We start from the raw sequence: 257,551 nt of genomic DNA on the forward strand, positions 1-257,551 counted from the left end.
TCGGTGGGTACTATGCCAATTCCCTACAAAATAGGGGGCAGGACAGCAGAGTTTGGGCAGGCTTGGCGCGAGCTCTCCAGCGATGCGTGGGTTCTGCAGACAGTGGGCCTCATCACGACTTCGGGGGTAACCCTTAAATCCGGCGGTAGCGCTTACCGCCGGATTTAAGGGTCTGCCGAATCAGGGCTTCGGCGGATTTCGCCCAAGCTCTGAGCTGGGGGGAAATCTGCCGAAAATTCGCGCTATTACCGCCGGCGGGCAATCCACCGGCGGTATTAGCGCAAAGATTCCCCATTGAGCCCAATGGGGAATGGGGCATTCCCGAATGGGCTCAGTGGGGAATGGGGACTTACATTACCGCCGAACTCGTGATCCGGCGCTATTAGCGCCGGGGAGTTCGGCGGTAGGGCTAATACCGCCCGCGCTAATAGCGTTACCGTTACCGCCCAAGTCGTGATGAGGCCCAATATCTGGCATGCATCTAGAGTTCATAGGTACTCCCATCCAAGCGCGTACCCCTGTTCCGATGTTCAAATCTCAGAGCGAAAAGGCGCAGCTCTTCAGCGAGCTACAGATCCTAGCCGCCAAAGGGTCAATAGAAAGAGAGCTACTGTAGGATACAGGCTTTATCAGCAACATGTTCCTGGTGCGCAGGGGAGAGAAAGTGAGGCCCGTAATAAATTTGAGGAGCCTGAACGAATGGGTAGTTTACAGGCATTTCAAGATGGAGGGTATCCATCTTCTTCGAGATCTTCTCAGGACAGGGGATTGGCTAGTCCGCCTGGATCTCAAGGATGCCTACCTCACAGTTCCGATAGCAGCTCAGTATCGGAGATATCTGCGTTTCCTGTGGGGCGCCGAGGTGTGGAGGTTCACTTGCCTGCCCTTCGGTCTGGTCTCCGCTCCGTGGGCCTTCACCAAGCTCATGCGCCCAGTAGCAGCAGCTATCCACGAGCGAGGGATAAGGATTATCGTTTACCTAGACGATATATTGATTCTAGGTCAGAGCGCAGCACAACTGCGGGTCCAAGCAGAATGGGTATCCACGCTAGTGACATCTCTCGGTTTCATCATCAATTCCGAGAAGTCAGATCTTCACCCCGCGCAGAGGATAGAGTTCTTAGGATTTGTGATAGATATCAAGAAGGCAGTCCTAGAATTACCAGCTCACAAAGTGCGAGCGATTCGGAAGGAGCTCAGAGGGGTTATAGCGAGGAAAGTTATTTCGCTTCGCAATCTAGCCCGTATAGTGGGTCTACTTGCAGCTTCCATTCAGGCAATCTTTCCGGGCCCTTTGCACTACAGGGCCCTTCAGCGGTTAAAGATCAAACACCCCTGGGAAGGGCTGAATTACCACCAGCTAGTTTCGCTAGATCAGGAAGCCATGACAGAGCTACAGTGGTGGTTACAGAATATGGAAGCCTGGAACGGCAGGCTGGGGGGCACGCTGCGGAAGTCTCCAAACAGGAGGAAAATGGTCCCAAGAAGAGCTCAAGCTCCACATAAGCTGCCTAGAGTTGTTAGCGGGTTCTTTTGCAGTGAAAGCATTTACCAAGGACCGAGTGAACTGCTGTGTCCTTCTCAAGATGGACAATATTTCGGCAGTCTGTTATATAAACAAGTTAGGGGGAACATCTTCCAGAATGTTAGCAGAGTTAGCAAAGGATTTCTGGCATCATTGCCTGCGCCAGCACATATCAGTATCAGCAGCATACTTACCAGGCGCTCAGAACGAGATAGCAGACTGGAATTCTCGATATCTGGTAGACTCCAGCGATTGGAGACTACTCCCTTCCATTTTCAACAAGCTCCAGCATCTATGGGGCCCATTAAACCTGGACCTGTTTGCCTCCAGGCTCATCGCACAGTTGCCCAAGTTTTACAGCTGGAGGATAGACCCGGAAGCAGCGGGCACAGACGCCTTTCTACAGAAGTGGACGGAAGGAGTGCTATACGCCTTCCCTCCATTTATCATGTTGACGCGAGTGTTAGCACAGACGAGGAGAGACCGAGCAGAGCTGGTTCTCGTAGTCCCATTGTGGAAGTCCCAACCGTGGTTTCCAGTCGTGATGGAACTTTCTACGGATTTCCCGAGAGTGATTCCCCACGAAGCGGATCTCCTGCTGAGCCCAGTCGGGCACGCTCACCCGCTCATAGCAGAGGGTACACCAACCTTGGTAGCGTACAGGGATTCGGGCGACGTTGGGAGTTGCCAGGCATTTCGCAGCTCGCTGTGGACTGTATTAGAAGTTCATGGGCGCCTTCCACCATTAGGAGCTACGGTTTCGCTTGGGATCGATGGCCGTCGTACTGCACAACCGTCGGTGTGGATCCTGTTTCAGCCCCTCTAGTTCACATGTTGAACTTTCTAGCACTAAGATTTAGCGAAGGCTGCGCTTACAGAACTTTAGGAGTTTACAGATCAGCCATATCGGCAGGTCATGACAAGGTAGAGGGGCACCCGATAGGGGAGCACCCAGCAGTGATTAGACTTTTGAAAGGAGTGAAGCTAAAGAAACCACCGGAACCTAAATACTCTGTTCTATGGGACATACGCTCAGTGTTTCAGTTGTTCGTGTCCTGGCCAGTTAATAAAGACCTTTCTCGCTCTCAACTGTCAGGGAAGCTAGCCATGCTCCTATGTCTCATAGAATGTAGACGGGTATCGGATGTGAAGGCATTAGAAATAGACAGAAAAATATTCTACCCAGATGGCGTGGCCTTCTCCATAGCGAATAGAACGAAGTCGGACTCTGCAGTTATTTCATATCCCTATTTCCCAGATAATGCTAAGCTTTGCGTAGCACAGTGCATCAAGGACTATGAAGCAGCTACAGCAGCGTTGAGGCCCAGAGGTGTGACGCAGTTGCTCATTGCACATAGGAAGCCCTTTCACGCAGTAGCGACAGCCACCATAGCGAGATGGGTTAGAGAAGTGATGCAGTGGGCAGGAATAGACTTGTCACGGTTTGGGGCGCACTCCGCGAGAGGCGCAATGGCATCCAGCGCGTTTGCATCAGGAGTATCCTTGCAAGACATTATGAAGTCAGCTGATTGGTCTAATGAACGTACCTTTAAGACTTTCTATTTTAATCCTGTCTCACAGATTACTAATAGAGTTATTAATGACTTTGAACAAGCATAATGCTCGCCACTGTCTTGTCATAGAATGAAGATTGTCCAGGCTTAACAGCTCAGGCAGTCTTGATTCTATTAAAGACAAGGAGGCGAGCATTATATCCCACCCTCGTGGGTCATGACAAAGCATGAACTGTACTGTTGTATTATGTTGAGCAAAGACCCACCCTTACGTTCTCGTCTTCCATTAATTGCAGGGGAAGACCAGAAGCAGACATGAATAAGTCTTCAGTGTTCCCGCATTTTGGAGTTCTTGGGGGAAAGTTCTACTGCGACAGCTTACGCCAAAGTTCGGCGGGAGGAAGGACTGCATTCCCATGGTTGTTAGTTATGTTGACTGAGGAGTTTCAGTTAAGAACATTGGTCGCTAGCCAGAGAAAGAGGATTGGAGAGCAGTAGGAGCCCTTCTTATGGACAGGAGTGAGCCCTCATTGGGCAAAGGGATTGGTGCAGGACTACAGAGGCACAGAGGATTGTGGACATTAGTAGTTCAGAACGATTTGATATCATTTTTTATCCTATTTTTTTAAAACTATGTTAGCCCTATGTTTACAGAAGCTTTCAGTGCATGGAAGCATAAAACAGTGTTACCAAGTTTTAAAAAAAAACAAAAAAAAAGTGTTTTGTTGAATTGCTGTGGGAGCAGTAATTAAAGAAGTTAAAGCATAATGAATAATGCTCGCCTCCTTGTCTTTAATAGAATCAAGACTGCCTGAGCTGTTAAGTCTGGCAATCTTCATTGTATGTATTGTCTTAGTAAGTGTTTAAAGTCAAATGTTGGCTATGGCACGATAAATAAAATTCTTTATTTTTTTAAAGCAGCTGGATTAAGATACCATTAAAGGATGTTGTTCTGAGAACTGGCTCTGGTCCTTAGTTCATCTACTCGACCCCAATAACATGTATCTCACCCCATTGTGAGGTAAAAAGCCCAAAAAGTAAAATAAAAGAATGGTTTGCTTTAAATTAAATGGGCAATAGAAAATACCATGCCAGAGTCAGGAAACATAACCAGGACGGCTTTAGCAATGTAGCCCAGTGTATTCAGATGACAACTCTTATCATGTTTGTTTTAACCAGGATGTCCAGTAAAAAAGTGCCATGCCAGAGGCCTAAAGCATAACCAGATTGGCTGCATCAATGCAATCTTGTAGTCAGATAACACTTATCGTGTTTGCATGAGAAGTGTTGTTACGTTGCTATAATGGTCTCGGGAGTGGGCCTCTGATTCTTCTCCAAATCAAAGGCTTGCTCACTGTGCTGGTGAGCGGGCCTCTGCTCCGATTAATCCCCTAATTAAAGGCCCCGTTCTGATTTGGGAGCACCCCTGCAAATCCCAAATCAGAGACTCGCTCATAGTTCTGCTTAGCAGACCACTGTTTTGGGTGCCCGGGGGAAGGAGTGCATTTTTCACCCAATCATACACATTCACTCCGGCACCGATAGACATATTAACAGCATTCATAATTCTTTTGCGCACACACCCATGGAATACACTCTCTCATTCACATGTGCACCCACAGACAATACAATCTTTCATTCACGAGCATGCCCAAACATACACTTATTATTACACACACACACGCACAAAAAAAACATTGTTTTCTTTATCTGCAGTCCTGGACGAGAATTTGCTCTGCCACCTTCAGGAGGATTAGATCCTGCGATGGCTCTCTGCAACATGACCAGGAAGTGCATGCTGGTTCCTGCACGCAAGAGCCGGCGCAACCTCCGGCAGCTCTGGATGCGGAGGGAGGCACAGGAGCACCCCATATGTACATTCCAAGCTGCAGTACCCCAGTCTGCATCCCCAATGGGCCATGCAAGGCTGGGGAAGCAAAACTCCCCTGGCCTTGCATGGTCCCATTGGGCATGCCCATGGGGTATGAACTGTCAAAGGGAAACTTAGTTTCCCTTTGACATTTCAAGCCACCCCAGGAGCTCTCCCTCAGCTGCCCTTTGTGTTAACACTAGGCTGGCTTCAGAGTATTTGCTATTTACTGAAATAAATATATATTTTCAATAAATAGCAAATTACTCGCCATGAAAGCCAAGGACAATGCAAATTGTCCTGGCTTTCATAAAATCTTCTCGACTATGCAAGGGAACGAGGAGATTTTGGGAGCCCTGACAAGGTCATCCCATAGGCAAACCAATTCATTTTCCCAAGATAATTCTGGGAGGAAAGCTGTTCACATCCATAAGAACATGTGTTCAATTTGCCACATACAGGTTAAAAACACAGGAGGCCAGCACACACCCCTGCTTTAATACTCTGGTAGTATGGAGCTGCTCTGAATAATGACGATCATTACAGTCTTACACTGAGTAAGGCATTTGTGTGTCATAATATAAAATAAGCCCAGGAATACCCCATTCATCTAAACTGAACCAGAGCCAATTTTTCAAAGGCTGCTAAGTATATGAAAAATGTCACATAGATACGCATATTTTTTCCTACACGTGGACAGATGTTTGGTCGAATTCAAAATAAAACCATTTAAAGTGGCACCCACACACTTCCTAAAAAACGGTTGAAGATGGGATGATATGTTCTTCTGTTCACCCCAAATAAGTAACTCTTTTAGCAACAATGATGTGCAGATGTTGCCTGTCACATCAACAAGTGTTATATATGTATAAATGATTGTATCAACTCTGGTTCCTCTTTAGTCTTGGTTATTAGTTGGTGCTGAAAGCACTGCCTATAGGCCGAAACTATTGGCATGGGAAGTGGAGATAAGAGAGGGGTGGCAGGAGGACACAGCATGTGGGTGTTAGGTTATTTATCCACACTGACCATCACTGGCCATGCTAGCCCCTATAGAAAGATGATAAATTCCCAATTAGGGAACTCCCGTCCCCTGCACACTATCAAAGGCTTGGCTAGCCAAACATTTCAGGTCATAATTAAAAACACTGTGAAGAAGTTCTTTTGAAGATAATTTGTATAACTCTCATTTAGAGAAAAGCAAATAATAGTAGGAACAGATATGTAATTTTAAACACAACATTTTTAATTTGTACAATTGGGGTAGTTTGCCCAACGCGTTTCGAGAGGTGCTCTCTTCTTCAGGGGCCAATTGAGTTTCAGACTTTTCAATCTAATTAAAGAAACACAGTAATCAATTTCAAAGATTTACAATTTCAGTATTCATCAATAGCTTAATATGAGGCACATTGTATAAATCCCCATTTGTTTTTCTTTCATTAGAGCAATAGAAAACATTTGGAGGAAGAAAGTGTTTTCATTATTGTAGGAGTCATCCTAATGTCACAGTCTATTAATTGGTAATCGGTCCACTGAACCTAATTAAGTCTAAAGCAGATCAAACATATACACAATAAAAATGTTTTTGTCAACACTCTAATTTGATTGAGGAAAGAGGAACATGTCATTCTTACTCCATGGTTATTCAGGGCTTTCGTTTGATAAAAGGTAGTCTATGTATCCATGCAAGGTAGGATCTACACAGGAAGGTTAAGAAAATTAGATCCAGGGATGCTAAGTTTTATAGAGTCAAATACTTAAGTAATTATGAGGAACAACATACCAGCACAAAGGTCCGGCTGCTGTTAGAAAACAGACTGTCTGAAAAACGGTGGAAAATGGGTCGTTGCTTCATCCAAGTTGGTTGCTGTCAGGGATGTGGAATAATCAATTCGCTGTTAAGTGGTCTTTTTCTAAGTCTAGGGACAAGAAAAAGGGAATAGGTTTACAACAAATGCTGCTTAAAAAGCTAGAGGGGTGGCAGCTAGTATTCAGCATTACTGGGTATTCCAGATGGGTAAGGATGAACTGTCTAGTATTAGCCAACTTACTTATTCAGGAAGGAGCGTTTCTGCACGTCCCCAGCTCCCAGTGGAATGGTGGTTATGTTTGTGGGATTGCCTTTTTAGAGGCGTTTTCGCCACGTTGCGGATCAGAAGTGACGTCATTACGTTGCGGACTGGAAGTGACATCATTTCCAGAAATAATCAAATAAAAGTGTTGTCATTCTTGAAGAATTTATTATCTTTGAGACGGTGGGCATTCTCTAGTTTGAGATGGTCATAAAAAAATGGACATTGGTCCGAGTTGTAAAATGGAGGTGACGTCATCGCGTAATAACGCAAATGACGTCACGTTGGTGAGTGACATTTTCATACACATACAAAGTATGCAGGAAGTGTAATAAACTTAGCTTTGCAAAAAAAGAAAATGTATAAAGGATGTCACAAGTGACTCTAAGAATAGGAACGTAATCATGTCATATCTATCTGTCTGTTAAAGGAATGAGTAGTCACGTTAGAGGATAGTTTGTGAAGCCAAATCCCATAGATTAAGGGAAGGCCAGACACTAAATTCTACTGGCGCTCCTGTCAATAGTGTAGGGAATGACATTATAGAAAATACATTTTGGAAAAAGTTTTGCTTCATTGTCTACACCATCTGAAGGGATTGATGGCCCAAGTCTTATGAAGGCGGCTTAGTAGATTACCAATGTAATCAAGCAAACAACACAGATCTGTCTCATTGAGTGCACAATCTATCGCAGTATGAGCAGTATTTTAGATAGGATAATGGAACTGGAAAATACTTCAATATACAGAAATTTTTATCAACATATATCAATATATTATACTGGTTCGATGATGGTCCTATTTTATCATATCGGTCTCCTAAAAGGAGTTCACAATCTTTTCTGGAGATGTAATATAACAGTTGAGATGTGTTGAGGTGAGCAAATTCAGAGGAACGGTCCCAGGTAGCAGTCTTCATTCAGACCATATGGTGTTAGTGCGTCAAGTCTGTGTATCCAGTAAAGTTCTCTCTGGGCCAATCTTTTGGTTAAGTCCCCTCCCCTTGGCAGGGGGGGGGGATCAGTTCCAGGATTACCCATCTAAGTTGGGTAATGTTGTGTCCATTGCTTTGAAGTGTCTAAAAGACTGGGGATTTGAGATTGCACGTTACAATGTTGGACTTGTGTTCTGTGCAGCGCTCTTTGGCTTTACGGATGGTTTTTTCTACGTAGTATTTGCCGTATGGGCATCTTAGTGCATATACGACGTTCTTGCTGTCACATGTCAAATCCTTTAATGGAATCTTCTTGCCACTGTTAGGATGGTGGATGTGGTCTCCTTTGATTATGTTGGCACAGTGTTGGCAACTTAGACACGGGTGTGTACCATGGTTCTGTTTCTTCAATGCTGATTGATTGGATTTTTTTTGCTTTTTCTGCTCTTATTAGAGTGTCCTTAAAATTCCTGCCCGTCTTATATGCAAGCATTAGAGTTCCCGGGAATAGTTTGTGTAAGTTGGGATCAGATTTTGTTAAGTCCCAATTTTTGTTGATGATTAGATACGATAACTTTGGCTTGAAAATTTTAAAGTGTGAATCAATCTTGTGGTTTCCTTTTTTGGCTGTACTTCCAACTGTTTAGTGCGGGTGTAAAGGTCTGTGTGTTTGATGGCGTTGTCCAAAGTTTCTTCAGGGAAGCTTTTTTTCTTGAATCTTAGTTTCATATTGTCGTATTCATCCAGTAGTCTTGTTGTATCAGAGGTAATTCTTTTAAGACGTAACATTTGACTGAATGGTAGGTTCTCCTTAAGATGAGCAGGGTGAAAACTTCCGAAGTGCAGTGTACTGTTAGTGTTGGTTGGTTTTCTGTAGATGCTGGTCACAAGATCAGACCCGATTTTGTTATTTTTATTTTTTTGATATTCACATCCAAAAAATGAATATATGGTTGACCAAACTCCAAAGTGAAAGTTATTTTTTCATGGCAGCCATTAAGATATTGAATGAATTGTTGTAATTATGGTACCACGCCAGATTCCAAAGACGTCATCAATGAATCTTTTCCAAAGAACGATTTTGTTTTTCCAGGGGTCCTGATTGAGTACAAATATCTGTTCAAAATGGAACATGAAGATGTTAGGGTATGATGGTACTACTGCTGATCCCATTGATGTACCCAAAATCTGTAGATAGTACTTTCCTTAAAATCTGAAGTAGTTATTGTAGAGAATTAGATTAATGAGCTCTATGGCAAAGATTTTTTGGATGAGGTTTTTCTCTATGTTGTAGGAGAAACCATTCAAGTGTTTCAAGCCCTTGATTGTGGGGAATCGATGTGTAAAGGCTATTTACATTGAGTGTAAATAGAATGATGTTGGTATCCACAATGTGTGTTTCTTGAATTTCTTCTAGCTGTCTCAAGAAATGGGCTGTGTCTTTGAGATAGGTGGAGGTTTGTTGTACTAGAGGTTGTAAAGCACGATCCAGATAGATGGCCAAAGGGTGAAAGATGCTTTCTGTTCCTGAAACAATTGGTCTGAATGGGGGATTCATACTGTTTATGTATTTTGCGAAGTGAGTAAAAAGCCAGAGTAACCGGCCATTTTTTTAATCAAGAAGTCACTGGTGTTTTCAGTAATCCATTCCATACTTTCTGCTTTTTCCACAACCTCTTTGATTGTTTTCTGTATTGAGGCAATCTAGTCCGAGTCCAATATGAGGTAAGTACTTTGGTCATTTGGCAGGCTGTGGCATCCCTTGTTGTAGAATTCAGTATCCAGAAGGACAAGGGCTCCCCCCTGATCGGCAGGTTTAAGTGTGATGGAGGAGTCATCGGCTAGTTCTTTGATTAACTTCAATTGGTGTTTTCTAATGTTGGTTTTGTCAGAGTTGGTATATTTAAGGCGCCTTAAATCCTTGGTAGTCTTTAATTTGAATAAGTTAATAACGGGATGATTGACCTGTGGTTGAAAAGTACTCTTAGTTTTCAAATCCAGATATTTACATTTTTTGCGTTTTTCCACTGCTTCAGGAAGCACGTCGAAGATCTTCCATGCCATTTTACGTATTAGTTTAAACAGATTAACTTCTTCAAAATTGGTGGTGGTGTTGGTTGGTATGAACGATAGACCTAAGTTGAGGGTATCAATTTGTGATTTCGTCAGCTGTTTGGATGAAGTATTCATGATAATAGATTCTGTTATTTGTGTTTCTGGTGTGGCTTTCTTTTTCCCTCTTTGGGCTTTCCTCCTCCTAAAAATAAAAGGGACTTCCGTTGAACTAGTTGGTGCTGTGCTCGGGATGTTTATTTCTTCATGATTATTGTCCGGTTGTGTATTTGGAGTACTGTGTAGTATTTGAAGAGCCTGTAAGGGGATCTCGTTCTCACCACTAGTTACGTCACTGCTATCACTATTGTTGGTAGGTCTTGGTGGTCTGGGGGGGTCTGGTTGGTGCAGATCTTGAGTTATTGTAGAAATCTTGTCATGTGTAGACTATGTCACGTGTAAGTCTAAGATATCGTGCCTGAATTTCCTAATTTTGCGCTGCTCAATGTCCTTTCTTGTTAGTGTCTTCAAGGATAGTTTTTATGTCATCTGCCGATTTGAGCTTAGAGAGTTGTTGTGTTAGGTCATCAATTTCTTGATTAATGGAAGATAATGATTTTGCCAATTCCTCTATCGTCAATAAAATGAGGTCAAGGGAACACTTATTTAGCTATAGCCAGATCCAGCCACTACCTTCCTCTCCCCGCCCAAAACAAATCCATCACGGATCTCTTTGAGCTAACTCTATCATGCAGTAACATCTAACTCTATTCTGTGATGGGACTGCTACTATTATTTCAAAGCAGTCGTATGAGAGTTAAAAGTTTAAATACACTATTAGTGTATTAACCAAGTTTAACTTAAGCCACTTGAGTAATAAGCAGTATGTGTCTCTACACATCTGAAGAATTGTTAAAAACAAGCATTGGCAAACCGAACAGTTTTGACTTGTGTATAGGTATTTGCCAGGCACTGCTTTCATATGCACAGGTACTCGCAGCATTTTCCAGCTATTGTCGTCTTATGGCCAGTTAGTACTGCTATGACAGTGCCTGTCAAATGCCTACACAAAAAACAAAACTGTTGGCTTTGCCAATGCTTGTTCATAAATGGGACTAATATAGGATTTAGTCCACGTGGCTGCCAGACTAATATATATATATACACACACACACACACACACACACACACCCCCCCCCCGTCTGTGCCCTACTTCTTCCTCGTCCTCTGCAGCCTGGAAGGGCAGGAGCCCTTCCATACCCACTGCTGCCTGCTTCTGGAGAAGCCTGTCACCTAACTTCGCCACGCAGCTAGAAGCATCATATTCCAAGAAGCGCTAACATTCGCTCTACTCCCAGCTGATCCTCTCCTGATCTCCGCGTTCCGACATGTGCAGCGCTCCTAAGATGGCCGTCGCCTGCCTTTGTTTATTGGTTGCCAAGCAACAACCATACTGCGAGTAGCGCAACCCCACTGGCCGCAGCACGCCATTTGTCTGAGCCGGCACCTCCCACAGAAGGCTCTCTACATAAGGCTGAAGCCTGTCATGGCCAAACGGAAGGTTAAGCAAAATCCACAGCCCGTTGAACCCGCCAAACTAACTAAAAAATATTGCCTGTAAGTTTCCTCATTACCATAGATTGAACACCATATCCATTGCCATTACGATCAGCAATCTACGCCATAGCCTTGGACGCCTATCCCAGCACTCCGCAGTCCTTCGTGTTGTAGCCTAGTCGTGGTAATCGAATAACACTCTGCCTGCAACAATGGACATTGACATACATGACCCATTCTGGCCCACTCATACTTAGCATTACTTATATCCATCGTGTGCTCGGCACATCAGTCTATGCCAACTCGCATGCCAAGCTCTTATATAACTACTGTTAGGCATTACACTGCATGATTGTACAAATCACATACCACCTCATTTGCCCGTAACTACAGTAGAGCTCTGGAACTTTGTTAGCTTAAATGACTCCCAGATCCCTGCATTAACTTAACCTCGCCTGCACTAGGTGCCCTGTACTTTGTTTAATTGCATTGTGTCCCAGCCTTTGCTAGACTATTGAAACCAGTGCACGCATTGTGCCAACGTCGTCTCTATGCAGGCCCTGCACTTGGTTTAATTGCATTCTGTCCCAGCCTTTGCTAGAGTATTGAAACCAGTGCCCGCACTGTGCACCTGTATTGCGTGCCCGTATTATGCCACCTGTGCCCAGACGCTAGTCTACTACGTAGCACTGTGTCCCAGCCTCTGCTAAGTCTACTGCAAAAAGCTCCCGCATTGTGCTAATTTCACCCTTGCTGTGTGCCTGTATTTTGCCACTTGCACCTACCACCATGCTAGCCCACTATCATTGTGTCTCAGCCCTTGCTTTTTCAACGGACAATAGCCAAGCTTAACTGTCATAAGTCCTACTACTCAAGCCCAAGTAGTTACCTCAATCACAGTACTGAGACCCCCTAGTAAGTCCCTTTCACTAAAAGCCTTCCCTTACCTTTGAGCCTAGCATCAACTCCAAGGTGGCTAGTCATGCGTATGCTACTCACCATCATAGCTTACATCCAAATTTGCCTCACGAGTATGTACCTGTCCACTCCAGTCATAACGAAAACCTCCTACTCACTGACACCTACTATGGACCTTATCTCCACACCAAGTGTCCGGATATATATGTCACTTAGCAGATCTTATACCACCTATTGTCTTCCTTCCACCAGGTCAACAATCTGCACCCATAGCCACACCTCTGGGTCTACATAAATCAGCTCACACACCCCCACCTGGAATCCCTGAGTCACGCTCACAAGCAACCTCCCGAATTCCTGCCAAATGCACCACCACCGATAGACAAGTCTTCACACACTACTTCTACACCTAGGCACAAACAAGCCCTCCTAACACCCAACACTACCCGTCCGTGCCCAACAGGAAATCTTCGACTAGGCTCCACACTGCACACCTCTTTTATCATCAAACGTACCTCCAACACAAGTTATCCCTCAAAGAAGTCAGCATTCAATGGCCGCCTGCATCCCAAATACGTATTGGACAACACCCTCTCTAAGAACAAATGCACTTTAATCAATGCCATATCTCTACCAGCCCATGTGCATAGACATCACCGGCTATATAACCTCACAAGACCTCGATTTTGTAGCAATCACAGAGACCTGTCTCCATGCTGCATCAGGTCCATTACTCTTCCTTGCCATCCCTGACAAATATTCCATCATCCGCCATGACAGACTCTAATCTAACCAAATGTGGAGGCATCACCTTCATCTACAAAACATCACTAGGCTTAAGGGCCATTGCTAACCATACCATGCCCTCTGCAGACCTAATATCCATCAAGCTTCCAACATCACCATCCCGCACGATCACCATCCATCTTATCTATAGACCCACGGGGCCTACCTCTACTTTCGAAGACGATATCTCCTTACTCCTTTCGACCAACATCAAGACAAAAATACATGTTATCCTTAACGGTGATCTCAACCTAGGCTTCCAAGACCCTAGAGATTCAAAGGCCTGTTCACTAGCTAATATAATCACAGAATTAGGCTTCCTACCCTGCATAATTGTACCAACTCACAACAAAAGCAGAACCATAAATTGGTTAGCTGATCTCAATTACGATATAAACATTGTGTCCAACACACCATGCGCATGGTCAGATCACCACATGATCTCCTTCACCATTAAAGGAAGATAAATCAGCCCAACCTAAAGAACTTTGCCCCACCTATGAGCACCAGAAACAAATGCAACATCACAGTACAGAATCTACTGCCCTTACTTCAGCCAATCATCAACTCCCCAACAGCAATCACGGATCCCTCAACCTTAGTTGACCTTTATAATCGTACTTTACTCAACGCCATTAATACTATAGCACCAATAAAACAACGCAAATCCAAACCTCACGCACACATGAATTCATGTTACACCCCGCACCTTAGAGCCCTACGAAAACTCAAAAGATACGCTGAAGCCTTGTGGAAAAGTCTCCCTTCTACAGCCAACAAGGACAACTTCCTACTAGCAGCCGCCAACTATAAAGAAGTCATTGTCCAAGCCACAAAAGATAATTACAAGGACCGCATCTATAAAGCCAAATCCAGTACTAGGGAACTCTTCAATATTCTCAAAGAACTTGAATCTCCATCCCCACCACCAGATACCTGCACCATAGATATCACTTGGTGCCCTAATATCCAAAAAGCATTACAAGACAAAATCTCAATTCTTCAAGACAAAATAAGAGTCCAAAAAACTACATATCACTAATGCAACCCCGTCACCAGCTCTCACTACACCTGACCGGAACAACCACAACCAATTCAATTTCACCCCACTTTCTGTCAAAGATGTAGAGAACATCATCATGAAGCTAAAACCTAAGAGCCAGGAAGATATCTGCTCTGCTCCTATTATTAAAGAGGCAGTGAAGGAACTTGCCCCTTTCATCACATCCCTCATTACTGACTCATTCAAATCCAGCATCGTACCAAACAACCTAAAAGATGCCTGGGTACTCCCATTACTAAAAAGGCCAACTCTAGATCCTAACAATCCGTCCAATTATAGACCATCACAACTGTACCCTTTCTGCTGAAGATATTAGATCGAGCAGCATATTTGCAGATTCAACAACACCTAGAATCTAACGAAATACTTGGCCTCCGACAATAAGGGCTCAGACCCAGACAAAGGACTGAAACAGCCCTGATTGACCTTAAGACCCAAATTCAAACCCTAAAGGACAAAGGCATATTGGCCATTCTCCTCCTACTAGATCTGTCGGCAGCGTTTGACTTGGTAAATCATAAAATCCTCTGCAACCACTTAATATCTGCTGTGCAATTCTCTGACAAAGCCAATGTGTCGATCCATTCATTCTTAAACAGATCTATGAGGGTCTTTGCACCTTCAACCTCTGCTAAACCAACTCCTGTCACATGCAGAGTCCCCCAAAGATCCTGTGTGTCCCCAACACTTTACAATGTGTTCACAAAGCCCCTGTTCGATGACCTTGACTATTTGGGTGTCACATATACCAATTATGCTGATGACACCCAAATACTCATCCCCATCACAGGAGACTATAGCAAAACACTTAAAGACATCTACCTCATTATTCAAGCCTGGATGGCCAAGCATGGACTCTGTCTTAACGACAACAAGACAGAGCTGCTCCTACTAGGCTCCACAGCAAGCCTTAACCAACTAGATGAGCAATTCACCTAATTTAACACTGATGGGAACACAATCAAAATCTCAAAGGATGTAAAAACCTTGGGCATTTACATAGACTCTGCTCTCTCTAACCAGACAAACCAACACAATTGCCTCCTCATCGGCCTACACTTGCAAACTAATTACTACATGTAGACCTTTCATCACAACGGCAAATAGCATCACAATAGCCAGAGCTCTAATCATGTCAAAACTAGACTGTGAACCACCCAACAGAACCTAAAGAAAATGCTAGTCACACAAAACAACAGAACCTAAAGAAAATGCTAGTCACACAAAACAACAGAACCTAAAGAAAATGCTAGTCACACAAAACAATGCCATTAGATCAGCAATGTACATACCCAGGTACAATATGAAATGGCTATCCATCAAACAAAGAATAGCACTAAAAGCCTTGTCACTGACACATAAGTGCCTCGCCAATCTTGCACCTAAATATCTATCCAACAGTATCTCACGTAACATACCAGCCCGACTCGCCATAACTGCTCAGACTCACTGCCTCAAAATACTGAGGTTCAATCTACAAAGAGCAGGAGGAATTAAGCTTCCCAGTCTTAGCTGCCAAAAGCTGGAACGTTCTCCCCATTTCACTAAGATCTGAACCCTCCTACCACCTGTTCCGAAGAAATGCAAAACTATGGCTACAGGATCAAGACAATAGCACCCCATGACTCTGCCTTTGAACTATTCTACATGGGCACTGTAACTATTGTATTCACGGTTCTGTATATAATCTTCTATTATGTATTTTTTTGTAAATATGCAAACACATTGTATGCAACCTTACTGTCTGTATGTACATTTTGTAAAAAGTATCATAAATGTATGTAATGTTGTAACTTGTAAAATAAGCTCCCAGATGCCCCAGGGCTTGGTGCACTCTACAAATAAATAAACGAAACTAAACGATACAATATATGTAGCAATACTTTTGAATACAAGTAAAACAGAACTCTACCATACCCTGCCACAACACAGGCATAACTGCATATTAATAAGAGGAGAAAACTATTGGCTATACCAATTACATACGTTATACATTTGTGTGGATCATGCTTATTTTTTTTCTAAATGTTCCTAAACATGGGTCCAAAAACAAAAAGAAATGCACATGATACTAACTAAAGTAGTGCTAACAGGAAAACAAGAGCTGGAAGATCACAAATCTGGAAATCAAATAAATGCTAGTGACCACCCACTGCAATATGGTAAATGTTAAGGAATCTATACAAGGTGTGCAAATAGTTAGCTGTTGGGGCAGGGTAATTGCAAATATATATAGCTTGGGGTGGGGGTCCAATTCTTTAGAAAATGTCTTGAAATGCCTTGCCGATCCAGTCAATCAGATACAAAGAATGCCTATTAAAAACAATGTTTCTAGGAGGATGAGGAAACTAAACATTGCACAGGCCTCAACTAGCCACCATATGCATAGCCATTGCCACACTCGCCCACTGCAGACTTGCATCTTGGCCCCTCTAACGAGGTGCATCCACACTTCTCTGAAGTGTCATCCAGGTCCCAGTCCTGAAATACAACATTCACATCTGTCTTCAAATAACCATTCTGATCCCCCTGAAAAATCCTAACCAGCGCCCTATGCAAAGCTGCTCCTAAACAACTGTCCAAAGCCCCATCCAGCAGCATCTACAAAGAGACACATATAGACCCCTCAGCACAGCATTAGTCCATAGATGTGTTTGCCCCGTGCTATCCGTATCTTTCTATGAATCCACATCCACAAACACATCTACAAATCACCAGCAAAACATTCTATACAAAATGTATGTCACACCCTTCTACCAAAAAAGCCCCCAGCATACCGCCTCAAGCACAATACAACAAACATGCATCCAGAACCCCAGAAATCCCCACGCAGACCACTCATTCAACAATGGCACATCCAGAGCCCCACTCTATGGCAACATTCAGAGCCCCTCTGCAAAGCCCCATCCAAAACACCTGTCGAGTTCCAATCCTGCCTCTTATGCAACCCACCTTATAAAACCAGGGATAATAATTTACATTTGCAATCCACTAGTCAGGCATAGAAAGTCACTTGCCCCCTCAATTCTCCACATGTACACAACACACCAATTGTTACGTGCTATGTGTCAATTACCACTCCCCAATGGCTAGTGATGAGTGCAAATTTTGAGGCCTGCAAAACGCCTCTGAAAAAATACAATTCTGGTGTCATCTACAAATGTTCCGCCCAGAGCACCTTCACAAATGTCCATTTTTAGTGGCCTCTTTACAAAGCTCAATCCAAAACACCTGATACTGTCCAATCCTGATGCCCTTTCTATGAAGTATCATGCAAACCTCATCCGGCACAGACCAATCCTGCCCTCATGCTACAGAGCCCCATCCAGAAGCACTCTTGCATTGTCCAATCCTGATGCCCTTACTACCAAGTACCTGTAACTTAACTTCTCTGACAAGGTCCAATCCGGGTGGCCTCCAAGCAAAGCATCATCCAAAATAATTGGCACCATCCAATTCTGGCCCCTCCACAATGTATGTTCCATAATATCTCAAATAAGGTCTCATCTGGACTCCTACCTGTTCAAAGCCCTATGCAGCTTCCCCTCCAAAAATCCACAGTGTGCCCTCTATGTACTGCCACCATCTAAAACCACGCCAAAAAGCCACATGTGCGTTTGTTAAAAGGGATCCAGATTCCTCTTCTGCAAGGACCACCCATCCCACCTCTATAAATACCAGTAGCCTGCATCTTAACAAAGAAAAACAAAGATGTTCCCAGTCTCACTGCGCCAAGAAATTATAATTGTTTGTGCAAAGAGAAGCCTTTATTGTTTGTGCGAAGAGAAGCCTGACACATGTTTCAAGCTGTGTACAGCTTTTCATCAGAGGCTTAGGTTGCAATGGTAACACAAGTAGACTGAAACAAACGGTCATTGAGCTTTCCGCAACTGCGAGGCATTTTGAGAACTGTATCTGGCATTGTCCTACTCTAAATGTGGAGTTCTTATTGCTGCAACCTAAGCCTCTGATGAAAAGCTGTGAACATCTTTGTTTTTCTTCAACTATTCCTGTGGATGTGTATTGGCAGTACACCCACACCGCCCAGATACCCGCAGCCTTGATGTTTATTTTCTTAATCACTGTATAAGCGCTGTGGACTCGTGACTTTTTCTGCCATAACTTTGTTCTTGCATCTTAACAAAGCCTTACAAAGACACTCCATGTTCACAGTTCCAACCACAAACGTCTTCATGGCCTAATTGAGACCGCTCCACAAAGGACCCAATGCAAAAATGTAATCTTGCTTATGGGCAAATCCCCACTCTTCATAAGACTACAGGAAATAAACTCTCAAATATCAAAATACCCCATGCACAGGACACTCCTCCCCAAATCGCACACACAGAACATCAAATTCCAGATCGCCAAATCCGCTTCTCAGCAAAGCACAAATGAGCACATCTGCACAGGCTGAATCAGTCCCTCTCCCCTTTCTGCTGCACATGACAAAATGCCAGATATCTCCCACTGACAGGACAATCCCCCACATTCTCTGAACTGTACAAATCCTCAAATCTTCCCCCCTCCAATGGACAAACCTGTCCACCACCACTCCCTCACCCACCTCTGGTGCACATGGCAAGTTACCAAATAACTGCACTGCATAGGACAAATCACCACAAAATCAAAGTAGTCTGAGCATCTGCAAAGAACAACCACCACAACCTGCCCCCTTACACAGGAACAATTACTGCTCCCCCTTCTACTGCACATCCAAATCCCCAAATAATCCCCCACACTCTCTGCATAGGATAAATCTCCAAATCTGCCTGCTGCAAATGATAACCCTCCCACGTATGGCAAGTGCCCAAATACCACATCTACACAGAACAAATTGCTCTTCAACACAAGACCACAACTATTCAGCCCAAGTGCATATGACCACTAATCTCAAACACGCCCCTCTGCAAAGAACAACTGCATGAACCCACCCATCTGCACAGGACAAACCCCTTCGGCTGCACCTGACAGCTTCCCAAATCCCCCCTCTGTGCAGGACAACAACCTCCACACAGACCCCAACTCTTTGCACAGAACCAATCCACAAATCTGCCCCGCTGCAAAGGTGAAATCTCCCCCATCTGATGTACGACAAATGCCCAAATACCCGCTCTGCACATGACCACTAGTCCAACACAAACCCATAACTATTCTGCCCTTCTGCACAAGACCACAATTCCCAAATCCGTCCCTTTGCACAGAACAACTGCCCAAATAACCCTTCTGTGCAAGCAAACTCTGCCCTGGGGACTCAAAAGGTTGAGAGGTATGAAATGTGCCCCTCTGCAAAGGACAGATCTCCCCTCTCTTGCACATGACAAATGGCCAAATCTGCCCCTCTGTACAGAACAAATGTGCAGAGTCCCTCCCCCACACTCTCTGCATTGGACAAATCCCCAAATCTGCCCCTCTGCAAAGGGCAAATCCCCACCCACTATATCTTGTGACAAGAGACCAATACACACACACACACACACACACACAACACCATTGAGCTGACCAGGCTTCAACACCCACTGAGATTTTGGGCTATATTGACTCGACCTGGCTGACCTATACAGCCAGGCCGGACAGACAGGACGAATATGTTAAACGGTGCCTGGCCTTTGCTGTTAAAAAAAGGCCCTGCAATTACTAACTGTTGTATCTAATGTAATGTGTTCTGTTTATTGTAGTGGGTGCCCTGCCTGCGTGAGCGTGAAGGAGAATGTGTGTGAGATTCGATGGTTGGGAGTTGGTGGACAGAGAAGGGCGGATGAGCGGAGAACAGCAGTGCAGGGCGCCGGGTCGTAATTATATAAAAATAAACTTGGAATCTGTTCATACCTTCATTCTCTTGATTGAATACTTCATTTTGGCAACGAGGGTCGACCCGGCGTCGCATGAGCCCTCGAGGGAGGAGAGAGCAGCTGCTCCGAGCGAACACTTTATGTTTGCTTGTGCTGTTTCAGTGAGGCGATCCAGGAGGCTACGTGATCAGAAGGTGTCACTCCTCTGATTTTTGGATGTTTTATAGAGGCTGATTTTCATAAGCGAACTGTTCATGCGCGCAAGCGCGTAGAGGCCAATTTGTCTCAAGTGCAGAGTAAAGGACCTTGCTGAATGTCACACGCTCACGTGACACGGATCCTTTATATCAGAAGCAGGCTTCATCCTTGTCTCAGTAAATAAAAAAATGTTTTTGGGGAATTAATTTCCAACCAGCGGGATAATTACGAGACTATCTGTTATTTGGAGCAAAGGATACATTTGACTCTTATAAAGTCTATAGGGATATAGTCTCAAGAAAGCTTTGACTATTAATTTGGAAGGAAATAAAAGTGTTCAGCAAGGTGCAAAGTAAGAGTATTCAGCAAAGTGCAAAGCTGACCATGCAAGGAATTAGTATTCAACCGCCCGCGAGCTTCCTCCCAACGCCTGGGCAACCTGCGGTGGTTTGGTCTGAATGGAAAGAGTTTTGGTTAAACTACATTCAGAATGTGGAGCAAGAAGAACTTACTTCTGTTACTGCTCCATGCCTTAGGTTTGGGGGGTCAAAGGAAATATAGAGAGCTTCCGGATTTTTCAGGTGATGAGGCTGGTGATGGTGATGAGCATGATAAAGCCCTCAGACAACTAGATAAGTACTATGCCCCAGAGACTAACGTGACTATAAATAGGTATAATTTCTACACAAGAGTCCAGAAGGAACAAGAAAATATAGAAGAGTACGTTTCGGCCCTGAGATTACTGGCTCGCACATGTCACTTCGGGAATGGGATCACCCTTGATGAACTAATTAGAGATCAGATTATAATTCATTCTAAGGGCAGTCTGATTCAGGATAAGTTATGGATGGTAGGGAACCCATCTTTACCAGAGACTATTGCCATCGCGAAAAGAATAGAACACAGTCAATTGTGTTCTAAGGAGATGAAGAGCAAAAATCAAGAAGCTGCCCAAAGCATGTTACAGACCAGTGGCAAAGGTACACAAGAAGTGGAAGAACAAGGTCTTGTTAATGCTTTACGCACCAAGGATCAAGTTGATTTTTCCACAAACAAAGGCAAAAGACCAAAAGGATTGGACACTAAAGGAAGTTTTCCTAAAGGAAAGTATTGGACGAAACCTGATCCCATTATGCTTACTCCAGAAACTGTCCTGCGGTTGGGCAGAAATGTGGAAATTGCGGAGTGAAAGGACATTTTGCTGTTACTTGTAGACGAAAAAAAAGAGTTTCAGCAATACAAGATGAGGAAGAAGAATCCGACGAAGAGTGAGTGTTCATGATTCATGAACCGCCAGGAGGAGAGTTTAAATGTCCAAGTTGTGAAGTCATATTGGACAATTGGAAGTTGAGAGTAAAGGTTGATAGCTGTTCTCCATGGACTATCATTACGAGGAAGACGTGGCAGAAACTGGTTGCAGATGGCCTCAGATGCAAATTGAAAGCATCAGACATAAGGAACCCAGGTGGATTCGAAGGGTCGAAGATTCAGATTGTGGGATGGTTTTCAAGTATCATTCAATTCAAGGGCAGACGTGCGCAGGTGAAGGTTTATGTGGCTGAAAAAGATGTAAACATAATAGGCTGGAGAGATCAAGCAGGTTTGAGAATAAGGTTGGATCCGTGTGAAGAACAAATTCTGATTGTGAACAGTGGCAAAGAGCGAAATAAGAGAGAAGTGAATTCTGGTAATGAACTACAAGCAAGTTTGGGTTTGTTGAAAGATTTTGCTCATAGAATACGATTCAAACGAGGAGCATTGCCGGTGGCACACACAAAAGCCAGACCAATTCCATTTGCCATTGTCGATAAGGTTGAACAAGAATTGAGAAGGTTGGAATCAGAAGGATAATTGAAAATATTGAATCAGCACAGTGGGCGAGTCCCATTGTTGTGTCCATAAAGAAGAATGTAAAGCCAAGGATTTGCGTGGATTTGAGAGATGTGAACAAAAACATCATAACAGATATATTTCCCCTGCCAATAATATCGGAAATGTTAAACCGCATTGGGGACGCAGATTAATTTCCCACGTTGGACCTATCAAGTGCATACCACCAAATATCGCTCACAGAGGACTGCAGAGACATCACAGCGTTTATCATACCATATGGTTTATACAGATACAAGCGGATGCCATTTGGATTAGCGTCTGCAGCAGCGGTGTTTCAAAGAGTTATGACGCATGTTCTGAAGGGTTTAAGTGGAACTCTAGTATACCAAGACGACATTATTGTATTTGGTAAAGGTTCTCAAGAACATGACAAAAGGTTGAATGAGGTGTTGGCAAGATTGGAGGCTGTTGGATTGAAAATTGAACAAAGTAAATGCAAGTTCGGGGTGAAAGAGGTTGAATATTTGGGTCACAAAGTGAATGCAAAGGATTACAAACCTAAATTAGAGGCCATGAAAGCGATTAGAGATTCGCCTAATCCCACAAATAAGGATGAGCTCAGATCATTTCTTGGTTTGTGTGAATATTATAATAGATTTGTAAAAAAAATTTGCCAGTGTAACTGAACCGTTAAAGAAATTAATGAGAAAGGATGCAAAGTATGAATGGAGTAATGAATGTAATGAAGCTACTGAATGTATAAAGAGTGAGATCTGTAATGCCGTACAATTAGGAGGGTTTGTATTTGGAAGAGTAACCAGAGTCACAGTGGATGCCAGTGGGAGTGGTTTAGGAGCTGTGTTATCCCAGATTACTGATGATGGTCATGAAAAAATTATTAATCATGCTTCCAGGGCAATCTCTGATACTGAGAGTAGGTATTCAGTTATTGAAAAAGAGCTATTGGCTTGTGTTTGGGCAGTTAACTACTTTAGAAAGTACCTTTGGGGAAGCAAATTTATAATACAAACGGATCACAAACCTTTGCTTGAAGTGCTCACTGTTCGTGGAATGTGTAGAGCTTCTCCCAGGTTGGCTAGATTGAGCCTCAAATTGCAAGATTATCACTTTATAGTGAAGTATGTCCCGGGGAAGAGTAACGTAATTGCTGATTATCTGTCCAGGTTACCTTTAGTAAATAGTAACACTAGCATTGAAGATGGTGAAGTTGTGGCAACCGTTATTGAAGTGACATCTAGAGAAACATGGTTGGATGATCTTGGTAGGGATGTGATTTTACAAAAGGTAATGAAGTATAAAATGAGTCAGGTTGGCCTGAAAAGAGATTAGTTTGTGATGTGTGCGTCAGGTTTTCGGAAGTAAGAGATGAACTTTCCGTTGAGGATGATTTTCTAGTGAGGTGGGATAAATTGATTCCTCCACAGGTGTTGTGTAAGGAACTAATTGAAAAGGCTCACCATGGACATCCAGGTATCACTGGAACGAAAAACAATGTGAGGACTAAGTATTGGTGGCCTGGTATAGGTTTCATGATTGAAAGGTTTGTCAGAGATTGTTGGCTGTGCCAAAATAGTGATAAAAGTTACAAAAGTGTTAAGTCTGATCCTATCAACATGTCTAAAGGGGAGGCACCATCAGATAAGGTAGGCATTGACATTATAGGACCTTATGGTAACTTGATGCATGGAAAGAGATTTATGTTAGTGTTGGTTGATTATTACTCAGGTTGGTTGGAGGTCAAGTCTGTTAGTAAAATTGACTCTAATGAGGTAATACAATTTTTGATGCAAATTTTCAGAAGGGAGGGTTTTCCCAAGGTGGACATTAGTGACAATGGAGTACAGTTCAAAAGCAGGGAGGTTAGAGAGTTTGCTAGATGCTCAGGGATTGATTGGAGATTTTCAGCACTTTATCACCCACAGACTAATAGTTTAGTGGAGAGGTGTAACAGGGTTGTTGTGGAGACTGTGGAACTAGCGTTGAGGAACAATATGCCTTTTGATGAAGCTCTTTAGGAGAAATTATGGAGTGTGAGAATGTCTGTCAAGAGAGACACGGGAGTCTCGCCATTCGCAAATGATGAGAGGCAGAGTACCTAACACATTGCTAAATCCTGGGTGGGTAAATTACAGGAAGAGAGAAGAGTGTGATGACAAAAAGGTGCGTTTTGAACAAAGTAGGTTAAGAATCTCACCTGGTGATTTTGTGAGAATTAAACTAGGATGCAATGTGAGAAAAGGCGAGTCCAAATACAGCAGTCCTTTCAAAGTTGTAGAGGTGTTCAAAAGAGCTATTAAAGTTTGTGGTGGTTCAGTTTGGAACTTAGATAGGGTCAGTAAGTGGCTGTGGAAGGGTGAAGATGGCATGGGAAGACGAATACAGAATAGATATAACTGAAAGGCTGTCAAGTTGTTTGGAGATGATATCTGTTCAAGGGATGGTGATATGAGTGGGGAACATAGAAATTATTTGAGAGAATTAAATGTACATCGAGAGAACAATTTTGATGTTGTTGATAGTGATAGGATTGTTCGTAGTTCAAGAGCTAGAAAGCTATCTATTTGGTCAAGAGACTACATCATGGACAATTAAGGATAATCAGCTACCTATTTGGTCCAAAGTCTGCATCATAGACAACAATAACAAGACTATAATTTTGATCTAAAGACTGTCATGACAAGCTAGAATGGGAATGTACTTTGCTCTTCTAAGTTGTTTTAGAGCCATGTATATGCATTCTAGACATTCTCCTGTTTTGTTCCTTTGGTTTATTTTGTTTTACTACATTTACTTTATTACTGTTTATTGTTCAAAAGGGGGGTGATGTTGTATCTAATGTTCTGTTTATTGTAGTGGGTGCCCTGCCTGCGTGAGCGTGAAGGAGAATGTTTGTGTTGGAAGCGTGTGTGAGATTCGATGGTTGGGAGTTGGTGGACAGAGAAGGGCGGATGAGCGGAGAGCAGCAGTGCAGGGCGCCGGGTCGTAATTATATATAAATATATGAATATGACTCACAATTACTTGAAGGAGATCTGACATTGGATGAGATTAAGAAGGCGATTCACAAATTAAATGTTGGAAAGTCACCTGGGCCAGACGGCTTTCCGGTAGAATTCTACAAGATATTACCGGATTCGGCCCTGAATTTACTTAGGGATATGTTTGTGTCCTCTTTGGCTAATGGCCTACTACCGACTTCGACTAGACATACTATGATTTCTGTCTTTCCAAAGAAAGGAAAGGATGAGACGCTTCCTGGGAGTTATCGACCGATTAGTCTCATTAACACGGACAACAAAATTTTGGCTAAGAACTTGCCCGTTAGATTGGAGGATCTTTTACCGAAATAGATTAATGAAAATCAGTCGGGTTTTATAAAAGGGAGAAAAACTTCCAGTAACATCAGGCGTTTATTCCATACAATTAATAAGGCGGCGGATGAGTCAGATGATGCGGCCGTTTTTTCATTAGATGCGGAGAAGGCTTTTGATAGAGTGGAATGGGATTTCTTGTTTTTAGTCCTCGAGAAATTGGGATTTGGAGTGAATTTTAGATCGTGGATTAAGCTCTTATATCCGGAACCGACAGCAGATGTTAACACCAATGGGATTCGCTCAGTCCCTTTCAGACTGGAAAGGGGGACGAGACAGGGATGCCCCCTTTCTCCTTTGTTGTTTGTTCTGGCGATTGAGCCATTGGCGGCTATTATTAGAAATTAACTGGATATATATGGTGTTTCGTGTTGGGGTTTACAACAGAAAGTATGGTTGTTTGCAGATGACATACTTTTGGTTTTGAGAGACTTGCATCTATCTTTACCAACATTGATGGATGTCATAACTTCATTCCAGTCGATTTCTGGTTATAGAATAAATTGGAGCAAATCAGAGGTGTTGCCGCTGGTCCCTGGGTGTAGCAAAAAGTATGTCACTGATCTGGGTTTTCGTTGGTGTCCGGAAAAGTTGTTGTATTTAGGGATCTGGATTACTCCTAAAATCTGTGACCTAGTACGAGTGAACATGAATGTGATTACGATGACTTTCAAAAATGATTTAGAACGTTGGAGTTTACTGACTCTTTCACTTTGGGGGAAGGTTGACGCTTTAAAGATGGTGTCCGCCCCTAAAATCAACTATGTCTTGGGTATGATCCCACTGATTATTGAGGCTTCTCATTGGAAAGAATTGGACAGGCTTATACAGGGATTTTTGTGGAACAGGAAACCGCCAAGATTGTGTTTGTGGAAGCTACAGTTGCCATTGGAGAAAGGCGGGTTAGGAGTGCCAAACTTCAGGGCCTATCATCTAGCCTTTACTTGTGCTTTCATGGTTGATTTCATGGAGATAAATCCTAGTGTGTGGGCAGCAGCCGAGGCGAGTGCTAATGGTCCTTTGTCACCCTGGGCATTGTTAACCACAGCATCGAAAGGTGTGAAAGATGTATTGACTACATCATTGAGAAATTCCTGGAAGAATCTAAATGTCTTGTTGGGTGTGAATGCATGTAGAGATCCGAATGCGTCACTATGGATGAATCCCTCTATCAAACTGTATGACAAAACTTTATTCTGGCCTGAATGGTTTTTGGGTGGTGTTAGTTGGGTTGGTGACCTCTTCATTGAGGGTGAATGGAAAAGCGCTAGAGATGTACAAAGAGAATTTCGCATCGAGGGTTTCAGACTATAGGAAATTGAAGTTGGCTGTGGGTGTGATTAATTTTCAAAATAGTCTGAATCTGGAATTTCTTACAAGGAAATCTTTGATGAATGAGGACGGACTAGCGAGTAGGGTGTATAGGCAGATTCTACTTGAATATAAAGGCAATGATTCGCTAAGAATTGAATGGGGTTGGAGAATTGGTGTGGACATTGCTGTGGAAAGTTGGACAAAGATGTGCGAGAATGTCAAACTGTGTTCCTTGGGTTTGACTGAACGGACAAGACAAATTAAGATCCTGAATAGGGTCTATTGGACCCCGGAAAAATTATGGAGGAGAGGTTTAAAGGATGGTCCGGAATGTTGGGCATGTGTTCAGGATAATGGTACGATGGAACATATGCTCTGGGATTGTGTGAAGGTTCGTGGGTTTTGGAGTGATGTCCGTGAAATTTGTGTAGAAATCCTGGAAGTGACCATTGATTTTAATTTCGAGACGTTAATTCTGGGGAATGACTCAGTGCCAAAAAAAATGGTTATTTAGAGGGGCTGCAGTGGGTAAGAAAATTATCCTTAGGAATTGGAAATCAGTTGCTACATTAGAAAAAGAAATGTGGCTAAGTGAAATGCGAATTTGGCAGCTATGGAGGAACATTTATATAGGAGACAAGGCAAAAATGGTTTGTTTGCAAAGATATGGGGGAGATTTTTGGAACTGTATTGAATTAGATTTTGTAGGCAATGAGATGTGAACTGCGGGTTAGGGTGGGTTTTGTTTCTATAGATACTATTGTTTTTGATGTTTCTGTGAATTTGTATATAATTTTGTAAATGTTATTGCTTTTTAAAATTGATGTCTTCTTTCTCTACATTGAAAATAAAGTTACAAAAAAAACAAAAACAAAAAAAAATTAACAAAAATAAAATACAAAAAAATAAAGAAAGTGATACATTCGAAGATGTTACTGATCCCATGAAATTCAGTGGGTGCGGAACCATTGCAACTCAGTCACCCATAACGCAGCCAATGAGCACAAACATTGGAATTAAAGCAGGGATTCACTACGAGATACAAAATGGTATCATGGGGGGGATATTAGGAGGGTCATCCGATTTACGATGGCTGTCACTTCTGACATTTCATGGGGTTTGTTGTGATGAATCGGATCTTAACTCTGTATTAGCTAAGCTTTTCACTTAATATGGAGAGAGGTGTGTGCGAACTGGAATAAAACCATTATGGATAGAAAATAAAAAAATAAAAAATAAAAAAAATGATATATAAATAAACTTGGAATCTGTTCATACCTTCAATCTCTTGAATGAATACTTCACTAACGTAATGCATTTCACGGTAAGCACCTGCATTCATTTTTAGGACAATTGAAATCGTAATGTGGATGCCAGGGGAGTGACTGGCAGGGTACAGAGGGGACAGGAGACTGAATACCTGAAGTGCAAGCTCATGATTCTATTGTGGGACAGTTTTTTGGTTATATGTGATTTTAGCGAAGTAAAATTCAGAGTGGTAAGTTTTACTGAGGTAAAAAATACCGAAAAAATATATTTTCCTTCCCTTTTAACCCCATCCCCACCCATTTTAACTCCTTACCCCAATATATATATATATATATATATATATATATATATATATATATATATATATATATATATATATATATATATATATTAAAATGTTCAGTTTTTTTACTTCAGTAAAACTTAACACTCTGAATTTCTTTCAGTAACATGACTGTATTCCAGTTTTCTTTTTGCCAGAGTGGGCTGGTTACATGTGTTCCTGTATAGTTTTAACCAATAGTACTAAGCAAATATGCTTTCAAATGCACCAAACAGTCTGGTCTGAAAAAAAACAAATTGCAATTTGCGAGTGTGGGCCACTTTGTCATTGGTGCCCAGGCCAATTGTATCTCCCAGTCCGACCCTGGAGACCACTCATTCTCACAGCAGTCCTTAAGTGGGTGCCTTCGGACTTAAAGGAGAGTTAACTGCTTGTAACATTGACACTGCACTAGAATAGTCTCATTGTAATGCGTAAACAAGTTAGGTGCCCCACATACAGAGCCGGCCTTAGGGGGGGGCCAGCCGGGCGACCGCCCGGGGTGCCACGCCCCCCAGGGTGCCTTTTGCCCCTGCCACGCCAGCTCGGAGGAGTCTTTAAAGGGCTCGCCCGAGCTGGTGTTGTGGGAGAAGGCGCAGCAGGTGGCATTTTACCGTAAATTGTGCCCGCGGCAGGGGAGTGCATTTAAATGCGCCCCTCTGCCGCGGGCACTTTTCACAAGAAAAGGCACCAGTAGCCCCACACCACGCCAGCTCCGGGGAGTCTTTCAAGGGCTCCCCGGAGCTGGCATGGTGGCAGAAGGCGTGGCAGGCACCTCATTGCCATTGAATGAACCCGCGGCGTCGGGCTCATTCAATGGCAATGGGGTGCTAACGCGCCCTATTTAACCTCCTCGCCAAAGCAAAGAGGTTAAAAAAAAAAGTGGCCCCTCCTGGCCCCGCCCCCTGTTAACCAGGGGGCGCTGTGGGCGAGGGGGGGCGCCAGTTCGCCCAGGGCGCTGCTGCCCTTAAGGCCAGCCCTGCCCACATAAATAAACTCGGTCCCCCCCACCATCTCTGAAGTTAGCACCTCTCCCAACATTTGAAAGGTTAACATGCCAGCCCCTCACCGAAATGTAGGTTTCTTTGCACCACACACTCACACACACTTTTCTATACTGACTCCAGCATGTCATTCGTTTCCACATACCACAAGTCCCAAATCCGCTGCTTCTGAACTTGACAACGGCTGTCCTTTGGAATAGCACAAACTTCACTGCCCCCATATCTGCTGTACAGATGACCCCCCCCCCATACCGCTAATTCGCCTAGGAATTTAGTTCGCAGGCAGCAACTGCCCGAGTCGTCACCGCCGTTATCCGATGTCATTCTCAATCTCAAAAGAATGCCGTAGTCGTCCATTTTAAGGCACGAAGTTGCTCACTGCCCTGCCTTGCCGCTCTTGAATGATCACGTGGTGCTGTGGAGCGTATGGCCACGCGTGGGTTTAGGATTTACATGGTTTGCGCGCAACGTCACGGTGGCTGTCACGTGATGATCATGATGATGCGGAGGACACGTTGCTCAGGTCCGTTTCTCAGATAGGAACTAGAGACTGTCAGAAATGGCTGGTTCAGGGATGTGTCTATGCGATCTCATCAGGTGAGTGAATTACAGTAAATGGCACGTTTTTGAAACATGTTTTCAATTGAGATAGAAATGTGGAGGATTGCAGTTTCTTTTGACTGGTTGGCACTTTAGTTTTGGTAGAAAGTAGGAACTCTATACAAAGCATCGAAATTATTTTTAGCTGGTTGGCATTTCCATTCTAGTGATCCCAGTGTGTGTGGTGAGGTGAATGAGTTACAGTGCAGTGGCAAGGCTTGCAGAGATCTCAAGTTGCTGGTGGCTATCCGAGGGAAGTCCAGTCCTGTTTTTGCTTGGAATTCTGGGGCTTAAAGTTCTCCTATTTTGCAAATGGGAAAGAAAAAATGCAAGTTCTAGAATGCACAGGGGAAAAAACAAGATTGCATAGCCTTCTCACTCATGGTCACTGGACACGTAAGTGTTCTGGGCTTTCTTTACTCACAGTATCATCTTTCCATGCAGCCATTAATGAATGGGAGGTATAGGGCATTACCTCCACATCCTTCCTTCTCGTCCCAGTAACCCTTTATTTGTTTTTTCTTGGAGGTATACCTCCCACTTACACATTATCTAGTAGTTAAAAATGTCATGTCCTCCGGCTAGGAATTGACTTTTGGATGCAGGGCACTGGAGAGCTCTTTTGCGGGCCCCCTGGACATCTCCGGCAGGCGGTGGATTTGTTCCAGGAAGGGCATGTTCCTGGACTCCCTGTGGAGTATGGAATCCAGTTGAGGGATGGCCACTTGGCCCATTAAGTCCCTCTAGGTCCTCTTGCAGAGTGACGGGAACCGACCGAGGGCACGGGCAGGGAGAGCCTCTGGTCATCTGGCCGGGGGCTGACAAGTAAGTGGCTCAGGTGCGGGGGCTCCTCGATGTGGGTCTCTTCCCAGGCTACGGGGGGTGGTGACTGGTTACCAGGGTGTCATGCCTGCCCCCCACACACCCTGGTGGTATTTATGTGTGCACTTATAAAGCCTTGGGGCATCTAGGCCCTGGTTACAGAGAGTGCATGGTGCAGTACATAAAGTGCGAGAGTAATCATGTGATTATGTTCTAGAAGTAGGTGGTATAGGCCTTACCTCATGTTACGGGGCTACATCAGGCATGCAAACAGTGTAAGAGACAAAGGTGGTTGTTAGGGTCTGGTTGTCGTGGTTGGCCAGGCCAGGGAGCACTGTATGGTCGGCATGGCCATGGCTCCCTGCACGCATGGCTGCGCTGGAGACCAGGCTTGGTTCTCTGCTGTGCTCTGTTTGCGCTGAATTTGAGGGACGCTGCCCGGTTGTTGTGGTTACCGGTTGCTGCCTCCTCTGCAGTCCGCTATGTTGAAGTTGTTTCTGCTACCTCTTTCTTCCTGTTGCTGTTATATGAAACCATGAGGGGAAAAAGCTTGTGGAACATGCTGGGTCCTCTTCCAGTGAGGGCAGAAGGACTAGAAGGAAAAAAGGGAACTTTTCCTTCTACCTTAAAGGGCCTCATGAAACAGCCCATGAAATTTAAAGGTGCAATGAAGTGCTTCATTCAGTAGTAGTTTTTCGTCCGAGTCGGTTCCCTTTTCCTCCTCTTCAATGGTCTTGATCGCAGATGCAGAGAGGAAGTACTTGGGTAGAGAGGAAGTGGTGTCTGTGTTTTCCTATATTTTGACTAGCATGGGGATTCTGTGCCCGTGACCAAGCGGGGTCGACTGACCCTAAAATCAGAAAATGGGCACATACTCTTCGGATGCACACACGCGGAACGCCGCCATCCTGAAAAAAAAACAACCCATGAAAGATTAAGATATGTAACAGGTTAAACAACCAGTAAAATATAAAAAAGAAACACACAAAACATGCACTACTAAGTTCCTGAAAAAACATTGGGGATTCAAGTCAACCCAGACATAGCAGGAATGAAAATAGAAATCTGATGAAACATGAATAACTAATGAGCAGAAAGACAAGCAGCGAAGCTAACATTGCATGATTATCAAGATAAACCTATACAACAATCTGAATAGATGGCATGTAGTGGAGTAATTGAAGTCCTAAACTCTGAAAAACCTCATTCAAACCAAACCGTAATGATGGAGCAACTCACCAGAGGTTAACTATATATTGTTAGAACGCCAGACAAATTGCGAATTATTTTATGGATCTCCTGTTACTCTGAGGAAACAGTAAGAATTATTATGACAATAGGGAGAACTATGACACTGTTTTTGAAGAAACAATACAACACTATGCATGATTACTATTTGTTTGTGGGAAAACTGCAAAGATGTACTTACTGCACAAGATTTGTAATTAATCTGTTATCTGTGTGGAATTCACTGTTCCCTGAGAATGTCCAGGTACAGGAGAAACATATGCATGTGTCTCCAACTGGAGAATGTTGGCCCTTCTTGTAACACACGATATACCAAAGCAACTTTGGAAATAAACCAATAATGAACGAAGTCTAATGGTTGAATTTCTTTATAGAAATGGAGCAAAGGCGCAGAACTTTCACCTACCGACACCCAGACTATGCTACTTTATGAATTGACTGACTAGTGAATATCAGTCCTGGTTGGGAATCTGCAGCCAAGCCATGTCAATCACTAATTTAAGAAAGACAACACACGAGGTGGGTGCACTGCACTACACACTATTCACTCTCTCATTACTTGATACTTTTCAAATGGGACTTCCTCCTATCTCGGACATATCATCAAGGAAAGGATCCAGAGCTGCACACATACCTAGTGCACACATGCACTATTTACTATTTACCATTTCCACTTACCTGGACTCCAGTCTCCGGGCAGGTTCACCCTACAGCACGTGGATACCATACCAATGGTGAAAGGCGTTCTACAAATGCCCATTTATATAACATAACACGTAACCAGTGCTCCAGATATGATTTTGGGGTGGGAGTGTTTTACTCCCTATTTTTAAACTTTGAGAGTAAATGTGATTTCAAGGGAGTAAAAAGGAGTTGTCTCCTTCACAAGAGAGTAAAACGTATTTGACTTTCAGCCGATGCATGCAAAAAGCTAATACTGTATGGAAGTCATTGCCATGCAGCAGCGGTGCAACATTACCATGCAGCAGCGGTGCACATCATGACGGAAAAGCAGGTTTCTGTCACAATTTAACAGATCAAGCACAGTGTTCAGGAGAACAAACACACACTCACCATTGGAATAGAAGAGCACTTACACTGAGTTTCTCTTGGACACAAAGATTAGGTATAACGGCAGCATTAGCAGTTTAATGCTTCACTCACACAGAACGGATCACTTGACTAGGAGCCGTTCAGGCTTCAATTACACAAACAGAAACGATGAATCAGGGCAACATCAGTGCTAGCTAAAGCAAGGGTAGAAGATACCCACACAGAGAACAGATAAGGAATGTGTCTCCACAGTAGACACTTCACATATAACAGTTGCAACACTGGGGTGGAGTGTGCTCTCCTGAAGCATAATATAGAAAAGGTATGCCATCTGCCTCAGTACATCATGCTCTTCTCATTTGGAATAGGAACGTTGTGGGCCTAACAGTTCAAGATTGCCTTAGATAAGTCATTGGTCACAGTAGTAGAAGTTCCACTCGCATAGAGAAGGGACTGCTTGGGATGGAGCTTTGCAAGTGCACTCGCACTGAAAAGGTAAATGAAGTCCCTCAGAAATGCAAGCTACACTCTCCCAGAACTGGAACAGAATAGGCCTCAACAGTCCAAATTCCAATCACAAAGAAGCTGCACAGCAGGGGACTCTGTACTCCACGCTCCCCTCACATGAAATAGGAATGGCAAAACTGCAGGTGGGGGCACCGACCAGATTTTTGTACAATTGCCACTGGTGGTAATCCCGCCAAAGTCCTCATGGAGTCCTACGGACTCAAAGTGGATGAGCGCCACCCAGCCACCGTTTGTAAACCCCATGGGACCAAGTGGCAGTAATGGTAAGCAAGTTTGGTGGTAATTTGGTGGATTTACTGCTGACAGACCACCAAAGTCGTAATGAGGCTGTATATCTAGGAATCCTGCATGATTTAAACACTGTTTAAATAGAGAATACATTAAATTGCAAGAGTAAAAATAATTTAGGTCAGCAACAGTGTAAAGTATGGGACATTTCTTTATTTTTATTAAGTTTTTTTTTTTTTATGACGCGCTTAATACCCAAGTCCGGTTTCTAAGCGCAGATCTGGGTTTCGCAACCTCTGTTGCTCTGCGTGATATTGCTTCCAAGACCAGCACGTTGCCCCTGTGCTATTACTAATACCAGAACATTACTAAACTTGAACATGAATATGATACAAAAGCAGTTGTGTAGCAAAGGCGTCTGGCTTCAAAAAAGTTATTACATTTGTGAGAGACCTTCTCCCACACATGAATGTGTATGAACACACCAATAGTTCCATTTTGATGATAAATACACAATGCAAGAACTCCGAAAAATACTTTATGCAGTGCAAGCATGCATTCAATGAAAGAGCATCATTTGTTTGTTAAAAGGATAGTTCCCAATTGTAATTAAGTTTTCCATCTTATTACAGCTGTGATCCTAAAATGCTAGGAAAATAAATACGCATGAGCATTTACACACACAGAAGTTAAACAGAAAATAAAACATACCTCATCTCACTGTGTGCTGTTTCTGTCAGAAGCTCCTTCATGGCCTGAAATTTCCTTCATGCAGATAAGAATCAAAAGATGTGCTCTGGTTTTGTCCAGTTACTTGCCGTTTGCACTGAACTCTGTTCTCACCTAGTGCGCAAAAGGTACGCACTGAAAGATTAAAACATTTTGTAATTGCAAAATTTTAATGCATAAAAAGGCCTAGTACGATGCTTATCTGGAGATCTGTATTTAGCCATGCCACTCTTTCTGCCAAACCTATGTCCTTTTGACGGCACAGGTGTCTTCATCCCGCTACTATTGACAGTGGTGGTGGTGGTGTGGGCCATGAGGCAAACTCTGTCCTCCAGATGGTCCATTCGGGGTGCACAGTTTTTTCTCTGGGCTAACATGGCTGAGACTGTGCTGGGACGTTTAAGTAGACATCTGCTGGATGCAGCCGAGTGTGCACCTGATTTGGCAAATGGTTTACGGGGAACTGCCATGACGATGGGGACTGGTGTTTGTTGTCTCTGCGCCTCCTTCATATTTGGGGCTGAAAGATTTAGGGATACCTTAGAAGACAGAGTACTCTAGGTTTTTGGTGCAGATAAACGGGCAGATAGACTGATGTGATTCTTCCTTGTCCACATCTAAGATGTCCTCCAGTTCCAGACCCCAGCATTCCTTCTCGGGGAACAGATTCAGGTCCTTCCTATGGTTGCAACTGCGCTGATCCTGTCAGAGTGCCACAAAGCCTCCTAGACACTCACAGATGTCCTGTCTTGGCAGGCCAAGGAGTGGTAGACTCTAGCACTTCTTTCCATATGGGACAAGTGGTCATCGGATGCCTGCTTTTCTATAGACTAACCAGATGTGGTATCGAAACGCCCCTCCTATGCAGTCTGGCCATGATCATGTCTTGTATTCAATAAAATGTGGTGAACTGGTGGACTATGGGAAATGCCTTTGAGGCATTGCAGGTTGAGTGTGAGATCAAGAGGGTGCCTCGGATTCAACAAGGTCACCGGTTTACTCCCAGGTGTTTCTGTTCTGGTCCCCAAACCCTCCGGAAAATACAAACTGCTCCTGGATTTCGAAACCCTGAACAAATGTGTGGAAGTGGAGCGTTTAAAGATGGAAATCCTTTAGAAGAAACTCCCTCTCATTCGGGTAGGAAATTGGTTGGTGTTTCGGGATGCCCATTACCTTGTGGCCATGCACCCCTCTCAGTGGTAATGTCTCTGAATTGCTGTGGGGGATGGTTGTTTTCAATTCTTGGTTCTCCTTTTGGGTTGAAGGCGGCTCCAGTGGTGTTTACAAGGACAGTGGCTCACCTTCATTTGCAGGGCATCCATATCTTTCCTTGCCTCATCGATTAGCACTTCATGGTGGATCTCAGGGGAGGGTTCAGAACCATTGTCTTCTGATTTGTCTGGCTCGGCTTTACTATTGGGGGTTCCTGGTAACTCTGCAATAATCCCAGTTGTCTCCTTCTCACGCCCCATCTTCGTGGGGGCCATTTCTGTACTGCACAGAGGAAGGTCTTACCTCGAGAGGGAGTGCTGTGTCTCAAAATGTCTTGCCCATTTTTCTCAGGAATCGGGGGGGTCTCTGCAAGACAATTGCTAGTGATTGGGGGCCACATGGCCTCTGGAGGTTCCTGGGCTCGTCTCCACTGGAGACCCACAGTCTCACATCTCCTTACTTACTGGATCCCAGCCTCGCCTACAAGGCCTGGACCTTGTGACCCTGGACATTTGACAGGATCTGGAGTGGTGGTTTCTACGAGAATCTCAGAAGCGGTATTGGGGTTAGAATACCGCATGCAGACCATCCTTGTTACAGAAGCCAACTGTCTCGGGTGAGGGTGTCCACTCTGGGGTCAGTGACTGTACAGGGCACATGGTTTCTGGAGGTTCCTTCTCAGTTTCTCATGAGTGGAAGGAACTTTCTACCATTTACAATGTTCTTGTTCGATCACACACAAGCCTGGCTGTCTTGTCAGGATGGATATACCACTGCTTTGGCTTTTGTGTACCTTCAGGGGGTTGGCTGTCAATGTCCTTGAGTGCCTTCACTGGGAATATTTGGGCCGGGGCAGAGGATAGTCTGATCTTTCTGGAAGCAGTCCATGTGATGCGAGTCAATTTTGAGGTGGATCACCTGTTTAAGCTGTGGTTCTACCCGCCAGGACTTTTTCGGATATCTATCACTGACTTGGGTTGCCAATGATTCTCTTTGCCTTCCCTTCTTCAGCAAAGGTGCAGAAAGTTTGCTTCAGGTTCTGGGCTGTGGGTATCTGGGGGGTAGATGCCCTGAATCTGGGATGACCCAGAGTCTACTGTAGGCCTTCCGTCTGAGTCCCCTCTTCCCCTGAATGGTGCAGAGTTTCGGGATGAGCGGGCGACTGTCCTCTTGGGGATCCCTGTTTGTCCATTGGGGTGCTGCTTTCCTTCTCTTCTGGGTCTTTGGTGTAATGGAACATTCAGGATTCCTAGGTGGCACTGCACTCTGTTAGCAGGTCATGGGTTTGGGACCCAATATGTACAATGTCCATTTTGTATGTTGAAAGATCGACAGAGCACGTTTTTTCTGCTTAGGTTGCGGACGCTATACTCCATGCGAGGCACCCATTCACCTTGAAGACCTATGAGTGGCACTGTGAGTGTTTCGTACGTGTTGTAGGTGATTGGCTACGTTACCTCTTTGTGGTCTCCCTTCTAGGTTCCTGGAGGGATCTGAAAAGGGGCTGGCAGTGTTCTCTCAGAGCTCCTAGTGGGCGGCCTTTGAGGCTCTTAAAGGGAACTTGCAGGGCGATATGGATGGGGAATCTCTGGTGGGGGGATTCCTTTAAGGTCAATACCTCTTGCTTCCTCTCGCCCCTGCTCCTGTATGAGCCTTCCTTTTGGGATATATCTTTGGTGTTGGATTCTATAGGGTCCTCCCTTTGAGCCTCTTGAGGGAATTGGCTTCAATCAGTTTGCGCTCAAGACAGCATTCTTGATTGCTGTTACCTCAGCCCGTAGGTTGTGTTGGATAGGATGTGGCTTTGTATCGTCCTCCCTTTCTGCAAGTACTCCCAGTGGCAGTTGTTTTATGTTGTAACCCTAATTTCTTCCAAAGGTTTTGTCTATAGTCTCCTAGGGCACATCCCGGAGCGCGTTTTAGGTCTTCGTACTTGGGGAATGGTGGCCGCCTGACAGACATTTAGGGGATTTCTCGGCGGGAGATAGGCAGGGCAGCTACTTGGGCTGATCAGATCACATTTATTGGGCGTTGTGGACTTACCGAGGATAACCCAAGGGATGGGTCCTTTGGGTTTGGTATGCTGTTGATTGACATGGGTTGATAGGCTTTATGGGGAAATAAGTTGGTTTTGGGATGCAGTGACCGTGTGGTCTGAGTGTGCCTCATTGGGACCTCTCCCCATTACTTTGCTTTGGTACACCTCAAGTAAGTACTGGGATGAGGAAGAGGGATGTGGAGGTAATGCCTCGATTACGTACCGTAACCTTTGTTACTTCTAGTACTAATCGTCCTTGTCGCAGTACTGACAACCCTCCTCTCTCTCTCCCTGGGCTGGGAAGGTCCCATGCTCCGGCTTGGGAAATTAGTAACTACTGGATTATGGGAAATTAGTAACTACTGGATTATGGGTAAGTGGGAGGTATTCTACTGCCAAGGAAAAACAATAAAGGTTTCCTTTAGTGAGTAGGACTGGGAGTAATGAAGATTACCGGTAAGTAATCCGGGAATTCGTGAGTAGACCCAAAGGTGTCTTCAGCCAGAAGGTTGTGCGAATTACGTCCTGTTTCTTTTTTTTGTTTTTTTTATGGGTCAATTGTGTTCTTCCAATGTGCAGAAGAAAAAGCAGGGACCGAGACCTAACCAGCAATCTTCATGGGTTTCTATGCTCCACTCCGATAATCCCACTACAGTCTAGATTGGGTGCAGCTAGTCAGTTCGTGACGTGGAGGAGTGCAGAGCACTCACATTTTCCGTGGCCTGCGTGAAAAGGCCACCAGGTCCTGTTTTCCCCTTTGGATACTGAGACTTTTAAATGTAGGAAAACTCAAATTCCCACAATTCTGAGTAACAAGTGGACTGGGTGGCCGACGAGTAATCTGAGAGCTCTGAGGGTGTAAAGTTTGTCACTGAATTGACATGCGCAAGGGCACCCATACTAGCCCAGCAAGGTCTTGGAGAGATTCCCCTTAACCTTTTTTGAAAATGCTGGGTTGAAATCTGCATTTTGCAGCACAAATGTTAAACATTAACAATATAGCGTTTACTCTGTTCTGCAGGCCATTACGTAAAATACTCCAATAGCTACTCCCCAATAGTACAAAGGAGCATTTTGCAAAACGTGTTGATTGTTGGCTGTCCCCAAAGAAAGCATTGACCCACTTTCAAGCAAGTTCTGTCCAAATTTGATTATGGGGTCTGACTCCTCTTTCCTGTGATTTGTATCAACAAGGTAAATCGGGCTGGTCTGAAGGCATACCAGCATTGCCTCTGTTAAACACATTTTCGTATTGCTAGTACCCAACGAAACCGCAAGTCCTGCCACGATATATTCATGCACTACCCACCTTTCATGTTGCAGTGCACAAATGACCTGCTGCGACATGTCTCACCATGTGCAGGTGCTCCCCTCTCACCCCCACACTCCCTATTCAAAATTATTTCACGCTCAGTGCCCACAAACTGCGCCTTTTCCACAGACACAACAACATAAGTACACACACGAAAACAATATAACAAATGTAAACAAGTTTTTCTTGTCGGTGAGCCTAACCACTAAGAATATTTAATTATTTCCCTCTGATATTGGGATACTTGAGATTTCCTTAAACTGCCCAGTACATCTTATGTTCAAGGCTTGGACACCACTCAAAACAGCCTTTGTGATAGACCCATCTGCTTGTATTCATTGTTGGACAAATGTATGCACCATATAAACAACATCAAACTATCGGCTGTAACACTTTAAGGAGAGCTTAGAATTTTACAAAGGAAGTGCTACTCCTATGTTATTTTTAATGTCTGCTGCCAGGAGACAAACTTGGTGGTGGGGGGAGGGTGGGGGTAAATAACGTGTCAAACGGTGGCTGAGGGTTTACCTTTTATAGTCTGTGTGGACAGGGCAAGCTTACTTGTACTGTCCCTTTTCTCAAAAAGGAATGTTTGGGGGAGAGAGTGGCAAATTAGCCGTGAATAATGCAATTTAAAGCACTTTGGGCCAATGTGATTCCCCCAAATAAGGTAGAAAATGCTATTCGGCAGCATAGTTGTGATGTGGTGCATGGTTGGCTTTGCCAATTGGCTAGTTTGTTATGCATATTCATCTAGACTGTACCATTTATCCCATGTAAGACTGTTTGTGTGCTACATTTGGCGTTTCTTTGAAGTGTAAGATAGGAGGACCTGGGCAACAGTTTAGAAACTGCTCCATGATTTTGTGCCTTGGCATAGTGTCACCTGAGGCATCATCATTTAGCCTAACCTCCTAATGTGGCATCATAAGGCAGAAAAGCTGTAGAAAGAATGTTTTGCATAGATATAACATAGATGCGACCAACTATGATGTTTCCAAAGTGAAAAAGGTTGTCTCCGTTTATTGGGTGGACTGTTGGGCAAGGCTTGATAACAATAACCGCCTCCAAAATCATCCCACCTCTTATAATAACAGCACAGCTTGACAACTCCAACACCAAAATGATACGGGTTATGGAAATAGATACTTTTTCTCTAAACAACATTTCCCTGTAAAGCACACAAATCCACCGCAGATGGGGCAACGCGACTCTCCAGACAGCACTCCTGACGGACACCACAGACAACCACATAATTTAAATTGGCAACCTGGAGCACACATTAATTAAAATACTCCAGAAATCTCGCACTATCTAAAACCAACACAGGACAGAGAGCCCTATCTTTTCAGATTTGCACAAATCAACATTGCAAAAAGCACTCTGGAGCACTGACTGGTGTTACATATCTCCCTGTCGGATCAAATGATATATGGGTGTCAGGAAGGGCCAGTGCTACAACTACACAGTTCTTGTAGACAACCTTGGTGGCCACTAACAGAGACGCACAAGGAGACACTATTTTGTCCCGAAAATGATTTTAATCTGCCGCATTGTAAGAGTCTTTAATTCGAATAGTGTCAACTTGCTCACTTCTAAGGACAGCAATGTTTGCAGTTTAAATCAGTGAGATTACATTGTTTGGCTAGGATCACACACTTTGGTTAAGTAGTGAAGCCAGGATTTCAACCCATCTTGCAATTTAGGCAATTGACCCTATGCTTTTCAGCTGTACTTTGTTTTGTACAAATAGTTAAATTGCAATAATACAGACTTCTGTTCACTTGCAAAATACACAAATTGCATAGCAAAGCAACCGAATAATATTCAAATCTTTATAGAAACATCTTCAGGCAAAATAATATAATTCTGTTTTACTGAATGGAAAAAATAGAAGTCACAGAATTCACGCATGAAAATCTCATATTTACACTACTATATTTTAGCACTTTAAGGCACGCACTAAAATAATGTGTGTTGCAAACTTCCAACTTGATGTCTGATTTTAACTTGACTATGCACTTTGAAGCATTTTAAGTTGGTAGACTTTAGGGATATAAATGTTTTGAAGCTGGCTTCAGTTGGAAATGCCCCACCACAGTGCCAATTGCCTTGCATTCACGCATAAGAAAGGCGCTGCTAATAATTGTTTGCAGTAGCAATTACGAGGAGGACAAGACGCTGGTTATCATTTGCATTTTGTCCTGCTCATGACCGCTCAGAAGGTGAGCAGGCCCCTTTTCCGCAACAGCCCACAGTTTGATAGAAAGGGGGGTAAATGCAGCCATTCATTAAACTGGTGCCCATCAGCTGCGTATTTCTGCAAACATAGACAAGTGTGGAAATGTTGGCACTGTGGATGGCAGCGGGATGTGCCGCCGGGATACGTCGATCTGCCTCAAGGCCCTCCTGATCAGGCAGCAGCTGGGGAAAACATCCCGGACTGCTCCAAAACTTCTGTATTGAGGAGCAAGGAGCCCTCTTCCCCTGCGGTCGGTTCGTTATGGAGTAGACTGTTACTGCTATATTAACCCCCACATGGGTGGGCATACCTGTCAAAGGATTGGAAGATGTTTAGAAATGTGGTGTTCTGTTAGGTGAGGATTGGAGCTTGAGCTTACATGTGTAGCATTGGGGAGAATTCTCATTTCTGTGCTAATTTGTTGGAATTTAGGACTTTTTAATTTTAACCCTGGAGTGAGTGAGACTTTTTTCTCACTCTCTCTCATGTGTTTTGACCTGATTTGAATGATGTTTCCTCTGTTTTTGGAGTCTGACAAACTCCATAGACATCTACGTTTTGTATGGTGACTCGCAGCACCTTCAGTGCAGTGTCACAGAGAAATCCTTTTAGATTTCTCATAAGGTTTAAATACCTTTTCTTGTGTGAACTACTGTACCCAAAAATAGTAAAGTGAAATTGACTTTACTTACATTTTTGCCTTCGTATGTCCAGCACACCCCATTTTATGTGGAGTGCTGGGGGGGGGGGGTTACCTAGTAGCATCCTACAGTCTCATGTAACATTTTGTATGTTACCCTCACTACTTAAAATGGCTGGTGGCAGTGGTTTAATTTTCCTACTTGTGCTTTTCTACCGCAGTCTGAATCCCCAGCTGCACTATGGGACCCATGGGTGACCATTTTGTCAAAATGGCCCCGGTCTTCTTTTTTTGCCATTTTCTGTTTGTGAGGTCTTTCTTGGGTTTTACCCTGTGCGTTGAGCCAGGTTTGAGCCCTTTGTTTGTTTTGCCCTTGTCTGGCTTCAGCCCTGCAGCCTGCCTCTGGCTCCAGTGTGTCTGGAGAGGCAAGGCAAGATGTGAGGGAGGTTCCCGAAACTCTGCTGTCCTTTGTCTATAGGAATGCCTGAATGCAACCAGTCCTAATTGGCTACCCTGCTGTGTGATTGATAGCTTAGGCTGTGCATGAATGGGAGAAACCTGCTTAAAAGGTGAGGGTTTTGGGACTGGAGGCAGTCGACCACTGGGAGAAACACACGACGAAGAAACCGTGAACAAAAGTTGCTGCATCCTCCGCTGGTCCTTTGAATTGCCTGGTGAAGCCCTGCTGCTGTGCTGAAACTCCTTTTTCAATTTGACAGAGAAGCTCCAGAAGGGACTACTTTTTCCCTTGGATTAGTGGGACCAACTCACCCCGAGACGAGCTCCACTGGACCATCTTCCCCGACTGGCTGTACTTCTTTGCTGCTGCAGGAACTGAGTGCCAGGGGTTGAGAAATCTGTAGTTGAGTGCAACGTCTGAAATCCAGGCTAGAAGCTCCAGGAGTCTCATAAGGACCCTCCAGAAGCAGGACGACCAGAGCTCAAGTCCCTTCACCAGAGTGTAGGACCCAAGGAGTGAAGGAAGCCCAAACCGGTATCCGAGATCTGCGACGGTGCTGTTTATCAAGCGCTGAAACCGCAAAATGCTGCCGAACCGAAATGAGCCTGTAGCTGCCGACAACCTCCAAACTGCCGCCGGAGGAGCCCTCCAGACGTCCTCCCTCTTGTCCCCACGACTGAGGCTCAGGAACTCAGGGTCTGCATTGCTTCTACAGAACAGAATCCAGCTGGACCACTCTTCTTCAAACCAGAGGTACTGTTTCGACTTGGGGCATTTACCTCTGTGTCTTTGAGCTGTGCTTTTCTTAATTGAGACTTGCAGTGGCTTATCCATAGAGTTGATTCCAACTCTGCTTTTCAAAGGCTTAACAGCTTGAGACTCAACACGTGATTTTTCTACAAACTATCTTACTTTGTGCAAGACTTCTAAGAAGTGCCTCAGCTCCATTAGACTGTGCTCCAATTGACTTTGGCTGCCCTGGCTTCCTGTAAGCTCTTCTAGCCCATTGACTTTGATATTGTTTGACCCTGATGGGTGGTAACTTGTTTTAGACTGTTATTGCTGGGAAAGGCTTGTCTAGATTTCATTGGATGTTTTAGTTGTCCTCACATATACTGAGAACCTGTTTAATCTCTTTCCTTTCTGCAACCTCAGAATCTGCAAAGTATAACCAGTGATACATAAATACCATTACTGTCCTTGTGAATGAAGTCACCTCAGGGTGTAGGAAGTGTGTAAGAAGCATACCCAAAGAGTATCCGCTGACTTGTTTGATTCTGAAAAGTATTTTAAAGTATATTTACAGTGTTACATATTTTGCCCTTTTTAAAGAACGCTTATTTAAAAATTGGTAATAAATAAATAACTATTTATAACTGAGAGGGGAGTGGCTAACTGGCCATGTAGCAAGACGTGCCTGATGAGAGCTGCTCCGGAGATCCGACATTGATCCGAAATTGCACATGCTGGAAATGGTCATCCTACTACAATAATGGAAACACGGGCGTGTGAATAGATGCCCTGCCACTACTGAAAATATTGAGCAGATTGTGTGAGCAGCAACAGTGAAACTGACATTGGAACGTTCGGCGGCCCTGATACAAAGTATCTAAAATGGCGGACAACAATGGGCGAGCGGCCGCAAATGCAGGATCAGATGAATGAACTGAAGTGCGGCGTGTATAAGAATACACTGTTGCCTGGAGTTCAATTGGACCCCTGCCGATGGAACGGGGAGCGGCGACTTGGTACGAGGTCGCGCTGCCGTGAGGAGACCGAAAGTGCGTGTGAGCCCAGGCTGTGGTCGCTTTGGCCGTATGCGGAGAAGTTGGGGGCCGGTGATTGGAGCCTGCGTACCCCCCCCCCCCAACAGCGTGGGATATCGTGTGAGCGGCTCCCTGCAGCCCGCGAGTGCTGACGAATTGCATAGGCGGGTGCCGCGTAATAAGAGCGGAGGTGCGGCTGAGAGCTCGGGCAAGCGGACAGCTGCCGAGTGTTAGCGACAGGAGCGGAGGTCCCGTGTGTGTGTGTGTGTGTGTGTGTGTCAGGCGCTTAATAAAGTGTATGAGGACACCCGTGTGTGCGGGACTATGGTGCCAGGACTCGCTGAGTCCATTGAGTCTCTGGGCACCGGTACACGTATAATGAGGGAGCTGCGCGGCTCCTTGGAGGACATTTCCTTTGACTCTGCTGTGCGGCGGATTAAGGGAGGGGCTACCATCATCGTCTTGAGACGAAGTGCCACCATTACACAGTGAAAGCACCCGCGCCCGTGAGAGAAAGGAACAGGGGCTTGCTGCCTTTAATAATAAGCAATACTTGGACTGAATGGAAAGTGGGACCGGCGTTGCTTGCATGACTGTTCTCCCTCACGACAGGCAAGCTGGAAGCGAGACACCTGGAACGAGGCATTGCTGACAAACAAAGGGGATTTATCCTTGGCATTGACACAGGGGGGACCTGGAGCCTGGGGTCGGATATTAACTGTAGCAGCCACTGGACATGTGAGGTGCCCAGTGGAGCGCCTGATATAGGTGGATCGCGCCACTGTGCTCGCTGGATGAAAGTGCGGGAGGCAGAGGAAGAGGGGAGGCCTTCCTGCACCATCTGGGGCACGACTGCGTGGCTGCCGCGCCACACGAGCTCCGAGGCGCCGGGGGGAGGCAGATAGCCTGCAAAACACAAGGGCTGCGCTTCAAGAGCAGATGCTGGAAAGCGCAAAGTGCGGAATTGCGCTGTGTGGCAGATGAGGCAACTGATACGTGGGAGGACATAACCCACTCGAGCGCATTGCTCAGTGCGCAGGAATCCATGCGGGCACCCTGGAACAATAACCAGAACCAGTAGTAACCTGCAGACAACACGGTGAAATAGAGCAACAGAATTGCTGTGCCACGGACGGAGCATTGTGGGACACTTGACCTGGATCACAAGATGACAGGGAGAGTGATCAAAGGCAAGAGCAAGCAACCCACGATGGAGGCGTTTGCCAAGACACTACAGTCTCCAGCTGCGCTGGCGGGTGCAAGTGGGTCCACGGGAAACTCCCCTGGGACTGAAAACCACCAGATATTGGCAGCCATAACGGAACTAAAGGATTCCTGGGGGGTAGTAATGGCGGACTTAAGGACCTCCTTAGAGGCTAAGATCGACGCAGTGGGGATAGATGTCAACTTGCTGCGACAAGATGTCAGGGCGCTGGCAGATAGAACAAGCCCCATGGAAAGTGCGGTCAAAACTAACATGACCACCAGCACTGATAATGCAAAGGAAGTCCACATACTAAAGCAGAAAGTGGCTAACTTGGAGAACCGTGCGGAGGAGGCGGAAGGGAGAGCGAGAAGGAATAATATTTGAGTGGTTGGTCTGCCGGAAGGAGAAGGCCAGGATCCTACAGACTGTGAAGAATATGATCCTGTAGGAAATAGGAGCTGCGAAACTCTCACAAGGATTCACAGTGGAGCGTGCACATAGAGCCCTCACGAGGAAACCAAAGCCCGGAGCCCCTCCCTGCGCAATAATTGCCAAGATTTTGAATTATAAAGATCGTGAGAAGGTTTTGGAGTATTTCAGGAAAGGGGGGACGATAGATAGAGCCTCAGCTGCCATCACAGCTTATCCTGATTATACAATGCTGGTCCAGAGGCAGAGGTATAGCTATGTAGCGGTGAAGAGACGGCTGCGTACGGCTGGCATCAAATATATGCTTCTGTACCGTGCAAGATTGAAAGTGTTACACAAGAGTCGAATAATGTTCTTTGATACCCCAGAGGAGGCTGCTGCATGGCTGGACCTACAGGGCTGCTCGGAACAGGATGCTGCACGGGCCCAAGGAGAATAAGATTAGTGACTAAGACAATTCATGCATACTGGTATATCACACTGTGAGGTATCCCAGTAGAGACTCGATAGAAACATTAAAAGATGAGTAGGGATGGGAGGTGCGGAAGGTAAGTTAGGATATCCTTGATTTTACTGAGGTGCATTGGACTGGAATATAGAGCTTTGATTATACAAGTAAATTGGATACTAGCATGTGGTTGAATTGTGGCAAATAGGAGCAGCAGAACACAGGCACCTTACCCCCCAAGTAGTAGTAGAAGTAGCAGGATAGCCATTAGGGCTACCTCACCCTGCTGAGCTTCGAGTACAGGCTATTGCCAGAAAGGGCTAGATGCGGGGGTGCCTTAGATCCAGGGATGGAGCTGGGCAACTGCTGAGGCTGAAGTTGGGGAAGGGAAGGGTAGCGAGACGGGGGGGTGTTTGGGGTGTTTGTAGTTAAGGGTAGTTTGAACTGGGGAACGAGCCTATATAGACAGAAACGGGAAGGGGAACTGGACTGCACCGATGGGGGGGGAGGGGAACGGGGACTCTAACAAGCCATGGGGGACCTTAAAATAATTACATGGAATGTCAGAGGCCTCAATAGTTATCTAAAGAGAAACAAGGTTATTTTGTACCTGCGCAGACAAAAGATAGATATTGCACTGCTGCAGGAGACTCACCTGACACGGGAAAAGCTGGGAACGGTTGTGAAAAAATGGAAAGGTGTTGTGGCGGCCTCGACATATTCTGCCTATGCTAGAGGAGTGCTCATCTGGGTGGCGCCGCATGTCCCATTTCATTTGTTGCAGGAAACTGCGGAAGCAGATGGGAGGATGGTCATATTGAGGGGATTGGTGGAGAATAGGGAGATGAGCATTGTGAATACATACGCCCCAACCAGAATACGGCACCATATTTCAGAACCCTGAGTACTAATCTTAGCATGTGTATGGGGAATGCGGTAATCTGGGGTGGGGATTTTAACAGTGTACTAAACCCTAGGGTGGATAGATCGGATCGGAAGATTGATAGACCCGCCCCAGCGGCTAAAGCGTTGCCCCCCCGAGAGCAACGATTCCAACATGGCTTCTCCGGGCAGAGGTGCTTAAAGATCCCCATTTTAGGGAAGACATAAGAGAGATTATAAACTACTTTGAGGTGAATAAGGGTAGCGTGGACTCGGCGAGCACGCTATGGGAAGCTTTCAAGGTGGTGATGCGGGGCGTAGCCATAGCAAAATCTAAAGGCCTGCAAGGCGGGATCCTGGCCGATCTACATGAAACAGAAAGGGAATTGGAAAAGGCGATGAGGGGGAGAGATGACACTGAAAGAGACATGGAGCTGATACTTAAACTGCAGCACACATGTGCGGAGCAATGGCACAGACTGTGTAACCTTAACTATAAAAATATATAGAGAGACAGCATGCGGGAGGAGATAAAACAGGAAGGCTTTTGGCATGGTTATACAAGAGCGAGATCCCCAGACCCACCATTAGGACAATAACGAGAGAAGATGGCAGTATAGCTGACACCCAGGAGGGAGTTGATCAGGAGTTTGCAGATTACTGCAGGGAACTATACGGGGATGAGGAGAGAAGCAGTTATGAAGAAATAACAGAAACACTAGAAGACATAGGTTTGCCTACAATAAGTGCTGAAGGAAGAGAGGAGCTGGATGCGCCGATTACCTTCGAGGAGTTAGAAGTGGTGAGGCAGTTACCTAATAGTAAGACCCTGGGGGCGGACGGGTTTCCAAGTGAGTTTTATAAAGTGTACAAAGCAGAAGTGCTCCCCCCGATGTTGGATATGTTAAATGAAGCGTTTGAGGTGGGACGGCTGCCAGAGTCACTTAGAGAAGCAATTATAATACCGCTTCCCAAACCTAACAAGCCTGGGCATAGCTGTGGCTCCTATAGACCATTGTCGATGCTGAACCAGGACAGCAAGATATTGACGGCTGTCTTGGCAAGCAGATTGCGAAGAATAATTGGCAAACTAATACACCCCGACCAGACGGGCTATGTCCCGAATAGGAACATAACTCATAATCATAGACGACTCCATCGGGTTGTTGATTGGAGGAGCAGGAATGAGGGTGAAATGGCAATTGTGTCCTTGGACGCTGTGAAGGCCTTTGATTCTGTCAAGTGGCCATGGCTGCAGGCGGCCTTGGCGGGCTATGGTATGGGGCCTGGATACATAAGATGGGCAAAGATGCTATATAGTGAACCGTTGGCCAGAGTCAAAACAGGAGCAGTGATATCCGAAAGGTGGCAACTAGGCAGGGGCACCAGACAGGGGTGCCCATGGTCCCCTATGCTGTACATATTAGCTTTAGAGCCTTTGGTGATATACCTCAGACAACAGTACGATACTATAGGCATCGAGGTGGGAGGGGAGCGACACTTGATCTCCTTGTATGCGGATGATTTGCTGCTGTACCTGAGGCACCCGGAGGAGAATCTCCAGTACATCCTGGAGGTGATGGAGAGGTATGCGGGGCTGTCTGGCATAGCAGTGAATCCTCAGAAATCTATTCTTTTCCCGCTAGGTAGTTATAAGGGAATCCCTGTCAGACGATTGCCGGTGCTGCAAACTCCTTGGGCTGTTGGTACCTTTCGGTACCTTTGGATAGATAAGTACCACACTGTGGAAGAAGAACACCGGTACAATACCGAGGTAGCCATAGAGAAAATTGAGAAGTGTATGAAATTCTGGGTGAAGTTGCCTCTAGCAATGATGGGACGAGGGGCAATGCTCATGATGGTGGTCTTGCCCAGGCTCCTGCATTATTTTGGGAACATTCCGTACCTGATACCCAAGAAGTTTTTCACTAGACTGAACGGCATGTGCAGGGATTTCCTGTGGCATGGCACCAGGAATAGGGTGGCACTATGGAAGCTGCAGAACCTTTATGAAAAAGGGGGAATAAAACTGCCTAATTATGAGGTCTATTACGTAGCGAGCCAACTGCAATATATCGCTAAATGGCTCTCAGATGAAGAGACCCCTGAATCTAGGTTGTTTAGACAAGATTGTGCCCCATTTTATTTAAGAGATGATCTGGCTGCCCAAAACAGAAATGAAAGAACGCCCTAAGATGATGATGCTTGGGTGAAAGATGTGGAGCCGGGCATGCCAGATGATGGAAAACCCAGTCCCATGCTCCCCGCAGATACCGTTGGTTGCATTGGCAGAGGGAGATGAGCAGCTACGGATGACAATCAGGAACCACTGGGAATCGGTGGGGTTGGTAACAATGGGAGATGTCTGGCGGGAGGGGACTATCATAAATTCTGAAGAGCTAGTAGAGGAAATGGGGTTACACGTGCGCCAGTATATCGCATATAGTAGAAGGGTGCAGAGAATTAAGAAAACATGGCCTGACACAGTACTAGAAGAAGAACCAGATGCTACCATAGACACAATATATGATATAACTGAGGGAGGGCCTGAGAGCTCTAGATTGTACGAGATGATGTCTGAGGTCGGTAAAGAATTAACGCAATTGAGACTAGACTGGGAAGCCGAAGTGGGAGCCCCGATAGAGGACGGGTTGTAGGAACGTGCCCTGGGGTACCATAAGAAGGTGTCAAACGCAAGATTAAAACAGATACAATTATATATTACGCACAGAGCATACATGACACCCCTGAGGATATCGAGGTTTGAAAATGCCGGACGACAAACATGTCCCAAATGCGACGAAGAACAGGCTGATATGGTACACATGTTCTGGTCATGCCTGGTGATTGAGCGCTTCTGGGCTGAAGTAGCGTGGAAACTAGCGGAAAGGGGGGTCACTATTATCATAGATTCAGCCTGAGCCTGCTTACTGGGGGGGTTCCCCAGATCGCTGAAACTTAAGCATGTCAATAAATTGAAAGATCTAGCATATGTGCTCGCAAAAAGGATTGCCATGGGATGGAAGACTTGTCATGGGCCACGGGTGGATGTGTGGTGGAAAGAGTTGCAGAAGTGGGCGGAGGCGGAGACCATGGTATGGCAAGAGGCAAGTAACATAGGGAGAGAGGAAGAGGTGGGAACCCTGATGGCATGGAAATCGTTGATAGCGGAACTGTTTGGAACGATACAAGATCTGACGGAATCCACGGAAAATAAGACCCCATCACGCGTGGCAGATACAGAGTGAGTGGAACAAATAGGCTCGCATGGGGGGGTGCGATAAGGGGAGCAGTGACTGAAATTATGCAGTGAACAATGTGAACAATTGTACTGTTGATATCTGCACTGCGCTTTTGGTTTGTATTGGTTTTGTTTGTTTGAATATACAATAAAAATTGTTTAAAAAAAAAACTATTTATAACTGAAACCTTGAGTTTCAACCTGTTACTTGATAACTTCTATTTGCGAATTTCATTGCTACAGCTCTACAGCTCACATTTACCCCTCTTGAGATAGGCCTGGCTGCTCAGTCACACTACCAACTTGTGTAGTACAGATCTATACCAAAAGGTGGGTTACCAAATACCAAGTAGACAAGTGTTGTGTAGTCTCACACAGTGTTACTACATCAGCTCTTGCCTACACTGGTGGCAGGCGCTGGGATTGGCGTAGAATGGTTACAATTACTATTTGCTGTACTTGTGCCCAACTTAATCAGCCACAAGGCTCCGCCAAAAAGTTAAGCAATTGTAACATGCCGCATATGGATAACTTTAATGAGGCAGCCCTGATTGCCCCGACAGTAGAACAAGTGAAAGATATGTGTAAAACAAGGGGGGTCTTACTCTGAAAGTAAAAAAAAATTAATTGATTGTAAGGTTGTTAAATCACCAAAGCTTGGGTAGTAGGCCTGTAACACCTACTCACCCAAATAATGTGGATGATAATGACGAGGATGCTAGTTTAGGGTCAAACTCCAATCTGCAAGAGGAGGCAGAGGAGTGTCCAGAAGGGAGATTCCCTCTGCCACAGCCTGCCCCTGTACCTCAATCACTTCCCATTGGGACCCCACAAGGCCTGAATCTAAACCCAGAGTATATTTCTCTTGAGAAGCTAAGATTAGAGTTGAAGTTCAAGAAACTAGATGTCCAAGCTGAAACATCAAGAGGTGAAACTAAGAGAAGGAGAAATGCAGCATGAAATGGAAATGAAAAAGATGTCCCTTGATTCTGCTTCCCTTTCAGGGTCTTGTAGGTCTGCTAGTCCCAAGAAGCCTCGCCTGCCTAAAGAAGCAGTGAGTATGTATGAACCTAAACTTGATGTGTTGGATTGGCTGGGTGCATTTGAGTACACCTATGGTCTTCAAAGAATAAGTGGGAATTATTTAATTCCATGGCTCATGTCTAGGCTAGATTCTCCCCCTGAATGCTGTGATGCTGTGATGCTGTGATGGAGTTGGGTGCCAGTGAAAGGATTATGAATCCGTTAAGCTGGCATTAATAGCCAGATTTGGGAAAACTCCTTCCCAGTACCTTAAGAGGTCTAGGACCCTCAAAAAGACTGATGGTACCCCTTGGGCTACCTGGGTATGTGAATGTTTGAAAAACTTAGATGGCTGGGTTAAGGGGTACAGAGTACACCCCTTTGAAGGAATGAGAAATCTTTTTTTTGCTAGAATCTATTTTTGATGCCTGCTCCCCTGAGCTGAGACAGCACTTGGCTGATTGAAAGGAGTTGATCCTAAAAAGTTAGCACACGCTGCTGACTTATGGGTAGCCTACAGGGCCACTCACAAGTACTCTGGGGCAACTCACAAGAAGGAAGAAGGGAAGCTGCACAAGAAAGAGGGCAAAGAGAATTCTAATTCCACCCATCCAAAAGAGGGCCACAAACATAGCAAAGGTAAATTCCATGGGAATCCTGGTAGGTCTAGCGAACCCTCAGGTGCCAAACCAGAGGGAGGTCAACGGAAACCCCCATTCCAGAGAACATTTGGGAAATGTTTTGCATGTGGGTCTGTAGATCATGTGAAAGGGATCCCATGTGTAAGAGTAAACCTTCGGGGGTCCACACTGCCTCCTTAGCCTTCATCCCTGAGGGAGAAGGCCTAATGGCAAGTGCGCACTTTCAACAACTGGCTGAAGACCCCATTGGATTTCAAGCCAGTGTGTCTTTAGTGTCCCTGGTTCTGTGGAAACAGAATGTGGATGGGTATAACTCCATTCCAGACAACACAAAAGAATATTATAAGGACAGTGTTCTTGTAAATGGTGGGACAAGCATTACAGTGGTAGAAGATGGCTTTTACAAACCTGAGGATGTGGCTAAGGCACCCAAAGGTCCCACTAAACTTGTAGAGGGCCCTATCCAATGGCTCCTATTCTCCCAGCTCTTTGCAATAATATGACTGTTAGAATTCCTGTTAGTATACAGAATGAAGTGCCAGGGAGAGTGCTGTTGGGAAATGACTTGAAAACTCTTGGAATAGTGTCTAGTACTCCCAGGAAAAAGAAGTGGGAGCAAACAAGATTAACCAGAGAGGCAACCTTAAGAGACACTTAGTTTGAGGTGGAGGAGCTTTGCAATACCTCCAGTCCACATGAAGGGCCAACCTTCAATTTCCAAGAAAAAGAAAGAGACGAGGGAGAAATTCAAGATCTCTGGAGCGAAGAAGAAAGGTCTCAAACTTTCACCTGTTCATAGGACAAGGACATCCCCAAGAGGACTGTCCCAGGTCACCACAATGACTCCTTCCCCAGCTGAGGCTGAGTGGGAGGACCAACCAAATTCTGCGCAAACAGCTACTGGTGACACAGAGCAGTATGATAACCCCCCCAGCATTGGAAGTCTGGATCCTAGAGACCATCCAGAGCTGCAGACTTTACTTGCAGAAGGTGGACCCTCTAGGGCAGACTTCAGCAGAGACAAAGAGTGTCCCACTCTAGAAGGTCTGCGATAGCAGACAGCTTCCCAGCTGGAAGGGCAAGAGCCAGGGAAGCATAGTCTTTACTGGGTGGATAGCCTACTCTACACTGAACCTACTGAATCTACTCCAAGTGACTACAGGAGACTCATGGTGCCCCAGGAGGTGAGACAACAGTTCCTACAGTTATCACACAAGATTCCTTTGGCTGGCCACTTGAGTTTCAAGAGGACCAGAGAATGGCTATCTCTGTATTTCTACTGGCCCAAGATGGGGGCTGATGTAGATAAATTCTGTAGGAGCTGCCACACTTGTCAGACTTCTGGCAAGAGTGGGTCCAAGAATGTGGCACCTTTAGTGCCATTCCCTGTGGTCGGAGTCCCTTTTGAGAGGGTGGAGATTGACATTGTTGGTCCCCTAGACCCTCCAACTTCCTCAGGCAACCAATTTATAATGGTTGTGTTAGACCATGCTACCAGGTATCCTGAGGCCATACCTATGAGAACTGTTACTGCTCAGGTAGTGGCTAAGGCCCTCCTTGGTATTTTTACCAGAGTAGGTTTTCATAAGGAAGTAATCTCTGACAGGGGATCAAACTTTGTCCCACTACATGCAGACCATGTGGATGAACTGTGGAGTGACTTACAAGTTCTGAACAGCCTACCATCCCCAAACCAATAGGTTGGTGAAGTTTAACCGTACTATGAAAAGCATGATAGGTGCTTTAGAGGAACCCCTTAGAAGAAAGTGGCACCTTCTACTGCCATGCCTTCTCTTTGCTTATAGTTTGAGCCCTTTTTAACTTCTTTATGGTCATCCAGTCAGAGTCCCTTTGGCCCTGATCAAGGAAGGGTTGGAGAGTGCTCCTTCCCATCAGCCAGTGAGAGTCACTGACAGTGTGCTGGGCTCAGGAAGAGGATGGCACCGATGAGGACAGGAGCTTCAGAAAACCTGAAAGCAGGTCAGGCTATGGTCAAGCATTGGCATGCCCTGAAGGCCAACATGGTGGAGTTTACTCCAGACCAGCTTGTATTGGTTATGGTACCTACAAGACATAGGGCCTTACAGGACAAATGGATTGGACCCTTCAAGATTGTAGGCAAACTTGGAGAGGTCAATTATTTAGTGAACTTGGGCAACCCCAAGGAGGCCCCTAGGGTTTATCACACTAACCATCTGATGGCTTATGTTTGCAGACCAGATCTAGGAGCTTTGCTTCTAGCCTTTGATCAAGAGGAGGAGGAGAGTGATCCGCTCCCCACTCGCCTGAGGGGACAACTTTCAGATGAGACAATTGAAGGAGTGACACTGACACCGGGCTTGACCCCTTGGGGCCAGCATGATATTGTCACTGGTGACAGTCTCCCTGTCAAAAGCAGGGGTTACAGGATGTCGGATCATGTCAGAACTCACATAAAGGAAGACGTCAAGAAGATGTTTGATCTTGGGGTCATTGAGCCATCTACAGGTTCATGGGCTAGTACATTTGTACTAGTGCCAAAAGCAGGAACCAAGGAGTTGAGATTCTGTATGGACTATAGAACTCTTAATGCAGTCACCACGACTGATGCCCATCCTTTACCCAGGACAGATGGACTGGTGGACAAACTTGGTTCAGCCAAGTTCCTCAGTACATTTGACCTGACCTCAGGCTATTGGCAAATAGATCTGACGGACCATGCCAAGGGGAAAACTGCATTCTTCACCCCAGGAGGCTTCTACCAGTTTAAGGTTATGCCTTTGGACTCAAGAATGCACCTGCTACATTACAGAGGATGGTGAATCAAGTTTTCAATGGGTTAGAGGACCCCTGCATGGCATACTTGGATGGCATTGCAGTGTTCAGCGCCACTTGGGAAGAACATCTTCGCCACCTAGGATATGTTTTGCAGGCTCTGGAACAGGCCCATCTGACCATAAATGCTAGTAAATGTCAAATTGATCAGAGTAAAGTGGTCTACCTTGGACATGAGGTAGGAGGAGGTGTAATCAGGCCATTGCCTATTAAAGTAGAAGCTGTACAAGACTGGGCCACCCCTACTACTTTGACTCAAGTGAGAGCCTTCCTAGGTTTCACTGGGTACTACAGGAACTTCATAGAGAACTATGGGACCATAGCTTCTCCCTTGAGTGGGAGGCTGGCGCACGGATGGGAACACTCCTGGTTCCATATTCAGAAGCCACCTGGCGGGGCTCCTAGCAAAGCACAGCATACATTTGTCAGCCAAGAGGAGGAACTGGGCTGGATCATGTGGCTCTCTCCGTGGACTGACTCCTCAATACAGCCTTTGCCGAGTGCCGGGTGGGCGCCAGCGGAGAAACTGAAAGGGGTGCGGCCCGGTGGAAGCAGGGAACTTGGAGCCAGCCGGTCCCTGGAGCGATTCCATCGTGGCAGACCGACTGCAGCAGACCCTGCGCTGGACCAGCTTGCTCCCCTCACTGTGCACTGGATCCAGGGGCTGGCCTCTGCATACACGGCTTGCAGTAAATGGCAGCGCTGGCCAGCCGCACTCACGTTTGCCATAAAGATTGTTGAGTTCTGTTGGAGGCCGGCTTGGGGGCACGCGCAAGTTGGGCGGTTGCCTACCGGGACATAGATCTGACCCGCAGGCCTTGCAGCGCACCCTATACATGCACTGGGCTGCAAAGTGAGTGCACAATCCAGGGACAACTTAGTGTTGCACTCCAGAGCTGGTACACCCACGGGCATCATAGACTTTTCTAGATGTGGTTCCATATCGTGAACTCTGGTCAATTGAGGTGTGCACCGTGGCGGTCCGGCTGGCGATTCGCTGCACTGCGGCCCTGACAGCTGACGGCTATCCTTCCATAGTAATAATTCCTTAATTGCTTAAGAGGTGTTAAGGTAGTGGCATAACTGGCACAGAGGTTGGAGATCAGCGCCTTGCAAATTATTCAATAAGACACGATAATTTTATGGTGACACATCATGCCAAAGGGGGCCGGCCCTAAGAAAAGGGGCACCATGGACAAATTCACGAAGCCTGCACCGAAGGTGGTGGAGATGGCTGGGGAAGGCGCTAGTAATCGGGTGCAGGTGGAGGGTGACCAGGCAACGCCACCTATTGACCTCCAGGGGGTGATGGCCTTGATGCAACAAGGGCTTGCCTCCGTTAATGATAAATTGGATGGCATCACAGTTAATGTCACGACCATACGTGCTTCACTTGAGAAGGCGGCGCAGCGGATCACAGAGGCAAAAAACGCGCATCAGCAGCACGGAAGATGCCATCACAGCGCTACGAAACAATGTTGTGTCGCTTGCTAAAGATATGAGAGGCACCCACGTATGTTAACTGGCTAAATGAGATATGGTTTGGGCTAATAAGGAAGAAACGTTTGCCAATCTCCAGGCCCCGGCTTGCTGCCCACAGGACATTTGGGGTGACTTCCGGCAATATCTGGAACGCCAAAATGCGAACAACATTGGTAATTGATCAGTACCGAGAATGTGTGGTATGTAATACTGTGTCTATGTTGACAGCCTGTAAAATGATGGTTTATGCTTTTTGTTCTTTATTGTTGCAGATTTGTAACTGTGTGCACGGTAAATAAAGTTTTAAAGAAAAAACAGATGCTTCTAACACAGGGATAAGTGAAGTTTTGAGTTAACTGGATGAGAAAAGCAGGGAACACCCTATCTGCTTCATCAGTAGGAAACTGAAGGACTGCGAGATAAGGTGGGCAACTATAGAAAGTTAATGTTTTGCCATTGTGTGGTCTCTGAAGTTTAGGCCGTACTTGTATGGTTTTACTTTCATTATTCAGACTGACCACCAACCCTTGAGATGGTTAATGTAGCTGTAGGGGGATCATCCAAAAGTGTTAAGATGGTCAATCGGCCTCCAAGGGTTTGATGTTACCATAGAATACAGGTCAGGGTGCCATCGCCAAAATGCTGATGGTCTCTCCAGAAAGTATGAACGACTGGAATAAGCGTTTAATCCAGAAGTGGATTAAATACTCATGTCCCTTAGTCTGGGGGAGATGAGTGTTAGGGAGAATTCTCATTTCTGTGCTAATTCCCTTCAACCTTGGAGAACCCCAGCTCTTTTTCTGGACTTGAGGACTTTTTCATTTTAAATCTGGAGTGAGTGAGACCTTTTTCTCACTCATGTGTTTTGACTTGATTTGAATTATGTGTTTCCTCTGTTTTTGGAGTCTGACAAACTCCATAGGTATCTACTTTTTTATGGTGACACGCAGCACCTTCAGTGCAGTGTTACAGAAAAATCCTTTTAGATTTCTCATAAAGTTTAAATACCTTCTCTTGTGTGAACTACTGTTCCCAAGATTAGTAAAGTGAAATAGACTTTACTTACCTTTTCTCTTCGTAGGTCCAGCACACCCCATCCTATGTGGAGTGCTGGGGGGGGATACCTAGTAGCCCCTTATCCTACATCCTCATCTAATATTTTTTGTTACCCTCACAACTTTAAATAGCAGGTGGTAGTGGTTTAATTTTCCTTCCATTGTGCTTTTCTACCTCGGACTGAATCCTCAGCTGCAGTATTGCACTGATGGGTGACCATTTTGTCAAAATGGCCCCAGTCTTCTTTTTTCACCCTTTTCTGTTTGTGAGGTCTTTCTTGAGTTTTACTCAGCACGTTGAGCCACGTTTGAGCTCTTTGTTTGTTTTGCCTTTGGCAGACTTCAGCCCTGCAGCCCGCCTCTGGCTCCATCGTGTCTGGAAAGGCAGGATGTGAGGGAGGTTCCCGAAACTCCCCTGTGCTTAGTCTCTAGGAATGCCTGAATGCAACCAGTCCTGATTGGCTGGCTGTCCATTCAGGACAGCCCCCCCTGCTGTGTGGTTGACCGCCTAGGCTGTGCATGAATGGAGAAACCTGCTTAAAAGGCGAGGGTTTTCGGGACTAGCGGCAGAGTCGACCACTGGGAGAAGCACCTGACGAAGAAACCGTGAACGAAGCTTGCTGCATTTTCCTGGACCTTTGAATTGCCGGGCCAAGCCCTGCTGCTGTGCTAAAACTCCTTTTTCAATTCGACAAAGAAGCCCCGGAAGGGACGACTTCTTCCCTTGGGTTAGTGGGACCAACTAACCCGACACAAACTCCACTGGACCATCTTCCCCCGACTGGCTGTACTTCTTTGCTGCTGCAGGAGAGCCAGGGGTTAAGAAATCTGTCGTTGAGTGCAATGTCTGAAATCCGGCCACAAGCTCCAGGAGTCTCTTAAGGACCCTCCAGAAGCAGGACGACAAGAGCTAGAGTCCCCTCACCAGAGTGTAGTACCCAAGGAGTCAAGGAAGCCCAACCGGTATCCGAGATTCGTGATGGTGCTGTTTATCGAGCAAGTAGCTGCTGATGACCTCCAAACTGCCACTGCAGGAGCCCTCCAGACGTCCTCCCTCTTGTCCCACGACTGAGGCTCAGGAACCCCGGGTCTGCATTGCTGCAACGGGACAGAATCCAGCTGGACCACTGTTTTTAAAACCAGAGGTACTTTTTAGACTTGGGGTACTTACCTCAGTGTCTTTGAGCTGTGCTTTTCTCAGTTGAGACTTAAGTGGCTTACCCATGGAGTTGATTCCAACTCTGCTTTTCACAGGCTTAACAGTGTAACCCAACAAGTGATTTTTCTAAAGACTCTCTAACTTTGCAAGTCTTCAACTAAGAAGTGCCTCAGCTCCATAGACTGTGCTCCTTAACTTTGGCTGTCCTGGCTCCATGTAGATTCTTCTAGACCATTGACATTGATATTGTTTGTCCCTGATAGGTGGTAACTTTTTTTTCGACTGTTATTGCTGGGAAAGGCTTGTCTAGATTTCATTGGACATTTCATTTAGTTGTCCTCACATATACTGAGAACCTGTTTAACCTTTTTCCTTCCTTAAACCTTTCCTTTCTGCAACCTCAGAATCTGCAAAGTATAACTAGTGATATATAAATGCTGCTACTGTCCTTGGAATGAAGTCCTCTCAGGGTGTAGGAAGTGTAATAAGCATATCCAAAGAGTATCCACTAACTTGTTTGATTCTGAAAAGTATTTAAAAGTATATTTACAGTGTTACATATCTTGCCCTTTTTAAAGATTATTTGAAAATTGATTTTAAATAACTATAACTGAAACCTTGAGTGTTACTTGGTTGCTTGTATTTGCAAATTTCATTGCTACACATCACATTTACCCCTTTTGAGAGAGGCCTGGCTGCTCAGTCACACTACCCACTTGTGTAGTACAGACCTATACATAAAGGTGGGTTAGACCAGTGTTGTGTAGTCTCAGTGTTACTACATCAATTATTGCCTAACATGTACTCTGTAGTCAATTCCACGCTCTACAAACTCAAGCATTTTCAACACATCTAAGTGTTACAGCCATAGACTACGCAGTGGTGGTGGCCATCTTCAGGATTTCTGGGCTGGACAATGCTGGCTCTTTATAGTCACTTCTTACTGTCTACCGTGCTGTCATGGGTTTCAACCGTGCGTTGCCTCTCATCCCATAGTGCAAATGAATGGTCACCAATGGAACTGTAGATTGTGGGCTTGTGATCCACATGTCTGTGTTTATCTTAGTGGCTGGCAGGAATCGAGAAGTGCATTTTATTCTTTCTTGCGTTTAGATCACTAAGCAAACCTGACATGAATGGAAATGCATGGTGAGTAAGGCATTCTTAACTCTGAGTTTAGTCGTTTCACAAGTAATAACACCGTTCATTTTAAGAAGCGTATTTCAGATCGAAATTACGTTTATTTCGGTAAGACGTGGCATACCATAAAAACACATCAAACTTACATCACAATAGCCACAAAAACACCAAACAAGTGAAGTCATCAAATAGACTTAAAAACAAAACTTTAAAGTCATGAACAGTCAAGCCTTAATAAAGATTCTCTTAATGACGGAGCACGCTTTGAAAACATCAGAACAGCCCATCCCACCAGGACAGAATCAACCCTTAACAAATAATGTAATGTTTATGTATGTTTGTTTATATTGTGCCAGAGCCCGCAAGGACCAGGGCGAAAACACGGAATAGGAAAACAGATATACAAACGTATTACAATCTAAACAAACAGCAGTGTCTTGAGGCTTTTTCTAAAGACGGAATTGTAACGCGGGCTCGTCGCAGGCCATGGCCCTGCAAAACGGATTTTAATGTTTGTTCGATAATTGTTGAAAAGGTGGGACAAAATGGAAAAAGCTGTGCCAAATCTTCTTTGGAGCTCTCGGGTGTATGCAGTTGAAGCAAGCACTTGAAACATAGGTACGTGAAAACGTTGCTGGCTGATGTAGGGGTGGGTTATTGTTTTCCTACAGCAGTTTTTTTTTTTTTCGGAGAAGCGTATTTAATGCATGAGCGTGACCCCATGCACATATGAATTAGTTGCTTTTGCAACAAGGAACAATTACAATACACAGAATGTCAAGATTCAACAATAAAAAGATTACATTACAAAAGCTAATGCCGTTTTTGAAAGCCGATTTGTTATAAGAGGGGAACGAAGTTTTAAAAACCCCTTAACACTTGCATGCCAGGTCTCTATGCAGATGTAATAAAATCACCTCAAATTAAGCATCGAATCTAAAAGCAGCCTGCATTTACTTTCTTTCGCATCCCCCGTGTGCTGCTGTATCGTGGTCAGCTAGGAATCGCCTCTCCCTGTGGCATGTTTTCTACCCTTTCGCCTATATTGGGAAGGTGTCCCTTGCAGTGACCAATCATGAGTTATTTAGTTTTTTTGCATTCTGTGCGAATGGGCTCATCTAACATTGAGATCTGACTGTCATTTGATTTTTTTTTTCTCTCCGTGAGCCAGATATTTAATTTGTTTTTCGCTTTGTTGGTGCGCCCGGATAAAGACGATGCTTCTGACCATACAGTTTAGTTGCTGGATCAGGTGGCTTTACGGCGCCTAATGGTATTCGCTGCTTTTTTCTTGCAGGGTCCAACCTTACCTTTTGTTCATTAGCCTACAGGACAAGTATAACTTTACATTGATCCTTTTCAGATTGCACTAGTGCGCCAAAGGCATGAATAAAATATCTCTGATCGGATTGCCTTTGCAATTGCAGTTTGGAGTAGTAAATGCAAATTAAGTCATTTAAAAAAATACAGCGAACAGCTCCTGCTTGCACAATTTCTCTGAGGTTTCGCCTATTGCATCGCAACATTGGATCCCTCTGGAGAGGTTTTCTGTAAAATGCTGGATCTGAGCACCTAAATGTTTCCTTGAAAGATGTAATGCACTGTCGTGGGTTTACCTGAGTGCATGGTCCATGATTATAAACATTAACTTGTTTTTCCTGCTGTTAGGCCTGAATATTTCAAGTGTTTCTTCATTGACTATGTAGGGTAGGAGTTTGTGCAGCTGCTGATTAAATAAAGACCAATCAATACCTAGCATCTGCTGGTTTCAGCACTTCAGGTTTTCGGCACTATTTAGCAGCACACTGCTTTGCTTCAGTGCTTAGAATGTGACTGGGGGTCACATGGAATCGCACAACTCTCCTAAATAGTGTTTGCAAGTACCACTGTGAAGTATTAATGCTTGTTTCAAGTATCAGTAAGATTAACTCTTTCAGGGAAAACCTTGAGGTGGTGACAGTTCCCTAATAGTTACCTGCAAAGACTATGAAACGCTTCATAGCCCCAATGAACAGAACTTTATTACATACAAAATACATATTAGGGTCTAACGCACTGGCTGGCACAGTTCCAGCCCCTGCTGCTGCAACCAAGTGTCACTCAAAGCAACATTAGAATTGCTTCAAAAGACACTAATGATGACTATGTATAGAAGAGCTTTCTGATACGTGGGTATTGATTTTTTTTTTTTTAAGGGCCTATGTCTCGTAGGTGAAACACTTCAGTTGACCCCGTCTGAGCTCCAACACACACATAACACGGCTCCCACTTCATATGGACTGCAGAGTCTAGAATAACAGCAATATTTTCATATTGTAGGCCTAATTGCCTGGAGTGGCAAGGAGGTGCATACCGAGATATATGATGCTTACCGAAATCTTGTGCATTACATGAAATTTTAAAAGCAAGTGTGTTGCCTAGGGGCACTGTCGTCAATCAGTTTTTTTTTTTTAAATACGAAGTATTCACTATTGAGGCTTTGACGTATACCAACCGACTTATCCAAATCTGATAAATAACCCCCAAAATGGGCACTGAATTTGGCTCCTGTAGGCAATCTTTCCACCTCTTCGGTTGAAACCGGACTCCAGGTAGTGATGATAAGACTTGATTTCCAAAACAGTTTACTTTGAAAAGCAATGGCTTCTATTACAAAGTAACAATAACGGTCCTGGCTGCAAGAAAACATTTTAAACTTTAGTGCAATGTACAGTTATGAAATTGACTAATTTACAAACATGAATGCAATATTTTGTAGCGCTCCCTTTTGCCACTATTGAAGGCTTCGCTGTAGGCTGCTCTGTAAGAAAAAAGGGAGGGTGGGTTCATTAGAGTGTTAGTGGGAGAGACATATGGAAAACTTGTCGTGTGGATGGGTGCAGGTCGGAAGTACATGTTTCCGAGTGTCAGTCTGCTTTCTGTGAGTTTGCTGAGACACCTTTGAGTATGTTATCCATAGGGAAGAGCCCAAGATCTGACGGGCTATACTTCGGTCTGATTAGCTGCCGATGTGGGAGAATGAAATAGGACTAAAGAGACGAATTTAGACGTGGGTGTTAGTGTTGATGTGCTATTGTCTGTGTGTGTGTGTGTGGTGCAAGGTGATGGACACTCTTAGAGGGGAGTCAGTTAATTTTGGGGAAGAGGAGAAGTAGGCCTTACAAGGCAAAAAAAGCTGCATGCCTGCTCGTCTACCCAAGGCCATTTGCAGATGGATCCCATTTCCCTAGCTCACAGTGTCACCTGTCATTCCCACAGCTAGCTTTCTCTCTTTCTCTCTTCTCTCTTTCTCTCTTTCTCTCTTTCTTTCCCCCCCACCACCATTGTTGTGGTCTCTTTCTTCTCTCCCCCCCCACCCTGGTTGGGGTCCCTCTCCTCTTCTCCCCCCCCCCACCCTGGTTGGGCTCCCTCTTCTCCCCCCCCCCCCACCCCGGTTGGGCTCCCTCTCTGCTCCCGCCCCCCCGGTTGGGGGTCTGTCTCTCTTCCCCCGGTTGGGGTCTCTCTTCTTTCCCCCTGCCCCCTGGTTGGGGTCCCTCTTCTCTTCCCCCGGTTGGGGGTATGTCTCTCTTCCCTCGGTTGGGGTCCCCCCTCACCCCCCTGGTTGGGGTCCCCCCCGGTTGGGGTCTCGTGGTCCCCTCCCCGGTTGGGGGGGGTCTCTCTCCCTCTCCCCTCTCCCTCTCTCTCTCTCCAGACAGCATGAACTTCCTGCTTAAGGTAATGGAGGCAAGAACTTTGGGTTCAGGGAAAGGGCTACTTGAAATTTGAGGTGCATAGTCGCCCATTTCACCTTCCTGAGTATGTTGGTTTGTAGGCAGATAGATGACTCAAACCTCACTTTAACATGCCAAGGTGCTATTCTAAGTTGCCTGCTGGGACTTTCGACAGTCAAGGCAGAACAAGACATATGTTAGGCATTTGTTAGGTGTTGGTCAGGGCAGGAATCATAATCCCTGCCTGTTTCTCCTAGCGGTCTACCAAGTTGTCTCCCATCAACCCTAAGCTCTTATCCTACAGTCCAAAATTAACTTCCGTCCAACCCCCACCTTCAATGGCCACAACTCATCAGTGTTTGAAGTGGCACCAGGCCTTCAGTATTAGTCATGATGCAACATTGCATGGGGTTCTTCAAATAAACAGAGAAGCAGGAAATCTATGTGGAACGTGTACACCTCAAAAGCATTATAATTGGTTTCGGGAAGCAACGTGGTGCTTTACAGAGGTATACAGTACAGATGAACTACGGAGCACTTTTCCGAGTTAACAGAACAGATATACAGCGGGGGTGGGATACAGAGGGGCACATGGGAGGGTTACCGTTGTACCAGGTGGCTGGGAGCAGAGGGGTGGATGGCTTCTAGCGAGACAGGTGGTGCAGGGTGCATTGTGATGGCCTATGTGTTGAGGAGGAGAGACTCCTTGAAGAGGTGGGTCTTGAGTTTTTCTGAATTGTAGGAGTGTGGGGGTGAGTATGATGCTGGTGGGAAGTCTGTCCCATAGTCTTGGGGCGTAAGCAGAGAAGGCTTGGTTTCTGGTCCTTTTATTTTTGAAGCAGTGGATTTCAAGTCTGCACGTGTCGTGGCTTCTGGTGCGCTGTCTGCCGGAGATGCTGAGTTTCTCCGTGAGGTAGCCGAGTGACTTGAGGGTGACTGCCTTAATGATGATACAGCAAGACTTGAAGGCAATTGTGCAGGCAGTGGGAGCCAGTGAAGGTTGATGAGGGCCGGGTGATGTAGTTGTATCTGTGTAGACCCTTGATGAGGTGTGCGGCTGCGTCAAGGATGCAGTACCTTACCCAAAAACGGGGGGGAAGTGGAGTGCAGCGGCTGCAGGATGGTGAAGAGCAGTGTCTTGGCAGTAGCAGACTAGCGATTCGGCTTGGGGTGCTCCGAGGGGTGGGATGGACTTTCCTATGATACTGTAGTCTCGAGTTTACAGTCTTTCTTTCTCCCTGCCAGCTAAGGGCCCGGGGGGTTGGAGGGAGGGAGGTGGAGGAGGCAGGGGGAGTGAGAGGGGGAGTTGAATGTAAAATGCTATTTTGCAATGATATTTTCACTTTTTGTCTCTTTCCTTCTTGGCTTTTCTTTTTCGGTTCTATGTCATTTCATCGCCTGGCATTTAAACGTGTACATTATAACGAAAATGTTAATCGAATTCCCCCACCTATTTTTACCTATTCCCTACCGACCCAAACCCTTACCTGCCCTTTCCCACCCCCGCCCTAAAAAATGTTATGAACATTTTTATTATAAATTGCACGTTTAAATGCCAGGCTTTAAAATATACGGTTATGAAAGGACATCATAGCTTCCTTTTTCTTTCCTTTTTTCTACATCTGTCCTCCTTTCATTATTTATTTTATTTCAGCTACTTTTTCCTTTTTTCTTCTCTTCTTTCCATTTTCTAGCTGTCTATCCCCTTTTCCTTCTTTCTCTCCTTTCCATGTAGTGAATTGTTTCTATATTTTTCTTTTATCTGTTGTGACAAATCGAGGGAATTTGTCCTTTCTCCCCAAGTGAGGCTAGTGAGGTGAGCCCACTCTGCAACACCCTCCCTAGGAGTCGAGACAAATGGGACCTCACTGGGAGAGCCTCGTCCTCAGGGGACAAGGACTCCCGTTCCTGTGAGGAACTCCTTAGAGCCATACCCACTATGGCCTACATGACAGCCTTTCCAATATCTGAAGTTTTCTCAAATTCAAGACTGGGACGAAGAAACTTCTCAGAGATGCAAAGAACATGTCCCTTTTCATTCAGAACATTCCATTCACTGAGACGAGTATGTTCAATAACGTACTCTGGACAGAGAGATGCGAGAGAGAATGCATATGGGAGCTAGAGAAGGCCCTGCGCTGCGTAGTATCTGGTGGAGGTGGAAGGCGCTCAAGTGGGAAGCCTGTGGATTTCAAACTCCTCCAGAGATGGCTAGCTGGGATGTCAGTCATGGTACAACCCCAGCAAGAGAAACAAGCAGGTTAGGAGCCCAGCCAGAGTCAGGGCTAAACCCCGGCACGAGAGATTAACTGGGCAGGAGGCCTAATGAAGTGGTGTGCAAGATCATGGAAGGCCCGTCCTTGACCATTGGTCCCCTCGTCAGAAGACCAGGACACTGTAAAGAGAAGAGATACCAGAAGGAGAAATACGCTGATGAAGGCAAGGCAGCCACACTTGAACACCCAAGAGAAGGTCCTGGAAGGACAAGGATCCGAGGACATTCCCCCTCGTTATATAAGGTAACGGGGAGAATGGGATCACGGGAAGCTGAACAGAAATCATTACATGGTGTGAACAACTCCACTCAGTGAAAGTAATGAGACAAATTTATCCTTGAAGGAGATGAACTTAAATATGACTGGGATACAAGGAAAAGCAATAACATTAAGAGAATAGAGAGTCCTTAGATATTTTGCACAAGAGGAAGAGAATTTCAAAAGGGCTAAATATTCTGAACCGACTTCAGAGGAATTAGAAAATTGAAACAAATAATCAATTGGATCAAAGCCGATCCATACAAGACCCCCAAAAGGGCATCCCAAGGAGAAGGAGAAAACCCAGAATGCAATTAGAGTTACAGAGACTGATCCAAGAAATCACGAGAGACTCTTTGAATATATCAAACTGATAAATAAGCTTATAGACTGGTACTAGAGTACCCTCGAGGAGAAGGGAGTGATTCTCCAAATATAGGTTCGTTTTCATAGTGATGGGATCAGAATTAGGGTCGTTTTGTGACAGTGGACTATTTGTTTGGACATTCACGACTGACAGACTAGCACCTTAGTTAGACATATAAGCAGGGACCATCCATAGAGACAAGGAAAGTTAGGCCTTATCCTTTATTTTAATACAACTTGTGAATCATGTCTGCAGAAATGTCTGCATCCTTCTTTCGACTGCCACCCTATGCATTTCTTGTCTTTCCTTCCATCTTCGTCTTGTCTTTCCTTTTGATTAAAGCACTCAAAAAATAAGGGCAGTCAGTTCCTTTGCTTCCCTTCATATCTTTTCTTCTTGCACGTTCTTTCCTTATTTTTCTTTTACGTCTCTTCTAACCTCAAGTGATAAGCAATATAGTAACTCCACCATGTTCAACTATGAGTTGTCATCTGTGCAATTATATGGGAGATGATTAATTTATAACTCAGACAAATGGTATTGCATCGAAATCATCTGCAATACTTTTAAAAAAAATTTTGTTTGTAATTTTTATTTTTTAACATCCTTACTTCCTGTCCCTAAGTATCACAATCAGAGCATTCTGGCATCAGCCCTTCAAGTAACTGGTAGGAAAGCGTTAAAACACTATCACTCGAAGTAATGCAATGGAAGAGCTCCTAAAAACTCTTTGCTGGTTTTTTTTGCTCGTTTTTTTGAAGTTTTATTTTTTTTATTTAGTTATGGTAGTTAAAATGAGTACACATGCACTTTATTCAAAGCCTTTCCATCCATCACTGTTGGAGGCTTTTTAAATTATTATTTAGTGACCACTTACATTACGCTCCCTGCAAACTAAATGTTCTTTGATGCATAATAACTAACAGAAAAGAATGTCTTATAGCTTGAACTTGTTGCGTTATGTCATAGGCTCTCTTTATTGCTAACGCTTCCAACAGTTACCATATGAATAGTTGGAGGAATGCATAGTCTTTGGTACCGTTGGAGGAAGGGTTTCTATGCAAATTTGCTTTTATGATATGTGATGACAGAAAGTAAGGGTTATCCCCCTTTAGCAAGGAGTTTAGTTCAATTTGTTAGAACTTCTACTGCTTCATCCACTAAATAATTTCACAAATCACAACTAGAGTAACGTGGTAGAGCTTGTGGCGTTTGTTAGTAGAACAAGGAAAAAGAACCAAAGACCGATGGAAGGAAGATGGACTGAATGAAGGAAGAAAAGGACAAAGAGGAGAGAAGCAAAGTGAAGGAATTAAAGAGAAGGATGGACAGAGGGAACAGTGGAAAGAAATATGAAAATTAGGGAAGAAAGAGGGAAGGCAAGATCAAAGGGATGGAAAGCATGAAAGGAAAGAGAGAATGACAAATTGAAAGGAGAAATTTAGTACGCGAAGAAAAGACTAAAAAAGAATAATAAAAGGAAAAATGATTAACAAGATGGGGAAAGAAAAAAATGTAACCCGGAAGAAAAAAGTAAAAGGTGCCTAGAGGGTCAAAATGCCATTGTAAAATAGCATACGGCTGTATTAGTCCTTTTCAGTATTATTATTGCACTTCAAAGTAGAAAACCATTTCCTGCACTAAAGTCCTTTGTCGAAATTACAGCTGTTTGTTTCTCATCAGTTGTATGAATTATTTTATAGTGATGAGTCAATTCTATTGTTAATTTGTAGGACAAGCCATGGCCCCATGGTCAATTGGAATGACTTCTTCTGGGATCTCACAGGAGGGCTCATTTGTTGTAGGCTTTTCAAGATATTCTTCAAGGTCTAGTGATCCCCAGTTGCCATTGGCGATTAGGGCAATGTTTCAAAATAAAATGATGCATAACTGTTCCCCGTTCAACCTATAGTACAAATAATCGGCAGGGAATACTCCACATCTTAGCCTCTGTTGACATTGTTTAGGATGCTAGGAGTTTGGAGTGTTTTTAAAAAATATATATTTATTTTGAATCCATTGCTATCTGCTGACATTTTATCAATGTATTGACGCTGAAAGGGTGAATCATGTAGCATAGAATTCAAGCATGACCTTCCTGCTGCGCCCACATTTCTGTGCTGTGCTTCCCTCCGTGCAGTTTCCCATGTTGTCTCAACCCAAAGGAAATGAAGGTTGTTTGGTGTTGGTATAGAGAAAGAGATCCTTCCAAAGAAGAAAGTAGAATAAATATTTGTGATGCATGCAAAAGATTTTTTTTAAACAAAATATGTCCAACATGGAAAGTTACAATTACTACATACAGGTTCTCAAACATATGCAGAGTTGTAGTGTGTAATTCACATTGAACTCCCGGTACACTGTATCTTGAAAATGCCTAATTATGGCAAAAAATAGGCATTTTGTAGATGTTGTGGTGCATAAAATGTACCATTCAGGCATTTAATGAGTGTGACTCTGTTCTAAAAAAGTCATGTGACAATGTAAATACGATTTCAACTTTTACTATAAAAGTATCTACACAGAAGAGACAATTGGGACTCTCAGCCTAGGGGGGGTTACTATTCCTTTTCCCCTCATCCTTTGAAGAGGACTCCCACCAACATAGCCCATGGTCCCTACTCAAACAGGTCTTGACAATATATACATTCTCTATAGCAAGTGGAGCCCTACTGTTCAGTCTGCCCCTTTAAGGCCCCCTAGTGCAAAGACCATGGGCTTACCTCTCCAACTCACTCTGGGACTTTGTAAGAGACCTATTTGATCTCACTGGCTTGCCTTTCGTTTGGATGACTATCCTTCAATCTTTAACCTTGCTCTTCTCTCACTACACCCATCTCCACCCTCCTAATTTTATCTCCCTCTGCCCCTCCCTCCCTTATCGCTTCTCACACTTCTGTCTTTACTCCTTCACCTCCCTCCTAATCCTGCCGTCCTATCACTCACTGCTCCCCTCCAACCACCTCTAGGGATATCGTGCCTTGCTTGCTAAACTCCTTCCTCACTAAACCCTTTTTCTTCCTTGCCACATCTGTTCCCCCTAACTCAGGTATATCTTCTCTCTCACACATTCACCCACAAAATTGGCACCACTCTCTCAATCCCTACACTTTACCTTCACTCTCTCCATACATGCCAAAGTCTCCTTCAAGTCATCCTCAAGCTGCTACTCTCTCTTCTTTGGTCTTTTGGTCCTCCTTCCCCTATTCCCTGACCTCACCCTTGCAACTCTCACTGCAGGTTTTTGATAGACCTTAGGCCTAGAATGTTCTCTCTGCTCCCATTGGCTACCCTAGTCAACTGCTTTCCGGGGCCAGTCTCTAGTTCAGATAATCCTAATTCATCCCATCTTCTCCCCTTCTAGGCTGAAATTTCCCCACGGGGCCCTAGCCCCATACCCTTTTCAGTCTCCATTTCCTTCCAGCCTGCCATGCAGTATTTGCAGAGTTTGTTCTCTTCCCCCTCCTGGATCTAATAAGTCGCTGTTCAAATGGGGTTTTGGGCGTTTGATACATTTCACTCCCCGTCCTCCAGATTCACCACCAATGCTCCAATGTTCCTCTGTAGTACCTCTGTGGACCCTTTGGTAGATGTTTGGTTCTAAATGCTAAATTGCTCCTAAATGGGCAAGCTTAGTCCATTTCCATTTAAGCAACGAGTTTGTTTCTCCTGTTCCGGGCCAGAGACCTTGTCGCTTGGACCAAGGTACATTGTGATACTTGTAGACCCAGTTGTTCTTTATGTTGTGCTGCTTCGCGGAATCCGCAATCCATGCCAGGTTTCGAGTCTAGTACATGTTGACTGTTGTATTCATTGAGTCTTGTATTGGTATTCCAGGCTGCTTTGAACTCCATGCCTCTCGGAAACGACCTGAAAGATCATAGAAAGGGGTCTTGCTGGGGTGAAGGCTGATAGGAATCGGGTCAGAGTCTGAGGCACAAATGCACATACACAGCCCCAAACATGACGGGAGGGTTCCACCTTCTCTCACCCAGATCCACTCTGGGGGTCCTCGGGCCAGACACATGATCTTTTCACATGTTTTTCTTTTAAGTGGGTGTATGCCCTCCTTATGTTTTGGTTTGCAGTGCATTTTCACATCATCCTAAAATGTAGTGGTTTCTTAATAAATGGAACATTGTTTGTGTAACTACATTTCTTGTCCCCTTGCTTTGCAGATTGCTGTGCTCTTTGTTCATCCCTGGGCTTGTGGTAAGTGGGGCTGCTTGTCTGTTGATGGTCGTCTTCGTCTTAGGGATCAGGTTGTGGGTAAATCACAAGAAGAAACAAGCTACACCTGAGGGAAAAGATGGCAAAAAGCATTTGGTGGTTGCGTTCTTTCATCCATATTGCAACGCTGGCGGTGGAGGGGAGAGGGTGCTATGGTGTGCCCTAAGAGCGCTGCAGAAAAGGTATGTATGATGTATGAGTGATACTTATGCCCTGTTTTTTTCTGGCTATAGGCATGAGTGAGCTAGTTAGGAAATTCAATTACCACCCAGAAATGTACCTGACTGCTTAGAAGCTTGCAGGACTAACTTGGCATTTCATTTGTGTACTATGCGTGATGTAAATGGTCATCCTGGTATTCCATGTATATTTTGTTATGGGTAGTGTACTGTATGCTGGGGCATCTCCAAGGCATAATTCTAAATGTTAACATTCTAGGTGTTTGACTTCCTTGAGATTTTATATTAAGTGCATTCTTTTAAGTCTTTGTTTTTTAAATTAAGGTTCATATATACTCCTCACATCATGTTCAAGTACTGCTTTCAAGCTTCTTCATAAACAGACTGCATGCATCTTTCAAAAGAAAAAGTAACTTTATCCCCACCCTCTTAAATAACCAAAGGGAGTATTTCTCAAAAGCAAATGTTAAATCCCTTCAGTTAATGAAGTCTGTGGCTAAGAAGTATTTAGTGATGGCCACCTCTGAATTCCTCCCGTCTTTACACAGCCAATCAAACCCACCATAATCAAATAAATCCATGCAAGAAAAAATAGCAAAAGTGCCTTAGCAATCAGCCTTGGCGACTCATTGTCAATCCCCACAGCTGTAAGCCTAGTTGGGCATGTGTAGTCCTCGTTCTGATTTTTAACATATCAAGACTCCTTTTCACTACATAAAAATGTATGTAGGTTTCCTTGGACAGCATAGGTAATTCTTTCACAAATCTATAGGTTCAACATTCTACCTAGCCAACCATCCATAATGGGAATTCCCCAGCATGTTGCTAACAGTTTTGCAACTAACAGTGGCTAATCAACCATCTGGTCACTCTGTATGCCCTCCTACTCCCTGATTCTCAGCAGGCATGCTTCTGAAGAGTATTGTAGGTTTCAAACTGTCATTTCTTTAAAGGCATGGTCTAGTAAAAATTTTAATTGTCCCAACGGGTCGGCCATGTTTTTTTAAGCCTAAGTGGCTCGATTTTAGAAAACTTTCCTATGGACCTTGCCTGAGTTTTCATCCATTAAACGCACGCGAAAACAAGCACCATTTTCTAATAATCATATCTTTTCCCCGATCGCCCTGGCTGACCTACTTTTGCGGCACTAAATCAATTCCCCCGCCCCTGAGCCTGTCATCAGCAGACTCGTACCGCCCATTTCCCAACGCCAAAGCACGTCTCGTGTCAACATTCGCTGCGCTTCAGCTAATGACATGTCGCCATGGAAATGGCAGGACGCCTCTTTCCTCAATAAGTATTAACAGGCCGTTTCACAACACACAGCAGCCGATTTTCGATTCCATTCCTCTCTCTGTGTTACTTTGAGTATTCTGTGACTCGTTTCAGTGCTCTGGTCAGCTACCTTCGCCGCTTGTAGCCCGTGTGAACAGATACCACTACCACCGCTATCAATTATTTTAGTTTGTTTAACACACAATGGCTACAATAATGCCCTACATGTACGAGCCCGAGTATACCGAGGAGGAACTACTGGAAAGGGAAGCACGCGAAAACGATGGGGATTCGGACGGCAGTTGGCAGGACGAATCAACAGATGAAGAGCCTGGGCCTAGTCGAATGGACGGCGTCTCCACCTGGTGCACATGCAATCGGTGCAAGCTAATGCCAACTGAGGACGAGAACTGCTGCTGCCGAGAAAACTCGGGATGCCTGGCCTACATTTCGGAAGGCGAGCCACGACCGCAATGCATCACCGAGCTGTCAGACTTCAGGGCAGCCTGCCTCACACGGGCCGTGTTGACAATAATGATGGTGCTTATGCACGAACTTCGAGCAACTGTTCGTCCTCGTAATCCGAGTAACGAGTAAGTATACTCTGCTTGTCATGCCACTCCTATTTCATGTTCTTCTACCATATCCAAAATTACATCTACATATCATTGTAACGCATGTAAATCATTCAATAGTGTGCATTGTCTAGATAGCATTTGTCCGTGTAAAATGCCATTAGTTACAAGAATTGTCATTGACAACAAACGTTTATTAAACTTATCTGGGTCATTTAAAAACAGTTTGTTTCATTCCTTTTCATAGGTGGTACAGGCTGGTGGCCTATCGTTCCTTTACATGGTGGCTTCACGGGAGGCTTGGACACCGCGTTCAAAGAGTGATACCCGCCTGTGCCGTTCGTGCCATTAGAGAAACGTTCCCGAGTGACAGCGGTCAGTACAGGGGATTTTCTCTCGCTGTGCTGCAACCTGACCTGTATAATCTTTAAAGTCTTGTATTTTTGTTTCATGAAAATAAGATACAAAATAAAACACCACATATATTTTAACAACATGTGTCTCGATTTTTTAAATGAATCAAGTGTGTCTCCATTCAAGGATGGACGTCGGACATCTGTGCTCCGAATGGGTGAAGGTCTGGTTGCTGTGAAGCAGGGTGGTCACTATCTATCTAAGCTAACATAACATATTCTCGATAATGCATGCACTAAATAACACTTGTTCAAAGTCTTTCAGTAGGTTATGTCTCTATAAAAGTCACACATATATCTATACTAACAATTACCATTGGATTATACAGGCCTTAGGGTCTTGGCCACTATAATACACCGTTTGAAGTGTGGGTCTGTGCTCACAAGAATCTCCGTATGTGGCATTTGTTATTGATAGGCAACGATATACTATCATTGATATAAAGGCGATATACTGTATATTGATATAAAGGTGGTTCGCGCCAGTGGATGCGCGCTGGCATGGGGGGCTGTCCGGGGCGCGAAAGGCCAAGGTGCCAAACTGCATGTACACTTCAAAAGGTGTCCCACGCCAAGGGGCCATCGGTCACATGGCCTCCTCAGACCCCGTGTCTCCAGGCAGGCCTCCCCTGAGGCAGGCCGCCCCCCTGCAATCCACATAAGTGTGTCTCCATTCAGCAGTCTTCCTGTGCCTTATCTGCATGCCCCAGGGCCATCCATCCCACCCGCCTCTATCAAAGGCGGTTCACACCCGGGGATGAGCGCTGGCATGGAGGGCTGTCCGGGGCGCGAAAGGCCAAGGTGCCAAACTGCATGTACACTTCAAAAGGTGTCCCACGCCAAGGGGCCATCGGTCACATGGCCTCCTCAGACCCCGTGTCTCCGGGCAGGCCTCCCCTGAGGCAGGCCGCCCCCCTAATACCACGACATACATATGTCATTCATTCACAAACACACCCCAGTTTCTAATACTTTAAAAACCACTCGATATGTCTCATGAGAACATCTTTGTGCTTTGCAAGTCAACTCTTGAACGTGCTACCTGGGAACCACTGAGATCTATGCTAATCTGCTCGTCGTCGTGCTATCCGTGAACTTCTGTGACCGCTTTGAGCATACCCATCAGTGCGCTACCTGTGGCCATCCACCTATTCTCCCGCAACATACTGCTCTGCTTGCTGAACCCAACTGTTTGTTGGTCAAGGTAAGGCCATGTATCCTGGTTATATTTCGCAGATTTTTAAATTTCTATCTATTTTCGAGTAGAGTACACAATAGTGCTATGTTCATTGGTCTCATTGGTATTGACTTGAGTTTCCATTGCTATGCTATCAATAGATCTATTTATTTTCATCTGTGACTATTGTGATTGAATTGCATCCTTCGGGGGTCCAGTCAATAATGTTAGCATGTTTCCTTCTCGTGCAAGACAGAACATCCAAGGGACGAGTCACATGTTCAGATTTCAGTCACATCAATTATACATTTCTGCAATTTATGCAAATACTAAGCAGCACATAATGAACTGGTATAGTTCCTGCGACCAAAACAAACCTTGCATTGATCATTGTATGATTCATTTACTTTTGTATCAAATCTTTACTCTTGAAGATTGTATAATAATGTCGATATTTACTTTCAGATTTATCAACAATGCCTGCCTGTTCGATTAGCAGTTGCCCTTCGAAGACCCATGCGAAATCTGAAGGAACTACAATGCATGTATTCCCGAAAACTGTTGATCGAATAAGAGAATGGGTCAGACATTGCGGATATCCACTGGATGAGCTGGAAAGTAGAGTCCAACAAGTCTTAGAGGACAAGAGAGGTGATCGATACCGCATCTGCAGCCGGCACTTTTCCTTGGACATGTACACAACTTCTTGGGTAACAAAGAAGAATAAACGGCGAACGACATGGAAATTGCGCAAAAACGCTATTCCCACTCTATTCGTCCACATTCTGCCACCGGTGAGTCAAGTGTCCGGATTTAGCTTTAGGCCTTGCGGTAGTGTGTAGCCGAATGGATTAATAGATATTGTAGGTGTTCTATCTCTTGTAATAATTTCGATATTGATATGAGTGTATAGTTTTTTGAATAATGACATTTATCAATATATTCTTTTTCGATTTCATAACCCACAAACGCATAGTATATATATATGGGGACAGGGAACTGTGCTGTATTGAGCATTTTTCAAGTATTCTGTCGGCTTACATGGCTATTTTTAATATTGGCATTTCATTATCAATCATTAATTGACCTTTACAACTTCTTGACTATCCCTTGAATCTGAAGCAAGAACATTCTACATCCTTGACGTGGTCGCAGTTATCAACCACTTCTAGCGCGTATCAGGTAATCTTACTAGGCTAATCCGCTACATACTTGTTTTATGCATGTCAAGTAATAGTTTTATTCTATCGTGTAATTATTTTACCGAATGTTTGGTTACTGCTTTCCAATTAATATACACCTTAGTTATCGTCCACTGGTGTTTGTTTTCAGTTATAATTAGTGTTATCCATACTAATGCAAGTACTGTCTTTCAGGGAGATGCTGAAGCGTCCGCCACATCTACAACATTTCTAGATGTTCTTCACCAGCAGGAGGTATGGATACTGACAGCTCCACCGAGCATCATCATCAGAGCTGGAATTCATGTCGTTTGATTGTTCTACACAATGTTTCATTTGTGGTTAGCCGTTGATATGTACCTGTGCTGTCGACCCCAGGTGTATGTTATGTTTTCACAATTGTAATCCTCACTAATGCAAGTACTATGTTTCAGGCAGTTGATGGAGCGTCAACCCCTGCACTTGATGCAGAGCCTGACATTCAAGTATACGAATCGGCGCAACAGCTTTCGGAAGTGCGCACTACATTTGCAACATCCATAGATATTCTTCAGCAGCACGAGGTATGGATAATGACAGCTCCATCATGCGTGATCATATAACGTGATTCCATTTGCTATACTTTCTTCCCTATTAACGCAAGTGCTGTGTTTCAGGGAGACGACGGAGCTTCCACCACAATCACAACATCTCATTTAGATGATGCAGATGTAAAGGAATCGTTGAAATAAGTCGATGAAATGTGATCATATTTGGATTTTCCTTGATTCTTTTGGACAATGCATCATTTGCGGTTATCTCTTTATATGTACCTGTGCCGTCGACCCCAAGTGTGTGTTGTGTTTCCAATATTGAAAAGCATACTAATGCAAGTACTGTGTTTCAGGGAGATGCGGATGCCTCCTCTCCATACAACCATTCATGGCAGTCCATGCAGAGCCAGAGGTATGGATACTGACAGTTCCATCGAAATAGATCATCACTGGTCGAATACTTGTCCTTTATTGTTGCACACAAATGTTTAAATCGTATTTGGCTATTGAGATGTACCTGTGTGTTCGTCCTCACGTGTGTTTTATGCTAACAATATTTTGATACATAGTAATGAAAGTACTATGTTTCAGGGAGATGATGGAGCCTCATTCCGTGCTGTCTATGCGGATACAGAAAATATAGTCCTTGCAGCGCAAGAGGAAGGGAGGACATGCGGAAACGAATCAGAGCTACAGCGTGCAGATGTTGAAGGTCGAGTCAAAAAAGTTGCAAAGAAAAAAAACCAAAAAAAGGTTAGTTACAAACAGTTCATAACTTTAAAAAAATGTTTGTGCTGGGGTCTATTTCATGTTTTTTTCCAGTCAATTCTACTACACTCCATCTTGTGTTTAAACTGAACATCCCTTTTCCAATATCTCCTCCAGTTACCCGTGGGTGTCAGAACTATACACACACAGACAGTGAAGCGAATGAGATGTGGCTTGCCAGACCGTGTACACTATGGAGGAACTATTAATTGAGACGAGGCGTGTTCAGGTTCGAGATGCTCATGTCCAATGGCCAGAACATGAATTAATTGTGTTTGGAGACTACAGCAAAGTTGCATTGGACCATAGCTATAGTGTGACCGCACCACCACAAGAAGATGTTATTGAATGTATTGAAGATAGCTCTGAAGTAGTTGCAGATCAATTTACACAGTCTACACCCGCCAAAAATTTGCCACCAAAAAACCTGTCGACATTGTGTTCTCCCATCAATGTTGAAGTAATAGATGTTGAAATGACAGTGAATGAACCAGCCGCAGCATGCATAGATGCATCAGAACTTGATATCAGCGATTACTTTCCAATGTGTTGAAATCTCCACAACGTCACAGGCCGAAACAACGTTGACGCAGGATGACAGTCTAATGAAAGAGAGCAAATACATTGTATTCGACAGTTGTTTGATGGAAATTATAAGTATGCTGAAATGTGTGCATTCCATTAGAGGGAAAGTATGTGGGAAGCCATTGATTAATGTGACTCGTCAAATAAAAGGCAGTAACGTCAAAATAAATGCCGCCTGTAGATTAAATCATAGGTTCTCATGGTCTGCACAACCAATGCTGGGGAAAATGCCAGCAGGCAATCTACTGTATGCAGCTGCATCACTTTTTAGTGGCTCCAGTTTTAGAAAGTTAGAGGCTTTCTTTCAGTTTGTGGGACTCCATTTCATTTCTAAAGCGCTGTACTACACATACCAACGTGATTATCTGTTTCCGGCCATTAGTGATGCTTGGAAAATTGAACAATTGTCTCTAGCAAGTACATTCGAAGGCAAACGATTCAGGCTAGCCGGCGATGGACAGTGCGACAGCCCTGGATTTTCTGCCAAGTACTGCACCTACCACTTTCAGGACATAGATAGTAAGAAAATTGTGAGTTCGGTGGTCGTGCAGGTAACACAATGTACATCGTCAGTGGCCATGGAGAAACTAGGTTTTATAAAATCAGTGGAATATCTACAATCGAGGGAATGCACATCGACCTCATAGCCATGGATAGACACGTTTCAATTGCCAAGACAATGAGAGAGCAGTTCCCACATATTAATCAATTTGACATATGGCATCTTGCTAAATCAATCAATAAGAAAATCTCGGCTGCAGGAAAAAAAAGGTTTTGAAAGTATTTTGCAGTGGTCACATTCTATCACCAACCATCTTTGGTGGAGCTCAAAAACTTGTGAGGGGTCAGTGGAAATACTACTTGAAAAATGGCGGACACTGATGCACCACTGTACCAACGTTCACAGCTGGACAGCAAATGAACATTTCCACCATGTGAACATGGCCCTTTGTCCCCAGAGGAGGCACGGAAGAAGTGGTTGATTCCATCTTCACCGACACACAAAGCCATTGAGAAGATTGTTTTCGACAAAACTCTATCAAGAGATTTGAGAGGACTGACAGAATTCTGTCACACAGGAGATTTGGAGGTGTTCCACAATATGTGCCTAAAGTACAGGCCAAAGCATTTTAGCTTTCGGGGCATGAAACCTCGCACTCTACTAGCGGTCTTGGCCCATAACGGCAATGTCGGACGTGAACAATCTAGGACTAGGGGTAAAGTAAGGATGCCTCGCTACACTAAGGTGTTTTCAAAACGAAGTAAGCAATGGGTGATCAAACCAGTCTATGACGAAATGCAGTTCGACTTTGTGAAAGGCCTTATTGTTGCTGTGTTACAGAAGCACAGATATGGAATTTTGGACGTTTCTGTGCAGAGCAGTGTTCCATTGCCACCGAGCATTGCGACTGTGCCATGCCCACCCGATGCACAGCTGATTGTGAAGTACAAATCCTGGTTTAAATAATTGCAATACGATTGTCTTTTTGTAAATAAATGTTATTGTACAGTGTACCTGTAAACCTAACCCCTACCTTCACCATCATGGGTGGCGAACAAGCTGGGTGTCATCTTTGAATTCGCTCTATTCACCTCACATATGTGTATGTATATATTTTTCTCATGTCTCATCTCATGTAAATGTAAATGCTGCGCACTGTTAACGGAGGGGAGGCTTGCGTATTGCAAATAATAAAACAAACAAACAATAAATCTCACTTTTAACTCGACTCCTGTGGTACTTTATACTTTCCCTGACCTTCCGCCAAAAATTAAATGTCTCAATTTGGGCTGCAAAGCTCGCAGACAACGGGGACAAAATTGGGGCACTTAGAACGCGCCAGCCAAGCGGGCCGTGGCATTTGGGAGAGAAGCCAGTTCGCATTTGCACATTGAGGCGCACTACATAGACGGATTCTAAACTTCAAGTTCTCATAGATGCCTATACTACGTGATGTTGCAAATAAAGAATGCGAAGGACAGCGCCCAGATGAGGCCCACAAGTCGCACTGGAAGTATAAGGGTCTATTGTTTTTTGACCTTGAGACAGGGACCATGCCGAAAGAACTACATTTGAAGGGAGTGCGCAATAACGTAAGAGACGATAAGGCAGAAAATTCAGAAACTAGACCGAGTTTCAGTTTTAGGTCAGTATATGAAAAATCATTGTTAAGAGCACGGTCCGTTTTACAGACTGCATTATGAAGAGACACAATGGAAATTTCAAATATAATGTAAGTAAATCTTTACACGCTTTTATACCGGAATGAAGATTTAATGAATGAATGCATGAATAAATGAATGAATGAAGAGCTAGGAAAAGCAAGTAAAACTGTTCGTAGTGGGCACATGGGCATGCAGGTCCACTGGTCTCACCGATCTCGCTCCTTGGCCCAGCCACTTTTCCCTGCACTACGGGACTGTCTCTGTATCCTTCAGCCGCTTCTCCCGGCATTTACCTTGCACTTGCCACCAGCTGGCCCTATTATTTAATTTGTATTCAACTAACCTTGTACAGCCCATCCCCATGCGCGATCAGAAAGACACCTGGCCTAGTAGGATCGTTGTCTGTCTGCCCTTGTTCCCCACCTGCCTCGTCACGCCTAGTAACACTTGAGTATAGGCGCGTTACAAATGCCATATCATATATCATATCATTCCTCACGCATGTAGACTGTCGTTTATCATTGTGTGTTGGCCTCGATTTATCTCGTTACATTTCGCATTGATTTTAGAGACGAACATACTCCATTGAACTACCCTTGCAAGCAAATAGTTTCTGATCGGCCGTAATAAATAAAATGAATAATATTAATGAAGTTCAGCTAGCGAGACTAATTATCATTTTTTTGTTTTCATAACGGGTATTTGATCCCTTACTGCCACTGCCATCTGTTTGAGACACCAGCGGATGGATTCTTCAGCAGACACCTGCAGCTTCTTGTCAACAACTGGAGCACGATCACCATATTATGGGACGATCGCCAAGGGCCCACATGCCCTTACGCTGTACTAGTGGCTAGAAGCAACATATCAACCTTTAGGATGGACTAGTGCCTAGTTGATGGAACATCCTTGTGGTTCACCGTGCTTCCAAAGTGATTCTTTTTACGAAAATGAACACCCTGTGTACCATAAAGGAACAGCGCGTGACTCAAGATGAAACGGAACAGTTATTGCGGATACAGATAAAAGAAAATAAATGGCTTCCGGAGTTCATATGTCAATTGCTAAATATTCTCTAAACATTTAATGTCAAATAAATGTACTTTACCAAATGTACCGTGTTGCTGTTTCATTTTAAAGTACAGTTTCATATTCCGAATTGTGGCGCGCTGTGTTGTGAGTTGATCTGTGTTGGTTTCCGGGTTCTGTGTGGAGTCGCACAGAAGACGACTGGGCTTGTTTGCCTACGCAGCACAGTAACGTCACGGGGAGAGGCGGGGAATATGAATGTTTTGATAATGTCAGGCTCAGGGGCGGGGGAATTGATTTAGTGTCGCAAAAGCAGGTCAGCCAGGGCGATCGGGGAAAAGATAGGATTATCAGAAAATGGCGGCTCCCTGGTGCTTGTTTTCGCGTGCGTTTAATGGACGAAAACTCGGGTAAGGTCCATAGGAAAGTTTTCTAAAATCGAGCCACTTAGGCTTAAAAAAACATGGCCGACCCGTTGGGACAATAAACATTTTTACTAGACCATGCCTTTAAGTATCTTCTTTAGGCCCAACCAGCTTTCTTGGACATTATGACAGTGCCATCAAATGTGTAGATGTGTGGAAGCTGCACCACATCCCCTCCAGCACACACCAGTCTCAGGTTTTTTAAAATGCTTCAACTTGTCAGTGTTTGGGGTACCATCTCGACAAAAATGTTTATCCTGCCACTAGATATTTTGCGCTAACTGCTGATTTCCTAGCCCTGTGCCAATCTCTGCACCAATTCATCTGTAAATGATTTGGACCAATTCATTAAGGAAGGCTGAGACATATGAGGGCTACGCTCTATCGTCTGCAGACACAAGGCTTCTATATAGGGCGTTTGGCAGACCGTGTGATGAAGGTGCAAACATAATCTTCTCGAAAGTTGTATAGGGTCGGGAGCCGTTTTTTACTTCTTGGGTGCGAGGCACCAGTGCCACAACTAATAATACTGTGATCTTTCTACTTCTGACATCCTAAATAATATTTTACAGTACTTGAATTGTTTTCTCTGACCATTTTGATAAAGATGTGGCAAGAACTTGCAGCCCGCCTGCATGCATTCAAGAAAGGTCTATATCCCAAAGGCCGGAGGAAAATGTGGGTTATCCTAAATTGGAGTGGCGGACCGTGGAAGGTGGTCCGCCCACAGCTACAAGACATTGTAAAGGTATGCCAAAGGACAGAGGTTGGTCCTGCAGTCACCGTTCAGCAGAGTTCCCATGCCCAACAAACCCTCCCGCCGCAATGACGGAGGACTCGGCCAAGGGCAAGTTACAACTGTCCTTTATTTCCCATAACAGACAGGGATCATATAAGAATACGAAATTTCCAGCAATCACAGCTCGTGGGCCAGTGCCCTTGGTGTTTGTTACCAGATGGCGTCATAGCCTTTGACCTCTCCCCAAAAACCTAAGAGCCCATTGTATTGGGTGGCTGGGGTGGTAGTGCTTATAGAAGGCACCTATAGTGTTAGCTAACTGGTCCTTTCATGTCAGGTGGTCTTGCCTGAGACTTCCCCAAAAACTATCTGAGACTTGTTGCAGGATTGCCATTGGCCATTGCCTGTTGCCCTCCACCCCAAGATGTGTGCTTCTTGATTGCTTGGAGCGGGTCTCCTCAGGCCTTGGACACTGCTTTGTTCTCAGCGCTCCGTGTACCTTGTCAAGGAAGTGAGAAAGACTGTGTGTCCCAATTGCTGCCACTGCTATATCCACCAAGTCTGAGAGAGTGCCTGTGATTTGCAATGTTTGTTGGACAACACATGTATTGGTTCTTGTCTGCTTCACTGGGAACAACTCCTCTTGCCACCATGGGTAAATGGCTATTGTTTGGCTCGGCCGCATCACATGTGTCTGGACCTCAAAACTGAGCTTTTTTGTCTGCTATTGGTGAGGATTTATTCTGCTATTTTGCAGGTGGATCCTTGCCCCTGGAGTTGGGAATGTTCCACCCGCCTTTGTCCTTGGCTGCGAGCACTGACCCTTCGTTTCATGCTGCAGAGTCTGCATGTCTTCGTTCCTTGTTCTGAGGCCTCTGGCTTTGTGCCCTTTCACTACAGTTGTTCTAGGGTATGACTATGTCTATATGTATATAGTCTTGTATTGCTTTCTCTTGAGGTTGGTAGTATTCGGTTCTTCCAGGTTCCCTATATGTCCCAGAAGTTCCATATAGTTGCAATAAGCGGCTGCAAGCTTGTTCTGTGTGATTCGCTGCAAGCTTGTTCTGTGTGATTCTTGCTCTTGCGTTTCTGCATTTGGCTAATGAAAGAAAATAAGAAAGACTTATGACAGTATGTGCGTGTATCAGTCTGTCCTCTATCTACAGAACTGTGTATACATGTTCTTTGTGGGTGTGTGTGTCTGTGTAACTTGGTGCAGGGATGCGAGTTTGCTATGTGGCTAATGTTACTATATCGTTGTGTCTCTAACGACTCAGCACAGCTGGATATTTATCGTTAGTCAACCTGGTTCCGTGTTGTCACCTGTGTCTGCAAAGATGTCAGCTGGGTAGGGTTTGAATGGTTGTCGAAGAGAATATCTGCTCACATATGTAGGATTTACGGATCCCCCTCGGGGTTGGCCAAACAGTGACTGGCATCTCTTGTTTCTCAGTCTTCGGGCTGTCATGCATATAAGGGCCACAAGGGCCATTCCAGGGACCCTCTCTTCAGTTCCCCGCCTTCCTCTAGTCGAATTGTGGACCACATCTTCAAATCTATTCACTGTAGCTCTTGGGAGCCATATTTTCATTACTCCTCCAAGATGTCCATAGTAATTTGCATGGTCATCCAAACTCCATGTCACGTAACAGCTCTCTTTCCGGGTTGCACCAAACCCATTTAGCCCAATATTTTTGGTAGTTGTTGGGATTATTAAATACTATTATTTTAGTTGGGAACAGTGGGCACTCCTTTATCTGCGCCCTTATTGTATTTCGTGTTTCTAATATCTTGTCCTCCTCGCCGTTATTGTTCACTAATATTTTCATCCCTACTGTTTTCTGTGTCTTCTTGCATTGTGTGATGCAAATCTTTATTACACGCAGGGCCATATCACGATTTTGACGGTAACCCTTAAATGTGGCGGTAACGCTATTACTGCTGCATTTAAGGGTCTGCCAAATCACAGGCTTGGCGGATTTACCCCTAGCTCTGAGCTGGAGGCAAATCTGCCACAATTTTGCTGATTTTCGGCACTATTACCGCCGGTGCTAATGGCGCCAAACATTCCCCATTGGGCCCAATGGGGAATGCAAATTCCCGAATGGGCCCAATGGGGAATGGGGACTTACCGTTCCGCCAAACCGTGATCCGGCGCTAATAGCGCCGGGGGTTTGGCAGTAGGGGTAATAGCCCCGGCGGTAATACCGCTGGGGTTAGCACCCAACTCGTGATGAGGCCCACAATATCGCTAACACTAATATTAATGCTGCTGGCAATACTTTCAGCCCATCCTCCATCCATGTAGGTATCCATGAGAATATATATGATAGCCAACTCTCGTCTTTTCCTGTACCTTTTTGCTTTTTCCTCCATTTTGGCATGCGTTTTCGATAATCTGGTTACTGCTTCAGTTAGTGTTCCATATACTTCATCATTTGCTGGCACGAATGTGCAGCAAGAAGACCCGATCTTGGCGCCAGCTCCTCCTTCCATTGCTGTGAGAAGGTCTAGAACATATCTGTTCTGAGGGCCATCAACCTTACTGCTCGGAGCTCTTCTTTTATAGCGTTGAAGCCATTGACATTTTTACTGTCTGCATCGGCTCCCACCGCGTGATTGGAGCCATTTTTTGTTTGTGTATGTCTGTACAGCTGGAACTACTGACGTGAAGAGCATTTTTGTCCTACTGAACAATCGGCCCTCAGGTGGTATGTCGTCCAGAGACGCTCCTGATGCGGACGACGAGGAATTCTGCCTCTTTACCCTACTCGCTTCTACTGACTTCCTCTTTCTTCCGCTATCATCCATCTTCGGGAAGTCTTCTGTTTTGTTGTCTTTTTGTGGAACCACTAGTGCTGGCGTATTGACGTGCACTAGCCAGCACACTCCTCCCCAGTTGGGTGGCAGCTTTTCCTATGCTTTAGATCTGCACGACCAATAATGATCCATCTACACTGCCATCCCAACATTCATGCCTGAATGCTTCAATGTCTGCTTGCAGTTTTTGTTTTCTCCAACCTTTACTGCTCCATCATTCTGGAAACATAATGCTGCTTTCTTCAGTGGTATTATGGGCAATGGTCCAGCCTCATTCCCCATCCAGGTCAGTAACATTGTACTTGCGTGTCATTCCTTCAGGCATTTGTCATTCTCTGCCTGTACCGTGTTTGCTGGAACTGTCAGGTGCATGTGTGCATTGCACCCTACTACACCTTCTTTCCATCTTTCAGCTGTGTACGCTTGGCCATACACAAGCATCTGTGGTTGATCCCAGCATCCTGGTTCTCATCTTATTTCCTTGGGTCCCTTCTTAGGACATGGTAATTCCTTCAGTGTTATCGTTATTTTTTTTTCTGCTTTTGTGGACCATCAGTTATGTATTGTATAGCCTGGTCTTTCTTCGAATAATTGTCCATGTCAAGTGTCTTGATGTAGCTATCTTCGTATTGGAATGTTGTCTTGGATATCCATCTTAATGTTGCTGATCGCCCTTGGAATTTTCCTCAGGTTGTACACATGGACAGGTACGTAAGGCATTGTGCTCTTGCTGCTGGTATTTCAGTTGCCACAAACGTCCTGGAGGCACTCCTGGCATAGGGGATAAGAGAGCAGACATAGCAGATCTCCCCAGTGGTTTGTTAGCCTACTTTGATCAAATGCTTCTACCACATGTTAGTGGATACTCAAGCATTATCAGTGAGATAAAGATCAACCCCTCCCATATCTACATCAGCAGTGTGTCTACCTCTCATTACTGATCCAGCAGTGCTTACCTCTCTACCTGACATGGTAGTTCCTCCTGCCGACTTTGGGGTTGTGCGAGTAGGGGTATTCTCGGCTCACAAAGTACTGCCAGCACTGAAGGGTTCCCTCTATTCAATTGTGGTTAAGTTTGGCACAAATAGGCCAAAAAAACACATACAAATATACTAGGATGGCATCTTCTAGTGCTGTTGGCCCTTTAGTTGTTGGTGCTAGGAAAGGCTCCCGCTTGACAGGGCTTGACGTCCCCCAGGTAGTTCCAAGTATTCTTATCTTGCAATTTCACCTCCCGATCTGCCTCCTGCTCCACTGTGTATGGTCCTGTAAACCGGGGCTTGTACCACCGGCGTGTAAAGTCTCTTAAAAGCACCTGAACACAAAATAAAGTTGTGGAGGTTTCTGACCTTCTTTGTTTGCTTCTGGGTTGTTTTCTTCGCTTGCTTTGGGCCTCTCCGTTGTCCCTGCAGTTGGCGAGAAATGATGCACTAGCCATCAAGGAAGTGGTGCATTCGTACATTTTCTGGCCCAATACATCAGTCATTTCTTTCTGCGTCTAATAGTGCCCTAGTGGGAGCAGCCAGGGGAAGTCGCGTGCCCCGTCCTGTCACCACCTCATGTGGGGTTAAATGGTGGTTGGACCCTGGTTTATTGCATAATGCGAATAAGGCTAAAGGTGGGCAATGCAGCCAACTTTGGTTGAGCGTCTTTTTTTTTATTTTGGCAATGCCTTCTTTGAGCAGCCTGTTGAGGCGCTCACAGATCCTGTTTGCTTGTGTATTATGGGCACAAGAGAATTTGTGTTGTATTCCCAACAAGGTTGTGATTTGTGAAACATCTCATTGGTGAAGTGAGGACCACTGTCAGACCGCAGGACCTCACACGCGCCCGATTGTGGGAAAATTTCATGAACAAGGAATTTTGCCGTTCTAATGGCATTGGGATTTGAACAGGGACCGGCTTCAGTCCATCGGGAAAATGGGCACACAACACCTATCATGTAGCAGGAGCCCTGGCATACTTGGAGCATGTCCACATAGTCAAAATGAACATGTTGGAATGGACCCATTGGGCGAGGTATGGCTCCTCTTGGAGTATGACCTGCTGTAAATGGTTTACAAATATGGCAATTAGTCATGAATTCTGCCACATGTTCTGCCAAATTAGGATAGAGCCAATTTTCTCCAACATGAGCAGCAAGTACATCCTTCCCCGTATGGTAGGATGGCGGAACTGTCTCAGTGCAGTATATAATAACGATAATGGTATTACTACCTTCAATGTGTTGCTTTGCCTCCATAAGGAGTCTGTTGTAGATACTGTATATCCCCTCTTTAACCACAATTCCTTTTCTACCATGGGTGCTGCTCTCTGCAATTGCGTAATCAGTATCGCTGGTAATGTGTTATACCCTTCTTTCAACACCATTGTTCCTACATAATTGCGTACTGGGGACGAGGCGTACATTACTAACATGTCCCCAAAATAAGCACTGCGTTTGGCTTCCGCACCCGCTGCCTCATTGCTCCTAGAGACGGGATCCTCCCCCCTTTGTATGGGCCTGGCACTTAGGACTTCAGCTGCCAATGTGCATGGCAGTGGCTATCAGTCTGCCCAATAGGAGTGCATGCTGCACTAGTGACCCAGCAGCACGCCTGAAGCCCCTCCTCAGCCAACGTGACTGCCAAGAATGCACTTTTTTGGCTTTGCTATGTTTCAGTGCCAATATTCGAGCTATTAGCTCTGCAGCCTGTGCCGAGAAATGTGACGGTAGATGTGCGCTCAACCCGTCTTCTTTTAACCTCACAACCGCCATCCCATTATGTCTTTCTCCCGTCGCCTGGTCAATTGTTGATGACCCTTCAATATAAAGTACGCCTCCCCCTCAAGTGCCTTCTCCTGTACTTTTGGGATGTCGTTGTGGTTTTCTATGTTGGCGGTGCAGTCGTTCATAGTAGTCATCCTCTATGGGTTGGGCAACAAAAGTCGCTGAGTTGACAAGTCTGCATCTCACTATCTTGAGGGCTGGGTTCGACAGTAGCATCTCATATCCCGAAGCTCTGTGTTGTCAATGTACTTTTGGGCCTTTCCAGTATTGTGAAGAGGGTATGCTCAACAAAAAGGGTGGTGCTCCATCCCATGGTAATACTTGCAGACTTGTCCACTGCGAATGCAGCAGCAGCCAGTGCCTGCTCGCACGCATAGTGTCCTCATCACTGGGTCTAATTTCCAGCTGTAGTATGCTAATGGTTTGTGCCCCATGCTTGTCTTTTGTGTCAGTACTGCAGTCATCACTACTCCATTGGAGTAAGAGAATAAGAAGAATTCATCTTGGTAATCTGGGATCCCTAACACGGGAGCTGTACTTATTGCTTCCTTCAGCTCTTCAAGTGCCTCAGTCATTTCATCTGTCCACTGTAAGGTGTCCTCCCCTCTCTGTGCTTCCTTCAGTGCACTTAACAAGGGTTCAGTGTACCTGATGTAGTCCAATACCCATGCTCAGCAGTAATTACATAGTCCTAGGAACTTTTGCATTTGTCTTATGGTTGTGGGTTTTGGATTCTTGCGTATTGCCTCTGCTCTTTCTGGTGTCACTTTTCGTCCGTCTTGTGATATCTGTTGTCCAATGTACAACAGCTCTTTCTGGCAATATTGTAGTTTAGCCTTGTCTACCTTGTATCCTTTGTCTGCTAGTACAGTCAACATGTGCATTGAGTCATCCCTAGACTGCTTTCCTGTTTTGCTGCAAATCAAGATGTCGTCTACGTATTGTATAACACTTTCTAACTGTACATTGCCTAAGTCCATTTGTAAGACCCTGTTGAATATGGAAGGTGATTCGCAGTACCCTTGAGGAAGTCTAGTGTGTTTCCACTTCTTATTTCTATATAAAAACAAATTTAAGTCTGGGGAGTCAGGGTCTAGTGGTATAGAGAAGAAGGTATTTTTCAAGTCTATAACCGTGAAGTAGGTAGCATCCGTGGGAATGCTACACACAATTGTGACTGGATTTGGAACTAAAGGGAAAACTGCTTCAACAATATGGTTCAGAGGGCGCAAGTCCTGTATAAAACGCCACAACCCTCCTGTTGCCTTTTTCACAGGCTACACGGCCTTGTTGCATGGTGGTTCTGAGGGTATTAAGATGCCTTGCTTCACTAGTGCTGCTATTGTCTCATAAATGCCCTTGTCTGCCTCCCTCGACTGGGATATTGCCTAGCTCTCTGTAAACTTGCTCCTGTCTTCAGTTTTATCTTTACTGCTCCTATCCCTTTAAGAAGCCCCACGTCATAGGGACTTGTGGTCCATAAGACCGTGGGGACCTTTGACAAGTCTTCCTCGAGAAATGTCCACGGTGCTTCTAGCATCATCGCCATCCTCTGTGGTACCTCTCTGTAGTGTACCTTCACCCAGTATGTAATGCTAATGTCAAACTCTGCCTTGTGATCCGAGCGGTTATCTTTGTACAGTTCGTCTGTCATGGTAGTTGGTCTATAACCTTCTGCCATCGCAATCATTGATCTCCATGCTCATCCGGTGTCATCTTTCCCATGTACTGTTATTCTGTCGTCTCTTCTCCCACTATAACTGCCTCTAATTTTAGTGGTCTTACTGTCCCCTCTTTTTTGTCTAGTTGTAGCTCTGATCTGAATATGTACTTGTTTGGAAGGTACCACAGTTTTCCCTGTATTCCTGGGAGCCATGCTGTTGTTACATTGTCTCCATACCGAAACAGCTCCTCATCTGTGGGAACCCCCCTTTGTACTGTGTGTCCACAATAAACGTTTAGAAGGTGGATACCAGGTGTGGAACACACAATCCTTTTGTTAGTGAATGAGATGGTCATGTTAAGTTTGCTCATGATGTCCCTTCCCATTATGTTGACAGGTGTCTGACGGGAATACAGTAAGGGTAGAGCTAGGTCATCCTCCCCTATAGAAAGTGTAAGATCGTCTGTAAAAGGAACCCCACCTCTTCCCTCTCCCCTTTCTACCCCCCCCCCCACACCCTCAGTTAATTGCACTTTGCACTGTTCCATTGTACAGCACCTTGGTGTAAAGCGCTGTATTAAAAAAAAAAAAAAAATCAACCAATTAATTTAACCGAGAAAATCCCTGAGCATTCATGGCGTTGCCTGACATTCTATACCCTCCCGGATGCAGGACCTAGTGGCCCCTGTGTCTACAAGAAAGGAGAAAGTCTTGTCACCTATCGTCGCCCCTATGCGTGGTTCCTCCGCCGGTTCGGTGCAATCGACAGGATGGAACACATCAGGTCCCTCTGTGGGCTGTCCTATTAAGGGTATAATGATATTCTGTTCCCTGCAAATGGGTTGCCCCCCACCACGGTAGTCCCTCTAGCTTCCGAATGGGAGTCATTTCCATGGAGTCCGTGCGTGCTAATGTTCCGTCGTTTTGTGGTACCGTGTATGGTGGTTGCATATTATCTTGGGTGTCTGCGAATACTGTTGCGTTGGCGCCTGCATTTGTGGTGTCTGTGTCATGGGTTAGTGTGATTGCGGAAATGAGTTTGGTGTCTGTCCTTGTCATTGCGTCTGGTTCTGTCATGGTCATCGGGCCAAGAACGCAAATATTAAAGGGTTGCATATGCAGGGGGCCCGGATGGACACAGTCCTGGCGCTTTTGGCGCCAGGCTCATGAATAACAGTAAGCAAGAACATTTATTTGGGACAAGAATGCTTTTATTATGGACATAGCACCTCATTTTGGGTGCAAAGTGCATTTAACATGGGAACTTCCATTCCCTAAAGCAGCCCCACGTGTACTCTTGCGTTGCCTTGCATGTGCTGACTCTCTAGGAGTGGCAGGCAAGCAAGGCCTAGTAGGCGTGCCCACAATCACAGGTATATAAGCTGCTCTGATCCCCAAGGCAGACGCTTCGCGTTATTATGCACTTCCATGCAGCGTAACGCTCACCGCCGCCTGGGATCAGACTTCCCTTTGGAAATCCTGCTTCCTGCCATCATACTTACCGCCTGGGGAAACCTGCTCTCATCTGTGCGCGTCTTCGTTGATCCTGGCATTCATCTTCAGGTCTTCCGGAGCGCTGAAATCTTCATCTTGGCGACAGCAGCGCCTGCAAGTAAAAACGAAATGCAAGGTCAGAGACTAAGACATTCAGTTTAAGGTTGCACTAACACCGAACCTCGCGCTTTTCCTTAAACCATCACTTACCTGCTGTCAGACATTGCGGTTTCATCCATCTTCCACCCGGCCGCGTTCCGTGCCCCCCACAGCTGCTTTTGGGCTGCATTTCCACCTGTTGGGAAGAAAACAGAAGAGAAATATTATTCCGAATTTTACAACAATATTGAGAGCAATAAATCAAAGACCTAAAACGACAAGAGACATTGAGAGACACTTACTACCAAACAGGAGAAGCATAGTCGCAGCTGGATTGGACTATTACGTACCGGGGATCAGTGAAGGAACTAGGTCCCATCGACAAGCGCCCCTGCCAGAAGTAGCAGGATGGAGAGCTTATCAATAATTAACAGGTAAGCCTTATGGGCCAGTACATACCCACGGAAATCACACCTTGGGGATAAGGGTTTGAGAGGTACAATAGTATCTCTATTGGCGCACTCACGTTCTCTCATATCCACACATGAGCAGTGTCATCAATTGCCACCACTCACAGCTGATCCGCAGGGGGCAAGATCTGACAAGGGTCATCTAACTCCTGGGTGGGCTGCAACCGCGCCCCAACGCCTCTGCAGAGGCCAAGTGAGCGTAACAATGTTCTTGGCATAGTACTCCTTCTGCTCCCCCTGATAGGCTGATATTTCATTCCCCCATTCTGCTGCATCCCTCCTCTGTTCCTGCATACTCTAGAGATGTGCCCTACCTGTCCGCACACCCAGCACTGCGGCGGTTCTCTCATCTGCTTTGGGTACCCCCCAGAGAACCCTTCTTGGCCTTGTTGTACTGGTTGCCCATATCCGCGATACCCTCCCAAACCCCCTACCCCCCCCCTTGGCTTTGTTGTATTTGGTGCCCAGATTTGCATCCCCTAAGTGCCCAACCCTCTTCCTCGGAACCCCTGCTGTGCATCCCCCCACCCCATGAACCCTCCTCCCGCGGGCGACGATGCGTACTGTGTCGGTGGTGCACTTTGGCCCCCCGTGCTTGTTAACACTGCCACTTCCATGGCATATTTTGACAGTTTCATCTGCGCTAACTTCTTGCTTTCTTTCCTCACACTTTTTCCTCATTGTCTTCTTGCATTAGCCTGCAATAGTGTACTATAGTTTTTTTTTTTAAAACAATTTTTATTGGTTTCCAAACAAACATTACATATAACAATCAACAATAAACCCCAACACCCACAGTACTTGTATTGTCTTGCATAATGTGGACGTATACTTAATGTCTACTGTTCCCTTTATCCCTCCCTCCAAGAAGCCTACCCCGCTCCATCTCCTTGCACTTTGTTCATTGGAGGTATTTCCTCGTCTGTGTCCTCGGGAGATTCTTCGCTCGCGTCCCTTTGGATAGGACACCAGAGTGTGGCCACTGTGTCTCCAGGCAGTTAGGGTTTCCGCTTCTTCCTCTCCCCCTTATTGGCTCTGCTTCGGTCCATTTACGGATATCGGCTCACCAGACCTCCATTTTGGGTCTATTAGGTGCTTTCCACCCCATGGCTATCCTGCACTTGGCCAGTATGTAGGCCAGGTCTCTAAGTTTGCTGACATGCTTCAGATGGCGTGGCCTGCGGTACCCTCCCAACATACAAGCCCATATCGAGTCTATATTCAGGTTAATCTCTCTCTCTCTCTCTCTCTCTCTCTCTCTCTCTTTTTCCCCGTACCACTCCCCCTCCCCCGTTCGGCCTTTGGGTCACTTCTCCACAGTACCTTCGTATTTCGGGGCATGCCCAAACATGTGTATTAACCCTGCCTTCTCCTCCCCCCATTTAGGACATGTTTGTGGTTTTGCGCCCTTAAATCGTGAAATTCTCAGGGGGGTCATGTATGCTCTGTGTTATATACAGTTGTATTTGTTGTAGCCTTGCATTTCTAGACACCTTTTTGTGGTACCCTTGCCCATCTGCCATTGGTTCTCCGGCTTCCTCCTCCCATTCTTGTCTCAGCTGTGTCACCTCCTTTCCCACTGTTAACATCAGTAGTTCATATATCCGAGAAACCTCGTGTCCCCCTTCCGCGATAACATATAATGTTTCATTGGCTATGTCTGGTTGCTCCTCTAGTGTTATTTCGGACCACGTCTCCTTCATTTTCCATGCTAATCTGTTATAAGTTATATGCTGTCCTAGATGTAGACTTGTTTCCTCTACTAACTCATCGAATCCCTTTATCGCCCCCTCTTGCCAAATATCACCCGTCGTTACAATCCCCACCTGCTCCCAGTGTTTACGGATCGCTATCCTTAATTGGGCTTCTCCTCCAGTAAGTGTCACTAGCTGCACTTGCGGGGAATATGGGTTCGGATTGTTTATGGACTGACCCATTTTATGCCACACTTGCCATCCTAGTGCCAGCATACCCGAAATCTTTCCTATCTCGCGTTTAGGAAGCCAGATCAATTCTTTCAGGCAGTACGGGGCACATTCATGTCTCAGCAACCTGGACTCTGCTGTAGAGCCTTCAGCTATCCATATTCAGCTATGTATCTTAGTTGGCTGGCCAGGTAATAAATCTAAAAATTGGGTAGATTAATGCCCCCTTTGTTGTATGTATTTTGCAATTTCCATAGGGCTATTCTGTTCCTTGTGTTAGCCCATAGGAATTCTCCACATATGCCCTGGAGTTTAGCGAAGAAGCGCCTTGGTATGATGTACGGTATGTTCCCAAAGAAGTGCAGTAATCTGGGTAGTACCACCATCTTCAGTAATGCCCCCTCCCCATCATAGCTAGGGGGGTTTAGTCCAGAACTTCATACTATTTACCACATTCCTCAATGCTTTTTCGGTGTTATTTGTGTGTTCTGCCTCTGTTGTGTGGTAGATGTTGATTCCCAGGTATCTAAAGGTTTTTGTCACCCAGGATATTAGCAGTACTGGTAGCTTGTTGTGTTAGACCCCTATGTACCGTCCTAGGGGGAATATACAGGACCTTTTGGGGTTTACCGCAGTTCCCGAGAGCGATGCGAAGCACTCCAGTACTTCAAGGATGTATTGTAAGTTTTCCTCTGGGTACTTCAGGTATAGCAGCATATCATCTGTGTACAGTAATATTAAGTGCGGTCCACCCTTTGTATGGATCCTTACTGCCTCATATTGTTGCAGGTATATTGCCAGAAGTTCTAATGCCAGGATGTACAGCATCGGGCACCGAGGGCATCCCTGCCTAGTACCCCTACTAAGTTGCCATCTTTCCGATATGACACCTCCTGTTCGAACTCTGGCTAATGGTGAGCTATATAGTAGTTCCACCCACTTCATATACCTTGGTCCCATCCCATTTCCTTTCAGGGTTGCCAATAGCCAGCCCATTTGACCGAGTCGAAGGCCTTGACTGCATCCAATGACACTATAGCTAACTCATCTGAAGCCCCTTCGGGCTGCTCTATGACGTGTTGCAGCCTTCTGAGGGTATTGGATATGCTTCTATGTGGGACATATCCCGTCTGATCGGGGTGCATCAATCTACCAATCACTCCCTTCATCCTGTTTGCCAGCACGGCTGTGAGGATTTTGCTGTCCTGATTCAACATTGACAACGGTCTGTACAATCCGCAGTCAGTACCTGGCTTGTTAGGTTTGAGAAGTGGGATGATAATCACTTCTCTGACAGATTCTGGCAGTGTCCCCACTTCATAAGCTTCATTTAGCATAGATAACAGCTGGGGGAGCACCTCATTTTTATACTTTTATAGAATTCGCTAGGGAGACCGTCTAAGCCTTGGATCTTGCTAGTTGGTAGTTGCTCCACCACTGTCTCTAATTCCTCTAATGTAATGGGAGCCTCTTGGTTTTCTCGTTCTTCGGCGCTTATTTTTGGTAGGCTGATGTCCTCCAAAGTGTCTGCTATTTCCTCCTTGTTCCCCAGGCCCGTGTCGCTATACAGTTGAGTAGAATTCGAGAAACCCTTTATCATCTTCTTGGGTAGCCAGTATTAGCCCTCCCTCTCCTCGTATCTCTCTGATCATTTGTCTGGTAGTCTCGTTTCTATATAACCATGCTAGTAATCTTCCTGGTATATCCCCCTCAGTGTGTTGCCTTTCCGTGTATTTTCTGTAATTTAAATTACACATTCTCTCCCAGTGTCCCATACATTCCTGCTGTAATTGGGAGATGCTGCTAGTGTCTTGCTGGGACTGGTTCCCATTGTTTAATAAGTCTCTAGTTTCTCGACCGCATTCCGTAGCTGCATTAGTATACCTCCTTGCAGTCCCTTGGATTTGGCAATTGCTGCGCCCTAACCACCACCTTGAATGCCTCCCACCAGGTCCCAGTTGACTTTACACTTCCCTTATTATTTTGGAAATATTCTGCTATTTCGCTTCTGAGATCTTCTCTACAGACCATGTCCTTTAAGGCCTCTGCTCTTGAGTCTCCAAGTGTGGATCCTGGCTCTGGGGGTTATGTATTGCCATGATAAGGTCAGTGGTGAGTGGTCCGAGAGGACTCTCACTCTATATTCTGGGCACCTAATTTCGCGGCTGATCTCTTGTGTAACAAATACATAGTCTAACCGCGTGTACAGATTTTGTGGGGCTGAATAATGTGAATAGTGCCTGTCACGTGGGTGGTACAGCCTCTACGCGTCCTCTAGCTGGAGGTCTTGCAGTAGCGTTCTTAGGGTTCTGGCAGCCGGGGTGGGTCTATCATATTTGGTGTCTGACCTGTCAACTGTTGGGTCCAATGTGCAGTTAAAATCCTCCCCTCCCCCCAAATGACTGTGCAGCCTAGGTACCGGCTCATTTTGCTGCATAGGGTCCTAAAGTAGGTCACTGTGTCTTGGTTGGGGCATATGTATTAACGATGCATACTTCTCTGTAGTCGCCTCAATATTACCATCCTCCCATCGGCCTCGGCCGTGGACTGTAGCAGCTGAAATGGGACATGTGGCGCTACCCAAGTGACCACCCCCCTGGCATAAGCTGAGTACATTGCACCTATAAGGGTGCCCTTCCATTTTCTTTTTAGGACTTCTAGTTTCTCATTAGTGAGGTACGTTTCTTATATCAAGGCAACATCTATCTTCTGTCTTTTTAGATATATCATGACTCGATTCCTTTTTAAATAACTATTTAGCCCCCTGACGTTCCAGGTCATTATCTTCAGGTCTCCCATATCTCATCCATATCCTGTCCCTCCTCTTTCTCCTCTTTGTCCATTTTCGTCTTAGATTTGCGTTTATGTAGGCTTGTTCTTGAACTACTGTCTTCCCAAATCCCAAAACTCCCTTCCCGCCCCCCAACCAAAACACTACCCTCAACTTCCCTCCTCCCTTCCCGTCCCTAACTGTTGCCCAGCTCCAGCCCTGGATCTCAGGCGCCCCCGCATTTAGTCCTATCTCTGCAAGCCGATATTAGAAACTCTGCAGGGTGGTTACCTTACTACCGGTAACCTAACTAACTATACTACTGGGGTGTAGAAGTGGGTCTGCTATGTCCCCGCGTTATGCTCAATATGCTGTGCGCACAAGTCTCCTGGTGTTGGGCACCAAGTGCTTTAATAGTGCTATTTGCTCTATCTTATATTCTAGTCCATTGTCTGGAGTCATACAGCACCTTGGCTTCCGGAGGCATTGCTTCACTTCTCTGTTTCGTCCTCCTTCTGCAGGCCAGCCTCATCTGGACAGCTCTGGCCATCTAGCCATTCTGTCGCTTCCTCCGGCTTCTTGAAAAAGAGAGCCCTGTGTTTGTGGAGCACCTTCAGCTTTACTGGGTACATCAGCATGTACTTGTAGCCCGCTTCTCGCAGCCTCCTCTTGATGAACCCATAGTTCAGTCGTTTCCTCTGCAGCAGGAGCGTATAGTCTGGATACACCATGATAGATGCAGCCGCTCTGTGTATTGTGCATCCTTTTCGGAAGAATTCTAGGATCTTCTCCCTGTCCCGATAGTTCAGGATTTTTCCAATGATCGGCCTTGGGGAGGGGAGGGGGGTTGCTGGTGGAGGCTTCCTCGTGAGGGCTCTGTGCGTCCTTTCCACTGCAAACCCCTGGGTGAGAGCACCTTGTATTTCCTGTAGCAGCATGGTCTCTATGTGGTCTGTGGGATTTTGGCCTTCTTCGCCTTCTGGAAGCCTGATAATGCGTATATTGTTTCTGCGGGCCCGTCCTTCTGCCTCCTCAGCTCTGCCTTCCAAGTTGCCCACTTGCTGTCGTAGTATGTGGATTTCTGAGGCATGCGTTTTACAGTCCGCCGTGTTTGAGCTTGCCTCCTTTTCCAGTTCTCCCATACGTTCCAACACTTTCCTGACATCTTGTCTCATAATGTTCATGTCCTCCTGTACCGCTCCAATTTTAAGATCCAATGATGTTTTAAGATCTGCCATAGCTGCTTCTATTTTGGTTTCCCAGGCTGACTTCAGGTCTGCAATTGCGTCCAGGATCGGCTGGTTGTCTCGCTCCAGCGTGTTATCCGGTTGTTGATTTCTGTCTTCTTTGCTGGTCCCCTCTGTTGCCTGGGGTGCTTGCTTTCCTTTTGGTTTTAGAGATTTGGAGGCCATTTTGGCTTACCCCTACATCTGTTTGTCGCAGTTGGTTTTAGTTCTCTCGCCCCACTTCAAGCCCCCCCCCCTACACGCCTGCGGGAGCCCACTCAGCCAGTTTATGGGGCTCTTCTTGCGAATTCCCTGCGTGTCCCAGTGCTTCCTCCGTCTCGTGAAGTTAGATGCATATGGCGACTGGGCTCCAGTACTGCACATCCTTTTTTCTGGTGTGCTCTATTCCTTCTGGTCTCCTGGGAAAATTCTGTTTATTCCCTTGCATATGCGCTGCGCGCACCTTGTTGCCCTTACTGCAAGGTTCGGGCCTGGTTCTCTGGGTCTTCCCTTTTCTGCCTTTAGGCTGGGTGCACTGTCATGAACGTGCACAGTGTCTCCCTCCTTGGCGTGGCTAGCAGGCCTTGTTTGCATGCCAGTTGTGCCCATGTCATGCAGGGGTGGCGCCTGTGCCTGGGTGTGCCACTGCCACGGCTGCCCTATAGTTGTGGGCTCTACTCATGCTATTTACGTGCTTTTCCTTATTATTTGGTGTGCCACAATTGTTGCTGCAGGGCGCTGCCCTGGTGCGCCCTGTTTCATGTGTGAAACTTGATGTGCTGCTGCCGCCTCTCCTTTAGTGAAGCCGGAGTGGCAGCTATGTTTTCCACTCCGTTGCTGGCCTTATTATGTCAGTAATGTCAGTGCTCTTCCGGCCCCGTCCTCAGAGGTTTATGGCCACTGATCTCACTGTCGTTTGTTCGCCTTATTGACATTCGCTCCTCGTTGCGCAATCAGCTGTGGGGCCCAGCAGCAGCGTTCTTCATTCATCGTGCTGCGTCAGCTGTTACTTGTTGCGCCCGGCTATTGCTTGGACCTTCGTTACCTCATGCAGCAGCTGCTGCTACTTTGTTGCACTCGCTCGTTCCGGGCGCTCACTTGCTGGAGCTGTGGCCGCAGCGCGTCTCATTTGCCAGCACTGCAGCGGCTTCTTGTGTAATGTACCTGTTCGTGCCTGTTATTTCTGGGGTCGCCCCATCATCGGTCCCCTTATATTCCGGTGGCCGGCCCGGTCTCCAGCTGCTTACAGGGGTCCCCTGCTTCTCCAATCGTGCGTATACGCACTGCTCCAGCTGCCTTTACTCCGCCTTGGAGAGCGCACTTCCTCTGGCTTAGGCACACACATCAGTTTCCTCCGCGATATTCCTTTGTTCGTTAGTATTTGCCGCTGGCCATTTTGTTGCAATAGCTGTCGGTGCTTGTTGCAATCTTTCGATGGCCCGCCTGCGGTCCCATGTCATCACTGGAGGTCTAGACTTTCCTCATGCGTGCCTCTGTATTTCCTACACAGGTGCCTATATTTTGGTATTTCAACGCACTTTGAAGCGCGCTTTCTTCTGCCCGGATCTTTACGGATCTGCAGGAGCAACACAGACGCATCTCACTCCATGGTCGCTTGGCCACGCCCTCCAGTGTAATATAGTTAGTTGAATTTCTGACCATGGTTTTGCCTCCATCCCCACCAATTTCTTGAGTTGCTTTTGCACCTGCTCTGGCAACCCTTGACATAGCATATGGTAGAATAACCCCAGTGTCTTGTCCCGCGATTCTTGTGTTTCAAATCTCCATAAGTCTTGAATAGCCTGTGGGATGACAAGCATGCCCCAAATGTGATGAAGAAAATGCCGGATGGTGCATATGTCCTGGTCATGCCCAGTCATTGAGCATTTTTGGGGTAAGGTGGCGCACAGGTTGGCCGAAAAAGGAATCAAGATTGTGGTAGATACGGTGTGGGCCTGTTTGATGGGAGGGTTTATGAGACCACGTAAACTCAAGCATGTGAGTAAATTAAAGGATTTAGCGTATGCACTTGCAAAGAGGGGAATTGCCATGGGGTGGAAGGCATGCCAGAGACCACGAATAGAAATATCGTGGCAAGATCTACAGAAATGGGCCGAAGCAGAAACTGCGGTCTGGTAGGATGAAAGTAATGTTAGGGGGGAGGAAGAGGCTGAGACCCTGATAGCCTGGAAATAATTAATAGCGGAGTTATTTGGGCTACCACGAGACCCAACGGAAAATATGGAGGATGAATCCTTATCACAAGATGCAGAAAAAAAACATGTAAGGGAATAGGCTCGTAAGGGGGGGGAAGGGGAGAAGCACTGGACATGTTGCAGGACATGTTGGAGAGATATGTTTATAATGCTATTGTAAGCACTTGGTTTGTATTGTTTGTTGAAATAAAATTAATAACATTATTTAAAAAAAAAAAAGTCTTGAATAGCCTGAATATATTGTAGGGGGTCTTTGTCTTCCCCCCTTTTGCATGCCATTATTGCATTAATATGTGATGTGTCTGGTACTGCACCCGTAGAGCTTGCCATATAGCCGCTGCCAGTTGTTAAACAGTGAACCATTGTGCACCCTGTTCTGGGTGGTTACTCGTTGGTATCTGGCCCTTTTTGTATATGTCATTGGCAGCCTCTCTGAGGATCGCTGCTAATAAACCCTTCATGTCCCCTACTGCTAATGTCGGTCCTGCTGTTATTATTTCCATTTTGTATATCCATTTCCCTGCCCCCACAGTCAACAAGGGTAGCTTACACCTCAAGTTATCTTTGTCTATCTGTTGCCATGGTATGTGCTGAGGCAGCCCCCATCCCTTTTCCAATAAGGGGAACTGTGGGCTCGATCTCCCCCTCCAGTCTCCCAGTGTCTTTAGTGGCGGTGAACACCCTTGCTAATTCTCCCCTCCTGCCCGCTGGAAGGTCTCTTGGTCTTTCTGTGTATGGGGTAGCACTGTTAATGCTGCGCAATATAGACCAGAACGATGTACCCTTTCATCTTTGTCGCCCCATAATCCACTCCCATCCTTTCCTAATCCCCCCCTATCGCGTCTTGGTCCATGCCCTTCCCTAAGCTTCCTCGGGCAGGCTGTCATAGTCCTTAGTCCTCACTTCCTCTGCAGTCTTCGTCCGACTCAGCGTCTCTGCCGTTACTGTAAATATCGTCTTGGAAGCTTAGCCTTCTCAACACAGTGCCTCCCCACTCTCCTTCCTCCAACAGCTGTCTTTGTGTCTAATTTCAGTAATATTTGTCCTCCCAACCATTTGTTCCATACTATATTCTCCAGCCCCTCCATTCTTCCCTCTGCTCCCGGGTCACTGTCCTTTACCCTTATCTGGGACTCGCTGCGTCCCTCTTTTCCGCCTTCGGCGCTTGTTGTTCCCCCTCCTGCTTCTCCGACCCCGTTCTGCCCCTCCTCTTTGCTGAATGCTGGAGGTTCGAATTTTAGGTTTGTGTACCCCGCCGCTGCTCTCAATTCCCATATTGGGTATACTCCCTGTGCCCCTGCTGCTACCCCTCTGTTCTCATGCTCAGAAGGAGGAGGGGAAGTGGGGGTCGAGGGCTTTTCTCCCGGGGTCTCTTTTTGGCTCAGCATCCATTAATGCTGTGCCACATACCCTCTGTCATGGAACATTTTCCAGAGCTCGAATATTGCCATACGGTTGCTCAACGTTTTCCCCTTATAATCCTCTTGTATGTGTGTATGTAACGGTTGCTGGACACATTTGGAGAAGCTTCCGCCCTTTCGCCACGGCTTAGGCAGTTTACCTTCTGTGCTCTGTGTCCTTTCTGTGCTATATTTACACATTTTGTCCTTATATCGCGGAAGGGACCGGCACATATGCTGGAGGGGTGTGTCCCCCACGTTACTTCCACGATACATTATTCTCGATACTTACTTGACCCCAAGTCTGGGCTTTTGACACTTCCACTCTCACTTAATAAATACACTTTTCTTAAAATATGTTCAAATGACAGTGCTTATTTGTACATTGGCGAGCCTCTCGGGCTGTCAATCAATATCCCGGGAGTGCTCCTTGCACCTCCTTACAACTTTGTCTTCTCGAGCACACCCACTATTCTTGTGCATGCGCCTTCCACACAGCGGCTCCTAACACCACAACTCTGTAGCACTTCCTTGTGCTCTTCAAGTCCTACGCAAAAACCTTACTGGTGATGCCACCTCTAAAATGCATGAGTGAAGGAAACAGACCACTAATAGAGCTCACACTACCCTTGTCCAATGACGCTGCTATTTTCACAAATACAAACAACATATACCCATGGCTGTCGTCCTGCCTCCTAACGGGGGATACCAACATTTCACTTGCTCAATCTGTACCTACAGCGTCTCCATGTAGATAAAATGCCTCTACGAGACTTAACCAGAACAACACCTTCCGCAATTCAATCTACCTTCAGTTGCTAAGCCCTATTCACGGGATACCAATATCCATGACTCGAGCTACAATGCCCAATCCACAGGAAATGCACTATTTACATAAGTTCTGTCACTCGTACTCTTAAGTCAATAGTCTAGGCTAACCGCCTGAACCTTTTACCTCAAGATCGAATGTTCCCTAACCATTAACAAATGACATCTTCCTCTGCTCCTTTCTGAACGATACTTGACAACACTGAACAATACTTCAACAATACTAAACAATACTCATCACCACCCGCACCCAACATCTTTTTTACCACCTCCCCCAATTGCTGTGTGACTGAGTCAATACTTGCACTCCGTGATCTGCTGACGCTGCTCGGCCACCGGCTCTACCCAAAACCGCCTCTCTGCCCTTTTGGTCTGCTCTGCTTCTCTCAGACCATGGTCAGGATTTTCTCCAAGGCGGATTCTGATGGCCTCTGCACGGGGTGCACCTCTGTGTGACTCTCGCGCTCCGTGGGTCACCTCACAGTCCTCCAGGTGCCGCGACGGGAAAGGCGGCTTCTGGCCGAACGAACTTAGCGAACTGTCCTCTGCTACCAATTTGTAAAGGTTTGTGCCACATCAGTCACCGTTCAGCAGCGTCCCCAGGCCCAACCAACCCTCCCCCGGCAATGACAGAGGACTCCGCCAAGGGCAAGTTAGAACTGTCCTGTATTTCCTATAACTGACAGGGATCATACAAGAACAAGAAATGTACAGCCATCGCAGCTCCTGGGCCCGTGTCCTGGGCTTCTGTTACCAGATGGCGTCATAGGCTTTGACCTCACCCCAAAAACGTATGAGCCTATTCTGTTGGGCAGCTGGCGTGGTTGTGCACCTATAGGTGTTAGCTAACTGGTACTTCCATGTCAGGTGGTCTCACCTGAGATTTCCCCAAAAACTATCTTTTACAATGTGCAGGGTCACAGGATTACAATTGGACATTGCCCACGACCCCAGCATGTGTGCTCCCTGGTCGGCTGGAGCGGGTCTCCTCAGGCCTGGGACCCTGCTCTGTTATCAGCGCTCAGTGTACCTTCTCAAGGTAGTGAGAAAGACTGTGTCCCAATTGTTGACACGGATATATCCACCTAGCCTGAGAGAGTGCCTGTGATTTGCAATGTTTGTTGGGCAACACATGTATCATTTCTTGTCTGCTTCACTGGGAACAGCTCCTCTTTGCACCACGGGTAAATGGCTATTCGGCTCGGCCGTATCACGTTGGTGAGGACTGCAAAACTGAGCTTTTCAGTTTGCAATTAGTGAGGATTTGTTCTTCTATTTTGCAGGTGGCTCCTTGCCCCTGGAGTCAGGAATGTACCACCCGCCTTTGCCCTTGGCTGCGAGTACTGGCCCTTCGCTTCTTCGTGTTGCAGAGTCTGCATGTCTTCGTTCCTTATCTGAGGCCTGTGGCTTTGTGCACCTTTACTACAGTTGTTCTATTGTTTCTCAATTTCTAGATGTATATATTCTTGTATTGCTTTCTCTTGAGGTTAGTAGTATTCGGTTCTTCCAGGTTCCTTATGTCCCAGAAGTTCTGTGTAGTTAGATGCAATAAGTGGCTGCAAGCTTGTTTTGTGTGATTCTTGCTCTCTTGCGTTTCTGCATTTGGCTAATGAAAGAAAAAAGACTTCTGACAGGTGTATCTGTCCTCTATCTACAGAACTGTGTATACATGTTCTTCGTGTGTCTGTGTAACTTTGTGCAGGGAGTTTGCTTTGTAGCTAACGTTACTATGTCGTGGTGTCTCTAATGACATCAGCAAAGCTGGATATTTATCGTTAGTCAACCTGGTCCAGTGTTGAGTAAGCTGTGTCCGCGAAGACGTCAGCTGGATATGGTTTGAATGGTTCTCTAAGAGAATATCTGCTCACATATGTAGAATTTACTGGCCCTACTGGGGGCTGGCCAAACAGTGACTGGCATCTCTTGTTTCTCAGTCTTTGGGCTTTCATGCATATAGGGGTCACAAGAGCCATTCCAGGGACCCTCTCTACAAAACATACTTTCCAATATGTGAATTGTCATCTGTAGAGTGAGTTCGGACCAGGCCTCAAAATTTGTATTGGACATTGGCAAGTGGCGATTGACTTTTGGGTCGTAACAAATTGTATGCTGTGTGTATGTGGATAATTGAGGGCAAGTGACTTTTTATGCTTGGCTGGTAGTTTGGGACACCTGGTCATACAATGCTCATGGTCGTTCCTTCTTTGGTATCGAAATCATGTATCTTAAAGATTTACCTACAACCAGCTCTTCGATCTGGTTCCAACTTATCTGATATGTTGCCTTTAGATCCTCCCCATATAAAGTTGCCAAACTCCTTCTGGAGTAGGAGGATAACTCCACTCTGAAAGAAGACTTGCAGTGCCTGGAAATGATAAAGGAGACAAGGAAGAACAATTATTTTTACTGATGCTATCCTTCCATACCAAGACAGAACCTGAGCTCCCCATGTTTTAAATTGTATCCTAATATCCAGAAATAAATCAGGATAGCTGGCCCTGTAAAGGGAAGAAGTCTACACTATCTGGAAAACACCCAGGTACTTAATGCTATCCTCCACCCATGTAAAGAGAACCTCTTTGGTCAACAAAGATTTAATCTCTTTCAGGTTTAGCCTCAAGACTTTGCTATTACTTACATTTATTGCAAATCCTGGCACTTCTTGAAAAGATTTTAAAGACTCCATCAATGGAGGAACAGACTTAACGGGAGAGGCTAGCGACAGGATGTAATAATCCTCAACAAGGTTACTTTGTGGGCAGTCACCTCATACTTTATTCCCCGGTTTGTGTAACTTTTCTTTAATCCTTACAGCCAGTGGTTCCATGGAGGGGCAAAGATCGCAAGAGATAAAGGCCATTCTTTCCTTGTACCGCTGGATAGTGATAATGGTCTGGACAGAAAACCATTGACTGAGATTCTGGCAGTGGGGTTGGAATACATGGAGAACCCACTCCCAGCCTAAATCTAAGCATTGCACTTTTTACAAAAGGCCACAATGCGATTGAAGGCTTTTATAGTTTTGGCAATTAGGTAGTGTTTCAAGCCACCTAAAAGCCACAATTTTTTAATTTAATCTAGGAGGGAGATGGCATGTGAGGGAGGCACAGTGTGTAGGTTTTATATTTACCCACTCATTGACTGCCCATAGTCAAACTAATTTCTATGGCAACTTCCTCCCAGTTCCTGCCCCTCCCTGCTCAAAGCACATTCTCCTGTGATCTATTTGAGCTATCTGTATCAAGCAATAACATCAAATCCTCCCCTACAGGTATTCTTTCTAGGCTGTCTGCTGGGAGTTTGTTCCTTGCACTGAAGTCCTGGTAAAAACAAGCATTGGTGAAGCCAACAGTTTCATCTGACTTTCTCAGACTACTCACTACTGATAGATGACAAGGCAGTATGAGATCTATACAGTCATGTGATTTCATTTGAATATGACATAAAACAGATTACCACCTGTTTTGCTTTTCCATAGAGTGTACAGATTTTCCACCCCAGTACACTGAATGAAATATCTTTGAACGCCGCCGGAGGGCAGATGTGCACACACTCCCATAGCTAGATTATAAAATTAATATTATACAGACCCTTTATTCACAACAATCATACATAAAGAAATAAATGCAACAAGAATACATGAATGGATACATGAAAAGAAGTGTAAATGGGATACATCAGTGTTGACACCGCATTCAAAAATGTCCCCATCTTGCCTGAAAACTGCACTGGGAAGCTCCCAAACAGGCATTCAAAGAGATCGTCAACTGGTCTGAAAGATGTGTCCATCTTTCAGCAAGGCCTTCTCTGGCTTACTTTTCGAGCGCCCCTCAATTTGAGCTATCTGCAAATGCAAGCTGGCATTTTCCATAACTTTCAGACTTTTTCCATGTCTCTGCCAATTCAAAGGTGCCCACGGCCAGAGTGACACATAGCAACGCAAACAGTTAAAGCTTTTCCCTTGCTCATGAAAGCAGAGCAAAAACTACACGGTTTTAACCAGTTCCGTAACAGCGTTATCAAATGCCAGCCAGCACCTTTCTCAGTCTTAGCTGCATATGCGTGTATCTTCTCTCTGTGTCCTTGAAGCAATACCCAACAACGTAAGCAATAGACAACTCTGGAAAAATGTTTACCAATGGAATAAAATGAAGAGTTCACCTCAAGTGCAGCTTCCACTGAGACCTAAAGAAAATATGCAGCATCCACTAAGGCTTGGAGAAAATGTCCATTGTAGCTCTGGGTGCACTGTACACTAGCGCTATGTTTTAGGCAAAAGCATTACAACACCTTAAAATGTGCTGATCCAGTATGTAAGAACATGTTCTGATGTTTGATTGCTAGTCAGCAGGTTTAAACCGGCAGTGCCCATTGCACACCACCATTACATTTTCAGTGAATGTATTTTTTATATGTAACCATTTATTAAGTCAAACAAACTTAATAGTGTAAATTCACAAAAATCATCAATTTACAAACAATTCAGAGGTTTTGATTGTCAAGAGATACACCCTAGTATCCCAAAGAACAACACGCACAAGTAAATAATGGAATGAACATCCAGATCCCAACCACCCACTCGTATATTGGTCCACAGAAAACGTAATGGCATTAATATTAATAGTAGCAATTTATTGAAAAATGACCAAAAAAACAATAGTGCACACACTCAAGAGACACATTGTACTAATTCAGTTCAAACAATTCTCAATTTGGCAAATTTGCCCACAAGTTACCAATAAGGCATTAGAGACAGTCGAACAATCAGCTGTGAGAGACTTGCAGCAGATTTCATATAGCTCCAATGACAGACACAATTTAACTTTTAACCAAAAGAAAATCCTACAAGATCTAGCCAATGATGAAAGGTTGTTCTTTTAGCCTGCTGATAAGGGAGGGACCCTTGTAGTGCTGAATAAAAGCAATTAAATAACGTAATGTTAATGTCCATTAAATGACACGTCCACTTACCTAAGATTGGGAGGTGAACCGACCAATCAACTTCAGACCCTGATTAAGTAAGTACTGGAGGCAGCAGAGATGGAAGATTGTATCGGATTCCACACTAAAGAACTTTCTAACTAAATTGCACTCTTTATCTCCAGTGTGGGAAACTACTTTTCAGCATGCCCGCCTGTGTTCACAAATAAAGCACCAGCACATGAGATTGTTCAGAGTTTGAGCGAGACAGGTTTATTCCACTTAAGTGTGCCCAGCATGGTTTACAAGCGACCATCTGAGTCTCCTACCCTCTCGGTTTGACAAGAACAAACCGCTTTATACACTTCAGCATAAATAGTTTTACGACCGGTCATTTACTCATGAGCCAAAAGTGGACAGAGACCAACATCTCAGCTTACCCCCACAAAGCTGTTGTTTGGCTAATTTAACACACTGGCCTACTTCACAAACTCATGTGAGCAGTCAATCCAAACAAGGGCATTCTGTTACTGCAAGCTAAGGTCCTTTTAAATCCTATGCGCAAAATCGATCCAAAATGCACCGATTCATGCAGGCATCACACCAACTTTCTCCCGCTAGAATTGTCAACACTGCAACAATATTATACGAGGGCCTACGATTAAACATCCCTATACTCTTGGAGACATCAAACTGAGAAGTAATGCAATTCAGCAAATGCCATTTATGCGATTTGCTGTCCGTGTGGACTGTACTATGTGGGGCTCACGAGACGAGCACAGTTAAGGTGGACTGAACATAAGTCACAACTTCATACTCTGAGCCAGCTCTCATCTGTGGCGTTACATTTCCAGAAGAAGAATCCTACCATTGCGCAGATGAGATTTGTGATATTGGAGCTAGTGAACCTCGCCAAATGGGGTGGCAATTTTCTAAGACTGTTACAACAGCGAGAAATCTTCTGGATAGAGGCTTTAAACTTCCTCACTCCCAAAGGGATGAATATAGAGTTTGGTTTGAAATGCTTTGTGTGAAGGGCCCGTGAATATTTGGTACCATAACAAGTGAGGTAAACTATGTGGAAAAGGCAGTACAGTTTGGTCAGACTTGTTGAACTAGGAGTGAATTACATGTTATTACACTGGGTTATATAGACCAACATTGGGACCAGTAGTGTTTGTCGATGAGTGCACCTGCTGTTCAGACCTTGTGCCTCTCGCCTGCACCCATTGGTCCTGCATGTACACATGAATAGGATGTACTAATTAGGTGAGTTTATGAGGGCGATGTATCTTTTTTTTTTTGGCACTTGATCGAGGCAAGCATAATGTGAAGCACTCACAGGCACACACCGCAGGATGTGGTATGTAGGTGAATGAATCACATCAGGGTGGTACTTCTCTCTCTCTCTCTCTCCCCATTAGTAGTGAGCATGTTTGGTGGCTTAGCAATGTACGGCAGTGGATGCTCCATCTGTGTGCTGCGGGATATATTGACCCACTCAGCTGTGCTTTACCCCATCACTTTGCTGCATTGGTGCAAGAAACAGCAAAATGGCTGCGCTGGCTCCTGGGCGCACCAGGATCTCAACATTTTTACAACAACCATAAACAAAATGGCTGTGTCACCCTGCCACACACATTTCAGGTGGGGTGGAACAGAGTACACACTGGAGGAATGTGCCAGTTTGCTCTGCAACATTTAACATGGAATTAAGTAAATGGGCAGCATTGCCTTGTTGAAAACCTCCAAAATTCCTTTTCAAAATGAAACCTTTTTTTCACCCTTTAAAAATGCTGTTTTGAGGAAAAATCCGTTCATTTACTATGAAACTGCTGTAATTGAAAAGGTCCTGCCACGCCCAGATGAAGTCATTGTGCATTAGCACAACTAGGCCTAGTTCCAGAATGACAGGCCAGTCATCTTAGCTTGGAAAGAAATCAACAAGGATCTTTATTTTACTCGCATGGGAAAGCACACGTATTTCTCCACAATGTATCAAACACCAGCTGTCTTCAAAAGAACTTCAACTATCTGAGCCTGATCAGTTTCATGTATCAGTGTTCAGATAAAACTCATGCTTCCAGGAAAATGACTTTGGCTGCAAGGCAGTATTGCAAAGTCAGATGGTGCTACCAAACCAAATTTAATTAAAGAAATGCTAGCAGTTTTCAACACGTGTAAAACGGGCTTTTGCTAAACTGAAGGAGGAAAAAGCCTGTTTAAAAAGTAAACTGTTAAAGGCAAGCCTGCCATTACCCAGCAATGTTGAAAAGGTTTGTGGCTGGTAATAAATACACACATAGGTATTTTGTATTCCACAGGTTTTAATTCGACTCGGATGAGAAAATAAAGATTAAAACACATATGCTGTGTTTGCAGGCTACCAAGAAAAAAGTTATTCAAGTGCCTGCCCTGTAACTTCCCCTAGGAAGGGAGGCACACCATAAACCTCCAGGACAAAGAAAATTCACAAGCTCGTCAGACATTCGTCTCTGCTCAATGCTGTTCCCAGGGAAGGAAGCCGGAGGTGTTAGAGACCATATAACTTCTATCAGGCTGAGGAAACCCCCCATCCTGCTTGAAAGGAGATGCCAGTTGGTGTCAGCTAGAAAGAAAAAAATGGCAAACAGTGACTCCCATTTGTTCTAAAGACTATTTAAAAAAAAAAAAACCTTTAGAAAGATTTATCTTAGTTGCCAAAATTGGTAAAAATGTGGAATTTTTACAGTGTAAAAGTGAGTGTGGGATGTATTTTGAAACTTGGTAGAATGTATTGACACACTCTGGACAGAAACAGTGATATATGTTGAATTACAAGAAAAGTATCAATATTGCAGACATACATTTTTGTACATACATCCCTCATGACAATCCCCACACATGTATAAAGTTGCAGAATTTGGAGTAATATGAATCCCATTGAAAAGCACGAAAAACTGTTAGAGAACCGAAACCAAGACTCAAGGACTGGGGGTTTGGATTGAAATGTGAGAAAAAATATGTAACCTGTGTATCTGATTTACTAAAAGGTTGCAATTGTGTAAATATGGGTTTGTGGCAAAATTAGATTTTAGTTCCAGTAACTCTGGGAGGTTTCTGGACACTGTAAAAATCACCCCATAAACATGACATCATTTTTCTGAGATCCAACCGACGAAGCCTGCCCCTGTCATATACTGTGATGATGTCACTTGGCATTATAAATAAGAGCCCCTGACAACACACAAGGCGCTGATTCCTGACCGATTCCTGATTTCCTGCCCGGCGTCCTGTCCTGTTTCTGTCTTCATCTTACATTTATCCATCTAGACTCCAGATCCCAACCACAAGGCCAAAACCTTGCTGATCCTGCTTCAGCTAGGCCTCAAATTCTAAAAATCCCAATAACCAAGGGAAGCTTTGGTGTTTTGGGAAGCATCCTGAATTAACCTGGCTTGCTGCTCACTAAATGCATGCCTGCTGCAAAACTGCCATTCAGCTGATTCTTAGTGTCCAGTGACCAGAGGTGCAAGTCCAGTGCCCTCCGGTGACCGAACTGCCCAGCTGTCTTGCCAGGCGCTTTGTCGTGTATTGACCAGAACCCTTGATGGTCCAATATCCTAAAATAAAGTGGACTGTAAGTATCATCCCTACCCCCTAGAAATCCATAGTCTACATATTTTGCATTGTCTCTATCCCATCTATAAGTCATCCAATACTTATCCTGATAACTTGTAATATTGTCAAAATCATTCTTGCAACCCTGTCATTGATTTGTTGTGATAGCGCCAACATCTTTTTAGTAATTCTGTCTTGTGTAAATCCTAAGCGATCAATCCTTTTTCGAGTGATCGGACAGGTTCCACCAGGGCGGGCACTGGAACTTACTGTTTCTCAATCTGGTAGCCTAGCCTGAATGCTCCAGTATAGAATAAAACTGTTCTTGTCAAAACTGATTACCTTTCCTTTTTCACTGCATTATTTTCCTGAAAACGCCCCTCACTCTATCTAGCATAACTCACTCATTTTTCCAGATAGAGACCTAATTCCACTTCCAGATTGTACCTAAGATCTATAGCTACACCCCAACTAAATAACCGCACTCCAAATCGGTGAATCTCGCCCGTTTTTATCAAAAAACGTCAGTTAATTTCAGACTGGAATTGACATTTTTGAAAAGTTTTACATGTGTTTTCGATTCATTATTTTAAACCTTCCATTCCATTTCGAATTGTATGCTTTTGTATGCTTTTGAAATCCTCAACAGTGCAGACTGGGCACCCAAAGCCTGCACCGTACCGTCCGTAGTTTGTAACATTCAATCAATATAAAGTACCCTTGACACCTAGACTGAGGGGTGGCGTACCTTGATGTAAGCTTGATTTACAGATCGGCATATCATATTGCACAGGGAGTGGGAGCAAAGGAGAATCTTACACAGTAGGATTATCTGACAAGTAATTAGAGCGTGACACATACATATCGATGGTGGCGACCAGCATGATCCCAATATGGGGGACAGACGTTCACTAGTGGTTGATTTGTACGGCCACGATAAGAGACTTGGGAGATTCCCACAGCAGCGGTTAGTAAGGATGCAGGACTATACAGGCAGGCAGTAAGGAGAACTATATTGGCGCAGGCAGGTGAGATTATTGAAGGCGAGATTCCCTCATACCCATAGTGAGAGTATGGTTGACTGTGCAGTGCAACACTTAGTGAACTGTGTTTGTCACACACAGGCAGCATCATATGTTGCTGGTCACAAAGGTTATATCAGTTGATGAATAGCTACTACGTGAGGAATTTTGTTGGACAACTGAGTGAGTAACCCTACATCAGGTATGTGGTCGAAAGGGGGAGTAGGTCACTGAGCTTGGGAAGGGATTACGACAGCTCAATAACATGACAGTACACTGGGGAATTGACACACACATATATTTGATTGTATTTGTACGAACGACCAGGGTGGAGTAAATGGTTCCACTACGGTGTACTGTTGGAAGCAAACAGTGAGGATATCTTCCATTGAGAAATGTTAGTTGGAGGAACGACTTTGAGTATATTGTAGAGTTTTGTGTATTAAAATAGATGGATACACATTTTTTGTTGTTTTTGCTTTTAGGAACTTGGGTAAGGGGCAATAAACATGAAGATGGGACTACATCCTGAAACGTGTTTGTTCAAGACATCTGTACCCTTACTTTTGGTGTTGAATTTGCGTTAGTCCATTTGGTGATATCACCACAACTGATTTACTGCTGTTGCATTGTTAAATGTGAGCACAGTTTTAGAATTTAGACCTTGGAGTAATGCTCAGCCCTATAAGGTGTTCAATAGGCGTAAGGGTTACAACAACTCTAGAGCTGATCAATTTATCTTTGTGTGTGATATGTGATTTGGTAACAAACAGCTGAAAACTGTACATATTGTTTCATTGAGACTTGTTTGAACCGAATTAGAACAATGTGTTTCTTAAGTGTTTTATCGTTTTTTTCCGTAACTTTTTCATTACATTTCTACTATTAATACTAATGCTATTAGGTCTTCTGTGGACCAATACGAGTCTGCGGTTGGGATCTGGATGGTTCATTCAGACCTTTACTTGACCATTTATTAAAGGGATGGTCTAGTAAAATTTTTTATTTAAAAAATAGATAGGCAACATAAAAAAAATACTAGCATTCTCCGTTCTAAAACTTCCTATGTAAAATTTTGAGCTATTCAAGCTCAAAATTCGCAAAAGCAAGCACATGGGCGCATCCATTTTGTGAAATGGAGGCCCTCCTGTGCTGGCTTTTGCTTTTGCGGCACTAATGAAGGAAAAGCCAGCTAGCTGTAGTAAACAAAGGCTACCGCTGGGTGGCTTTCCCTTCATTAGTGCTGTAGGCGGAGGACGGGGACCGGAGACCAGAGCAGGAAAGCTGCAGCTGAATCTCGGTAAGTGCTATTTATTTTTTTTTTTTAAATAAGCAATAGCTGCGGTTTTGTTTCTAAGTTTTCCAGGCTGGAGGAGCCCGGAAAACTTAGAAATAAAACCGCAGCTTTAAAAACGTATTTATGTTTGCGTTCGCTTTTGAAGCGACCGCAAACATAAATACAATGTTATTGTGTTGGAAAACGCTGCAGTTTTTCTTTGCAAGTTTCTCGGGAGCCTGAGAAACTTGGAAAGAAAAACCGCAGCGTTTTCCAACACAATAACGTTGTATTTATGTTTGCGGTCGCTTCAAAAGCGAACGCAAACATAAATACGTTTTTAAAGCTGCGGTTTTATTTCTAAGTTTTCCGGGCTCCTCCAGCCTGGAAAACTTAGAAAAAAAAACGCAGCAAGTGCTTATTTTTAAAAAAAAAATAAATAGCACTTACCGAGATTCAGCTGCAGCTTTCCTGCTCTGGTCTCCGGTCCCCGTCCTCCGCCTACAGCACTAATGAAGGGAAAGCCACCCAGCGGTAGCCTTTGTTTACTACAGCTGGCTGGCTTTTCCTTCATTAGTGCCGCAAAAGCAAAAGCCAGCACAGGAGGGCCTCCATTTCACAAAATGGATGCGCCCATGTACTTGCTTTTGCGAATTTTGAGCTTGAATAGCTCAAAATTTTACATAGGAAGTTTTAAAACGGAGAATGCTAGTATTTTTTTTTTTTTATGTTGCCTATCTATTTTTTAAATAACATTTTTTACTAGACCATCCCTTTAAGTGGCCTTTGCTGATTCTCAATAAATAAGCTGTTTCCAATAAAATATCAAAATGTCTTATTCACCGACGATCTTTGTTACAAGAATATCTTTGGTAATGATTGGTCCAACCCCTTTGTGGATAATGGGTAAGAAATGCCACAATATTGTAAGAAAACTATTGGTAGCCACGGTTGTTACTGTGTTAACTGGTACATTTGCACAGTGGCATCTTTCAAAAGATTAATACTTTTACGTCCTTGATCATTTCATAGTTAAATGAAAATGTGTTTTCTGCGTGCCATGTGCTTCATTCCTAGTTCGTTTAAGTCTATGTAAACCTTTCTCTGTGACTGCTTTTTGAGTGGCCACATGCTATATCCTTATCAGTTTGCCCGGTTTTATAGAATGGTGCGGGGGGGGGGGTGGGGGGGTGGCTGGAGTAAGAAAATTTGCAGACTTCAATTACACAAGGGCAGGAAGGAAAAAAAGACGGGCCTTTTCTGTCTACGCTCCAAGAACCTCCTCCTCGTCAGGATCAGACTTGCCCCATCACTTCCAAAGTTCAGGAAAGGGCCAAAGACCTTCCTCTTCAAGGAATGGCTCCTTCTTAACAACTATGTCCACACACCCTTCACAGAGTCTCAGGTAGGGTGGGGAGTGATCAGCTCCCCATGGTCTCCCACCCTGGTTTCTTGTAGATCCCTTGCTGCCAATATCCCACCCCTGTTAGCTCCCCACTCCTTTTTTTTCTCTGATTCCCTCACTGTGTTCTATCCCCTATGATTGTAAAGTGCTCCATTGCTTCCCGAAGCTAGGTCTGTGTCCATAAATACCCTACTAATATAATAGAGGAAAAGTGGCTGGGGGCAAATTGCAATAAACCACCCTAACCATTTTTTGCAGACCGAGGCAAATCGAAATGCTTTCTTGAGCTCATTGATAATATTGCAGTCTAGGCTCAAAGGTTTAACTCTCCTGACCTGGCATGCCAGCAGGAATTTTAAGTTCTTAAGTTATCTGTGACGAAAGAAAAAAAACTACAAGTCCCAGAATCCAAAAGGAAAAAACAGGACTGAATGGCCTTCTCACCCATGCCACTTTGAGAACTTTGGGATCACAAGTTTAAAAAGTAGTACAATAACGAGATAAAGCACTTAAGGTAGGATTCGCCAAACGTTTTTAAGTTTTGGCAATTAAATGGCGCTTTTAGCCTGCCTATTTTCATGGGCGGTAGGAAAGAGTTGTGCTGTGAGTGGGGACACACAAGCTCTGGATATTGTTTGTATTTTTATCTACCCATGGCCATTTCTGTCCCTATGACCGTTCTCAACAACTACCTGCCCCTCCCCATCTAAAGCATCCTTCCCAGGATCTCTTTTCAATAGTTTTGTGCTTTTTACGGTGAAGCCAATGTACTTTATCAGACATCTTTTGCAAGGCATATTTGCAACTATAAAGCAGCTCCTGGTGTACTAAACATTTCATACCTATGTATGCCTTCAGGCACTTGATTTATAATCAATATTTGTGCTCTTTCTTCTGAATATTTTTATTTTTTTAAACATCTATTTATTCAACTTTTTTTTAATAAACATAGAAATCAAAGTACAGTGTTGACCTTTACACCTCTGTTCAGAAACAAGGAGAGAAAATTGAACATCCATTATTGCTACATATCCAGGATGTCAAACCCCCAGTCCCTCCCAACAATACTACAATGACCCCCTCTACTTCCCCCTCCCTCAATTCCTTTCCCTCCCCTGTCCCCCTAAATATTTCAACCCCACCTCTGCCACTCGGCTCAAGGAGGTTTCAAGTTCATCAAGGAGTTTAGTTCGTTCAACAGCTGGCTCCAATCTACCACCACCACCACCCCGTCCTCCAACTCTGGGTCCCAGTTCTGCTGTAGAATGTCACCCTCTGCCATTACCCACCTACGGATATCATCCTTCCATTGTATCAAGGACAGACCCTGGGGTTTCTTCCAGGCTATGGCCACCCTTCTCTTTGCTAATATCAGCATAAATTGAGCCAACCGTCTTCTCCCTTTGTGCCGCTATATTCCCCCGCCCCACCCCAGCCCAGCCCCCCACAGGCATATTCTCGGGCTACATTGAAAACTGGAATTGAGCAGTTCATTTTTTGTGGAGATCACTGCCTGCCAATAGTGCTCAATCACTGAGCATCCCCACAACATGTGCCAGATCCCTACCGGACCTGATCCACACCGTGGACGATCGCTACTCAGGGTATTATTCATTGCATGCAGTTTCGTTGGGGTCCCATATACCCTGTGCAAGACGTTAAACTGAATAAGTTGAGATCTAGCATTTCTTGTGACTTTCCTGACCTAGTTCCCACATTGTACCATATTGTACCACAGTCCGCCTCTGAAATTTGGTCCCCATATCACTTTCCAACTTGGTCTTAACCGTCAGCTCCCCCAGGGGAAACAGCCCCCATATTGTCTGATAGTTGAGAAACCCTAGCCCTTCCTTCCCCCTGCCTGAACAACCCCTGGATCAGTTAATTAGTGGTGGGTTCCTCTGGGATGCCAGCAGCCTACTCACTGACCCATAGGTGAGGAACTGCCCTCTGGAAACCTCATACAGTATCCTCCATTCGTCAAAATGCATCAACTTTCCTCCCTCGAGCAAATCACCCACTGACCGACATCCCTTATCCATCAGGCTCGAGAACCCCATTCGCTGTATTGCGGACCAGAGTTTCCGGTCCATACTCCATGACCGATCAGCACAATATAACCCTGGCATCCCTAGTCTTCTCAGAAGCTTCTTCCAGATGTCCTGCACCACCCAGAATATATTAGTAGTCCCCTTCCCTTCAATAGTTCTACTCCTGTCCGATGGGTTGGAAGGCCCCTCAATAAGCCCGACAACAGTTCCCCTTTTGTGTTTCCGCCCATGCCAGCACCGCTTGCATTTGTGCTGCCTTGAAGTACCATTCATAGTTCGGTAAGTTAAGGCCTCCCTGTAGGTACCGGCATCGCAAGGTTGCCAGAGAGACCCCTCTCCTCCCTGTATTCCACAACAATTCCCCAACCTGTTCATCCAACATTTTGAAAAAAGCCTTCTTGATGCCGAAGGGGATATTAGTAAAATAGTAGAGCAGTCTTGGGAGAATAACCTTTCTTCTGTACATTGCACTGAATTCCTATTAATCGCAAGCATTGACAAAGTCAATAGTTTTGGCTCTTGAATAGGCATTTTCCAGGCACTGTCTTAATATACCTAGAGGGCAAAAATGCAAGTTCTAAGCTACTAGCCAGCCATAAAGTCACTCGTTACCTCAATTATATACATACACACAGCACACCATTTCCTACTCGCCAAGAGTCAAATATCACTAACCAATGGCTGGCGGCGAGTGCACATTTTGCACTCTGATGTACTGAAGTGCTAGTAGCACCATTTGCCAGCTGTTGCCATCTCATTGCCAGAAAGTACTGTTATGGTAGTGCCTGAAAAATGCCTACATAAAATCCCAAAAGGTTGGCTTTGCTAATGTTTATTTTGTTGCGGGGGCTAGAAGAGCTCAGTGTATTTTTTGCTTTTGGGCGATGCCCATCGGATCTACAACTTTTGTAACCTTATCAGATGCTTGCCTCACAGTGATAAAACACTGTTTGTTGATCCCCGGCAGAACTCTTTCCAGCCCTGCTTTGAAAATGTTTGTGTAAATCTTGATGTCTGTGGTAAGGACTGTGATGGGATGGTAAGCGGAGCATTCATCCTGGTATTTCCTGGGTTTATTAATGATCGTTATCCTAGCCTTGTTCACAGAGTCAGGAAGATTATGGATCTCCAGGTTCGACATTGAGGAGAGCTGGAAGCTATTTAGCTCCTGCTTGCAGCCTAGAAGAGCCTGGTATGCTTGACAGCAACAGCTATGCGGTGCTACTTTTGGCTTCCCAGGCACACGAATGCCGAACAGACACACCTATGTTAATTTAACTCAATCTAAAGATAAACATAAGAAAATAAATATAGACCATTTAAATCATAAGGAGTTATAAATCATGGCCAAAATTATGTTGGCATCTTATGTGGAAGTTCCATTTGGGGAACGCTATGTTCTAGCCCCTCGTTCCCCAGTGATAGGTCTTGGTCACTGGTTAATGCTGGATAACCAGGAGCTACTTTTAGCTCCTGCTTAACCAATCTTAATTTCGAGTCCAGGATATATGATGATTTCCCGATTTTGGCGAATTACATTTCACCTAATTCTTTTGCCGATTTTACTACAGAAAGTGGGGGGGGCCTTCCTCACCCTCTTAACACTCTTACCCCCACCCCCTTTCTATATACGTAAACTAAATATCCATCTATACTTTTTTGTTAAAGAATAGTGGTAAAAATGTGTAAAGATAAATTTCGGCAAAAGTGGGTAATGCCAATTCTAACTCTACGCCAGGTGAAATTGAAAAGAACCTGTAATGGGATTAAAATGCGTTCGAGTTTGATAAACATCTTACAGAAAAGAGGGGTAAACCCAATCATTCCCACGGGTTTTTCACATTTTAGGGACATTCTAGTGAATAGAATTTCCTCTTTGGTTATCTCCCTATTAAGGGGCATAGGGCCTCATTACAACTTTGCCAGTGCGGTAATAGCGTACCGGTATTAACGCATACCGGCACGTTACTGCAGCTGCAAAGTAAAAGGTTGCCGATGGGGTGGCTGGAATTACCTCCAGTTAAGAGCTGGAGATAATTCTGCCACCTTACTGGCACCAGTGTTACCAGCAAATTCCCCCCACCCCCTAGATCCCTCTATGGGACTCCATGGAATGGGGATCTACCACCCTTCTCCCCACTTTCCCCACTTATAATCTGGCAGTAATTTCACCACACAAGTGGCGGTAACAGTAATTCCTTTTGCCGGTATCCTGGCAGTATACTGGCAAACTCTTAATGAGGCCCATAGTCTCTTCCGCAGGTAGTCACAGAAGAGTGCAGGCATGTAGAAATGTGTAACTATGTCCTCCTGTCCAGGCCGTTCAGTATAATATAAACTACTGTAGTATTTCCTAAATTCTTTGTCCCTCTCTGATGTTATCAACTCCCCTGATGGTTCCTTGGATGCAGGGATTCATGCCGATATCCTCCAAACATTTATGTGCAATCATTTTACCAGCTTCATCTCCTGTCGTAATATTTGTATGTGACCCTAAGCAGAGGTACTGTGCCTTGTTGTTTTATATTAAACAAGGGTGTGGGATCCATCTACTGAGAACGAACATGGGTCAAATACCCTGTTCTATGTGATTTCTCCAATTTAGGAGTATCTACAACCACGTTTTAGCTCACTGCACACTTCACAGAGGAGAAATAACCATTTGCATAACAGTCCGGCCCCACCCACCAGGGCAGTCCAGCACCAAAATGCTAGGCAGTTCTCTGAACAAGAGTACCATTAGCAACCCCAGACACGTGTTTTGGCCTTGTTGGGCCTCCTCACTGAGGTGAAGCTGAGCCTCTCCGGCACAGTAAGCAAGGGCTCATCGTCTTGATTACACTGGGTAACTTGGGGAGGGCACCTTCCCAGATAACAGGTTATTTGGCCATGTTTGTTCTCGGTAGAGGGACTACCAGACCTTTTCTTGAATTTGTAGGAACTTGGGGTTTCACCTCATTAGCCAGGGTAATCCAGACGTTGACCCCTTGCTCACTGTGTTTAGAGAGGCACAGCTTCACCTTACTGATAAGGATGATACTCTGGTTCAGAGGATAATTGCGTAGCATTTTGGTGCAGCACTGCCCTCGTGGGTGTGACCAGACTGATCTGCAAATGGAGATTTCTCCTCTGTGAAGGGTGCAGTGAGCTAAAACGTGGTTGTAGACCCTCCCATGTTGGCACCTTCCAAGAGAACAGGTTTTTTGTCTGTGTTCGGTCTGAGTAGAGGGGCTCCTAGACCCCTTTTTTAAACATTATTATTTATATTAATCTGCAAGCAAATCCATTGGCGATTTCAATATACCTTCCTAGACATCGTAGCTTTATATTTCCCTTTAAGCGCCTCTGTTAGGCACTCGCCTCCTAAAACTATTAAATCTAGTTAACGTCTCAATTTGAAGGCCTCTTTTATACACCGTGAAAGCATCCCATCTGATATTGAATCCCCTTATTCCTCTGGATTTTCAGCAAAGTCAATTTTGTAAAGGGTGCCTTGCAAGACTAGCATTAAACTTCCCACCCCTAGTCCTTGTTTCTAAAAGTGGAAGTCTAAATCCGCAGTGGCCATGGTATGATCAGAAAGGTTGTCTTCTATTCCAACCCTGCGCAAAGTGTGGAATAATGGACAGCTTACAAAGAGGTAACCCGAGCTAGTGTACATTCGCTGTACATGAGAATAACATGTAAAACTCCCTTCCCCATGGTGTGAACGCCTATGGGAATCCATTAAATAAAACTCGGGCAATGCAATGAGCGTGCTGGTTTAGGCTTGCTTGATTCTTCAGTAGAATCCCTTTAAGACGTCCCAGTTTGCGTCCAAAGGCAAAAAAACAAAATGTGAACCTCTGCAAAAGATGCCCGTTTCCCCAAGGTCGCACATAGGAATTCATTGCCACTTGTATTGGGCCTATAAATCATGATTGTCACCAAGATACCATTGCACGACCCCTTTAAAAAGACAAACCAGCCATTGCTATCTCTCTTGCAGGCCAACACAGGTATTATACCCACACTTTGGAGCAATCTACTTAAGGGTGTTCTACGTTGGAGGAACATCTGGTAACTTACTCCCCAATAAATTCCGATGTCACACAGATCCACAAGAAAAAGATCCCGGTCCCTCTTCCCCCAACTCCCTGCATTACAGCACTTTCCAAACTCTGAATGAGTTCTCCCCCACCCCAACTCTAGCAAACTCCATTAAAGTCTTCCCTCTGCATATTATTCTTGAAACATCTTTTACAGTGTCCAAGGACTACTTTATGTTCCCAGAGTTCAGGTTTTGCCGAAGGGTCACGTGAGATGCGTGGGTCCCCATAAATCATACAACAGCGGAGTCGGACCTGAGTCTTGGGAGAAAGCAGTGGAGCAGTGCTAAAGCTCTTTCCCAGTGACTTTTCTGTGTTTCTTGGAAAGGCGGAGCTATCTCTTTAAAGACTAAGGTCCTGCGCGGAGAGGACGTGGAGTCGGACCACATTTTCGGGAGTCTAAGTAGCTGTAGGAGCCTGCGTGTGCTTCTGAGAAGTCTCCCTTGCTCCCTGCACGTCCACACAAAATAGTGGCAATCTACCTGGGACCGCGTTGGACGTGGTGCCTGTGACTGTAAGAACGAAGACTAAACCTTCACAACCCCTGACACAACTGCAAATACGGTGCGGCTTAGAGGAAACAGAGAACATACGCCAGGTAAGTGACATTGCAGCTGCTGCATGTGTTGCAAAGACATTGCCGGGGTGTTCGCTCAGACTTAAAGAAGATCATTCCTGTTTGAGTGAAGGTGCCTCGATGTATTTTCCCAGAATGTTTTCGAGAACAAAGTGCTGCTGGTTTACAGCACTGCAGCCAAGAACGTACAACAATCGAAGAAGGAACGCCATTAAACGGTGTTCATACTGCCGAGAGGGCGACGCGGGATGTCCAATCACAGCATAACACATTTGTGTTCCCTGAAGGGGCCGTAATCCCTTCTCTAAGAATCCTTACTTGACGTGCGTGTGAAGAACTCCGCCAGGCGTCGTGGCAGGATCCAGTGAAGAAACAGCTGCCTCTAACGGTAACAACCATGTTGCCGGAAGTGTTGCAACAGACTGAGTTTTCAATTATGCCGCTAGGTGACTATGTCCACACAAAAGCAAGCTGGAGCTGTGAATACAGCACGCATGGTGTCCATGATGACCCACATAAAATACCTATTGCTGCTGTTGAAGAAAGTAAAACAAATCAGCCTCTAATGGCTGATAAGCATGAAAACAGCAAAAGAATCATCCTTAGGAGCTTTCCGAATAGGGCTGGTGGACCTACGAGCAATACCGCTGCGACACAAAGTAGTGTATGTGCCCATAACAAAAAGATAAATGAGCCTTCTGAAGGAATATCACTTATGCTCATATGAGGTCTTCCAACCTAAAGAATTCGAGGCCAGCGGCTTAAAATATTCTGCTATCCAGTGTGTAGGAGTCGATGGATTGGAGGATTCGATCTTGAATGTGATAGAAGGAAGGAACTATATAGTAGAAAGGAGGAACTCAATAGATGTTGTCATCAAGTTGCTATCAGATCTGACACAAATAAATCAGAGATAAACAATAAAAGCATTAAAAATAAGTACTTTGAAGACTCACCTGAAAAACATAACACAAATGCTTCTATGAGCGAGGGAGTAGATTTGGTAGCTCCACCTATAACAACTGTCTCAAGGCCTTTTTTGGAAAAGTGGGGCTCTGAAACGAAGAATAGACCTAAGTTCATCCCCTACACTGAAATGTTCTCAGCAGCGAAATAATAAACATCCTGGCCACTTGCATGAACCTAGTAATAATGTAGTACAGGAGTAAATCATGGATCCCATTTCTGCAAGTTATTTGGGTCCAAGTGGAGCCGATCGGAGACTTCCTGTGCCAACATCTAATGATTCATTCTCACTCTTCCTTTATGGAACGTGACTTCCCTAAGGTAAGGCGTATCTTTACCGGGGGACCCACACGAAATAAGGAGAAAAACTGGGACACTGGAGAATTAGCTAAAAAAAAGTACTTCGAGACTTACAACCTAATTTAATGTCAGCGCTAACAATTACTATGGCACCGTTCTTAAAGATGTATGAGCAGATGAACAAGAATATGAAGGATTTGACCACCTTGACAGCCTTTATGAACTTTAAAATGGTAAATATAGAAGCCGATAACAGTACATACAAACAGAAATTACTGGACATAAACAAAAGCTCGGAGAGCTCAATTTATGTCCTGGCAGAGCAAAAACGTAATGGCAGGATTCATTAACTAATAAACCAAACTTAAAATTGAATACAGGCTGCTAAGGACAATCTGAGGAGGAGATCCTAAATGAGTTAATGAATTTGTCAACACACGAAAACGATGAAGTTGTCGAACTCATAAATTGTATAGAGGTGGAAGAGAGTGGTAATTGTGTGCTGATATCAGGGATCCAGCAAAATACCAGGAGAAGGAATGCACAAGCGAACCGCGAAAACAGAAAGTTTGACAACTACTCCTTCCAAAAACGATTAAAGAACCTCCAACTTTAAGAACTGTGAACCCAAGTTTTGTAACCCTTGAGGAAAAATGGGGAAAACTTGCTGAAACGCAGTTGAACAAAATGAAAAATGGAAGTTAAGATCTAAGGACGACTACTAAAAACAACATGGGTAAAGAAACAGAGGGGACAGATGCCCTAGGCTTTTCTAAGCCGCAAATGCATGAATGTGCACAGAGCAAGGAGAAAATGCAGCACAAATGTGAATCTGAGGAGTACATGAAAACTAGACCGAAGAACGACAGAGGGTCGGGAAACGGCCCTTGTGTGAATTTACAGTCTAAATACTGTTTAGTTTTGGAAAGAATCCTATCAATGAAAGATGAGTTAATCCTTAATAGAAATAACGTTTTACGTCTTTTTCACCACGTTCCCTCTCCGAGGACCATTGATTCCTTTGATATTAAGACCGTGGAATTCATGAATTAACCACAGAACGACATGGTGAAATTGCATATCGAATCTAGGATCATATGCAATCTCATGCTGGAGGCAGTTCCGGTACTGTTGACTCTAGGGTTCGATATTACGGAATCCAAACATGAATACACCAATGGGAGTGATGACCAAAAGATCAGTACTAAAGACTTAGGCATGGTTCCACTAAAACACAAGGCTAAGGAAAGACATGTGGATCCTACGCCTTTGTATGTGGATGATAGTCCGATTGTACATAAGAGGGAAACTGTCAATGATGCCAAGAGAGATAAATCCTTGCAAGAGGCCCAGATTGGAGAACGGATTAGGATTACTGTTGAATGCCACAACAAAACGACTGATGGTGAATTAGCTGCCAATGGAGATGTTACCAAAGAGCAGGAATCTAGAAACTGGAATTGGCTAGCTAAAGCCCTGGGTGGTCCTAACCACAGTTAATGCCAGAAACCTAGTGAAATGGGCACCCATAACATTTGTACCTGTAACAATAGGGGTTTCCTTCATCTATTCCAGATGACTTCAAACTGGATGGACAGTATTGATGTTTTGTGCTTACAAGAAACATGGCTTGAAACTTGTCCAACTGTGGACGAGTATGAAGTTGTAATCAATCTGGCAGTTAAAAACAAAAAGGAAGACCGATGGCAGGACTTTTGGCATTCGTAAGGAAAAGATCCGGATGTCATATTATTAGATCCAAGAATATTTCCCGGTACATGCAGGTAACAATGGAAATACGAGGGAAATTGAAAAATGACGCCTGCCAAATTCACATCTTTAACCTATATTGGCAACATCAGGCAGCTGGCCCCATGTGAAACAATTGATCGATGATCTTAATGAGCAATCTTTGCCTAATATAATCTTGTGCGGAGATCTAAATATCAACTGTGTGAACCTTGCACAAGGCAGTTTATGTGAGAAAAGCTGCAGATATCAAGTAACAGATAAATGGTGCGATGAAATGGAGATAAGAGACATGGGGCCTCATTACGACCCAGGCGGTAAGGGGTTAACAGCGCCGTAAAAGGTGGCTGCGCCGTTAACCCCTTACCGCCTAATTACGAGGTCCCTTTGCGGGTCCCGACCTTAACGGCTGGTTTTTACCAGCCGTTAAGGATTGGACCCGCAAAGGGACCTTGGAGGTATTTACGGTACTGCAATTTGCAGTACCGTAACTACCGCCTTCCCCATTTCCATTGAGCCCTATGGGGGCAAAAATGGGAATGGGGAAGGGCCAATGGTGAATGGGGAATTACCGCCCCGCCAACCCTGGAATGGGCAGTAATTCCGCCATTCACCATGGCCCAATCAGTAAAATACCGGCGGCAACCATGGCGCTACTAGCGCCATGGTTACCTCCTGGGTCGTAATGACCCCCATGGTAATGATGAATGGAAATATAAAAGGGGATATCCGTCCGCAACCGACGTGGAGAAGGCACTGCCAAAAGTCCATATTGGATTACTACTACTTATCCACCAATTTGGTCCAACGAGTAGTAACTATGCAAGTGTGAGCACTACACAGAGCGGCCACAACTTAGTGAAACTAACCCTGGCTGTGCAAGTAGAACATCGTCTAAGTAATTGGTACAACAACGTAACAGTTGAATCAAGTAGGATTCACCTACATTTGAAAGATATTGAAGAACATACCTTGGTAGATGCTTACTGCACAAAATCAATGTCGGGTACAAGCATCTTTTAAAACAATATGTGAAACAAAAACAAGGTGTTTGAAATCATGCTTTCAAACCAAAGCACTCCTTTGACATTCAGATCGCTAAAAGGAAAAGAATTATGCACACAGAGCTCAGACTATGCGTTAAACTAAACAAAAGCTCCCGAATCGAGAGAACAAGATCTATCCGGCAAACGAAAATCTCGCATAAGGTTGTCATCGAACAGCAAGACGCAGAGGCTATGCTAGCAAGATTAGCAAAAAAAAACTCACACGGGTTCTGGAAGGTCATAAATTAAGAAAGTTGCCCAGCCCATGCGATGCAGGTTAACATGGTTTTGGAAGTAGAATGGGTGCAGCAATACACTCGGCTCTATGCAAAGAGAGGTGAAAATAAAGATCTGGTATTCGCATCACTCGAGCAATGGGGCCTTGTATTTGAAAAAAGCAACATTCTTGATATCATCAAAAGAATTAGTTCATCCAGGGCCCACGGCCCGGATGGCTTCACAAACTTTACTTTGAAAAAAAACCCTGAGGAATGGACTGAATTTTGTGCCCTTCTGTTTACTAGAATTGCCAAGGAACTTCAACACCAAAATCAAGGAAAATTGCGATTGTTGTCCTGATATTTAAAACGGGGAAACGGGGCAAATCCCAAGGACTATCGACCAATCGCACTCTTGGACGTTCTGGGAAAAGTGTAGGCCACTTTACTCCAACAGCAGTTTTCTGAGTGTATTAAGTGTACCCAACATCTCGACACAAGGCAAACTGGGTTTGTGAAGGGCGTGGGGTGTGGTCTAAATCTTTTCATACTAAATATAATGAAGATGGAAGCAATGAGAGCTGGAAAAAAGGTCTTCCTTGCATTCATAGACTTATCGCACGCATTCAACAGTATTAATCTGGAAATACTGTGGACAAAAAGATGAACTGCATACTAACACTTAAATAAAAATCCGATTGGATCGTCGAGGAACCCTGTCTGGCCCAATAAAAACGTTTTGTGGGGTAAAGAAGGGTTGTCCGCTGGCTGCAATTGTGTTCAACTTATTCTTATCAGATGTAGGAGTCCCCATCGAAAAGATCCCTTCATTTCCACCAAAAATACACGGGAAATAAATAAGTTGGATCCTCTATGCGGATGATCTGGTCCTGCTTGACTCCACGCCATTAGAGGTTTAACGAAAAGCTCCACACCATGGAAGAGTATGTAAGCAATAATGGGCTGTGTATAAACATCAACAAATCTGAAATTTTGACCTTGCAGGATTTAAGCAAGAATAAAGCATGATCGAATAATAAGTTCCAATGGCACCTTGGTAAGGAGTCGGGAATAGTGTACTCCACACAAGATACCTAGGTATGACAATTAGCTCAAGCCTGAACGACATACCATGGGTCGCAAAAAACAAAAACTAAATGTCGACAACTGGCAATACAGGCAGCAGTCTTGCATAACAAATGTGGAAAGTTTTCTTTAAAACCAGCACTCATGTTCTATAAACAAAAGGCTGTGCCGGCACTGATTCATGGTGCGGAATGTGCCTTGGGATGCCCAGACACTCCGTGGGCCACATTAGAAAACATATTTTGGTCAAAGGTGCTTTGGCTGTCCAAAGGAGTACCGACAGTATGTATTAGACATGAATTAAATCTGCTATTCATAAATGCAAGAATATGCTTACATTATATTGCAAAATAACAATGGATACGGTATTGCCTCAATTCAAGATAGTACATGACCCAGGTAGCGGAGAAAAGTCAAACATCTTGACATTGTGGTCTGAATGCTGTGAGAAATTGAGGCAAGACTTCGACATAAATATCGGTATGCTTCATACAAACCCGAATCAAGCAACAACAAAAAATTGTGGCTGCAGGACTGGTCTGATACAGATGCACAGAGAGTCAAGCAGAAAAGCATGCAGCTTGTACCAAGTGAAGCAAAAAAACGAAATGAGACGCAGAGATACCTGGAAAGATTTCCCGACAAATATTGTAGACTATTATACATGAAATTCCACCTTAACGCGTTTAAGACTAAAGAGATACTAGCTTACTGGGCAAATAAGGAGACCAAGGACAGAAAATGTTGACTGTGTAACAACCAAGATGAGACCTTGAAACATTTGCTATTCTGTACCGCCTTAACTGCTGAAAGAACAAAGCCGCTGAAGACTGGTGGTGCTGGTGTTTTGAAGACTCAAACAGAAAAGTGACAATTGCTCTGACTTTCTTTTTAGAGGATATAATAAGACGATTTAAAGAAAGATCGATTATTATTTAGAATAGATAGACAATTTATTGCCACTTCGAGTGTTATTCCTTATCAGTTTAATTTTCATTTAATTTAATTGTGGTGATAATGTATAAACTGTAAATGTTGCTATTTTAAAGGTTTGTAACAAACTGTATAAAATAAAATTAAAAAACAATGTATGTTCTCGGGGCCATTGATGGTCTTCTAGTGTCCAGCTTCTCCCGTTCAGTAAGACAGGGGACCAGTTCTCTATGTATGTGCCTTCAGCCAATCGGAGGGGTTCCGCGATCGGCTCCCTCCTCCCTCCACTGGTGGGCACACTAAGGAAGGAGAGAGAACATATTCCCTCTCCTTCCTTAGATCGTTTCCCAACTTAACCAGCTTCAGAGAACCTCAGCTAGAAGTCCACTCTCTGTTCCACCATGCAAACAGTCTCCAGCTCTTCACTTTACAGAGGATTACCCTCGTATCGCACTGGGAGTCCAAATCATTTCACAAAGGGCCCTCTTGTTTTCACCAGTGGATAGCAGCCAGTCTGGGCTTGAGGGTGCACCCAGGCCGCCCTCCTCTACTGTGCATTGTTGCCTCTGATCTCCCGAACCAAAAGATTCTCATTTCTAGGAATCATCAGATTTTGCGCTGACATCTGACTGCTACAACATAGCATCAAGTGACTCAGATCAAGGGATCTGCCTTATCGGAGACCTCTGCCCTTGCTGTGGCTCTTGTGTGTTTCACTCACTGTGCAGCACCTTCCCTATAGTGTAAGTGTCTTTGCGCCCCAGTCTGATTGCCGTTGCTTGGTTCGGATCAAGCGGTGCCATTTCCAGGGACGCACCTCAGTCGCATCTATGCTTTTCCAATCTCAGGATTGGGAAACGCCTCACATCAACCATTTATTCCATGGATCGGAGCGAAAGAACAGCCAGCGGTGCCCAATTGCAAATTGATGGCAGCCCTTTCAGCCACCGCTGGCGCTTTTAAGTCTTTTTAACAGAACCTAATTATTAATATCTGATGATAAAGGCAATTAAGGAGGAAGTCTGTCCCCCCACCTTATTTTGAGCCAATTAGTCACCTGCTCATCGTGTATCCTTCATGCACTCCTCTTTTCTTAATGCTTGATATACCTGTGAGGAAATCATTTATTGAGACACTTAATAATGTACATGAGAGGCACCAGCAGCACGATACCATTATTCCACTGCTTGCAGCACTCTTTAGCCATCCTAAGTATCCTTTCAAAGCAAAAATATTGCGGGAGTGGGTTGAGTTGGGTTCCACCTGCTTTCCTTGTGTAGCTTTACATGCCGGGGTGGCATGGGGGAGCTGAATTGTGCTAAACACACTCTTGCAACAGTGGTTTGCTATAGCCAACATTTCATCATTAGCCTCTTATTTGGCAAGTAAACAAATTCCTCTCCTTCCTACATCAGTGACCAGCTCATTGTTAAACCTCAAAACCATCTTGTATTGGCTGTGGCAGTGGATTGGTTAAGAAACAAAGTCTCACACTTTTACCTCTGGGCTCATATATCTGAGATTGAAATGAGTTATGTACTACAGACATTAAACCTGTCCTTGCTAAATAATCTTGTGCATTGTCGTATAGTTTGTAAACTAGGCATGGTTTTTTTGCCATGAATCTCTATTTTTGTAATTGCATATTACAAAGATGAAGGCTGACAAAATATGCTTGTTTTTTCTGTTTCAGGCGTACTTGGATCTGTCTGTGAATTGGAACCAAACTAAATATAATAGTTGTCTAATAAAAAGCATCACTATCTGAATACACATTTCACAGTAGAACCCCAGTTACCCACTGACAAAAACAACTCTGCTTGAGCTTCCGATTTATGCATAACGTAAATGTCAACAACTGTAGGTATTGCTATGATGTGCCTTCTAGTGTTGATGGTACCAACGTTTTTGTAAATGCTGGCGACTCAGTAGAAGTTTGGCTGTGACTGTTTCTCTTATTACTTTCAGATATAAAGATGTAAACATAACCTACGTTGTCTATACTGGAGATAAGGATGTCACTGGAGATCAAATTCTTAATGGTGCATTTAGAAGATTTAACATCAAGTTATCTCAGCCTGTAAAGTTTGTTTTCTTGGAAAAACGCTATCTTGTGGAAGCCCGCCTTTACCCTCATTTTACCTTGCTGGGACAGAGCCTTGGCTCAATTTTCCTGGGATGGGAAGCACTTACAAAGTGTGTTCCTGATGTATTCATTGACTCAATGGGTTATGCTTTCACGCTCCCTCTATTTAAGTATTTAGGAGGCTGCCGCATAGGGTGTTACGTTCACTACCCTACCATCAGTATGGACATGCTGTCTGTGGTGCGCAACCAGAGTGCCAGATTCAACAATGCGTCTTTTATTTCCAGCAATCCTGTTCTGAGCCGGTTTAAACTAATCTATTATTACATGTTTGCTTATGTGTACGGATTAGTAGGATCTGCCAGTGATGTAATCATGGTCAATTCTACGTGGACTCTAAATCATATACTGTTCCTGTGGAATTCTGGGGACCGCACCAGCATAGTGTATCCCCCTTGTGATGTTCAGACATTCCTAGATATTGATCTAGCTGAAGAACATAGACGGTCTGAGCATTCCATTGTTTCCGTTGGACAGTTCAGACCAGAAAAGGACCATCCCTTGCAAATCAGAGCCTTCAGCACCTTGTTGAAGCGAAAGTCTGTCACGCAGAAGCTGAAGCTCATATTAATTGGTGGCTGCCGAGATGAAGAGGATGAAAAACGGGTTGCCAAACTCCGAAAGCTTTGTGATGAACTAGGGAGTCCTGTGGAGTTCAAAGTTAACATTCCATTTGAGGAGTTGAAGAAGCATCTCGCTGAAGCAACTATTGGTCTTCACACAATGTGGAATGAGCACTTTGGGATCGGTAAGAGAACCTTTATCTTTTTTTCGCACCTCATTTCTAAATTGCATATACTTTTTGCTTGTACGTGGCTGAATGTGATCCACAGAACTTACCAATTTGTCAATAGTTATTGCATCATTTAACATTCTTGAACACAATACAGATCAGACTCTCGAATGGAAAACCTTCCTTGTGATCAGGCTCCGTAGTTTGGCACAGCAACATTTGGCATAAGAAAGATAAACCTGCCATAAGCCGTAGTTGCAAAATATTTCCATCTCAATCAGCAGCCAGTCCCTAAGATCATTGCATCAGTCTATATGTTACATTATTTTATCATGCGTTACACTGGGCTAAATCGCCACCATGGTAGTTTCAGAGCACCTGAACTTGTGCTTGGGGTGGTATTGTGTGCCCCGACCAGTGTCAGCTAGGCCTTCGTCTGCTGGTGAAAAGAACATTAACAAGGGGAAGATGAGTGATGGGGAAAGCGGTAAATGCAGGCAATACAAACGCAGGGAAGGAGGGTTGGGAGAAGAATGTTTTGTGATGGCATGGTTGCTTCAGTCCTGTTGGGTGGATCATAGTTCTGCAAAAGGGAGGAGGTGGAGATGTCGTGAAGTGTTGTGATAATTGTGTTGTGTTGCCAAGGCACGTTTGAAGACTTTTTTATTAATACACTGTGTAATGTTGGAGGCATGATAGGCTTCGGGTCTACAGAGGCAAACCTGAAAATGGAGTGCTGTATTTGCTCAGGCATCTCTATATGTTGTACCCCAGGTCAAACTCCAGAATATTAATTCTGTGAATGAGAAGCCTATGTAAAATGAAACCATGAAAAGTAAATGCCATTTGTCACTACTTCATTGAGATAAATCCATGCAATTACACAAGCCGAGTCATCAGTTATTGACAGAAAATGGTTAATAATCGCCTTACATTCCTGAAGCCAATCATTCTCGCTATATTTATTTTTATTGTAGTACCTTAAAAAACAATCTACATCTCACATGGCTTATCATAAATGCTTTGCATAATGTCCCACCTGCCCAACCTCTACCCTGCCCTATGTTCCATCTCCCTCCCTTGGCAACAGTGGAACGTGCATTTCAGCAATTATGCATGTGGACTTCCATGCCATGGCTGCTCCGAACAATCTTGAACTCTTCTCTTTGAAGTATTCTGCAGTACTCACTAGACCTCTCTCAGAAGTCTTAGGGTCTACTAAAACTGAGTATTCAATCCGACTAACTCCATCCATTCAACTTGTACCATATTTCAGCAAAAAGCCACCCATTTCATTTCCCTGGATGGCTGTATATGATGCAGGGCACCTGTGATGTTTTCCATTTCATATATTTCTCTAGCCTTCAGCACCACATTGTCTCTCCCGGAAGGGCTTGTTTTTCCAACCAATGACTATGCAGGCCCTAGCCGCCAGGAGGGAGATATGGGCCATGTGCGGAAGACATCTCCATTTTCCTTCTAACATCTCTACTCCAAACAGTAGCAACAGCGGGTCCCATCAAAGTGCTTAATCCAACATAACACTTTTTTTCAAAAACACAGTATCCTCCACATATGCCAGTATGTGGCCTTCTCTCCACACCCTCGCCAACACCTCTGGTCTACTCCGGGTACATTTTCGAGGGGTGTACTGGGTCATACTGCCATCTATAGAACAGCTTCAACCCATGCAGTTTATATTGACATGCGATAAAAGTATTAAGCACATTACCACATAAAGTCCCCCATTTCTGGTCATCCAACTCTAATTCTAGATCCCGTCCCCATCTTCCGCTATAGGACTCTGCTCCACCACCCATCACTATCATTAAAGATCTATATATAGCAGAGATCCAACCCTCTGTCGTAGTGCTATTACTAAGAATACACTCAGAATCCGACAAATCCCTCTGTATAACTACTTTCCACGTTTTTTCCAGTAACACACCTTTCAACTGTAGACACAAGAACACCAATATGGGATGATGATCGGTTTATTTGAGTTCACTTTAAAGCCTGCGATATAGTCCGCGATGACTTGACGCACCGTAGGAATCCATGTTTTCGGGTTGCATAAATGTAAGAGAATGTCATTCGCAAACATTCCTCTCTTGTATTTCCTGTCCTGACTATCATGCCTTTCACCCCTTGATCACCACAAATCTTAATCGCCAGCGGTTCAATAGTTGGGGGCAAACAGTAACGCAACAAGGGGCAACCCTGCCTAGTCACCAACTCAAATGGAAAAAAAATGGAGCTGTTCCCATTTACAACTACTTGCCCAGTTGGATCAGTGAATATAGCCTGTATCACTTTCCTGATCTTAATCCAAAAACGCATTTTCCAGTGGGATGCATTAAAACAAATAATAATTCAACCCTGTCAAATGCATTTTTAGCAACTAGGGCAAGCAATACCGGATCATCTCCACCTTCCCATGTCAATTCCATGAGGTTTAGAGTCTTACTCAGCGTGTCTGCTCCCTGACGCCCATTTATGAAACCTACCTGATTCTAGCAAATCAGCTGGGGACCCAGTTATTCAAGACGCAAAGCTGTAGTCCTCCTGAACTCTGTTTTGGTATGACTGATATCAATGCTCTACTGAAAGGTGGCACCATGCCCATCTCTAAGATGTTAAAAAGCCTAACAAGATGTGGGAGCGCAAAGCCCCTGAAAACCTTTTACAAAACCCGATTAAGCACCCATCCTCCCCTGGTGCCTTCCCCCTTGGCATTCTGTCAGTTGCCTTCTGTACCTCCTCAGCAGTGATCAGAGCATCCAGGCTATTAAGCTCCTCCTTAAACAACTCCTTCACCTCAATGTCTTCAAGTATCGGTCTGCTTTCCCATCTATATCTTCCTTGGCAAACAAATCCTTATAAAATTTAGCAAAGCATTCAGCAACACCTACAGCGGTATCAAACACCCACCATGTAGTATCCCTTACTTTCTCGGCCCACCTCTCCCGCCTCTGTGCCCGAAGTCACTCTGCCAATAGAGCTTTACCTCCTTTATGTGCCCATTCAAGCTGAACAACATTCCCACCTTCAGCCTCGAACAGAGGTTAATAACTTCTTGCACCTTCCTCGCCACCTCCTCGAGCGATTTCCCCATCTTTCTTTTACACCAAGCACCCTGATGTTATTTCTACATTCACGATTTTCCAAATCATCCACCTTGAGAAGCACCTCTTCTCTAGATTTGAGTTAGGTCAGCCTGGCATCTATTTGTGTTTAACTAAGTCTGCACTTCTATAGTCTCTACTCTTCCCCTGAGGTCCGCTATAGAAGTTTGTATATGCCTCTGTAAGGCCTTGATCATCGGTGGTTGTCCCTAATAAGGAGGTTAAGGGTGATGGGGTGGGTATGGACTTCGAGGAGTAATTATAATTGATGAGGGGGATTGTGCAGGTAATGGGGAGAAACCATCTAGGACAAGGGATATTGGGAGATCTAACCCCTTGCAGGGGGCAGTGGTTAATGCCCCCATGGTAGAGCGGGTTAGTGGAGAAAATAGTGTGCTAAGTCTTCCCCTGGCAGCGGCTCCATTAGTGGGGATAATAATGGGAGTAAGGGGTCTGCCAAAAAGAGTTCTGGAAACCTCTAAATCCCTGATGAATAAGGCCACTGATTGGATCAACACCAATCTAATGGGCCCTAGCATTGACCCAAATCTAGTAATAATGGCTAGAAGAGTGGGATGGATGGGCTCCACAAGAACACATGTGGAAGGGGACTGCATTGTGGTCTCCTTCACCAACCCACTAGTAGTTAGGCATATGGTAACCTCTAACCTAATGAGAGGGTTAAGAGCAAATGGCTCTAGGTTGGAGTGTAGGATGGCTGGGCTGGACTATTTCTACCCGCCTTCAGGGTTGCAGGCGGGACCAACTCTGGAATCTATGGAGAGGTGGCCTAATGGGGGAACTGGTTCAGGTGAAAGTGGAGCTCCAAGCACAGGCAATGAACCACAGGTATTCACATGGACTAAGGTGGGCAGGAGTGGAGACTTTGGGCCAGGTAGGGGTGAACCTCCTGGGGATGTGTTGTTGCAAAATAGATTTGACCCCTTACCATCTTTAGATGACCAGTATTGACTGAGAGGACCGAAGTCAAAGAATATGGTGGTGGTTCTAGGGCCTCAGGTTGGTAGTGGGCAGGGCATGGGGACTAGAATCTTAGATCAGGAGGAGGCAGATCGCCATGTAAAGTTTATATCCTGGAATCTAACAGGCATACAGGATAAATTGGAGCAGACTGACGATGTAGAATTTTTATACCCGCCAAAAGAAATTGGAGGGGGAGGTCTTATGGGGGTCTAGTTACCCTGGTCAAGGCCTCACTAAAATGCAGAGTCGATGTACGGGAGACCCAGCTGGATTCCCTACAGGCTAAACCTGCCGGGTAGTGCTAAATTTGACATTCAAAATTTGTATAATAATGCCCATAAGGTGGGGGGGACCGTTGGGCGAAGTTAAAGGAGTTTCTGGATACATACAAGCTGGTAGGGGGTGTGCCAACAGGAGGATCATCTGGGGGGAGATTTCAATCTTAGATTGGGATGTGGAATCCGAAATGATGTATATGAAGTACTGGAGGATGTATCCCTACAGGTCCGAGAACCTACGATGGAGGATCCCAGGGTCTGTGCTAGGGGACTCTAATTAAGTGCCTGGCTAATGGAAGGAGGCATGAGGTCATTGAGTGGCCATTTTGAGCTGGACATTCCAGGGAAACGTATGTTTCATAACCACCTGGTCTCCTCAACCATAGACTATTTTTGCCTCTCACTAAATTTGTGGGAAAAAATAGTGTGTTTTGAGGTAGTTACTTGGGGAAGTAGTGACCATAACCCCTTGGTTCTAACTTTCAAGGGACTGTTTGGAAAGAGTGGTCAAATAAATAGTGTACACTGCCGAGTATAAACTGAAGAGGTTTCACAGAGGCAGATTAAGTGGGGGGAAAATACAAGCTTCAGGCCTCCATAGAAACATTGTGGCCAGACTGTCCACGGAAATACGTGGAATTTTGGATCAATTAGGCCAAATCGGAGGGGGTGGTGGTTCTAGTTTTCTGGTGGAGGACAAACATAAGGAGAACCCTGGGAGGGGGAGCTGATTTAATCGGACATGTAGGTCGGCCAAACGGGTGCTTTTAGATGCCCTGAAATCACCCTCGTCTGCCAGAGGTAATATTGTCTAGGCAATAGTTCAATATCGGAGGGTGCTAGAACGTAGAAAAACAGAGTTGGAAGAACAGGGGTGGGAGGAGTTCCTAGATGCCAGTAGGACTAATGATGCCGAGGGCTTTTGGGAATTTGTCAAAGGAGGGCCGGTTTGTAATGGAAGGGAGTGCAATAAGGGCACCTGTGTGGCGGCAGATGATTGGGTCTCACATTTCAGGTCACGGTTTGCCACTAGTGGCAAACCGGTAGGGAGCGAGAGTGGTGGTTCTAAACAGAGCTCTTGGACCCAATGCAAAACCGGCAGATCTGTTTTTGGAGCAGATCAATTTATGGGGACCAGTTTTGACTCTTTCGTTTAATCCGTGTTTAGGCACAGGTCTATATCCACCCTCCTGGAAATCCGCAATTATTTTCCCAATCTGCAAAAAGGGAGATGTAACATCTCCCCGGTCCTGGCGCCCCATATCTCTTTTAGACACTGCCTTTAAAATGTTTGGTCAGGTCCTTTTAGGTTATATTGAGGCTTGGCTTGCAGAGGACGCAGTCCTGGCGGATATCCAATTCGGTTTCCGTCCAGGACTGAGCACCATGGAACAGGCTTTGAATCTATATCTTTTGGTCTTGAATTTTGTATTGTGCCGGGCAGAGGTGACCTACCTTGCTTTTATGGACTTAAGCACGGCCTTTGATAAAGTAGATGGAGCTAAGTTGTCCATGGCGTGTCCAGAGGCAATATTGGTGGTGCTACAAGAGAGCCACACGGACAGTGGGGCCAGTATCCGTATTGGACCCTGGGGTACGGTGCTCCGAATGTTTTAAGGTTGGTTTGGGGGTGCGGCAGGGGTGCGTGCTTGCCCCGATCTGCTTTACTTTACATATAAATGGACTGTGGGAGGCCCCGGTGGCAACAGGGGTGGATTTTTTGAGACTGGGGGGGTAGGGGATTCCTGGTGTTGGCCTCTGCGGATGACACAGTCCTCATGGCCAGAATCCCCAGGGTCTTGCAGGCACTGGTTGATACTTAGGCCATCTTCATGACTGGGCTTAAGATCAACAATGCCAAATCAGCAGTAATGGGGTGCACCGGTAGAAAACAGGCAAGATGCGACCTATAATTTGTAAAGGGGGAAGGGTGGCAGAATTCGATTACATGGGGGTCAGGTTTTCGGAGGTTATGACGGGTAATGCCAATGTGCAAAAACAATCATCGAAAATGAGCCAATATTTGGCAGGATTATCTCGTTTTCGGTCAAGTTGCATGGTCCGCATCTGCAATCGGTCCTTAAAGTTTACAGCACTTAAATTAAGGCAGCCACCCTTTATGGAGCAGCCCTGTGGGGTTATTCGAAGTCTGGCGAATTACAGGGAAAGGAAAATGGCTTCCTGAAAAAGATACTTGGACTTCCTGGATCAACCTCTTGTTCAGCGGTCCATAGGGAACTGGGGATTGGCTATTGGGAAGATGATTGGGCTGCGGCCCCGTGCTACCTTTGGTTGAGATGTGGGCAAATAATCTTGCAACCCTTTGCCACTTTATTGTAAGAAATACATTGGCCAGGGAATCCTGGCAAAGGATTCCATGGCTAGAGTACGTAAAGAACTAACTGAGCTGGAGTGATTCTCTGGCCCGGTTTCCACTTGCGGCTGTGCTATCCTCCGTACAGCAGCAAAGGTATAAGGAGGCTGTGTGTCAGGGGATTGCAGATAGGCAGGCAGGCAGGCACAGAACTGGTTACAAATCCGGACGCTCAACATAGGTTGATTAGCCGTATCTCGTTTGGGCCACAAAAAAGCAACAGAGTTGGCTTATCATGAGGGAGAGATTCGACTGCTGACTTCGGTTGAGGGCGAATACCGAAATTGGCCTGGTTATTCTAACAACCCCAGTTGTCCAGTGTGTGGGGCTCCAAGAGAAGAAATATGTTTTACTTTTTTGTCCCGGTTATGGAGAAATAAGAAAACGTACAATTCTGCAGATTTTGAAGCAAACTGATATACGCTGTTATAGACCTGCCTTACTGTTGCTTCTGTCAGCGGAATCTGTTTTCATCGCATGGGCTTTGCTTTCTTATTTAAAAAAATGCTATGTACAGTAAAATGGGGATTTTAAAGGGACAAGCTCAAGTTTTACTAGCATTATGAATTGGTATGTGGAAGTATGTGTATGGTATAGTAATTTTGTACGGGCAAAAGGTTTTTGTATTATGATTCATTTTAAATTGTATATGGTGTTTGATGATGGCTCACTTTACACTACTGCTTCCTTTTTCAGTGCCTATGAACAGTGAAATGTCTACCAATATTAGAAGGCAGTCATACCACACAATCTGCCTTCCTTTAGCGCCCGCAGAGTGCGCCCGGTTCAACCGGCCAGCTGTCACCTTCACCTCTCTGGCTGCCTACTCCGGTGCAATATTTCCCTTCTGTGGGACCACTGCAGTACCCAATATGTCCGGTCTGGCTGCAGACCTCACCAGCTCTTCCTGCCCTTCCCTTTAACGACTGCTCTGTTAAACTCGCCGTCGTGGGCTATTTACTTCAATTCCTCGCCTGCTTGCGAGCCCTGTACCGACTCCTAAATCCTCGAAGTCAAACACTGCTGGTGTTGCCTGCACCAAGGTCACTCTTCTCTAATGGGGACTCCCCTTGGATCTCACCGGCACAGGACGTCTTTTTGTCTAGTCTTCCCTTTATTGAGCAAATTCCTCTCCAGGGACAGAGCTCACTGTGTTCATTCTTGTTTTCCTCTGTCACACCCTCACCATGCAGACCGACTGGGGACTCCGAAGCACACTGCTACGTGCTCTTTCCTGCCGTTACATAAGGGTTTCCCACTAGAGGTTCCGACTCAGCCTAGGGCCCTTCCTTTAACGGCCGCCCAGGCACTGTCTCACTTTCCCGTAGTCTTGAGGCTCGACACAACCAGCTGTTCGGTGGTCGGACAACTCTCCACCTTCCGAGTACTGCTAATTATCATTTAAATCCGTTCGGAGCAGAGCAGTTATCTAGGCGGCCATTGCACTTCACTATATTTAATGAGAATTTTAGCCCATCTTTATCTCATCCTCTTGTGCATCCCCATAAAGGTTAATTCACACAGCTGTTTGTTGCCATCTCTGACCTTCTTTCTCAAAACTTACCACCCCACAGCCATATCAACTATTTTGTAAATGATCAATCTTTACTCCCTACTTGTTCACATGCCAGACAGCTTACCACAAATATTTCTAAGGACCATGAACAAGGACATCTCTGGTGACTTTAGACTTGTCAGACCTACAGGGTAAGAAAATCAATGGAATTGCTTATTCAGATAGGGTTGTGGGAAAATGCAGGGTGGTCATGTTTGAAACATCTGTTTGCATTGTTTGGCTGGGTGATCATGAGTTATGTCAATCGAGAAGAAATGTAAGTGGTTTTATTTGGGTTTCTATAAATGCTTTGATAGTATTGTATAAACGAAAGACTCCAATTAGCTACGCAAGCCCGAGATAAGTGCAAGAATACTAAACTGGGTTAGGAGCTGACTGAGTGCCATACCAGTGACAAGCTTTTTTGAAAATATATTCTAGAACTTAAATCATAATATGAAGCTGGGGTATTTGGTGAGGGTAGTAGGTGTTCGATTCAGGAGAGGCATAAGTAATTATCTCTTTACAATAAGACTGGTGAATTTTTAGCCGGGTACAATCCTACTGTGAGGTTTGCCTATCAATATTGCAGCAGTTGCGTTTTGTTTTGTTAGGTATTCTCAAGGATTGAAATTCAGATTGGATAAGCAGTTAGTGCGCTGCTGAATGTGCATGCACATCAAGATGGCAGCATCTTGAAAAAGCTCCCGCATCCAAGATGAATATCCTGATCAGAACACCCCCAACAAACAGTCCCTGGTGAATGCTAGAAGTTGCATCTGTGCAGGGATCTGCTGTCCAGGGACCAAATCGCCACCAAGAGCCCTGGGAGAGGCAAATGCAGTGCACTGTTGGGCGGTGCAGCTGATGCCTGCTCTGAGGATGGGAACGGTGTTAAGCCTGCAAGAGTAGTGTACGGAACCCACCCAGCGGGTGGGAGCGTATGTAGCGAGCAGCTGGACACTGCTGAAACAAGAAGACATGGCGCCCACAGAGGAGATAATCGGACCACTGGCTGCCACGCAACCAACCAGACTACGCTGTGCTGCAGAGCCAGTGCCCATTGTGGCATGGAGGCGGGCACACCTGCCGTGAATCTTGGAGGACAGGGATCCTGCTCCAAATGTTTAATAAAGCTGAAACATTGCTGCAGCGGGGCGGCTCCTTGGGCAAAGAAATGGCCCTCCTGTAAGTCAGGCCAGGAGCGGATATCTGGGCCGTTGCCGGAGATGTCCATGTTGAACTGTGAGTGCTGGAGCAGCGTCAACGGGCTCTTGCTTGCAGCCCCAGACACCGGCCATCGCAGCAGTCCACAACTACACTCCATTTGGGATGGGTAGTTTGAGAGGGGTGCCCGCGGCCCTCCCCCTGGGACAGGATCACCGGAGTGAAGGCAATACGTGGGACTACACGGCAGTGTCATGGGCAATACAACTGAAGGGCACGGAGTGACATTAGTGGAAGACATTGATGCCACACACGGAATGTGGCAGGAATGAGGTAGGCCTGACGCCATATCTCAGGCATTGAAGAGAGTCTCCGGAGTGCTACCCAGTGGTGTATGAAATAGCTGTGGGTAGTGGCAGCCCATGAAAGGAGTGCTGACAGGAAAGGCAAGGAGAATAACTCAAGTGGGGCGTGGGGGTCACAGTTGTGTAAAGAAATGGTAAACCCCAAGGAACAAGCAAAATCAGATCACAACACAAAAACTGGATCTCAGCAGAGCCTGAATTGGAGCACCCAGCAGGAGCAATGGCAGTGGGCATTTCAGCACTAAATCGGACCTGGTATAGCTGTGAAAGACCACACCCACAAGCTCAGTGAGAAGATAGATGGTCTGACCTGCAAGGTGGATGCTTCAGTGGTGCAGATGGAGAAGCTGTGCAGTAGAATGTTTGAAGCAGAACAACGGATCAGTACGGGTGAGGACCACATCTCAAAGCTGCAGAGTGAAGTTACGCAACTCTAGCAGAGCATGAGGAGGTTGATGGTAAAGAACAATGAGTTCGAAGGGTGATCGCGTTGCAATAACCTATGCAATATAGGGCTCCCCGAGTCCACGTCCATAGCGAAAATGGAAACCTTCATAGAGCGCTTACTGTTGGAGGTGCTGGGCAATACACTGGTCTTGCAGCACTACTTGGCTCACAGATCGCTTGCCCCAAAGCCGCCTCCGGGGGCTCCAGAGAGACCAATCATTGCAAGCATATTTAACTATCGAGACAGACGCCCTACTGAAAGCTGCCAGAGAGAAGGGTGAACTAAAATACGGATGAGCAGTGATTAAGATCTTTACACGCTTCAGCCCGCAAGTGCAAGACCAACAGAGAACGTTCCAAGAGGCCAAAAACATCCACTGCAATCATGGAGTGAAATACTTGCTGTATCTGGCAAAACTGAGAATCTCACAGGATGGTAAAGCCATATTTTTTTACAGGTCCAGGAGCAGCAATGAAATACGCCAAAGAAATCGCAGCCTCAGCCCGGAAAAATGCTTCACCTCCACGCTGAAGTGCAGGACTAAGCATTGAGATGCTACTCGGTCAGCAGCAATGTCAGATTCCTTCCCACATCAAACGCACTAATCTAAAAGAGCTTCAGTATGGAACGCTGAGCCGGGAGGCACGCAAGCATAAGTTTGGCAGCAGTAAGCAGAGCAGCTGTGACGGCACCTGGTCGCCCAGTGCAGTAACTGCATATTCGAACTGTTCAAGATTATAAGGAAATGGGGGGAGTTTTAGCTAGTAAGTGTCAGTTTCTGGCGTGGGAGGAGGAGGGAAAGATTAAGGGCCTCATTACACGGATGGCGGAGAACCATGGTGCTATTAGCGCCATGGTTCATGCCGGTAAAATACCGGCACCGCCTTGGCGGAAAGGGGTATTACCGCCCCATTCCAAGGTTGGCGGGACGGTAATTCCCCCTTCCACCATTGCCCTTCCCCATTCCCATTTTTGCCCCATAGGGCTCAATGGGAATGGGGAAGGCGCTAATTACGGTACCGCAATTTGCGGTACCGTAATTAGCTCCCTGGGTCCCTTTGCGGGTTGGTTTTCAACGCCTGCAAAAAGCAGGCGTTAAATCCCCCAACCCACAAAGGGACCTCGTAGTAAGGCGGTAAGGATTTACCGGTACCGGTATTTTACCGGTACCGGTAAATCCTTACCGCCATCCGTGTAATGAGGCCCTAAGTGTTACAAGTTCAAGCACATTACACATTTTTCAGAATGGAGTCAGGCACACATGACCCACACTCTGACTAAGGGAGTATAAATGCAGCACGGGAGCACCGCTGGGGGAATGCGGAGAAGGCGGGGTTGCCCAGTCTTCAGATATAATGCCACTGGGGCATGCATGATAGCATCACTGTGGTGTCATGGAACATACGAGGGTTGGAAAAATAGTAAGAAAGGTTGGCTGATAAGATGCACAGCGGAGTATTAGGTACTGTTATTACTGCAGGAAATGCACCTTGGGCGAGGAGATAGATTACCAGTGGTGTAAGAGCGGGTGATACACAGGTACGGGGCCCACTCCTCACTGCAATATAAGCTTCATGAGCAATTGCAGGATGGTGAGGGCCGTTATCTCATTCTAGCATGTGAGATGCTTGGCCTGCAAGTGGTAGTGTTTAACATCTATGCCCCAAATATGGATAACCCTGCATTTTTCCAGAAGTGTGCTAGTTATATCCATAAATTTGAAGGGTATGAAATATTATGGGGGGATGGGTCACTTCAATATGGAGCTCACGCTTGATCTCGATGGGTCCACCACCACGCAAAGACACCCCTATGGTTGGCGACCAGGTGGCAGGAGATAGCAACGTATCCCGGGCTTGTCGACGCATGGTGGCATTGGTACTCGGGCAAGAAAGAATATACCTACTTCTCCAGTGTGCACAGTACTGCCTCCTGCGTAAATTACATTATAGCGATGCCAGATATACTGACCCACATGACAGGATGCAAGATCCTCCCCAGAACACTCTCCGATCACTCACCAGTAACACTCACATTTCATGCACCTCAGCCAAGACCTAGCCTCCCGAGGCAGAGGTTTAAAAGCAGAGCGGTGGAAAATCCTGTATTCAGAGAAGGAATCGCCGAAGATATAGACAATATTTCGTACATAACATCAGCTTCGTGGACAACGCAAGCACAAATGGGAAGTCTTCAAGGTGTGTATTAGATGTAGCTGCATATCAAGGGAGGGCGGGATGTTGAAAATTCTTAGGGCATGTTTAAAGCTATGGAAATCAAACATGCGGCGCCTGGTGAAGCAATCCCCTCACAGCACTTGTGGGAGACCAGGGATGAATATGCCAACACAGTGATAGCCGAAATCAAGTTCTGGCAGTGCCTGCAGAAGCTAGGGCAATCCACTCTCAACGCTTGTGGGAGACCAGGGATGAATAGGCAGCTTAAAGAGTTTGTGGCAGGGCCTGCGGAAGCTAGGGCATACAGGCAAGGGGACCGCCCAAGCAGAACTCTTGCTTGGGCCATCTGGAAAGAAAAGGAACCCGCATAAATCCTGGCAGTCGACCGCAGCCAGGGAATAAGGTGAGGCACAATGAGGGCATCAATGAGGCCTTCCGGGAGTATTACGATACTTTATACACAGCTCAAACCAATGCGGATATCTTAGGGATACAGGTTGCACTGGGCTGGCTAGACCTGGAACAGGCAATACATCTTGATAACCCTATAACGGTTGAGGAGATCAAGCAGGTGATAAAAACCCTGCCCAATAACAAAGCGCCTGGCATGGACGGCCTATACGCAGAGTTTTATAAGGAGTATTTCGAGGAAGTAGAGCCACATCTTTTGCAAATTTATGATCATGCGATCCAAATGGGCTCTCTCCCAGAATCCACTTGGACAGCCCCAATACCAGTCCTTCTGAAACCCAACAAGGACCAGTTGAAAGACTCATCCTATAATCCCTAATAATAAATACTGATGACAAAATACTGGCAAGGATATTGGTCAACCGCTTGCTTCCCCAAAAAGCAGGCTGTGGTGCTACCAGACCAGGTGGGTTTTATACCGGGAGGGTCGACCCAGAATAACTTAGATTGTTTGCTTTATCGCACAAAATAAACAAGGAGGTACCGGCAGTGATCACTTCCCTCGATGCTGAAAAGGCTTTTGACTCGGTCGAATGGCTGTTCCTGTTTGAGATCCTGAGCACGTCTGGGCTGAGCAACCAATTTTTACATCTGGTACGGTTACTGTACTTGTCCCCAAAGGCAATGGTGTTAACAAATCGGACCCAATTCAAAGCTATCACCCTAACACACGGAATAAGACCGGAATACCGATACCCCTTGTCCCCATTATTGTTTGCGCTAGCCATAGAACCATTAGCGTGTTATGTAAGGGAGTTCCATAGTCAAAGGGGTTTCAAACTGTACTTGAGGATCAGCATTATATCATTAAATGCAGACGATATGATACTGCTATCGTTGCGGATGTGGAAAGATCTGGGATTCTGTTGGGACTAAAAATTAACTGGGATAAGTCGGAATTACTAACAATGACTCCCTCCGCCACAAGGGAGGACGTCCCGATAAGCTATAGGTGGTGCCTTGAGGGGCATTGGGCATTGTGGTAGCTGTGGAAGCGACGGTTCTCTACTCTGAGAACTAAATCAAACTCTGGAACATCTGGATGCTAGGGTCGATGCTTGGATTCACCTGCCAATATCTTGGGCGGCAAGGATCTCTCTGGCAAAGATGGTGGTGTTACCGAAATTATTATACATCTTTTACAACGTGCCGATAGTACCTCAAGTGAGTTATTGGTGACGGGTTAAGAGCCTGATCGTGCGGTTGGTGTGGGCAGGCAGACAGCCCAAAGCCTACGACCTACTCGCTAAACTATATGAAGGGGGGGGAGTGGACAAGACTACCCTGACCCATATGCGTAACATTTAGCGGCACACGAACAATATGCCACATGGCAGTGGAGCGCATCAACTGAATAGCCCCACGTTGGGATCGAAAGGTTAACATCGCACCCAGATAATATACAGTCAGTACTATAGGGTACACGAAAACAAAGCAGGAAGGTAGTATAACCCGTGGCCACAACGTGTCTAGCTTGGGATGGAATAGCCAGGGAAGTGGGGACGGAACTTCTATACTCACCAAGATTCTCAATCCATGATGCACGTGGGATTAAAGTAACCATGGAGAAGGTGTTCAAAACACACTTTCAGAGGCTGAACATATTCAAATTGCCGGTTATCTTTATAGAAGGGAAGCTGATCTCAGTGGAACAACTTAAAGAAAACGGGAACTGGTACGGTTTGACGGTCTTCGTGTACCACAGATTTAAACAGGCAATATGCTCACAACTGCCAGGCCTCCCAGAGGAAGCTCCTTCCTCCACAATCGCTCAATACATATTAGAGCCACCCAGATACTATAAAATTGTGTCAGCCGTATATAGGATGATCTAAGAACAGATGTTGGACATACGAGACGGAGCACGTGAGAAGTGGGAGGGTGCCATCAGTAGGAGTATTACGGATCACCAATGGAAAATAGCATGTAAGCAAACTAGGAAAATAACTCCCTAATAAACACAGGCTCATGCATTATAAATACCTAAACCAGATGTACTACATACCCCTCCAGCTTCACACCTATCACCCGGAAAGGTCGGCTGATCGTATTAGAAGTCAAGCGCAGAACGTGGACTTTATACATCTAGCATTGTAATGGGGTATTAAGCTTCTGGCAGCAGGTGGTATGGGCCATGAAGGAAATGATGAGGACCCGATACCTGATGCCCCCTGAATTGGCTGCTAGGGGTCTTTCCAGGTGAGAGTAAAACCACAAATAAGCACTTGGGTATGGCGTTGGTACTAGCAAGATCATTAATAGCTGGCTCCTGGTTCAAAGGGTTTCCACCCACACTTCAGCACTGGCTGAATGCTATGGCATACTCGGAAGTCAGGGAAACACAATATGCAGCACAGCTACCAGCTAGGAGCAGGCCAAAAGACATTTGAGCCCTGCGGAGGTGCTACCTGGAGGATAGGCCTAGTGCTGGGAATAATGGCGGCTCGGAGCAGAGGGGTGGGGTAAGATTTGGTGGGGAGGCTAGCGGAACAGCAAGAACATAAGAGGCTTCATGACTCTGCTAAGAACACTAACATTGGGGTATGGCGATGCGGATGGTTGATGTCAGGAGACAAACTTAATGGGGAAAGAGCAGGATGTGATGGGGGGGCCTGAGGAGGGCAACCATATGCAATATCTAGGAAGAGGACAATCCTGTATTGTAATACAAGTTGATGAAATGCTACACTGGGCAGTTGTTATTGGGAGTTGTTTTGTATTTTAAATAATGAAAAAATACATTTAAAAACAAAGATTGGATAAACGGGAGCTAAAAGCAGCTCCTGGGTAACCAGCATTAACCAGTAGCTACCAAATTCATACCAGTTGTACAAGCAACAGAATCAATAAAGATTTCATACATCATAACCCTAACATTTGGTGACAAATCATTAGTAGGACCAAGTTTATGTGCATTAGTGCACAACATTTCATCAGCTAAGCACCCTCACTATGGACTACCAGTACATCATCAACTCTCTCCGCCCCCTGCAAACCGCCCTCAGTTTGGCATTTCCTAACACAGCATTGATGAACCCACTGTGTTGCATACAGATGACCCAGAAATTAAGGCGGCATCAGGTCTGATGGGTATTGCAATATGTTTAATAACTCGTCCCATCCTGAATACAGTCCCTCCAAACCATCTCTAATTGCATACTGTGTGTGCAATTCTTTCTCTGCAGTTGACAATCTAATTAAATCGGACGCTTGAGTTCCATAAGATGGTGGGTTGGGACTCTTCCAGTACATAGCAATTCGGCACTTAGAGCAAAGAGTTTTCTGATCACTTTTCTGCTCTTCTTCCTTGGTAAAGTGCCCAATATGCAGACCTCTTGGTTGAGTACCAAGTCCCAACCTGTCACCTCTGACAGATATGTTACAACATGCTGCCACAAGAGCTGTATTTGCAGGTGTGGACACCATATGTAGGAAATGCACGGGAACCCCCTTTGCATCTGGGACATGCGGCTGGGCTATTTGGGGAGAATGTGTGCACCCTTTCCAGCGTCAAATACGCCCTGTGGTCATATTTAAACTGGTATGAGCTTCCGCCGTGCATTTCTAGACACTTTTCACATTTTGACATATGCCATTCCACTTGTCATCAGCAGTAACCACATCTAGGTCAGAGTCCCACCTTTCCTGTGCCCTTACGATCCCCGGGGAGCACCCTGGGACCAACGCTTTATATTAAATGGAAATCTTCTTCACACCCCCTTTCAACCTCTCCCCCACCCCCGACAGCAGACTTAATTGCCCCCACTAACCTGTGTTCTGGTGGTATTTCAGGGAAGCCTTCCCAGGCCTTGCGTACTGTGGACATAGTTGCAGCGTATGCGAAGAACTGGTTGATCCGTATTCCCCACTTCGTGCAAGGGTCACTAAACGCCATAGCCGTACCCTCTTCATACAAGTCCCCCAACGTTTTACATAATTTCGCCCACCACACACTCCTGCAGATTTTACTTATAGGACCCTTAAAAACACTGTTGCCCCACAGTGGAATCTCATGCGCCACTACCTGGCTCCTTTTATTTTTTTACGCAGGTCAAATGTCAACTATCGCTTGCAATGACTGAGGCCGAGTCTTGAGTCTTGTTTCTTGCCGGCACTCCCACAGCAGATTTAACATTTCACGCCTGCCTCCCATGTCTCTCACCATCCTCCCAGGAGGCTCCAGCTCCTCATTACTCACCATTGCACTGCGTGTTGCAGCTGTGTAGCCCAGTAGTAACTTTCAAAATTTGGGGCACCCCGCCCACCCTTCTCTATCAGCAACTTCAATGTGGATAAGGCTATACCCAGATTCTTATTTCCCCAGTACAACTTGAGCAGCAACTCATCTATTTTCCTAAGAAAAGCCGGATGTATAACCAAGGCGATGACATGCAGAACGTATAGCATCCTTTGGCGTATGACCATTTTGGATACTGCTATCCTACCCATGAGCGTTAAAGGCAGGCTTGTCCCACCTCGCAAAAAAGATTGACTAGCATAGGCAGCATATTCTCTAAATGTTCACGGTATACCAATTAAAAGTCTATATTGATAGTTCCCCCTGACCCCCAGGTACCTAAAGGAAGCCGTTGAGTACTTAAGTGGCAGCGAAGCAAGCCTGCTCACCGCCGTGCCAGACAGATGTGTCCTAATGTTTATTTATAGATGGTCCCAAATGCACAGAGTTAAATTCACAGAAGAGTTTGTTTGCCATTAGTTGGCCTGAGGAGCCAAATGTAGCTCCTGGTGGTTGGTAACCAGGTTCTTCTAGGGTACAAGCAGGAGCTAAATAGCTCCATGCTCCCCTCAATTTCGAACCCTTCTTGTATTGCGATGTGGGCCACCTTGCACTGCTGGTGTTCTTTGTTATGTGATAACCTGGGGGTTATCTCACATGTAGTCCCCGGAGATCCTTTATCCAGGTGGCCAGGGAAGGGCCATCGCTTTTGGATCCTAACCCTGGGGGCGGACAAGCGAGGGAGGATCACCTGGGTGAGGGACCCTTGGGGAGTGCACGTGGGGGCCCTCCGGAGAGACGCAGTATCCTGCCTACTATGGGAAAAGGAACAAGGCCTTTTCCGAAGTCTTTATGGGATACTCACACACATCCACTTGAACCTAAGCCTAGAGTTTATAAAAAAAAGGAAAAGGACCTCTCTCAGTAAGGTCAGGGAAACAGTTGATTCAGTATCAATCTGAAATTATGCTCCCTGCCCTCGACCTATCCTAACTGTTGTGAAAACTCATCCCTCCATTTTATAATATTTCCACCCGAGACATGGTATCCCCCCTTTCTGACCACCCAAACCCGACATTCCCTCAGCCTATATGGCCTATTGTATGCCTGACATCCCTTCTCCCCTGTATTTCCTTCGTGTAAACCATCAAAATGGCAGTAGGACGAAGGCATTACACTCATAGGCACTCTCTTCATGAATGACCCACTAACAAGGTCAGGTGAAGTCTGGCACTGAACAGACATTGCACACACCTAAAGCCTGTTAATACTCTTCAGGTGTATAAAAGGAGTAACTGGAAGAAATGCTCAGAATGAGTTGGAGCCCGAAAAGGAACCAGAGCCTGAGCATCCCGAGGTTCGCTGTCGGAGAATGGGACGCTGAGACGCTGACAGCACTTGGTTGAGAGGGTCTAAAGAAAGTGCGGCGAGGGAGCCGTGTCTCCAGGGAGCCAGAAGGGGAGTGCATGAGAAGCCAATCTCAGAGAGGGTGAGATCTTTGAATGCTGCTCTTCCCCTGGGCCAGCAAGGCCACCCAGGAGTGTCGGGGGGGGGGGGGGGGGGGGGGAGGGGGGGGGAGTAGACCGTGACCTTGACATAAGACTGTGAAAGCTACGCTGATCACAATCGGTGAGTTCAATGTAAAGGGAGCTCGGTTGGTAAAAGACGCAAAGCGCAAGTGACAATTTGTTGCAAGAGAAGACAAGCGTAGAGTGAAAGGTGTGCTGAAGAGAAAGCTTCTGTTGTCCATTGTAACCCCTAATTTTCTAATGCAGAAGGGAAGTGAAAGAAACAAACTAACAAGAAAGGTACGCTTACACATTAGGAAAAGACTTTGTGAACTCTCAGAGGGCAGGGGAGCTGGGTGAAGCTCGAAGTGGAGCTAAAACAAAAGCACGAGAGGGGAGCGGCACGAGACAGAGCAAGCTGAAACCCCAGAAAGTGAGTGTCTGGGCACGATCCAATGATAGTCAAGGTGTCGGAGTGGTCACACAGTGCAGTTAACTGTGCACAATTGAAAGTCTCTGATACAAAGAATGGGTGAAACTTAAAAGTTGTGGAATTGTTGGGAAGGAAATCCCTGTTGAAACAAGAGCCAGAGAGTCTTGTGTCCATTTGTGAACCAAACTATATGAAATTGTAGTCTGGGACCAGAAAGAATTTGAGAAATATTGTGAACTGTGAAATCAAGAGGGCTGTTGAGTCTGGGAGAAATCCCAGAGAAGCCCAAAGGGAAGTTTTGAGAACTATTTAAAGTTTATGGAACTTTGTTGATCCCGAGTAGCTCAAGCTTGGGAAGGGAGCTGTGCGACAGCACCAGTGCCAACAGAGAGACATTGAGAAAGAAAGCTGCAGAGCCACTGCAGTGCTATCCTGACATTATTTTGCTACACCCTTTTTTATGTTGTCCAAACCCCTACACAGTATCTTTCTAAACATTGAGGGCAGACCTAGGTTAGACATTCTTTTGGTTCTGACTGACACTGTGGACTGTTTCCTTTTATGGTTGAGGCTACTCCCATATAGAATTGGGCAAGTTAGGTAATCATCACATATGAAATCTCACAGTTGGCAGCATTTGTATCAGGCCGACAGTGAGGCGTAGCCTCTTTTATTCAAGTTGTGGTAGCATGTGCGAGATGCACTTACTTTGACCAATGCAGTGAGGCGTCCTGTTTCATGTTTGCAGTGGTGGTTTGCATTTATGTGATGCACTTGTATCAGACGTGCAGCAATAGTCTATTTTCGTAAGTGAAGTGGAGTGGCCTGTTTCATGCCTGCAGTACTGGTCAGCTTTCTCCAATGTAGTGTCATTTGTTATGAACGTGTTTCTGTCCTCAGTGAGGATCACTTGTTAGTCCTGCACTGAAGGCCGCCTTTAAATATTCGAGTGGGGATACATCTTGTAGTATTGCAGTCATGTTGTCCACACCTTTGTGAGGTTCTGCTCAGTCTTTCAGTGGTGAGGGTCTGACTTGGGTATTTTAGTGTTATGCTCTGACATCAGTATAGCATTATTGGTATGGCCTTGCTACAGTCCTGCCCTGAGGTAGCCTGCAGCAGTTATCACATTTTTGATTTGCTGTGGTGTTATCCTGTTTTGTGTGCGGTTTTGTTGTTTGTCCAAATGTATGCATTACCTTTTCAGGGAAATGTACCAAAATGTCGACCACCTAACTGCGACTAAGCAGTTACGTTGACTTTGGTACATTTCAGTTTGCCGACTCCCATTACTGCGCCCAAGCAGAGTGGGGTTTGCAGGGGTGTCCCCTACTCTCCTTGGGCACAGTAACTGGAGTCGGGGGGGGTTGCTGGGGTGTCCACCGCTTACCATTTCGGTAAGCGGGGGAGACAAGAAAGTAAAAAAAGAAATACATGTTCCTGTGGCGTTGGCTCCGACCCACGTATGTCGGTGGCGCACAGAGAAGTGTGCTGCCATAAAGGTAAGTGGGGTGGGGGGAGCGGTTAGGGAAATGCGAGCCGGGGATGTGGGCAAATTGATCTATCTGATCACTGCGCCGCACCGCAATTGGCGTTGACATTTTTGTCGGCACGGTTACGGGCGGCGCAGTGATCACATAGATTCCTTTTGCGTACTGTAGCAATGGTGACCCATGTGAAGTGTGCTAGCTCAACTCCTACATTATGGGACCATTCTGTATTACAGGTCTGGTGTCCTGTCCTTTGAGACATTCATTTGTGATCGTCTGTAAGTGTTGGTTCCTTTTCAGTATTGCAATGTTGGTGTCCTGTCCTAAGAGCACTTGGTTCAGCACTGCTATGAACGTCTCCTTTTGGTGTTCCATGAGGTGCCATTGCTTCATTCCTGTTGCAAAACCAACCTATGAATGGTGGTGTCTCTGGGTGACTGCAAACTCTGCAATTGCTCTTGGTCAAAGTTAGAGGTTTACCCCATTTTCAAGCAGGGATGCACATTCATTATCAGTGGAACTACTCCCTTAATGTCCATTTTGCACAACTAATGTCCAACATGCAGGTATTGTTTGCTCAACTCTGTATATCATAGTGCCAGGGTGACCGGTCAGTGGTTCTTACCAGTATTTTAGACTCCTCAAAACACACAAATATTGAGGGACAACGCAGACAATTCAGTAGCAGAATGCAAATAGTGAGGCATTCCATTTCGAGTTTGCAGGATGTAATGGGTGTTAACGGCCTATTCCTGAGTAAAGGTCCATATTTAAAGCTGTTGGGACTTAATGAGGGAGAATGACATTTTAACAGACATTACACCCCACCTACCTGAGATGGAGTGTCATTACAATTTTAGCAATTTAGGGGCAACAACAAAAAGAAAGGCAAGGACATAAATATGTCCCAACTCACCCTTGCATGGACCGTTGAACACTGCAGGGAGACATTTTGGCATGGCGGCAGAGTGGGGAATCAAAGGATGAACAAGAGCTGGGTAAAGAGAGGGGCAATGAAAGATGTAATGCACAGAATGAAAGGCAGCTAGTGGCACAGTGTGAGTGCAGGTGCTAGAGATGCTGCCCACACTGGGAAAAGGAGAGTGAAAACCAAGGACTTCAAAAGAAGCAGTAACAGCAAGCAAAGACAGGCTGTTATCGTTATCCTGGCATCAATCTTTCTTTCTGATAAAGACATGGGATGTGAACATCCAAAAAGAAGCCGGAACAGAGAGAGGAGCAGGCTTTATATTGACAGTTAAGGTCCGCTCTTGCCAGGTTGTTGTCAGCGATACATCCAATGTTATAATGTGGTGTTACGTCCGAATGAAGGGAGGATATAACAGTTGCCCGAGGTGAAGCTGTGAGGTCATAATGAGGATAAGGGATGAAAACCTGTTACAGCCCTCACGTTCCCTGTTCCACCTCCCATCCCTCAACACAGGGTGTTAATGCCATAATATGGCAAAATCATAACAACCGGTTATAAAACAGTTTGAAAAGGTGTTCGTAATCTTGGAGTGATTATTGTTAAAGTGGAATGTTGAGTGGAGACACGGAGCATTGATGTGAAATGTTGAGAGATGAATAGCAGGCATTGTAACTGTGTTTAAGGTGCTCTTCTCACACATTATTCACTGCAGATCGCCATGATTCCAATTCTCTAATGTAGTGTTAATAACTTCATTGTTGTGTAGGCTAGGCCATTAATGGTCCACCAACCTTGGCCCTCCTCCTGGCCCTCGGGTAGGTCTTGGGGCCATTAACAACCCAACCTTAACACCACTGAAGTGATTAATGCTATTAGCACTTGGCACTAGTTGAGGGTGCTAATATTGGGTTGTGTTTACATTTTTTAAAAAAAGTAAGAATATGAAAGCAGGAGCTCTGCGATGAATCCCTCTTCCATATCTATGACCATTGTGTTCATGATTCTGGGTAGTACCAGCGTCAGGAGGAAGACTGAACGGCCGTGCTGCGAGTCAAGGCAGGTAAGTAAGGCAATGTGGGGGTGCGGTGGAGTGCATAAAGAAGGGAGGCTAGGTGGGACGAGGGAAAAGTGGCAGGGGTTGCAATGCTGAAGTGAGGAGTCTGCCGATGGAAATAATGAAGAAACAAAAGAAATAAAAGAGAAATGCTGAAAGGAAATGGCTTAAAAATCCATCAGATATAAATAAAGCAATTTGGAGCGATCTTGAGAAAACATATAAAATTGCAATTTGACGCAAAAGATAACTTCTACAACAAACAAATTGAGGATGCCAACAATCGCCCAAAGAAGCTCTTCGAAATCATTATCAAAAATAGGTACCACAGATACACCTTTTTGCCCATCCGATCAGGAATGTCTTACAACACACCAAGCTTTTGAAGCTAAAGTAGATGGAGCTTGCTCAAAGATCAGATACGAGCCAAGTAAAACCCAGAGTTACCCCCCCCAGTAACCACAAATATTGCACCTACAGAAGGACAGTTTTGTTTTGCCCCTATTAACTTTTCTGACATTATGAACACCCTGTGTACACTACGCCCGTCCCAATGTACTGAAAATCTCTTCCCACCTAACCTTATTCTGGAGCATAAAGAGATTTTTAGTTCTTTTCTCGTTAGATTTGTCAATTCCTCGTTTCGTACAAATCGGATTCCTGATGCCATACCATCACACCACAGTAAAAAACCTGGCCTAGATCTCAGAGGTCTGTAACCAATTGTAATTTTCTCTTGAAAATTCTAGAAAAGTGCCACCACTCAATTCCAGCTATTCATGGAAGCAATGGGTACCCTACACCCTAGACAATCCGTATTCCGTCCCCACCATAGCACTGAGACCCCCTCTTCGATCTCCAAACTCCTATGCTGAACATCATGGATAGAGGAAAAATTGGAATGCTTGTCTTGTCAGATATATTGGCAGCATTCGACCTCCTAGACCGTGATCGACTTCTCTCTACCTTAAGGGACACAGGATTATGCAGTCCAGACACTGTCATCTGGATAGTCTTTCCTATCCCACCGGAGCTCCAGAGTCTGCTGGGGTGACTCCTCCTCATCCCCTGCCCCGATTAGTTGTGTTGTCCCACACGGGGCCTGCATGTCTCTGTTAAACTATTAAATCTCTACATCAGGCACCTGTGTGATCTTCCTGATGTGCTGAAGGTTTTATTTTTATTTATTTTTTTTTTTAAGCCAACTACGCTGATGACACCCATTTGTTGCTCGAGCTCACTGGTGACTACGACCTTGACTCTAATAAACTGCAAATCTGCTATAACCGCATAGAATCCTGCATGAACACAAATTGGATGTGCCTCAATGGGAATAAGACAGAGTTACTGATCTTTGGTTCAGGAAAGAATTGCTTTAAACTCAATACCAGATATCACGCTTTCGACATCCACGATTGCAGCATCCAAGTCTCTAATAAGACCAAAACTCTAGGGTTTCATATTAATTCTCTGGTAAGCTGAGACTCATGTCAACAAAACAGTGCAGAACTGTTCATACTACCTGAAACTCCTTAGAAATCGTCAACCTTTTCTTTCGGAAGCCAACAGTGGCTCAGTCGCTCGGGCTATTATCTTGCCCAGACTGGACTATAGCAATTCACTTTTGATTGGTGCCCCTAAAAAAAACCTACACGACCTGCAAATTGTTCAAAACGATGCGGTACACATTGTCAAAATGAAGTACATAAGAGAACACATTACCCAACGCCGACAAGACCTCCACTGGCTCCTGTTCACGGCCCACCCACAGTTTAAGGCAGCAACATTGGTCCATAAAACATAACGGCTCAGTACCAGGCTACATCAGAAGCATGGTGTCTCCCTATGAGCCTGCAAGAAAGTTGCATTCCTCAACTCTTGTACTAGTGGAAAGTCCTAATTTAAAGTTGGTTAACAGCAATGGAAGATTTTTTTCTCACCATTGCTGCAAGGATATGGAACTCGTTGCCCCCCCACCTCCGATCTCTGATCACAGAAGGAATACAACATCTTCCGTCGACAATTAAAAATGCTACTTTTCCACTAATGATACTTTGTCCTGCCTCCAGTCCATTTTATATATCTTGTCCCTTGAGTCTTTGTTGGCACCACGATGCCTGCGTGCTTTTGGCAGCATATACAAATAAATCATACACTATCCAGGCACGCCTGTGTTCTACAACTCCCGATTGACAAGCGCCTTTCCCTACAGTGTTTAAATGTTTCTCCTTTGTTTCTCCCTGTTTAAAGCAGAACGTGGTGTCCAGAAATGGTGGAATGGTCTTATACAAAACAAGAGGTGATGGCTGGAAGGTTTGTAATTAATCTTAACCTCTGGCATTGCTCTGGGCAACTCTCCAGACCAATGTTCTTTAGCCTGGCAAGCCATTACAGAAGGGAAAAGACCATTTGCAAATCAGGTTTGCTCCCACCCCAAAAGGGGCAGTCCAGTCCGAACTGCTAGGTCACATCCCTTCCGCACGATACCACAAGCATCCCCAGACATGTTTCGGCCTCAATGGTCTTAAAGCAATTACCCTTTAAAAGGCTTCAGTTTATTTTCTTATTGCAAGAAATATTGTCAAGTGTTATATGTTTTATTATAGAAGGAACACATCATAGCATATTTCTGTTATTTACTCATATGTGGAAGAATCAAACTCGTAACAACTCTACATAGATACAACTACAAAGTCTTTCTTCCCTTTCAAGAATCACATGACCCAGCCCGAGGAGGCAATCTGGGATTTAAAACGCTCACTGAAGGAAGGTCTCTTTATCTTTGTCTTTTTTCTTAGTCCACCAGAAGGGCAGATTGAATTCTGAAGCCCAGATCATCCCTCAGCAAACTACCATCATATAGTCATTCTACCATTATGCAATCACTGAGTGGTTCCACATCATGATCACTCTCAGCCCTTGATGTATTGCACTAAGGAGGGCCAATTCCTAACCATTTTGGACCCTCTCCCACTACAGGGCCATCTTCAACTTTCATAGGGTTTCCTAATACCTATCCCAAGCTAATGCAGCAGCTTACCCTTTGAGACAAATGTCTGAAGCCAGTAAAACATTAATGACTGTTCATACACTGTGTAGCATCACTGATTTGTTTGGCATTGTCTAAGGTTTCTAAAAGAAAATATGTGAGGATCCTGGTAAGTTCCAAGAAGAGTTTCAGGTGATTACAGACTGATCTAATCCCACCCATGCCGGTCTAAATTAGTCTTTCCTTCCAGACAGTTTTACAGTATTGCAGCAGAGAAGTAATTGGCTATTACAAGAACCCCCAAGAGTCAACTGAAAAGAATTTACGGATTGGCCTTTCCTCCCTATTTTAGGAATTTAGTTTAGTTGAATCTGTCTTCTTAGGACATATTTCTACGAAAGTTGTGAATCCTCAAATGTAAAGCGCACCTCTAACTGCTGGTATCAAAGGGAAAAACGGACTCGGGAAGCTTTCTCCTTGTATGGCATGGTAATATGAAAGAGACCTCTGTAGAGTGCAGATTGTCTGCCACACGTACAAAAGTGTATTGGGAACCATTACAAAAAGAATGTCTTCTAAGCTTGGTCTTCAGCATATGCACCATCCTAAAAATTGTCAGGTACCAGCATAGCTTGAAGTTTAAACAAATCTTGAGATGTTACTAACCGCGTTTGAAGAAAGTAAATTAACATTAAAACAGTTGTGTTTAAAGGAATAATAATACACATTTAATTAAAGTCAGGCTGTTTCATCTACACTTGAACTGTTGTATTTTAAGGAGTATTTCTGGACTTCTGGTCTTCTACCCAAATCGTATAATTTCCAAATAAAACTACCCCAAATACACCGGTTTACAATTCAAATATATTTTTCAGATCTTGTGCAATATAAAACTAATCCTAGACTTAAACTGAGGAATTATTTAAATCGCAAATTTCAATCCCTCTTGTATGTATTTCTAAATACTACTGTATACCCTACTCCATTAGTTTGTTTTGCAGATCACACCAACTCATCCATATCTCCAGAAATGGAAAACATTTCACATAATTAGTTGTTAGCTTAATCCTCATTAAATAACCATTTGTTATACCTGCATTAGTCTAGTTCCAGAGATAGCTCAACAGTCAGTTGTTACAGACCATGCATAGTGGTTCAGTAAATCTAATCAAACTTGCTTCTTTGCAATATTTATTACTCGTAAATCAAGTTTTCATATGTTTCAATCTCATTACATCATGTTAGGTTTACAAAAACCAATATAAGAAGATAGAAAAGGCTTTATATGGCATACATAAGCCCCATCATTCCATGTTTACTGAGGTCTTACTGTTGAAATACAAAAGAAGACCTCTAGAATTCATCTATCAATATATATGATGGAACGCATCGTTTTTTTAATTGCCACTTTTACAAAAACCTTACTCACTCGAATGCGTAAGTAACACAAATGACAATTTTAAAGTGATCTTATATCTTTCCACGATTATGTAATTCTTCATTAAAAATTCTGTAAACAATGTACATCTGAATGATATAATGTTTAAATTATCTACAAGTCATGTCCTTTAGGTGCCAACGCCACTAGTTTATCAATCCAAAAGTATTCTCTCTTGAACAATAAAGAATTTAAGTCACCATCCCTTAATCAATATTTTTACAAATTTTAAAATAAATTAAATCTGAGCAAATGCATGTTCTTGTAAAATGTGAAAAGCCTCATATGTCTTTGATCCGAAGGCATAATGGTTTGTGGTCTATCCATCTCAGGTGAGCATCTCAGTGGCATAATTTATGCCACATTGGCATCAAGATTGGGAGGAGTTGTAAATCTGCACAATCGCATAATGAGTTTAACTCCCATTGCGCTGCGTAGTAACCATATATTTTCAAGAGGTGATAATAAGTCCAGAGCAGCATCATGACACAAGGTAAAGATGGAAAGGGATGCAGAGATTTCATGACCAAGAATTGTATTTACTGCATCCATCACCACAACTCTGCCCCAAATGTGGTGTACTTTGTTTCAGTAATAGTTTAGGATGCTTGTTAATCTGCTTAGACTCACATGCTGTGCATAAAGTCCGACATCCAGTGGTCACCGCAGAGTATTGCATCTTGTCTTTCGAGAATCAAAAGGGGACGTCGACATGGGCGTGCCTGTAACCCTATCCCTATTGTGACGTGTAGTGTACCCAAAATCCCTCACGCGTCGAGGTCCCACAGATTGTTTTTTTCCACCCAGCATACTGGTCGCCTTAAGCAGAGCTAGTTTAGAGACATTGCGAATTGTCCCATGGACCTTTGGTCGAATAGATTATATTAATATTTGAGATCACCCTAACTGTCCTTCCTTTCGGTGGCTGTTCCAGATTTCTGCCGATACCTCAAACAGACCTTCGAAGGACGGTGAGCCAGTCGGCGCTGCCGACCACGTGGCTGGGCCTTCCAGCTGGCCTACACAGTAGGGAGAGCGAGGTCGGGGTGGACATTTCAGTACAATCTGAGAATGCTATTCCCTTTCCTCCCTCTTTCCTTTTTGGTCTTTGTCACTTTCCCTATCCTCAGCTATGGAGAGGACGCAATTTAGGTTTTGCCCCATCTGCAAGGGCAAATTTCCTTGCAGAGATAAGCATCGACGGTGTATCCGTTGCTTGCCTCTCGATCACAACGAAGAAGGTTGTGCGGTTTGCAAGCTCCTCCGTCCTAAAACATTGAATGAGCGCTGTGTCAAGTGGTGGGTGGCCTACGGGATGTCGAAGGCAGAGTCCTCTCCCGCTGCTGCAACTGCCGAGTGTGACAAGGGCAATAGTGACGAGCATACCTCCGCCATGGAGGGCGTTGACCTTTCGACGGAGCACTCCCGCTCGCGTCGTCTGTCGCCAGCCCCACCAGGCACGGCTCAGGCATTTCTATGGGGAATATAGACCCCAGCGACAGACGAACATTTGCAAATCAATAAGCACACAAACTGTAACGATCGGCAGCCCTCCCCGGAAATGCAGATGCGCCTAGCGACTGTGCACTCTAAAACAAAGGGCACTACTCCTAATATTCCAAGTCCAGTCGAGACGCATCGTAAGAAGACATCCACCGGAGACAAGCTGCCGGCTCCGCCGAAAACTACACAACCGCAGGCCGAGGCTACGCGTCTCCTGTCTGCAGAGGACGTTGCCGAAAGCATCGCGAGAATTGTTTCGCGCAACGTTCATAGGTGGCAGTCAAAGGATTCACGGGGCCTACGGAAAAGGCCAAGGATCCATTGAAATCCAAAGATAGCCTAAGGGGAATACCAGAACCCTCCGCCAAGCGTAAGGAGAACCACAGGGACATGCCACCTCTGTCGGTCCCCCGGGAGGAGTTTTCGTAAGGCGAAGCAATTTCTTCAGCGTTCAGACAAAAATCTCAACGTTTGGCGGCAGAGGATCGTTTACAGGAGACTTTTCCACCTCTAGACCCCTCTGGGTCTTCTGTTTGGACTAGGGAAACATTTGAGAATTGTATGGAGAGGCTTAATAGGTTTTTTACCTTATCAGAGCAATCCACCCACAAGAGACTACGGGAAGAAAGCATTTTGGACCCTGTGGCTAAATTTCCAAGACTCTTTGACACCTCGCATGAAGAGGATGTGTACACTTACAACCTCACTGTGGAGGAAGTTCTTGCAGACATTCAGGATGAAGATCATTTCATTGATCCAGAGGATATGCATGAACCCATAGAGGGGTGGGGAGAAAACCCAGATATGGTTCACCCTCGGCCCTGGCAGTCTCAAAACCCTTCACCAGATCCTGATGCCCTGTGTTTGGATTCCCACCAGACTATTCCCACTAGACAGCCCCCTCCAGTGGATGATCAAATGACGTTTAACTCCATGTTGGGCAAAGCAGCAGAACATTTCAAGATCGCCACTGATGAAGCTGTTCCTGAAGCTGACTTTGTGGAGGATATTCTTAAAGAGAAGCCGCCGGCCAACCAGGCTATTCCTCTCCTCCACTCCATTAAAAAGCGCCTGGCTCTCTCATTAGCAACACCGGCACTCACAAGAGCAGTTAATCCGCAGATAGAAAAGCTTTTTCGGCCTCCCCCCCCCTCTCACCCCCCTCTGATCTCCTTTATATAAGAGGTCACTCCACCCCAGACTCTCTGGTGGTTACCACTACAAGGAAAAGGGCAGGAGATCCCCATGTCAACCAGCGAGGCACCCCCTGACAAAGAGTTTAAAAGGCTCTAAACCCTAGGAAAGAGAGTCGCGGCCGCAGCAGCTTTTTACACACGCATCGCTAACAATACCACCTTGTTAGCCAGCTACGCGGACGCTCAGTGGGTCTTGTTACAGGAAGGCCTTCAGGAGGTTCCTGAACCACTACGGACTCGCCTTCTGGCCACGGTAACCGAGGGCAGACAAGTAAACCAAAGCATACTTAAGAACACTTTGGATTCCACTGAGACAGCTGGTAGATCTTTGGCTCAGGGCACCCTCCTTAAAAGACATGTGTGGCTAAGGAACTCTGGGTTCAAGACAGAAACACAGGCGTCACTTATGTTATGTTATTTTACATTTATATAGCGCCTTATATACCATTGGTATGGTCTTAAGGCGCTGGTAGGTTGAACGCCCTTGGGAACCGAAGTTCAGATCAGTAGAGAGAGTAGAGGGAGTCAAAAGGTGCGTGTGAGCACCGGGTATGTGTGCAGCTCGTGCGGTATTCGTGTGTCAGCTGCTTCTTAGCGGTAGGTGTGGTGGTAGAGATCAGGGGTATGTGTTCGTTCTGGCAGGATTTATCCAGACAGGATGTGGCTGCGTTAGGCCTGAGGAGAACGCCTGGCTGGGGGGTGTAACCAGCAGTGTTTACTTGGAGTGATGTGGAGTAAGCGGCGGATGTTGGTATGGGAACAGTTATACCGAATGGTGTCATAGTATCTCTGTGTTCTAGCTGAGTGGTGATGTAAGGAGAGAGTAAGCGTGGTGGTGTGATATGATGGGTTATATGCTTTTTCAAACGTTCTCTGCATTCCAGACCATACTCTATATACGTCACGCAGTCTTATGTGCTCCAGGCCGTTCCATGCACTCCTATCCAATCCGTACACCCCAGACCGCTCCATACACTCCGGTTCGCTCACGCACTCATGCATTCCAGCCCGCCCTGCGCACTCCAGTCCGCCTAGCGTACTCCAGTCTACCCCACGCATGCACTCCTGTCCGCTCATGCTCTACACATTCAGCAGCTCTACGTACTCCTCTATTCTACGCACTCATCAGTACGTAGATGTAATCTGTACTCGTTTGTTTTATGTACTCATCCGCTCTATGCAACACGTTTGTTCACTCTGGGCACTCTGGCGCTCGATCGCTCCAGGCATTTGTTCACTCCAGGCACTCATCCGCTTTATGCCCTCACACGTATTATCCATTTACCTGTTTTACGCGCTCACTCCCCTCTACGCGCTCATCCCCTCTACGCGCTCATCCCATTCAAGCACTCGTGCATTTCACGCATTCAGCAGCAATATCCTGTTCTATATGTTCATCTCTACATTCATCTGTTCTATACCTCCAGCCGCTCCATACACTCATACACTCGTCCCCTCTATCCACTCGTCCCCTCTATCCACTCGTCCCCTCTATCCACTCGTCCCCTCTATACATTTGTCAGGCCTGTACATTCATGTGATCCAGCGATCTACACACGCTCTGCACTTCTGTATTGATCCGCTATCCACAGTCATGCACTCTACACACTCATCCGCTCCACTTATTCATCTGTTCTACACGCTCATCCGGTTTACGCACAACCGTTCAGCTCATTTGACTGTTTTACACACTCCTGCGTTCTACTCGCTTCTCTGTAATTACCCACTCATCCATGTTACACGTTTGTCCGATCTACACACCCAGCCGCTCTTCACACTCATCCGCTCAACGTGTTCATCCATTCTATACACTCGTCCGCTCTACATATTCATTTGATTTCCTCACTCATTCGAGCTATGTAGTTATTTGTTCTTCCACTCCGGCATTCTTCCTTTCAGCCTATTCATCTGATCCACCTGCTTCATCCATTCTAACTATTTCATCCACGCCATTCACTTCGTTCGCTCCTCATGCATTATGTCTATTTCAGGAGTTTAAGTCTCTTTACTGTTTCCGTATGATTTATTCTTATTAACCACTTCACATTGCTCTGGTCTATTTTATTCGGTTAATTGTGATTGTCCTTCTAGTTTATATTAGGGGTTACTAGCTGCCAATTCTCTCATCAGGTAGTTTGTTGGGCTGGTGTCATTGAGATGCTGTTATTCTGTTTGGGTTAGTTTGGTATGGGTTGGTTTTAGGGGAAGAGCCAGGTTTTCAGCAGTTTGCGGAAAGACCTTAAATCCTCGGTTAGGCGGATGTGGGGTGGTGGGAGGGAGTTCCATAGCGTGGGGGCCAAGGCTGAGAATGATGATCCGCCTAACCTGACTGAGTTTGTCTTAGGTATGACTAGGAGGCCGGCTGAGCTTGATCTTAGGGTGCGTGGGGGGTGATAGGGTTTTAGCTTGTCTTGAAGATATTGAGGTCCGGTTTTATGCAGTGCTCAATGCGAGATGCATAAGGTTTAGAAAGTCACCCTTCACGCTACAGGAAGCCAGCGCAGCGTCTTAAGGGCTGAGGTGATGTGATCTCTTGGGCCAAGCGCAAATAGCATTTTGGCTGCTGCGTTTTGTGCCCTTTGGAGTTTATTCAGTTGGTAGGCGTGGATTCCGAGGTATAGGGGGTTTGCGTAGTCCAGTCTTGATATACCGATTGATTGGACCGCAGAGAGTAGTCTGTTGGGAAAGGAGAGATGTGGAAAGATGCGCCTAAGGGTTTTATGGTGGTAGTGGCAGGACTTTGAGACGTTGTTGACTTGGCGCGAGTGTGTTAGGTCAGAGTCAAGGGTGCATCCAAGATTTTTCACTGAGTTGGAGGGGGTCGGTGAGTTGCCCATGGCAGGTGGCCAGGGTAGTGGGTGCGGAAGAAGTTCGGAGTTGCCACAGACCATGATTTCCATTTTGGAGGGGTTTAATAGGAGGTGGCTTTGGGTCATCCAGAGTTATATGTCAAGGATGCAGGAGGCCAAGTCAGGTCGGGAGTTGGGTTCTGAGTTCAGGAGTTTTAGAATTAGTTGAGTGTCGTCAGCGTAGTTGTAACACAGGATGTTGTGTGAACGAATTATTGGTGGGAGGGTGATCAAGTAGAGATTGAACAGGAGGGCGGATAGGCATGCTCCTTGTGGGACTCCTGTGTCAACCGGATGGGCTTGGGAGGTTTAGGTGGAGAGTATCGTTATTTGGTACCTATCTTTGAGGAATGAAGCTATCCATTTAAGAGCGGTTCCACGTATTCCTAGCGGGTGGAGGCGGTCTAGGAGGATTGAGTGGTTGATTGTGTCAAAGGCGGCGGATAGATCAAGAAGGATTAGTGCGGCGCATCCCGCGGAGTCTGCTGTCATTTTAAGGTCATCCCAGATTGATGTTAGTGTGGTTTCAGTTCCTTGACGAGCTCTGAAACCTGATTGTGCGGGGTCTAGGAGATTGTTGGGTTCGACAAAGGCATTTAGTTGGGAGTAGGCAGTTCGGGGAATGAGTTTGGCAAGGAACCTGGTGTTTGAGATGGGGCGGTAGTTTTTGGGCTCAAGAGGGTCGAGGGAGGGTTTTTTAATTAGAGGTTGGACATGAACCGTTTTGAATGCGTCGGGAAAGCTACCAGAGGAAAGGGAGGCATTTATGATGGATCTTGCATGTTCTCCTGCGCAGGTGGACGCGAAAATTTCTTTGAGGGTTGTGGCTGGGCAAGGGTCTAGCGGAGAGCCAGATGGTTTGCAGGTAGATAGCAGTTTGAGAAATTGCTCTGCTGATATTGGACTAAAGGATTTGAACGTTGGTTGCGTAGTGGTTGCAGCTGGTGGGCAGGTCGGTATGGGGGGGTAAAGCCTGGTGGATGTAAGAGAGCCAGTTTGGTGGCAAGAGTATTGGTTCTTTCGGGAGCGGTGGTGTAAAAGTGGAGGGAGAGTCGCACAGTGATTGTGAGGGGGTCAGGACGGTCATGGTGCAAGCCGGTTTGGTAAATTCGCAGATGATTTAGTGGAGTTCTTTGCTCAGGTTTTTGCAGTTTAGGATTCGGGAGTTGTAGTGGGCTTTTTTTGCTTTCCGAATTTCGGCCTTGTACTGATAGAGGTGTCGGGCCAAGGTGGCCCTGCTCTCCTGGGTTTTGTCTTTCTGCCATTTGCGTTCTAGATATTTATGTAGTCGTTTAGTAGTCTTCAACTCAGGAGTGAACCATTTGGGGAAGAGGCCACGGCGGGTTGATGATTTGTAAGTGGGTGTGAGCCGCATCAGAGATGCGTTGAGCCATGAGTCAAAGGCGTCAGGGGTTACTTGTTTATTGAGTTGGCAGGTAGGTGGTGGAGCTTGGAGGAGCGCGTCGGCTAGGTCCGGGACGATAGTTAATTTTTTCCAGCTTTTGCGTAGATTCGGAGGTTCAGATTCGAGTACGGGAAGGGGGGTCAGGTGAGCGAATGGCAAACAAGAGAATGCAGTGATCGGACCAGATGATAGGGGTGGGGGGTTTAAATGAATCCGGGTGTTTGAGCTGAAGATGCAATCAAGAGTGTGTCCTTTATAGTGAGTCGGACCATTTATGTGGGGATGGAAGTTAATTGCTTCTAAGCCGTCAACCAAAGAGTGTTGGTGGGGATGTCGAGCCATATGTTGAAGTCTCCAAGAAGGGTGAGGTTGGGATGGTTTAGTTGAAGGGTGGCAATAGTCGCAGAGGTTGTTTGCAAATTGTCTATCGTAGCCAGGGGGCCTGTAGATTATTAGGAAGCTGTGTGAGAGCGAGGGGGAGAGGGATAGTTTGACGAGGAGAGATTTACAGGAAGGAATGGAAGGTTGGGTGTCGAGGATTGAGGCGTGGAAGAGAGACTTGTAGACGAATGCTACTCCTCCTCCTCCTCTGGAGGGACGGTTCAGTGGGATGAGGGAGCAGTCGGGGAGGGGGGGGTTAGGGGGGCTTCATTAGCGATTGGGGCAAAGTTGTCAGAGAACCAAGTTTCGGTGATGAAAACCAGGTCTGGTTTGCCAGAGGCGAGGAGGTCAAAGATGCAATGTCTGTTTTTTGCTACGGATCGGGCATTAAATAGGATGCAGTTCACATCGGCAGGCGAGGTTGGTCTCGGAGCTGGAGTGGAAGGAGGTGGTGGTGGTGGTGGTGGTGGAGAGAATGGAAGTTGGGGAGGGAGAGGGAGAGGGAGAGGGAGAGGGGTAGGGTGGGTGATGATCGATGGGAATAGTGGGTGAGCAGAAGTATTGGAAGGCTTCGGGCGGGATTGGGTGGCTGCATGTGTTAGGATGATCCGGTCTGGCTCGGGGGATTTGAAGGTGGGGAGTGGGCGGTTAGGAGTTGCAGTTGGAGAGAAATCGAGGGAGAGGGGTTTCAGGAAGGGTGAAGCTACAGGGGAAGGAGGTGAGTGGGGGAATGAGGTGGTGGGTCGGGACAGGGGAGGCGAAGAGTGCTGAGAGATTGAGGGGGACCAGTTACGTTTCCTCTTTAGTTTCTTTGCTGCGATTGGAGTGTGAGAGAGGGTAGGTGGGTCAGAGGGGGAGAGGGAAGCGGCTTCGGTTTTTGCTAGGGCTCGGCGTGCAGTTTTTAGGGAGGGGAAAGGCTGCAGTCGGTGGGGGAAGGTGGCAGGGGTTGGATGATTGCAGGGCGGGGTGTGCTAGGTATGATAGTGAGGGGAGCAGGCATGGTTAACGTTGGCTGGTCGGTGGTGGGATTCACTGGAGAAGGGGTCTTAGGGTGGTTGGCTCGCCATCGTACCCCTCTGGCTTGGTGTTTGGAGAGGGGAATGGCAGGGAGTGCGACAGAGGGTGGGGTGATTTTGGGCGGGGGGGATGGGAGGGAAGGAAGATCGGGGAGTGGGTGCGGTCCACGGAGGTTGTTTCCGACGAGCTCTGGTGGAGTGGGTGCACTCATGCTTGGTACGAGCTTTTAGGTGGATTTAGGAGGGCTTTCTAATTGTAGTTCTAAATTCAGTGGGGGTACGTTTTAGGCACACTTCCAAGTTCAATTGCACAGAGATGATACTAGGCTATTAGGAGCACTTCTAGATTCAAATGTACACAGAGATGATATTAGGCTATTAGGTACACTTCTAAGTTAAACTGTACACGGAGATGATATTGGGTCTACCTCTAGATTCAATTTTGTATAGAGGGGACATTAGATTATTAGGTACAGTTCTAGATTCTACATTACACTGATATACTATTGGGTATACTAATAGGATTAATTAGGATAATTAGGCACGCTTCTTAACCTCAGTGGTGTTGTGTAAACTTCTAAGTTGAACTAAGCGGAGAGAGACTATTCTGGACACTAGTCATTTCAAATAGGGCACACTAATCAGCGCACTTCTCCCAATACAACTTTATACAGGGAGGGTATTAGGCATGAATCTAAATCAACTTTGCACAGAGAGGTTATTAGGGGGATAAGTCGGTTCAGCCCGGCACGGTATTAGGTTATTAGGATATTGGGCACACTTCTAAATTCCACTTTCGCAGAGAGTCTATTGGGCACACTTCTGCATTCAACTTTCACATAGAAGCTGTTCAGCGCACTTCTAAATTCAACTTTCACAGAGAGGCTACTGGGCACACTTCTAGTTTCAGCTTCTAAATGTATTTCTAAATTCAACTTTCAATGAGCGGCTGTTAGGCGCTCTTCAAATTCAACTTTCACAGAGAGGCAATTGGGCACACTTCTAAATTGGGCTTTCACACAGAGGCTGTTAGGCACATTTCAGTGAGCGGCTATTGGGCGCTCTTCAAATTCAACTTACACAGAGAGGCAATTGGGCACACTTCTAAATTGATCTCAACGATATGTTGGTAAAAGAAAGTGAATGGAGTGACCACGACCCTCTGATCCTGACTATGGGAGTGTCTGTCCCCAGGGGGGCGGAGGTAAACCTGGGACAACTGTCTTGTAATCACTCCTTAAATCGCATCTCCTGGTTGGATAAGAACATAGCAAATGCCTCTAGGGCTACTGCAAAATGGGGCCCAGAAATGATTGACCAACTCAATTGTATGTCACCAATGCAAATTGAAAAATGGATTATTGATTTTTCGGGTGAGCATGGCGCCCGTAAGGCGCGCACGGTGGTGGGGAAGATCCCGAAAGAGGTTAATTATGACAGGGCCATTAGAGATAGAAAGCGAAAATTGAGAAGAGATATATGTTGGACCAGAGACGGCCCGCTATCTAGAATGGCCGCTGCCATAATGACAAGGAAGCTGAAAAAGGAATATTGGTGGTGGCTGAAAATACATAAGAGAGCGAGAAAGTTGGCTAATTGGCAACACACGGTTAGCACACTATGTAGCAGAAATACCCGGAACATCTGGTCAGTTTTGGGGGAGGCCAAGGGGCAGAAATCATCAAATATGGTTAATCCCATAGCCCATAATGATTGGATTTCTTTCCTGGAAAAACGCAATGGTGAGGCTGATAATAACACTAGTAACACCATGAGGAGGAAACCTAGGGCTCCCCCTTTTGTGACCTCCACTAAAGAAATCCAAAGCAGAATTGAAGGACTTAATCCCTCCCGTGCGCCGGGTCCGAATGGTCTCTCAAATGTGGTGCTGAAGGAAAATCCCCCCTTCTGGGCATGCCTGCTTAATATACTTTTTAGGAAAATTCTCCAGGAGGGTCAAATACCACCATCTTGGCAGGCAGCAATCCTTATTCCGGTGTTCAAAAAAGGTAATAGAACGGAACCGGAAAATTACCGGCTATTATCCATGCTGGACTGCACTGGAAAGATGTTTGCTGCCTTCATACTCAGCGAACTCGTAAAATGGGTGGCAAGTGTTGGCATTCTGGACAAATTCCAAAGTGGCTTTAGGGCAGGCTACTCTACCACCCACAATTTGTTCATAATGACTGCACTTAGAACTAAAGCCTTGAGACACTCTAATCCGCCAATATATGCACTCTCTATAGATTTCAGGGCCGCTTTTGACTCAGTGAACCGATCTCTCTTGTGGGAGAAGCTCAGGAGATTTGGCTGCCCTGAAACTCTATTGTATTACCTAGAACTTCTTCATACGGATAACACGGTGCAGGTGCGTCTGGATAACTGCGGGACAATGACCAATCCCATACCCCAGACCAGAGGGGTGAAGCAGGGGTGTGTCACAGCCCCCACTTTGTATAACTTATTTGTGTCTGATGCACCAGATTGCCTACAGGGAGTCAACAACTGTCCCCCCAAAATCGGCTCTAGCCATTGCCCCATGCTTGCATATGCCGATGATCTGGTGATCTTAGACCACACCTTTAGTGGACTCGTAAGATCTGCAAAGCAATGATGGACCTACGCCGAGACTAACGAACTTGTGATTAACATCAATAAAACAAATCTGATTTTGTTCTCGGCAGGGAGAGTCGCTAGACCTCGCATGACGATTGGGGTGACAGAAATTGACTACACCCTTAGCTACAAATATTTAGGTATAGAGTTTGATTATAAGGGCAACTACTCCACCTGTATTCAACTGCGGAAAACCAAAGCGGCACAATTGACAGCACTTATTTATAAATTTACGCGAGAACGTAGTGGGTTCTCGATATGGGCGGCTCGCCAATTGTATATCCAATGTTTGGCCCCGATGGTTACCTATGGTCTAGATCCTCTCTACAATATGAATCTGGGATGGTTACAGCTTGTAGAGGGTATCTTTTGGAAGAAAATTTTGGGTCTCCCCCAATGCATACCTATGGCCGTGATCAGACTTGAACTGGGAATTAGCTCTCTCAGGGCCATGGTGCTAAATAAGCGGGTGGAATTCTATATTCGCCTTAAGAATGTACCGACAAATGACCTTCTGAGGTGCATTAGTAAGGATATGGAAATAGGCAAGTTGGAAAGCTATGAATTCCAGCTGACTAAATTATGTGAGGAAGTCGGATGGCAACCGGAGTGGGGTTGTGAGAATGAATGTCTGTTCAATAAGTTTGGGTATCGACTCAGGCTATGGGACTGGCAGTGCAACTATGCCCACCTTGAAGGCCTGAAAACCTATAACTTTATCACATATGTTCTCTACACCTTTATGAAGCCACAGCCATATTTAAATCTATGCCCGTCGGATGAACTGAGGCGTTTTCTCCTACTCCTTCGCATTAATCATCTACCATTATTGGCTGCCAGGGGTCAGGAGAAGGGTCTAGTTAAAACAGATAGGTTCTGTAGAGTATGTGATCTCCCTGAGGAACCTGAAACTGCACGACATGTTTTCACATTGTGCACTGGGACGAGAGTCAGCCGCACTAAACACCTGGGCGGATTTGTTCATAATAAAGAATACATTGAACAAACAGAATTCTGGACACAGTGTGTCAACACCCGCAACCCTAAATTACACATGGCACTATTTCAGGTCTGGCGGGATGTTAAGGTCTGTATAAAACGTAGTCCCAGAGGGTCCCTTGGATTTATGTAGTAGAGACCGTGCTTGTGCTTGTGCTGTCTATGCTAATGGTTACAGATACGATAAGAGTTGTTGTTTAAACACGACGTCAATTATGCGTAGGGGGCTGTATGGCTTCAATTTATTTATTTATTTTATCCTATTTTATTTTATCTATTCATTTATTTTAGATTTGCACATAGAACATGGTATGTTAAGTGGATTTTAAGATGATTTTTCTTCTTCCTTTGTATATTTATTTCTCCTTCCTTTTATATGGTTATTATGTGTAAAGTTTGTACTTCTGTACTAAACTATATCACATTAAAGAAAATAAATAAATAAATTGAGCTTTCACACGGAGGCTGTTAGGCACATTTCTAAATCCAACTTCTAAATGTAATTCTAAATTCAACTTTCACAATGTGGCTATTGGGCACCCTTCTAAATTCACAGAGAGGCTATTGGGAACACATCTAAATTCACAGAGATGCTAAAATCACAGAGCGGCTATTGGGCGCACTTCTAAATTCACAGAGCGGCTATTGGGCACACTTCTAAATGCAGCCTTCACAGCGAGGTTATTAGGGACACTTCAAATTCACGGAGAGGCTATTGGGCACACTTCCAAGTGCAACTTTCACAGAGAGGTCATTGGGAACACTTTAAATTCACAGAGAGGCTATTGAGCACACTTCTAAATTCACAGAGAGGCTTTTGGGCACACTTCTAAATGCAACTTTCACAGAAAGACTATTGGGCCCAGTTCCAAGTGCAACTTTCACAGGTAGGCTATTGGGCACACTACAAATTCACGGAGATGCTATTGGGCACAGTTCCAAGTGCATCTTTCACAGGGAGGCTATTGGGCACACTTCTAAATGCAACTTGCACAGAGAGGCTATTGGGCGCACTTCTAAATGCAACTTTCACAGCGAGGCTATTGGGCACACTTCTAAATGCAACTTGCACAGAGAGGCTATTGGGCGCACTTCTAAATGCAACTTTCACAGCGAGGCTATTGGGCACACTTCATATTCACAGAGAGGCTATTGGGCACACTTCTAAATTCACAGAGAGGCTATTGGGCACACTTCTGATCACAGCGAGGCTATTGGGCACACTTCATATTCACAGAGAGGCTATTGAGCACACTTCTAAATTCACAGAGAGGCTATTGGGCGCACTTCTAAATGCAACTTACACAGCGAGGCTATTGGGCACACTTCTAAATTCACAGCGAGGCTATTGGGCACACTTCTAAATTCACAGAGAGGCTATTGGGCACACTTCTAAATTCACAGAGAGGCTATTGGGCACACTTCTAAATGCAACTTTCAGTGAGAGGCTATTGGGCACACTTCCAAGTGCAACTTTCACAGGGAGGCTATTGGGCACGCTTCTAGTTATTAATAAACCCTTGGAGGAATCCAACCTATTTGGAAGAGCGGTCGACGAGGCCCTCGAGACCCCAAAGAAGGAGCACGACACTCTGAAGACGCTAGACCAAATCACACAAAGGCCCTCCACAAGATGAGGATCTGGGTCCAGGTGCATTTTTCGTCGCCAACGCTTCCCTCAACACCAGTACACCTCAGGAAACAATTGGTCCTCTCCACAGGGAACCAGCGGATACACCACCCCATATCCCCAAAGGGGTCAGAGTCGTGAGAAAGGAAGGGGCCGGAACTCTACTCCCAGAGGCTCCACGTCCTCCGGTTCAAAATGACCCGAAGATTCGGGTCCCCTCCCATGCCTCCCCGGTCAGGGCCCGGTTAACATCATTCCTTCAGGCATGGGAGGGGAGAACTACAGACCAGTGGGTTCTGAAGACCGTGGCCCACGGGTACTGTATAAGAGTTTAGCCGGTCTCCAACGTTCAGACCACCATGCGCAAGATGACTGACGCCAGATCATCTGCATATCCTTCTTCAGGAAGTCGAGACACTACAAGAGAAGGGAGCCATAGAGGTCGTACCTCTATCACAGGTAAACAAAGGTATTTATTCAGTGTACTTCCTTGTACCCAAAAAGGATCTCACCATGCGCCCTGTATTAGATCTGCACCCAGCGAACAAATTTGTAAAGCCACAAAAGCTTTGGATGGTCACCCTGCAGGATGTCATCCCCCTGCTCACGCAGGGGGATTACATGGCAACATTGGACATGAAAGATGCATACTTTCATATTTTAATGTTGCCGGTGCACAGAAAATACCTCAGGTTCATGAAACAAGACAAATGCTATCAATTCAAAGTACTACCCTTCGGCATAGCCTCCACACCAACGGTATTTACAAAGGTACTAGCAGTGGCAGCAGCACACCTGCACAGGCAGTCCATCCCGGTTTATCCTTACCTCGACGACGGACTCATAATGGGGGACTCTTACGAGACCCGTCTATCAAATACCCAAAGAAAAATCAATCTTTTATTCCGTCTGGGATTCTCCATCAACGAGAAGAAATCTAGCATAGACCCCAGTCAGGTCAAGCAGTTCCTAGGGGCTCTAATTCGAACAAAGGACGGCCTCGTCTTCCCCTCCAACGAGAGGGTCCAAAACATGCCTTCAAATTCCTCAATATGTAGCCCGTCGAGAAGTGAAAGTATGCAAGGCTATGCGACTGTTAGGAATGATGGTGTCCTGTATTTACTTGGTTCCTCGCTTGCGCATGCGTCCAATGCAGGAGTGGCTCAACAGCCAGTGGTGTCAGGCCAGCAGACAATGGGATGATCTAGTGTTTGTCTCGCCAGCCCTTCTTCTCTCACTGCGGTGGTGGTCGAGGGACAACCCCTTGAAGGGGAAATCCTTCACCAGCCCCGCAGTGGAGGCACTCTAACTACAGACGCATCCCTCACAGGGTGGGGAGCTCACCTGCTTCAACAAACGGCGCACAGAGTTTGGTCGTCAGACATATCATCCAACTGCATAAACCTGTTGGAACTATTAGCAGTGTTCAAAGCACTGAAAGCTTTCCAGACACAACTGCAGGGAAAGACTGCCGTGATCCTTACAGACAGCACCACAGCCATGTACCATCTGAACAAGAGGGCTCACTCACTTTCCAGGGCTGTACAAACTGTCCCAGAACATTTGGAAGTGGGCTCTCAAACACATGTTCCTGTTGTCACAACATGCTCCAGAGGAACTCGATCTTCTGGCGTACATACTCAGCAGAGGGGGGGGCGTGGCCGGGCAGCCATGGAGTAGGCTGCATCTTCATCTAGCTCCGTGATCCATCCGCAGACCCTACAGAGCGAGAGCTGCCTGCAGGCTACATTTGGCAACAAAATAGCATCAGAGGTGCATAAAGGCGTCCGGTATGATATGTGAGCTGCCGCAGGATGAAAATCCGAGACGTTTCCCGGATTTGCAACTTTGTTGTGGGCTCGCGACTCACAAGACTGGGAGAACAAAGGCAAGATGGCGGCGAGGCTGAGGCAGGGGGGCCTGTGAGCAGACACAGCGAAATGTGCAGCGCGTCGAGTAGCGGCGAGTAATCCGTTGTAAAAGATGTGGGCCGGGAGATCATAGCGTGCTTTCCTCTGCACGGCCCGGAACGAGTGAGGATTCGTGAGGCGCGAGCCCCGAGCCGTGCGGGGACTATTGGCGCGGATGCACTGCAGGCGTAGGTGTGCGCACGGGGTGCACCGCGGCCCGGACCTTGACAGGCACCCGGAGAGCGGGAATCCCCCTGCGTGGAAGAAGAGAAGAGGGAGGAGAAGCCCGTGTCCGCATAGGAGGGTCGGACTGCAACACGGAAACACCCATGGGCTAGGAATGTGCTGAGGCTGGCAGCCCGTGAACAAACATCATGGGACACACAGCTGGTCACGGCACGTATAAGCCGCGGCAGACAAGAGGAGCCCGACGGGGGATAACCAAACAGTGAAGTGCCTGGATGCACAGGTGGCTCAGAACACTTGTACTGGCCACCAGCCCACGCTAAGAAGGGCAAGCATGGACTAAAACGTTTCCGGTGAACCTGGCAGTGAACACCAACACCGAAGACGGTTAGCTGAGGGATGTAGGGCCCCCTCCCCCTGGGATACTGAGAGGGGGCAAATTGCTGGCCAAGTGACCCTGGGACACGCACCCTGGCAACAGCACACTCCCACTGCCCACCTGCCCAAACCAAGTGGGGCAGGCACAGGCTGTGAACATCCCCGGTGTCACTGGCAAGATTGCCAACAACCAACATGAAGGGCTGAGCGACAAAGAGCCCCCCCTTCCCCGTGCTATGCCGATGTGGAGCAAATTGCTGGGCAAGTGACTCCGGAGCATGCACCCTGGCCACTGGTCAGAAGGGGCCAGAGGGAAGCATACCACAGATCATTGTAGTGATAAGTGAGCCGGGGGCAAGGAGTGCATGGTTAAGTCGGAACAACGGATAAGGCGAAAAGTAACGGCCGCAGCAGAGGTGACACACAGAGGCTGCAGTAACATGCAGGTAGGACTCGGAGGGACTACCACTGTAGTGCATCAGAGCTTGCCTCACAGGCAAAAGACGGAAGGCAGGCTGCGACAGCCACCCCCAACGAGAAAAGGCCTTGGGGCAGGATCGCTGCGGAACAATGACCGGGAGGGGCGGAAAAGCCAAGGGCAAACAGCCCACGATGGACATGTTCGCAAAGGCCCAACAAACCCCTACTACCCCAGTGCAAGGGGCAGCAAGCACGCCCACAGAGACAGGCGCCCCGCGCGAAGATAGCGCTATTCTAACAGCCATAGCAGATATGAACTCCGCATGGGGCATAACGATGGCGGACATGAGAACGGCACTTGAGAATAAAATAGATGCGGTGGGGATTGATGTGAATTTCCTGAGGCAGGATGTGGGGGCCCTCGCGGAGAGAACGAGCAAACTAGAAAGCGCAATGAAGGCCAACACAGACACTGGAGCGAACAACGCCAAAGATGTCCACATACTGAAACAGCAGGTGGCAAACCTAGAGAGCCGAGCAGAGGAGGCAGAATGCCGGGCGAGGCGCAACAACGTCAGGATTGTTGGACTGCCGGAGGGGGGAGAGGGGCAGGATCCCACGACATACGTGGAGAACATGCTGCTGCAGGTGATAGGAGCTGGTGGGCTGTCCCAGGGGTTTGTGGTCGAGCGAGCTCACAGAGCACTGATGAGAAGGCTGCAACCAGGGGCTCCTCCCAGGGCAATAATAGCGAAAATCCTAAATCACAGAGACCGCGAGAAGATACTAGAATTCTTTCGGAAAGGAGGGACAGTAGAGAGAGGATCGGCGACCATCTCAGCATATCCGGACTATACCATGCTGGTGCAGCGGCAGCGATATAGCTACGTGGCAGTTAAAAGGAGAATACGCGCAGCTGGATACAAATATATGCTCCTGTACCCAGCGAGACTCCAGGTTGTCTACAAGAATAAGGTGCTGTTTTTCGACACCCCGGAGGAAGCGGCAACGTGGCTGGATGCGCATGGATGTCCGGATCGAGATGAGGAGCAGGCCCAACGTGAACGCGATAAGTGACAGTAACGCTCCATTTGGTGGGATGGGAGCAAGCTGCCAGTAAAGAGCAATTGAATTGTGATATAGTATAGTGATGTGAGAAGTTAAGTTAGACTAATGGCATTTGGACATGTTGGACTTGAATATAATCAGTCGAAAGTAAAATGCAGGATGGGCAGTGAACACGGCCTCAGTCTGATGTTATTAGTAGGAGCTATATGGTGAAGGAGGCTTACCCCCAACTAGTAGAATAGTTAGGTCACCACTAGGGTAACGATTCCCTGTTGTGCTGCTAGTACGGCCTAGGCCAGAAAGGGGCTAGATGCGGGGGTGCCTGAGATCCAGGGATGGAGCTGGGCAACAGTTGGGGTGGGGTGGGCGGGGGAAGGGGAGTGCAGTGGAACTTGGGGTAAGAGCGATGGGGGTGGGGGGGAAAGTTGGAGTTGTTGAGGGGCTCTGGAGTTGGGGTCAGGTGGGAGGGGGGATAGTTTGGGACATGGTTAGGGTGGGGGCCTACGCACGTGGAATAGATATGAGCCATGGGGGACCTTAAAGTAGTCACCTGGAATGTTAGGGGACTCAACAGATATCTGAAAAGGAATAAGGTGATGATGTACCTGCGCAGGCAGAAGATTGATGTAGCCCTGCTGCAGGAGACACACCTAACGCCGGCAAAGCTGGAAATGGTGTGCAAGAAATGGAAGGGGACGGTTGTGTGGGCGGCGTATTCGGCTTATGCGAGAGGGGTCATCAGATGGGTGGCGCCACATGTCCCGTTCCAGCTATTGCAATACACTGCCGAGCCGGACGGGAGAATGGTGATAATGAAAGGGCTAGTAGAAAATAGGGAGATATGTATAGTGAACACTTATGCCCCAAACCAGGACACGGCGGCGTATTTCAGATCCTTATATGGTAAACTAGGCGGGACCATGGGGGGTGCAGTGATTTGGGGGGGGGGACTTTAATTTCGTGTTGCACCCGAAACTTGATAGATCCGATACTAAACAAGATAGGCCCACCCCTGCTAGATCAACAATGGGGTGCTGTTCTGACGTATAACGTTTTCTGGGGACTACTATTTGACTTGAGTAGGCCTAGGTTATTTCTATTATGTCAAGATAGATACAGAAACACTTTAAATGTGAAAATGCATCAAAAGGAGTTCTGATGCTTCTGAAAAGGTTGGATAGTTCAGAGTCCAGTTTGAACCAATCAGTATGTTCAGTAGGTACAAACGATAATCCTTTGGTGAGGATGGAGATTTTGGTGAGGAAGGACGCCAATTCAACAGCGAGCAGGAACTCCTAGTCACCATGGACGTAGTTAGCCTTTACACTAACATCACACAAGAAGCAGCGGTGGAGTGCATCCGACAACATCTTACCCACTTCATGACCCAGACAAGAGTTCCCACTAACTTTATAGTGGAACTACTTGAACTTGCACTAACCAACAACTTCTTCACATTTGATGACGAATACTATCTCCAAACAAGTGGAACGGCAATGGGAGCTGCATTTGCCCTGAGTCTGGCAATCATTTTCATGGCAGAATTTGAGAGTCAACATGTCATAGACACATCTAACCCGTTTCAAGACAAAATCTCCTCTTGGTTTAGGTACATTGATGATGTCATCCTTATATGGAACGGGGATGAAAGCAGCCTTACCTCATTTTTTGAGTGGATCAATATCCAGACCCAAGAGATAAAATTCACTATGCAAAACAGCAAAAGTGCCATCAATTTTTTGGATCTGACCATTTTAGCTATGAATGGCAAATTGCAATGCGACCTCTTCACAAAGGAGACTGAGAGAAATACCCTACCTCATTATAAAAGTCATCACCCAAGGAACCTAAGGGATAACCTCCCATCTGGCCAATTCATGAGACTAAGGCGAAATTGCACTGAAATGAGTAATTTTCAAGAACATGCAATAAAACTCAAATACAAACTACAAGAAAGAGGATATCCCAGAAAACTCGTCAGTCGAACTATTAAAAGAGCCAAATATGTGGCCACCAGGGGGCGCGCGGATGCAGACCCTGTCCGCGTGAGCTCCCGTCACACGGTCCCCTAAATCGGATTGAGCCCCCGTTTCTAGGGACCCCCCTGGACTCAATGTTGGCGCTGAGGTGTCGGAAGGTCCCCCCCGCAACACAGCGAAATCCCGTCCAAAATCGGACAAGAATTCCGGGAGAAAGAGGCTTAGGCGCTTCGCGCCGAAAACGAAACCAACCCTGCCCAGAACGGGCACCACGCAGCGGTGCCTAGAGACCCCGGCAATCTTCGCGCGCTTCGGCCCGCGGCGAGGGGGCAGCGCTCAGACACCCATGCACCCCACCCTCACAGGAACGACCCACTGGTGGAATCCGTGATCTGCAGCACCCAACGAAGCCAGTCGTGCCCTGCGCTGTGAACACTGCCGAGGACCGCGCGGCGCTGGGAGCGTTGGCCTCCCTCCCCAGCTGCCAGGCGGCCCTCCTCACGACGCGGCTGCAGCGGACCCCGCCGAAGCACCAAGTAAGTGCGCTCACTAGCACTCCCCGCCTGCTCTCGCCTGACTCCACACGGGCACTTGCAATCCGCCCCCCCACCGAGGAACGAACCAGCCCAATGCTGTGGGTTGGGGCCCCCACACGAGGCAGCGTAGACCCCGGGAACCCTGCTGCGCCCGACTCCACCGGAACCCCCAACCACATAGACCTCCACAGGCTTGGCCCTGCTCTCCCAGGCCTACGGGTGGCAGTTTCGCTGCGGGGTACCCGCGGCTTCCCTACGCCGCACTTGATGGACGGACCGTGGCCCCCGGTGCACCCGGACAACACCGAAGAACACGGCCTCATAGATTGGACACAACCTATCGCGCCTGTTAGGACCCCACTGCCCTGGGCCCCGCGGAAAGCTCTATCCACACACCCAAAGCCAAAGAATATAGGCTCTGACCACAGAGTCACAGAGAGAGGGATCCAGGAAGAGAAGAGGGTAAAGCCCAAACAGTTCACCCACCATCAAGTGCCCCCTGGGAGGTCGGACGGAGTGCGGGTTGCCGAGGGTGCCCCGAAAGGCCTGCACGGTCCGTTGGGACTATCCAAGCACTGCGGGGCCCGCAAGAAGAGGGTGACCCCGAGACACACATGCTGCACAGATCCACTGAACGTTGCGCCTCCAAGGCACTATAGAAGAGGAGTAGAACCCTCAACGCTTCACATTGGGAGTGCTTTCCAGACTCAACTCTCCCCAAACATACTGGAGAACTGCCTTGTCACACACTGCTGGGGGAATGGCCCCCTGAATCACCATTGTCCTCTCGGACACACCAACGATACCAAGAAAGATACAGGGGCGTGTGCCTCCTCAGTGGTGTCCGCAGTCCTAACGAGCGATCTCACCTAGAAGTTTAAGACAGATCCTCACAAGCGCATGAACCCCCGACAGAAGCTCGCCATTTACGCCTACAACGCAAATCCCAATCCCAGCGACGACCTGAAGATGGCGTCTCCGATAAACCCGACCCCGGATGGGGACACAGCGGCAACGAAAGGCGATATTGCAGGCTTGCTCGCAGAGATCAGGAACATGGGTGCCAGCATTGGCGGAAAAATTGATAAACTTACACAGCGGATTGACAACATTGAGGACAGGGTCGAAGGGATAGAAAATAACCAGGCCTCAATTGATACTCTTGAAACCCAGCTGACTCTAAGGATAAGCGAGCTAGAGAAGAAGGAACAAGAGTGCAAGTTGAAGATGGATGATTTGGAGAATCGGGAAAGAAGAAATAACTTGCGATTTTTCGGCATCCCAGAAAAAGAGGGGGAAACTGAAGAGGACCTGAAAACGACCCTACATGATATCATAAATCTCCTCGTTGCTGACGACAATATTGATGAACCCAAAACGGAACGCATCCACAGGGCGGGGGGGCCACCCGGGGGACCCCGGTCCGTCCTCGCCCGATTCCACCATTACCAGGATAGATCGAGGGTACTAGAAAAGGCGAGGAGCGGATGCACCATCACCCTGAGCGGGGCACAAATAACGATCTATCAGGATCTCTCCTCTTTAACCCTCGCATTGAGGAAAATGTGCAAACCACTCACCATATGGCTTACATCTCGTGACATAAGATACAGATGGGGATACCCCTTCTCCCTCTCCTTCGATCACGAAGGATCGAGAATCAGACTGAACTCGGAGAGAGAAATTAAGGCCTGCATCCTTGACCTATTAGGTCACCAATCTCAAGAAGAATCGACCGATCATGCACCCCGCGAAGACAGGGAATGGCGAATACAAGGCCCGAAGAGGAGGAAAGTTAAAGGCTCAAGAAAATACCGTAGAGGAAATGGCTCGCCAGAAGGATTGAGTTGACCATATCTCCTCGCAGCTCTACTCAGCTAATTTACATGCCGAGAAAATAAGATTGAAGGACATCTCACATGTAGGTTGTCTCGACCATACCCGCGCACAGTTAACATGTACACCTGGAGGGGGGGTCCCAGGGGGCTCTAAAGTTTATATTGATGTATATACTGCAAGGGGACTGTGAAGTAACGGTCTCCACTGGTGGTTCGGTTATGAGCCAGTGCTTTCAACTCGGCTCAATCGAACGCCACCGAACACACGGGGGGAGGGGGAGGGAAGGAAGGGGAAAGGGAATGGAGGCTGACTTCGCGTCAGCGATTTGGATGAATAGCTCATATCGGGAGATGGGCTTGTGGTCCCCCGGTCATCATGGGGAAACAATGGAAAGGTCAGGGCGTCCTTATAACCTAAGACACCACCGTTGTGATGACGGCTGAGGCATGCTCCAAGGGCACCATGAGGGTGGGCACATTGAATGTGAAAGGCCTGAACTCGCCCACGAAAAGGTCCCTTGTCTATAGAGAGTTCCGGAGGTCGAGATTTGATATCCTTCTCCTACAGGAGACTAAATATGTGAGAGGCGAAGAAAGAGTAATCTTGGGGAAGCGAACGGGGCTGGAGTTCTGGGGATCGGGCCCACTGCGCAAAGGTGGGGTGGGGATCCTGGTCAGAAAAGGAATAAACCTGATGGTCACGAAGGTTTGGGCGGACGTAGAGGGCCGAGCGCTACTTGTCACAGGTAGCATAGGTAAACTAGCTATCACGGTGGCCACGATTTACTCCCCAAATGTAGGTCAGATCCGATACCTCTCCAAAACAATACCCAAAATCATGCTAGAAGCGACCGGCCATGTAATACTAGGCGGGGACTTCAACATTTGGGCAGACCCCGATATGGATTGGCACCCCGGCAATCCGCAAACAAGGGACAAACCCACTGGGGACTACACCCAATTTAATAGGATGATGGAATTGTATGGCTTGATGGACGTGTGGCGTTGTATGCACCCCACAGATAGGCGGTACACCTTCTTTTCAGCCCCACACAACACACACACCCGCATTGATTACCTCTTCTCCTCGAGAGATCTATGTGATACAGCCTCCTGCTCAGAAATCGTTACAATCTCATGGTCAGACCACGATATGGTACGAGCCGATTTGGTATGGGGCTCCCTCCCAATAGGGAGGGGTAGATGGCGGTGTAATGAATCGCTCTGGAAAGATGCAGTTTTTAAACAAGAAATGCAAACCGCAATTGAGGACTACTTCCAACTGAACGATAATGGTGAGGTCTCCAAACAGGGTGTCTGGGAGGCGGCCAAAGCCACATGGAGAGGGGTCTTAATGAGAGAAGGGGACAGTAAAAAAAGGGAGAGAGCTTTGATTGAAAACAGACTCCGCCGGGAAATTACTAAACTAGAGACGGGAACAATCAAAAGTGGGGTTACTGACTCTGAACAGGTCTTGGAAGCCAGGAAAAAAAGGGAGGACCTCCGTCTCCTAGAACATGACCTAATAGTCCGCAAACTTCTCCTCTTGAGAAAGGGGACAAAGGGGACGCGTTATTGGCAGCCAGACTACGGGCGCAGCAAGCCGACAGAAGGGTTCACGAACTATCTGATTCAGAAAACACCCCGGAAGGGGCCCAAACCACCATCCCTGAAAAATTTGCCGATTTCTTTGAAGCCTTATATACCCCCGACGGAGAACCCGACACAACAGGTATCCAAACATATTTAAACGATATTGACATGCCCAAAATTACAGTCACAGAGGCGGAATCCCTTGACAGCCCCATAACGAGTGAGGAGATCCATGAAGCCATAAAGAGACTTACACCAGGTAAATCCCCGGGGGAGGATGGGTATTCGGCAGGATTTTATAAAACATTCGCAACGCAACTCACTCCCTTCCTCACCGATCTCTTCAATCAGATCTTGGAGACAGGGAAACCCCCCGATTCATTTACAAAGGCGATCATTGTGGTCATTCCAAAAGAAGGGAGAGACCCCGCGAGATGTGGTTCATATCGCCCTATTTCCCTACTAAACTTGGACGCGAAAATATACGCCAGGGTCTTAGCCGCTAGGATCGAATCGTTCCTCCCCTGTCTCATTCACGCTGACCAAGTAGGATTCATATTAGGCCGTCAAGGCGCAGACACTATGCGCAAAACCCTCCACTTGTTACACACCTCCCATACTCTCCACACCAACCCTGCACTGCTTTCTATTGACGCGGAAAAGGCGTTCGATAGGGTAGAGTGGGACTTCCTAATAAAGGTCCTTCAGAAAATAGGACTCGGCCCCAACTTGAGAAAGGGAATACAAGCAATTTATTCAGCTCCCTCGCCATCGGTCCATGTGAATGGAGAATATTCTAGGTGGTTCCGATTAACACGTGGTACCAGGCAGGGATGCCCCCTCTCAGCCATTTTGTTCGCCCTATCGCTGGAACCAGTGGCATGCAAAATCAGAAAAGACCTTGGTGTAGAGGGCATACGTTTGGGAGGCGTAGAGTACAAGTTAGCGCTATATGCTGACGACATACTACTACACGTAGTCAACCCAGAGACCTCCATCCCTCAAGCCATCTTCCTACTGTCCTCTTCCCCCTACAAGGTGACCCAACTACGAACGTGGTAAGATACTCCTCCCTGGGGCTAACGATCGAACACCACACATTACAATGCCTAGGAATACGAATCACCAAAAATATTGACTCTCTCTACGAAGCAAATTTTCCCCAGCTCCTAACGAAACTCCGATCAGACCTCGCCAGGTGGGATAAACTCACGATTTCGTGGTTGGGCAGGCTCAATGCGATAAAAATGACTTGCCTCCCGAGGTTCCTTTACCCATTCCAGATGCTCCCAATCCGGATCCCACAGCGGTACTTCATAGACATCAAGAGGGAAATTCTAAAATTTCTCTGTCAAGGAAAGAAGCCCCGAATAGCATATACCACCCTCACACTGCCCAAAGATAAGGGAGGGGTAGGACTACCTGACTTGAGAAAATACCATGCAGCCGCCCAGCTCCGTCTACTTGTCCCACACCTATGCAACTACAGTGAACCACAATGGGTAGCAATGGACAACCACTATCTAGCGCCTGCAACACTTGGAGAATGGATGTGGGCACCACGGAAATGGGTGATGAGAAGAACGAGAGACCACTCACTATTTGCAGCCCTGTGGGAAATCTGGAGAGAGGGAACAGAAATGACACGCATTACGACGTGGCCGTCCCCACTAAGCCATTTATGGTCACCAGGTATTAACAACCATATCCCCAACGTAGAAAGATTCCAGACCTGGTACGAGGCGGGACTTGAGTGGGTAGGCCAACTTGTACGCACCGACTCCTTCATTACCTTGCCAGCCCTAACGGAGACCTTAAACATAGGAACTCTTTCCGCTTTTCACTACCTCCAAATCAAAGGAGTCCTGACGAGAGCAATGTGGAAGGATAAATTGAGCAGAGAACTCACCCCATTTGAAAAAATGCTAGATTCCAAAACTGATAGGAAGGGATTGATCTCTATAATGTATAAGTTGCTGTTGGAGGGCGGTATTGGGTCGACACACACTCTCCGAACACGATGGGAAAACGATATGGAGATTGAAATTGTAGACGAACTGTGGTACAAAATGTGCGCCATGGCCACACGCACCTCAATATCAAGCCAATACAAACTACACTCCATCAAACTCCTCCACCGCTGGCAATACGATCCACATAGACTGTCAAAGATGTATCAATCATCATCCCCCCACTGCTGGCGCGAATGTGGTCAAATAGCTGATTATTGGCATATGTGGTGGGGACTGCCCTAAGGTCCAGATTTTTTGGGATGAGGTGCTTGGCTGGATAAGGCACACGGATGGGATCCAGAGAACTCTGACCCCGCAACTGGTGTTGTTTAGTCTTGAGGCGGAGGACGGCGAATGGACGAAGGTCCAAGGAATAGTCCCCCACCTATTACTTGCGGCAAGGGCACTAATAGCGACCAAATGGAAATCACTGTTGACCCCAAATAAGAAAGAATGGATCAATGTCGCCCTAAATCTCTGCATGATGGAAAAGATAACTGCATCACTCCATGGTAGAGCGTCACAATGTGAACTGTTATGGTCCGACTTTCTGAGCGCATATACATCCACTGCAGAACCAACCCAGAGCGAAGATGGGTCTCTGCCCTGAAGAGGGCTGGACCGGAGCACCCCCCCTTCCAGGGCCTAACCTCCCAACATTCTACCATACATCTCCCCCCACACCGCTAGACGAAGCCACCTCATGGGAGTGCCCATAACTGACCTCCATTGACCTAACCCTGATCCACAACTTACACCTTGACCACGACGCCAAAAAATCTCCAAATGACCAGTCTTCCATTCCCGGGGGGAGGGGGGAGGGGGTATCAATTCTAAACTTGTTGGGGGAAAAGGGAGGACATAGTTGTTTATATTGTTGGTCTCTCTACGTTCTTCTGATCATGTATGCTCTTTAGTTGTACCTTCCAAACAATAGGAAGAACTTGACCTGAACAGGTACTCGTTGTTATTCCAAACGATAATCTTATTCTGTACTTCCTTGTTCATGTGAATGTTTATTTTGAAAACTCAATAAAAACAAATAAAAAAAAAAAAGAGCCAAATATACGTCCAGGGAAAGTTTATTAACACCCAAAATGAAAAACCCGGACCAAGAGGATACCATCACATTTGTCTCCACTTTCGGCCCTGACACAACCAAACTTAAAGGGATTTTGAAAAGATTCTGGCCCCTGGTACAATTAAGCCTGCCAGAAGAGAAAACACCAAGAATGGCGCTCAAACGATCCAAGAATTTGAAGGACATGCTATCACATGCAAGACTGGAGAAGAAATCGCAAAGATCAACGCTCTGGAATATGCGGGAAATAAGAGGTCATCACCCCTGTGGCACCTGCACAGTATGTCACTTTACCAGAAAAATGTCTTCATTCAGGATCGGCGAAAAAGATTGGGAACTCAGACAGTTTACAAATTGCAAAACGGCAAATGTAATTTATATTATTGAATGTCCTTGCGGTTTACGCTACGTTGGCCAAACAACTAGGCAAATCCACAAAAGGATAGGAGAACATAGATCTCGAATCCGATGTAAATCTGCCACTGCCCCAATGGTACAACATTATATTGAAAACCATCATGGGCCAGACGATATCCTATGGTGGATAGCAGATTCAGTACCAAATACGAGTAATGCCACCAACTCACCCAACCACAAAGAAGCATGGTGGATTTTTAAATTGAAAAGCACTACTACCGGGCTAAACGAGATAGACCCCACGTACTTCAGCAGATAATTATACATCTTCATATAAAGCGGTTGTCTCCCCTTCCTGTGAGACCTCCATCTCTCATGCCATTTGAAGATCCCACCATTGAGGGACCATAACAAGTTCCCCTACTAATCTTCCCTTTAGCCTCACACTTTTATAGCTTAGGAGCATTCCGTGCAGTCATCTGATAGGAACTGCACTTCTTTTACCAAGGCACTTACTAATTACACACCAACCAAACTCGGCATTTTGCTGCTTTATAACACACGCCTACAGTTCCAAACTTTTTTCTTTCTTTACATATTGCCCCCGAATGCTACCAGTAGTCTGCATCTGACCTCCACACTGTTCACACAGGTCTGCAGTTTATTGCAAAAAACCTCGCAATACGAGGAAATCCAGTACAACTTTGACGGACTTGTCATTCCGCAACGTTGGGGCCAAGGGCATGAGACTAGTGTCTCGTACAGTCATGCACTTTTAGTAACGCTATTGAATAGCGGGCCTGCACATGCGCACTCGCCATGTAGTAAAATATACACTATTCCCGGCGCGCATGCGCACACAGTACAGCCGTGCACAGCCCGGCTCTTCAGTTCCCCAGCTTCAACGCAGCGCTCCAGTCGCAATATACAAACGCGGCCACACACGCCAGCCTGCAGTTAGCCCGGGACTTTAATTTCCAGGTAAATACTCTCCCCTACTCTGCCACTCATTTCAGTCCCTATTCTCACCATTTTACTTAACGGGCACACGCATTTTGTTGTTTTTTCTCATAGGACAACTACAGGCAATATTGGTAAATAAGACCCATCCAGCCACCATTACGTGCTGGTTCCACGTCCTTGTGAACAGTTGCCACTCTACCGGCACCCTGCGCATTTCCTGTGTTTTACCACAGTTCCAACCTAGCAACGTGAGCACATGCCAATTCTTGTACACTTGGGTCAATCTTTTCTGTCTTTGACCGTCACTAGCAGCATCCTTACCTAGAACTACATGTTCTTTGATTCTTGCAGCCATCCACAGCCGGTTGCCAGAAGCCTAAACCATTTGGCGTTTTATACCATTCCTGTATCACAGTATTTCCAGTTCCAGGGAGATCTGCAGCCCCTAAGGTCAGTCCCCAGTTTCCCTTGTCCCTGATTTCATAGTGGTGTACCATTTTCATGTATATATTATGTCTTGTTTTTTTTTTTTTTTAACAAACAAAAGTTTTTAAACTTTCTACTCAGTCACTAAGAGAGTCCCCCTTTCTCTATTTTTTAGGGAGACCTATCCCAGGCCCAAGATGAAGGCACTTAGCCGAAACGTTTTACCGACCAGCACCTCCATAATCCTTCTGGTCCCAACATCTTCTTTGATCGATATCTAGACGTCGACCACTTGTTAGGTCACTCTCCAGCCTGGCTACAACAACCAAGAGTTTTCTCATTCATTGCTTTTGTCTTGGTTGTTATGTATGGACTACATGCTAATCACTTGTCACTATAGGTGGTGGTTTCACAGTGTTTCTTTCAAAACACTTTCTTATTTTGCAATTTATCTTGCCATAAACAGTTGCTTGAGGAAAAGTTAAGACTAATAATTAACCTCCTTGTAAACTCTGTTCTTGTGAATGAACATTTTGTATTTTCTGATTGTGTTTTTTTCGACAAATACTTTTTTCCCAAAAAAACTATTGATGCATGATTATTAAATGCATCCAGCAGCAAAATAAATTTAAAAGCTGACAGATTGATATCTATTTGTGTCTGAAACGCCTTTTGATGCATTTTCACATTTAAAGTGTTTCTGTATCTATCTTGACATAATAGAAATAACCTAGGCCTACTCAAGTCAAATAGTAGTCCCCAGAAAACGTTATACGTCAGAACAGCCCCCTATTGTTGATCTAGTATTTCTAGCCCAATGTTCTGCCGTAGTCGGGCCATCCCTCCAGTTACCAGGCCCACCCCTGCGGCTAGAGCGTTGCAGTCACTGCTGGCGGAGTTTAGGTTGGATGATGTATGGAGGACCCTCCACCCAGATGAGACAATACTCACTACGCAGCCCCGCACAACCTATACACCAGACTAGACTATGTAGACAGGAACAGACAATGGAAATTACACATGCAGAGTATAAGGCGAGAGTCCTTTCAGACCACTCGCCGATGACTGTAGTATGGCAATTCAGGCCCCCCAGGGCAAGAATACCAACGTAGCGCTTAAGGGCAGAGGCTCTGAAGGATAATGTGTACAGAGAAGATATGAGGGAGGAAATGGTTAGCTTTTTTGAAATAAATAAGGGCAACGTCCAGGCGGCGGGCACGCTCTGGGAAGCATTCAAAGTGGTGGTGAGGGGGATAGCCATAGCGAAGTCTAAAGGGTTGCAATGTGGGATTGTAACGGAACTACAGGCGATGGAAGTGGAGATAGAGAAAATAGCAAAGAGGGGAGGGAATACCACAGAGGACGCAGAGGCAGTGCTTGAGTTGCAGCAGAAATGTGCGGGATGCTGGGAGAGATTGTGCAGCTTAAACTCCAGGAAGTATATTGAGAGACAACACACAGGGGTAGACAAACCCGGTAGAGTGCTAGCTTGGTTGTACAAAAATGAGACTCCCAGACCTACCATCAGGACCTTTGAGAGAGGGGACGGGAGCATAGTAGATACCCAGGAAGAGGTTAACCGGGAATTTGTAGAATATTATAGGACTTTGTATGACGATCAAGGGGTAAGCAATAACCAGGAAATTAGAGAAACATTGGAAGCTATTGGGTTGCTGCAGATTAGTGCAGAAGAAAGGGAAGAACTTGACTCCTCGATTACCCTGGAGGAATTGGAGGAGGTGGTGAGACAATTACCCACCAGTAAGACCCCGGGAAACGACGGGTTGCCAGGAGAATTTCATAAAACATATGGAAAAGAGGTTCTCCCCCCGCTTTTAGAGATGCTGAATGAAGCGTACGAGACGGGAAAACTGCCAGATTCCCTGAGAGAAGCGGTTATAATACCGCTCCCTAAACCTAATAAGACAGGAAGCGATTGTGGCTTGTATATAGGCCCCTTTCAATGCTAAATCAGGATAGCAAAATATTAACAGCATTCCTGGCAAACAGATTGAAGAGGGTCATAGACAAGCTGATACACCCTGACCAAACAGGGTATGTTCCTAACAGGAACATATCGCATAATCTTAGGCGGCTGCACTGAATTATTGAGCATACGAAGGACGATGAACAGGATATGGCGGTGGTATCGCTGGACGCAATAAAGGCGTTTGACTCGGTCAGATGGCCCTGGCTGCTTGAGGCGCTGAGCGGCTATGGCATAGGACCGGGATATCTTTAGTGGGCCAAGCTGATATATAGTACGACTTTGGCCAGGGTTAAAACAGGGGCGGTTATATCGCAGAGGTGGCAACTAACCAGGCAGGGATGCCCATGGTCCCCTATGCTGTATATTCTGGCACTAGAGCCCTTGGCTATATACCTGAGGCAGCAGTATAACGTGATGGGTATCCCCCTGGGAGGGGAGCCGCAGTTAATCTCCCTGTACGCAGATGATATGTTGTTGTACCTACGCTACCCTGAGGAGAACCTCCAATACATACTGGAGGTGATGGACCGATTTGCGGGGGTCTCTGACATAGCGGTGAACCCGAGAAAGTCCTGTGTATTCCCATTGGGCGGTACAGGGGGGTCCCTGTAGATAGGCTTCCGATCCTGCATGTACCGTGGGAGGCTACCACCTTTAGATATCTGGGAATAAGCATATATCGTACGGTAGACTAGGAACATGCACAAAACACGGAGATGGTGATTAAGGAAATCGAGAACAGCATGAAGTTTTGGATTAAGCTCCCCCCTGGCAATGATGGGACGGGGAGCAATGCTTAAGATGGTGGTATTGCCCAGGTTGTTGCACTGCTTTGCGAACATTCCATACTTGATACCTAGAGCGTTTTTTGCCAAATGGGACAGTGTATGCAGGGACTTCTTATGGCACGGGACGAGGCACAGAGTGGCCCTATGTAAGCTACAAAATCCATATGAGAAGGGAGGCATTAAACTACTGAATTTGGAGGCATACTATACTGCCAGCCAACTGCAATTCATAGCGAAATGGCTCTGATGAGCCGACCTCGGAATTTAAACTATTTCAAAGGGATAGCGCCCCATTCTTTCTAAAAGAAGTGATTTGGTTACCCAAGCAGGAAATGGGGAGACGCCCGGGGATGATGAAGCTCGGGTGGGATATATGGCTGAAGGCCTGTCAGTTGATGGGGAAACCCGGCCCATGCTCCCCGCAGATCCCACTGGTTGTCGTGGCGGGCAAGGATAGGCAATTGAGGCAGGCTATTAGGAGATACTGGGAAACGGCTGGGGTATCAATAATGGGGGATGTATGGCAGGAGGGGACCATACGGGACTTCGAAGGACTGGTGGAAGATATGGGGCTACAGGCGGGCCAGTACATAGCGTATCACGGGATGGTACGGCGAATCAGAGAGACCTGGTCAGAGATTGCGCTGGCAGAGGAGCCGGATACCACCATAGATATGATATATGATATAGCGGAAGGAGGGCACGAAACATCTAGGTTATATGAGATGATAATGACTAAGGTGGGGAAAGAGGTGACGCAACTCAGGCTGGACTAGGAGGAAGAGGTGGGGACCCAGGTGGGGACCCAGATGAGTGACGGGATGTGGGAACGAGCTCAAGGGTACCACAAAAAAGTGTCAAACGCCACTTGCAACAGATACAATTATATGTAACCCACAGGGCGTATATGACACCCCAGAGAATAGCCAAATTTAGGAAGGCAGGGCGCCTAGCATGCCCGAAGTTCAATGAAGAAAACGTCGGGATGACGCACATGTCACATGTTCTGGTCGTGCCCGATAATAGAGCAATTCTGGGGGGAAATCGCACAAAAGATGGATGGCAAAGGAATTAAAATGAGGGTAGACACGGCGTGGGCTTGCCTAATAAGAGGGTTCCCCAGGCCACGTAAACTTCAGCATGTGAGCAAGCTGAAAGACCTGCCGTATGTCTTGGCAAAAAGAAGAATTGCTATGGGGTGGAAGGCGTGCTATAAACCTAAACTTGTCCTATGGTGGAGAGATCTGCAGCAATGGGCAGAGGCAGAGACGGGGGTGTGGCAAGAGGCGGGCAGAGGAGGGGAGGGGGGAAGAGGCGGGCTCTCTGGCGAATTGGAGGCAACTAAGAACAGAACTTTTTGGGCCCATGTATGAGTCTAGTGGTCAGGATTCAATGTGTGCAGACGATGCGGAACCCCTAACGCAGAAAGCGGAGGCGGAATAAATAAGGAAGTAGGCTGAGGGGTTGAGGGAGGGGAGGAACAGTGGACCTGGATGCAATAATGTATATTTGATTATCACCTTTCTTGCACTGTTTGTTTGGTTTGTAGTGTGTGTTTAAAAGTTAATAAAAATATATTTTAAAAAAAAATACATACTCAGCAGAGATTTCCCACTACCAGTGGAGTACGAATGCCGATTACACAAAGACATCGTCTCCAACCTTTTCGCAGAATGGGGCTTTCCAGAGATCGACCTATTCGCAACTCTGGAGAACGCTCAATGCCAAGATTACATCTCCAGGTACCCCCAGAACCGTTCCAAGGGGAACGGGCTCTGGATAACATGGTCAGGGAAATTTGTTTACACTTTTCCCCCTGACTCCCCTACTCAACAAGATGGTGCACAAGATGCATCAGGAACCAGTCACGATGATATTGGTGGCCCCCATGTGGGCCCGCCAACCCTGGTTCTCTCATTTGATGGAGATGTCTCTAACGTCCTCCAATGAAGTGGCCTTGCCCGTACAACATATTGTCGCAAGACAAAGGGAAGACTCTTCACCCATGCCCACAGACATTGAATTTAGCAGCTTGGCTCCTGAAGTCCTAGAGTTTGGGCACCTGCAACTCCCTCAGAGATGTATGGACATACTCGGGGAGGCAAGAAAACCTAACACTCGATATTGCTATTCCAGTAAATGGAAGTGGTTTGTCATCTGGTGCAACTCTAAGAGCATTAACCCTATTGACTGCTCTCCCACTCATGTTGTTTTGTACCCGACTCATTTACTTGACTCGGGCCTGGTCTTTAACTCTCTAAAGGTTCACTTAGCTGCTCTTTCAGCCTACACTACATCACAACAGAAGGTGTCGTGGTGGAAGATACCAGTTATTAAGGCTTTCATTGAGGGAATAAAGAGAATTCACCCTCCCATTTCTTTTTTTTTTTTTTTTTAAACTTTCTTTATTGATGGTCACAAAGGTACATCGGCATCACATTACATAAAAAAAGGAAAAGGAAAAAAGGAGCTTGCATGTATGACAATGAGTGCGTTCAACCATAGTTCTATGTACACTGTTACAATGGCATGTCATCATTCTCAATCGTGTTACACAAATAGACCCTGAAGGGGCCCCATATGTCCTTGGGTCTGCATATTGTAGGTCGGGTAATAACAAATTGTTCCTCTGTCTCATTTACATGCGTTACCTCTTTCAAAAAATGATTCATACTGGGCGGGGCGGGACTCTTCCATTTCTGGAGTATGCATTTCTTGGCAATGGCACAGATAATATTAAATAATCTACGTATTTTTTCAGAACATTTGCCAATATCGCCAAATAAGTATTTCTGAGGAGTCATAACCGGGGGAACTTGTGTTATTTCCTCCAGTAATTCCGCCACTTCTCCCCAGAACCCCGCCACCACCGGACATCTCCAATACATATGGAAGGCATCAGCCTGAGGTGAATCGCATTTAGGGCAGGAATCGGAGGCCCCCGGCACAAACCTAGCAACCTTGGAGGGTGTATAATGTAACCTATTTAGGATCTTAAATTGAATCAGTCTCAAACCAGAGTTAAGCGAGACGTTTTTAGTAAGCATGCAATACCTTGCCCATTTGTCCTCCTCAATTGGTGTCTGTAGGTCTGCCTCCCACCTCTCCCTGACGCGGCTAAGTGTAGGCGTATGGGCCTGAACCATGGTGTATAACCTGGAGATCCCCAAGCCTTTGGTAGTTGTTACTAACTGTATACACGGATGACCAACCGGTTCATCCGGAAACATCGGCCATCGCTTAATAAATGCAGACCTCATACGGTAGTATTGGAGAGTTTTAAGTGGTCCATCTCCCAGTGCCCTCAGGAACAACTTCAAATCCGCAAACTTTCCCTCCACAAACATATCACCTACTTTCATCTCCCCATCAGGGTCCCACGATTCTCGTATACCAGTATCATGCGTGGGAGGCAAGCCCGGAAAGTTCCAAAGAGGGACCTCCGGGTTATAGGGTGTCTCAATCTTCAGCCTTTTGAATATCGCCTCCCATGCCCCTACAGTGGAGCTCACAGGGTTATAATCACAAGTATCTCTATACTTGGTGTCGAAAAGGACAGATTGTATATTTGTGGGGTGTGTGGTACGTTTCTCTATCCATGCATGTGGTGTGCTTTCTGGGGACTCGTACCAGTGTTTTGCAAACTGAGCCTGGGAAACATAATAGTACAGCTCAAAGTCAGGGGCAGCTATGCCCCCCATGGAATATGGTTCCGTCATTTTTTCCCAGCTTATTCTAGCCGTTTTTCCGCCCCAGACAAACGTGACAGCCATAGTACGGAGTTTGGTGAAAAAGATTCTGCCTGGCCATATGGGGATGTTGACAAAAAGGTACAGTAACTTGGGAAGGATCACCATTTTAAGGACCGCGACTCTACCTGCCAGCGAGAGAGGGAGGCGCCCCCACATCTGGAGTTTCGCGCCTACGTTACGCAGTACAGTCTCATGATTGTCGGTGTACAACGTGTGTTTGTCTCTAGATACCAGAACCCCCAAGTATCTGATGTGGTGCTCTGACCATCTAAGCCCTCCAGTGGTGGGGGGCCTAACAGTGGCCGGGGTAAGTGGAAAGATCTCAGACTTGGTTTTGTTTATGGTGTACCCGGAGTATGCTGCAAACTCCTGTATCTCTTCCATTATAGGTGTCAAATTCACCTCGGGTTCTTTGATATATAGTAATGTATCATCCGCATAGAGTGAAACCAGCTGGGTGGACCCCTTCATCAAAATCCCTCGGTGTGAATGTCTCAGTCTGACTGCGGCCGCCATTGGTTCAATGGTTAAGGCAAACAGAAGGGGCGAGAATGGGCATCCCTGTCTGGTACCCCTGCCCAAAAGGAACATATCAGAGATGGTTTTATTGGTTAATACTCGTGCACCAGGTTTAGTATATAGTAACCGAACATAGTTTATAAAATTGGGGCCCATCCCGAACGCCTCAAGAACCGCAAGAAGGTAGACCCACGAGACAGAGTCGAATGCCTTTTCTGCATCGAGGGCTATAGCCACCGCGCTTTTACCCGGATCTATCTGTGCCATAATGCCAAAAAGTCTGCGCAGATTCAGGGCGGTGGACCTCGTGGGAATAAACCCATTCTGATCAGGGTGGACAAGGGTGGGAACAGCTGGGAGAAGTCGGTTCGCTAGGACTTTCGCAAATATTTTTGCATCTGTGTTTATAAGTGACAGGGGTCTATATGACGAAACGTCCTGTGGTGGTCGTCCTGGCTTGGGGAGGACCGTTATTACAGCTTCCCTCATGGTTGGAGGAAGGATTTTATTTTCAAGAGCCTCCTCCCACACCTGTATTAATATAGGGACAAGTTCCTCGCGGAACTCTTTGTAAAATTCGGCCCCAATTCCATCCGACCCAGGGGCCCTGCCTGACGAAAGCCCCTTGATTGCTTCCGTGACCTCGTCTGGGGTTATCGGTAGGTCCATGGTGAGGCGTTCCTCCTCAGTGAGCTTAGGGAGTGAGAGGGCCTCTAAATATGACCTAATTTCCGGGAGTGACTTCAAATCTATGTTTGAATAGAGGTGTTTATAGAAGTTTGAAAATTCCCCATTTATCTCTGCGTCAGTGAGGCGTACATCGCCTTGTGCTGTATGAATACTGGTGATCAGGGTGGGTTGTCTACCCTGCTTAAGTAAATTGGAAAGGGTTCTACCCGCCTTATTTCCCTCCCCATATCTGCGAGCTCGTATGGGTGCTGCGATATATTGCACCTCTCTGCCGGCCAATTTGTTAAACTCTAGCAGGTGTACTTGTATGTCTCCCAATATGTCTTTATTTTGGGTACGTGTGAATTCAGCTTCCAACCTATCTAGTTTGGACTCAACCTCAGTTAACTCGGTTCTCACCCTTTTAAGCATACCAGCAGACCTGGATATCAACACTCCCCTCAACCAAACCTTAAAGGATTCCCATACTGTTGAAATCTTATCAACCGATCCCACATTGTTCACCAGATACTCCACAATTTCAACATGCAATGTCTCAATTTCCCCGGGGTCTGAGAGCATTCCACCGGGCATCCTCCACCTTCTGGCGGGTGCGGGAACATTCTGGAGCAATAGGTTCAACAACACTGGGGAATGGTCTGTCATAGTGCGTGGAAGAATCTCACATCCCTTCAGCGCCGTCATCATTGATGAAGAGAGCAGCCAGTAATCAATTCTAGATTCAGAGTCGTGGACTGAAGAGTAAAATGTGTATCGTTTACCATCAGGATGTAGCTCCCTCCAAGAATCCACTAACAGTAGTTGAGACAGGATGTGTGTGAGAGTCTGGGCGGCTTTGCTGGGAGCTCTAACAGCCTTAGAGGCCCTGTCTAGGCTAGGGTCAAGGACCAGATTAAAATCTCCACCCCAGATTATCTTTGAAGTTTCAAGCGAAACAATTATCTGATAGAGTTCCAGGTAAAATGCAGGGTCGTCGACATTGGGCCCATACGTGTTGACTAGAAGAAGGCGCAGGGAGGAGATTGCCCCCCAAACCAAAACATACCTCCCCAGCTGGTCCACCCTGTGGCCCTCCGGCCTAAACCCCAGTCCTGGATGTATGAGTGTGATGACCCCCCTGGACTGAGACGAATAGTCTGTGTAGTATCTAAGGGATCCCCATCTAGGCAATATGCGAATATTATCGGTCCCCACCATGTGAGTTTCCTGTAACATCAGTATCTGGGGATTGTGTCTGGTGATGTAGTTATCAATCTTTTTCACTTTCATATGATTATTTAGCCCCCGAACATTCCATGTTAAAAGTTTAACCTTCAGACCCTCGCCTGGACATTATAAGGAAGCGTCTGTCATTGCCATGAGCAGGAGTTCTATAGTATTCATACACTTTGCTCGGTACCGGTACAAGTGTGACCACATTTTTCCGTTTCAAATCATAGATACCAACTTTGTGCCACAGTAGGGCTGATCCAGTCCTGTAACGTCCAATCCCAACTCCCCTTCCCACCCCCCCACCCTCATTGTCACCCCCAACTTGACAATGGATCAAACCAAACTCGTGGAACCTTCCGAGGGTAGCCATGTTGCTTCACATGGCCGCCGACTGGGTCCCAGCCTCCACCTGCTCGTAGTGTCTGGACCAATAAGTGTTACTCATCTTCTTAATTACATCCCTCGAGCCCCTTATGTTATATCTGCATTTGTCACATGCGATCATAATCCCCCTTCAGTCCGCCGGTCTGGGCCTGTTGTTTTGCGCCGGCCTGCCCCCCTTGGGAGGTAGAGGTATAGAGGTTTCGATGTAGTGTGTAGCCTCAGCCGGGGATTCAAAAAAATGCGCCCTGCCTGCATGCTGGATCCGCATCTTGGCAGGAAATATGAGAGCATATGGGATCTGACGGTTTCGCAGGAGCTTTTTAACGGGCTCGTAGGATCTCCTGTCTGCCTGCACCCCGGCAGAGAAGTCAGGATATATATGAATGCGATTTTCCTCGAATTGAAGTGTTCCTTTCTCTCTTGCTCTGCGTAGGATTGTGTCCCTATCTCTGTAGTTCAGGAGTTTTGCAATAATAGTGCGTGGCGGGGCACCCGGTTTAGGAGCCGGGGCCAAAGTGCGATGTGCCCTTTCGACCAGAAAGTGATCTGAAAATGCCTCTCGCCCAAATAATGTTGTCAGTAGCTCCTCCAATTGTCGCTCCATCTGGCTTTTCCCAAAGGATTCAGAAACCCCCACCACACGGATGTTGTTCCTCCTTGATCTAGATTCGAGATCCTCGCACTTGTTTTGCAGTTTGGCCAAGTCTCCTTTGATCTGGGCGATATCTCGGGTGTGGTGTGTGATGGTATCTTCATTGGAACTTATTCTGTTTTCAACCTCTGTGACACGTGAACTTTCCTTCTCCACTCTGGCCTTAAGTGAGCCCATGGTGGAGACAATGTCATCCAATTTCGTATTAATAGAAAGGAAGCCACTCTGAACTATTTTTGTTAATTTATCAACGTGATCGCCAGGTTCAGGGTTCGAGGTCACCTCAGTGGAAGAATGGAGCTCCTCAACCGTAGCAGTGTTTTGACTTCCCGTGTATGCGTCCATCGGGCCCCTCTTCTTGCCTGCCGGGGTTTTGGAGCCCCTTGCCGCCTTGGATGGTTCCCCCATAATAATATCCGCTATATTGGCTGTGTCGATGGAGTGGTCTCACCCTCGTGCTGTGTGTATGAAACGGGACGGGATGAGGTGATTCACCCCCGACTCCTGAGGGAAGCCACCCAATATGTCTGAAGGACCGTCCCCAAACCCGCTGTGGAACGGCGGTGCCAACTCGTGATCCTGTAGGTGTATGTTAACCCCTCCGGCCCCCGAAAGTTATTTCACCGGGAGATGGCTGCGAGCCGAAAATGTAGGAGCGCCGGGTGGGTCCCCCTCACCTTATTCGGATGTGAGCCGCTCCCGGGGGACCTCCGTCAGGCGGGCTATGGCGTATGCAATTCCCTCCTTCAGCCGGGAACCCGCCAAAATGATCAGCCCGGCCGCTGGACCCACCGGAGCTCCAAGCGCGGCGTCGCTCTAGGATGGGTGTCCAACCGGTCGCGGGGTCAAGTCTTCCAGGACCGCTCCCCCAGCAGCAAGCCCAGCAGCGCGATCCCAGCACGGAGAGCGGGCGCCGGAATGGGCCTCAGGCTCCTCCCCCACGCGGCCTCTCCGAGCGCCAAAGCCGCGGCTCTCGAGTGAACCGCCCTGGTATCCGACTCCGGGCCTCGACCGCCGCAGGGGCCGGTTAATGTTCGGGCCGGAACAGCTCCGACCTCCCCGGTCACCGGCAAACAGGAGTTGCAGGGGATGGTCTCGAGTACCTGGGCCAGCGATGCCTGTGTCCTGGGTACGCTAGGCAGGTCCAAGACGGATTTATTCCAACAGGATTTGTCAGTGGAGCGGGAGCTCAGCAATCAGGCGGCCATTTGCAGCGTGCGCAACAGCGCCCCCCACCCTCCCATTTCTAACACGGCTCCCGGATGGGGCCTAAATGTGGTGTTGACTAGACTTATGGGTTCTCCTTTTGAACCCATGCATAGAGCGAGTCTTAAAGATTTCACCTACAAGACTGCCTTTTTAATAGCCATTACTTCCATTAGGAGAGTATGTGAACTACAAGCGCTCTCAGTTTTAGACCCCTTTGTAACAGTTCAGAGATAAGGTGGTTCTGTGCACTCGCGCTAGGTTTGTGCCTAAATTAATTTCAAAGTTCCATGTGAACCCATCCATAGAACTACCAACGTTCTTTAAAAAACCCTCAAACATGGGAGAAAGAAGCCTGCACACACTGGATGTACGCAGAGCAGTCATGTTTTACATGGAAAGAACTTGACAACTAAGAAAAACAAATCAGTTTTTCATTTCAGTGGCAGCAGGTAGAGAGGGAGACTCTGTCTCCAAACCTACTATCTCTAGGTGGATTGTCAAATGCATCACATTCTGTTACACTCTTGCTAAGGGAGAACTGCCCTTCAAGCCTAGAGCACATTCTAATCGAGGCACTGGGGCTTCCATAGCATTCATTGTAAATGTTCCCCTAGAGTCCATTTGCAAAGCGGAAACCTGGAGTTCTGTACACACCTTTACAAAACACTATTGCCTGGACACTAATTCTAGGTCTGATTCTCAAGTGGGACAAGCAGTACTAAGACATCTTTTCACCACTGTTCCTTCTCACAACCCACCTCCAACTACGCGTACTGCTTGCTAGTCTATTCACAGCATGTGATTCTAAGCAGATTAACAAGCATCAGAAGACATGCATTACTTACTGTAAAAGCATTTCTGATGATTGTATCTGCTTAGATTCACATGTGCCCACCCTTCCTCCCCACACGGATGGAAGGAACGTAGACGTCGTACTACTTCTCTTTCTGTACTCACTCACAATGGTCATAAGGCTCCCTCATGGCAGAAAAAATACAATTGGAGGGACCTCGACACGTGAGGGAGTTTGGGTACACTACACGATAGGGATAGTGTTACATGCACGCCCATGTCGGCGTCCCCTTTCGATTCTCGAAAGACATGATGCAATACTCTGCGGTGACCACTGGATGTCGGACTATAATCACACCATGTGAATCTAAGCAGATTAACAAGCATCAGAAATGCTTTTACGGTAAGTAATGCATGTCACATAGTTTAGTCTACCAACTTGATGGGAACACCAGCATCCAAATGACCACTCGCAGCTCGTTGGTGCATCCTCTCGTGGGGGGAGTGTGCAGGGGAGTAAACACCTTTTGAAGATCTTGATCAGGTGTGCGCTCAATCCTCTCTATCCCGCAACCCGTTCCGTTTACAGGTGACAATGTAATTTTAATACTTTCCGGGCATTTAGCCTCTGTGTCTAGATTGAAGTCCTGTCCTAATATCTTGTGGCATTGCATCCCACTTCTACTAAGACAATCTGATAGTGAGTGGGGAATAGTGAGTGAATGGGGATAGGTTGTAGGTAGAGACGGTGGGGTTAGGGTGGGTGGGACTAGAGTGGAGTAGCGGGGTGTTTGGAGAGAGTGGGTTTAGAGTGTTGGTAGAGAGAGGGGGTAGAGTGACTTGGGTGGAGGGGGTAGGGTGGGGGGTTTAGAGTTTGTGGTTGGTGGGTGAATGGGGTTGAGTGAGTGGGGGTGGTTTGGTGGGAGGTAGAGGTGAGTGGTGGGTGGGTGGATGGGGGTGGGTGGGGATGGTATAGTGAGTGGAGGGGCGCTAGAGTGATTGGCGTGGGTGAGTGAAGGATAGAGTGATTTTGGGGTGGGTGTAGGTTTGAGGTAGAGAGAGTGGGTAGGAGTAGAGTGTGGGGGGTAGGGTGGGTGGTTGTAGAGATGGTGGGTTTAGGTTGGTAGAGAGTGTGAGTGGGGGACAAGGGGGTAGAGCGAGTACGGAGGGTTTGAGAGAGAGTGGGGGTAGGTTTGGTGGTTGAAGGTAGAGAGTGGGGTAAGGTGGGTGGCGGTGGAGAGATGTGGGTAGGGTGGTGGTAGAGCAAGTGGGGGTGGGGTGACTGAGTGGGTGGGGTGGAGAAATTAGGGGTGGGATGGCTGAGTTGTGGTAGTTGGTTGGGGGCAGGAAATATGAACATCAAAGCAGGGAGGGCTTGTGAACTGAGCCTAAACGTCAATCGCAAAAAACAAAAAATGTGACAATCTATTAAGAGGTTTTAAATAGTTATCAATGTTCAGCAGTTTAGCAAAAGAAAAGCCATGTTTACTTATAGACCACAGGTGACCATCCTCTGGTATGCAAGTTTAAAAAAAAAACTGGGTAAGAAACAACCAGCACACATCCTAGCAGCCTACACTACCATAACCATGCATTATCTTGCTGCGAACGCATCATTGCCATTTACCACAGCACTTGCAAGTGAAATTGCGACCATCCCCACCTGTGCAATCAGTATAGGTGATTTTGGGAGAGTACCAATTTTAGCATTTTTCTTTTTTTATTCTAAATTAGGAAGTTGTTGCTACAATAAAGCATACACAAGGCTATAGTAGACCCCCACGTGCCGGCCAGCTACAGACCCATGCAACGCTGGGTGATACCGCCAGTCACACTGCTGATTTCCCCCCAACCCCCCCTCTCTCCGCTGTGGGATTTACACTATGTAATTGAAGGGTGAGTTGGTTCTTGGCTATTTGCATTTACTTCAGCAACCAGACTTTCCTGAGGCCACAATTGGTATTAACCAGTAACACCTGAACAGACTGCCTTCCTGAAGATTGCAAAAGGCATGAAAGCGCTTGGAGGAGAAGATCAACTGGACTGTGAAAGGTATACAAAGCTGGGAACCAGAGTGCACCCCTCACCCCCCTAGTTCAATATATATATGCAGCAGGTTTCCACAACAGCCAAAGAGTGGTTAGACGCTATAATTGTGGAACTGTAACAAACGCCCAAGCACACTAGACTGGACTTGGTGTAGCAAATAAAATGTTCCTTTAATTCATTTAAACATGTGCATCACATACAAGATTAAAAATTGTATATTTTCATAAAAGTGCAGACCAGATGTAGCACAATACTCACCCAACCGGGTGGATGACGCCACGCGTTCCGCTCATCTCACGAGCTTCCTCAGGCTTGTTCTCAATCCCCTGTTTTCTCGCACGTTTTTTAAAAGAAATTAAAATCGGGCAACAGGCTCCACCCTCTTTGCCTAGTATTTCATGTGACCAATAGGTACCCAAAAGTACTTCCATACCCGTAGAGCTCTATGATCTTTTGGATTCCAAGAACCGCCATGTTGAACTGTGGTCTAACTACCGCAAATGGTGAGGTTTAATGTTTAAAATTCAAGCAAGCTATCTTAGCGAATGCAACTAATATAGGTATGCATTTACAAGAAGCTTAGTGGATTATCACTCAAGCGATTTTAAGTTTATTTCAAAATAATGTATTTATAAACGGTTTCTGCGAGATATGTGCACTAATGTACTTATGAATATAAACTCGTGCAGCATTTATCAACCCAGTATCCCCAAATTGCCCATTCACAGCTGTGTTCATAATGAACTACAAAATGTGCCTATAGCAATACAGTAATCGGACCTCAATGCCCAATGGCCCCATGTTCATTTAAAAATTCGATCTGCATCACATGTTAAATCTGTTATAGACGTTAAAACCTCCAAAAAACCAGACATGAATTCTATAATCTTAACTCCTTGGGCCTCATTACGAGATGGATGGAATGAGATTAATGGCGCCGGTGCCGTTAATCCCATTCCACCCTATTACGAGGTCCCCTCGCGGGACCCGATCTGGACGTCTGGTTTTACAAGACGTCCATAGCGGGTCTAATTATTAACGGGCCCGTTGTTAGCTCCCTCCCCATTCCTATTGAGCCCTATGGGGGCTCGAATGGGAATGTGGAAGGACCGGGTCCAGGTTCCCTGAAGGAGGAAATACCGGGCCTCCCAAAGTCGGAATGGCCAGATATTTCCCCATTCAGGGAACCCGGACCTGGACACGATTTTGGAGGCAGCCATGTCCAAAGTCGTAATGAGGCCCCTAGTGTTGTGAACCTCCAGTGAGGATTCACTAACATCAGACGAGAGGAACGTGTGGCGTCATCCACCCAGTTGGGTAAGTATTGTGCTACAACTGGTCTGCACTTTTATGAAGATACACAATTTTTAATCTTGTATGTGATGCACATGTTTAAATGAATTAAAGAAAAAAAAATTGCTACACCAAGTCTGGTCTAGTGTGTTACAGTTCCACAATTATAGCCTCTAACCACTCTTTGGCTGTTGTGTAAACCTGCTGCTTGTTTAAATGTTTAGAGCCTAGCCTGCTCTATCCCAATGGCACCAGCTATTTAAAGAGGCTTAGCGCGTTGTGGCTAATCTAGTTATGATTTATGTATGTACAGATGTATATATATGTGTTTATAGGTAGGATTTATTTGTGTGCATACATGTTTCTATATACCTGTGTATATGTGAAGAGATTCACGTGTATATGCATGTAGTATGTACATATTTACATATGTGATGTATGCCTGTATGTACTAATGGATGTATCTATTGATGAATGCATGCATGGATGGATGGATGGATGTGTTGGATTTTCTATAGCGCAAACATAGCTTGGGTTCAGGCTCTCAAGAATCAAATTTCTCCTGTATACCTTGTCTTGGGAGGGTGAACCTAGCAGCGGCCTGTCGGACAGGTGGCACTGAGGAGGGTAACATTTACCCTGTACCCACAACATCCTAGCAGTTCCTTTGAAGCCAACGTGAGACTCACCAAAAAAAGATGGAGAATTTCAGAAAACCTTTGAACTGCAGTAGGTCTGAACGGTTTATAGTCAAAAAGTAGAAAAAAAAAATCGAACAGCAAAAAATTTGAAAAAATAATGTCGAAATCACATACATATAATAGAAAAAGTCATTAATTCGAAAAAAAAATGTCGGGAAAAAAAATCGAAAAACCAATGCTAAAATAACAATGTAAAATGTCACAAATACTAACGTTTTTAATGGGGGGTTCCCCCCCCCCCCAACCCACCTATCCCAAACCCCTACCCCAACCCCCCTCCCCCCCTCCCCAACATCCCCACCCCCCATCGATATACCTTTAATTATTTAAAAAAAATGTTTAATAAATTATTAATTAATTATGAAAAACCCCCATCCCCTCCACCCCCCATGGATATACCTTTATTTTAAAAAAATGTTTAATAAAATATTAATTAATTAATTATGAAAACGCCCCCCATGGATATACCTTTAATTATTTTAAAAAAATGTTTAATAAAATATTAATTATTAAAACATTAATTCGAAAAAAATGCAAATAAATATTTTCGACATTTTGACTTTCGAAAATATTGCATTCGAAAATATGACTGGACACCGGTCTGAACAATAACATGTCACTTGAACCAATTCTCCACAGCCCAATGCATTTCTGAAAAGAGGCACTCTACAATATATGCAAAGATGAGATGAGATTGCACAGAGGGTCAATGCACCTGATTCAGAGTATTCGGTATACCATGAAGTGAAGAGATTAATCAGTTGCGTTAAGTAGAGTAATGCCAACATCTGGAATGTTGCTGACTGTGATGCAGACTTTGGGCTCTCTCAGAGCCTTGGCAGTATCTCAACGGTAATACCGCCAACGCAAATAGCGTTGCTGCTACTCAGTGCAGCACTATTAGTGCCGGATCGCGAGTAGCGGTCCAGCAGTAAGTTCCCATTCCCCATTGGGTCCTTTGGATCCAGTGGGGTTGGGGGCGCTATTAGTGCCGGCACAATTAGCGCCGGCGCAATTAGAGCTGCGCTAAGCACCAAAAAACGGGTGGAAAGTGGAGTATTTTAGCTCCAGCAAAAAGCTGGAGGTGAAACTCCAAACTTTACGCCCAACTCATGATTTGGCCAGCCCTCAAATGCGGCGGTAAAAGCATTACCGACACATTTAAGGGCTGAGGCCAAACTGGTGATGAGGCTATTTCAAAGGCATCCGTCAGTCGGGAAATCTCATAGTTTCTCTATAGTTATTACCTGTGCTGGGCACGTGAGCCTGGCTCAAAGTAATTTCTCATGTATGCGCTTCATTAAAAAAACGTGACTTGACCACTGCATCCAAAATTAGCACCAGGCTATCGCGAAACCCCACAAGATGGGAAAATAATAATGAAAAAAATAATGATTACTGGTCACAAAATCTTTAAAGCACCAAAAACCAAGAGATGTAAACCATAAATCCCCTTCCTACAGGACACAATCCCACACCAAAACCATAATGAAAACCCTTATGCTCAAACACCCCGAACAGATCATCCAATGCCCACAATCCTGGCTGCGCACATGGAAAAGGCTGCCATTCACTCAGAACAGCATGCCCCCAGTCTGTGGTAGCAGCAACCTTGCCACCAGCGGTACACCCAATATCCGACCACGAAGCAACCAGCAGCAACCCCAGCTCAACACCCGTTGTATGTGTGGCTATCTGCAAAGCAAATTCTATCAAGCCAAGTCCCATAAGGCCAGATCGTGAAGCTGTTCATCTTCTGCTTTCTAGTAACACCCCATACTGTGCCCTGATACAGCTGCTCCAGGCCTGTTGTGACCTGCTCACAACTGGGTCACGGCTGACCTTTCTTTCTCCAGCATGGGGTCTGGCATGGATTCACATGCTCATGAATATTCCCAGTCGTCAGGCTGGGAATCCTCTGTAAAAGAAAAAAGTTTCACTTTCACTTACAAACTGTATTTCTCCTTTAAACCAATCACTGTGCTCTGGGTCTTACTGCCCCTGTCCAATGACAGCCCTCTCCCTAAGCCCCTCCTCTGGCAGCCATCTTCAGATTTTTACTGCACGCTTCAGTGTTGGGAGTCCTCGGGTTTGCTCTGTGAGCTACTTTGATGTTGTTTCATGTTTTCGATGGAAAAAGGTTCTATTTTTGTTACAAAAGAGCCTTTGTGAATTTCAGCAACCCTCAAGGGTGAAGATCGTCGAAGATTCCAGAAGGCCATTGGGCCTACTTCGCGCCCTCCGACCATGACTGAGGAGAAGGCGGGAAGGTCCCTCTTCAAGCCCTGCACCAAGTGCAGGCTACGGAATGTGTTTTTTGAAGACGAGCACCTGCAATGCTTCTACTGCCTGCAACCAGACCATAAGGAGGTGGAGTGCGAGATATGCCTCGGGTTCTCCAAGAAAATGACGAGAGACAGGCACAGTAGACTGGCAGTGTGGCTGAACGCCAGGGCCTCTGCCCCGTGCTCCCAGCAGGGTCATGCCTCACCCAGGGTCGACTAGTCAGAGCAGCTGTCTTCCAAGTCCTTTGAGGGTGCCCCACCTGTGGGGGCCCAAGACCAGGCCAAGAACCGCAAGTCTGGGTTTGCTGCAGAAGTGGGTCCTAAGGTGGACAGGGCACAATCAACATCACCCTCCGCCTCCATTGCTAGCCGGCAATCAAGCTCCTCCTCGAAAAGGAAATCATTTAACCCGGCTAAACTGCAGGAGAAGTCTGAGAAGCCACGGACGGAGGAGAAGGCGGCCGAGCAGCCCAAGCAGGCCCAATCGGCACAGGATAAGACTTTGTTGATGGAGTTGGTGGCGGCTGCTATCACAACTGCTAAGGGGGCTGACCCTGTGAAGGTAGCCCCCGCAGCTCAGACGGTATCCCTGCCCCCAAGGCGGGCCACCGCTGCAGTGACTTTGGCAAAGTCTGCTGGCATGCCGGAAGGGAGTAAACCGGCTCATGCCCCGGTTCAAGCCCCGCAGGAGGGAAAGGGGGGGTATGAGGAGGCCCGAAGCAGCCCTCCCAGGCTGTGGCCCAAGCCATGGAGGTCTTGTCCATGGATGAGGACCAGAAGTCCTTGCACATGATCCACGAGGACATGGAAGAGGAGGACAACGGCGGCGCAGGGCCTAGTGTTCCGATCCCGCCAGCTCAGCCGAGGGATGCGTCTCTGGACGTTCTGTCGACCCTTCACACCTTAGTGTCAGAGATGCAGAAGAGGAGGCCCCCGGGGCCGGTTCCGGTGGTCCCCCAGTCCCGTTCTGCCTCCAACGAAAAAGAGGAAGTGTCACCCGACGCCTCAGTTTCAGCCTCCACATTCGCATCGGGCCCTTTCTCCCTCAACAGACCCAGACACGGGTATGGGGACGGATACGGCCACAACTACGGATGACGAGGATATCATTGCAGCGGACAGAGAGCTTCCGCATTTGGATGCGCCACCTAAGGTGTCAACACCAGACAAGGTCGGGTTGTTCCACTCCACGATCTCCAGAGCCTCCAAACTATTCCAGCTTGTGCCAGAAGAAACCAGGAAGGAGGGTTTCTTGTACCAGAGGCGCAAGACCAAGAGGAGGCCATCATGGCGGTGCCCCTTCTGGATGCCATGTGTGAAGAGGGCCTTGCCCTCATGAAGAACCCTTGCACGGCTCCAGTCAAACGAGATAGGCTGGAGAAGAGCTATCGGGTTCCCGGACTCCGCACCCAAGTGCCTGAGGTCGCAACCATCGCCGGATTCGGTGGTATCGGCGGCCGCGAGGAAATGGTCGGCTAACTCGTCTTTGGCCCCTCTGGACAGCGAGGGGGAAAAAGGATGCCCTGGGAAGGAAGGTGATTTACACCACAGCGTCACCTATCAAGGCAACCAACGCACTGGCAATCCTAGCCAGGTATGACAGCAAGCTGTGGTACAAGCTAGGGCCCATTCTGGAGTGCTCCCTGACGATGATGGAGGCAATCGCTCTTTTCCAGGAGGGGTGGGAATAGCGTCTGATCACACGATTACTGTGGCAGTGGACATCCCTGACATGGGGTTCCGGCAGATGGGGGAACAGTGTCTGCCTTCGACAAGGCTGGATGAAGGCCGCGCATTTCCGGCAGGAGGTCCAGGCGAAGGTGTTGGACATGCCCTTCGATGGAAAGAACTGGTCTGGGAAGGTCGTCGACGAGTCCCTCCAGGCCATGAAGGCTCATACGGAGACGCTTGTTCCCTGGGCACTCTCCAGTAGCAGTGCTCTTTTTTTGCTCCTCCAGGGGAAAGTCGAACAGGTCTGGCAAATGTTTCTCCTCGTTGTACCGTCAGCCCTCCAGATCCATGACTCAGGAAGCCTACAGAGGCCGTTTCCAGTCCTACGGTAGCGGAGGACAGCGTCGTCGCAGCATGGCAGGATGCCGGCTCCGAAACAGGCCTGGCCTAGCCGGGCTGTCTGGACCCCGTGTGTGCACCCCGGTGGGAGGCCGGCTGACTAAGTTCATCAGCGAGTAGAAGATCACCACCGACAGATTGGTGCTGGATGCTCTCGCCCAGGGGCTCACCCTGGAGTTTCAACGCAGGTGTCCGCGGATCACTCTGATTACCCGTCAGGAACAGCACATCCTCGGCTCCTGGAAGAGGTATGGGCCTTGCTGCAAAAAGGGGCGGTGGAGCTAGTTCCCCAAAGGCTGCAGGGCTCCGGAGTCTATTCCAGATACTTTCTGTCAGAAAGAAGACAGGGGGCTGGAGGCCCATCCTAGACCTGCGGCGTCTCAAATACTTGAAAAGTTCAGGATGGTCACGTTGCAACATGTGCTCAGCCAACTGGAGGAAGGAGACTTCTTGACATCGCTGGACCTGACGGACGCCTATTTCCACATCCCCATTCACAAGAAACATCAGAAGTTTCTGTGTTTCGTAGTGCAGGGTCAGCACTACCAGTTAAAGGCTCTGCCTTTTGGATTGAAGTCTGCCCCCAGAGTGTTCACAAAATGCCTGGCAGCGGGCGCGGCCCAGCTATGTCTACGGGGCATACACATATACCCGTACCTCGACGACTGGCTCTCCCGGGCACACTTGCGGGAGTTGGCCATCAGACACACGGTGGCGACCGTCCAGCTACTGACGGATCTGGGATTCTCTATGCACTATCAAAAGTCCTGCTTAACACCATCGCAGAACGCCCTGTTCCTAGGAGCCAGACTCAATACGGTGTCCTGCCTGGGGTCCCCCTCGGAGGAGGGGGTAGCAGCCATTCAAGGGAGGTTGCAGCGGCTGTTGTCGATGAAGACCGCCTCGGTGCGGACCATCAAGTCGTTGCTCGGCATGATGTCGTACTGCACCTACCTCATCTGGCGCAGGTTGCACATGCAACCTCTTCAGGAGTTCCTGGATGCTCTCTGGATACAGGTGTCCGGAAGCTTCGCAGATAAGATCCCGCTCGAGGATGAGTTCCATCAGGCGATAGGGTGGTGGGGCATCTGCTCGAACATCGCCGGGGCACAGGGTTTCAAAACCCTCCATACCAGGAGACTGTCACAACGGACGCGTCTCTGGAAGGCTTCGGAGCCCACACCAGCGGCCTGTGGGTGCCGGAGGAGAAGGATCTCCATATCAACATCCTGGAGCTACGGGCAGTGTTCTGGGCCCTCAAGTCGTTTCTTCTGTCTCTGAACGGCAAGGTGGTGAGGATCTTCATGGACACCACCATGTTCTACATCAGGAAACGGGGGGCACTCGATCCCCAGCGCTCTCCAAGGAAGCGCAAGACTTGTGGCTCTGGGCCTTCAGACAAGAGATGTTTCTCATCGCTCTTCACCTGACTTGGGTCAAGAACACAGACTCCCTCAACAGGGAATTGCGCTCCTGCCATGAGTGGGAACTTTGGCAGGACAAGGTGGACAACATCTTCAAGTGGGGCAGGCCCCAGATCGATCTGCTTGTGACGGCGGCGAACTCCAAATGCCAGAAGTTTGCCAGCAGATTCCACCAACCGAGGAGCCTGGGGGGTGGGGGGGACACGTTCTCCTTCCCGTGGGAAGGGATATTTCTGTACGCGTTTCCTCCGTTGCCTCTCCTGCTACGAGTAATCAATATACTCAGACAGTGCCAATGCAGAATGATACTCATCGCCCCGGTGTGGCCGAGGCAGATTTGGTATCCGGACCCTCTCGGGCTGTCCACGTTACCTCCGGTCAAGCTGCCAGTGGTTCTGGATCTTCTCACAGAGAAGAAGGCGCGATCCTTCATCACAATCTAGGATGCTGAACCTGAGGGCTTGGCTCCTGCAGCCCTAGAGTTTGGAGGATATGAGTAGCCTGTGGACTGCAGAGAGGTCCTCGCCAAGGCCATGGCATCGTCGACTTTGAAGTTCTACGGTCAGAAGTGGAAGCGTTTCACTATGTGGTGGCGGTCTCTGAAGATAACCCCTCTGAGGGTACCGCCCTGCAGATTCTTCCATACTTGCTATCCTTGGTCAAGGCCAGACTGGTGCACGCCTCTTTCAAGGTACATCTGGCGGCTATCTTCCGCTACACCAGGTATCCACGAAGGTTTTCACTTTGGTCTCATTGACTAGTCAAGGAGTTCCTCAAAGGGCTTTTTCGATCTTTCCTGCCAGTAAAGGCTCCTGCCCTGGTGTGGGAACTTAATGTGGTGCTGACGAGGCTCATGGGGGGGCCCCCTTTGAGGCTATGCATCAGGCCCCTCTCAAGTTCCACTCGTTGCAAACAGCTTTCCTTGTGGCCCTCACCTCTGCCAGGCCCTGTCCTGCGAGCAACCTTGCTTGGCTTTCCACAAATCGAGGGTAGTGCTACAGACGCACCCCTCTTTCATGCTGAAGGTTCTGTCGGAATTCCGCCCCAAAGCCTTTGTCACCAGCTGAAAGGCCCTTGCACTCGCTGGACGTTGCTCGTGCCTTGAAGTTCTACGTGACATGCCTGAAGAGTTTTCGGAAGACTTCACAACAGATTGTGAACTTTGGTCCTTTGAACCATGGGAAGGCCTTGTCCAAGGCTTCCATTTCAAGGTGGCTCTCCGGCTACATCACGCACTGTCATTGGTCGGCGAACGACCGCTGCCCGGCCGTCCGAGAGCCCCATCCACCTGAGCGATCGCTGCAACAATGCCATTCCTGTCTGCTGTTCCCCTCCTAGACATCTGCACGGCTGCTACGTGGAGGTCCATGCACACCTTCTCAAAGTCCTACTGTGTTGACAGGAATTCCAGGGAGGAGTCCAGAGTCGGCGAAGCAGCGCTACGCAACCTGTTCGCATGAGGTGAGTCTGTTCCAGAGGTAAGAGTTAATTGCTTCTGTTGAACCTTGCCACCACCCATGGTTGTGTAATCTTGTACTGCTATGTATTTGTTATTCATGAGCATGTGAATCCATGCCAGACCCCATGCTGGAGAGGAACAAGTTACTTACTACTGTTCTCCAGCATGGGTCTGGCATGGATTCACATGTGAACCCTCCCTCCAACCCCTCTGCGGCTCTTCTTGGTCATACTGCAACTATATGAGGAGGGGCTTAGGGAGAGGGCTGTCATTGGATGGGGGGCAGTATGACCCAGAGGACAGTGATTGATTTAAAGGAGAAATACAGTTTGAAAGTGAAACCGCTTTTTCTTTTAACAAGGATTCCAAGCCTGACAACGGGGAATATTGATGAGCATGTGAATCCATGCCTGACCCATGCTTGAGAAAAATAGTTACAGGTAAGTAACTTGTTCCTTCTCATCCAATCCCAGGGCACAGTGCGTTGGGCAGAAGTGTGAGCACAGGTAGACCGTGTCTTCTTCTTGTGTCATGCATGTGAGTCTGTGATCTTTGTACAAGCCACATTCATTCCTAACTTGCCTCACCTGGCACTCGCTAGGCCTGTTTGCTGTGGATGGAAACAGCTAGCTATAAGGCCTTGCAGATGGGGCTCCACTATTACATGGGGTTCATGGCAGTGGGGCAAAAGGGGGCAGTCGCCCCTCTGTGTACCTCTTCAGTGTGCCTGGTGAGCACTCCCTTACACACAACAGGGCTGGCACCGCTCCTGCTTCATTATATTTAATACAGAAATAATAATAAAGGTGTGCACACACCAGAGCATGAAGTAAGGCACTCCACTCACTGGTCGTGTGGTTGCTGAACAACCAGCAACAAGTTGAGAGCCTGGAACCAGTGCACCCTACGTACTCGGGTAATTCCGGGGCACTCCTGTGCTTCCGGGGTATGTTCATGTCTGGTTCCCTCATGATCGCAGGCTTGCCACAAAAGACCAGGTAAGGTTAAAATGGTAGTTTTATGTTATATGTGAGACCAGGGTTCGAGACTACTGAACGTCCTGCTTATTTATTTATGAACCTGTAACTCATGCATGTTACAGGTGCAGGCTCATGAAGTTTATAATGTAGTTCCTGCTCTTTCCATGCTGAAATGTCCCTGCGCCGAAATGTCCCTGCACCCTACTGGCCGCGCCGAAACGTCCTGCGCCGAATCGATTGCTTCCAAACGTCCTGCTCCACCCCAGCAGAGGCAAGATTGTGAATAAACGAAAAAAAGTTCCAACGAGGAAATAAAACGACATTCAGGCATGACTAGATTGGTGTGGGCAAACAAAGGAGTGAATACCAAAACGACTAACCTATTATGGAACTGGGAAACTAAACCAAAATAGATTGTCTCTGAGGTAATAATTGAAAAATAATTGTACAGTAGACACATGCGTCCTATACCACTAGCATATGGTCTGGTATATTGTGAACTCCTCGACTATGTCCGTGTTGTATAGAAACTTGCGCTTGTTGTAAAACCTGCATTTCCAACAACAAATATTTGTCGCCAGTGGTATTTCGTATTTTGTTAAATGGTTATTAAAATAAACTTTTGGTAGCCCTCCTTATTATCTATAATCATTTGTAAATAAGTACTTTGGGAATAATAGACAGCTTATAGTGGACCCCTAAAGGTGTTTCAAGATTTGCCCTTTCCTCCAGCTGATGGGACAATATTCCTTTAGCTCTTTCTGGGGTGTAGAGTTTGCTACACAAAACTGTCAAATCCTATATTTTGCAGTATGTGCCTAAAAATGGAAAGCCAAGGATTCACCGGACTGCCATCTATATCTGGCAGCTAATGAATATCACCCATGTTTTTCTGAATCACCTACAAAAAAATAGGGTGTTTCCATCTGCCTCCTCCAATAAATTCAGAGCCTACTTTCCGTTGTAGAATGCCAACTGGCTTATTTTGGGCCACCCATTCTTTGTTTTCTTTTCTAGGGCTATCTTGTACTCATCCTCAGAATCCCATAATTCAGTTGCAGAAAATGAAATTGCCTTAAGCATTGTCTTATTAACCACTAATGGGACATTTATCGGACCTATCCCAAGAACTTGTTGAACGATAACTGGGTTCTATTAATGTGTTCATTTGTCCTGTTTCCCCCGCAGCAATAAGATTTTGTCAAATTAAGGACCAAAAGGAATCAAATTATTTAACCCCTCGAAAAGAACCCACTCTGAAGATAGATTTCTGTCCCAGCATTCCTGACACCAATTTTGTTTTACCACGTTAATGGAAAGTACATGATTTTAAGGCATTCTCTGCCTCCAAAAAGAGGACATAGTTATCAAAACTTCCAGAACTTCAGGTGCTCTGGCTCAAGTTTGAGAGGGGCAGGGAAGCCATTCCAGAGGGAGGCACCTTCAGAGGAGAGAGCTCTATGCCCCCCTCCCACTCTCTGCCTGGAAAAGCGTCTGACCCTCAGCGAGTCAGAGATAGCTGAGCGAAGGGCTCAAAGGAAGATGTTTTGGAAAAGAGCTGGATGTAGTGCAGGGCCCAACCCGGGCCCCAGAAAACCTTTTGGACGATGCAGAGGGTCTTGAACTTGATCCTTGCAGCCACTGGGGGCCAGTGGAGAGATTTCAGGGCTGGAGAGATGCAGTCCCTGAGCTTGAGGCCAAGAACAAGTCTTGCAGTTCTGTTCTGGATTAGTTGCAGAGGGCGGAGAGTAGAGGAAGGCAGATTGAGAAAGAGCCTATTGGAGTAGTCCAGCCTAGAGAACCAGGGTGCTGGAGATGGTGAACATCTGGGGGAAAGTGAGAAAAGGAAAATACCTGTGAGGCGATACAGCAGGTAGTGGGCCTTCTTGGCAAGGTCCGTGATGTGAGGAGAGAAGGAGAGAGTGGAGTCTGACATCAAGGTTTTTTGCCTCACAGGAAGGCGAAGGAAGAGGGCCCAAAGAGGGCAGCCAGAGTGAGGGAGGGAAAGCGGAAGCAGGGGTCCCTATGAGGAGGATGTCAGTCTTACTGGCATTAAGGCAGAGATATTTAGAGGTGCACCAATCCTAAATCGCGGATAGACAGTCATGAATGAGCGAGAGAGGAGAGGAGGCTGAGGGGAGCCTGGAAGAGGACTGAGTGTCATCCACATAGAACTGAAAGTTGGAGGAGAAGGTAGAGATCAGGTGGGCCAAAGGGGCCAAGTGGACATTAAAGAGCCAGGGTGAGAGGTTAGAGTCCTAGGGAACATCACATGTGGAGAGAGCGAGGTGGTGGAGAGAAAGGACCCAAGTTGGACCTCGAAGGGTCGGTCCAGGAAAGGTGGACAACCACTGTAGGGCCTGATCCGTAATGCTCAGGTTCTCGCTGATTTGGTTCATCAGGATGACATGATTGACCTTGTCAAAAGCAGAGGAAAGGTCAAGGAAGATGGGGACAGAAGGAAGGCTTGAATCGCGATTGGCGAGCAGATCTTCATGGGTGTTAGGAGAGCAATTTCTGTGCCTTTGGCTGCTTTGAAACCAGACTGATGGTCATCGAGACAACCAACAGATTCAGTGCGTAGAGTAAGCTGGGAGATGTCCAGCTTTTCCAGGAGTTTTCCCAGGAAAGGAATTGTAGAGATCGGGCGATAGTTTGCCAGGCAGGAAGGATCGGCAGAAGGCTTTTTAAGGAGGGGTTGCACAAGGGAGTGCTTGAGGAGGGAGGGGAAAGTTCCAGTGGCAAGAGTGGTTGTAGAACTCGGCCAAGGCTGGAGTGAGGGTGTCAATGTGGTCCTTGATGGTTCTGGAGGAGCAGGGGAGCACCTGTTTGGACGTCACTTTCATAGATCGGACTTATCTAGAAACCTTGTTGGGTTTAGTCTGAGAGAAAGAGAAGGGAGGAGGAGAGTGAGAGGTGGCCAGAGGGGGACCGAGGGTGGAGAGGGAGAGGGCGAGGAAGAGGAAGAGGAGAGAGAGGACAGGATGTCCTGAGTTTTAGTGGTGAAGTGAGAAGCCAGAGCCGTACATAGGACCTGCGAGGGAGCAGGAGAGGTGGAGACTGCATAAGGATTGTCCAGCTCCTTGCAGATTTTGAAGAGTTTGGCTGTGTTGTAGAGACCGCAAAGGTGCGGGCTTGGATGTGGGTTCTCATCTTGGACAGGACAGTCTTTATTGCCTTTGGAGCAGGCGGCAGGCCAGTTTGTCAGAGGATGCGCCTGATGCCCTCCACTTGCTCTAAGCCACCCTACACTTGCTTTTCAGAGTGGCGAGGTCGGAGTCATACCAAGAGTTGCACGTGGAGGTAGGGTTTAGATGGATTCTCATGACCGGGGCAAAGACCTCCAGAGTGTTGGAGATGGAAAGATGCAGGTTAAAGGCGGCTGTGTAAGAATGTGAGTCAGCGGCAGGCGTAGGAGGAGCAGAGAAAGTGGCAGCGAAGGCATCCACTGATGCACGCTTCATGGGCCGAATGACTGAGAAGGTAGGTGGCAGTGCTGGGGTGGGCTTAGCCTGTGGTACAGAGAGCGTTGGGTGAGAGGAGAGCAGAAAGTGGTCAGTCCAAGAGAGAGTAGTGGTGAGAGGGTTCGGGTAGGGGATGTCTGAGGAGACGAGAACATCCAAGGTATGCCCGGCAGAGTGTGCTGGACCAGAGGGTAGAATGGAAAGAGTGTTGCAGAGGTTGCAGGTTGCGGAAGAGCCCTGAAGAGGGATGAGAAGCATCCAGGTGGATGTTGAGGTCCCCAAGGAGGAAAAGCTGAGAAGTAGAGGCAAGGAGAGAAGAGGAGAGATCAGTCCATTCTGAGAGGAAGAGGGTGACCTGGCCAGGTGGCCTGTAGATGGTGCCACAGTCAGAGAGAGGCAAGGGGAGATGGAGAGCCTGCAGACCAGGCATTCAAAGGAAGAGTAGGCCTTCGTTGGAATGACTGGAGCAGGGACCCACTCCGGAAAGATCAGAGCTACTACACCTCCACAAAGGTTGGTTCTGGGTTTGGAGAGGATCTTGTTGCCATCAGGGAAGAGTGTCAAAACTCATGACAGAGCTGGCTGTGAACCATGTGTCAGTGAGAGCGATAACATCCAGGTCAAGTTCTTCAAGGAGGTGTCAGATGTCAGAGGAGTGTTTGACAGCGGAGCGGGAGTTGAGAGTAGCGACGTGGAGCAGGTTGACACGTTTGAAAGACTTACGTGGTGGGATACAGGCTTGAGGTACACCCAGTGGAAGTGGCAGAGGGGCCCGATCGTGGGCAGAAGTGGTAGAAGGCGGTAGCTTAGTAGCCAGCGAGGAGGAGGAAGGTGCCAGAGTGACAGCAGAAGAAGGTGGCGGAGGAGCCAGAGAGGTGCTAGTAGGAGTAGCAGGAGAAGGAGGGAAGTTGATAATACACCGGAGGCACTTATCGAAAAGGAGGAGATTGGGCTGAGGGCCCTGGACCCAAGACTGTGCCAGTCAGATAGACATTAATGATGGTCTTGGTAGGAGATCCTCTTGGCCTCTTTCCACTCCTCTGAGTGCCGCCATTAATGGGAGAGGAGGAGAAGGGACAGGGAACAGAGAGCATATGAGGGGTCCATAGTTCAGGAGAGGGGACGACAAACAGGATGTCATTGAGTCTCTGAAGGAAGCCCTGATGTAGGTATCAGCAATAGAATAGGGAGGCCTGGGTTGGAGACCAGGATATCTCTTTTGAACTTCTTCCTTCTCGACTTAGTGAGAAGGATAGGATAGGATAGGAGATAGAGTAGCAGTTAAAGAGGATGCGGGAAATGGCAAGCACCATAGAGGGTGTGAGGATGAAGTAGGAGAAGGGGAGAGTGAATGAGAGGGAAGGGATGCACAGCCCAGTGCCGCACAGCACAGGAGGCACTGTGGGGGTGGGGGGGTGTGGTCACAGTATGGAACACACAGAAGGAGCAGAGAGGTACACTCAACAGTACAAACACTCCAGCGGGGGAGGGTCCCAGAGAGTGGGAGAGAGCCTAATGAGACACAGTTAACAGTACCACAGTTACCACAATGCACAACACCCAGATTCAACTTTCCTAAAAAGAGGGAGAAAGCCCTAGTTTAAACACAGCAGCAGTGCAAGACAATGCGACTATCCTGGGAGATGTGAGGAAGGGTAAACAAAATAATGTACATGCATGCTTATGTGTGGTGTGGTAACAACGTAGGAATGATTGAAGGGGAGGGTCAGTAAAGTGGGGTGCAGTGAATGCTGCCCCCCTGACAGCACCTGCCTGGTCAGTTGCAGCAGGTTGATGGCTGCAGTCTTTCTTGCTTCCCCGGAAGACACCATCTGGAGCTGTCCTTTGCCTCTGGGTCCTTGGCCACAGGGGCCTGCAACGGGCAGTGGGGCTGCCCTGAGTGCACAGTTAAATAGGGCCAAGTGCTCAATCGGGGTCTGGCGCGGGCAGAGGGAGCAGGAAAAGGCTCAAGGGAGGGGAGGGGAAGCAGGAGCTGATACGAGCTGCGAGGTGGCAAAAAGGAAACCTTTACTTTTAAATGTAAAGCATCGGATGGAAGCCCATCAAAAACACCCAAATGAGCACAGAGCTCAGCTCCTTACCATGACCTCTGCCAGCTGGTGAAGTGAGGTGGGGAATGGGGAATAAATAGGGTGGGGAATAAGGAATAAATAATAGGGGAGGGCGGCCTGGGGGGGACCCCACCCAAATAAAAATAAAACATTTTAATTTTTTCTGGTAAAAATCTTCTGCAAAATATGCCGCAACAAAACAAACTGGGGATGAATGAACATAGAACCTGCCCATTCTGAATGTGACCCAATATGTTTAAACATGCAAAAGATATGTCCTAATTCTTCTTTAACATTCTCACTCCGTTAATGTCACGTATGCAGATATGTAAGGCACCAGTTGACCTGGGGAGCCAAACGTAGCTCCTCGTAGCTGTTGGCTTCAAGGTAACGAGGCTCTCAAAGGCTGAATAACTCCCAGTAATTTCCAGCCCTGTCTCTGTACTTGACAGGTTGCGAGTTTGTTTTAAAATAGATTGAACAACTTGCAGGCAATACAGATTTAAAATATTTTAGAGGAACACCCAAATCAATACAATTACGTTAGCAGGCCTCCACATTTGCCTTTGCCACTGGCTATAGATAATGTGTGTACATAAATAAATTAAGGGGAGTGACTTTTAATGCCTGGCTAGTAGTTTGCAGCTTACAATTTGTACTCCTGATGTTGGTACAATTTGTTCCATCATGGATTGGAAAGAGAGGCAATGTGGATTTTTGGGGATTGGTGGAATGGTGTATAAGAAGGGGGACTTATTTCATGGGGGCTGTTGAATGTTTTTTAATTATTTTTTTCCGTCCAGATGACATAGATTTTCAATGGGACTCGTCGATGCTAATACTGCCAAACTGCAGTATCATTACCACCAGTGTTATTGGAGGTTGTGGAGTGGCCGTGTTACCAGATGCAATAGCACCATTACTGCCATGTTTTGTGGATGTTCTACCTCCATTCGCAAGCAAGTGCTTTTCACGCCTTTGGGTTTCCTAACCCATAATCAGAGTGGTATAACAGGTGGTTTTTAGAATGACCCACCGCTTTGCAGTGACCACTATACTCCTAATAGGGGCTCGTCTGTATTTTGATCTCGGAATGCATCCCTTGGGTGAAAGAAGAGTGCCGAAAAGGAGCGAGACCCTGAGTGACTACGTTTGAGCTGAGGCAGCTGTGGGAAAGGGTGGCACTGGATCATCCCAGAAGCCGGAAAATGTGTAGATTGTTAGCTGAATGATTGCTTTCATAGTGAGCATTTAATATGTCATGTGCTACATTGCTAGTCTGGGACAGTGTGGCATTAGAGAGAGATATCCCTATGTCTTAATAATTGTGGTGCCTGATTTTCAGAGACCTTTAAGTTTATGAATTTCGTAATAGCAGTAGCCTAAATGACAGAAAATGGTTTGCTGAGTGATCCAGTTGAGTATTATCCAAACGTTCCTATTTGAACCAGAAGCCGCAAGTAATCTCGGCACCTCCCCCCATCCGGCCCGCACACATCCCTCATCCTCATTACAATCCTTAAAAAGTGAGGAGTACCAAAGCAGAAAGGATTCGGACCAGACCAACTGCAACGCTGTTATACCTGTGAAAGGCAGGTGGTTTCTGGGTAACCCGCCCTCTATATAAAACCAACAGATGTCCACACATTTGTGGAGCTCTCCCTTCCCCTGCACACCCATTCAATTGTGAAAACAATCAAAATGTGTGTTAATAGTAACAATGTTTTTTTGAAAAAATGTTTGTAGAAAAACAACTTTAGACACTGTTTATATCAAAAAGATGACCATCAATTTAATTTTGCTCTGAATCACATGCTATACATTTTGCATTTTAATTCATTAGGTTTTTGACCTTTGTGTTAATGCGATTTCAAACTTGAAAACATAAACATACACATTTTTTAGTCACACTCAATTTTGGCACAATATTCTTTGTGGGCACACAATATATTTATCTCACTTTCTTCACTTCTGTGGAGAATTGCCTTATAACATATAATGTTCATGGAAAGTGTTGACATATATTACTCGACGTGTTTTCGGGTTTGGTTGTATCCCCTTCTTCAAGAATTGTTTGCCCTCTGTATTCCTTTTTCTTTATTCGCCTACAATATTTAATACAATAATCAGGTCTTAAATTTTAACTGATATCTGTCATGTTATTTTTGATAATTATTTATATAATAATCACCTGGATGTCAAAAGTTTAATTTCCTAACTGGATGTTCTTAAAGACTGTTGACTTTTCAATATTAACCTAAAGGTTGTATGGATTCACAGTATATACCCAACAGAGAGGACTGGTAGGGCAGTCCCTGAAAATGGCAGAAAACTATTTTAAGTAACAGGAGTCCTGCCTGAGGTGATATTTACCTTGCTTTGTAAGGACTCTAAGAATGAAGCAGGGCATGTGGGTAAAGTAGAGCACATTTTAACCCAATGTTGAATGAGTGAACTTTTTAGTTTTGTCATAAACACGCTGGCAGGGAGAACCTACAGGGGAGAGCAGGCAAATGCAAAGGATGACTATGTGATGTGTATCTAATAGACATTAACAGTGTTTCTTTTCTCTTTGTTTTCAGGAATTGTTGAGTGTATGGCTGCTGGGACAATCATGCTGGCCCACGATTCCGGAGGCCCAAAGCTGGACATTGTGGTTCCGTACGAAGGAAATATAACTGGATTTCTGGCAAACGACGAAGAAAGTTATGCAGCGGCAATGGATCACATATTGTCCCTCTCAGCAGAGGAGCGGCTGCAGATTAGACAAAATGCTCGTCAGTCTGTTGACAGGTTTTCGGACCAAGAATTTGATGGAAATTTCTTATCTGCGGTGGAACAATTATTTAAGTAGATTATTGGGGTTGGTTATTGTATAGATGTTAACAAAAATGAGCCCTCTTGCTGTGCAGGTGTATAGTACATTGAAGTTGTATATATTTACAGACAATTGTGCAAATTAATTGCACGGCTGCATGACTTGAAAGAACATGCAGCTTTATTACTTAGTGCCTACAATAAACTGGAGCAGGTCTCAAGGCGGTGGCATTATTGGGCATTCCTTGTATTAACAAGTGTCACTTAAAATAGGTTTCCTTTGCTGAGGATTTTAGGTTGGTCCTAAAGAGCTTCTTTATTGGGTAGGTAGTTATGCATCTGAATTGTTAACTGCAAAAACAATGCATACATCTAAAAAGTATTTGCTAAATTAAACTTTTCCTTTGACGGCTGTGACGTTTGGTGGTAGTTGATGCAGCAGACTCGGAGGGGAGTGGGGGGGTTCTGTCTTTGGAAAGGAGTAGGTCATATTGGTGGAGAATGCAACAGAAGCACAGTGATTTAATACAACGGACATCTTGGATGTCTGCCCTCGTGTCAAGCTTTACCTTTACAAGCCCACTGTACACGTCTCTTTGAATCCTCCATAGGGGTCGGTCTCTGTACAGTTAGCAGCTGCCTTGGGTTTTATAAAAGCATGTACCCGCCTTTTGGCATTTGATGCAACAAACTTGAATTGCAGGTTTCCATCTTAATAAACTACTGCAACCATCACAATGCATTGCTCTCCATGCGCTTCCGTTTCCCACCAATAGCGCCGATATGTGTTTCATTGCAGTTTTATCAAAGTTGCAGTGTAGTTACTTGATCTACACGTTCTCGCGTTTGCAGGTTTACTTGGATTATTGATCTGGAGTGGGCTTTCTCTATACTATCGGGAGGGGTTTTTTAATCGACAATTTATTTTAGAGAAGATGGGAGAAATGTCGTTTATATTTGAGCTAAACTTTCACCTGCGGGTGAACATCTAAGTGCACTACAACCTCGCCCCAAACCTGCAGCAACGCCAGCTTTTGTTTTTATACATGTTTCACTGTACCGTCCTGATTCTTTGCTGCACTGTGTTGTTTATTGGCTATTTATTATTTATTCGTCTTCCTCCAGCATTACTAAAAAAGGAGAATCACACCTCGCTGCCCACCCCACCCCCCACCACCCACCCTTCCCTCCTCATTGTGTTTTTTTTCCCTTTCTTCTACTGGCAGTGATAGTCACAAGAGCATATCTGTGAATTTTGTTGTTCATGCCCAAAAACTGCCACTGCTAGTTCTGTTCTGTATTTTCCTCTGCTAGTTCTGTTCTGTATTTTCCTCTTGCACGGAAATATCAACATTGAGCATTTGTTGGCTTCCTACATTTAAGTTATGTTACTGGGTTTTGGGAATAGTGCAGTGCTTTGGTAACTGGTCAGATGACAATGTTTCAAAAGCTTAACATCCAAAATGGGAATGAAAATGAATACACTATTACTCTGGCATGAAGGACCCTCTTCAAATTAGTCCAGCTGTATGTAGTGAGTAATTGTAGATCGGATGTCTAATTAGATCGTCCGCACCAGCATATCACGTTAACGCTGGGTGCAGTCCCAATCGGGCACGGTGGAATGAACGTGGGAATAGTATATGCAGGATCTCTTCCATTATTACACATAGTGCTGTCCTGTATAACATGGAGATTGGTGATGCTCGAGGAAAATGAGACCGTACAAATGTCAGTTATTAGATGACTTAATCTTGTAAACTATCCAAAATGACTGCTATGCAACATCTTGGGACGCATTCTTTCTTGTAGATGATGTGCAAGGTCATTTAGAATTCTAGTTTTGACATTCCAATGAGGATTCTGAATGCTCTGTGTTCTGCTTTCCCATGTATATGGCATAGGTGGCTAATAAAGTACATTATGAACAATACACATCTGGTTGTGGTTACTGGAAATGCTGCATTTACGTTGAAGGAGAAAGGTACATGTCTAGCTTTTGCGTCAGATGCCACCCCGTTCCTTAAGTGCAGTATGTCCTTTGAGCCCGACGTTCAACCAGGTAATGTGCACATTCTGAGACCTCTGACAAGTTTGAGTGCATATTTATTTTTATAGTGGTTTAAATACACTGGTCATTTTTTTCTTTTCAGTGTAGCTTTTCTTTTACAGAACTGTTGCAGAAGAATAAATCCGTGCTCAAGTTTTGACCAGTGCAAAGTTTTCATGCACGTGGACATGGACTCGTATGGTAAGCGTCACTTTATGTTTTATCTTCGCCTGCTTAGTCTAATCTCCCTGCTCACATGAATGGAGTGTAAATCCTTCAGTCAAGAATATGGATGACTCCTCAGGACACCCATGTCCCGAAGAAAAGCTGTATAAGGCCCTTCCAGCCAAAAGAACATTTAGCTTGCACACACAGCGAACTGACGTGCCAAACCCCAGAAAACATGTCTTCCAGGTCACAGGAAATGAACGATAGCCATTCGGCCAAAAGGATTATGTGCGAATTCAGCAGGAATCAAATACAAGACCCAAGTGGCAAGAAGCCCTTGAGTCCCTCAAAATGTCATTTGACAGCGAGTAGGACTGCAAAAAAAAAGTATCAGGTAATATGATATGGCATTTATAACGCGCCTATACAACATTGTTTCAAGGCGCGACGAGGCAAGGAAGGGGAACAGAGGGAAGACTGAGACAACGATCTTGCTAGGCCAGGTGACATTGAGATTGCACAAGTGCAGGGAAGGTGGGGGAGGGGAAGTGCAGTACAGCGGATAAATAGAAACAATAAATAGGAGCACAAAATAAGTGTGGCCCGCTGGTGGCAGGTGCAAGGGTAAATGCAGGCATCAGGTGTCGAGTGCTGGTAGGAGGCTTTAGGGATACAGAACCATCCCCACAGTGCAAGGGTTTCCAGGGGGCAGTGCAGGTGTGCAACTGGCGTAGAGTGGACCTGGGCCCGAGAACAGAGGGTAGCTAGGTAACCAGTGCAGTTTGTTTCAGCCAGGAGTTCAGCAGGGTAGGGGAGGAGAGAAAGCAGAAGCAAAGAGGAAGGTCTTGAGGTGCTTCCAGAGATGGTTCTCCTCAATTTTCAGGGAGGCAGGGAGGCTGTTCCAGAGGGAGGCCCCAGCCCAAGAGATCTACCACCAACTTGTTGCTTGGAGAAGCGACTGACCCTGAGGGAGTTGGAGGTGGATGAGCGAAGAGCCCAAGAAGGAAGATATTTAGGTAGAGAGAGTTCAAGGTATTGAGGACCCAGAAGGCCTTGTGGAAAATGCAGAGGGTCTTGAACTTAATCCTCGCAGCCACTGGGTGCCAGTGCGGAGATTTCAGTCCTGGAGAGGTATGATTCCTGGGCTTGAGGCCAAGGACAAGTCTCGCAGTCTTGTTCTGGATGAGTTGCAGAGGGCGGAGAGTAGAGACAGGCATATTTAGAAAGAGGCTGTTGCAGTTCCAGCCTAGAGAGAACCAGAGTTCTGGAGACAGTGAGCTTTTGGGGGAAAGGGAGGAAAGGAAGAATACCTCTGAGGCGGTGCAGCTGGTAGTGTGACTTCTTAGAGACGTCAGAGATGTGAGGAGAGAAGGAGAGTTTGTAGTCGAAGATGACCTCGAGGTTTTTAGCCTCACAGGCGGGACCAGGAAGAGGGCCAAGAGAGGCTGGCCAGAGAGAGACAGGAAAGGAGGGAGCAGGTGTGCCGATGAGGAGAATCTCCGTCTTACTGGCAATAATGTCCCCATACATGATGTCCCCATACATGTCGCCGGGAAAAGCCATTGGCGACATTATTACATGGAACCAAAAAAACATGTATCCATTGAATTCCTGTAAGCCACAGTAAGGACTTGGAAGAGTCCCAGATGGTGTATGAGCTATAGTACGTGGTCCAGCAAATAGATGCACATGTGCCTTCTTGTCCAGCACGCAGTAACAAAAAGGCAGCCACTTATTCTTGTACTTTGTGTGCATAGAACCTGGCCGACCTGCATGATTGCTATGTTGTCCAAACCGGAGAGACCTACATGGCCCAAAGTCATATTCTCAGGCACTAGGTGCCATTGATTGAGGGGAGGTGTGGAGGACCTGACCTTTTTGCTGGGGGAGCAGAACCCTTCTATCTGGACAGCTTCAGAAGACCATAAGTGGTTGGAGCAACGCTAAGCAATCTAAATCATGGCACAGTTCCTGCTGTTCATGCACTTGTGTAAAAACCCCTCTACAAGGTGGGAAGAGGGAATGCGTAACAGAAAAGGCTGTGCCAGGACTGGTGAAACATTTCAGCTATGTTGTTCGACACCAGGCCCATCCTAGAAGCAAAGATCTGGTCTTGCACTTCACATTCTCTGAGGTGAACAAGCTGATGGAGGCGTTGTGACCGGAACTCCATCCTTTTGATCGCATCCATTTCTGTATTGAGAAGCTGAAAGAGAAAGCAAGATAACAATTCACTTCTTATGCATGTCCATCACTTCTATATAACATCATGTCACCTGCCAAACTACTTTTCTTCTGGTCCCCTGAAGGCATCCACGCAAAGGCCTAGATGGGCAAGTGAACTTGCATTCAATTATGTCTCCAGGATGTTTCTTTGGTCACTTGAGCACACCTCTAGAAGAATGTCGTGTCTCTCAATAGATTCTTCTACTTTGACCGACTTCCTTGACTAGGCCAGTCCTTTGGGAACAGTTTCAGCACCAGTTATATTTCCCAACTTCCCAGTGTCTTCTGCAAGAAAGCATTCTAAAGGTTAACCATAAGTATTAAGACCTATTTCCTAACTAACTAGTAAGGTACTCAAATTTCCTAATTGTTCCAGTGGAAATCCACCTGATTTTAAAACTTGGAATGCAGATTCTTTATGATCAATAGCATAGCTATCAGTCTCATCCAGCTCTTGCAGATAGTTGAGCTTGCTCTGGACTTCAAGGGAGTCGGAGGATAGTGTTTGGGGCTAAACTGAGTAGTGTATCTGGCCCCGCTAATGCCTGATGGGTCGCGTCACTGTGTTGAACTGACTCACCTTGAAGGAGTCTTTCTCCTCTGTGCACATGCACTCTGCCAACAGTTTTTACGAAGTATTATGACTGTTCATCTCTGGTGTAAAGTGTTTTTTGTTGTGGAGTTGGCACACTGGCAGATGGACACAAGGACAAAGGTGAAAAGTCATCCAAGTCGGACAAGGTCAAGTGAAAGGCAGCCTTCAGAGGCTCTGGGCAAGATTCCCCCTCCGCAGGAAGAACATACTATTATGGGTTGTGAAGTCTCTTCCTCAGATGACAGCTGTGGATTTCCCCATCTCTCTGGTGGGGTGGAAGGGGCGCTCGGGGGTTCTTTATGGTATTAGTTTTGTGACATTGTTGATACTATGGTGGGTTCATACTTATGCCCTTGTCTGTGGCCTACAGGTTGCCGATGGGGACGGGGAGAGAGGGGGGGGTGGGGGGGGGTTTGTGTGTGTGTGTGTGTGTGCGTGCGCGCGGTCGTGGTCAGGCTTCTTGGATTTCAGTAAAATCCGATTTAATCTGGGATATGCCCCCAGAAAATGATTTTCTTTTCGATGGGTTTATCCTAAAATAATGACCAAAAGTGCCCGGTAGAGGGCAGCGCTGCCCAAGCTTTTAATTTTCACTTTAATACAGGAATCCATGAGTAGCAGGGTCAGTGCTGCCACTTAGTGGAAATGTTCAGTCATATTCAAGAGTAGCAATTTGTAATTAATTATTGGCTTCCCGAAGCTAGAGGGCTGAAACTTCAGTTAGTGACTTGCCATAGAAGATCCAAATGGACTCATTGGTCAGTGATCCTACCTTAAACACTAGTCTGTTCAAGATCTTTTGGAGAACGGGCCAAGGGAGGGTTGCTTTTATTCTTGTAATGCAACATTTTCAGCAAAATGTGATTGTACAGTTCATTTAAAGAATAGCAGTATTACGTTTGTGATTTGGTGTGCAGCTCTTTTTTCACGGTTCCAGAATCTATTTAATCATCCACTTAGTATACCAACTTTATATTTTTACCAAGGGCTTTATTGTAATCTGTGTGATCAGGAGATTAGACGCCCACAACTGTGTTTTGTTTTGTCAAGGTTCTTTGTCCTGCAAACAGCTTTGAAAATGAATATACAGATTAACCTACCACTGTCCCTTATGCACCCTCCCTGTCCTCATGTATATGATGATTTATGTTAACTTTGGATAGTGTGTGTTTTAGGGTTTACTGCACAATTAATTCAATCTCTTACCTTACCCCGTAGCATGCATGAAGTCCTTATTTGACACTGCATTTTTGTATGAGTAGTTTTGCTTTTTCATTATAAATTCAGGTCCAAGAATGCAAAGAAATAGAAAGGATTGATCAGCATAATTAATCTGTGATTTAATTTTTTTGTTTAGTTTTTTTTTTACACTTCAAAAGAATAATGCACAATATACATGCAAAACACAGTTGGTTTGATTGAGGCAAAGAATGGGTCAACACTAAAACACAGATTTTGAAAAAAAATTGAAGCCTAGGAAAAATCAGAAAAAAAACTGGAAACCACTATTCATATTACATACATATTTCAGTTGAGGACAGAGACAGACATTGGTGTCTCCCAAATGTCCATAATGAGATCCTTCGAAGCATTCATCAAATATGACAATGGCTGTAATTTCAGCTGAGGGCCTAGGAATGTGCGCAGTGGCAGCTGATTTATGTGCAGTCCTATCAGCATTCCGTTTGCTTGATTTGGACTTCGGAGGATGTATGTCTGCGGTCGTAAATAATGATTGACATTTGTCACATATTTATAAATCTTTAGTTTGGAAATATGTTTGTAGTTGGTGTTCCAATCTCATAGATCGAATTTGCTCTTGTAGGACTCTTTGACCGCCTCGTAACTACTTACCAAACCTCAGTTTCCAGTTTATCTGTTTGAAGATTGACAAGTTCCATTCTTCAAAACTGCTGCCCCTAATCACCTGTTCTCCCCCTGTTCTTTCAGGAGTGGACATACTGGGAAAACCTTTGATATTATATATACTTCTCCACGCTTTCTTAAGACCAGACCACTCAGGGAGACCAATCTTAAATATTCTATTGGGTTGGAGGGGCTTAGTTTTAGAATTGTGCCCCAGAAACTGCCTTCAAGTCGATTTAACCATAATATATCTTCCATAGTCAGAGGCTCTAACTCATATAACACTGCCGGGCAAAATATTGCTTGTATAGCATCAGAATTCCTTCCAAGGAGTAGCTGGATGTCTGCATTGCAAACTTGTAAAAAAGCAGTGTAAACTGTCTTGCCTTTCTTGTTTTTGCTTCCTTAATGTGTAGGTAGTCGGCAGTTATACTCATTTCTAATCCCAGATCAGTTAATGTCAAATGTTCTGCTCCGAGTGCTTCAGGGTCACTTTTACCTTCAAGCCCACTCACTGGTCTCTTTTGGCATCTTGCTTCACGTTCTGCTGCTGCGGTGGACCTTCTGCGTTCTGCCCACTCCAATAACCGCACCTGCGTAACTTCAGCAGTCTGCACAGTTCTTCTCCGGAGCTCTGCCAGCTCTGTTGGGCCTCTGTGACCTTGCGCACATCCAAGCAGCTCACGTCAGGTTGGGAGCATGTCTCGCACATGGCTGGGTTTCTTCTCCTGTTGCCGTCCACGACGCTGCTTCCAGCTGCACACACACTACAGTGCCGGACGTCTTCTCTTCCTGCGTCGGCTTCAGCTGCCGGACGCCTTCTCTTCCTGCGTCGGCTTCAGCTGCCGTTCTTCCTTCTTCTGCTTCTGCGGCAGTCCCAAGTTTTTAAACAGGAAATCTGAATACCAGTTAAAACACTGATAAAATGGTGGAAGGATCCATCTTGCTACCAAATGTGAAATTTTGTCTTATGATGGGGTTGGGATTCTTCTCAATATGGATGTGTTCCCATCCTGCTGACCGTAGCATTGCTAGCCTTTGTACATGAGCTCAGTTTGCATATCAACAGCTAGAAGTTCAGAATTGTTCAACCAACTATCCTTGATTTTAGGCATACCTTTGCTGATACAGACACACTTCACTACATTTGTGTATTGAAATAGCAATCAAGAGACGCCTGGTCCTTTTTTCTTGTAGTGAAAAGATATTGTCGCCTTCCTTCTCCTATATTGATGACCAAGGGGTCGGGGATTATAGACCGTCTGGTGCATGTAATTTTAGTAGTACCATTTTGGGCATGGCATGTCTGGTTGTCAGATTGTATTGTTGGGCATGGCATGTCTGGTTGTCAGATTGTATTGTTGGGCATGGCATGTCTGGTTGTCAGATTGTATTGTTGGGCATGGCATGTCTGGTTGTCAGACGGCATTGTCTGTCTCTAATGCAGTACACACAATAAGGCTCTTGGGAGGTTGGGACCTTTCATCCCAGTGTAGGAAGGACAGATTGTTGCACCTGTAGCCTGAGAAATAGATGGATAACACAGTCGGAAAAGTAATGGTACTTGCCAGTGAAGCTTCAGAGAATAGCCTACTAAAGGACAGTTTTGCCCAAGCGTTCCTCTTAGTGGGTGCTTGCTGACATTGCAGTCAATCGTCACTTTTATTTAGTTCCAGTAAATTGTACTAGTGCCGCCAACTGAGGTGTTTTAGGGTACCTTGGGAAACCCTGTGAAGTCAATGTAGGTTAAGCATGTGTCCCATAGCCTTGCACTAAACGGTGAATGAAACTTAAAAAGGCACTCTAATACAGCAAACAAACTGCTGAGGGCCTGAGCCTCAGAACCTCTGGTGTTTTCCATCATGGCACCGGCAGGTGTTTGTAAGGCAGCAAATCGGATGCTTTGTACGATAGTGAAGCCGACGATTCCATGTAATAATGTCCCTGCAAAAATGTTGCCTGGCAAAAAAGTTGCCAGGAAATGGCCGTTTTTTGCAGGGACATTATTACATTGAATATGTGGGGGACAGCCCTGCAACTCTTTTTGTTCCTTCAAGGGGAGGGGAGGACACCCCCGCTCCACCTTGACCCTATATAGTCACCATATATAAAGTCACCACAACCTTTTCCTGGCAACATTACATATAATAATAATAATAATAATTTGGCATTTTTATAGCGCTACGTATCTGAGCGCTGCTTATTATTACCCACGGGGTGTGGTACTCATTTATCGACCTCGGAAGGATGAAAGGCTGAGATTGGCCCCGCCGGGATTCGAACCTGCGTTAGCAGACTCTGCACGGATGTCAAAGCCAGCGCTCTACTCGCTGTGCCACTTGACCGGCTCAAGTATATATATGGGGAAAATATTACCGGATACCAAGCTGACACTGACCATGTGGAATGTCCTTCTAGACCACATCTATGGCATAACTTTAAGGGCTATAGAGGGCGTTTTGCCTCTGGGGGTATTTATATGGCGTGTGTGCCCTGTGGAACGGCTGTGGTTGCCTTTGCCTGAGGGTGGTGCACAAACCCTTCCCCCGTTCAGTGCATTGAGTTCTTGTATGTCCGGTTTAACCATCTGATGTAGCTCTTCACACTATAGCTGGCGCACCCAGGAGATTTCAAGGTGGGCCTTCTCTCACTGCAAAAGAAAAATATAAAATCCAAGTGCATCACATGTGTTCAAATATTGAACAATATTTAGAGCATGTTTAGGTGCAGGGGAGGTAATCTATCCATGACAAATAGGCTGTGAAAGTAGAATGAGAATAAAATGGCAACCAGAGAAGGATACCCAGTTGTTGCGGCTCTTTCCTAAATCCCTGATGATCGTGTACAAGAGGGGACAGAATCTGTAGGGATATACTGATACAGGCGGAACGTATAGTTCATTCCCAGAGACTACTAATCCGGCACCTTTGCCTGCCTAAATTGTACCAACTGAAATAACATGATAAAGAGCAATTCAGTATTACACCCATACACTGGAAATAAGATTAGATTGAAACACCTTGCCACATGGAACATAAAACATGTGATATATGCCATAAAGTGCCCATGTAGCCTACTATATGTAGGCCAAACTACAAGGAGAGCACAAGAATGTTTTGTAGAACACAAATCAAATGTGTGTGCATGCAAACATAAATCACCTGTAGCCAGGCATTTTATGGAGAATGCCAAAACATTGCACACATGCGATTCATGGTTTTAGAGGTGATAAAGAATCCCATGAGAGGTGTTGTGATCTGGTTAGAAAACGTTCTCAGAGAGAAATGTATTGTATAGATTTGCACAACACTCTAAGAGGTTTGAATGAGCAATTGTCTTTACATTATTATATTTAATTTGGGACATTTTGCTAAGCCTAAAGTTGTGCTGTCTAGCATAATGATGTCTTGACTGATTTTGTTATTAGATAAACGACTTGTTGTTTTTATTTTTTTATTGTTCTGGTTGTCTTTGTAAATATCTTTTTTGCTTTGTTCATCCACTTTGGTCCACATAATCATATTGTTCGTCTCATTCTGGAGATTGAATAATATCTGGTGAGTTTGAGTTCCTATACATTGGACATTTCTTCACCCTTTTCTTCTTTAGTCGTACGTATCTCAACACTCATTTTTGGTTAGGTTGCTTCTTTGGGCGACGTTCACATATAAGAACCTTGAGGAATCTGAGGGCGTCCTCACTTCTTTCCCTAATATATCCTCCTCCCAGGGGTCCAGGGAAAGGCCATCGCTTTTTGATCCTGACCCAGAGGAGGTGTGGGGGTGTGGTTGGGAAGTGGGGATGAGGCACCATTGGATGAGATGCGCTATCCCCCATTTCCCTTCCACAAGGAATCAGATGTCCCCAGGCTTTTATAGCGTAGTATCAATCATGTCCCTACATTTCCAGAAAACACTCTCCCAATGCACATCAGTCAGGTACGAAGACGAGGAGGAGACAACACAGAGTTATACATACTTCCTTTATTATCTCAGCCAAACACCACTTCGGTACTGAGACGAAGAAGAGGGCTATGGAGGTATACAGGTGGAGCAACCAGGCAAGTCCACCTAATGGGTTTTGCCATAGTCGAGCAATTGGAGTTAATGGCCCACACCTGAGATCACTTAACACCCCTAACGGAAATGAAAGACTTTGCTGCAAAGAGGAATGGGCTGGAGAGTGGGAAGCCGGAGACAAGGGAACAGGGAGCCGTGTCACGCAGGAGAGAGGGAGACGCAGAGGCCAGTCGTGAGAGGGTCCGGTAGTCCTGCTGCCCTCCTTATCAGGTACACACAGCAGGAGATTTGTAATGCCTGAGAAATCCCAGCTGCTGCAGGAAAACAGGAGAGCAAGCTGTGCTCCCTGTGGTTGCTGTGAGGGAAAGGTGGAGCTTGTGGAAGCTGGGAAGCAAACTAAAAGTGTTAACGTTGCGAAGGACAGCAAACAGAAGGGAGCATGTGTGTGCAACCGGTGAGTGGAAACTAGGGAAACACTCATGCTCTGAGAACTTGTAACAAAGGTACTTTTTTACCAAACTTTGTATAGAGAAAGAAAGACCTTTGCAAACAAATAGAAGATATTGAAAAGCATTGCCCACAGTCAAGGGGCATCAATAAAACTGTAGAGTAACAGCAAGAACATGTGAATGTTGATCTGAACTGAACGAAAACCATGGTGTTGAAAATAATGCTAACATTGGAAACTGTGCTTTGAGAAAACAGATTGCCATGATTAGAGCCATTGGAAACTGTGTGAAACGAGCATTGGCAAGAGCCACTGGAAACTGTGCTTTGAGAAAGCAAAGATTGGCAAGAGCCATAGAGGTGTATGAAGTGGCAACAAGTGAGAGGTGGCCAAACAAGCAGCAGTGGTAAAGCAATAAGGAAATGTGAAAGCAGAAGCATTCCTTCACCTGGCAGGGGAGTAAACCAGGCATCACTGCAGAAGTGAAGCAGTGGCAACGCAAAATTGATGAGACAAAACAAAGTTAGGTGTATCGGTTGCGTGAACTGTAATGGGTGGACCATGTTGTCCGACAACTGCGCCCAGACCGAGGACACCCACCTATTGGAAGCCACGTAAGATACTTGCTGAGAAACCTGTGATTAAATATAAAGGAAGTTTGATGTGAAACAGAAAGCAAGGAACTGTAGTGGTGAAACATGTAAAGGTTAACTGAACTAGAGGAGCTGGCAAGTGTCCCTGGAAATAGTGTTGTGAAGAGTAACCACCAGAAAGCTAGGGGAAGGGAACCCCTTAGCATTGTGAATGGGCTTGAAACTAGGGGAAGGGAACCCTTTTTGAAAGCCCAGAGCTGGAAGAAGCTCAGAACTTTTCCTTTGAACATGTATTCCTTTTCAAGCAAGGAGCAGGAAAAAGATCTAAACTTTTACTTTGAACACTTACTCTTTTGACTTTGTGAATCCCACACAGAGTAAATAGATATGAGGGTAAGTGTAGGTTTTGGACACAGTAATTTTGTTTGGACTTCCTGATGCAGACTATCTTTAGTTTCATTTAGGTAGGGAAATCCCACCTTAGTATAGGGCAACTTTGGCCTTTTTCCAAATCCTGTTACAAACTTTTCTCTGCTGTCTTTGTCTAACTTCAGGTACAGTTGTAGAACTTACTTTCCCTTAATTCATATGTAGTAGTCATTTTGGACTTTGTTTTGGAATATTTGTATATGCTGCATAAGGACCTTTAAGATCCGGACCTAGGCTTGTAGTGTTTCTTTTCGATTTGGAGGTCATTGCTCCATTTCACGTTTCTTCCTGGTTGGTAGTGGTTGATTTTGGCTTGGAAGAATTTGTCTCCTTGTCTGTGTAGTGATTTGTGAGTGATGCAGAGAGCTTTGAAGTTGTAGGCTTCTCCGAGCCGTTGTGATGTGGTCTCTTCTGTTTAGTCTATCTTTGGTTTAGTCTCGGGAGTAGTCTCTCGGTGCCTTAAGTGACACTGGAAAATGAGCAGGGGCTCATCAAGGGGGCATTGCCTAATGGCAGGGTGGTAGGCTTACCTGCCGGCTTGTTTGGCCATGCCCCCTTGTTGAGCTGCTGCTTAATGGGCTTCAGGCAGCCCTTTGTAGAGATGGCACTCTGATACAGAAATATACAGCTAAGAGAGAATTAAGCTTTGCACTCAAATGAAAGCATTCAGATATATGACCTATATAGTATTCTAAACATTGAATATTTCATGGCCTAGATGAAGTTGTAGCGTCTATGCAAGCGTATTCCTGCGTGAGCTGAGGCCTCGGCAGAGTCTGCAAAAGTGAAGTCTTATAAAGAGTTTAAAACCATATATATATATATATATATATATATATATAGATGAAAGTTTAGACTCTAAAATACTTGTTAAGTGACACCCGATTCCTGAAGACTGTCGAAAATGTTGGTGTACCCAATTGTTGGTTGGCTCTTGCAGTGAAATCCTCTATGGTTCTGTGAGAGGACTCCCCAACCAATCCACCCCAGGCTCTGGAAGAGACTGGGCAAGGATGCGGAACTGGTGCCCAGAGCGCATGCTCTCATTACTTGTCATGTTGAGGGCGCGATAAAGACCTCTGTCTCTGGCCCAGGTAGCTCGCCATTGCGGCGTCGCTGCTGCTTCCTGCCCAGCTAGCATTGCCCCAGGTACTTCTAGCTCTGTGTGGGTTGCCATGCGCGTTAGTCGACAGTAATTGGAAGACCAGGGCCCCCCAGGCGTGGCTTGTAACCCGACACCCATACTGCAGTAGTGTTCAAAGGTCCATCATTGAAAAGCGAAAGAATTATTTTCAGGGCAAGAGGTCATGGGCGTCACTCAAAGCCTGAGATACACACGTTATCTTCTTCACACATTATGTTACAGATCCAGTTACTTTTAAACTGGTAATTCCTGTAAACGCGAAGCAGCCATTCACCTGAAGCCTCAGCTCAGGCCCAACTGACACATCCATTCTTCTGGGCTGCTTAAGCACGCCTCATTCATCAACGTTCTACTGCTTGCATGATGGCTAGCAGAGTAGGACATGAGAACCATCATTTTATTTCACAATTGCAATATTCACAACACACCTCCTTCTCTTCAAACAACCTCAACAGGATCAGACACAACACAAACTTCTTTCATTCCACAACAAATAACACTGTAAAACAAATGGAGCACACATGCATACTACCCATTAGGGTCTTGCATGTTATACATGTATTGTATTGAACAATGTGTTTCCTTTGTGTTTAATTGGATTCATGCATTTTTCCAGTTTGTATTATATTACATTTATTGAACATATATTTTTATGATAAAATTGCATGTATTGCTTCTTGCTTTTGATTGTTTAAATTGAACACAAAGCCTTTCGTTTGTGTATTTTTTTGTTGTTTTTTTTATTTTTTATCCTGTTCCAAGATGGCACGCCTCTGGGTTGAGAACAGCCTGGCATAAGTCTAAAGCGAGCGTTCTCCAGCAGCGTGCCACCATGGATAAGGCAGTCAGCAGGGGCGCAGAGACATGTAAAGGTGAGTCATTGTGCTTTTATTTGTACCCATGAAACCTGCAGAGCAGTCATTTCTACAGGCAAGTATAGGACCCCAAGCGCTACAATCCCCGGCCCATCAAAGGCAGTCTACAAACCATATGCACCCACGTCTTGACAGCAGGGGATCATAGAACAGTACAAGGCAGATGCACCAAGCTCTGCCAGCCTTTAGAGCAGTCCATCTTTCTCTCTGCACTCCCAAAGTTGCTGTCTACATGCCAGGAATTGTGTCATGCATCAGTGTAAACGGTTCAACCAATTTTCCTTTTAACGGAGACAAAGCAGCATGGCGGAGCACAGCTCACCAATGAGGATCATAGGGCGTGTCTTGGTTTTCCCGCAGTTGTGCCATCCTCAACAGCATGCTTGGGTCCTTTGGTCACTCTAACCAGTGTAATAGTCATGGCAGGAGGCCACTCGGAGTCTGAGGTAGAACAAAAGGTTATTTTCTTTATTCACACAGGTTGCTTTACGGGTGCAGTTAATCTTCTTATACTGCCATTGCAGCACACTCTCAGATCATCCCATAGGTTCCCCAGCTGTCTTTGGATATTTCTTCAGCCACCAGGGGAAGCAGCACAGCTTCCCTCGGTGCCCATGATGCCTGACATGACATCAAGTGCAGTAGGTATAGAGCTAACCGTGCTGCAGTACATCCGTTTCGGCTTTTCCCCCCTAGCACTCAGACGTTGTGGGGGCCACAGAACAGCAGCAGGTGTACAATCCAGCTGCCAAGCAGGGCAGGTTGGGAGTGTGAGGATGAATCTGTGGGAAGTAGGAACAATCCATCAGAGACAAAGAAACTCATAGAAGAACAAATTACTTTCCCCTGGTAATTCTATTTTGACTGGATGCTCCTCCCACCCTCCCATGTATTCCTCCTCTTCAATCTCCTTCCAGCATCAGCTGCATCAGGTTTTGTTTTCAGCAGAGGGCTCTGTCGACTTGATGTCCCATGATGGCCTCTTTCGAATCTCGAGGCTGACGTTACCCATGGTATATATAGCATGCAATGCATCTGTTACTTCAGTTACTAGAGTTTCCCCCTCTGGTATCAGAACAACAGGCTTTGCAAGGTCAAAAGACCAAAGAAAAGTGTAAAAACACGGAAATTCTACTGAGAGGTATGGTGGTGTGGGGCGATGAGAAATACATGGGATGAACGTCCAGTCAAAAGAACATTACCAGTGATTAGTAATTTGTTCTTCCAATGGATTGTGTCCTCCCATGTAGTCCTCATCTCATGATCCACTCCCAAAGCATTATTGCATTGGAGGTGGGAGTAAGAATTTATGATTTGTAATTAATGCTGTGAAGCACAGCCTTCCTGAATCCTGCCTCCTGTCCCGATGCAGAGTATAGACTGTAATGTCTTGTGAAGTATGTTAAGAGGACCAAGTGGCTGCTGCACAGATATCCTGTAACAGCACCCCTCTCTGCAAAGCCAATGAGGTGGCCACACCTCTCGTTGAATGTGCTTGGAAGCCCACAGGAATGTGCTTACCAGCTAAATGAAACCATTTGGTGACTGAGCCTGTTCCCCGCCACTGTCCTGTGGACTAAGGCCCTCAGAGTGGTTTTGGGGCAGCTGAAGCAGCAGCCGAAGGTAAGGCAGCTGCTGCCTGGGCATCTTCGCACCTCTACTTCGTCCACCACGAGGGAATTGTCTTTGGCCTGTTTGACTGGCCTGACCCTTGACCTTCCAAAGGAAGTATAGTAGCGAAAAGAAGGACCCCTCCAACCCTGAGCAGTCAGTTGGGAAGGCTAAGGCTGTCTTATAGCGGCATTCAAAGACTTGGCCACCGCCTTGGAAGTCTGCAGTTTTTCAATCAACCTTGTTGCCAAAAATGGTGTGTGATATATGGCATTTCTAACGCGCCTATACACAAGTGTTTCAAGGCGCGATGAGGCAAGGGAGGGGGAACAGAGGGAAGGCAGACAACGATCCTACTAGGCCAGGTGTAATTCAGATCGCGAAAGTGCAAAGGAAGGAGGAGAAGTGCGGGGGGAAGGGGAAGAGGACAGTGCAGAACATGGGATAGGGAAATAAATAACAAGTAAAGTATGGCCGGCAAGTGCAAGGGTAAGTGCAGACATCAGGTGTCAAGTGCTGGTGGTGGGACTGTAGGGGTACAGAAAAACAGTCACAAGCGCTGGGGTTGCCAGGGGGGCCGTGCAGGAGTACGACTGGCGGGGGAGGGGACCTGGGCCAGAGATCAGAGGGTGGCCAGGTAGCCAGTGCAGTTTCAGTGTCAGCCAGGAAGTTAGAAAGGGAGAGGAGGATAAAAAGCAGAGGCAAAGAGAAAGGTTTTGAGGAGCTTCCGGAACCGAAGATTATTCTCCTCAAGTTTCAGGGAGGCTGTTCCAGAGGGAGGCCCCAGCTGAAGAAAGAGATCTACCACCAACTCGTTGCTTCGAGAAGCGACTGACCCTGAGGGAGTTTGAGGCAGATGTGCAAAGAGCTTGAGAAGGAAAGTATTTAGGAAGAGAGAGTGCAACCAAAGGTCATGTTAAGAAGTCTGCACTGAACATCTGGTGCAAAACTAGTCTTCCCTAACCACCTAAATCTATGTGTTATTGTGCTAGCCGCTGTGGCTCTACTAATGCTATCAGCAGAGTCCAGTCCTGATTGAAGGGATTTGTACACTTCATCTTTGCCATCCTTAATAATATTAAGGAAGCCATCCCCTACTTCTCACTAAGGGATATTGTCAGCTGCCATTGCAATCACATCCCACAAAGTGTGAGTAAACTTAGCCAGAGCGCAAGTGGTGTTGCCTGACTTAAGGGCAGTGGTCGAAGTGTACGAAAAGAAGTAGTGGAACTATGTTCCCTGCTGGTCTGCCCCGCTCCCCACCAACCCAATCCCAGCGTCCCCTCTGACACACAATCCAAACCCCCAATCAAACACACCTGCTATTTATGGGAATGTGCAGTGCAGTGAAGTGCAAGCTTCAACTTCTTCCTACACTTTAATTTTAAAACTAAGCCATTCCAGAACGGTTTCTTTTTTTAAAAAAAAGTATAGGAACTGTGAAACTAAAAAAATAAAAAGTATGGGAGGACCGTTCCCAACCTCTCCCGTCCACTTCGACCCCTCCTTAAGGGCCATGCTACTGGCCAGAGTGTCAAAGTGTTTATCGTCCCTATCGGGAAGGATGGTAGGGCAAGCTGCTGCCCTGGACGTGGATGTGGCAGCCTGCACCACCAGGCTCTCGAGTGTTGGATGCTTTGAGAGGCAGTCTGGGTCAATACTAAATGGTTTGTACTTCCTTGTGAGAGATTTATTGACAGATGGGTTAGTGTAATGTGACTCCCAGTTTGTCACAACTCTCCTTTGCAATGCGGAGTGAAAAGGTTAGATAGTGTCACTTTGTGGACCCTTGTTCAATATATCCGTTAGATCGTCCTGTTGATATACAGTAGCAGGTATCCCCCACCCAAGATATTGTGTGAGCCTGTTTGTTAGCTGCCTCTATGATGCCTCAGCATGTTTAGCAGGATAAGGTGTTGCAAAGTCTACCTCAGGCAGTGCCTAGACCACTTGCACTCTTCAAATGTTCATAAATATTCTCTATTCTAGACTCCTCAGACACCAGTGCCTCTGGACATTTGGCGTCCCATACGCTAGGCAAATGGTGGTGTCTTGATCTGAGGTCTCTACCGCTTCAAAAATTGGAGAGAGACTTGAAAAAATCTTTTTGGGACAAGGGCTTAAAGTTCTTTTCGATCGCCTTCGAAGAGGTTGACTACTTAGATGCCAAAGGTTTTGCCTTTGATGCGCTTGACCCACTTCTCCAAGGAGTCGTCGAGAGAAGAGGAGTAGACCTCTTCCCGACATGAGGACTCTCGAGAGGTCAACAGTTATCAGCTCGGGCTCGAGAGTGTGCAAGCCTTAACCTCTTTGGATGCCTTATCGGCCTTGCCTTAGTAGGCATGACACCGTCGTGGCCCTTCAACGGTTTCTTCGAAAAGGCCATAGTTGCCTTTTTTTGAAAATCTTCATTTGAAGACGGAATGTCTCCCACTCAGCTTTAGAATGCTGACCTAACTGGGCAGGACACCTTGCGGTCGGGAAAGGAATTGGAGGAGGAAGATTCTTAGACCTTTTCCTCGATGAAGACGAGGGACGAGAACCACTCCGAAGTGAGATGGCTTTTTTTATGCTTTCTCTGCAGCAACTCGCCCCTCGAACTTCGCTTGCCAGACAATCTTTTTTCCAAGGGCGTCGACAATGGGGACTTATCGGGGCCCTACCCGCAGCGAGTTTCCCCTTTCTTTCCTTCAGTGCCTTTCCTGCCATGGACTGACAAGGACAACAGTCTGCCGTTTTATGCTCAAGCCCAAAACACCATAGGCAAACACGGTGTAGGTCCATGATCGACCTCTTCGACCCACAATGCATGCACTTTTTAAACCCTGTCTTGGGGGTCGACATTTTTGCAAACCAGTCTTGAGACTCTATAAAAATCGCACAGTATCTGAAGCGAATCCAGTGGAAAAAATGCAACTGAGCTAACTGGCGTGGTGTGTGCTATATATACACTAAGGGGGACGTCAGCCTTGATAGCTGACGGGTGGGCGTTGAGGGACATCAAGTCGATGACGCATGGCACCCTTTACCGAAACAAAATATCAGAAGCAGCTGATGCTGGAAGGAGATATCATAAGATGAGGACTATGTGGGAGGACACAATCCATTCGAGAAGGTAAGTAATGTGTTCTACAAAGGGATTCTCCTCTTCCCCAGATATCTTATCTTAGCTAGACTACCAAAGCAGTACAGAAACCTGGAGGAAGCAGAGGGGTGGGAGAAGGAGGAGAGGGCAGGGACACGCCACCACCCACATCAAGAAACTCTGGGTGACCGCAGGGATACGCCACCTCCACTTCAAGGAACTCTGGGTGACCACACAGTCAATGTGACTGTAATGACCGGACAAGGAATCTAGGAAGTAACATTTGGAAAACATGAACAGCGAGGATTACATATCCACTTGACATGGCCAACACAATGACAACCTTCAACAGAACAGGAGACATCAAACCTTTGGTTGAATGAGCCCTGAAACCGCTAAATAGCCCTTTCCCAGTATAGCATTATGATATGCAGTGGGAAATCCATCTGGACAGAATCTACTTTGTAACACCCCTTCCTGCATGGGCACCAGATGGACTTAAAAAGAGCTGGTCATCTTTTCTGGCGTCCTTTGTCGAAGAGACATTATCGCTAAGAGCCCTCTTGGGGTCCAATGCAGGAAACTGTTCTTCCACCTTAAAGGAATGAGGGCACAAAACAGGAAATTGGACCTTTCTAAAAAGGGAAATCTGATATGAACTAGGGCTGGGAGGTTGGTCTGACCTGTAGAGTCACCTTCTCCTTGGAGAAGACAAGGTATGGCTTAACAGATGGAGCTTGGAGCTCACTCACCTAGCAGAAGTAATGGCAACCAAGAAAATCATCAGGGTGAGCAATTTAAAAAAAAGCATAAATGTAAATGTTCAAACTGAGACAAAATAAGGAATGCAAGGGCCAGGTTCACATCTCATGCAGGAACAACAAACTGGTGTATGGGTGAAACTGCTTAGAAAAACTGCATAGTAGTGGGGGACAGTGAAGAAAGAGCCTACATGTGGGTCCTCTTAGAGGCCAAATTATCAGCCAAGTTCCCCTTCACAGTCAATCTGAAGGCTCTGCTAAATTAAGGAAAGCATAAAATCAAGAAAAGCAGAGGCCTGACAGATAAAAGGATCCAAACCCCACTCCCAGCCAAAAACGTATGACACCCGCGGGAAAACGATGGACATTGTAGCAGGCTTCCTGGCACAATGGAGCACATTGGGGACAGCATACCCGACTCCTTATATCTCAGGCTCACAGCAGCCAAGTATGAAGATGGAGGCTCCTGAGGTTCAGGTGGAGGACCCACTGCAACTGAATGGGAGAGCAGGGTGACTCTCGCTGGGAGATGCTAAAGAGGACAGATGGACATATCCAGAAGCTCTTGTTACCAAGTTCTCCAGGCCCAGTGCCGGGCAATCGGCATCATGGTGAACCTGAAGGTCACACTGTCCTGAGAATCAACAGAATGACCGGTATCAACGGAAATGTACAGAGGAGTTTGGACGTCCACTTGACAAACAACACTTTTCTTTTTTGACGGTGGATGCAAAGAGGTCCACTGGAGTGATCCCGCAGCGGGTGAAGATTTTGTCTAGAACATCCAGTCATAGCTCCCATTCCTGGAAGCTCAACGTCTGCCTGCTTAGGGCATCTGAAATCACATTCTTTGTTCCCGCAGGAATTGCTTTCTGCAGCCTAAAACACAGTCTCATCACTTTCCCGCTCAAAGTAAGCGACCCTGCTCCACTTCGTTTATTGCAGTAGTGCAAGGTCACTTTGATTGATTTATTTATAGAGCACCTTACACCAAGGCACTGTACAATGGAACAACTAATACAGAGAACAACAAACATTGGGAGCAAAAATTACATCATGAATCATTCTACAACAAAACAGTGCAAAGAGCAATTAACTGAGGGGGAGGGGAAGTGGAGTGGGAATAGGATTGGTGAGGGGGGACATGAAAAGGATAGAACGAGTGAAAATGGAAGGGAGAGAGAGTGAAATAGGAGTGGGGAGAGAGGAATTAGAAGAGGGAAAGAAAGATGGGGGAGAAGAGGGGAAGGGGGGGCCTTCAAGGTGGAGAATGGAGGAGGAGGGATTTAAGGGAAGTGCGAAATGAGGGGAGGGTCGTGGAAGAGCGGATTGAGAGGGGGAGTGAGTTCCAGTGCAGAGGAGCAAGGAGTTGGAAGGAGCGGAACCGGGAGGAAGGGCAGGGGGAAGGAGGTACAGTGAGGACGAAATGGTCAGCGGAACGAAGGGAGCGAGAGGGGGAGTAAAAGGTGAGAAGGGAAGAGAGATAAGGAGGAGCAAGACCCTGTAGGGATTTGAAAACAAGGCAGAGAAAGCAAATTTGTTGCTGTAAGTGGAAAGGTAGCCAGCAAAGGTGAGAGGGCGAGGAGGAGATGGAGTCATGGGAGGTAAGGAGACGAAGGGTACGAACAGCGGAGTGGTAAATGGATTTAAGTGGGGCAAGCTGAGATGCAGGAAGTCCAAAGATTAAGGAGGAGCAGTAGAAGAGGCGGGAAAAGATGAGCGAGGAAATGAGGAGTTTGGTAGCGTGGAATGTGAGGGAGGGAGGGATTTTGCAAATATTGTAGAGGTGGTATCGGCAGGAGCGGGAGGTAAGTGAAATGTGTTGTGAAAAGATGAGAGAGGAGTCAAATAGAACGCCTAGATTATGAGCATGGGAGGAGATAGGGAGGTTCGAGGGAGGAAAGTGGATGAAAGGGGGAGGAGAGGGAGGCGGAAGTGTGTTAGAAGGGAAGAAAAGGACTTCAGTTTTATCAGTGTTAAGAGAGAGGAAGCAGGAGGACATCCAGTTCATGATGGCTGTGAGACAAGAGGAGAGTTTAAGGTGGAGGTCAGGTGTGATGGAGGAGAAAGAGAGGAGTTTCATCGGCATAGAAGTGATGGGAGATACCAACGGAGGAAATAACGGGACAATGAGGGAGGTGTAAAGAGAGAAGAGGAAAGGACCAAGTACAGAGCCTTGAGGAACACTGTAGACGAGAGGGAAGGAAGGAGAGGTCTGGCCTCCCCATGAGACGGCAAAGGAACGAGAAGAGAGGTAAGAAGATAACCATTTCAGAACAGGGCCTTTGAGTCCGAAGGAGGAGAGAGTGTGTAGCAGGAGTGGGTGATCGACAGTGTCAAAAGCTGCAGAGGGATCAAGGAGAATAAGGATAGAAGATTGCTTGGCATGTCGAGCAGAGAGGAGAGAATTGAGAATAGAGGTGAGAGCAGTTACAGTGGAATGTTTGGGTCGGAAGCTAGATTGGAAGGGAGGAAGGAGAGCGGAAGAAGAGACGAAGGAAGAGAGTTGAGAGTAGGCGAGATGCTCAAAGAGTTTAGAAGGGAGATAGGTCTGTAGTTGGTGGTGAGAAGTGGATCAGCAGAGGGTTTCTTTAGGATAGGAATAATCATTGCATGTTTGAAAGCTGAGGGACAGGTAGACGAAGAGAGGCAGGAGTTGAAGAAAGTGGTAAGGTAAGGGATAAGAAGAGGGTAGATCTTGGGGATGAGAACGGAGGGGAGAGGGTCAGAGGGGGCGGATGTGGGGTGGGCTTTGGCAAGAAGGGAGGAGACATCTGAAGTAGAAACAGATGAAAAGACAGACATACTGGAAGAGGGAGGAGAGGGGGGAGGAGGAGAGTGGGAGCTAGAGGGGGAGTTAATTTTTTGGCAGAGTGTGATCATTTTGGAGGAAAAGAAGTTAGCAAAGTCAGAGGGAGAAAGCGTGGCGTTGGATGAGGGATCGGGAGTAGGAGGAGAAAGAAGGCAGAAAAGAGTTTGAAAACTCCGACGAGGATGAGAGTCTTGAGACTGGAGAAGGTTAGAGTAGTAAGAGGACTTGGTGGTTGCAAGACAAGAGTGGTAAAGTGCGTGGTAAGAGAAGTAAGAGGCTTGATTAGAAAGCGAGGGAGTTTTGAGCCAGAGCCTCTCTAATCGCCTGAGAAGGCGTCGCATAGAGCGGAGATGGGAGGTAAGCCAGGGTTGAGAAGGTTTCCGAGTAGGGCGAAAGAGAGAAAGGGGGTAAAGTTGGTCAAGGGCAGTGGAGATAGAAGATGAAAGGGAAGAGAGAGCATCGTCAGCAAAGAGTAATGTAAAGTTTTGGTGAGATGGGAGAGAAGAAGAGCAATTGACAAAGAAGAGGGTAGCGTCAAAGTCCCGGAGGTCACGACGTGAGTAGATTGGGGGAGAGGGATTAGTATTAGTGGGTGGTGAGAGAGGGGGAAGGGAGAAAGAGAGTAAGGCATGGTCAGAGAGATAAACAGGGAGAGAAGAGACAGGGGAGGGGGGGTAGGAGGAGTTAAAGATGAGGTCAAGAGTGGAACCAGAGGAGTGAAGGAAGGAGGGAGAGGAGGTAGGAATCAAGGATGGAGAGGAGAGGAGAAGATTGGGGGGGAGAAGGCAGATGGATATTAAAGTCGCCAAGTACCATTAGAGGAGAGGTAGAGGGAGAAATAAGTGAGAGGAGGTGATCCAGATCTTCAAGGAAGGAAGAGAGAGGGCCAGGGGGGTCGATAGACGACCAGGAAGGAAATAGGGTGGGGAGAAGAGAAGGACTTGTAGAGGAATACAAAAGTAGGGAAAGAGGGGAGAGTTGGAGATGAAGAGGAGGAAATGAATTTGGGGTGGAACAGGAGACCAACGCCGCCACCACGACCAGAGGTGCGAGGGGTATGGATGAAAGAGGAAGACAAGGTCGTTAAGGAAGCATGGACAGAGGTATTATGAGGTGGAATCCAGGTTTCAGTTAGTCAGAGGAAATTAAGTTTAAGGCGAAAGAATAGATCAAGGGTAGCTGCGGTTTTGTTGCAGATGGATCTGGCGTTCCAGAGAGCAGTGTTTATGAGGGCAGAGTGGTTGGCTGTGGGGGGTGGGGGTAGAGAAGGTTAGGGCGGTGAGAGAAAGGAGGATGGCTAGGGGAGTGAGGGGGAGAATAGTGGAGAGGACTAGGCATCAGGAGGAACAAGGAGAATAGAAGGGAGAGGAGATGCTAGGGAGGGGAGGGGGGGAGAGTGAGGTGGGAAGAAGTTATGGAGGATCGCATACCAAGGACTTAGGTATAGACAGGTAGATAGGAGCAGTAATAGTAGGAATGGAAATGTAGAGGGTAGAGACCAGCGCGTTAGTTATATAAAGGGGGGATGTAGAGGGCAATGTGGAATCAGGAGTGAGCAGAATTGGCAGGAAGAAACAATAGGAACAGAGGGAATAGGCACTCCGATAACAAGTTGGAGACCAGGTGAAAATGGTGTTGACGGTGGATTCAAGTCAGAGGTGAGAGGGAGCCAGAAGGAACCAAAAGAGTCAGAGGGTGCAGGATCTCGAGACTGTGGATGGAGGAGACCAGTGGTGCCTGAGGCAGGACAAAGTAGGTACTCAAAGTTATCACCACAGGAAAGTGAGTAGCAGTTATCAGGTGCTGCACCGCGACCTGAGCAAATGGGCACAGGTTGGCCGGATCGCTGTAGGTGGTGACCGGGTAGAGTTGAGAAAGCAACCACAGTACAGGGCTGTAAGAACACTCGATGACAAAGTGGGCTGAGGAGGGCGGAGAAGCAGCGCAAAAAATCACAGCCAGAGCCGGGTGAGCCGAGAACTGTGGAAGTAGAGTTGGAGCAGAGCCAGTGGAGCAGTAGAATGTTCAGGTGCCAGAGGCAAGTAGAGGATTCGGGAGGTCCTGAAGATGGATCCAGGTGTGGTTGCAGACTCACCAGGGCTCCACGTAGTGGAGAAGGGGGGCATTGAGCGGGGCGCCGCAGAGGGGACACCCAGTGCCCCGTTTCGTCTCGACACGGGAGGTGGAGAGATCCAGAGGGTCCCGAGGGCTGGACCCAGGCACAGTCACAGGCTCGACAGGACTGGTTAGGAGAAGGAGGGGCCGACGAGGAAGCAGGCAGGACACTTAAGGCCACCCCGTCACCAACCGGACACCGGGAGGGTGAGACGAAAGGAGACTATGGGAGGGCCCAATGCTGGGTCCACAAGCGGCCGCAGGCACACCAGGAGAGCGGAGTGCGCCGGAGCTGCAGAGCACACCAGGACCCTGTGGAGCGAAGGGGAGGGCCGGTGTGAGAGCAGACTGTGCTGGAGCTGTAGAGGGGCAAACAGAACTAGCACAATGGATAGTCGCTGGCTCAACCGGTTCCCGCCTAGTGCTGAGGCGCTCAGGGGGTTAAGTGTAGCGCAGAGGCCCCAGGAAGCAGCGATGCAGGTCAGCCGGGATCCAGCATAGTGCAGACGGCGCTCCGGGGCTGAGTGAAGCGCAGAGGCCCCAGGAAGCAGCGATGCAGGTCATCCGGGGTCCAGCATAGTGCAGACGGCGCTCCGGGGCTGAGTGAAGCGCAGAGGCCCCAGGAAGCAGCGATGCAGGTCATCTGGGATCCAGCATAGTGCAGACGGCGCTCCAGGGCTGAGTGAAGCACAGAGGCCCCAGGAAGCAGCGAAGCAAATCCGCCGGGATCGTACGGAGGAGGGAGGAGGAGGCTCTGAGCCCTGTGGAATGAAGAAGGGGCTCGGAGAGCTGTGTGGAGGCAGCTGTGTGGAAGAGGCCACAGGAAGCAGCGAAGCAAGTCCACCGGGATTGCACGCAGGAGGAGGGGGCTCCGAGCCCTGTGGAATGAAGAAGGGGCCCAGAGAGCTGTGTGGAGGAGGCCCCAGGAAGCGAAGGAAGAAGGAGGGGGCTCCGAGGGCTGTGTGGAGCCCGGCAGTCCAGAGAGACTTCAAAGAAGGACCGAAGCTCGCTCTGTGAACAGCGGCAGCCGCACCCGCAGTCGTGCCCCTAACTAAGGACAAGGGGCTCCGGCGCCTGTCCTGTGTAGGTTCCGCTGGTGCCGACTGCACAAAGAAAGGAGGGGGTAACCGCCCCCCCTGGATGTCTGGAAGACGGGAAGGATCCCGTAGGCCGACCCGATGACAGAGCGGGAGGAAGGCCGTTCCGAGGCTCGATCTTGAAGCCACTCCATGGCGGATCCGATTTTCGCCAAAAAAGCAGACAGTGGAGCTTAAGTAGGTAAGTAACAGGAACTGAGAATGATATTGATAGAAATTGCAGTTTAAACTGTCTTAGTTTACGACTGATTCAGCCTGATTAAGGAGACGCAGACTCAGGCAGCCATGCTCATGCGCCCCCTGGTGGCTTTTTGTTGCCAGAACTACGCCAAACATGACCTTTACATAAGAAAGGAAAGGTAACAAGGGTAGCATGATGGTCAAAGTTCCAGCAGGTTGATGTGTTCTCATGCCTCTGCTGGTTACCAGGGGCCACTCATCAGATCGCCCAGTGGATCACCCCAACCTTTCAAGGAGGCATCTATGACCACCATCAGTTGAGGCCAACGTCACTGAGGAAGTTCTCCCCTTGCCAAGTTGACTTGTATGGTTAACCACAGGAGTTCCTGTAAAAACCTTGTCTAAGACCTGCAACAGGTCTATTTTGTTGCCCATAAATGCAGGCCGCAGACAGAAGTATTCAAAGGAGCAACCTCATGCAACTGCACCACCAGTCTGGCAAAGACCCACCCCCTTATATATCACTCCCCCTATTGTACAGCACTTGGTTGCTTTCTAGCTGGGGTTGGGCTATATGAAACGCCTACATCAATGACCAGGAAGCCATAAGGCCTAGTAGGCGGAGAAAAGCAGAGGCCAGGGTATAGTAGGTTAGGGTATAGTTCTGAGGCTGAAAGACTTTCACCATCTGCAAGATGTTTTCCACTAGGCATCCTCGGTAGGAAAGAATTTGCATGGGTGAGGGTCCACAATCGCCCCTATGAACTGAAGTGTCTGGTATGGAAAAACATATTTGTATTGTTTTGAATACATACATATATATATATACACAAAAGTTACTTTTACAACATAAAATAGTTTTTTTATTTTCCGTTTCATCCAGAGTCCAGCCTCTAAGCGTGGGACAGAGTATCAAACCCATGCTACTAAGGATTGTCTTGCTTCCAAGACAAGCATGTTCCCCCTGAACTATCCTCCTAGACCGGGCTTTAAACTTGCAGGTAACTTTCCCATCCTCATTACATCCTCAAACTCACCTCCCACCACCGTCAAGTCTGCGGCGTGTGATACGAATAATGATTCAATGGGCCTCATTCCGAGTATGGCGGTAAGGGATAGCGGCCACCGCTAATGAGAGCGGTGGCGGTAATCCCTTACCGCCATACTCCGAGTTCCCTTTGCGCCATGGAGGTTTTAACACCTGCTTTTAGCAGGTGTTAAAAACCATGGCGCTAAGGGACCTTGATGTTAATTACGCCACCGTAATTTACGGTGGCGTAATTAACGCCTTCCCCACTCCCGTTATGCCTTATGGGGCAAGAATGGGAATGGGGAAGGGTAAATGGGGATTGGGGAATTACCGCCCCGCCAACCTTGGAATGGGGCGGTAATTCCGCCATCCACCAAGGCGCTGCCGGTCCGGGTACGGCGTCAACCAAGGCGTTAATAGCGCCATTGGTTAGCGCCGTACTCGGAATGAGGCCCAATGACTTGAAGCATGCCCATATGTAGAGATGGAGGTGCATATTATATGTATTTATGTTATTGTCTCTCCCCATAACTCGCTCGCTCATAAGCAGAGTGTATCTCCCTCTGTCAGCCCTTTTTACTGTGGGAACTTACAATGGTAAGGACTGTTTGATCATGATCACTACCCTTCTATAACCCCTGGAGACCCTGATTGTCCCACTGTGGTGTGACTATACCCAAGCTCTCTCAGATTTTCCACAAACTCTTCTATGTTTGTGTGCTAAGAGCCCAAAAATGACACACCTTCTGGGAATCGCTATCAATACATTTGATGGGGAGAAATCCTTTAGAATGTAAACCGTATTATAACATTATTTCATCATACATTAAAAACAAATAGTGAATATGTATAATGTACATTTCCTTACTCATTTCTCCACATATATTGTACCCTTACCATTGCACATTCTATATTACAATATGACTGAACCAACAACACATTTGAACCTGGGATAAGAACAGTAGGTTTATAAAATGCTCTGCTGCTATTGCCGGGCAAAGCTTACCCCCTTACTGTATGAACACTGTGTACAAGTCAGAGCTGGGGATGTCTTACTTCCTGTGGCTGCTCTACACTTTTAACCTGGCCCAACACACTGAATCTGTCGTAACTTGTGGGCGTTGATTTTGAATTGTTAGGAGCTGAAGGAGATAAATCAATGTTCGTCTGAAGGTCCCATCAGTGAACATGAAAACCCCCCCCCCCGATCGCATACAATTGTTTTAAATGGAAATGGTTCTTCATTTAGCACAAGTTGTCACGTCTTGTCCCTTTCCGGTAGTGTTATGTATGACCTTTAGTGTTGCCTTCACTTGGATAGGTCAGGTTGTCGGTGTTTACGTTTAAGGATTTTATGAAAATATTCAAATATGTGCCCCCACCTTTTCAGTTGGGGAGACAAACTATAGCCAAAAACTGTGTGGGTGGAAGGGTATGAATTAATCTTACTGTCATTGCTCTGGGCAACCTTCCACACCATAGTTTTTGGTTTTGGCACTTTGTGGCGTAAGCCAAAAATATTGCCAAAAACATTACTACTGTAAATGAAAGGCTAAAGGAGAAGGAGAGTTCGGGAGCAGTCTATGGCGTTGGCATGGCAACTTGGCTACGCTTGCCCATGAAATGGCCGAAGCACCATTCGGACCTTGACCCTCTCGCTCACGTCTGCCGGCCTGCTGCTGTTGCCGGGGAACTGTGCGTGCTCCGAAGTAGGAGAAAAATTACTGCACTTAAGTAGGTGGCAGTTATATTTGAATTTCTATGCATCAATCCTTGTTTTCAGTGGAAAACCTGTGGACTTTGTTTCAAATCTGGTGTGGATCGGGCAAAGTGATCTATTTTCAAGTCGAGGCTGCAGCGCCATCTTTTCAATACAAAGCTTTGGACTCCCCTGCTTCCTCCGGGAGGCGGGAGAATGCAGGCTGCTTTGCCGGCAGGGCTTAGGCCCATCGACCCCAAATTGTGTGGAGAAAGGTTGGGTTGAGGAAGCATCAGATAGTAAGGTAGCCTGGGCAGGCATTGCCGCATTTGGGATTAGAAGCGCTGCTCTGGCTGACGACCCCAAAGTGTGTGGAGTGTTGTATAGAGAGCGTTGTGCGCTTGTAAACGCAGGTGGCCGTGGCAATGGGGAAGATTTGTCGGGTTTTAGTTGCAGAGAAGGAGAGATGCAGATGTTAAGGTGAGGCAGAGTAATGCGAGCAGCACCATACGTTAGGCCCAATCTCTTTGTGGGCCGTTAGGTTTTTCAAAGAAGGAAAGTGTGATTCGTGGCTTCCTGCATGTGCACTCTCCAAGACTCTTTGTTGCCAGGCTGCAGTTATTTTTAAATGTAAATGGTAGCATGGTTTTTGCTTCGGGCGCGCTTTGTTCTTTTAATATGTAAGGATTATTAAGGCCTCCAGTTTGAAGGTGGGGTGCTGGAAGTGTGGGTCTGTCGCCTTACTGTTGTTGGAGAAAAACGACAGCGGGCGGGCAATGGGAGAGCGGTCGCTTTTGAGATTGAAACTGACTAGCTAGCTTACTGGCTATGCTTTCCAAAGGGGTTCCATGCATTCCCTAGAGCTATTGTAAGTAGCAAATGATTTATGCCCCGATTACTTTTGCCTGCACCAGTCGGTGTACACCAGCGCCCACATTGTCATTCCAAGCTAGTGCTACAGCCTGTTGTTAAATTCCAAGCCAGGGTACTCGCTGATATAATAGCAAAAAGGCAGAGGCAGCTTGTGTAGTTACAAAAGTGAGTAGACTAACATTGTAGAGTGAACATTACCCTGGACCCCGGAGGTGGAAGACCCAGGAACATAAACATAGAGGGGGCCACGCAGGTAGGAAGTGCCTCCCCCTACCCCCCACGACAAAAGGGGAAGAGGAGGATCCACAGGAAGCCAAAAGGCCAATCTCCCCCACACACCAGTGTGTGCAGGGAGAGGGCCTAGCACACAACAATGGAATCTCTATAACTGTTGGACTGATCTGCAAGCAGACTTACATTTGTTGTGTTGGGAGTGTGCGTCAGGTTTTACGGCCCCTGCCCTCCCCATGAAATAGTACACCACAACAATTTGGTCAAGTGTTGGCAATAAAAAGGCCGTAGGTTTTTATTGTTACAGATATGGTTATGGAACATAAACAATAATCGCATATCATAATAATATAGTACTTTTGGGCGCAGGGTCCTGAGGTTACCCCCTCTGGCCCGTGCCGCCACACATAGGTAGGTTTTCTGCAGCCTGTGTTACCCCAAAAGTTAGGTTATTTGCAGCCTCTGCTGGCTAAAGTACTGGAGATTTCTCTGTAAAATTGCTCCATGCGTGCCCTGATAGATGGGTGCCATCTTTGTGAAACAGATCGGGGTCGGTAAGTGTTATGGCCGGGTGTTTTATAAAACCCAAGCCCCTGGCTATACAACATTTTTCAATCCCTCTTCAATTGTCTCCTGGAGTTGTCTACTGATTTAGAACAGGTGGCCCTCCTGCCATATTTTTCTAGGCAGTAGTGCTGAAAAGTAAATTTCTGTGTCCCTCCAGTTGTGCGAAATGCCTGATAGTGAGGCGCATATTTCTTCATATAACATTTTTCTACCCATGTTTACTAGGTCATTGTCCCCCAGATGGATTATCAAAAATTCCAGAGGGTCTCTGTATGCGACTAGGTCTGCTAACTTGTCATGGATGTCCATCCAGTGGAGGCCTCTGTAGCCCCACCATGACTAGATCGTGTTTCTGAAAGCTGGGCCGTCTTTGGTTTCTTCGGCCCATCGCCCTGTCCTGAATACAAACGAGTGACCTGATTACAAACAGGCTGATTTTTAAAGGTGGGTCCTGGTCAGCAAGTTTTTCTGGAGAGGAAAACTGGTGTGGGCGGGTGAGTGCAGGGAGGGAGGGGAAAAAGAAAACTATATTAGTTCTGGTCTGAGGTATCATTTGTAATAATTATATTTGCATCCCCCTATTTTCATTACTTGCTGAGCGCCTAGCCCTCCTTGCCATGCTGAAGTTGCTGCCCCAATCCTTTGGATTCCAGCCTGCCTTGCTGATTGCTTTCATCAGCACCCCTTTAAATTGGTAGTGACTTGGAGCCGAAGCATCTCTGTGAATTAGGAATCTCCCCCCCCACTTTGGGCCGTTGTGCGTAATAGAGATTGGTGATGCACACTGGGCAGTTTGGAGCATCATCAATGCAGCAAATGTTAATGACCCTTTTGGCCCCTGTTTTTGATCGTTGTATATCTATGCTGACACTGTCCCTTCTTAACCTGGTTTCCATGATGCCTAAACCATTGTTGCCTTTGGTGCTGGAAGCTATGAGCTCTCCCACCCGAAAGGCCCCAAAGTATGCGAGAAGAAATGTTGTTTTAAATAATATTGCTTCATATGGGTGCGTGCATATGCTGTCTAATAAGCTTGTTATTTTACAAGCTTATCAAAATCCAATGGGCGGCGGGTATCTATCTGGGGGCCATCCATCTTGCCCCAACCCTTCATTGTATATGAAATTAACGCACTTTGTGTGGGGTCAGAGTCACCCCGTATTTTTGAAAAATAATATATCGCTACCAAATGCCTTTTAGCCCACTCTTTTTTAAAACCCTGATCGTGAGCCCATTTAAAAAAGATTTCTATCTCTTTTGTTATTAACTCCACATGGTTTAAACCGGTTGTTCCGAACACTTTTTGTAAGCACTTACTGTACATGTTCGTAGTGCTGCTTGCCAATGCTTTCCCTGCCATCTCTGCAAGGAACCCTGTGGCAGGGTTCATGTTTTCTGTGGGCAGCATGCTGCTGGTACCCGATTTTGAGGTGTCTGTTCGTTGATGCGCATCCCGGCCTTTGCCCTCGGGCGCAGGCGTTGATGCAACTCTCTCTAGTTTCCCATTATTGCCCAGCAGTCCACTGGGATTGGTGTAATCTTTTCCCGGGCGTGTGTCGCTAGCTCCCGGAATCTTGTCCACTGAAAGCGAGATAAAGCATCTGCAATGTTATTATCAGCTCCAGCGATGTTTTGCTTTGACAACAATGTTTTCATGCAGTGTGACCGCTGTGATGGCTCGTAGTACTCTGAGCACCAAATGGCATTTGGTAGTCCTTTTGCTTATAATTGCCATGTTGTCACACCATACCATGAGTCCTGTGTTTGCCAGCTGCCCGCCCCATGTACGCATGGTTAGCCAGATGGGGAATATTTCTAACAGCGTGATGTTTTTGGACCATCCTGCTGTGTGCCATGACTCGGGCCATTGTACGACCACCCATTCTGTGTCTAGCGTAGCCCCAAACTCCTTGCTCCCTGCTGCATCTGTAAAGAGGACCCTCTTTGACCGTGTGTTCAATTGGGGCGCACCAACATGTGGTCCCGTTGTAATTTGTGAGGAATATCCCCCATATTTTCAGGTTTTCTTTCACTTCTTTGCCTAGCCTGAAGCATAGGTGGGGTTTGGTGCATGCTTTGGTTTTAAACTCCATGCTCCTGGGGAATATTTTTCCTTTTGGTATGATCCTGGCCGCGAAATTGAGAGTGCCTGCCAGATATTGCAAATCCCTTACTGTGCCCTTGTTTTTTGTGCTGAGCTCTAGGATTTTTGCCAAAAGTTATGCTACTTTTGTTTTTGGCATTCTGCATACGCTGTCTGATGAGTCTATCGCTATCCCCAAAAAGATAATGTTTGTGGATGGCTTGGTTGTCTTCTCTGCTGCCAGCGGGATGCCCCGTTGTGCAGCCATCTTTTCCAACTCTGTTAGTGCTCTACTGCATTCTTCTGAATCTGTTGGGCCCATCACTATAAAATCATCCAGGTAGTGCACTACTCTGACTCCTGGTACCAGTTTCTGAAATGCCCATTGGAAAAAAGAGCTGAATTGTTCAAAAAAGGGCACAGGATACTCCGCATCCCTTGGGGAGGCACCTGTCCACATAACATTTTTCGTCAAATGTAAACCCTAGCCGTCGCTGTGAACATGGGTGGACTGGTAGTAACCTAAATGTGGATTCAATGTCCAGTTTTGCCAGCAGGGCTTTCCTGCCACAGTCCTGTATTAATCTTAACGCCTCCTGAAACTGCATGTAGGTAACTGCGGATTCAGTGTTCGGGATGCCGTCATTGAGAGAGCGCCCCCTGGGATATGACAAATGGTGTATTACCCTCATCTTACCAGGCTCTTTTTTGGTACTAGGCCTAGTGGTGGCACTAGGTAGTTTAAGAATGGCATTGTGTCCCAAGGGTCCGCAATCCTGCCCAGACGCAGTTCTTTCTCAATTTGGAATCACTATTTCTGGGTTGTCCCTGGCAGAGACCACATTTTTGGGGATTTTGTGGGTCCCTACTCCATTAAAAGGGATAATGAAACCTTCTTCGAAACCCGGTTTGATCGCTGCGCTGATTTCTTTAATAACTCATTAATGCTTTACTAACATTTTTGGGATTGATGAGGGTCCTGCCGGGTTCCAGAACTGGCGGCAGTGTTCCATTACTGTTCTTCCTTTTTGGCGGGCAATCTGGTGCAGTTGCTTGCCAGGTGTTCCCCATTGCAATTGGAGCAGATTTGCTTATACCAGCACTCCTTACCCCAGGTGCACTGATTGTTCCCATAATTCCGGCATTGAATATTGGTTTTTGTGACGTGCTGAGTTTTGCTCTGTCCGCGGGCATTTGACCTAGCCACCATGCCTGGTGCTTCTGAAAGGGCTGTTCTCCCTTCCTTTGCCTTTCGTTCTCTGAACTTCTGTTTCCCCCCTGTGAGTTTCTATTTGCCCTCCCCGTTGCTTGGGCAACCTCCTCCTCAGATGGAGGCTCAGCATTTAATGTGTCGAGGTCATTCTGTACTTCATCCCGTTCTTTGGCTGGTCTTTCTGACATAGTCCTTCTGAATCTTATGTCGTATGCCAGCCAACCCTTCCCTTTGTGGGCGAGTTTTACCTCTCTTATTTTATCCATATAAACCCATAGTTTTATCCCATCCCCGGGGAATTTTTCCAGGTATATTGTTGCTAAAATCGCAAATCATTTCCGCCAGTTGTCCCAGTCTGTTCTACGTGAGCATTCCTGGCTATGGCCTTGTCCTCAATCTTTTTGGGATCCGCAAGCAGCTCATTATTTAAGACACAGGGAAGTCCCTGGGTCTTTGTAGTATGTATGGGGGCTGTGCACCAGCCCCCCCCCCGGCCAGCATGCAGCTGACTAATTGCGCACCCAGGAGAGGGGCATCCCTTTGTACTTTCCCAGCCTGGGTGTTCGTGCTTCGCATGGGTGCAATGCACCCATATATTTTCATGGAAGGGTGAGGTATTATTATTGCCTCACCCTGCCTGTGCTTTGAAGCGCCAGAGACTGCTGTCTTCCTTATCCGTCGAAGGAGAGGGGAGCTGTCCCTGGGGAGGGCTGTTGCCCCTCTCCAGACCCTGCTGCCATGGGACAGCAGTTACCTGGCCTCGCCTGGGGTGGCCCGGCGGCGTTGCCCATAACTGTTGGACCGCATATATGCTGCAGACTCACGGGCACCCTGGCCGGGTGCAAAGCAGGTGCCAAATACCTGCAGGGTGTTTTCTTGTGTCTGGGCGGCAGGACCAAAGGTCTGCCAAAACTGGGGGCCAGTGTGTGGGCCAGGGCGTGCCAAGAAAAGACAAGGAGGCGCTAAGAGGCCCTTGGACCAGTTTTGGCCCAAGAAGAGGAGAAAAGGAACGGTAAGCTCTCTCACATTTCCTCCTCTGCAGGATGGTGGCACAAGCCGCACACCTTGTTCACAGAAGAAACCCACCTTCCATGCTGAGCCGCATACAGCTTCAACAGCAGCAAGAAACGCAGCATTGGCAATAGTGCATGGGCAAACGGTGGCCGGTCACACAAACAGCAGCTGTGTTGGTGCGTGGCTGAAAGGGGCTGGAGCTTCAAGAAAAAGTGCAGCAAGGAGAGGGCACCCAGGCTACAACCAGCGGCTGAAACGGGACCATACATGCAAGAAGTGCAGCGTTCGTCATACACGGAAATAGGATTACCCTTGGTGCCAGCGCTGGTCGTTGGACAGCAAGAAAAGCCTGGCTTGCTCACTCAGGGTCGGGAGCATTAAACAAGCCGGAACGACCTGTAGCCGTGAGCAGAGTTCAGGAGCTGGAGCAATTCAAGGGCCATTTCTGTTTTTTCAGTCGAAGAAGGCTGACCTCACAGCAGCCCTCCCGGCAGCTACAAAACGTTTGCAGCGCCGGGTCGGGGGTGCGCACCTGGTGATACGAGGTACAGCAGAGCTAACCCCTGAACTCCTCCACACAACTCTGGGACCGTAACGCAAGGGCACAGTCAAGCTTTCTTTCCGCGCACCCAGCTTCGCCGAATGGGGCGTGGATAATTGTCAAAAAGGGACCTCTCAATGACTCAAAGGAATACTTTGCCCAAAAAGTTTTATTGCAAAAAAAGATGGGCAATAATAAAAAAAATCGATTGGCACTTTTTTTTTTTAAGTCCCTATGTAAAATGTTGAGAAAATGAAGCTCAAAGGGAAGCACATGGGGGCATCCATTTTGTGAAATGGATGCCCGCCGCTGTGCTTGCTTTGGCTTTTGAGGCACTAATGAAGGAAAAGCCAGCCAGCTGTAGTAAACAAAAGCTACCACTGGGTGGCTTTTCCTTCATTGCTGCCGGGACTCGGAGGACGGAGACCGGAGACTACAGGCAGAAAAGCTGCAGCTGCATCCCGGTAAGTGCTATTTTTTAAATAAAAATAAACACTAGCTGCAGTTTTTTTTCTAAGTTTTCCGGGCTGGAGGAGCCCGGAAAACTTAGAAATAAAACTGCAGCTTTAAAAACGTTGTATTTATGTTTGCGGTAGCTTTTGAAGCTACCGCACACATGAATACAACGTTATTGTGTTTGAAAACGCTGCGGTTTTTCTTTCCAAGTTTCTCAGGCTCCTCCGGCTCGGAGGAGCCTGAGAAACTCGGAAAGAAAAACCGCAGCGTTTTTTAAACACAACCGCGTTGTGTTTCTGCTGCCGCGGCGATCACTTTGGGTCTCCGGTGCTCCCTCAGGGGAGCACCGGAGACCCAAAGTGAAAGCCAAGGCAGCAGAAACACAACGCGGTTGTGTTTCCATGCCGCAGTGTTTCTGCCTAAAGCGGTTTTCCCATTTGGGGCTCTTGGGCTCCCCACGGGGAGCCTGAAAGCCCCAAATGGGAAAGCGGCTTTAGGCAGAAACACAACGCGGTTGTGTTTGAAAACACTGCGGTTTTTCTTTCCAAGTTTCTCAGGCTCCTCTGAGACGGAGGAGCCTGAGAAACTTGGAAAGAAAAACCGCAGCGTTTTCAAACACAATAACGTTGTATTTATGTATGTAAACATAAATACAATGTTTTTAAAGCTGCGGTTTTATTTCTAAGTTTTCCGGGCTCCTCCAGCCCGGAAACCTTAGAAACAAAACCGCAGCTAGTGCTTATTTAAAAAAAGAAAATAGCACTTACCGAGATGCAGCTGCAGCTTTTCTGCCTGTAGTCTCCGGTCTGCGTCCTCCGAGTCCCGGCACCAATGAAAGAAAAGCCACCCACTGGTAGCTTTTGTTTACTACAGCTGGCTGGCTTTTCCTTCATTAGTGCCGCAAAAGCAAGCACAGGCGGGCATCCATTTCACAAAATGGATGCCCCCATGTGCTTCCTTTTGAAAATGTTGAGCTTCATTTTCTCCAAATTTTACATAGGGACTTAAAAAAAAAAGTGGCCATCGATTTCTTTTATTTTTTATTATTGCCCATCTTTTTTTGCAATAAAAATGTTTGGGCGAACCATTCCTTTAACACAAAAGGGTGGAACCAAAAGAGGATTATGGTTCTTTTTGCCCGGTTTGGTATCTACAGGTGGTCTACAACAGGACGATGTTGCTGCTTGTAACTACCACGGCAGCAAATAAGGGACAGCTGTCAAAGTTGCCCGTTTTATTTTATCTGGCAAGAGAATGGCGAATACCCTCAGCCTGAAGGAAAAGGCTGCTGCTTGAGTGGGCAAAGGAGGCCGAATCTGCACAAGGAATGGATGCCATCAGAAAGAAGCTAGCGAAGGTGGCCACTGGGGGAGAAGCAGTCAAGGAAGCCATCGGTACTGAAGAGGACGGAGAAGAAGAGGAGGAAGATGAGGAGCAGGCACCCCAGTCCAGCAGGAAGAGACGCTAGGACGTGATCTGCATGCCGGCAACACCGGAAGTTCGCCCAGGAGGGAAAAGGAAGGCTAAAACAGGTACTGTCCAAACGGAATTGGGGGCAATTTTAGAGCAATTGTTACAAATGAATAAATGCAGGCATAATGGGGGGAAGAGGAATAGAAGGGTCTCGAGCAGCTCTAGTAGTGAAGGAGACAGCTCTGAATCTGAGTCAGGCACCAGCAGCAAAGGGGAGCAAGACTACCGAACGGCATGGTCAGGGCCTGGTGTGGGTAAAGAGGCCCTAGCGCCGTCCATTACCAAGTTTGGGAAGAGGACAGCTGGCAAAAGCACCAGTAAAAATGTCAGTAAAACCATAGCCTGGCACAATGAGCAAAATATTAAAAAGTAGATTTGGAGGAAACAGTTTATGGAAATATTCTCGCTTTTTGAATAGGAGAAAATGGGGTATGACATAATAAAAAGAGACAGGAAAGAGGAAGAAAGGGAGAGAACCAAGAGAGTTAAAATTGAAAAGACCATGCAGAATTGGGAAGGTGCTTTTAACCTTCTGTCCACAATCATCCTTGAGAAATTCCCAGAAGAAGGAAAAGACCGACGCTGGGAAGAGGAGGATGCTAAGCTATACAGGTTCCACGTATTAAAGGCGAACGCGTCTGGTAACACCCAGGACAGCAAGCAGGGTCAGGAGTAATACATCCAAAAAGAGGGCGGGGGAGAAGTTGCAGTACCCACAGAGTCCAAGGCAGCACCACATCACACTACAGGCAAAGGCAGTCCTTTTGGGGGGCAAAGGAATGGGCACCAAAGTTCCACACAAGCAGCATCTCATACCCGGAGGACACATAGGAGCAGCAACACAGCCTACTGGTGGAATTTCGAGAAGGGTTTCTGTAGTTGGGGTGCAAGTTTAAACATCAGTGCAGCCCATGTGGTGGGAACATAGCAGCGGGAAATGGACAAAGAGCCCACCCGCCCGCACAGGACCCAAGAATCCAGAAGGGAAAAACATCCACTAGTTTTAAGCTGGGGGCATCACCGGTGAAACTGGAGAAGTTGGCACAGTTACTTCAGCATTTCCCAGATACCCAGGTGCGCAGTTTCACTGAAAAAGGTTTCAGAGAAGGGTTCAGAATACCAATCAAGGGCAATGGCTCTCAGCTCATCCCCAATAACTTAAAATCTATTTATGCCTTCCTGCAGATAAATTCAGAAGGATATCGGTCTAGGGAGGTTGGAGGGTCCTTTCAAGGTAATCCCTTTTGAAATGGTTTATCTGCTCTCCCCTTGGTTTGGTCCCTAAGAAGGAAGCAGGGGAGTACAGGCTTATACACCACTTATCCTACCCTCAGGGTACCTCCGTTAATGACTGGATCTCCGCCACTGACTCTACAGGAGCTTACAGCAGTTTCCAGGAAACTGTGGATATGGTAAAATTGACAGGTAAGAAGGCATTAATGGCGAAGGCTGACATCCAATCGGCCTTCGGGCTCTTACCAGTGCATGAAAGTGACTTCTCGTGGCTTTGTTTACAGTTTGATAACAAATTTTACTCTGATAAGTGTCTCCCTATGGGCTGTGCAAATTCATGTGCATATTTCGAACAAGTTAGTTTGTTCTTACAATGGACACTCCAGAGGGAACTACAAGGTGTACAAGTTGTACAATACCTAGATGATTTCATGTTTACAGGCCCGGAGGGTTCGCATCAGTGTGCCACAGCTCTGGGGAAATTCAAGGAAATCATGGCAGAGTTGGGGATCCCACTAGCCGGCGACAAAACTGTGGAGCCAACCCAAGTGTTGGAGTTCCTGGGGATAGAGATTGATTCAGTCAATGGGATCTGTAGGTTGCCTCAGCAAAAAGTGACGGGCCTATTAGAAGAAATCAGGAAGCTAGCAAACAGAGACAAGGCAACACTAAAAGAAATCCAATCTCTAGCAGGGAAACTGAATTTTGCGACAAAAGTGATGCCGCAGGTAAGGGTCTTTCACAAGAGCCTGGAAATGAAAATGAAAAGGGCAACCAAACAACACACCAACACATAAGGCTATGAGCTAGTGTGAGGGAGGATTTAGAAGTTTGGGGGCATTATCTGGAAAACGTTAATGGGAAAATCATTTGGCGCACGCCAATAATGACAGTAGCAGAAGGGTCCTATTCATGGATGCAGCATGGGGAAAAGGTTTTGGTGTGATTTGGGAGAATAAATGGTGTTCCAGCCAATGGCCAGACCGCTGGTATGACGGAGGTTGGACGAAAAACATCACGCTCTTGGAAATCTTTCCCATATGGATGGCACTCTGCATATGGGGACCTGCCCTGTGCAACACTGGGCTAACCCCCTGGTCGGTAAACATGACGGTAGTACAGATCTTAAACAAAGGTTCCAAGTCTTGCAAACTGGTGCTGGCAGTGCTCAGGGCAATTACCAGTCAGTCATTTAAATGCAATTTTGTGATAAAAGCCTGGCATATTGCTGGCCAGAATAATGATGCTGCCGACGTATTATCTCAATTTCAGATCAAAGCCTTCAGAGACTTAAACCCCCAGGCAGAGGCACTGAGGACAGAGGTGCCAGAAGAGGCATGGGAAATATTGGAAATAATCAAGCCAGGCCCCTCCCTGGCAGCTGAAGAAATATCCTGCACATGACCGCACCCAAGGCAAGGGGGCTGCAGGCCTTACACCCCAGTCTAATGGTGTAGTTGAGTGTAGAGGAGTTTTGGGGAAATAAGCAAGAAACGCATTGGCGCAAAAAATGGCAAAACTCTCCAACAAATGCCTCATTTTGATGCAATAGTTCAGATTGATAACCTAAGAGACATCCAAGAGAAGCATGTTAAC

The 257,551-nt window shown here is 46.2% G+C and overlaps 1 protein-coding gene across 2 annotated transcripts; it reads left to right on the forward strand.

Annotated features, from left to right (window-relative positions):
• The first annotated feature begins 29,893 nt into the window (after positions 1–29,893).
• ALG11 (ALG11 alpha-1,2-mannosyltransferase) lies at positions 29,894–219,401 on the forward strand. Of its 2 annotated transcripts, none has more exons than XM_069639130.1 (4): positions 29,894–30,012; positions 70,604–70,837; positions 128,587–129,512; positions 217,234–219,401. In XM_069639130.1, the coding sequence occupies exons 1-4, from the start codon at positions 29,975–29,977 to the stop codon at positions 217,503–217,505; spliced, it is 1,470 nt and encodes a 489-aa protein (XP_069495231.1). In that variant the 5' UTR covers positions 29,894–29,974; the 3' UTR covers positions 217,506–219,401. The 2 variants fall into 2 exon arrangements, with proteins under 2 accessions (XP_069495231.1, XP_069495232.1); XM_069639131.1 differs by lacking the exon at positions 29,894–30,012 and adding an exon at positions 30,350–30,411.
• The last annotated feature ends 38,150 nt before the right edge of the window (positions 219,402–257,551 follow it).

The sequence above is a fragment of the Ambystoma mexicanum genome, chromosome 7q (assembly GCF_040938575.1).
Source record: "Ambystoma mexicanum isolate Mex_15411 chromosome 7q, UKY_AmexF1_1, whole genome shotgun sequence".
In the NCBI taxonomy this organism is placed as follows: domain Eukaryota; kingdom Metazoa; phylum Chordata; class Amphibia; order Caudata; family Ambystomatidae; genus Ambystoma; species Ambystoma mexicanum.

Coding starts and splice junctions, on each gene's coding strand:
- ALG11 (XM_069639130.1), top strand. CDS start 29,975: ATGGCTGGTTCAGGGATGTGTCTATGCGATCTCATCAG. Junction 30,013..70,603: donor TGTCTATGCGATCTCATCAG/GTGAGTGAATTA, acceptor CTTGCTTTGCAG/ATTGCTGTGCTCTTTGTTCA. Junction 129,513..217,233: donor GAATGAGCACTTTGGGATCG/GTAAGAGAACCT, acceptor CTTTGTTTTCAG/GAATTGTTGAGTGTATGGCT.